At 41.1% G+C, this 287376-nt stretch overlaps 7 protein-coding genes, 4 long non-coding RNA genes and 1 pseudogene across 32 annotated transcripts; 6 read left to right on the forward strand and 6 right to left on the reverse strand.

Moving 5' to 3' along the window:
• The first annotated feature begins 6499 nt into the window (after nucleotides 1-6499).
• On the forward strand, nucleotides 6500-42648 carry RHBDF1 (rhomboid 5 homolog 1). Of its 8 annotated transcripts, none has more exons than XM_082772031.1 (19): nucleotides 6500-6771; nucleotides 21196-21337; nucleotides 23498-23628; nucleotides 26149-26253; nucleotides 29056-29269; nucleotides 31302-31508; nucleotides 32240-32362; nucleotides 32526-32686; nucleotides 35009-35260; nucleotides 35860-35971; nucleotides 36899-36973; nucleotides 37246-37407; nucleotides 37521-37621; nucleotides 38371-38434; nucleotides 38897-38991; nucleotides 39966-40041; nucleotides 40563-40663; nucleotides 40917-41070; nucleotides 41883-42648. In XM_082772031.1, exons 2-19 carry the CDS (start codon nucleotides 21218-21220, stop codon nucleotides 42300-42302), a joined length of 2673 nt encoding a protein of 890 aa, XP_082628157.1. In that variant the 5' UTR covers nucleotides 6500-6771; nucleotides 21196-21217; the 3' UTR covers nucleotides 42303-42648. The 8 variants fall into 8 exon arrangements, with proteins under 8 accessions (XP_082628157.1, XP_082628159.1, XP_082628156.1 ...); XM_082772033.1 differs by lacking the exon at nucleotides 6500-6771 and adding an exon at nucleotides 7164-7276; XM_082772030.1 differs by lacking the exon at nucleotides 6500-6771 and adding an exon at nucleotides 9908-9926.
• Nucleotides 42649-42929: 281 nt separating this feature from the next.
• SNRNP25 (small nuclear ribonucleoprotein U11/U12 subunit 25) lies at nucleotides 42930-46387 on the reverse strand. 7 transcript variants are annotated; one of them, XR_014318558.1, is made up of 8 exons: nucleotides 46278-46387; nucleotides 46081-46171; nucleotides 45897-46002; nucleotides 45735-45809; nucleotides 44636-44698; nucleotides 44330-44436; nucleotides 44051-44218; nucleotides 42930-43299 (listed from the first exon to the last, which is right to left on the reverse strand). XR_014318558.1 is itself a non-coding variant. In XM_082772838.1 (6 exons), exons 1-5 carry the CDS (start codon nucleotides 46383-46385, stop codon nucleotides 44644-44646), a joined length of 435 nt encoding a protein of 144 aa, XP_082628964.1. In that variant the 5' UTR covers nucleotides 46386-46387; the 3' UTR covers nucleotides 42941-43308; nucleotides 44636-44643. The 7 variants fall into 7 exon arrangements, 2 of the variants coding, with proteins under 2 accessions (XP_082628964.1, XP_082628965.1); XR_014318559.1 differs by lacking the exon at nucleotides 44330-44436 and having other exon boundaries at nucleotides 42931-43308; nucleotides 43989-44218; XR_014318560.1 differs by lacking the exon at nucleotides 44330-44436 and having other exon boundaries at nucleotides 42934-43308; nucleotides 44104-44218.
• Nucleotides 46388-46404: 17 nt separating this feature from the next.
• Nucleotides 46405-47163, forward strand: POLR3K (RNA polymerase III subunit K). The gene is made up of 3 exons (XM_082772840.1): nucleotides 46405-46536; nucleotides 46646-46733; nucleotides 46816-47163. The coding sequence occupies exons 1-3, from the start codon at nucleotides 46426-46428 to the stop codon at nucleotides 46941-46943; spliced, it is 327 nt and encodes a 108-aa protein (XP_082628966.1). The 5' UTR covers nucleotides 46405-46425; the 3' UTR covers nucleotides 46944-47163.
• Nucleotides 47164-47485: 322 nt separating this feature from the next.
• On the reverse strand, nucleotides 47486-89201 carry GTF3C1 (general transcription factor IIIC subunit 1; the record flags this gene model as incomplete). Of its 3 annotated transcripts, none has more annotated exons than XM_082772828.1 (37): nucleotides 47486-47884; nucleotides 48568-48760; nucleotides 49749-49788; nucleotides 51893-52553; nucleotides 53061-53347; nucleotides 54777-55030; nucleotides 56126-56410; nucleotides 57050-57222; nucleotides 58055-58148; nucleotides 59283-59345; nucleotides 59912-60024; nucleotides 60759-60840; nucleotides 62403-62545; nucleotides 62678-62835; nucleotides 64425-64610; nucleotides 65794-65875; nucleotides 66092-66227; nucleotides 67515-67650; nucleotides 68418-68595; nucleotides 69333-69429; nucleotides 70613-70710; nucleotides 71132-71277; nucleotides 72259-72534; nucleotides 72906-73090; nucleotides 74340-74443; nucleotides 75414-75567; nucleotides 77248-77384; nucleotides 78001-78212; nucleotides 79431-79755; nucleotides 81296-81411; nucleotides 82877-83035; nucleotides 85691-85814; nucleotides 86482-86578; nucleotides 87121-87264; nucleotides 88240-88416; nucleotides 88585-88794; nucleotides 88981-89201. In XM_082772828.1, 37 exons carry the CDS (start codon nucleotides 89199-89201, stop codon nucleotides 47663-47665), a joined length of 6468 nt encoding a protein of 2155 aa, XP_082628954.1. In that variant the 3' UTR covers nucleotides 47486-47662. The 3 variants fall into 3 exon arrangements, with proteins under 3 accessions (XP_082628954.1, XP_082628953.1, XP_082628955.1); XM_082772827.1 differs by having other exon boundaries at nucleotides 77248-77387; XM_082772829.1 differs by lacking the exons at nucleotides 82877-83035; nucleotides 85691-85814; nucleotides 86482-86578; ... (2 more) ...; nucleotides 88585-88794; nucleotides 88981-89201 and adding an exon at nucleotides 81820-81904 and having other exon boundaries at nucleotides 77248-77387.
• A 9-nt stretch (nucleotides 89202-89210) lies between these two features.
• KATNIP (katanin interacting protein) lies at nucleotides 89211-161868 on the forward strand. 5 transcript variants are annotated; one of them, XM_082772831.1, is made up of 26 exons: nucleotides 89211-89266; nucleotides 90079-90155; nucleotides 92673-92842; nucleotides 97224-97306; nucleotides 98219-98353; nucleotides 101660-101921; nucleotides 105916-106065; nucleotides 108419-108582; nucleotides 110208-110317; nucleotides 110763-110877; nucleotides 112742-112945; nucleotides 116775-116912; nucleotides 122459-123347; nucleotides 130427-131161; nucleotides 132433-132641; nucleotides 136677-136752; nucleotides 139690-139867; nucleotides 141979-142144; nucleotides 146665-146822; nucleotides 147088-147152; nucleotides 148947-149057; nucleotides 151784-151923; nucleotides 154423-154524; nucleotides 155187-155344; nucleotides 157855-157943; nucleotides 159870-161867. In XM_082772831.1, exons 2-26 carry the CDS (start codon nucleotides 90094-90096, stop codon nucleotides 159923-159925), a joined length of 4725 nt encoding a protein of 1574 aa, XP_082628957.1. In that variant the 5' UTR covers nucleotides 89211-89266; nucleotides 90079-90093; the 3' UTR covers nucleotides 159926-161867. The 5 variants fall into 5 exon arrangements, with proteins under 5 accessions (XP_082628957.1, XP_082628956.1, XP_082628958.1 ...); XM_082772830.1 differs by lacking the exon at nucleotides 89211-89266 and adding an exon at nucleotides 89449-89659; XM_082772832.1 differs by lacking the exon at nucleotides 89211-89266 and adding an exon at nucleotides 89449-89659 and having other exon boundaries at nucleotides 97227-97306.
• Nucleotides 161869-174640: 12772 nt separating this feature from the next.
• On the reverse strand, nucleotides 174641-237461 carry GSG1L (GSG1 like). Of its 2 annotated transcripts, XM_082772837.1 has the most exons (7): nucleotides 236834-237461; nucleotides 216402-216449; nucleotides 199209-199361; nucleotides 195839-195950; nucleotides 191344-191511; nucleotides 185087-185154; nucleotides 176783-176921 (listed from the first exon to the last, which is right to left on the reverse strand). In XM_082772837.1, the coding sequence occupies exons 1-7, from the start codon at nucleotides 237132-237134 to the stop codon at nucleotides 176899-176901; spliced, it is 873 nt and encodes a 290-aa protein (XP_082628963.1). In that variant the 5' UTR covers nucleotides 237135-237461; the 3' UTR covers nucleotides 176783-176898. The 2 variants fall into 2 exon arrangements, with proteins under 2 accessions (XP_082628962.1, XP_082628963.1); XM_082772836.1 differs by lacking the exons at nucleotides 185087-185154; nucleotides 191344-191511 and adding an exon at nucleotides 174641-175151 and having other exon boundaries at nucleotides 176316-176921.
• Nucleotides 181768-184111, forward strand: LOC309884134. The gene is made up of 3 exons (XR_014318565.1): nucleotides 181768-181894; nucleotides 183720-183842; nucleotides 184078-184111. It is a non-coding gene; the product is annotated as an uncharacterized lncRNA (long non-coding RNA).
• On the forward strand, nucleotides 194349-195961 carry LOC309884135. The gene is made up of 2 exons (XR_014318566.1): nucleotides 194349-194454; nucleotides 195717-195961. It is a non-coding gene; the product is annotated as an uncharacterized lncRNA (long non-coding RNA).
• LOC309884133 lies at nucleotides 199305-216926 on the forward strand. Its single transcript, XR_014318564.1, has 4 exons — nucleotides 199305-199398; nucleotides 201856-201970; nucleotides 209591-209691; nucleotides 216848-216926. It is a non-coding gene; the product is annotated as an uncharacterized lncRNA (long non-coding RNA).
• Nucleotides 237462-252542: 15081 nt separating the features above from the next.
• On the reverse strand, nucleotides 252543-261121 carry IL20RB (interleukin 20 receptor subunit beta; the record flags this gene model as incomplete). Its single annotated transcript, XM_082772620.1, has 7 exons — nucleotides 252543-252668; nucleotides 253363-253508; nucleotides 253828-253978; nucleotides 255341-255465; nucleotides 258279-258469; nucleotides 259177-259303; nucleotides 261064-261121. The coding sequence occupies 7 exons, from the start codon at nucleotides 261119-261121 to the stop codon at nucleotides 252543-252545; spliced, it is 924 nt and encodes a 307-aa protein (XP_082628746.1).
• Nucleotides 261122-268959: 7838 nt separating this feature from the next.
• LOC309884010 (DNA repair endonuclease XPF-like) lies at nucleotides 268960-271760 on the reverse strand (annotated as a pseudogene). The gene is made up of 4 exons (XR_014319588.1): nucleotides 271715-271760; nucleotides 270519-271103; nucleotides 269698-269790; nucleotides 268960-269176 (listed from the first exon to the last, which is right to left on the reverse strand). The product of XR_014319588.1 is annotated as a DNA repair endonuclease XPF-like (transcript).
• Nucleotides 271761-272029: 269 nt separating this feature from the next.
• LOC309884132 lies at nucleotides 272030-277843 on the reverse strand. Its single transcript, XR_014318563.1, has 5 exons — nucleotides 276856-277843; nucleotides 276160-276340; nucleotides 273342-273520; nucleotides 272891-272999; nucleotides 272030-272293 (listed from the first exon to the last, which is right to left on the reverse strand). It is a non-coding gene; the product is annotated as an uncharacterized lncRNA (long non-coding RNA).
• Nucleotides 277844-287376: the final 9533 nt, after the last annotated feature.

The following is a 287376-nucleotide window of genomic DNA, read 5'->3' on the forward strand; positions in this document are numbered from 1 at the left end:
TCTGTGTGTTACATTAATAATGGGTTCTGTTGAAACATTTGTGTTTTGGGGTGTGTTTTTTGAAAGACTAAGATATTTTGTGCAGTCCTTTCCTTTTTGGACAACTTGACATCCAGGGGCTTTGTAGCAACCTGGAACGAAGAAATATTTTCTTTTTCCAAATCCTGCAGGAGGTTGGCTTATTTTTTTGGTTTTCTGCCTAATTGAAGCTTTGACCATATTCACTGGTGCAATTGTCATGTCCAGTTAAAGAGGGAAAGATGCCTCTGGGCCAGACAATCTGCTTTAGCTGGTCTCTGAGAAGACAGTTTGATTGCTCATATACGCCCAAAGTTTTCCAAACAGTGACTTGGGAATTTTCTGAATGACTTGATTTGGGACTTCACAAGTCCTGAAGCAGTAGAAAGCTCCATCTGATTTCAAAATGCTTCATGTGCCAGTATTTTTGGAAGGGAAAAACAAGCTGGCTTGTGCTAAACTACTGGGATCATTTGCTCCAAGTCAAGACTTTTTGTAATAAATGTTTATAATAAAATGTAATACATGCAAAGGTCTTGGGTGAGAGTCAAGACTTATGCTCAGCTCAGTTGCTTTCTTTTACAGTTTATGAATTTTTATTCTTTACTTGCCTTCTCCTGGTTTGGCATCTTATAACAAACAGAAAATTGGTTATAAACTTAGATGGCAACTTCCTCTTTTTACCATGTCGTGTGAAAGGTCTGGAAAGACAGAGACAGCTCCACTACCCTGTCATTTAAGGTTGGCAACAGCTTCTTTAGCTCCTCCACCAAAATGTCTGCTGGAAAACGAGGCTCTATTTATAGCTCAGCATGTTTTGTAGCTCACCATTGATAGGGGTTAATTCCAAATAATGTTCTCTTCCTGTTTGCATAGCTCCAGTGTTTCGGTGTACGTGCATCATGGTGTCCAGTTCGGATCCTTTGGATTTGTGGAGAAACGGCAGCTTTGGAGGCTGGTAACCCCCTCCTTCTCATTAGCTCCTGTTGCATCCTAAAAAATGAGGATTAGCACAGAAGGACCAAAGCAATAAAGCAGTGACAGACAAGGAAAGGGAGCTACCTTTCCAGTTGTACCTTTTCTCACTGGCTGGGAAGCACAGGGGCAATAGTTTAGACCAAATCCCATGAAATAAGATGGTTTGAAATAGTATTTATTTTAAATATTATTGTTCCTTAAATATAACTACAGCATTTCTTGCTAAACATTGACAGGGTTAATTTATTTGTTGATGGAGGGTGGATCCAAACTATGCTAATGAAACAGGGAGACCAGATTTTACTTTGAAATTCCAGCCTTTTATTTTGTCTCTAAGTTGCTTATGCCAAAACTATTTGTCAAGATTTCTTTAAAGATTTATTGGGTTTACACAAAGCCCTATCATTTTAGTTGAGCAAGTTCTTTATAAGACTGTTGTCAGTAAACAAATTAATTTATTCTCCAATTACTGAGTTCATATTTTTGCAGGAAGATAGCATATCATTGTTCTTTCTTAAAAAAAAAAAAAAAAAGTAGCTTATTTCTAACAGACCAAACAAAATTCCTCACCTCTTTTATGATTTCTTTCAGGTTATTTATAAGTAACTGAATTGGAAATCTCTGTCTCTCTTTAAATTAATTTCCCTTTTTTAATTTGGAAAGTTGAGAGATGTGGTGATTGCTGTGTTTGAGTCCCTTTTCATGATGCTCAGGAGCTGCTGCCCATGGGGGCCCCATGCTGGAGCAGTTTGCTCCTGATGGATGGACCTTGTGGTACGGACATTTATCTGGAGCAGTTCTTGAAGAGCTGCTGTCTGTGGGCAACCCCCATGGGATCAGTTTGGGAAGGATGGCATCCCATGGGAGGGACCCCACGTGGAGCAAGGGCAGAGAGTGGCCGTGAGGGAGCAGCAGGGACGAAGCTTTAGGGACTGACTGCAGCCCTCATGCCCCATTCCTCTGCGCTGCTCGGTGGGAGGAGGTAAAAGAGGGTTGATGGGAGGAAAGTGGTCTTAGTTTGCTTTTAGTTCTCACTGCTCTAGGTTTAGTGGGGACTGTTAGTGTTAGACCAGAGGTTGGACTCGATGATCTTGATCTTTCTTGATTCCAACCTAGAAATTCTGTGATTCTGTGATTCTGTTATCAATAGGCAATTAATTATATTGATCTCCAAATCTAAGTCTGTTTTGTCTGTGGTGGTAATTAGTGAGTGATCTCCCTGTCATTATCTCAGCCCATGAGTGTTTTTTCATCACATTTTCTCCTCAGATTTGCATTATTGCAAATCTGCAAGGAGTCCCTGTCATTTGTTCCTGGATAGAAAGTTGTTAATGTGCACGGCAGGAGCCGTTCTCCAAAGCAGTCCTTTGTATACCTTCTAGATGTATCTCCACCTTTTGGCCCTTGCCAGACTACTGATGTCAGTGCTCAAGCTGGTGATGATCCAGCTCTCAAAAAACACTCTCTGTAGGAACACTTTCTGCATTCAGATCGTGCCTTTTCCCCTTGTCTGCTTTCCACCAGACTGAGCTTCCTGCTCTTGTCCTTCAGAAACAGGACACCAATAGCTCTCCCCTCAACATTATATTGCCTTCATACATGAAAGTCACCATTTAAAATCTAGGGCACTCCAGAATTACAAATCACCAGCTAAAAGGTAATTTGTGCAATTTGAATTTGGACTCTTATGTTCCTGCACTCTGATAGCAAGGTTTGATCACAGGCTCAAGAATGCTCCATATTTGACTGCTTTATGAGAGCCCTTGTGTGCCCCTTGGAGATAAATCTGTCTAGTTTTGAAATTCTGAAGCAATATTATTTAGTCTCTTGCCAACAGTGGATTTGGAAATTGTAAGAGTCTTTCATGCTATATAACAGATATTGTGGGGGGGGCATCTTACTTCTCCCATGACGTTTTTATTCCTTTCATATGAAACATATATCTGTGTGTATCATATCTGTATATATAGATTTTAAAACTTTTTGTTGCAAAGCCAGTCCATTGCCAGGAGGCAAGGGAAGCTCTGTTTTCCCTGTGAAGGCTGCAATCCGATGCTCTCAGCTGTGCTTGCTGTATACTAGGACACTTTTTTGGCCTAAACCATGAACAAAGCAGGTCAAAAACAAACCATCTGTCTAGATTACAAGCAATACAGATAAAAATAGATCTCTGTGCTCCTGGTGTGTCCCAGCTGTCCTCACATAACTGTAAGGCAATGCATGCAAGCTGAAAGAAGGTGAAGGAAAAGGGGCTGTGCTGGCTCAGAGCATTGTGCTGTGCCAAACAAAAGAGGGGCCATGACTTTTGTGTTGGGACTAGACAATGTGGCATGTCCAACCAGCCCATGCACCCACCTGAAACTTATGTTGGACAACACAAAAATGCTGTTTTACAGCTGCATCAAAAAGCTGGTAAAAATCAGCACCCAGGTTCTCGGCGTGACTGGAGTCTGTGACTGGAGCAGGTGGGACAGGCCAGGACTGCGGGACCAGTGCTGGGAGGCAGGGAAGGAAAGGACCACTTTGTTGGCACAGAATCGAAGGAAACTTGGCTTTTGTGTTTTGCATTCCTGAGGCAGGCTGCGCTAATGCCTCCTAGCTGGACAGCTAAGGCTCTTAAGACTGTCAGTGCTGGCAGATTTGATGCCTGATTACACAGGATAAGTGTTCCAATGAGCACTGCATACAAACGTGTGCACAGGAGGGAGAAGCGTGGGGTGCTGAGGAAGATGAGGCACCGAAGGAGCACTGAACTACCCACAGGCCATTCTGTGCTGCCCACACTTCTGGCTGGTGCAGACCCCCAAGCGTGCAGCTTGCCCAGCTCAGAGGGAGCAGTGAGAGTGAGCTGCGGCAGTAAAACTTCTGTACTTCACAGCGGTGGGCATCTATTGCACTGGGTCTTGACCGCGTCTTGTGGTAGGATCACAGTTTCTCGTGGATTTCAAGCAGAAGGGAGGAAACTCCAGCTTCCAGCAGAGAAGAATGAGGCAATTTGATGTAATCACATGTTCCCGTTAAACGTAACAAGCAGCAGAAGATAACTGGCCTTCAGCTGCTTCTCAGAGGCCATATTTTGAACAGAAGTGCTCCCTGCAATTCCCGCCCATAACATTCCTCCCCTTTGGACACTGAGCAAGGCAAATATTCTTCAGTTTTCCCCCTTTGCTAGGTGAGACCTGGGCTGAGTATTTACTTTTTCAGAAAAAGATCAGAGGCTCCTCTTTATTTTCAGAAATCCTTTTCTTCCAAACAGTGAAACCAAAGAGGTTTTTGTCCTCTGAGAAGTGTGTTTGCATCTGGGAAGCTCTTCTGGTTGAGGTGGCTATGACCAGAATTAGGCTCACATTGACCCTGAGTGATGACACCCGTGTGAGACACCACTGGAAGCAAACAGCTGGTATCCCAGTCTAAACACAGAGGAACCCACCCTAGCAGTGGCTGGCTGGTCACCAGATGGAGAGGGGTGGAGAACAGGACTGCAGCTCGGGGCCAACCCCTGCTGAGAACAGATGCCAGGTTTGGAGGGGAATTTCCTAAGACCTTCCTGGGGAGCAACATTCAGTGAGCAGAGATGAAAATACCTCCTTCTCCATCTGAGTCCTCTGCCTGGTGTCTCTCAAGGACTTCTCTCTCTTAGAGCAATGTGCTCCCCAGACCTTCAGTATGACTGGCTCGGGACCAGGACTGGTGGCTGGTGCTTGGCTCTATTCCCCCCTTTCACAGTCTACATAAGTCCCATCAGTTCCAAAAGGCAGCAGTACACCAGCTTGGGCTCAAGAGCATCTTGGTGGAGACTCTGCCTCACACCCCGGCCAATGAGCTACCTGGGGATTCCCATTTGGCAATGCTGCAGACGGAGACGGAGGTTGTTTGGCAGCTAGCACCTGACCGAGTCACTTTCTACATTTCTGTGGGATGAAATCTTTGAGAGCTTGCAAAGAAAAGAGGTCATGAGCCACATTGCTGGCCTTCTGACCCATATCTACTACCCCCGCCACTCCCCCTCAGCAGGGCTCCTATCATAGAATCATGGAATATCCCACAAGGACCCACAAGGATCGAGTCCAACCCTCGGATCCACACAGGACCACCCAAAAAACAAACCATGTGTCTGAGAGTGTTGTCCAAAATGCTTCTCAAACTCCAGCAGGCTCGGTGCCGTGACCGCTGCCCTGGGGAGCCTGTGCCAGTGCCTGCACATCCTATGGACATGTCTCATGTCACGATCACAGGCTGGACGTTGCTGTCAGAAGCTGGCATTAAGTCACCTTTTTCAATGTATTTTAGGCTGATACGACTCAGTGCGCTGAAAGAGGAACACCCTGGTTGGCAGTGGGAGCAAGGAGAGCATATTCTTGACCAAGAGGGTAGAGTTTACCCAAATAAGTACAGATGCCTGCAGTTGCCTAAGGCAATCCCACCCCGCAGGCCTTGAGGGATTCTCTGAGCGTGTGGGATGGAGTGAGGAGCGCTGTCTGTGGGAGCAATAAATCATGTTTCAGTGTAAGAACTTTATTTTTCTTGCAAAACGCACACAACTGTTGGAAGGAGGCTGAGAACGAGCAGGGGTGGGTCAGAATCACGCTGGCTCCAGTGCATTCCTTCTGGGAGGTGCTGAAGGGCCTGCAAGTTCATCCCTTCTCTCTCATGTTACTGGACTCTTCTTTTCCTTGTTTATGCGGTAGAAACATCTGAAAATAATTTGTCTGTTAAGCTTCATGGAGCTTTGTGGACGGAGCAGGGTTATGCGTGCCATTTGGTCTCCACCTTGCCAAGGACAAGCTGGGACCGACCTAGATGTGCTCACCAGCTGAGCCGCACGCTGCACCCGCAGCCACCCCACTCCTCTCCAACCCCGTCACGTGCAGGTCGGCCTGGAAGGCGCAGCAAGAAGGCAAGGAGCACTCCCCCGTCCCCTGGTTATTGCTGAAATTTAAGAAGTGCACAGCTGCGGGTTTGGGTGCAGCTGAAGGTGGATGTGCACGATGCGGGCTCTACTGCATGAAGCGTCCACTGGGGCTGTAGCGAACCTGAGCACGAGCAGGACATCAGTACAGGCTGACCGCAGGGCCAGAGGGAGAAAGTTTGGGCAGCGCTCCCAGGACAAAGGCGAGGAGTGCTGAGCCACGGGGATGGCCGTACGCCATCCAGAAGGGGGAAACGTTGAGGCCGGGAGGAAAGCAGCAGCGGAGGGAAGGGCTGATGCCCTCACCACGTGCCTGGAGGAGAAGCTGTGAGGAACTGGATGGGAAACACGGGAATACTGGGGGGGTTGGGGCACACGACTCCCAGCTTCGGGGCTCCCCAGGCACCCCCGGGGGCGCGACCCAGCAGCTTGGCGCTGACGGGACCACCAGTCCCCAGGCAACCCGGGGCAGAGCAGGGCACGGCGGGCGAAGGGGGAGGCCTCCACCGGCGAAGGGGGCGGCCTGGGGCGGGGGCCCGGGGCCGGCCGCTTCCGCCCGGCGCGGCGCATTCCTGGGCCGTGACTCAGGCGGCGGCGGCGGCGGCGCTGCGGGATGAGCCCCGCGGCCCCGGGCGCTCGCAGCTCCCCGGCGGGGCGGTCGCCGCCGGAGCCGGCGCGGAGCCCAGCGGCCATTTGCATGGCGCGGCTGTGAATGGCGTGCCCGGCCGGCCGGCCCCTGGCACGGGGGAGGAGTCTCCGAGCCCTGCCCGGGCCGAGCTCGGTGGCGGCGGCGGCGGTCCCTGAAGCCCGGAGTCCGGCGGCTCGGTGCTGAGCGCCCCGCCGCTGCGCTCGTCGCCGCCTGCCCGGTGAGTGCGGGTGCGGGTGGGCAGAGCAGAGCAGAGCGAAGGGTTTTGTTGTTTTGTTGTGTTTTTTTTTTGGGGGGGGGGGGGACCCTGCTGCCCCGGCGCGCACGTGAGGTGCGGGCTCCGTCCCGCAGCGCGGCCCCGCCGCGGCTCGGCAGCCCCCTGCTGGCGGCCCCGGGCTGCGAGGGGTGGGTGGGTGTCCCGGGGCCGCAGGTGGGTGACAGGTCCTAGTCCCCGGGTGCGGCGTGGGGCAGAGCCGGTGTCCCGCAGCGGGGAAGCCCGGAGCGGGTCCTGCCTCGGAGGGGTGGCGGTGGGACCCCCGCTGACCCCGGAGCTGGGGGCTGCAGGGATGGGGGCTGGTTCGTGGCCGGCTTGAAGCTGACCCGGGGCCACGCTGGAGCTCCAGGCCCTTCCAGCTGCCCCTCGCCACACGTTGCCACCCGGTTGTCCGCTTATGCTGGCGGTTTGGCAGCCACCTTGCAGGGGATCATAATCCTTACAGGTAAAGGTGAGTTTTCCTCTGGATCCAGCCCCTGAGCTGACTTTTCACACTGTGCACTGCTGGCCTGAAGTGGGGGAACTGCAGCAGCCCAAGGCGATTCTGGCTCAAACTCAGATATTCCATAAGTCTGTGAAAACTTCTGCAGGATTGCACCCTCAGTGCTGCATCCTGTTGGGCTGCTAAGAAAGTGACCGGTCCTTTCCCTCCTCGTAGCACACACACACACACACGTAGCTGCTGCTGTTGGAGGGCTCCTTGCGTGTATTTTGACTTGTGCTTTTCTTTCACGCGATGCGAGAGGTGAGTGAGTGGCGGCACAGATGACTTCTGCCTGGCCGTGGGGTTTTCCTTGTGCAGCACCTGGTTGTGGCTGCGGTTCTCTTGCAGGTTGGCCTCGCGGTGCAGTGTGCAGTGTTGGTTGGTGATGCCTGGGTCTGGGAACAAGCAGGAAGCTGTTTCTTTTCTTCCTGTTTTTGTCCCTATGGCTGCTGGTTTCCTTTGGGAAGAAAGCTGTGCGTTCTGCAGTGAAGGAAAAAGGCTATACGTAACGGGAAGGGACAAGGCAGCAAACACTGAAGGAAGGGAACTGAAGGCGCTTCTGGATGAAACATGGGATGAAGAAGGCACACGATGATTTAACGGCAGTGATGCTGATACAAAGACAAGTAGCTCCTCTTGTGCCATAAAGGGGGTTAAAAGGGCCCACTTGGGACAAGCTGGGGAGCAGAGCCTTGGGAGAATTTGGTCTGCACTCCAGTGTGTGGAATTAGGTTGTTTTCCAGCTCTTCTATCTCAGCCATGCCGTGTTTGCAAGAGGTGATAAGTAGTGCTAGATCCGTTGAGATAGTTGGAAGAACCAAATGGGCTCTTAGGTGCCTCCTTCATGTTTTAATTGTTAAAAGGACTTTCAGAACGGCCTTGTATGCTTGAAACCATCTGCTCTTTTTTTTTTTTTTTTTTTTTCTTTCCCCTCTCCAGCCTGTCAGCCTAGTGACAGCCATTGCCTCTCCCTCCTGCTGCTCCATCTGTAGGTCCTCATGGCTACCACAGTGCTTCCGCTGTTGACCTAGGTCTCCGCTGTCCTTGAGCTGGGGCCCGGCCATCCTCCCGAGGGGGATTTTGGGCTTGGAATGGAGCAGCAAGCTTGGACACCAGCTCTGTGCTCCTTGGTCATGAGTCCCCAGGGCGGCAGCAGCTCTCCTGTGTGGTCGTGTGTCAGCAGCGCTGTGCCCGCTTCAGCGGGTTCCCATGAAAGGAGGTTAAAGCCGTGTGGTGTAAAAGCAACTCCCACAAAACTAGTTCTGCTCTGGGACTTCCCATGACAGGCCTTTTTTTTTTTTTTTTTTTAAGCAATACATTTGCAAGAGACCTGCCTACAGACTGGCTTTTCAGGTTCTGGGGAAAGCCGTGGGCTGGCCCAGGGCTGAGGAACGTCTTGCTCTGGCTCTGTGCAGGGTAGGCCCCGGCCTGGCCCTCACCGAGAGCTCCTGGCCTCGGCACCTGGCCGCGGCCAGAGGGGCTGGTGCCTTGTTGCAGGATTTGGGGACAGCGGGTTTGGTTTAGTGGGGGTCTTCAGCAGTCCTGCAGCAGAGTGAGGCTGCACGGCAGGAGTAGGAATTCCTTTTGGGATCATTGGTCTTGTTCCTCTGGAATCCAGCCCCAGAGAGTAGCCAGCAAGTCCCAGCATGTTGCCTTGAAAGAGGCAGGGTCTGCTGAGTGTAGCATGACAGGACAGTTTATTTTGGGCACAGGGCCCACATGCTCAGATATAATTAGTAAAGGTTTGATTCCATTCAGTGTATCAGATCTTTCTGCAGTGTGAATGCGCAGCCTGGTTAGTGCTGAAGGTCTGAGATGGGCAACGTGAACACGAGTCCCGAGTTGTTTTCCATTCAGTGCATCCAGGGAGGAGGTTGGCAGAACACCCACTGTGCAGCTGGGGATGTTGCCTGCCGAGTGGGATTGGCCGTGAGCTGAACATCTGACATTTCTCTATCTGCATCTCAAGAGCTGTTATCTGGCAGAGCAGTCTCTGATAATATCCTTCCCTTGTGGCTTCTGCCTTTCTTCCTTAGTTATCTATGGAGGCTTTGGCATCCCATGGACACCATGCACCCTTCTCAGAGCTTCCAGCATTAAATGTGACCCAACACAACGCTTCTGTTAATTCCTGTTCCTGCAGCCACCTGTCTGTCACCAATGGATGACCCGTTCCAGTGAATACTTAAAACATGAGGATGGGTTCCTTCATATTTTTTTTCTGAGCTCAGATGTGGATTAGTTTCCTTTTGTTTCAGCTGAAGAGATGCTAGGCCCTATGTCTAACTCCGTCATCACTAGCTGGAATGAAGCAGACAGGAACTGTGCAGATCTGGCACTGTTATTGTAAGGTTGCCTCCCTGCTACTGGATATGTACTTGTTGTAGGTTTAGGAAACCCATGGAATGTACGCAGTGCCTGCCAGCACACAGAGCTGTGTTGCATCCTCTGCTGAGAGCGTGACAGCCTCTCTAGGTACAGACTGCACTGTGGGGCTGTAACCTGAGTTTAGTGGGAACCTTTGTGTTTGGGTGATAGGTAAAATGTCCCCGTTCTCCTGGAAGGTAAAATGAAGATGGTCGCTTTTTTCACAGGAGGAGAAAATGTCCACTGTCAGGTGGGTTATCATCTCCCCAGCTGTGGCTATATATATTTTTTTTATTTGATTGTTTGTTTGTTGCCTTGTTCAGAACTAGCAGATGAACCAGTTGAACTGAATGGAGATCGTGACCTGCTCGCTCTGTTCGTGTCCGGTAACTCCCCTCTGAGGTCAGCACCCACCATGCAAACAAATATTTAGGAAGGGATGATCCTCGTGTGAGCACACAAGGGGAGGGCAAGGCTTGACTGCCAAACCTCTCCTTCCAGGCAGGCTGCACGGTGCCATTGGTAGGTCTGGGGCAGCTCTCAGAGAGAGAGAGGCTGGATTGTGGCATTGATGTGGAGCAGTGGTAGTCATGTTCATGCCGAGGCCGTGCATGGTTGTGTCCGTGGTAGCTGAGCTTCAGGGGTTTCCAACCGCCTGCTCTGGTTTTGGTCCTGCTTCTTTAACAGTTCTCCAGGACTAGTTGAAGCCCACTTGAGATCACAGTCTCTGATACTTGCTGTTTCAGTCAGTGCTGCTGTAGGAATGAGGAAGTGGTTTTTTTTTTTTTTTTTTTTTTTTTTTTAATGAGTGTTGGGATGATGCCACAAGGAGCAAATCAGTAGCTGAGTTTTCAAGCACATCATCCAAACTCTGGTCAAATCCTTCTGAATAACAAACAGTGGCTCTTTGCTGCCTGATGAAGGCGGAGAGTTTGTTTCATGTTAACCTTAACTGTTGAGTCTCTAAGCTGCGTAGGGCAAGTTCATTGGTTGTATGCTCTGCTGCAGAGACGGTAAATGCCAGCTTGACGTGAGGCTTGTGCATGCTGAAATTTCCTTTGGGCTTGCTTTTCAATGATGTGGGTGCGCCATTTGTTTGGAGCACAATGGAGAGTGTCTAGTGCACGCTGTCAAATTGTTAGAACTATTGCAATACAAACCCGGGCAGCGGGTACGTTCCCAAAGGGACTGGAGCCTTCAGCAACGAGCAGACTGTGCCTGAGTAATCAGAGCATCTCTAAAACACAGTGATTGTTACCGGAAATTTAATTTCTTCTCAATGATCTAAGAAGTGTGTTGCAAAAGGCTTCCCGGGGGAGAAGAGATACGAAGACATGTCTGATCTTGCCTTTTCTGGATAATATACCTTTGCTGCCTCCTCCCCTTCCTGTTTCCACTCTGCTGAGAGAGGGACAGCCGCTTGCTCTGCTGGTCAGTAGCAATCCCTGCTTTGAAGGCTTTTCTTTTAAAAGGAACAATCTGTATGAGATCATCCTGAAGCTGCGCAGGATGCTGCTTTTACAGTTCTGCAGGTCTGGTGCTTTGCTGGGCTTTAACTTCATGAAAGTTGTAACAGGTTGGTTTGTAAGATCTGGAGGACTCAGATGTCTGGGGTGCATGAATACAGCTTCCATGTTTCAGGTGTTACTGCCCTGTAGCAATCGGCAGATGGAAGGTACGTTTCTCTGTCTCTTGAATTCAGAGATCACTACTTTAAAGTCAACCACAGAAGCCAGCTGTCTAGGATTTGCGTTGCCAAAAGGTGTGAGCGTGCCTGCCCTTTCTCTGTCTGCTGTGGGACTGTAAATTCAGAGGGAGCAGTGAGAGAGAACATGCCATTTGCTCAGTTCATAAATTGGATTTAAAAAATACATTTCACTTTTTTTCCCCCCTAAAACAAGGTTAGAGTTTTGATTATTTGCATTATAAATGACTTAGCGCATTGGGCACACATGACTGTATACGTGAGCGCACACACCTGCAGAGCAGGGCGAGCTCTGCCTGCAACTGCTTCCCCGTGAGGCAAGGCAAGAGAAGGTGGTGGCGAGCTGTCGAGCACCAGCCAGAGCAGAAACTGGAGCAGCAGAGGGGCAGGCTAGCTCGCCTGTGTCAAGGGCTATCCACAGGTCTTGTCCCGGGCTAGATCACCTAATGCTTAACAAGAGCAGGTCTAGCTGAACCAGCTCTGCTCTGCATCCTTAGCTGTTCAAATGTGTGTGTATGCGTATATTTTGAATCATCTCCGTTGGGCTTCATTGCTTTTGGCATTGCTGGTGCATGCAGGCTTACTCTAACTTGTATCTGGGGGAACAGAACCACGGTCACCTTGGAGAAAGCAGGTGTGTGAAGCTGTGTTAAGATGCTGTGAATTTCAAAGGGGCGTGCAGAAAGCTGGCCTGCATGGCTCAGATGCTGCTGCTTCCATCCCTTCTGAATAGAGAATGTCTTCTGGTGGCTTTAGTGTTTGTTATTTCCTTTAAGATTTTTTTTTTAGATTGCTATTCAGTGTGCTTTTATGTAACTTTCCATAGGAAATGTTGTCATCTGTGGCAGTTTTGATCTCATTTGCCAGTGAGGCATTCTTCTTTAGCACAACAAATAGTGATACTTAGCTGCTTTTAATACTAAGGTGAATGCATGGGCAGCAGCTATTCCAAAAGTAACCGGAGCCAGCATTCTCTGCTGCCTTGAGAGTCAAACTGGTGCCTTTTTCTTAGCTTCCTGTGTCCTGAATTGCAGTACGTGTGACAAATACGTGAGCTGATAGGAAAAAACAGTTACAAATGCAGAATTTCAACAAAAAACAAAACCTTTGTTAAAATACAGTGTTAGGATTTTGTTGTTTTCTTCTGTGTTATAACACGGGATTGTGCCTGTACTATCAAAACCTTTTTTGAATCTTACCTTACTGCATACTTGAGGTGACGGCCGTGTCCGTGGTACTCGTGGATCAGGCAGTATTTACAGTGCGCCCATTTTACTGGTAACGAAAACCAGTACAATCCCTTCTGGAGTCCTGCTGAATTTTTGCAGTGGGTTGAACGTGTACTAAAATAGTTGCTGTGATCACTCTTTCCTGCTTCTTTGTTAGCGAGGAGCTCCAGTGGCGCTGAAGAATGTAGACCCCGGCGACTGCCTTGATGCTGCTGGGGACCCCAGACCACAGAGTGCTGCTGTCTCGGCTCTGGCACCTTTGAAAAGGGTGCAAGAACTAGGCTTGTGCAGATGAGCCTTCTTCTGGATACACTTCCACTGTTGGCAGTCTGCTGTTTATAACTGGATTTGTTAATATTTGAGTTGTTAATGTGATTATAGTTGTTATCCAGTCTGGCTGCGTTCACTGCGGCACTGGACCAGCAGCAGTATCCCAGCTTCCTGTGTGAGCGTGCTGAGATGCATCAGCTGGCTGGTGGCTGCTGCTGGTCCGAGGGAAAAGCCAGCTCCTTCTGAGAACGACTCTCCCAGCTTCCCTAAGGAATGGAAGCATTGCTTGGTGCCGGCTTCTCATCCTCTGTGCTTGATGCACTGTCACTGGAGCTACGAGCAGGTACCGTCATCAGTCCGTGCCCTGACGCAGCCTACAAGTGGTGTGCTGCGACCAGAGCCCTGGGATGCAGCAGCTGTAAATGTGGCTGTCACACAGGGCACCAGGCTGGCGCTCTGTGTGGAGCTGCAGGGTGTGTGCACAGGGAAACACAAACAGGATGAAGACACCAAAGTACTCCAGAAAGCTTCCTGCTGCTCCCCCCTCTTTGCTGGTGATGTTTTATGCTCAGGCCGTTCCCCTTGCTGGTTTCTAGGTAGGTTGTCGATAGCTCTGTAGATTTACTCTAGGAGATGGAGCTGGATGCTCGTAGCTCCTGGTCTGGGCCCTGTCTGGGCTCTGGGTGGTGCTGCAAACACCCTTCTGTCAGCTGGGAGCTCTAGGAGATGGAAAAGGCAGCGCCTCTGCCCAGTCTGTGGGGCTCGGTTCCCTGTGTTAGGGCTGCAGGCCTTAGGCTAGCAGGGAAAGCTGGCCCCTTGGAAACCTTTTTGCAGAAACTACCCGTGTGTGAGGCTTGGCTGTCAGCTCCCTGCAGCTTCACACTTCTGTGGAGTTGGTTTCCCATTCAGCAGCTCCGGCAAAAATTCACTCTGCCTCTGATGAAGGAGCAGTACTTCATTCCTGCCGCACTCAACACCTGCACTCAGGGCAGAGTTCAGGAAATAATTAAAGCTTCAAGAGATGCAGAACGCACCACCTGCCTTGTGATAATTTTAAGCTGCCCACAGTGCTACAACTGTGAGGTTTTGGCCACGTTTTCATAATTGCATGGAACTGTACTGCCTCGAGAAGCATTTCTGTCATCTGGCTCCAGCTGCTCTTGTTGTTCCTGCCTCTTCTCTCCCTGTGCTGGCACAAGTGTTTGTGGAGCCATGTGGTGATTTTGGGCTGGGGAAGGAGCTGGGGCTGGAACAAACTGTTTTCATTGCTGAGCTAACGCGGGTTGGATCCCAGTGCAGGTCACCCCACAGCTGTGGGGATGGTTGTGCCAGCACGAGAAGGGGGCAGCGTGGCAGATGGGGGCACTGCTGCTTCTCCTGCCTTGCATCTCTTACAAGTGGCTGTGACGTCTTTGCAGCTTGAATTGGAAGCGGTAACTTCTGTGTGCTGACTCCTGCTCTGCCTTTCGTCTGCTGGAACAAAAGGACCTGGAAGATCAGAGTCTGTTGCCTGTGAGTGTTTGCAGGTTGCAGTTGGGGTCATCTTTAAACCTGTTCTTGGAGGAGTTTAGCTGCAGATCCAGGGGCTAACAGGAATCAGAAAAGTTTTTTGAGCTCTGTTTTTCTTCTCTCTTCAATATGAGGCCACCAGACCTGGATGCCCCTCATATCCCATGCAGGGCTGCTTTGAAAGCTTGTCATGCTCCTGTTCCCACGGGAGCTTGTTTTTAGTTGGTTTCCATCATGACCCACATTATTTTTTTTCCTGAAAATTAGGGAAATCAGTTGCACAAAAGGACCTCTGGTCTGCTTTCCTGATCATGTGGTGGGCTCACATACATTCAGACATCACTGTCAGGCGTTTTTATTACCTGCACTTAAACCCCTCTGTCTCTGTGTGGAGCTGAACCTTCTCCAAGATCAGTGGGTGCCAGGTGAGGCTTTGCACTGTGTGCCTCTCACATGCCAGTTTCTTCCCTCAGGGCCTTGTGTAAACTTCTGTTTATTTATTTATTTTCCCTAATGTAGCTTCCTATTTCCTGCCATAGGGGTCTGCTTGACCTCTTCCAAGACAGGAAGTTTCCACTGGCACTTCTCAGCAAATTAAATAAATGGCTCACGATGAAGCCCCTTGATGATGGCTTGGTTGCTTGGGTGGCCACAGAAGTCAAAAACCTTCCGTGTAGCTTCTGTGTTCACCCTGCCGTGGCTGGTTCTTGCCTCAGAGACCTTGCGGTAGTCCTCACGTTCTGTTTTTCCATGATCTGCTTGCAGGTGGTTTTGGAGCCACCTGCTCAAGCACGTAGCTTCTGCTGTAGCTCTTCTCCAAGCACTGGTTGAAAAGAGCTCTTTTGCTGTTGCCTCTGGATAAAGCCCTGACCTGTCTGGGGTGGGATGGGTTGGCCTCTCCCTGCCTCTCTAGGTTTAACATCTGTGTGCATTGTCCTTTGCTCCTCGTCCCGTGACTACAGCTGCTCCGGTCTCCGGTTGTTTCTCAGGTTGTATTAAGTTGTCCCCACAACATCTCAGGATGAGCTTGAGTGTTTTTCTGACCCCCAAAGGCAGAGAGCTGCTGTTCTTCAGAGCTGTGAGGGTGCCAGTACGTAGGGATGGTGTACGCTCCCTGGAGGGAGGGAGATCCCGTGCCTTTTAATGCAATTTTCCGCAAAGTGAATGCAGCCCTTCAGCCATTCCGGCAGAGCCTGCACGAAGGCTTCTTATACCCCAGAACCATTTTTTCCATGTTCTGCTTGAACATAAAAAAAGCTCCCCAGCACTGACCTGCCAGGCTGGGATGGAGGAGAGATGTTTCGCCCAGGCGGAGGACCCTGGTTTGCTGTTCCAGCTCAGCTGATATCAGGGTGAGCTATCACCGAACAGGCAGGTCCTACCCTTCCTGTCTCAGGTTGCACACAGCTTATCCAGCATTGTCTGAGCCTCTCGAGGCTGTCAGATCAACGAGAAGTCATTTGCTTCTGGGTAGGGCCAGCTCCGTGCTGCTGAAACACCTCGAGGCGGCTCGCTGCAGTGAGCCTGCTCTTTGGGCAGCTGGCAGGTGGATTTGCTTGCCAGCAGAAGGCAGGCTGCTGGTCACCTCCTGCCGCTTGCTGTGGCAGCACCAGCCTGTGCCGGCACCCACGTGGAGCTGGTGCATGGCCCCGTGTGGCAGAGGGCAGCAGGCGGTGTGTGGGTGCAGTGTGGGCACAGCAGACCTGCTGCTTGCCAGCTTTCTGTGGGGCAGGGCGAGCAGGACAGCGTATTTTCCTGGCTTGCTGCCCGGCCCATGCCCAGAGGTTCCCGGCTCGCCCTGATCCCAGCTTCTGCCGGGCTGTCGGCAGCTCTGCAAAGCCTCATGGCATCTCCCTTGAGCTCAGCAAGCAAGGGCTGGGAAAGCAGTGGAGATTCCCATGCAGGAGTGCAGCCAGGGCAGTGCTGATGTCCTTGTTCCGTTTTGGAGGTGGTTCCTTAGGGCGGGATGTGGTGGATGGAGGTCGTGGCAGAAGCCTGAGTATTGCTGCACCCTTGGCAGCTTTCCCTGAGAGCGCAGGGACACAGGCCTGGTCCGCCTTCCCCGTCCCTGCCTGCCCTCAGCCCCTCCGTCTGGCTTGTTTTAAAGTCTGGCTTGTGCCCAGTATTTGGGATATTACTTGTAACTCGTTGGGTCTGATCCATGCTAGATGGTGCTGTTGGCAGTCATGAGGCCGAAACCCCGCTGCTCCTCTTCTCCTTGGATTTCCTGCCTTCTCCCGGCCAGCCGGGCCAGCAGAAATCCTCCTGCAGACAGAGGCACAGACAGCAGCCTGCTGGCTCCCCTGGCTCCTGCTGGCTGCAGAACACATTTAGGATCCTGTTCTCTTTGCTGTGTTTCCACTCAGAAGCCCACCAGCATGCCTCGGCCAGGATTGTTGCCGGAACAAACCCCTTGCCGGGGGCTCTGCGCAGCAGGCACGGCAAATGCAGCTGTCGCAGTGACGGCGATTTGAAAAGTGGAGGCAAGCAGCTGGAGGATCATCAGGGACTGAACACGGTGAGGAGACGGCAGCGGAATAGCTCCAGTGGCTGCTACCTCCTGGGGGTGTCTGTAAGAGCACGCACACGCTGGGCTGCCGAGGAGCACCGTGGTGGTGGGGGGAAAAAGCACACAGGGCTTGTTTGTGTGGTAGGGTTGGATGAAGCGGTTTTTTTTTCCTTTTTTTGCATTTGGAATGCAAATTTTTGGGGAAAACAACGGCTTTATTACAAAAGAAAATGCTGGTAATGGTGGAAATTTCAGAAGAAGAAAATCAGGCTTTTAGGGGGGTAGCTTCGGTTGCGTGTTGAAAGGGAAGGATGCTCTGTCTTGGAAACGATTGTGCAGATCTAAGAATGTATTTGAGATGCCCCTCAGTTTTAGGAGCATACTCAGACTTTCCACACAGGGCTTCCTGTTCTCTGTTTGGGTCAGAGGAATTTGCTAAGCAGCTTTTCTTGATCATGTGCCAAGTTCAGAATTTAAGGTGCTCTCCCTCTTTCTTAGCCTGAGCCACAGCGCGGTGGATTTAGCTTTCATTCTGGTGCTGTGACCTTGCTTTGTCAAGGTGCTACTGAAGGTAACTTTACTGGAGTATCTGCGCCATGAAGGGTTTTGTTTGTTTGCTTTTTAATTGAAATGGCCTTCATTAATCATCTCTATACTGCCACGACAGTTGTAACATGCAGCTGGGCTTGCAAATGCCGTGTGCTCAACGTGTGTGCTGGGACAGAGTTTGTGCTGCCCAGTTCCTTGGTCCTATGATGCTGAGGGAGCAGAGCTGGCCGAGCAGTGCAGATGGTGACACCAGAACTGTGTGCTGGTGCTGCAGGGAGCACCCCAAGGAGGTACGGGACCCTTCTGCCTCTTCCTGGCCTCTTCAGACAACCCCTGTGCTTCTCTCCTGGACAAGAATCCTGCTGTGTATGGGGGAAGAGAAGATGCTAGGGAGAGCATGGAGGAGATCTGTACAGCCACGATGGGCATGGAGAAGAGGGACAGGGAAAAGCTGCTCACTCGTCTAGACCAGGAACTGTAAGGCACTGCGCGAACACAGGAAGCATCAGGTTTAAAGACAAACTGGAGGGTGGCTCGGCACACAGCACGTCTTCCAGCTCCGTGCCACAGGCAGTTAGCAATACTGACAGACTGCACGGATTCAGAAAGGGGTTGGATAAATTCTGGAAGAAGAAATCGTTGGGTGGATATGGGGATGGATGCAAAGAACCATTAAATGCAAAGACAGCTCTGGCACAAGTTGTTCCTGAGTTATTCATAGCACATGCAATGACTCTGTCCTGGGAGATACGACTGTCAAGTGATCCTCTACTGATTGCCAGGCATCCTCTGCTGGTAACGAGATACCGGATTTAGGCAGATGCTTGGATGCTTGGCCTGACATAGCGTGGCTGTGCTGTGTACGTTCCTGTCCTGCTGCTGCCAGTGGCCTCTTGAAAACACTGATTAGGACAGTACTGAGAAATTGGGATTGTTCGAGGATATGTGACCATGCAAATTCATGTGACCATGAATTATGTGTCAGTGCAGTCAACTTTGAGATGAAGCCTCTTGGCCAGAACGAGTACATGGATGTAGTATCCTGAAACACTAACCCCTTAAAAATAATCAAGGGGGTAGCGTGAAACTCAGGAAGTGCTTTTAGTGCAGTGCTGAGCCCCAGGTTAGTAACTGCAGCACTTTGAGTGAAGGCCGGGTGTAATAACGGGTGTTATTACACTCTTCTTCGTGTGTGGCATGTGGAGATGCCAGTGCTTCTGGGTTGCAGTTGAGCTGGTGAAGGATGCTGGCACGTCCCTGCTGTGGCAATTTAGGAAGGGGGACTGAACACCAATTCCATCAGAATGTCGTTCACCGTATTTGACTTAAGTGCCTGTTGTGTGCCGGTGCCATGCCTGGGATGGGGTCACACCTGCACGTTCCCTCGTGCCAGCCCGTAGCTGTCTCATCGTGGATTTACCCTTCAGACCGTGCAGTGTTAAGCCCTTGAAGCAGAGTATGTTCGAGCCTCTCTGGCTAGTGCTTTGCTTTTGCTTAGGGTCACTTTTTTTGCAAGCTTTCCATGCTGTCGCTATTGCTGAGGGCTCCTGCATGGCATGGAGGACCTCAGGATGTGACTCTCCTCTGTGAAGATGAGGAGAGTGTTGTGCCAAATTTTGTTGCCTGATATTGGGGCGATTGCTTTCTGTTTAACTCTTTTAGGTGACGGATTAGACTGTGCCAGGGCAAGGGGCACGTGTGAGCATGCCTTGGAGATGTCCAGCACTCAACCAAATCTCCTTCAAAAGTAAAGACAAGCAGGCAGGAGCCCCCAATACCCTTGCTGTTCTCATCTTGTAGGAAGTTGGAACAGGTGCATTTAGGCACCCCTGCAGCTACGGATGGAGGACAGGAAGGAATTGTGACCTTTTATTGCGTGGCACTGCATCTGTGCACATGGGGTGCTGGTGCATGTGCAGAGGGTATGTCTGTACAGGCCAGATTGTGAATTCCCAGACTTTTGGGGGCCTGTGGTATTTGCTGAAACCTAACCTTCATCCACCTACAGCTGAGTCCTTGCTTTCCATTGTTCCAGCTCAGCTGAGCATGGTGCTCCTGGCAGCCAGCCCAGCTTGTGTGACCGAGCTAGCAGCTGGTCTTCACCTCCTTTTAGACAAGATTCTCTTCTCCTAACCCAATCCAGGTCCCCCTCTGCTCCCTTCTGCTGACCTGCTCCCCCCTCTGCCATGTACCTTCTGCAATGGTAAGCCTCACTGTTTGTGTGGCTCCATTTTCAGAGCACTTATGGTGAGCTGTGGGAGCATGGTGAAAATGCTGGGAAAAGCCGTCTATTTCTGAGAACCACAGCCTAATTTAGCTTGGAGGGGACCTTTGCAGGCTGTGCGGTTCATTTGCTGCACAGCACAAGGCTAATTCTGGCTGCTTGGGGCCTCGTTTGGTTGAGTGCTGGATGTGTCTAAGGATGGAGGTCTTGCTGCCTCTTGGGTCCTGTCCCAGGGCTTGACCACTCAGAATTCCCGCCTTGCATCTTGGATTCATGGTCAATTCAGAACAAATTGTCTGTTTTAACACTGTAAAAGTGCTGAGCTTTAATCCAAAGAGAGCATTCTGCTCCCTTTCATAACATGTGTGCCTGGACTGGTACTGTCCTGTTAACTGGACTCTCGTTCCCTCTGCTCTTTATGGGAGGGGAAGAGGCTGGCACTCTGATTTTTGTCTCCTGTGGGATCTGTGCTCTAGGATGACACAAGGAGGGATCCTCTTGGATCTGTTGTCCTGCTCGAGACGTGCTTCCCACTGCTAGCTTGTGATTGCTTTACATGTATGTGCTAGGAAGGAATCGGGGCTTGCAGAATAGCTCTGATGGGCAAGCACTTGTGGAGATCTGTGATTGAATCCTCATCAATTTTCCTATTTTTTATTTTTAGCATGTGCAGCAAAGGAGGCACTCTCACAGCCTGAAGAAATCACATAGTCCTTGTCTCACTGCATGCAACCTCTAAGGACAGAGAAATTTGAGATACAGTATAGTGGACAAGAGGACAATGAGTCACTCTGGTTACTTTAGTGTTTCTGTAACACAGTTGTTTTTATTTAAATACTATATCATTATTTTTTATGTACGAAAACCACTCTTAGTTCAGAATTAATGCCAGTTCTGTAACGTTCATGCTGTGCTTGCTATGGGCACTATGTACTTGCGTAGTGCACTCTGTGCTGTGGTGTGTTTCTGGAAAATGATTACATGTAAAGGAGATTAGAAACAGTTACGTATGGGCACTTGCTAATTGCTAAATAGCAGGTAGTAAGGAAATCGTGGTGCTTGCCTTTGGGTGGGCAAGGGAGCCTGTGTGAGTCACAGGCTGGTTTTGGAGGGGGCGTCGGTGGCTTTTTGGGCTGCAGTTACTTAGCTGGTTGGAATGGATCCAGAGCTAATTAAGATTTAATTCCTGACTGTTTCTTGTGGAATCTGGATTCCATGGTAGTCCCAGGAAATCTTAATGGGAAGTGAGTCTAAAATTTGTGACTGATCTCCAGCACCTGGCTTGAGGTCCTGTGGGCCTCAGAAACGTGCTCCGAGTGTCTGGCCCTGGCTGACCAGGGCTGACAGCAGCTGGGATTTCTGCACCCTTGCCAGGCACTTGGCAAGGGCGCTTGGCAAGTTGTGTGCTGTGGGGCTTGGGGCCTGTAAATCAGCCCGCAGGAGGGCAGTCTGCTTGGCCCCACACGCACTGTGTCAGGGATGTGCCTGGCCCCTTCCCAAATGTGATTTCTTCCCCTCTCCTAGGCTTGAAGACAAACGTGGGACAATGTCGGAGGTGCGGCATGACAGCACAAGCAGCTTGCAGCGGAAGAAGCCACCATGGTTGAAACTGGACATCCCGGTGCCGGTGCCCATGGCGGTGCCAGAAGAGCCTCTGCCAGTGCAGGTACAGAGACCGGGGCCAGGAGCGAAGGTCTGTGGGGTTGTGGTGGGGGTGTGCAGAGCCCTGCTGCAGTCCTGGCTGAGAGAAAGGCGGTGCTGTGTGATGACAGGTTGTTGGGTAAATTTATGACCAGTAGTAAGCTCCCCCTTGAAGGTGATAGGAATGGAGAGGATGAGAGTGTATTGCTGATGTGCTGAGATCAGTGGATGTGACTGTTCGGATGTGGGGATTGTAAAAAGTGTCCTGGCTTGGGGGGGTGGATGTGGGATTGAGGTGGCCAAACAAACATTTCTTAAAGGAACTGGAGAAGTGAAGGGCTCCTAGAGAAATATGAGGGCTGTAAGTGCTGGAGTTCTGCTGGAATGAGCAGGGAACAAATCTGATTTATGAATAGCCAAGATAATAGCAGGCTCTCGTCAGTAACAGCAGATTAAGAACAGTTACTGGCAACACAAAGCTGTTACCAGCATGAGCATAAGAAAATCACATAGGAAGAGAAGTAGAAATCATTGAAGAGTGGTGGAGTAGAGACAGGATGATGGGTTAGTTGGAACTCTACGAAGTATGAGAGTAAAACATACATATTTCTGCTGGGAAGAGGAAGAATTGCCAAGAATCTCTGCTTCAGAGTGGCAAAAGCTCTTACATACGGGTGAGACCAGGGTAGGATGGCGCTGGCTGCTCATGACCTTGCTGCAGAACAGAGACTGCCTGCTAAAAAGGCAGAGCCAGAGAAGTCTTGCACAGAGCCCAGATCCATGGGTGGAGTGTGGTGTCTGGGCTCAGATGGTAATACACAAGAGCAGTTTAGCCAGCAGAGAAATTGAAGGTTCTGTAGCTTCTTTGGAGAGGAGTTGAGGGCGTGCTGATCTTAAGAGGGAATTTATGCTGTTACTGGAAGAGCAAGGACTGGCCTCTGCCATTCTCTGATCCAAGGACAAAAATGGACTTCAGCTATGTGTTGGATTCTGGTAGATGCATCTTGGTCCTGATCTCATGGAAGGAAGGAGATTGGGATTCAGTCTGCAAGGATTAGAAGTGAATACAGGGCTTTAACTGTGCAGGTTGAAGCTGTCTGAGTCATTTAAGGTTTTGATGGATGTTTTCTTACCTGAAATCTCTAAATCCAGCTGGGCATCTTCTACAGAGGGACTCTGCACTTACAATGAAAGCTGGTGTAGATGATGTTCTCTAAAAGTCCAGCATGTGCAGTACAGGCTGTTAGGATAAGACTGCATAACAGGCTCCTGCGGCTTATAACCTGTGTGTATATGCATTTTTTTTAACATAAAACATAACAAAAATGATAAGATTAGTGGAAATTATTAGTTCTCTGGCCAGAAGAAGTTGCAAGCACTCTTGAGACAGTGTCTGACCAGAGAAACAGTTGGTCGGAGCTTCACTGGCAATTGAAGCAGAGGGATTGTCTGCTCAGCCTGCATTTTAGAAATGGTGTCTCTGCCAAGCTAATGAATATTTCATCTGGAGCAGCCTTGGGGAGGTTAGCTGAGAACAGTCTGGTGATTTGTGTCCTATTTGGTAGGTGACATTCAGCCAGGAGATGCTGAGAGCTTCCAGACCTGAGTGCATCCAGACAATTAGGTTATGAACAAAGCTGATGTGGCTTTCCCAGCTCGCTTATCCTGTGCCCGGCAGCAACTACAGCACAGACTCACCCACAGCTTTCGTAGGCTTTTAGTGCAGATCTGGAGTTGCTTATGAAGCAAATCTCACTTGGCCCTGCTTACTGTGCTTTGCTTCACCTTGTGGAGTTGGTGGTCTAGGAACCTGTGATCTCAGTTCCTTCTGGCTAGAGAAAAGCCAGAGGATGTGTTGCAGGATCTCATGTAACACAGCCCATCTACAAATGGACATCAATCCATGGGACAGGCTAGAGCCAGTCTGAACTGAAACCTACTGCAACATGCAGATGTCAAGTCCTTGGTCTGTTCTGCAGGTCCACTCCTGTTTCTTCACCTTAGCCAGTCATGAACTCAGTCTTTGTTAGCCCGATTTTGCTGCTCAACTGCATGCAACCAGCTTGTGGCTTGGGCTGGGGGGAGAGGGAGGCTGTTGAGTTGCTGACTAAATGGTTCACGTTTTGGCTGGCCTTGTAGATTATCTCTCTGAGAATGCTGACTCCCCTTCTGCTTTTCTTCACAGCCAACAAGACGTCAGGCCTTTCTGCGAAGTGTGAGCATGCCTGCTGACAACAGCCGCGTGCCCTCCTTGCCTAATGAAGTGAGGAGACCGGTGCTACAACGACAAACCTCAATCACCCAGACCATCAAGAGGTGAGATGCCGAGTTCACGCAGCCTGCTATAATGGATTCTGCCGTCTGTTGCCATTCTTAATTCATGGGCCTCTGATTGTCCCATTGCCTGGCACTTACATGGCATGTTGTCAAAGCAGGATTAAGTTGTCTCCCTTGTTGTCTATAATTAGGTTGGGGCAGAGGGTGGAAGCAGATAGGTCCCCAGTATGTGAGCCCAGTAGTGCTATATAGGGTTGTTTTTTGTAAGCGAGATACCAGGTTCTGGGTGGAAAATTGTGGTGATCAGGACAGTGTATGGTCCTTGCCAATTAGAGACAAGTTTTGACTGTTCCAATGCTCTGGGAAGCTGTCTGTTTCTGAGTAATAGGGTACCCCAGACCCTGATGTGTAGCTGAGGTGTGATGTGGTGCGTTAGCCTTACTTTGGTGCAGTATTTGAGAGCATGTGATTGTGGGGAGGCGGGCAGAAGCCCAGCCTTAGCAGTCGTACACTGTCAGCATGGCTGAGGCCTGAGGCCCCTCTGAGCCCATGTGCTCCCCCCCGTACCCCAGCAGGGCCACCCCGAGTAGGGCAGCCCAGGCCCATGTCCGGGTGGCTTTGGGAGCTCTCCAAGGAGGAGACTCCACAGCCTCTGTGGGCAGCCTGTGCCAGGGCTCTGACACCTGCACAGCACAGAAGTGCCTCCTGGTGCTCAGAGGGAGCCTCCTGTGCTCCAGTTTGTGCCCACTGCCTCTGGGCCTGGCCCTGGGCACTGCTGAGCAGGGCCTGGCTCCATGGGATGTGGGCCTGCCTTCAGGGATGTGCAGGCATTGGTGAGATCCCCCTGAGCCTCTTCTCCAGGCTGAGCAGTCCTAGCTCTCGCAGCCTCTCCTCACAGGAGAGGTGCTCCAGTCCCTTCATCATCCCTGTGGTCCTACATTGTTGTGAGGTTCTTGTCAATGCATTTCTCCAGGTCCTCTTATTGGCAGCATGGCCCTGTGGAGTATCTGCCACTCCTCCCACGTTTGTGTTGTCTGCAAACTTGCCGAGGGTACATTAATGAAGATGTTAAACAGGACCGGACCCCTGGGATCCACCGCTGGTTGCTGGCCTCCAGCCAGACTTAGTGCCCGGCTCACCACCCTCTGGGCGTGGTCATTCGGCCATCTTTTACCCACACCTCAGTGTCTGCCCATACAGCAACATGGCCTGAGAGCAGGCCTCTACGGCTGTTTGTGCCAGGACAATTAGGCAAGAGCACGTCAAGGACGAGAGGACACAAGAAGCTCTGTGCAGAGGGGCCAGGGCAGCCTCCTTCCTCAGAGTTGCCTCTGACATGTGCTGTGTGTGTGTAGAGCTGCGTAGGGCTGAGAGGTGTGGGAGACAGGAATCACTTCAGTGCTGAGGGAACAAATCTGCCTCCAGCACTACTACACTGTAAGACAAGGCACACGGAGCTACAGTGAGCAAGGAGGGAGTGCTGGGCCGTGGTGGTGAAGCTCCTGCCTAGCAGCAGGGCTATGGACAGGCATGTGCGGGTGGTGCACTGACAGACCTGTGCCATGTCTTCTCTTGCCTGCATAGGCTGGAATGGCAATGCCAGGGCCCAGGTGGTGGCTGCATCCTGTGCTTGGTGGTCTGGGTAGTAATTCTGTAACCCTGAAAGTAGGTGTGGTCCCACAGGGAGTGGCCTAGGAGCACACAAATGGTTTTGGAAGGCTGGCGAGTCTCCTGCTCACAGTATGAGTGTAGGGGGTTGATGCCATTTAGCAGTGCAGAGTTGTCGCAGGCTGTTGGGCAGTGTGAGGGGTGGCCAAGTCTATCTTCCTCCTGGAGGAATCAGCTACACGTGATTTTTGTAGACTGATGTGGGTAGGGGGGCAGGTGCAGCAGCGGGAAGGACTTTCCAAGGGGCAGAGCTGCAGGAAATGCACGAGACCTAGCAATAAAAGGATGAAATAATGGACCAGAAACAAAGACAGGGAAGTGCAAAGTTCTGAGAAATGACCTAAAAACCAGTGAGGTATGTGATGAAGAATTGCAGACCACATATCCATAAAAGTGTCTCTGGGATTTATTTATTTTTTTGTGAGTCCAGAGAGGGTGACTTCCATGTTTGCTACTTAATGCAGCCCCAGTTATGCACAGAATGTGAAACTGTTCTGGCAACAGCACTCTGTACCTTCCTGTTCACATCTTCTTGGAGGACACAGATCAGGTGTGAGCCTAAATTCAAGAGCGTATGGTCCAGAATATGGCATGGTAGTAATTTAAGTGCTGGAACGGAGCATCTAGTACTCTTTCCAGTCTCCTACAGCGTCCAAGATGTCCAAGCAAGGCAGTAGGTGTGGCACAGATAGACTTGTGCCCCAGGTGAGACCCTGCCAGGGTCAACGAGAACAACCCCAGAACATTTCCAGTGGCATCAGATACCTGTATCCAAGCAGAGCATATCTCATTCTGGTGACGTCTGCGTGGTTTCACACTCCGGTGTATGAAGCCAGACAGTGGCTTCACAGCATGGTGGGCTCTCTCCCTTCAGCTCTCTTTTCTTTGCAGCAGGCAGGTACGGTTTCAAAGGAGTCAGACCCTGCCCGTTCACGGGCACCGGGTGGGCAGGAGTTCCCTGAGAAAGCGGCAGTCCCTGCCCCGATCGTTCTTCAGGTACTGGTAGAACCGAGTGTGCAACCTACCCCTGCATGTGTGTGCAAGGGCTGCTGTGAAGTGCACAGACTCTGGCTGTTGCTGAAACCACTTTGCCTTCCAAGGCCTGGCCAGGAGGCCTGCAAATGGGTGGCAGGGAGAAAGCTCACGTGTGTGTCTAACAGAAAACGATGGTCACTCCTACTAAATGTGTAGGCAGCTGTCAATATGTAGCATGGGACTAACAAACTGTCCACTCGCCAGCCTCACTCCCTCCTGCCTCTCCTAACAAGCTGTCAGCCTCCCGGTGTTCACCATAACTGTAATATCTCCCCAGAGCAGCCACAGTGCAGCCTGTCTTTGCCAACGTTACTGCAACATGTGGAATATGCGTAATTGGCCCCAAAGCCTCTTGGGAGCAGAAGAGGAAAGAGATAAAGCTGCACCAAATGGATGCTGGTTACATCGGTCTGAATGTAGCTCAGAGCTGGTTGACATCGTGACTTTTTCTAATCCAAATGTGACTGTCTTCTTTTTGAGGTGGAGACCTTCATTTACTTAGCACCAAAGAGATGAGCCACTCCAGGAGTCCAGGGCACAGTGGCCATCGATCACCAACCCCAGACTGGAGCTCAGTAAACCGTGACTGTGCATGGCAGGGACTGGACCTAATGCCCAGGTGTCCCTTCTCATCCTACCTTCCTCACTGCTACCCTTGGCCAGGTGGCAGTCTGACACTGTGTCTGCCTTTGCAACTGCTCGTGGTTGGGCTCCGACTGTCAGAGCTGGTTAGCTCACAGCAACAGAAGAACAAGAGCCAGCCCCTGATGTCAATTCATTGCTGGTTACAGTGCCCCAGGGTGTCTGTAGGAGGTGATGGGGCTCCCCAGCTGGACAGAGCGTTCGTTGTTTTTCCAGGGTGCTCCAGATACCATAAACTCTGTTCTAAGGCTCTCATGGACTGTCTTGGCTATGATCAGTAGGACAGATCTCTGTGCTGGCACTGCACTAGCAGCGGTCCCTGGCAGTTCAGGAGCGGTACTTGCTCCACAGAGGGGCTGTTATAGTGCTTGTCCTTCCGTGCTAACAGGAACAGAGATTGAGAGCTCTGAGGCACTGCTCTTTCCACAGTGGGCTAGTAGGGGCACAAACAACTCTTTCCTCTCTCCCATTGAGGAGTGGCCCCTTGTCACCCCAGGCCACCTTGGTGTCAATATGTCGGTTATGGAGGTCTGAGATGTGTTGTAAGAACGTTTTGTGGCATGTTGTGCCTGTGCATCTGCACAGCCTGCGTGTTACCTCTGTGCTGTGGACTTGGTTCAGGTGTTTCAGGCCAGGCACTTACCCTGAGCCCTTCTACTTGGAACAGGGACAAAGATTGCTCTGACAAGCTGTGGGAGCAGGGCAGTGGTCTGAGCTGGGCATAGCCCCTTCTCTGAGGTCTGTCCGCTATTGACTAGGTGGAAGCATTTGGAGAAATTTGGCTCAGTGAGGTTGGGTAAGATCTAGCAATGGCCCACTCGACTTTGTGCCCACTGAAGGGCCTGTTCTGGGTCACTGGGAAGTTGGAGAAGGCTGCGGGCAATGTGTGGTTGTCTGCATCTGGAGGCTTTAGCTGGAGAGACTGTGTTTTGAATTTGTGTCTTTTTACGTAGTGTCAGGACACCTTCACCTGCTTGCTGATGGTATCTTTGTTCTGTAGGGTGGAATAAGGAAAACACAGGGCTAATTTCCTGCCTCCAGTGCACTGACTCAGTTCCCCTGCGTGATGTAATTCTAGATTTAACCTACCCTTTACTCCAATGTATGTTTTGATACTCCCTTTGTGATTTGTGAGGTCTTGCTTCTCAGCAGCTGGAAATCCTACACCTGAGCAGGGGGCCCGAGGCGAGGGTTTCGGGTTTGGCTTGGAAGGACTTTCAAGTTTCAACACCTGGGCCAGACAGCTGTAGGCTGACACAGCTTGCCACCTTCTGAAGCAGGATTAACCACCGTGGGAAAGGCCTGGCAGGGCTGCGATGATCTTCATGTGTTTAGGATACCAGCTTCTCCTGCAGTATTTGAAGTAGATTGTTGGTCTAATTCACACCTATCCCTCTCTACCTTCCTTGGGATTTTGCTTCTGATCCAGTGGGCTTCCATGACAGCAGGCCCTTGGCAGCATACCTCATTTGTGGCTGCAGCATCGTGCTCCTGCTTCTGCCACCAGCGGCACAAAGCTACGTGCACCCGCCTTAGCAGCGAGCAGGACCACAGCAAGCATTTGCTGTTAATGTTAATTTTGAGCAGGATGGAAATCCTGCAGCATGAGAAGGAGAAGTTGGGGATATTCTGGGGGTGTGGCGGGCAGCTGGGAGAGACCAGTGAATTCTGGTGGCCACTGGGACATGACACAGAGACATGGAAAACTGTAGTCCCACAATGGGGGACCTAAAGCTGGCCTGAAGATGGTAAGTGCTTTCTGTGGATGGCTTTTAAAGAAAAAAACATTTTACCGACTTCTTATGTGAATTTCTGTTCCATCTCTTCTTCTTTCTTTCTAGGAAAACTCAGAACTAACTGTTCATTACACACATTAAATCTCTTGTTTTTCTTTTGTCTCAAGAGAGAAAATAATGCTGTTGATGGTTGAACACTTCTGGCCAGCATATATCAGATTGCTAAAACTGGCTGAGGACAGGCTGTGGGATGCTCGTGGGGAAGAGTTCTGCCTACATTCTGGTTGGGGTTGGCTGGAAGTGACCACCGGGGGTTTTGTCTTTTCAATTGCATTGTCCAAGCAAACATAATGCTCCTGTGTACTTGTATGCTGACATCTTTCAGAGGCACAGCTGACTGGTTTGGAGTAAGCAAAGACAGTGATGCTACACAGAAATGGCAGAGAAAGAGCCTTCGCCACTGCAGCCTGCGGTATGGGAAGCTGAAACCTCAGGTCATCCGGGAAATGGACTTGCCCAGTCAGGACAATATTTCTCTAACAAGCACAGAAACCCCCCCTCCACTCTATGTTGGGCCCTGCCAGCTGGGCATGCAAAAGGTGAGTAACCTGGGATAGTCTGAAGGCCATCGTGAGCTTCCTGCACAGTGTCTCTACCACTTTTAACCCATCTGTTGGCATAGTTCTGCCTGAACGTGTCTTCTCCAAAGAGCTACAGTCAGTGGCTCAATGTCCAGATGGAAACCAGTAACAAGTGGTGTTCATCAAGGGTCTGTGCTGGAACCAGTACTGTGTAATATCTTCATTAACAACATAGATACTGGGATTGAATGCATCTGCAGCAAGTTTGCAGCTGGCACCAAGCTGAATGGTGCAGGTGATATGCTCGGTGTCATCCAGAGGGCCCTTGACAGGCTGGAGGAATAGACCCGTGTGAATCTCCTGAAGCTCAACAGTGCCAAGCAGAGCCTATGGGGCAGTCCCCAGTATCAGTGCAGACTGGGTGATGAATGGATTGAGGGCAGCCCTGTGGAGGATTTGGGGATCACACTGGGACTCTGGTAGCATGGTGGTTAGATGCGTGCAGCGTGTCTGAGAACATTTTGCTGAGGCTTTTTGCTGCCATTTTACAAAGGCAAAAATCTGTCATGCATAGACTGGACACTGTTGTCGATCCCCCATTTACAGTAGCAGGCCTGGTAACATCCAGAGCACTTGCCTTGCCTCAGGCTGAATGCAGGCAGTAGCACAGCTACTGGCTTCAAAGAAACCTGATTATGTTATAGGACTTGGAAAAGTGCCTCTTGCATCAGCTGTACTACAGCGCTGCTCACGTGTCCTCACAAATTGTGAGGTATCTGGTGCCCTTTGCAGTAGAACTGTGGCCATAAGGGACAGGACCCAGTCAAACATGCTCAGTTACCAGCACTTGATAACTAATCTGTAACATTCTAGCTCTTCCCTTTGCTCCATTCACCACCTTAATCAATATGGTATCAGGGCATCAGTGAGCACCGCTGCAACTTGGACAAGTGGGAAATGAATTTCTTCCCAAGCAAGTTAGTCTGTGACCTGAAGCCTGGCTGCATCACTGAAACAGAGGAGAATATTGTGCATCTTTCAATGCAGTCTCACCTTGCTGAGGGCTTTGGTCCCAGTAAACTCAGGAATATTGTTGGGCTCTATGTAGGCTACATTAAATCAGAACCTGGTTTCAGTAGGTGAAACCCTATACAGCTTTCTGTTGAGTGTGCAACTGTGGATTAAAAAAGGGTCATAAAACATTAGGATAAAGCATAGAAGTCATATGGAAACCGCAGCTGTGGTGATGTAAGGATAGAGGTAAGTATTGTAGCTGAAGGCAATATTTTCAGTAGGTTGGTTCATGTGTTCAGAAGAAGTGGCAGCTTTGGTCTGAAGAATCCCAGAGAAGGGCTTGTAGCTCCTGGAAGCTTGCCTGCTCTTTTCCAGCTGTTATGATAAATGGAATCAGATGTACATATACAGTAAAGCTTCACCAGGATACTGTTTAAGTCCAGTGCTGTCCACCATCAGAAAGGAAACGAGCTCTATAAAGGACATGGTTGCACTCAGGGATTTCTTAAAGTCCTGCTCATATATCATCCTATCTGACTGCAGAGTTCCATGGCACAGAAGATGAGTGAAAGCAAGAGCTTAGGAAGGGCTGAAGGAGATTTGGAGTCTTGTGTAGATGTCAGGAACATTCTGGGCAAAAATGATCAATACCACTACCACCAACGAAAAAACCCCGCTACCACCATCACCAAAAAAAAAAAAAAAGAAAACCAAAAAAAAAAGAAAACAAACAAACCAAAAAACCACACACACACACACACACACACACACACAAAAAAAGAACAAAAACAAGTTGGGAGAGGTTTGAGGAGGATGTGGGTTTGGGACTGAGAATTAGGGCTTAGCTTGCAACAGGTTATGATTTATCTCCCTAATGTAGAATTGCTTGCTGTTTCTTCTAGCCTGGTTCTTGGCTGATCCCAGGAGTCAGGCCACTGTATGGTTTCAAGAGGTGAGACCATGGAGAGCTGGAGGGAGAATGGTTTGGTGGACAACAGCTGGGGGTAGGTGACTCATGGGCTTCTTCTCTGGGCAGATCATAGACCCTTTGGCCCGGGGCCGAGCTTTCCGTATGGCTGATGACAACGATGGCTGCAGCATCCCCCACACGCCGATCACGCCGGGTGCCACGTCGCTCTGCTCCTTCACCAGCTCACGCTCGGGCTTCAACCGTCTCCCACGACGGCGGAAACGGGAGTCTGTTGCCAAAATGAGTTTCCGAGCAGCTGCAGCTTTGGTGAAGGTACTGTCTGGGACAGGGCAGGATCAGCCTGGCAGCAAGATGGGGCCCTGCGGTGCGAGGGGAGTGGGAGGGAAAGAGCTGTGTGTGCAGGCCATTGATCCTGGAAAAAGTACATTCTGTGAGTAGAGAGGATGTGGGAGGGCAGTGATGGAGGGGGAGAAACCAGAAGGTGTCCTGTTTTGTTTCAGCCATCTGTCTGGCGGGCAGGAGTAAAAACCAGGATGCTGGCTGGGCTTTGGTATATGTCTTGCCCACTTTTTATCAGCCTTGGGGCTTTGATTCCTACAATCAGCAGCCTTAGAGGGTTCCAGCAGGTCCAGTTCAGCCTGCCTGGACCTCTGGGTGTCTGCACCTGCTCGTGGCACTGTAGAAGCACCTGAGCCTCTTGCAACGCATGGCTCTTCATCCTGCCACGTCTGCTTTTCTGGGTGTCCCTTAGGGGGGCCCGGAAGCCCTTTTGCTGTGGTTGGTACCACTGCTGTTTGGTCAGATGTTGTTGTAGAAGCCTGTGCTACCAGCCTGCATGGGATGTGGGCAGTGTGGCTTGAGAGATGGGTTAGCACTTGGAGGTGTCACCTGCAAGGTGTTGCACACCAGCAGGTCTGCTGTGCTCCACAGGCAAGCGTGACAGGGTCAGCGCTTGGACTCCCCGCGTCCTGTCCGGGTGACACTGCATGTGCCTGGGGCTCAGGTTTCTGGCAGTGATCTGATGCCACTCTCGCTGGCTACAGGGGCGCTCTGTGAAGGACAGCACACTGAGGAGGGCTCAGCGGCGCAGCTTCACCCCAGCAAGTTTCCTGGAGGAGGACACGGTGGATTTCCCAGATGAGCTCGACACTTCTTTCTTTGCTCGGGTGAGAGGCAGGACGCTGATGTGGCTCTGGCTTCAGAGACAGCACGAGGCTGTAGCTCTGGCAGGGCTGTATGTTGCAGGGGGTGGTGCTGCTTTCTCCGGGGGCTGGTGTCTCAAATGTGATACTCACCCCCTTCTGATGGGACTTCTGTGTCTTTGCCCAGGAAGGAGTCCTTCATGAGGAGCTCTCTACGTATCCAGATGAGGTGTTTGAGTCGCCATCAGAAGCCGCAGTCAAAGATGCTGAGGTGAAACCTCTGGATCAGACAGATCTCACAGGAGGTGCCTTGGACAAAAATGAGCTTGAAAGAAGCCACTTGCTACTGTGAGTATTTTCTTGGAAGCCGAAAAAGCCTAATGTGGGGTGGTGGCCAACCCATTCAGAGTGGGACCTTCGGTGCTAGGCAGCTGGTGGGGCAAGACCCACCTTCCTGCGCGAGGGAAGGCAGGATCTGAGTACTACAGGTGTTTGGAGCAGAGCTCAAAGAACAGAACAGTGGTGGGTTTTCTTTAAGCCCAGATTGCTTCTCTTGATATTTTGAGTGAGAGACCACCTACCCCAGCTACCCATGAAAAGTGACTCTGAGGCCACCTGTCCAGCAACTTCCCACACTGATGTGATGTGTTCTGGAGGCTGTGTCATGCCGTGGGCAAACAAAAGACGTCAAATCAGCTGAGGATGCTGGGGGCCCAGCCTTCAGCTACAGAGAATGCAGCAAAGATGAGAAAGCTGTTGCTACAGACACCAGGAACTGTCGTCTAACTGCAAGGAGTGGTGTGAAGCATTGCTGAGCGTCAAGCTGGGCTGCATTCCTCACTTGAAACCAGAGAAAGGTGTGGCACTGATGCCAAGAGCCTTACAAATATGTGGGTGGTACTGTACTGTACGCCGAGATTTTTTCCACCTGAGTAACTGGTACTGAGTAATTGCTCTGTGTCGTTTCCGAGTCAGCTCTGGCTTAGCTGGCAGCTCACCCCAGCAGAGAGCTCTGCTGGGTGTGAACATGTAGCAGACAGGGAGGTCCTTGTGGTTCTGCTGCTCGCAGCCCATCTTGCTCTGTTGGTGCTTTCCTTCAAGTGTTTCCAAGTACTTGACTCACTCTTAATGTAAGCAGAAGCAACGAATGGTGTGAGCTTATTGTCTTTCCTTTGAGATGGCCTCAGCCTTTTTGGCTCCATTCATATCTCCTCAAATAGTTGTATTTATTGAAGAAAATAATGCTTCTTTCACGCTTCAGAAAACAGCATCAGAATTGCAGTGAGGTGTCCTTTTAGGCGATCAGGTGTTTATTCTGGCATAGGCTGATAGCCCAGCACTGGAAATACTGGGAAAAAGCACGTCAGTAATGCAGAAACTACTCTAACCTCATCCTAGTGCTTGTCCGTACTTCAAAGCTGTCTTGACCTCTCCAAGATGCTCTGGTGATCTTTCAGAAAAAAAGATGGTCAATTGGTTTCTCTGGTCACTTTTGACAACCATTGTATTTGTGCAGACAGGAACATTTAGGATACCAGGGAAATTATCTGTAGAGACTAGAGCATATGCAGGGGATGTGCTTATCGTGGCAGTGAGCAAGAGTGAAATGGTAGGTAGTGTGTGTGTGTGCCAGGTTCTCAGTGCTGCATACCTGAACTCCAGACTGCTCTTTAAGAGCCATGAAATACAAAAAGCATCTGAAGATTGTGCAGACTTCCAGAGCAGGTGCTATTCATCAGTAGCTTGTGCAACCTTCATTCATTGCATACTTTATTTTGGTAAGAAAACATTCCTTTAGACAGGGTTGCCTGGGATTTTTATTGTGTTGTTGAAGCCTGGTTTTGTTTTTCTCCTGAGAAATGCATGCATCAGTGCAAATAGAGGGAAGAATGGAAGACAGGTCTTGAGAGGTAACTGTCTTGGTCTTGGATTCCTGCTCTTCTCCTCTGTCTGGTTTAATGGGCATGGGATTTTGACTTGCCAGTCTGATCACAGCAAAGTGCTTCAAGGGTGGGGATTTCCACTGCTGGGCTAAACTGCACTTCCATTTTGTAGCAGAGAGCAGAGTGAGAGGAATGAATTAGAAGAGGAAGTGGATGTGTATGAGGGTTAAAGCAGGGTCTTTGGGCTGCTGGCCCTGGAGATGCTGAGGATGTAGTTGTGGATACAGCACATGGCTTCCATTCCTCTCCATCTGTTTGCAGAAAAGATACTTCTTAGTCAAAGATCAAGCTGAGATTGAAAGAGGTGGTCAAAATCATCACAGAATACCCTTCTTGCTCCCTGATGCAGTATTGATGCTGGGAGGTTGGAAACCTTGTCTCCCCAAAATGAAAAGCTCAGTGATGCCTGGCCAGAGCCTCCCTCATTTAACTGGTTGCTGAGACAATTCTTTAAAGCTGTGAGAGCTCCTCACTGGTGGGGCTGAGTTTGGCACATCTATCTTGTGCCACATTCTGTGCATCATCCCGTGCTTTTGTCAGCTGGGGCGTTGTAACACTTGGAAATACAACTTCCACTGCAGAGCACCTTGCCTGCCATCAGCTGCTGTTCAGGCCAGCTGTGGTGGGACAGACACAAGGTGTGCTGCCACCAGAGGCCAGAGAAGCACTGGTCCCCGTTACTGTGCCATAGAGAAGGAAACCATTTTTGTCCCACTTTTTATTCCAGCCCACTGGAGCGAGGCTGGAGGAAGCAAAAGGACGGGGGCCTGGCACAGCCCAAGGTCCGCTTGCGGCAGGAGGTGGTGAGTGTCAGCCCACAGAAGCGTGGCCAGCGCATCGCTGTCCCTGTCAGGAAGCTTTTTGCCAAGGAGAAGCGGCCGTATGGCCTGGGGATGGTGGGGAAGCTGACAAACCGGACGTATCGCAAGCGCATCGACAGCTACGTGAAGCGGCAGATTGAGGACATGGACGATCACAGGTGAGAGCTGCAGTTGTAGAAGGGTTCCCAATACAGCTAGCAAGAGAGTGAGAGTGCCATTGCCTCTGGGTGACTCAGGGAACTCCCTGGGAGTGATGGGGTGAAACCTGTGGCTTGAGACCTCCCCCTAGTCTGTATCCCTGAAGCACAGCACTAAACTGCAGCTGACAGCAGCATGTTGGCATCATCGTGCACTGGGAGTGTACCCTACTCCTCCTGTTGCTTTGGGCATCTGTGTCTTCCCCACCACTACTGTCCTGTTATGAGCAAGAAGGCTCAGGTATTCCTGCCTCTCATCATTTCCCTGAAGTCATTATTTCAGCACACGGCACATTTTGGCATCAGGCTTGTGTGTTCATGGATGGTTTTCTTGGCAAAGAGTGGCATGCTCAGTGTTGTGGGGTAGTCAGAGTAAACAGGGGCTGGCTGCCAGCAAGATTGTTGCCCCTGTCTTGTGCATCCCTAGATGATCTTGGTCCTTGTCCCCAGAGTCTGCCAAGGTACCTAGGAGAAAGCAGCAGCTTTTCTCCTGTGCTCTGTGAGCAGATGTAATGTGCCTGGATTTCTGCCTCTGATCTTGTCCCTTTACCTCCATCCAGGCCTTTCTTCACATACTGGGTCACCTTTGTGCATTCACTCATCACCATCCTCGCTGTGTGCATCTATGGTATTGCCCCTGTGGGGTTCTCACAACACGAAACTGTTGATTCAGTAAGTAACTCACCCTGACGTGCCTGGACTGTGATTGTGTCTCAGCCTTCTGCTGCTGGTTCTGTGTCAGACCTCAGCATAATGGCTACTTGCCTGAGCCTTGCCTCTGGGCCTGCATGCAGCATCTCTGTGAGCCCTCCTGCTGCCTGTTTTCCCCCCTGCAGCCACATTGCTCTTGACATTGAGCTCTTTCAGGTGGGATTTTGACACAAGGCATGGTGGGCTCTTCCCAGGTTCTGGCTGTGTCTGTGCTGAGAGCCCTTTTGAGCAATGTACTCCCCTCCTGGTGGAGACCAGAAGGATGCTCATGGTAGGGAAGTATTTCAAGTTAGTTAGGTTTTTGCAAGTTAGGTTTTCAAGTTAGTTAGGTTTTTAGTTAGTTATTTCGGTTTTTGCAACAGCTTCAGGATTTTGCTTCTGTCAGGAGCAAAACCGACCTGTCTGACTTTGCAAACTTTGAAGCTATTTGTAGACTTCCCACATGTTGTCAAAGGTCTCTCTCTGAGGTACACATCTCTGTAGCGCTGTGTCCCTGCTCTGTGCAGGGGATGTCCTAGATTACTTCTCACCTACAAGTCTGACAGCTTTCAGAGCACTGTCACCAGCATCTGGACGTGCATTGCTGGCAGCTGCTGCTTGTGTTTCTGAGCTGTGTGAAGCTTTCTGCAGGACCTCGGCCATCCTTGGGAGAGCATGGATTTTCCTGAAAGTGGAAGTAGCCAGTAGCAGACGATTTCAGTTAAATCTTTAGAAAAAAGTGCCCAGACCTGCTATCCTGCAAAAGACCAGTTTGAGAGAGCTGTATACCCAGTCATCTGCTGTGGGGATTCCTGCTCCTCCTGGGAGCTGTTTTCACCAGTCCTTGCTGCTTGCCCTGCTGCCCCTTTAGGCAAGAGCTCATGGAGCTCTCACTTTCTCTCCTTGCAGGTCTTGCGGAACAGAGGAGTTTATGAAAATGTCAAATACGTTCAGCAGGAAAACTTCTGGATTGGCCCCAGTTCAGTGAGTGTCATCGGCTGGAACATTTGGTGGGCTGTCAGGGGGATACGTGCTACACTGACCTTTCTGGGGCCATGGGCAAGGAATTCCCTGGATTCTTGTTCTGGGCTCACTTCTTTGTGGCAAATATCGAGAAAAAGCCTGATGTGTGTTGAACATCATTATGCAGGTCTTGTCCCTGGCCCTGATGGGAGTTCCCCCCCCCCAGCCTGCTCTGTCCTGATCAGTCCTTACCTGCACCTCGTTTGAGCTGAACTTTTCCATCTCTTTGCCAGGAGGCCCTGATCCACCTGGGGGCCAAGTTCTCACCATGCATGAGGCAGGACCAGCAAGTGCACAGCTTCATCAAGGCAAAGCGGGAGAAGGAGAAGCACTCTGCTTGCTGTGTGCGAAACGACAAGTCGGGCTGCGTGCAGACCTCAGAGGAGGAGTGCTCAGTGAGTGTGGTGGTCCCATCCCTGCTGTTCCTGCAGGCTCAGGGCCATTTCTACTGATGCTTTCTCCCGCCCTGGGCTTCACAGTGACACCTCTCCTCTCCCCTCTCCTGCAGTCTACCCTGGCTGTCTGGGTGAAGTGGCCCCACCACCCCAGCACACCGATGCTGGCAGGAAGCAAGAGGCAGTTTGGGTCAGTTTGTCATCAGGACCCCAGGTAGGTCCTGTTGAGCCTAGCTGCTGACCTGGGCACACCAGGGCTGCTGTGACAGTAGAGTCAGAGGTCCCAGACTAGTTCTGTGATGGACAGGGCAGCAGCTAGTCTGGAGACCATGCGATGTGTGGGCTGTGATGCCCTTGCCTGCCCTGATGGCTGCAAGGGAGGCTGAGGCAGCTCCCTCCTCTGGAGCCTCCCAGGGTGTACTCATATTTGTGTTCCCCCCATCCCCATTGTTGGCTGCCCATCTACACCATGGTTCGTTCTGAGCTGTGGGCTCTTTTCTTGTCCCTCTCCTCCTCACCTGCTCCCCCAGCTCCCTGCACAGGCTCCCTCCCTGGGGGACAGCAGCGCTGTTCCCAGCACAACTCTCCCGCAAAGCCCTGGCAGCCACCAGGTGCCACAGCATACACTTGCCCTTGGTCACCATGGGCTGGTGCAGGGCTGAGACCAACTCAGTGCCCATCTCTGGGGTTGTGTCCACCTGGAAAGGAGCCAGGCAGCCTCCAGTTTGTTGCTGGGCAGTTTCCTGCTCTCTGACAGCTGCCTGTGTGCTGGAGCCATGACCTCTGCTCGCTGGAAGCGAGCTGTGGCTTCAATCAGCACAGCCTTGGCTGACCTGATATAATGCGTTACCGCCCTGCCAGGGACAGAGGGGACCTGTGGGAGGGTAGCCTGGGGTGCAAGGACAGCTTGGTGTACTGGGAAATGTCAATTCTGTGGTTGATCTTTGCTTTCTGTCGCTGCAGAGTGTGCGAGCAGCCAGCCTCAATGGAGCCGCACGAGTGGCCGGACGACATCACCAAATGGCCGGTGAGCATCGCTGGTGGCACAGGGCCTGTGCTGGCATCTGGCATTTCCACCCCACTGTTCAGAGCCACAGCACTGCTGTTGGAAGCAGTATCTGCTGCAGCCTCCTGCTCCTTGTCACAATCACCAGGTCAGGGCGGCAGTTGCTTTGTCAAGCCAAGGCTTGAAGCCCTCCAACTCCAAAGGTTTCCCCCGTACCAGCTAAAGTCCTGCCAGGGTAATAGGATGATGGAGACTGACTCGGTCTCGGAGCTGTCTTGGTTGCTTGGCAGGGAGGGGAGAAGGTGTTGATTTAGGCTCCAACAGCTCAGGCAGATGGGGTGTCAGGCACCATCTTGCTGTCAGAGGAAGGCCTCAGGAGGCTGTGTCTGTGGGACTGGCTTCTTCCCAAGTGGCTGTTTTGACCTTCCCCAGGCAGCAAGGAAAATCACGACTGTCTAACTGAAGCCTGTTGTCATTTTCCAGATATGCACAAAAAACAGTGCTGGAAATTATACAAACCACCTTCACATGGACTGTGTGATTACAGGCCGGCCCTGCTGCATTGGGACCAAAGGAAGGTAATGAGTTTTGCCTGTATGGAGAGGGGCTGGGTAGCAGGGTGAGAAACAGAGGTCCCTTTTGGGGTTGTAGACAAAGCCATTTGTCCTCCTTGGGCTTCCTGCATGCAGCCCAGAGCCCTGCTGGTAAGGGGAGCCCAACAGGGTCTTGCAGACAGAGCAGGACTCGGACAAGCGCAGGGTAACAGCCAGCCTGATTCTTTGGTGTGGCAGGGTATCTCGGGGTATCAAACTGATCCTGCAGTTTGGAGGGACTCAAAACCCTGGGAATTAAATATTTCTTTTGTGGAGTTCAGTGCTTTTCCTCGGGAATGGCCAGCGTGTTCCTAACAGGCTACATTGACCCAGCGTGGTGCCTCTGAGCATTCAAGGAGCTGTCAGGAAATGACTAACTCTGGGGTTTGCCAAGAAGGAAGATGTTCTTCCTCACGTTGCTTCTCAGCTGCTAGTTGCCTAGTGCTTGGGCATGGCTTTCCCTGCTGGGAAGAAAAATCAGCGCTGCCCCAAGGGGTTTCTCTGTCCCAAAAGTCACGGCAGGACACTCTTGGCTTAGCCCCTGCCTTTCTGCGCTGTCAGCGACTGGGGCACAGGACTCCTAAGCTCAAGAGACACAAATTCCACAACCCCCAGTGTTTCTTTCTCAGCTGTAAATAGCTCAGCTTTGGCACTTATTTTGGAACCCTTGTATGCAGGGCATTAATCTAGGGGGGGAGGAAGCAGGGGGTGACTCAGACTTGTGTTTGGGAGAGGAGCAGGGGGAGAAGTGGCAGGTATGAAGAGTGGCACCTGACTGGAATGGGAATGCGTTAGTGCACCTGTTGCAGCGATGCTACAGCATGTCAAGGGCTGCATCAGTTCTCATAGACAGATTTGGGATGAGATGAGGAGGAGTGGGTGTCCAGGGACGACACTGTGTCTGCCATACATGACTGTGACCGGTCATTTCTCATTTTGATTACTTGTCCTTCTTCCAGGTGTGAAATAACTTCCCGGGAGTATTGTGAATTTATGCGGGGCTATTTCCACGAGGAGGCAACGCTTTGCTCTCAGGTAAATGCAGGCTGGGGTTTTGTATGGGCACTCCTGTTCCCCTTAGCAACTTGGCAAGATTTGGGAGTGACTGTGGCAGTATGGGTGGGTATCTTGTGTTCTGCCCTTAGGCTGAGTCCCACTCTGAGCGCAGGGGAAGTTGCTGATCCAGAATGTAGTGGCAGAGCTAGCTGCATCTCTCCTTTTTGGGAGACCAGTTTAGAACTTGGGGCTGGTAGCCACAAAAACCCAGCACAGGACCACTGTAAAAGCAGCAGGTGAATTCAACCTCCCTGCTTCATGGGTGAGCAAAGGGGGATGTATATTGTGCATGTGTCGAGGTGATAAATTAGGGCCTAATTCTGCAATAAGTAATGGGTGGGGTCATGTGAATTGGTGTCGGAGATGAGAGTTGGGACTTGATATAGCAGGGAAGGGAAAGGTGAACCCCTTTTTCAGAGCTAGCTGCAGTCTCTGACTTTGGTAACTGGCTGTGCCAGGTGGTGCTGGTACACCTCATGACCCCTCTTTTGCTGCCCTAGGTTCACTGCATGGATGATGTCTGTGGACTCCTCCCTTTCCTAAATCCAGAAGTCCCTGACCAGTTCTACCGCCTCTGGCTCTCGCTTTTCCTGCATGCTGGGTAAACACAGGTGCAAAACTTCCAGTGCCTGGGTGGGGGAACCATGGGATTGCCACGAGGGTTGTTCTAGTGCTTTCTTCCTTGGGGGACAGTGGGAGGCTGAGTTTTTGTGCCTGCTGAGGTTTGCCAGGCTGCGTTTGTTGGGAGGGATATTACAAGGAGTGGGCCAGATCAGACTCGGCGGAGAAGACAAATGAGCACATTGGGGAATTCAGTGGCTGCTGCTTCAGCTCCTGTACTCTGATTTTGGCAGGATCCTGCACTGCCTGGTTTCAGTCTGTTTCCAAATGACAATCCTGCGGGACCTAGAGAAGCTGGCAGGGTGGCATCGCATCTCTATCATCTACCTGCTCAGTGGCATCACGGGGAACCTTGCCAGTGCTATATTTCTACCCTACAGAGCAGAGGTGGGTCTCCTACAGGCTAGGGTCCTGGCAATTTGCCCTGAATACAAGTCTCTTCATACCTGTGCCTCTCCGGCAGAGAAACCAGAGCTGCACTTATCTCTGCAGCATGTGGATTGTGCAGATTTGTAGCTAGAAGTCAGCACCACACCATCACCTAGCTGCCAAGCAGTAACACCCCCCAGAGTACCCTGGGCTTTCCAAGTGACTGACCCGTTCTGGCCGCGGGGAGATGGCTGCCTCTTGCAGTGAACTGGGGGTGTCGACCAGATGATGAGGCCTGTGGTAGGCTGGGAATTAAGATCTGTACCTGGTGCCAGAGACCCTCCACATGCAAGTGGCAGGTAGGAGAGGGTGTGGGCTAAGACCACAGCTTGCCTTTCCCACAGATGGTCCAGGGCTGTCCCTGACCACATTCCACAGCTGAAAAAGTCTAATGTGACCATCGGTTTCATGGGTTGGACCTGGAGGCCCGTCTTCCAGGTCCTTCAATAAGGAAGAGTGCATGGTGGGTGAGGGAACCAAGGAGATGGCCTGTAAAGACCTTTCCACTCTGGTGACTCAAACCAGATTCACTCTCCTTAAAATGAAAATCTGTTCTGGCCATTGATGACCTCACACCTACCTTGGTCCTCGTGTCAAACCAGGCCTTGAACCCCAGTGTCAGGATGAAGTCTCACGCTGCGGCATCTCTTTCCAAAGTAACATTGAACAAGGAGTTGGTTGAATGCTAAGTAACTAATGGCTGGAGCTGGCTGCAGAAGCCAGGCAAATGGCATGTGCCTGATGTTACTTCTAATGCTCTTCTTCTGCAGGTTGGCCCTGCAGGATCCCAGTTTGGGATTCTGGCCTGTCTCTTTGTGGAGCTCTTCCAGAGCTGGCAAATCCTGGCACGCCCATGGAGGGCCTTCTTCAAGCTGCTGGCTGTGGTGCTCTTTCTTTTTGCCTTTGGCCTCCTGCCTTGGATCGATAATTTTGCTCACATTTCAGGATTCATCAGTGGTTTCTTCCTCTCCTTTGCCTTCCTGCCCTACATTAGCTTTGGGAAGTTTGATTTATATAGGAAGCGATGCCAAATTATAGTTTTCCAGCTCATCTTCATTGCACTCTTCTCAGGACTTGTGATTCTATTCTACTTCTACCCCATCAAGTGTGAGTGGTGTGAGTTCCTTACTTGTATACCATTCACAGACAAATTCTGCGAGAAATACGACCTGGATGCACAGCTCCACTGAAAGGCAAAGACAGGCTTCTCGAGCAGGCACTGGAGATGGACTGTCTTTGCATTTGCTGTGCTAGTTCCATATGGACAAAGCTTCTAATCCAATGACACTTCTAACCCTGCCCGTTGTTAATTTAAACTGTCTCTTTAGCACTCGGCAGGCATGTTTTGCCTTATCTCAGAAGACTCTGAACAGAACGTTTGTGCCTTGTTCAATTGTATTGAACCTTTTCTGCTGCCATTATTTTTATTACACTAGTTTCAATACTACATTTTTAACCAGAATTATTTACTACTGCTGAGGTGGTGATTAAATGGAAAGGTAGCGTTTTAGCTACTGTTAATTGTTTTGCATAGTCTGTGGCTATGTTTGTTGCTTTATTTCACCAGTGTTGTTTCATACACCAGTAGGACGCATGCTTTTCTGGCACCCAAAATACCCAGACAGATTTGCTAATGGAAATCACAGAATCAGAAAGGTTGGAAAAGACCTTCACCATCATCTGGTCCAACCATCCCCTAATAATAGTGTCACCTACTTAACCATGTCCCTAAGCACCACGTCCAACCTTTCCCTAGACCCCCTCAGGGACGGTGACTCTGCCACCCTCCGGGGGCAACTCCTTCTGATGCCTGACTGCTCTTTTTGAGAAGAAAAGAAGAAAAGTCATCATTGCCAACCTAAACTGCCCCTGGTGCAACTTGAGGCCGTTCCCCCTAGCTCTATTGCTAGTCACCTGCGAGAAGACACCGACCCCCAGTTCCCTACTACCTTTCAGGTAGTTGTAGAAAGCATTAAGGAGAGAAATAAGGGCTTTAAACGCTTTAGAAAACTAGTCTCTCTTTAATCACAGTGCATACAACTCAGAGGAAAACATTTTGAACAGTGACTGCAAAAACACGTAGGAATTTATATTCAACTGGAGTTTGCTTCTCTGGGAAATGGTACAATATCTTTTCCTCTAGGAGAGTGCTGGATCTAGTGCCTGGTCGTGGTAGAGCTGGATTCTCTGCTCTCTCTGTTAAAGAAAGAACGTATTTGAAAGTGGCGGTAATAACTACATGATGGGCTCTCTTAAATGCACAGTACTAGAAGAATCAAGTGCTGCTATAGGTAACTGCTGGGTGTGGGCACCATGGGGTAGACGGATCTCTTCTGTCATGGCACACACTTCACTACACTGGATGCCACAGATGCGGTAGCACTGAAGGAGGGAAAAAGCTACTGTGGTCACAAAGTGACAGTTTCTAACCCAGCCAGCTGGAGCCACAAATCAAAGAAGTGTTTCAAAAAACTGCACTTACCACTGCTTTTTGGTGACTGTTTTTAGGTGATGAGGGGAGACAGACAATTTTAAACATGCTAAGTTTGGGATTCTTGACCACCCCTTGTGTTTGTGTGCATCAGTGCATCACAGTACCACAACTACGCTGTATACTTGGGCTACATACAGGTAAATATACACGCTTTCTGTAGTCTTAAGTGCATCAGTTGCACAAAAATACTACAGCCAAAAGTTGCCTAGTGCCTTCTGAAAACAACTCAGCTCAACTCAAGATTTCCATAAACTGAGAAAATTGAGAAACAAAAGCTACATGGCACATAAGCAGAGGTGCCTTTTGATAACTCCTTCTAACTCACAGTAATTGAGGAAAATGGCTCAAAATACACCCAATGTGGAACAACAGCAACATTTACTTGTGTTTGTGTATATGCACCCGTGGGACACTTCTGTTAACTGCAGGTGCTCTGAAGGATACAGGAGCATTAGGAGCAGGTGGAAGAAGAGTCACTTGGGTATAATGAGACTCACAGGAGGATCAAATGAACTGGATGGTGGCAGTCACTTGTAACACAGAGACCTCTTCCTAGGCATTAGTTAACAACCTGCCACATCTGTGACAGTGATTTCCAGAGATTGATCAAGTCTAAAAAAAAAAAAAAAAAAAAAAAAGGCATGGTCCCAGAAGCAGTCATGAGAGCAAACAAAGGACTACTGTATTTAAGGATTCTCAAGACACTGGGGGAGCAGAGACTACCATGTAATGTAGGGGTTAGAGATGCACCATTGCTAGCACTTAGGTATTGCTTCTGCTGGTCCTGATGTGGTTTGTTAACCAAAGTAGCTGAATCATCATTCCCTGCCCTAAAAGAAGCACAAGCAACACAATGAGAATGTGGAAATGGACCAGAGCCAGGGTGTGAGCCTAATGTAGCCATGGACATTCGGGAATGCTCTGCTGTACAGTGGAGAGCAGCACCACAAGCTGCTGTAAGTGAATGCTAAGGCCCTGGGAAGACAAAGCTGAAGAACTGGTAGCTTGTAATGGATATTCAGGACTTACCTGACAGGTTACTTTCGAAGTTTCTTAATGAAGCTGACCTCATCCCGGTTTCTGATGCCATACCTGAACAGAGAGGTGTGCTGTTACATGCCGGTTCTCTGGAAACCACAAACTTTGAAATCCTATAGCCTCCTTTTCCCAAGGGAAGATGGACTCCTAATGTGCTCTACTGCAGGACAGTTTAAAATTCTCACCTGCATAGGCTGAACAGGATCTGATCACCTGCCTTTTTTACTGCAACACCTTCTCAACATAATGTCTGTCACCCATGGCTCAGTCTTTCAAGGACAGCTTTGATTAGGTAGGGCTGTCTTTCTAGGGACTCTCATTCCTGCTGAGTTTGTAATACTTCAGACAAGCTTTTCTTGCTGGTGTGCATGAGGGCTGATATAACCAGCACTTGCTCTATGCAGCAGCTAGAGTACACAGAAGTACCTCCTGCCTCCTTGCCCTGAGAACAGGCATAGCAGTGGTTTGTCAGTGTTGTTACAAGGATTGTCTCTGATGTGTGGCTGAGCAGGCTTGCCATTCTTTCAACCCCTCCCCATGCCCTTCTACCTTAGCAGCTCTGCCACGCTCTGTGAGGGGGTCTGAGCACTGGCACAGGTTGCCCAGAGAGGTTGTGGAGCCTCTGCTCTTGGAGGTACTCAGAACCCTGCTGGATGCAGCACTGAGCCACCTGCTCTGGGTTACCATGCTTAAGCAGAGGGTTGGACTGGATGACCTTCAGAGGTCCCTCACCCCATTCTGTGCCTTCAAAAGCTCCATCTGATTTCCTTTAGTGTTTAGCTGTTCTGCAGAGTTTAGTGTGCCTGGGCCAGGGACAATGTTTGCCTGCCTTGCTGTCATCCAAATTGGACAAACACCCTCATCACAGAAAAGTCGTGGCTGAAGAATTACCCAAGGCTTTCCTGCCATGCACCTGTCCTCTGCTGGGGCCGTGTCCCACCTGCGTGAAGCTCTGCTCCCACATTTTGGAGAACCTGGCCGAGCTGTGGCACAGAGGTGCACACCAATCCCCCCCAGTGCTCACGCCTCGAGTACAGCCCGACTATCTGGGCCCACCCAGCCCTATAGATGCCAGAAGCGCCTCACTCACTCTCTCAGCTTCTTTCTATCATCTGCCAGTTTCTCTCCAGCATAGGTGAGGTGGTACGTCCTCCATATGTACTTCCTGGGGAGAAAAAGAATAATAAATAAAAGGTTCAGCGGGAGCCCTGCGAGCGATCGGGGCAGGGCTGAGGCGCGGGGCGCCGCTCACCAGCTGAGGTGCTGGGCGCCGCCCTGCCGCGCCTGCCGCAGCTGGACGTGTCTCCGCAGCGCCTTCTTCAGCTCCAGCACGGTCGCGTTCTGCACCACCACCACGGCTGCGGAGGGGACAGCCCCGTCAGCGCCCCTTCGGCCCACAAACACCCCCCCCCCACACAGCCCGGCCCCTGACGCACGCATGGTCTCGCCGTCCGCCTTGCAGACCCGCACCGTCATGGCCTGCCCGTACTCCAGCGCCACCTGCGAGCCGATCTCCTCCGGCGTCACCTGCGGGGGGACGAGCGGGCGGCGGGGGGCCCTCAGGTCAACCGCGCCGCTCCCTCGTCCCGTCCCGTCCCGTCCCCCTCTGAGCCCTCCCCAGCCCCGGCCCCACCTGCGGGGGGAGGTCGCAGAGCAGCGGGTCCTGCACCAGCCGCGCCAGCGCCGCCTGGAAGAGCTCCAGCACCTCGGCGTGCGCCAGCTCCTCCTCGGCCTCCGCCATCGCTGAGGCGGAAGGGGCGGCGCGAGGCGCGGGGCCGGCGATGTTGCTGTTCTGCCCGGCCTGCGGCAACGTGCTGGTGGCCGAGGAGGGGCCGCGCTGCCACCGCTTCGCCTGCACCACCTGCCCCTACGTGCGCAATGTGACGCGGAAGGTGCCGGGGGACGAGGGGGGACCGGGGGGATAAAGGGAAAGGGGAAAGGTGGGGAGGGGGGGGGTGGCCGCGGTCGGCCCGGACCCCGCTGACCGGCGGCGGCCCGCAGGTGACGAGCAGGAAATACCCGCAGCTGAAGGAGGTGGACGATGTCCTGGGCGGCGCCGCGGCCTGGGAGAACGTGGATTCCACCGCAGGTAGGGGCCGTGAGGGGGGGAGCGGGGCCGGGCCGGGCCGGGCCTCGCCTCCCCTCACGGCCCCGCGCCCCCCGCCCCGCAGAGCCGTGCCCCAAGTGCGAGCACCCCCGCGCCTACTTCATGCAGATCCAGACGCGCTCGGCCGACGAGCCCATGACCACCTTCTACAAGTGCTGCAGCCCCCAGTGCGGCCACCGCTGGAGGGACTGAGCCCCCCCCGCCCCCCGGGGCCGGCCCGAGCTGAGGGGGCCCCGGCCTGGGCCTGCCCCGGGGCCCTCTGCTCGTGGTGCCGGGGCCGGGCTGGCGGCGGCCACCCTCGCAATAAAGCTGGCGGTGAGTGGAAATCTGGGCGTCGTGTGGTGCTTTGAAAGCCGCTGAGGGTGAGGCTGCCGTGGAGGACTAAAAGAGAAGAGGCTGAGCCAGTGCCACGGTGAGAAATCGGTGTTTAAGAGGTAACTGTGGTTAGCTGAAGCTCTCTGAGAATACTCGGCAAAGGTTAGGCCAGGTTCAGGTGCTAAGGAACCAACCCCCACACACAAAGCAAAGGTAAAATGTTACCCCTGGAGCCTTAAGGGGAGAAAAAAATAAGAGAGGCCTTTTTCCCCCCATGGGCAAACCAGAGAAGTTCTGTTTGAAATCTTGCAAAAGCTAGGAAGGATGCATGGAGCCCTTTGGACAGTTAGAGGCCTGGCTTGGCTTTTTCAGGAATTTCTTTCAGAGCAATTATTGGAAAAACACAGTAGGATCAAATATTACCTTCAGCTTAAGATTTATTCTCAGCTTAAATGTATTCAAAAGTAAAAATAACTTAAAAAAAACCTGCTTTCTTAAAACAAAACATGATGGAGTGGAAGTTATATAGCGTTTAATCTGCATTCACGCCTGTTCTTAAGTTTAGATCTTTTCTACGTTTTATTATCTTTTATCTATTATACGTGGATAATCTGCACCCATTTATTCCAGTTAACTTCACAGGGGAACACTCTTCCCAGCCTGAGAGTACAGTCTATGGTAGGCTCAAAGTATGTTGTTGGGGTTTCACTCAGTTTGGGATTGTTTATTTGTTCTTCTATGACTGGCTTAGAGAAGAGAGACACCATCGATGGCTTTTTCAGGTGAAATCGTCTGATGCAACCAAGAGCTTCAAGACCCTGCAGAAAAGTTCACATATTTTAGCTTAAGCAGTTGCAGAAATAAACTGAACAACCCACCCACCCCCTCAAATGCTATTCTACATTTAGTGTTCCCAGAAACATGAGGCAATTTATACCGAGTGGTTTCACTTCCAGCCCACAGGAGGACACAGCGATGGCAAAGGGCATGGCAAAGATTACTGCACACCAAAGAAAGTTCAAATAGCTGGATATATCCTCATTTGTCATTTTGCTCATCAGCTACTGTATCTCTTGAGGATAAAAGCCTTTCAGTGTAGCAGTTGATGTCTGATTAGTAAGAACACACTTTCAGTGACAGCTCTGAGTTACACGTTGGAGCTGGTATAAATGTACCAGGATTCTGAGTCAGCACCTGTTAATGGGTAGGCATTTGCTCCCACAGCAACACCCAACAAGGCAGTCTGTGTGCTGTATGTGCTGAAAATACCTGCTGCATATTCAGGGATCTTACACAGGGAAGCATTCAGATCTACTGGCACTTGGTATAAGACTACAGATAGAATATATATAGCTCTGTATAGGATTTCAAAACCAGTTCTCACCAGATTTATTATTAATCAAGTTGTCACCCATTTTGCTGGGACTTCAAGCGAAGTAGGTGCTGACTCTTACTGCAGAAGCTTAACCTAACAGGTTGACACAGCTGATGGTTCACATACCTGCAGTATCTCCAAGACAGCAACAGGCTGCAGGACCCCCATATAATGCTGCAGCAGCAGGTCTTCTGTTATGCCTGGTTTTGTCATGATGTGGTAGAGCACAGCTTCCATCATTCCCTTACATACAGGTTTATTTAGATTCCCATCCACAATCCTCCATGGTCTCCCGATGAAGCAGACGTTCTCACAGGCCCTGCAAAAGACAGTTCAAGTTCAGCTCTGCCAGCTGCTACTTTGAATGTAAACTGCTGGCTGCATCACAATGCCTCTTCCATCCCCCTATACTGGCAGCCAAGGCAAAATGCTTGCAGGTTTATCTTTATCTCCTGATTGTGTGCAATTGTAACCAACCCTGTCCTTAGTTCTTACTAGGTTTTCCCAAAAAGAATTATTCTAGCTAGATTTCCTATCATCATAACTTCTATGTAACAGTGACTGGCCCCAAAGTGAACACAATGTTCAAGGTGCAGTCTCACCAGCGCTGCTTGCAAGGGGACAGTCACTTCCCTAGCCCTGTTAGGTAACAGTCTGTGCTATTTCTAATAGAAACCAGGATGCTGTTGGGCTCCTGGGCACACTGCTCGCTCACATTCGGCTAGCTGGAGGTCAAACAGCAGCCCCCAGGTCCTTTTCTGCTGGGCATCTTTCCAGCCACTCTTTCCCCCCACATGTACCCACTGCATGGGGTTGTTGTGACCCAAGTGCAGGACCCAGCACATCACTGATGATCAGCAAAGTTTTGCTTCACCTGTTTGCATTACTTCTATTATCCTCCAAAAGTTGCCAAAGACTTGCTTTGATCTGCAACATACAGCAATGGTACTCAGCCAGGAAACCGAATTGCTCATTTTTAGCATTTTGGATGCAAAGGCTGGACCCTGCATTGTAATTCACACTTCCCATATTGCAGAGTTTCTCTATGCCTTTCCTAGCCATGCAGAAGCTGAGAGTCACTGACACTGGACTTGTGAATTAAAATTCCTGTTGTTCCTCTGATATTGGGGAGCACACATATGAACACATCAACAACATTAACAAGAACAATGGAGGAAAACATGGGGCTCATCTTCAGTCCTCTCAACCCACCAGAACATAAAACTAAGGTCTCCAAAGCATTTGCTTTCAGAAGTTATTTTGGTAACGATAACTTCAGCTGTTCTGCAGATATCTCTGTTACTCACCTGTCCTTAGCTGCCTGGGATAAGTCTGTCATAGAACAGTCTGAAAAGAAAACAAACACATAGTTTTTAAGTTAATTAGCCCAAACTTTATATAGTAGAAGGAAAGTAAAAGGCAGCTAAGCTGTAAAAGGCAATGGCTTATGCTAGAAAATAACAATCAAACTAAGTGGTGTGTTGTTCTTTGTTGCATGGGGAGTACCACGATTCCGCTCTGCCTTTATCTGCCTGCAGCACAGCCCTTGTTGCACACTTGTTCTCACAACCACATCTGTCTGCTCCAGCCACGCTTCTTGTGGTTTTATTCCAAAATCATAGCAAGAAGTTTTATCACTAAAAGTCTTATTACATGGCTGAACAACAGACAATTCTGTGTGCTGAAAGAACCAAGTTTCACCCTATGCAGGGTCTCAGCTTGCAAGTGCTCACATGGGTTTGGGTTTGTTTAATTTTATGCCGCTGGTAGTCATACTGAAGTTGATCAGCTGTCTGAGTAACTGTACACTTAGGATTTGAGAATGCAAACTCAAGATTTCAGCATGGTTTACCTACAAAATGAAGGTTGTCACTGCAACTTCCATGAGCTGTTATGGCATGGGTTTTAATTACACAGTTACTTAGTGTACATACCTCTACCACACCCAGAGGCTAACAGCTTTGGCATAAGCACATGTAAACCCTTCAGCTGTGCTTCATCAGTTAGGCCTCTAAGAACTCTGCACTTGGTTGCAGCTACAATTTTACCCTTCCTATGTTAAAAGCAGTAGAAGTTAAATCCAAAATATCATTTTAGCAGTTCTTAACATGAAACTACTGAAGTCTTACGCTACTTAGACAGCCCAGAGTCTATTTCTTGCAAGAAAGCTCCAATTAAACAATAGTCAACTCCCAGACCCTATGGATCAATCTGCACTGATTCATATGGCAGGCTGCAACTGTAAATGCAGGTTAAGGGCAGATTTTGGCAAAATGCCACAAAGACTGTTAGCTTGTGATTCAATCTGAAATGAGAGCTGGTAGAAACAAAAACAAAAGAACCTCTGCCATCAACCTACTCAATGTAAATCCTGGCAAGGACTACTAGCTATTAAAAAAAGAAAACTGGAAATAAAAAGGACAGGAAAATGGAGTCAGATTGGGTCACAAAAGAGGCTATTAATCTTCACTGGCACGTCCTGCATTCTGGTGAATGGTTTAATGACTTCACAGCTTTCAGTCACAGGCATTCTAGTTAAAGGTACACCATAGTGCTGTGTTTTCTAGATTTAAAAATGTCTCATCTTTGGAGTGAAGCCAGAGATGAGAAACTTCAGATCTAAATATATCATTGGAGAACATTAAGACACTGATTGTCTTGCTCTACTCTGCACTGGTGCAGCCTCACCTTGACTACTGTGTGGAGTTCTGGGCACCACAGTACAAAAAGGATGTGAAACTGTTGGAGAGTGTCCAGAGGAGGGTGATGAAGATGGCGAAGGCACTAGAGGGGAAGATGTACGAGGAGCAGCTGAGGGCACTGGGCCTGTACAGCCTGGAAAAGAGGAGGCTGAGGGGAGACCTCATCGTGGTCTACAGCTTCCTCTTGAGGGGGAGTGGAGGGGCAAGCACCGATCTATTCTCTTCAGTTACCAGTGATAGGACCCGAGGGAATGGAGTCAAGCTGCAACAGGGGAGGTTCAGGCTGGATATCAGGAAGAGGCTCTTCACGGGGACTCCTCAGGGATGTAGTCACTGCACCAAGCCTGTCAGAGTTTAAGAAGCGTTTGGACTGTGCTCTTAGTCACATGGTCTAAAATTTTGGGTGGACTTTTGGGTGCCAGGAGTTGGACTTGATGATCCTTACAGGTTCCTTCCAACTTGGGATATTCTATGATTCTAAGGAAATGGGTTTCTAAGGAAAGCACATTTCTGGACTAGGCATGAACATTCCAGGCACAGGCACAGAAAGTAATCTGTCATATATCTGAAACCTCCAATACCTTTCAGATCAACTAGCACAGTGCCCCTTTGTGAGAAATGAAAACTTCTCTTAGTGGGTATGGCTTCATAAAGGATTAAGGGTTTGCTTATAAAATGGAGCTACCTGTTTGGGATCAGATGACAACGAGCTAGCCTCTATTTCGTGGATGTAGAGCACTCCTACATACCTTTAGAGGCCTCTGGGTTCTCCTGCAAATGGGAAACATCATCACACTGCTCTTTGGCTGAGTGTTCAAGGCTAGGGGTAAGCTTGTTGTGGTCAGTGCTGAAATCATCATTTTCTACTTCCAGCTCTTTGTCCTCAGAACAAGGTTTGTCTTGATCCTTGTATGCATCCACATTCACAGTGTCTGGAGCACACAGTGGGTGTTCAGCTGTATGTTCTGATTGTCCCCCCAGGGAGCTTGATTCCCCGTCCGTAATCAAAGGGTTCTTCATGGTAATAGGATCAGTAACATCTGCATCAAAGTTACTTGCATTTGCACTTTTCAAAGCACTCTGTGAATCCTGGCAGAGTTGGTTACCATCTTGAAGGACATCATTTTGAGTCTTGCATCTCTTTTTTGGGGGTTCTTCATCACAGAGATTTTTTGTGTCTGTTTCCAGCTGTTCCTCCTCTTGTGAACATTCCTCTCCTTTCTTTGGTCCTGACAGCAGGCAATCCTGTTGTACATCTGAGAGAGCAGTGTCTGCACCTTGCTGACCAGAATCATCTGGTTTATTTATCAGACATACTGAATGTAATAGCCATGGCTTGGCAAATATAATTGCAACCAGTCGTACAGTATAGCCTCCTACTTCTAAAACCTGCTGCATTTCAATGAGGTCCTATGAAAAAAAAAAAAAAAAAAAAGATCTCAGGAGCTTACAATGGAAAAAAAGGCATTATAACTAAGTATCATGGAATCGTCATATTTAAGTAGCAGCAAAGAGGGAGAGCTTAGTAGGTTATTCAATTTCCTGTCCTGTTGCGCTTAAGTTGAAAAGATGTTCTGTACCTTACACTTCTCTGAAATTGCAAACCAAGACATTTTTGTTCAGCTTAAATTAAGTTAAACTGTAACTGGGAAAGAGTACTTTGCTTCCAGAGGTGAATGTTGACACCTCTAAGTTTCTGAAAAAGTTAATTCCTATCTTTGATTAAATACTGCTTTAGATTTTGGCCTTACTATGAGACAAGATTTCTATCATGCTATTGGTATGTTATCTCTTGCCTAATACAAATAGCTTTGTTCAATTTATATTGCTTCATACCATCTGGAAGATTGTTCTATTCAAGGGGAATTCTAGGCATGCAGACATTAATGTATGGAAAACAGCTGGCAGTTAAACCACCTGAATGTACTGCTGCAAGTTCCTGGTGCGAGCAGGTTCCACCTCTTCATAGCTGCAGAAACGTTTGCCCAGGTCAGCTGTGCAAATCCCGAAGTGGGAAGTGGCTTCTATTGCATTACGGATCTCCAAAACAGCAGCTGTGTCTCCGGGAGTATAGCCATAGCATTCTGTGCACTCACGAAGGAACTGATCAACATCATACTTTTCGTCTTGGACTTTTATCAGTCTAGTAAAAGTTTCAGGAAGGCAGGAGACTCCCACAGCTGTGTTATCAAGCACAGAAGAAACTGCAAAGCAAATAAAAAACAAGTGTATAAGCTGTGATGTATTGTTATTACACAGTGCACTATGGAAAGATAAATATTCTGAGACAGACAGATTAGAGGTGTTCTAGACAATTCCAATTAAAAACAGAGCTCAGCTTTCCATGTTCATTACTGCAGCTTCCTTTTTCCTTTCTGCCTTACATATTTGTGTCTGAAAAGGCCTGTAGATGTACAGCAAGCTGGTTGGAAAGGGCCTGTTCTCTTAGCAAAGGGAAGTATCACTGGAAGACAGTGTAGACTTTCTGGAATTCTCTTACACTGGGCCACCTAAACTTAATTAACTAGTTAATTAACTCAGTTAATTAGTTAATTAAGTTAACCTCATTAATTAGTTAGCCCAGCTCTCCAGCCTGTCCAGGTCTCTCTCACACTGAAAGATCTGTGGCAGCAAGCTATTAGCCAAACAATGGCATAAACTGCGAGTTCCCAGTGTTTTAGTACAATCAGTATAACAAGCATCTCTGTTTGGGGACAGGTCTGTCACTGCACCAAAACTCACCCCCCACTGTTATAAGTATTCAGAAGCTGAAGCAGCACAAAACCGTTTTTCAGTCTCGGATGGTTAGGTGGCAGTTTTGGCAGACCTCTTATCTGCTCCCTGCCCTTTTATCTGCAGGTTTCCTTTACATCATGCACTGACAGACACTTACATGACAGCTGCACTTCATTGACAGCCAAGGAAAAATAAGAACTGTAATGAGCTGTTAGCTGAGCAGAGCTGCAGGGCATGTGTGGTAGCAGAGATATGAGAAATAATTTATATTTTACCTCTATCACAATAACAATAGGAATGGGCAGGGACAGCACTAGCCCTTCCCACTAAGAGCTAAACAGCTACAGGCTTTCCTGGATACATTTGCATTACAGCAGAAAGGAAGACCTTCAGGAAGGAAGAGTGCCGATAAATTGCAAATATTCAAGCTCTAAATGTTATCAACAAGTTTAATTACTGTAGCTAAAAGGCCAGAGATTGAACACCACTATTTCAGTCACTTGCAACAGACAAGTAAAAGTGAATTTCCATTCAAGGAGCTCTGAAAGATTTTTTTTTCCTCTTTACAGAAAAGAAACCCTGGGTGTAAGGTAGCATGGTACTTTAAGTTACTGGGGGGAAAGACAAACTTCAGGAAAAATGGAGAAGAGAACAAACATCCTATTTTGATATACAATTTCATGCAACATGAAGTGCAGCCAAGGACTTGTCACCAACCACCAAAAGGTGCCTTTAGAAGTCAACTACTTGTTTGTATTCAGTCAGGAGAGAAAGCATTACAAGGCAAACTGCATGTCTAATGAAAAAAGAACATTCCTATTAGGAGGCTTTGTTCAACTCAGAAAACTCATAAGCTGAGGATTTATCTATCCTGCTCCAGCCCATCTGTGAACCAACCTGGAGAGCTGAGTCTTCCCGGAACTGGTGTACACCGCAGCTTAACCTTCACCTGGCAGGAATTGACCACGATATTGTCACTGGGACTCAGATTGCGCATACTGACGATTCCAGGGGCATAGTAGCCTCTCATCAGCAAGTAATTGGTATGAGATGCTTGACGAGCTTTTACTTCTATTCTCCGTTTGCCTCCAGAGCTGTCGTCTAAGTCGTCATCCTCCTCTTCCTCCTCCTCAAGTCCTTCTTTTCCCAAGCTACAGCAAACAGAGACTGTTTGTTTGTTGCCTTTCCCCCTCCCAAAATAAGAAATTGACTCATTACAAGGAGTACAGCAAGAACACATGCTATTCTGCATTCCAGTGGTTAGTCATGAACAGCTGTGGGTACGTCCATAACAGGCTTATTTGAAGTGCTGAGAACAAACAACCGTAAAAAAACAAAATCCAGTGAACGTCCACAGTGAAGTATAGACTGTCTTTTTGTGAACATCTGAAATGAACCCCACATATCTCAGCTTAAAGTGCTGAACCTCTGAACTTCTGTTCTTGGCTGAACAGCAGCTTCATCATGAGAGAACACCTCTCAGAGCACAAAGGCTGAAACCGTAAGTGTCTCAGACAGGCATGAGGCATGTCTGTCTCATAGCGTAGGGTTTATTTTTAAAAGGAGAAAAGCATCACAGACCAAACACTTCAGTTATTTTAAAAAAAATAAAAAAATAAAAATAAAAAAAAAATAAAAAAAAAAAACAAGAAAACTGTAGACAACCTCAAAGTAGAGAAAGAATAGTTGTAACAGCAGCCATGATAGATTTCCCAGGAACAAATTTAGTCAAGTCAACACTGTTACTTTCCAGGACAAGAAAGAGCCATTCTGGATAAACGCAAAGCAGACAAGGCTCTGAACAACTGATCTAACCCTAAAGTTGTCTCTTGTTTTAAGCAGATTATGCTAGAGACAACCTAACCTAGGTTCCTTCTAATATTTTCTGAGATGGCTTAGACCTGAAGTACCATCTCTTAAAACATATTAAAACCAAAAAGGAAAACATCATTTTGAAAAAAATCTACTGTGAGCATATCAAAACCAGTTGGAAAACTGAACTCAGGTACCTCTACTCACAACTAGGAGTGCCAAGAGAGAGTTTCAATTTCAATGGTATTCAATTGCTGCAGGTTTAAAAAATAAAAATTAAAGAACAGACAACACACAGAACAAATACTGTGGAGCCAGGTGTCACTGATAAAGAAATCCTAGTAAATCTTTCTTAGTCCTTGAAATGGGAAGATAGCCAACTTCATTCAAGTTACCCCCAAACCTTATTTACTAATAAAAATAACAGTGCTTACCTTTTTATCACTTCATTTTCTACCATAGTGCTGTCCACCACAACTATCTGTTCTGGGATTCTCACATTCACAGATACAAGTCCCAGGGAGAATAGGGAAAGCATTGTCACACAGTGACCACCAGGTCCATCCATAGGAAATGTAATCATGTCTTCTGATGCTTTGCTTTCTTGATCTTTAAAGGAGAAGTTATCTGGCTGGTCTGATTTTTCTGTGTCCTTGAGCTTCTCGAAGAACTGAAAGGACTCCGTACAGATTGTACTAGGAAACCGCCATGTAAAAACTCTGGACAAAAGAAAAGAAAACAAACAACCAAACAAGAAAAACAATTGGCAAACCATAAATCTTTCGTAGTCTGTTCTTACAGTGTATAGATTTCAAATCAATAGTACACAGAGCAGCCAAATAGTTAAAGTGCCATGCTAGAGCTGATGACCAAGTATCCTCTACATCTGCTTTCACAGTCCCTTTACTAGGTCCAGAAGAGCAGGCATTTGTACACCATGTAAAGGTCAGGTACTATATAGCAAATATAAAGGAACAATCTCATCTCCTGCTTGAGCATTGACTGCATTTATAGCTAACTGCTCTTCCCTGCCCCCCGACATCCAGGGTACAATACAGCACAAAATAATTAAGAGACAAATCTTTTCATCACATCTAGAACTTTGGTGCTACCTCCCCTCTCCTCTGCACATGTCTTTCTGTAAAGGCTCTTCAGCAAACTTGTCTCTATTCCCTGCATGGTCCCAATTGCTAACTGAATGAAGGGCTAACATACACAGATGGTATCTTTATCTTTTGAGCTTCAGCTGTTATGGCCGTTTGTTTTTTTAAACTCTAGATACTTCATGTGTATTCTCCATGCCAAGCATACCAGACTTGATTCTTCTTATTTGCTCATGCATATACAGTGACACCCACCTGTAATAACTCTGAGAGAGCTGATATGACATGGGTACAAAAGGCAAAGCCCGGCTTTTCTTTGGACCCAGCGTATGGTTTACTCGACGGCGATTGACCAAGCTTCTCTTCTGACACTCTAGGAAAGCCTTCACAAGAATGTCATCCCGGTACTCCCGGTACAAACGAAACGTCTGCAAAAAACACCAATGTAAAAGACAGTTTTAGCTCAGAACCCACTGGTAGGCTCACCTACTTGAGGTTTATATTAACTAAATGAACACTGAGCTACAAGCCAGAATGTAAGTGATATATATAAATTCACTTAACTACACTATTTGTTTCTTTTATTGGCTTCCAGGCTTTCCGAAGTAAATGCCAATTAAATTAACTAAATTCTGTAGGACACTTAAAAGTGAAAACGGGATCAGTCTCCTACTAGAATTTACTATGTAAAGCACATTCATTTGCACTGTATCTGCATAGATTCTTCCCATCATTTTACCAGGCGGACATGCTTCCACGAACTTGACTTTTTAGGCTCCATCTTGCCTGTTGATATTAAACTCCTTTGGAACTTCTAACTTTATTTTTGAAGTGTTTCACTGATAGATGATACATTTTTGTAATCTCCAACACTGAAGGAGAGGTTGACCAACGCCAGTGTCAGCTGGATACTAGGACTGCCTTTGTGGCATCTCCTCCAGAGCATAATTTCAATTGCTCAAGCAGGCACTAAATCATGATACAGTTTGACCCACTGGAATTGACATAGAGTTCATTTCCTATGATTTTCAGGGATTGCTGCAACCTTACATCTTGCAATCTCATCCTCAGCAGAAAAGCACCATATAGAAGAACTGCCTGGAAAACATAATTTCTCAAAAGCAGAACAGAATAATCCCCACAGAATGGATACAAATCTAAGTTTCAGGGTTTCTTGTCTCCCATTTGAAAAGACGTGACAAGGTAAAGAAAAGCTCTTTAGGACTGTATGACCAGTAAGGATTGGTTTAGATTTTGTACCTGAAACGACTGGCAAGATTTCATCTGGTTATCCGAGAGTGCCAAAGTGCTCTGAATAAGATTCTGTAGCACTAAAAAATGAATATCGTAGACACTGAAAAAAAGAAAAAAGTGTTTATTTATGATGATGATTTTTGAGCAGGAGATACCAAACTACTGAATTAGCACAAAAATAGGCCAACTCAATCACTTGCTTCTTTGGATATAGATTTCTAAAGATGTGAGATCAGCTGAGGATCATTAACGTAAAGGAGCCTGTTAACATTTCCTTGACACTCCACCCTGAATTTTTGGATCAGTCCAGATAACCTGACATAAAACAAAGTTATTTTTGGTAACATCTCCTCCTCTTAAGGTACAGCACCCATATGGAAAACATAAATGTTATTATAATGGTAAGAGACCACCAGAATGACAGATTATTGTCTTAGTTGAGAATATTCATACAGGAAAGACTGTCTTATTTCACATTCCAGAGAACTCCTTGCCAGTAAATAAAACTTCTGCTTCCACCTCTACCCATTCCGTAAGACTCCTCCTAAGACTCCTCTGGATGTTTATAGGCTAACACAGAGAAGGTGCTTCCCAAGTACAAAAGTCTTCTGCCAAAAGCCACTTTCCAAAATATATCTGCATTTTCTGCCAGCGTGAGACCTGGGCTCATCTGACAGTCTTGCCCTATCTTTTGTCTGCACATGAGCCATAATAAAGTAGATTTTCGTAGAGCAACCGAGGATTCCCAACACAGTCTTCAAGTCAAGCACTTCCTTAGTGTTCTGCAATTTCCAGACACCTCTTTTCCATTTCTTTACAAGTTGAGAGGTTAGATTTGTAGAACATTGCAAAGCATTTCAGGAATGATCTTACTACTTCCTAAATTCTGGTGAGGACAGTAAGTGGTAAAAATTTCTTTTGAGTTGCAAAGGAGATTTAAAAACTTGGAGATAAAAATAATCACAAAGATACTGAAAATTCAGGTTTTCCCAACAAAGAAATTTTGAGAAGGTCATTGCTGCTGTCATTCTATTTATCAAATCCACGATCCATGTCAGAGATACCTGCAGGCTTTTAAGCGTATTCTTATACTTAGCTTTATATTGAAAAAACAAACAAACAAACACATGAAAAACATACTGAATTAGATGACTATATGCACAACTTTCACAGATGTGAGGGCTGACATGACCCTGGAGTCCCAATGGAAAAAAATAGTGCTGATGTTACTCACCTACTGAGACTATCCTCTTTTGTGTTTTGGTTTGTATCTTCTCCAATTGCCAAAACTCGAAATCTAAATAAGTGAAGGGAAAACACCATGACAAAAGTAACATGTTTTATGCTGAATCTGTGCCATACAGAGATCTTGATTTCGTATCAACTGTGAAATGCAGAGGTTAACCACAGCAATTGCTAATAACCTAAGTACTAAAGCAGTGCAAGGGTGCTCTCTGCTCCAGCAGCCCTCAGCATAACTGTCAGATAAAACACATGCATGGGAGCCAGTACAGAATTGTACAGATTTGGTATTTTACTGAGTTCTCAGAATTTCAGTTGCCATCCACAGCATTTCAATAACATACAGCTTTTCCCAAAGTAAAAAAAAAATAAATAAAAGTTACAAAGGTGCTAAATTTGTTATCATAAAATTGTTGAGACCCATATTTTCAAACTCATCTCCAAGTAATATTCATCAACAGAGAGCCTGGGGAATGCTACACAATACTAAGCACTCTTTGGTATTACAGTTTTAGACAGCAGCATTGAAATGATTTAGCTGAATAACCAGCAACAAATTATGATACAAAATGAAGCCAGTTGATCTGGAAAATGGTAAAGGAAAGTCAAAATCACCATTACCTGGAAAAGAGTTCCTGCAAAGTATCAGGAATCTCAAGGTTGGGATTCCCCAGTGTCGAACTGAATTTCACTTTCAGTCTTTCCACAAACTGCTTAAACTCTGTTGCACAAACCTTTAAAAAACAAAGAGAAAGAAATTGAGGTTGGTAACATTTCTGAAGAGTCGGAAAAGACCATTTACTTTCAAAGTGTTGATGGAAGATTCTGGTAGAGATAGCTTAGTATTGAATTATCAAGTCAGAGAAATAGTCCAACAGATGACAGAATTCATTAAAAGCTCTGTAAAGACTGCTGATTTTCTCAAAAGTTGCAGGTTCTGTTTGTAATCAGGCTCACAGCTACAAGCAACCCACCATAAAGACAGTTAAAAAAAAATTAGACACAACAGCATAAGATATCTTGCTGGAGCTTTGTTTAGGCTTCTGCTTAAGTATTTTTTTCTCCTTATACCCTTCACAGTCTCTATCATGTTCTACCTCAAATCAGTTTGCACAATCACTTTTTGAAGGACACCTGTTAGACAAGGGGCTAAGAGGATTAAAAAAAAAAAAGTCAGTGTACATGAGTACACATGAAGGATTTTTACAAACAAACACATTGAAAAAAAAAACACAATTTTGTTGTGCTGTTTACATGCCTTTGTAAGGCTGCCTGTGTCCATCTCATTCCCAAATAGCAATGATGCTACATTTTTACAACAATGCTATTTTTAACGTAGCAAAGAGCACAAGAGAGATAAGAAATTAAATCATAGTGCAAGTACTCAAGAAACGAAATCACAGTGCAAGCACTCAGTAACCCAAGCAATGCAGGCACTCTATGACCTTTCAGATTATTTCACTCCTACCTGTGGATCTTCATAGTTATTTTCTCTATTCATGAAATCATCAATGAGGGCTTTATCTTGGTAAACCTCAGCAAGGCAAACTCTGCAACAGATACAATTGAAGACATTGTAACTGGTTGAAATTCTCTCAGTCTAATGCTGCTCAGAGAAATTAAACTATACATGTCATTTACAAAATAGGAATAAAGGAAGAATTCTGCCTAACTTACCACATACCTAGATTATCAGTGCAATCAAACCACCTCATCTTCATTTCACTACTTCACATGGGCTGTGATAGAAATGAGACCTGAATAATAAACCTAAATTTCCTTTAGGAAAAACTTCTATGCCACAGCCCATACACAGTGCAAGAATAGCACCCATGCAAGTAATTTTTTTTTTTTTTGAATATTTCGTAAGGAATGCAAGAAAGTAGAGCAGAATAGGAAGCAGAGGTGTTCTGTGAGGGACGAAGGGCTGAAAAACTTAAGTGAGACAGCTTGGTTCATCTGAAAGAAGATACCAAAGTGTAAGAGTTACTTGCCACTGTTACTTCTAAATCCCTGTATCTTTACTTAAGAATTGACAATCAAATTGAGACATTAATAACCCAAACCAGATTCAACTTGTTCTTTCAAGCATGTTTGTCTCCTCTGTCTAGAAGAAGACGAGCAAACAGTAGAGCTAGTTACTTTAAGTATGTTAACCCTTTTTTCCTAGTTTGAAAAAAAGCAATTATAAATTTTTCTAAGGATCAAACAAGATGTATGTAACTGACAATTGATCTTTCCTTTTACAGAACTTTTGTCTTCACAAAGGTGTAATAATGGATCAAAAAAAAAAATTCCATTTCAATCAGAATCCTCTTATAACAGATACCAACAGGATACAGATTGGAAAGATGGAAGAAGTGGCTGTGCAGAGTGATACCTTTTTTGTGTAATCTCCCAGCTTCTGAGAATTTGCTTAAAAGGGAAATTCCTGATCCAATACAATGTCTTTACATTTATAATGTCTTTAATACTCTTCAGTGGATTTTTCTTTCATTCATTTATCTCGTTACTTGCTGAATTCATGTAAACTTTATTATCTAAAGCATCCTGTGTCAAGGAGTTCTAAGCTCAACTGCATGTTTTATGAAAACCTACCATTATTTTAAACTACTGGCTATGATCTTTATGCAACGTCTTCAGTTCTTATATCAGTTAAGTAATTGTTCCTTCTTAATAGCATAAACATGTCAGAGAACCAAAAAATCATTTGACATCTCCCCTCAGTTCTCTTTTCCAGGCACACAAATCCTTTTACAGTATCTGTTTCCATCCCTAATTATATTTTGCACTCACCTCTAACTTCTCAAATGTACCGTATCTTCTTTTGAAGTTATGGGGAAAAGAAGAATAAGTGGACACAATACCAGCTAACATCAGAAGTGTACAGTACTTTTAAGATGCAAGTGCACTACTGATTTACATACCAACATATTTCTTGTGCTATTCTTTATGCCATTGATACGTCTTTCCCCCTGAAGAGACAGATTTGGTAGCACTAGGGTGCAGAAAATGGGAAATTTATATTCCCATGAAACAAGATAAACATGGGAGGAGCGCATCCCTTAGTTTCAGAATTCAGCTTATACCTAGAACACAGAAACCTTCTTACTTGTAATTAAGGTAAGTCTGGGGATTTCTGACAATGTAACGAGCTCTTCGTCCAACAGAATGGGAAGTTTTATCAAGGGACTCCTCAAAACTGGCATGCATGATATCCCGAACTACTTGCCATGGAACAAAGGGTCCTTTTACCTACGAAGAACAGAAACATTCAGAGTTAAACTTCATATTTTATGTACACAAATAATGGTTAGAACCAGGAAGAACTCCTAGGATCAATGAAATGTGTGTTCAATACACAGACCCATTAAATAGAGGCCCTACCTTGGCATTTAGCACATGACTAGCAATTCGGCACAGCATGAGCAAGCTGTCTTCTTGCACTGTCCAGGTGACACGTAGACGTGTCATTCTCTGCAGAGCACTCTGGTCAGCTTCGTCATGGTAGCGGAGCCTTTTGTTTTTTTCTACAGAAGTTTCCTCTAAAATCCAGAAAAAGACAATTATCTCAGCACTACGTATTATGATGAATTCAAACTCTTATCACAAACATTATAAATGCTAATGTGCAACTTCAAGGAGCAAAAGCCCAAATTAGAGACTCAGTGGGCTAAATACGCTATCCTTGCTTTGGAAAACATGGCTTAAATCAATGAAGAAATGGGTTAAAAAATCCACAAACAGAATTTGACTGGATATAACTCAAGTTCTTTCCAGTATTATGTTTCCATAAGATGTAGTACAGCCAGGCTATTCATTATGACACACTACAAGAGAAGTGCAATGTAACCAACAGTGAAGCATCAGATGTGTCAAATGTATTTTAATCATTCTTCAATCTGTAGAAAAACCAAAAACACTAGACTATGCATTCAGCCAGGTGTATGCATGGTAAATGGTTATAATGTACAACTTGGAAAAAATGCTGTAACACCAAGCAGGTGCTTTAAACAGAAGAATGGTTATCTGTTTTCCTCAAATGTCATTGTTTTAATTTACATTGAATTTTTCTTGAGACTAAGGCCTGCATGAGAATAGGAAACAAAGCAGCTTGCCTTTGAAAGATATCCAAGGAGCAAGCCTGAAACATTACAACTGTATTTTATATTTAAGAAGTTCAGACCAATGTTTGTTGTGAATAAAAGCACAATGCAGCAAAAATTTTTAAGAAGGAAAAGGTGCTCACTGTGGCTAGTGTGAAAAGCAAGCAATTAGGCTTTTAGTTCCCATCAGTAGCTTCTCAGCCAATTCAGAAGACAACAGATGTTTCTCTACTGTTGCTGTTTGATTTATTACCTTATCCTTGTGAAGATTAAAGTAAGAGATAAAGTCTGACAGGAAGAAATTTTGTTAACTACACACTTAATGCTTTGTTTCTTTTCTTTTGTGCTGCTTTGTCAGCTCTGTGTCTGTCATTCAAAAGCAGAAGACTGACTGTATCAGGGGAACTTGTTGTTACATACTACCACAGACACAAAAAGCAGCAGTCTAGATATGCACAGACATGCAGTGGATTACAGAAAGTTTATCTGTCTGGATGTGAATCCCTCAGGGGATGAGGAGGATTATGGAGCCAGGAACAACTTCCAAAGCTGAGTTTGTAAGAATGAAAGCACAAAAACAGAGAAGGAGCCAGGTGACAGCAGTTGAGGAAGTAAAATGCATTAATACCTTGCTCAGGAATGAGCAAACAAGCACTTTAGATAGAAAACTGACTACCTACAGATTCTTCATGGTCTGATGCTCTAAGCCTGCTATCAAAAAGGTAAATGGTGAATTGCAATGAGTTGATCTGGCCCAGGCACAATTTGAATTTCTTTCGTTTATACAGTAGTACAACCATGATCAACACACAGGTAACAGCTGCAGCATGCTCCTGTTTTCCACCAGAGCTACAATACAGTCCCAGAACATCTGAACCTTTTCACCAAAAGAGACAACCCAACAAGATGACTAGTAACATTCCATTTCCCACACTGTGTCAGTCACATCAGCTTCTCTAAAGCAAGCTACAGTAGGTAGATGCATTAAAAAGAATGCTTCTTTTTCCTGATGTGTGCTAGTTACTTACCTTTCTTTTTCTTCTTTATTGCCTTCCCAGTATCCTTCTTAAGCCTCTTCCTCTTTTGGCTTTTTCCACCTCTCACTCGTTTGTTTCGATCCTGGGTTGCTTCTTTACTTATTTCAATACATTCCTCCTTCTGGACAAGAGACTTAGATCCTGCCTTTGCTTCTCCCAAAATATTAATTTTGTTACCTAAGATGACATATATTTACAGAAGTGGATCTTTATAGCAATTTAATTCTACAATAATAAGATATAAAAAGCAAGTGCCAGTTTCAGTGTATTAAGAGAGAAGGTCTCTCCAACTCGCCTTTTGTTAGTCAGTGTGGCATTTCATGCCACTTCTCAGTAGCTTACACAGAATAAAATCCTACCTAAATTTGGAATTATCAAGTAATTATTAAGTCTAGAATACAGTGCAAAAACACAAGGAAACTGAACTGAGGTTTTATATTCAACATGAAGTACTTCCTCTGCCTTAACTTAGATGCTAGGCTATGCAATTTTAGCAGCGCCTTAATGAAGGTTCATTACAGTGAGCTTTTTGTAATTTAGGAATTTAAATCAAGCTAGACTTGGCAAAAATGGTTTAACAGTTTCAGTATTACAAGTGTTTAATGTCGCACATTCTTCTTTTAATAGCTCCTTTTAATATATCAAATTGAGCTTATAAAGATGTTGAATGAATTATTTGTAACAAGGACTTTAACCTTAAAGTCATCTAGATGCTACAAAACAGGCTAGGGATGAAGAAAACCAGAAGTCTGAAGGTGCAATAAGACTGTTTGCAAACAGACACCTTTATGTAGCTGTATCTACATATAAAGTATACAGAACAACTTGACTGCAGAGCAACTACAGCCTAACATACAGTTAAAGTACAAGAGTATGAACACCCTTGACAACAACAACAAAAAAATCGAAGCAGCAAGAAGTTTCCCACTTTTAGGAAAGATCAAAAGGCAAAAAGTTTGGATCCAATTAAACCAGTGGCAAATCACTGAAAGACGGAAAAAACATCACTCACAAATTGCTTTAGAAAATAAGGTTAGTATTCTATACTACATCGGTATAAACCAGACCTCTGATACTACTACAGCCTTATTAGAAAGATTCAGGACCTAACATCCTAGTCATAAGAGACACTGGGTCCTTCTGGACTTTTTGCAAACTGCACATCAGAAATTAAAAAGGATAAAAAAATAATGTTCCAGATATCCAACAAATAGGAAAGGAAATTATTTACTTTTCAATTACAATGCCTCAGAAGCATTCTAGGTCAGGTACAGAATAACCCACGTAATCAATATGGGATTTAACAAAGACATTATCAGTCATAAAACAGTCGCAGCCCCCACCAGCACCAGCACCTTACCTCCAGTACTAAGTGGAAGAGGGTGTTTTGTTAAGAAGGTTTGGAGCCTCATTGTCAGTCCGTTTTCAGAAGCTGTATTTTCCTAAAAGAACAGCATTTTCAAACAAGTGATATGCAAAAGGAGTGCATCAGTTTTAACATTACAATAATGGTATCGTTTGAGTAGCGTCTGAAATAAGCTTTCAGTATGAACAACAGAAAGATCCCTAGCTACAATGAAGAATTCATTTCTCCCGTTACTACTATGTATTTGAATGGCTGTAGAGCTTTTCTTAAATTATACTGTCAAGATACTCACCTTGCTAGTCTTATTGATGATGTAGCTTGTCCAGATCCAATTGCGTTTTAAATGGCCATAAAAGCTGGAATCCAGACCTGCAGCACCTAACCCATCCCCAGGGATTGTTCCATTGTCAACCACTTCTCGGCTGCCTCTAAGAGAAAGAGTAAAAAAATGTACATTTATTATTTTATAAAAGCATCTGAGAAAGCAATTCCTAAGTTACATGTGTGCAACATGCAGAACTCTCCCCTTACTCTGCAGACGCAGAGGCTCTTCCATTAAGTTGTAGTGCCAGATATTTAATGACCAAGCTTTCAGTTTTAAGATTATACCCAAAGCAACTTCATTATTGTTAATTAAGTTCCAGTGGTCATGTTAAACACTGGTCTCATTATTATTCCTACAACAGAACTAGAGAAAACACTTGCTCAGATGAGAAACTTTCTCACGGCAACTGTGGGGAAAGTTTTCCATGGGAACTAAAGGCCACCATAAACCTGACATTTTTCACACTGTCAAGCACTGATCTCTCCAGCTAGCAAAACACATTAAAACCTTGTTTGAATACACATACAAACAGGAAAATGAATAAATAAATAACAAAAAAACAAAAACAAAAACAAACAAAAAAACGCAATGCATGTGAAATTCTCTGCCTGGAAGGAAAAACAAAACCAGAAACTGGAATTTGGTTTCCTCAGATATATACTCCATTATTTATTTATTTTTAGATAACTTCATGTATCTATCAGTAATACTGAAAATACCTTTAAACACTGTTTAATAAAACAGAATAGAGTATTGACAACAAAACTAAACCATAGTGCACAACAGTATTAAAAGTATAACTGCTATTCTGCAAGGCTGTCACAGTATCCTGGCAGTGATGTATCCTGGCAGAAGATGTATTTCAGGCTTCTGTATTTCACCAGTGTACATATACCATACTGGGAATTGATCTGCAAGCAATATGTAAGAAATTGCAACACAGAAAGGACAGAATTCAGAATGTGATACTTGAGAGCTTCTGAAGCTCTGTGGTACTTGAGGTGCCATGCTATAAAGCACAGGAGAGTCCTTAATTTTTTCCCTTGCATTAACTGTACTTATGAAGCATTCCTTCCTTCCCAGTTTCACTTTCCCCAAGACTCTTTCACCACACATCTGTACTACTTTGGAAGGAAATCTGAACCTGTTTTTCCCATTCTGCTAGAATAAATACCCACTTGATAGGCACGGTGCTTGTAGAATTGATACATAACTATGCTTCTTCTTAATCAGAAAAGTTCTGAATTAAAAACAAAATCAAACCAAAACAAAAACCAACCATGAAATGCTCATCTTCACTGCATTTGCTGTTGAGTGACATTCTCAAAACCAGAACAGTTCTTTTTACCCACTCAATTCATTCCACAAAACAAGCAAGAAGCAGACATACGTGGTATATTCCAACATTGCACACTTCCGTTCCAGATTGTGTTTATCCACTGCTGATTCTTGTTCCATTTCTACATCTAGTGCAGTCTCCTCCCCTTGAAGATTACTTCTCTTTGAACGAGGATAGCGGACAACTCCTAGACATACAAATGATTTTGACCATCATGTTGAGAAGTTAGACTTCAACCCATTTCAATCTACCCTGCTATGGGAAACTACTGCTCTCACTGACTTACCAAACAGTACTAAATAGATTCTTTCACCTGACTAATTACAGAAATACAGAATAGTTTTGTCTGGCCTTTCAGTAGCAAATTTTTTTATCTTTTTTTTTTTTTTTCTTAAATGTATACTTGTTGCAGCTGTATATCCTATTTAAAAATACAAAAGGACAAAACAAAAAAATAAACTCAAAAAAATTGGGTGCAAAAGTCCTTTAAATTCCACTTCTCAGCTAACGGGGACTATCTGCTGGAAAGTTTAGCAACATGTTTTTAAGGAAGAGAGAGATCTGCTTGAATTGATAGAGGACTATGACAAAAATATACTACTAACTATTCTCAAAGTATTCTCAAAGAAGCTTTTTTCATAGCTGAATTGAAATCTACCAGGGCTATTACACATATCGATACTTCTAATGGGACAGAAAGGATTTTCCCTTTAATACAGTTCTGAAATTGTCAAATATATAGTTCTGTTTCTTAGATCTCAACTTCACAGAATTACAAGGACAAAACTCCAAGTCCTATTTTTTTTTTTTTCGTGCATAAGGAGATCAGCCAACAGAACTAAAGGCAAGCAATTACATACACAGAGCCTGCCTCAAGTTTTAGGAAAGAGGGAGGAATTATGGCTTTAACAGAATGAACATTAAAGGTGATAAGAACGTACAATTATACCATACCCAATGGTGTATTAAGGCAGACACACTGCAAGTCAAACCAGAAGTTTTCCACATCCTGCATGGTATTCAGAACATATAAGCGCCTCTCAAATGGGCGGCTACTTTGTGCCAAGTTATAGTGGGGGTCACAGATAGTGGTATCTACAATCACAGCATTTCTCTTCATATACACAAACACCTGTCAAATACAGTATGTTTCAAGGCTGGTAGAAAGAAAGCATTGAAATCGCATAATTTACAAGACACAAAAACTAATCTGATTAGCAATGATTAGCATTTTCTCTGTCTTTGATGTTTTGAGCCAGTATATAAGCCAAATATTGCTCAGAGATGCCAACATCCACCATATTGCATTGTATTCCCAAACTTCCTTTGCCAGTGAAGCAAAAACTTAATTTTTAGGTTTAGAACAGTTTCTTTCCCCAGCTTGTGCACAGGACTATTCCAAGTTTCCACAGAGTGCCTACTTCCTACAAACTCTCATTCAAGATTAGGCTCCTCTTTAGGGGCCTAATTATCTATCTTGTAAAGTATATGTGCTCCTTTGCATGTGCTCTCAATTTACAAAAAGTTGTGTAAGAATGTCTCTATTTTATTATGATTAGTGACTTAATTCTGTCTGTTAGACATCCAAGGCCTAACACCTTAATAAATGAGTATATGGCATACCAATTTTTCACAAAGTCTGCAAACTCATAGGTCATTATTTGTGCAACTTCCAGCATTATACACTTGAGTACTCTCTTTCCAGAGAAAAATAACTTACAATATGACAGCTGGAACAGGAGGTTTGCATATGTCTGCAACATCAGTATTTAATTAAACTGCTTAAGGCAATTACAACCCCCCAAATTTGCATTTGTATCACTGGAACAAATAACACGAAGGAAAATGGTTAAGTTTTCAAAGAATTACCTGGTCTTTGTCTTGAAATTTCTCTGTTGGACCAAATTGTATCAGTCCCATATAACACAATCTTTGAAGGTTTTCTACGACTGAAAAGATGTACCTCCTGCAGTAATGTTAGAAACAATAAAATTAGCATTCACGAAAGCACTAACAATGATACCAGAAAACATGCCATTTTCATACAGCAACCTGAAGTTTCAGAAAACCAGCTGCTTTTTTGAAATACTGGGTTTTAGAATTTCTCAAGTGTCTGACTTGTTAGTCCACAGAAAATAAGTAAAATCACAAAGCTGCAAGTTTTCTTTCCTCAAACAAAAAACATAGTATTTTAGCTAATTATTAACAAAATTTTGCTAGCAAAGAACATAATTAGCTAAAAATACTTTATGTACAAAAGAGTTGAACACGGTTAGAACACCAGCAGATCTGCAGACAATTTCTTATTATGAGAAGACACACATAACAAAACATGACTACTAAATATGGGCTGATAAACCTTCACGTGTCCATACAACTATAAGGATTCTTGTCCAGTTCTTTAAAGTTGTAAGGTTCAGAACTACCTGCTCCAAGAAACTGCTTTCAGAGCTTGGCATAGCAAAAAGTGCATAATTTCCCATGATATTTATCCACTTCAGTGGCAAAACTCTGGAAGTTTCAGGAAGCTTTTGAGATCACACTTCTGAGACAGAGAGAGAGTTTGTGAAAAATTCAGCTTTGCTCACATTTAACTTCATTAAGATCTAAGTTTTTCTGTGCAATTATATGGGAATTTATACCACTTTTTTTTTTTTCACTTTATACCTTCAGTCCAATCTCGATTTCTAAACCTTATAGATGAGGAACGGCAAACAATGGCAGACATGCCTGCGTGAGCACATAACACAGAAACTGAAAGTTATGTATGAGAGGCATGAGTTAGGTAATGTGTCACCTCCTGAAAGATTTATGAAGGACAGCATCATTTAGACTCTATTAAATTTTGAATTTAGCAGCAGTTGGGAGTGTGTTTTGAACAGAAGTAACATCCTGCTGATGAGTTATGAAGGACAGAGCCTCCCAGTTCTCAAACACTGCCCGACAGCATGCATGAATATCATTTATTAGTTTCTTATTACCTTCTATTTGGGAGAGAAAAATACAGTTTGGCACACTATCCTTACAAGATTGATGATCCTTGTCTTCAGTAACAAAGTTCTCTTCGACATAAACAGAAAATAACTGAGAAAACAGTCAGCCACTGTTGTTTCCTCCCTAGAGCCATTTACTTTGACTCATCTACTTACCTTTTGTAGAGAAGCTGCTGTCGCACTGACCTTGGAAGAAATCTGATCAGTGTGTGCCTTTGTAGTGGATCATTTAAAAATTCTTCCAGACCATCCACCTAGAATTATTTATAAGTTAATCAAAACGTGAAATATAACTATCCTTTAAAGTACCGAGCTTTGGTATTATTACTGTCTACTGAAATATTTTTAAGCAAAAGTTACTGCTTTTGTAAAATGGTTAAACATTAATCGTGTTAATCAGGCAGGAGATTCACTGAGATTATAAAAAGCTCTTTGCAAAATATAAGCTTTAGAATTTTCAGTATTATAGGGCTACACATTTTTCTCAGCGTGGCTGTACATGCAACTAGCATTTCTGTACAAGAAACCACGATGAAATGAAGTTTCTACTCTCTAATGGCTAGTTTCATTAAAAAGACTAAGGTGGTATTTGTTACTGCTTATAAATCCAGTTGAATTATCAGACTTTAAATTAAACCAAATATGAGGTAATAATAATTAAAAAAAGCACTATACCTTGTAGCTCACTTGTACTATTTGAACAAAGAGTGAGAGAGGCAAACAGAGAAGAATGTCACTAACAAGAGCCCATCCAAATCCAAACTCTCTATGAACTGGCAGAGGAGGGACATAGCGCATCCATGACATATCATCCACATACACTAGGAACAAAATAACTGGCTTAGGTTCAGATTAAGACAAACTCAATACTTACACTAGTCATTTTACTGTGAGTGTTCAAGCAGAACATATCTGGCAGTTCATTGTTTGGATGCCTGAAAATCTAACATGACCTAAAAATTACTTATCTCGCTGACTTTCAGTCTTTTTTGAAGTGGATTTTTCAATGTTGGTGAGGACTCTTGAAAAGCCTGTAACAGTAAGTTTGTTCTTCTTTCTTTGCTTACACAGACATTTTAGAGGATGTCTGAAAACTACAAATATAACAAATTCCCATATTCTGAAGTGTGAAGACGGTACTTAGACTACCCCATAAGATCTTTATTTTTTTAACCAAGATAATCTGCTCAAAGACTTAACTATCCTTAAACTATATTTAAAAAATAAATAAATATGGATATCCAATCCATTTCTTTTTCTACATCCAGTAGCATGGAGAACAGTTGATCAATTAACTAGAACATTGTCTTCACTTTGGAAGATATGCATTCTGTCCCCCTTACTACAACTTTTTTATATAAAAAATAGAAGGTGGCAACATTACATAATTTAGTTTAAGCACTAGTTATGCAACTGTGGATTTGGTTCAGACCTATCCCTAATAAGAATAAATCTAAACCATTTCTTCCAATTTACTCAATACAATTTGGAATTCAAATCCTGCCCTCCAAATTACTAGCAAACCTTCCACTTATCATCATCCCTAGTTTGAGCATATTTTGGTTAATTATCTAAATCATTAAGAAAAAGTATTAATTATGATTGGCCCCAGAATAGAGGTCCTATATGATATCCTTTTCAATTTGAGAACAAGACATTAATAATCTATCAGTACTTTTTGCAAGCATTTGTGTTCCTACCTTTGTGTGTTTTCATTGAAATCATATTATCAAACAGCTATGGAAATATTACACTGAAGCACAGCAAAGCCTCTAGTAAAGCCAGGATGTGTCAATTCTTACCTGTTTGATTAGACAACTCCACTTCAGTGTCACGTGCAGAGATTTCAGGATTTGTTTCAGCTTCAATAATGTGCACGCTCCCATCTGTCTGGGCCTCGAAGATAGCAGCGTTCACATTTGGCCCTTGCTTGCTGCCTTTTTTCTCACCATCACTACCTCCTTTTCGGTCTGCTCCATTTAAAGGGTGCCCATAAATTAAATACCAAAGGAACATATGGACCATTCTTAAACGGGGCATTTTGGGAAGAAAGCCAAGAGAACGCCCAAGTCCTGGAACTGGGAGGAAAGATAAAGTATCAAACAGAAATAAAAAGTGGTTTAAAACAGGAAAAAAAGAAAAAAAAAGCTACCTCTGCAAAGCTGATGTGAAAAAAAATGGAAGAAAAGGTGGGCCATTGAAAGTAAATATCAGTTACACATTTGTGAAGAAGTAGAGAATGGAAGTACCCCAGCTTGCAATTAAAAAAAAAATAATCTAAGAAAACATTGGATAGTAGTCCCTAGCTGAGACTGCTTCTAATGTAAGGCATTTCTAGAAAATAAGAAAAAAACAACCACTTATATCTTACGAGAACCCAACATCTGAAAGTGATCATTAATAATAAATGGAAATGTGAAAGATGACAGAAAAAAAAAGTTGGATATACCTGTAACAGGGTGATAGTTTTTTAGCTCTGTTATGCCCATTTTTTCATCACTTTTTCCTGTTCGACTATTATTTTCAGCTTTACATGAACTTTCTTGTGTTTCTCCTGATTCAGGAACTGCATCTTGCCCCACGTTTTCCTCTTCAGCATGGTCCTGCAATGTTGGTGTCTGCGGAATTTTAACCCTGTATTGAAAGCATACAAGACTTCGGTAAAAACAGGTAAGGTTTTTTTTGCAATGCTTGCAAGTTGAACAGAGATGGCATCACTGGGGCTGGTAATTAAAAGAAACACAAGTCTCTCTGCAAAAGAAGGATGGCCTTGAACACTTGTTCCCATGAAATGATACTGAATATTTTGATGGAAAAAGGTACTTTTATGAGCTTTTTTTGAAAAGATAAGCTGGGTATTGAAATTTAATATGCACAACCCTATTCTCTCTTGGTATAGGATTTCTTTCTTATATTAATCTTTTCAGACACAAGGTGCAGGTGGAAGCTTGTGCTTTGCATTTGAGAATGCATGCACGGTTCCTAAAGAAGGGAACAGAACCCCATCTCTGGGAATTGATCTCATTATGAGGCTACATGATCATGTTTTTTTTTCTGCTTCACCTCCAAAGTCCTGAATCCTATGCTCTCTGTTGCCCAGTGGTCTTGCACGTAGGTGACCATCACAGACTACATTTACAGTTTAAAAAAAAACTTCCTTTGCAGAAGTTTTTAAGGTAAAGGGTGAACCAGTCTTCTATAAAAGCTATATAAGGCTTGTAAGTGTTCCAAAAGTTGAACTTCAAATCTTTAGCAAATTAAGAAGTTAATGCCAACAGTCTAAAGTCCCACTATGATGATTTGTTTATCTGCCCACACCTCACAGGCAGTAAAATGCTTAAATCCCGAAAGAAACAGTTGGAATTTCTTCCTCATTCATCTCAACAATTCCTGTATTTCTCTGTCTGCAGCTAAAGAGAACCCTACGTTTTCTCTACATATTGCTCCAAGATTACAGGGTTAACTTGGCCTCGAATCCACTACTAACCAAAAGACAGAAAATTAAGAAGCTTAGTGCTGCCATTCTCATTCATTTGCCATTCGCATTCTCTATGAATTGGCAAAGCTCTTTAATCACTGCTGTTCTAAACTAGCTGGGTGTGATACCATGTGAAGACAGTGACTGAAATGCAAAACAAAATGAGCATGGAGAAGTCAAGACCTTGAAGCTAATGCTAAGTTCAAGGGATCAGAGTTCAATTCCTCTTCTTTCTTGTCTTTGGCAGATATTAAGCACCTCACTTCATCTTTGAACTTTGATCTCTCTTGTTAGAGAGGAGGCTAACTTTTCTTTTGCTTAATTTGCATTTATTTCCTCTGCATACTTTTGCAGGTACTACATGTAATAAGCCAGATTCCCCACGAGATCATCATTGTAACTTGCCTGCTTGCTGTGCTTGAATTGGAGATTCGGAAACGCACCTGCTCGATGGCACTTTTTACAAGTGGATCATTAGGACTCACGGAAGGATGAACAACAAACTCTACCTGTTAAAAGCAGAAGAAAATGAACAAGAGGTATTTATGGAGATATCAACTCTTAATCAGCCGCATAAATTATCAGAGATTTAGTTAGTAGCCACAATGGATGAACACTATAAAGTTTTATTAATTCACAGAATATTAACACCTTTGGACTGAAAGACCAATTAGCTCATACTAAGCAAGACACCAGGCTGTTTGGTCTCTATACCAATAAAAACTCAGTGTCATTTGCACAAACCTCTTTTTTTTAAAAAAAAAAATCTGAAATATTTGGAGAATACAAACTTGCAAATATTAAGCTGAAAGGGATAAATGAAAAGCGGTACCTCATAAAGCCAAACTAATAGATATTATTGCTAAAAGTACACACACAATTCAGATTAGCAAGATTTCATGTGTAATCTACAGTAATTGTGCAGAAAGTGATTTTCAATGAACTGTTTCTCTCCCTGCTTCTGATATTTCACGCTCGTTACAATGACAAGTGTGAGCTTTACAACTACAGACTACAAACATTTAAACTACAGACATTTTACTTTCATAAAACTCAGTAACACTGCATTTTTGTTAAAAATACAAGGTAGATCCCATTCTATAAGTCTCAATTCAGAAGCTAACTTATCATTTCTCATACACTCTCTGCTTTCAAAATGAGATTGAATAGAATTGTGCCGTAGCCTGACAGTGCAAGGAGAGACAAACAACAAAACCTCTCGGACAGGATATTCAGAGACTGACCTAGGGACTATTCCTTGGTTTCATGATTATCTGCAGTACAATAATTGAAAGTAACCAGAAACCTGGTTTTCACAGTAGCTCAGTTTGGGATGTGTAACTTACAGGCAGCTCGACTGAGGGTTCTGCTACAAAAAGTAACGTCCTCCCTATATTTCAGTACAAAGGCCCAAAATACTTTGAGAAACCAGAAGGCTGTGAGAAAAGCCGTTTCTGTTGCCAGGGTTTGAGCATGCACCTTTTTACTAATGCCATCTTGGATGACCGTAGTACGATAGAGTCTGAGGAGTCCTTCTCGTGAAAGCTTCTGGACCAGTCGGATGATAGACTTTTTGCAACATTTAGTGGAGACACCTTCTTGCTTCTCTTGATCCATGACCATTTTCTGAAGCCTACAAGATGAAAAAAACCCCTGCATTTTAGCCCAGAAATGCTCCAAACTGCCTAAGCAGTTTGCTTGAGTTTGCTTGAATGAGGCAAATGGATTTTTCCCTACTTCCAGCAATTGCTGCTCATTTTTCCCTTTTGCTGTAGATAACTAGGAACTTAGCCTTAAATTTCAGCTGTATTTTCTCTGTTATTAAATGTACCATTTTCAGGTGAACACCACTGCTCTTATGTCAGCTTCTCTAAGGTGAAGAAAACCTACAGCTTTTCATGACGGATGCAGTTTGTATTTCCATTTGTGAGTTCAATTAAGATTGAGGCAGAAAGAGGTTACTTTGCAGTGTTCAGAGCTCAGAAACTACACATGCACTCACAATACAAATACACATATCCTGTTACTTGAAGCAAGCTCATTTCTTCTCTTGTAGTAGTCTGCAGGAGCATGTTCACACCCTACTCTCTTTATGCCCATTTTCATACACTTCCTCACAAATGCTCCAGGACCTATTTCTGGAGAGCAAATTTTGAAGAGAATAATGAAGGGTATTAAGGAAATGAGACAGTAAAGTGAATGTACACCTGGACTTCAACTTTCAAAAGAATACCACATAATGGCAACTAACAACTATAGTGACAACCATCAAATTTCCCTAGCAGACACCGGAGAGGGGCAGAACTTTCACTAGTAAGGGAGGAACCTATGAATAGCACTAAAGGGGACAGAGCATAGGGGATAGAAGTATCTTTTAAGTCTGCTCTTGGACAAGGCTAGATGAATCAGCAACGAGGCTGGTGCCACAAGATGAAGCTCTAGTTTCACAACACTCTGCAGTTGAACTAGGAGACAGAAAGTTTCAAAATTCTCAAACCAGAGGAGAATAAAGTCATTATTTCTTACTAAATTCTTAGAACATGCAGCCCGGTGTATTTTTACAAGCCAGGATGTTACGCGCTGACATAGAAGATGGAGGGTGTAATCCAATCTGCCACAACAGAATCTTGCGAATTTGGAAGCTGGGACTCAAGGAGAATGCCAGAATTGCCATTTCTCTTTGAAAGTGGATCTTAGAAGTCTGAAAGATTGCTATATCATTCAGGGAAATATTTTTAGTCCCTACAGGAAAAATCATGAGAACACATAAAACCATTCCACATAAAACAGCTAAGAAAAGCAAACTTTCCAGATCCCACTAAAATCCTAGTGACAAATGATGGCTGAGTGACATGAAGAGTCTCTACAATCAATGACAGAATAACACAAGAACAATTTTTGAAAACAAGTAGATACAAAACTTAGGCAGATGAAAGAATCCTCAAGCAGGGAAGTGCTGTACCTTACTATGTGGCTCCGGGCACTGGCATACTGAGAGGAGAAAATAGGTAGATCTCTTAGAGTTGATCTCTGGTCAGCTCTGATCAATATTAATAGAGATCTCTGAATATACTGTTTAAAATTCCACTTGTTTAATTATCTGAGAAGAGCTATAATTGCTTCTAAACACCTGACTAAGTTTTAAGATTCAGTATAACTTTAATCCCTCCCCCTTCCTTGCTGCATTCTCTCCATCATTACAGCACTACTATTAGGGATACAAAAAGCCAACAGCACACAGGGCTCCTGAAGCAGGGCCTGTGCTACCACAGCGCATCGGGTGCCCATAACACTGTTTTTCAGACAGACTCACGTGAACAAGCTTTCAATTAGCCGGAGGTTTCGGACAGCTTCCACGATGAGATTTCGGCGCTTTAGCAGTCTGTAAGTTTCATGAGATCGCTCCACTGCTGTAGCTTTGGAACGCTTTTCCTTCTTTTGGTCACATATCTTCTAGTGCAAAACATAGACAAAAAGATATTTAATATGAACTATTCAGGGTCATCAGCCTAACAGTTGTTTTTCACACAGTTGCACTCTGCCCATTCCATGTTCTGACCCTGGCTGACTTGAGAGTTTTGGCCTAGAGAGCTGGTAGTGGCATTACCATAGTGCTGAGTCCAAGCCAACATGTTCTGTCCCTCAGAAACACTTCATCTCACACTTGTTCTTGCAACAGTGAAGCTACACAATTTTCATGTCAAAGCCCATGAATTCTTCTGGTTTAGGGCAGACAAACCAGATAATACACACCACTTGTAGGCACAGATGGACATTAGGTGATGACACATATTAAGTAAATATGGGGAAATTGTAAAACACTAGAGAACTAACCCAGAATGATGTAGTGGGTGTCTACTTTCCTATCTGCTGGAATAATTTTCACTTGCCTACAACGTTGACAGAATATGAATGTGTCTTGAAATAAAATTAAGTTAAAAAACAAACAAAAAAAACCAATCCCATAAACAAATACAAAAGCTATAGTTGGAATCTTGTTGCAAATATACACAACTTAGCTCAGATAGCCATACCCAAAAGAAAATACTAAGACCCATGGTCTTACCTTAGGGTCTTCAAGTCTGACCTCCTCAACCACAGCCACATCTCCATCTTCATCAATGGAATGAGCACAGGTAGAAAAACTGGACTCCTGCTTTAGAGTTTCCAAAGTAGAATTCTCCCCCAAAGAGGTGTCTGCTTGTTCATCAGATTCTTCAACAATTTGAGGGGAAGGCAGCTTCTTCCCCACAGACTTCACAGCCGTTGGCTTTAAGCCTGGTTTAAGAACAAAGGGCCTTGTAATTGTTCTGCTCTCACAGTTTCTGCAAATGTACAGCTCTCTATAAAAGGCCTTCCCCCACTCTCACAGGTAACTGTATACTTTATAGCATTTTCACATATTCTTCTACCATGCTGGAAGCAGCGGTTTGATTGTGAGTGACTGAATTGTCAAAAAGTAAAGCTTTTAAAAAAGCTAACTCTGGAAATGTGGTTTTCAAAAATGTGCTCTCTGCATGCAGAAGCCTCTTCAGAGGCAGACTTACATTACCAAGAGGGGACAGATTAGCTTATTCAGAAACTGCTGTCTGAAGAAAGTAGGGTTTCTGTCAGAAAGACTTTCAAATTATGCCAGAAACCTGAGGGGAACTCTTCTGGCTCAGAGCAGAACTGAGAACTGATATAATATTACTCCCAAGACAATATACTTAAGGTATGGAGATTTGTTCTCTCTTCCCCTGGAGTGCACCAAAGAAGTGGTAGGAACATGCAAATAGCTAAACTAAACCATGATATCCTCCTTGAAATACGTTCCCAAAAGGCTGTCAGCTTTTACATTGTGACATTCCAAATAACTCAAGAGAGAGATGAAGCAATTAGCTTCAGGAGACAAGACATTTTTGTTACAATATGCTTAGGTGAGTAAGGTTGTAGATCAAGTCGTCCCAAGGCTACTGCTGCTTCAAAAGTATCACAGAATCACAGAATCACAGAATTTCTAGGTTGGAAGAGACCTCAAGGTCATCGAGTCCAACCTCCAACCTAACACTAACAGCCCTCCACTAAACCATATCCCTAAGCTCTACATCTAAGCGTCTTTTGAAGACTTCCAGGGATGGTGACTCCACCACTTCCCTGGGCAGCCTGTTCCAGTAGTTAGTTACCATCTTAGCTAATATCAGACAAGAAGTCAGTATGAATTCATGTATAGTCATCTCACTTGAAGGTTTGTATCAAATACATTTGTCCATGTACTGATGCAAACTACAGAGCTATACATATCCAACTGAAAAAACTATAACTCAAACTATACATATCCAACTGAAAAACTAAAAAAACAAAAAAACAAAACCAAAAAAACCCACACTACTAAATGAGGAAGATTTTTTATATTTGAATAAAAAATGTTAGTTTACTTGTCTGTCAGCTCCCATTCTATTTCCTGCACGAAAGATGACAGTTACATTTTCTCCAAACCTTAAAATCATGATCTACCTTTAACTGGTGTTGACTGTTGGGTACCATCTTGGAGATTTGATTTCATCAGAGAACCTGAAGTGGCCTTCTGACCTTTTCCTCTCTTCTTGCCATATTTCACTTCTTCTTCATTGTCAGAGTCTGAAACCAAAGTGTCATCTTCTCCAGGAAATGCATCTTCTACAGGGGTAGAATCTTCTGGCACTAGAGACAAAGTAACTGTAGCTAACTGCTCACTTCTAGCCTTCTCTCTCTCAAACTGACGATTTAAATCACTCTCATCTGCAAAACTATATGAAACATACTTTGTTGTCCTTTGCCGTCCTTCATCCTCCATAAAACCCTAAGAAAAGAATTGGAACATTACTTTATTACCTTACTTTTCCATTCTTGCAGTCTGGTCTCCAGCATCAACAGTGAGAAAATTTTCTTACTGCTCTCTGCTCATATATAAAGACATTATTATCTTTTTTTTTTCTAAATAACTAAATTGTTGGCTAACCTTAGCATACAGAAATCAAAATAAATACTCTGCATGAAAAAATAAGTAAGTCTGTATTACCTGCATACTAGAATGAAATGCCTATAATATAGTGGATGTATAAAAGTCTAAGGAAGAATAAACTACATGCATTTAGCACTGAAATAAAATATTTCAGAACTTTTTTCTGTGGTGTAGAGATTACTAAAGTGAATTAGACTTAAGTAGAACTGCTTCTACACTGAATAGTATAAAACATCTAGAAACTTAAAGACTTAGCTATCAATGAGGGAAGACAACTTCTTCACAGTTTATTTAGATAAAATACGTTTAGACATTCCTGTGGCCTATATAGTTCATTTGTTTTTAATTCTACTGAACTTTTTACCAAACAAGATCTTAGTAAACAATTCTCTATTGAAGTAAGATGGCAATTATCCTGCCCTTGTGGAAAGGGGTGGGCGGGTGCATATGAAAGAAGACAGTTTAATTTGTTCATCTCTAAGTCATAAGCCTATTGAAAAAATACTGAAATATTTGGAAATAAAGATATTAACCACCATAACCTCTACAAAAGAATGTTTTGTTGTTGTTTGTTTTGTTTTGTTTTGTTTTTTCAGCATGTAATGCTGCTTTCAAAATGCATGTAGATTTGTTTTAAGTTACGGAACATCTCTGATACGATCATTCAGAAAAGGCTACAAGAGAAGACAATTTTGCAAAACATCCGTTGTCTTATAAAGATGAACTAAAAGGGCTATTTTGAGTTGAGAAACATTTATGTTCATTTCCATAAAATACCAGAACATGCAGATTCCCAAATGCCAGTAGGTCACTTGTGTTACCACCAATTACAGTGAGTGTGCTTTAGTGGTTGAGGTGTGTTTCTCTGCCTTGGCTTTTTTTTGGAGCGTAGACCTGCTTCATACTGCTGGGAACAGTGTTGATCTGGAATGATCACCGGAATGTGCATTCAATACGGACAGCAAATCTGGGGCAAGGTGCATTTTTTCCCCAGTCTTGATTACATCCAGTCACAAACCAGCATACAATACTTGTACATCTGGGTCAGCGAACTATTAAGTGTTAGGGCAGCTAACCAGAAAGCAATAAAGAAAAGATTCTAGAAGAGCAGTTATGATACATTCTAACAACTAGGCCTAGATATAAGACTATAGTAGGTTAAAATTTTAACTGAACACTTTTTGAACACTTCTCTTATATATCTTTTCCTCAACTGAAGTCTATTTTTTCAACTTTATCATAATTCTTTCACTGTCAACTCTCAAACCCCTACAGTTTCTATTGTTTGAGGTTAACAATATTATAACGTATTACCACAGTAACCAGAATCGCATTTTCAGTTTCAGTAAGTATCAGTATTATTTTATTTTAACCTTACCTTGACAACTTTGTACCTTTCCAGGAGACGACAGAGCATCCTTGCTTCTAGCTTCCCCACATTCATAGCCATCCGAATTTCGGCCTGAGAAATACCTTTTGTTCCTCTACTTTCAACTGTTTCAGAAAGAAAAACCAAAAAATATCTCAGGAAAACAATCTGAATGAATTGTATGCACATATATCTGTATATATATGCTCGTATTTGTTCTAAATAACTGTTACAAAGTCAAACTTGTCTCAAAAGCTATGTGATTTTGAACCATATGCCAGAACATAAACCTTAATATTCACCACTGACAATTAAATAAATTTTCAAAGACATACATAAGATAGCCAAATGCTGTCATAAAACAGGATTTGATGGAAAGCAGCAGCCCAGAAGAATTAGGTTTAAAACTTATAGTTTTATATTAAAATGAAGTGAATCCTGCACCTGATGGCTTTCTACAGTCAGATATTCATTCTCCATTATGAAAGGCAAAGGAGTAGGAGAAGGAGAAAGAACATTGTTTTCTTCATCACCTTTTCTTATCCCACAGCGTTTCCCATGGTGTTTTATTTTGGTGATACTGAATAGTTGATAAGCTTACAGGGATGGCAGCAATGGATATGAAGCCCAGTCAAAAGACAGCAATGACTGCTGTTACAAAGGAGGAAAAAAGGCCACTAGTCTTCCCTGAAACATGATTATGGAAAAATAGATTCTGTTGTTTAAATTATGAAAAAAGCCAAAATGAAAAGCACATCAGTTTAAATTTAAAAACAACAATAAAAACAACAACAAAAACACATGAACTGCATTTAACTCTCCTTAAAGGCAAAATGGCTTGTAAAGTATTTAAAACGTATTGGCTCCTTCCAGCACATATATAAGCAAGACAAGAAAAGATGAACTAGTAGGGAAAACACATTAAGCTATAAGTTTTTAACATGTTCATTTTTTCTTAATTTTAATAACTAACTGACATTTTGAATCAAGGGAATCTTGTTAAGTATTCAGCACTATGTTCTTGTCAGAGATGAAGCCTGACATGCAAGACTCAAGAGTTGTTTTGCACAAGACAGTCTCAAGCCAAAACTGTGACAAGGAAGTCCCAGCTCTGATCAACCCCAGCGTGCTTTACCTCAAAGACTCTTGACTGTCCAAATGGTTGACACAACAGGTAAGAGAACAGTATTTTCTTATCCATAGAAAACTGAGATAAAGAGATTAAATGACTGCCCAGCCACCTACAGGAAGCTTACAGCTCTAGTCTAATCTGAACAAGAAGCCCATCTTTTCCTGGAAAATTAACACTTGGATACATAGAATGCAATCAGAACTTAGAAAAAATAATAAAAAAATACCACAATACCTCTCTCTCATACATATAAAGAGTAAGAGGGCAATCTGAAAAATCTTTAGCATATTATATTCATGATGCTTTAATACCCTTCACACATAGCACTGTAACTTAGCTTACTATGAAGTTAAGAATCCTTATGCACTCCAGAATTAAGCAAGTCAAAGAAACATTTTGTTAATCTTTGTAACAGATAAGCCATCCCCCACACACAAATCTCTCAATACATCACCTACTTATCTCATAAGCCTGGGTGAGCATATCCCTTTCACAAACAATATCCACAGGCTGGACAACTTTTGTGATCATCTCTTCTTCATCATCATCATGATAATCTTCCATTTTCTTCCGAAATTCTTTTAGTAATTTAAGGCAACGGACCATGACATCAGTACCTGTGAACATGAATGTTGTAACAACTCTAAACAAAATGCAAGTTGCATGTGCGTGTGTACAGGTTTAAACTATGTTGTTTCCCCAGGAAGCATGGTAAAAGTAGTACAATGGGGAAGAAAAGACTTAAGACAATTGCTTATTTCTAGGAAAGGTTTTCAATAGCTCTTCCCTATATATATATATATAGGGATCTGTCAAAATAATGACTAGCAGAATTTTTGAGATGTTCCAAACATTCATGTCTATGTCAACATTAGGTCTGCTCAATGCAGTGACTTAAGAATGGAATGGAAAACACTGCAATAATAGTAAAAATTCCAATAGTACAAATAAATCTGTGAAATGTGTTTCCTGATATGCTGATCCACAGAATTACAACTTCAGAAGACAAATCTGACTGTGAGATCACTCACTGGGTATAAGAAATCTCCTTACTTTTCCGTCCCTACAGACTCAGAACTTTTTTTTTTTTTTTTTACTTTCTACAAATGCAAATTACATGATTAACATTCATGTATACAAATACAGAAGGAAGCATACACCAACTACCTAGCATCCTAGAAAATGATCACACAGAACAGTCCTACCCCACCCAGTAGTCTCTTAGAGCCTAACTAAAACGTACAGTTACTTTCTACAGTTCCATTATGACTGAGAAGAACGGATTCTTCTCCATCCATGTCTGCAGATCCTATAGATGATGTCAGTCACATTAAGGAAGCTCTACGTGCAACTATTTGTGAGAAACTAAGCTTGTAGATTTCTTGTCCGAAGACATCTTCTAACCTAATCTGCTCCTAGGGAATGGGTAAGTTTGTGAACACACATGGTGTATTGTAACGATATGCAATGAAAATCGAGACACAAAATCTAAGGTTGTTGTATATGAGGACAGAACACACTGCTATCCAGAAGACACTTGGCATACAATTCAGTCCCACATCTTAACATGTTACTGTGTACTAGCTGTGCTGTAGTAATCCTCTACCTGCTTTAGCCTTCTGGGATTTCATAGAAGAGTGGGGACAAATGACTTCAGGACAGCTTTAACAGCTCTGCTCTTTGATATAATGATGATCCACTATTACCAAAGCCATTCAGCTACTGCTGAACCATTTAAGAGACCAATGTTTAAGATAAACTAGAAATAGATTACTGTACAACACCAGCTTATCAAGTGCAGCAATTCAGTAGCTACTGCACAAGTAGCCAATTAACCCTGCAGCAGTGAGTGGGAACATCTACAGCCATCACTACTCCTCTTGCAGAGCCCTGCTGTCATAAATGCCAGGTGAAAGCTTTAGCTGAAATCATTAAGGTTTCAGTTAATGAATTTTATCTTATGTTTATATATGATGACTTACTGAAGCCTAGCTGACTTGAAGTTAATCCACTGTAGCTTACTCATGTGACTGAGCTCCAGGCCAGATGATCCCATATTTCCTCATCTGAATTCTTTCCCTGTCAGATTCTGCTTTGGATAAAGTTCTGACATTCTGGTAGGGCTGTATGCACTGTTATCACAACCTCTGTGTTTTTACAGCCCATCAATTTTCACTTGAAGCCATATTTGAAAACATACAAACAAAATCAAAATCTTTTTTACTTTAGCTCTTGCTGCCCAGTAATGTGCTTCCCATAGCAGATGCTGTGGCTTTGTCCTGAACATGTCCTGCATATTTCTATCTGCTTTCCTTTGTAACTCTGGAGATTAAAGTATCTTGAACTCTTATGAAAATCAGCTATTATTAAATCATCCTAGTTTAATACCTAGTGTCTTTAATGCATTTTTGTGGATAAAAGCATTTAGCTTTTATGCCGATAACTTGAATGATAATTTCATCTTAAAGATTCACCAGGTGGCATTTTTCATAGCAAAACATTAAATAGTAAATGCAGCTGCTGCTGTCTCAATTTGTGACAACAGATAAATCACCTACTGCCTTGTGTGCTGCCACCACATTTATAGATATGAACTCTCTTTTCTTCTAAGCAAATACTTTGGAAGTTAGATATTTTATTACCAATAACAAACTCTATTGTCCAATACTATTTAGTCTCTCCACTCTTGTTTGCAAATATCTTGAGCTTACTAGAACATCTCTGACACAATTCATTATGAGAAAAGCACAACAAACAAACAAACATGGTGCAATACTGCCCAAAAAAAATACTGCTACAGGATGACAATATGACACCTTCCAGAGAAACTTTGCATTCTGATGACTTCCAGCAAAAATCATAACTTCCAGCAGAAGTCATAACTAAAACGGCCCGTTTCTGTAGCATGGTAGTTAATCGTGGCGTCATTTGCTTTATATATTTAACTGCCAATCTGAAAAGGCAGCAGACTGCTCATCATCCCTATACTCTGTATTGACTTCAACAGTCTGAACAGGAGTCATGATTCACTTGAACTGCTTATATTGAACCTGCCTTCACCCAAGATGTGTACAGTACCTATTTCTTACAAAGCTGGAACAAATGATTAACTCAAACATCTGCAGTGTTCTAACTCTATTAACACACTTCTCTGAAAATATGTCTTTGTAATTATGTACTTAAGCAACTTTTAATTTAAGATTTGAATCTTATAAAAAGATTGGCATCAGTGTAATTACACAGAAAGAAAGCAAAAATATTGTTCTATTTACCTTTCTTTGTCTTGTAGGGCCCTCCATTGGGGTGTATCTCTTGTAATGGGATGGATATTACCTTGGCTAGGCCAGCATTCATCATATATTGGTAAAGACGTTTGAAAGTTCTCTCACAAAGACCCTAACACAAAGAGAAACGGTAAAAGGAATTGTGAGCCAAAACTCTGCCTTTCAGGAAGTCCACAGAACTACCTATTCATCTTCAAAAAGAAAAAACACAAACATCAATGGAAGACCAAGGAGTTCTCTAATTCAATGACCTTTGCTATTACAAGTCTCTATCCTCTAGGTGATTAGCAAAGACATTCATACTGCCTGTTTTTAAAACACAGTATTTTGGGGCAGGATATCAAGGAAGAATCTTAAAAGCCCATCAGTGAAGACACAGGCAGAGCTTCAGGGGCTTCTGCAGTATGTTCCATCCCTCCAGCTCTATCCTCCAAATAAGCAGCAGCAACCACCTACAAGTATTACACAACAGTATCTATTGACTGTATGTGGAAAAAAAGTCTGGCGCTGTGACAAAATTTTTCTAAAGCTGCGGGTGGAATAGAACTCCTTGATTAAAGCAAGCAATGACATTAACTTGATCTAGAGCAATATGACAATTATATTTTCTTCCCTTTTTTCTAATTCAATAAACTAGCAGGTTTTTAAGATCCTTCTTTTGATATCCTACCTCAAAATGTGGTAGCAACTTTAAAAATGGAAGTATGAAGAAGTGCCTTTGATACTAATCAATTATATTCTATGTAAGAAAGAATTTGAAAGAGAATAATGGATCTCACCAATTCTTCCCTCAAGTTTCCTAATGTTTCCATATGGTTTGAACGAGCACTTAGCATGCTTGAGAGCTTCTCCATCAGGATATCGTATTTACTCCTCCTAATCGAGAAAAGAGAATATTTGACATTTCAGCATGCATGTAACTTTGTAAGCACAAATTATACCTTTCTAAAATGTTAATTATTAGAGAAGGTACACTGAAGTGTTCTTAGATTGTTTTAGAACTTAGAGCTTTCTTTTCCTTTTGTGAATAGCAGGTGAGAGAATTTGTCACTAAGAGACCCCAAGTGAGGGAACATAAGTAAGTCCAAGCTGTTGCTTCATTGGAAATTCACAGGCATGAGTTCTGACTGTAAACAAAATGGGAAAACAAAAATGTATTAAAAGTATGTTTGAAGTGAGAACACTAAAAATTAACAGAATGATGTGAGCTACAATGAGAAGAGAGAGGCTCATAGCAGGCAGGTGATAGGCACTAGAACACCCTCTTGTTCGCACTTCCAAGAGCAGTCCAGCATCTGGAAGATGAGTTAATAAATAAATTGTGATTTTCTTTAAAGAGATCGAGACTACAAACTTTCAGCGTTGTAAAAGGCCACAGCCTACCCAGGAGATCTTTTGAACACTCCAGCGGCACATACCTATCAACATGAAAGCGAGTCAGAAGTAAAAGAATGGAGTGTTGCTGTGCTCCACTTGGTAGTCTTATCACATGAGACTGCATTGTTATGAGACCATTTCTGTCCAATACTCTTCGGTGATAATGAATTTTTCCAGCATCCACTCTGAAGAAAAGATAACAAGATATGTATAAGCACAGGATCTTCTGCAAACAAATACTAAGTATCCAGTATTCAAACAGCCTTCACCTAAATTACCCACAGTCTTGGTCATACATTATGCTAATTTACAAAGTGACGATCTCAAAATTAAGAAGTACCAAAATTTAGATAGCCTGTGAAATTAATTGTACAAAGTATTTTCTATCACTCTGAACAAGGCAAAAGCTTTACAGAGAATAAGCAGAAAACAAATGAGAGAAGCTATACAATATGAGACTGTTTGGGAGTTCAGTTTCAAGTGTTTCAGAACCCTGGAAGAGATGCACCATTTTGCAAAATACCATAGAGATACGTTTTTTATAACCTTCCTCTGAATTATGTGCTAAAAAACAAGCTTTAGGATTAAATGCAAGAAAAATAATTTATTACTGGTATCACATGGAAGCATGATAAGACTTGGCAGTGATGTGATCGTGCTTCTAGATACCTAATGCAAGCAGTGAATGTTCTCTCAATAATGATTTTCCTAGAATGTTAACTGTCCATTACTACAGAGAACTTATAGTATGGTCTAGGTATTCTATCACTTCTTCCTTGAAACAGAGCACCCTGGTCACTGACTGATCATTTTAGCATTTTTCCTTAATAATCTCCCTCAAACATCAAGCTCTAGCAAATGCTTAATCTTTCCAGTTCTCTACAGTATATTCAGTCCTCTGAGAACTGAAATACTTTAAAGCCTGTGCACAGACAATCTCTGGTTCCATGAGAAAATAGCAGGAAGTATAATGAGCTCTACGAAGAGACCAGTACCTTCTGTAATACAGGCTCCATGAGACAAATGCTCTTGTTAGCAAGTATGAGACACTACCAATAAAGATATGAGTTTAATTGACACATAGGAATACAGAAACATGTAAGTAGTCAGTAGAAACTTACTCACTTCAATTTAATTGATATATCAAAATATAAACTTACTTAAAAGCTCCGCTGTGCAGATCCCTCTGAAGCTCTCCTTGCCACCTAGCACGACCTAAACGCTCCAAAATGCAGTAGGAGAAGTCCGGGAGCTTTAGGTCAGGATCCCCCTCCCAGCCTATCAAAGCTCTGTAACGCTGGTCCTGGGAGGCAACGATGACCAGTTTCTCTCCCCATCTAACAGAAAGGAAAAGAGCAAAAGTTCATTAGAGCCATAAGAAGAGCTGAATCACTTTTCCCCACAAACATCCCATTTCCATAGATTTGCACAAACTTGGTTACAGGAGTAGAGTTTTAAAATCAAGTTTAAACCCTTTTAGTGCCAGGTCGCAGGATCTCACTCACTTTTCAACAGCTTCTGTGTAAGTATAACAGGGCTGCAGATCCTTCCTCCTCACTTGATCAGTGATATCCACTCTCTCCTTAAAATACCGGCAGGAACCCTGTATGCCATCCTTATTATCCAAAACCATGTGGACAGGGTAAATGTCATCCAGCGGCACCGGATCCCTTTTGGTTTCGAGTATTCCCGTCTCCAGGTCTATTTCTTCATACCTGCCAAAAAGCAGCCGGCGTTTACCCAAACCGGGGGGGAACCCAGGGCTCCTGCGGGAGCTCTGGGGGACGGTGCCCGGAGGGAAGGGGACAGCGGGGCGGGACGGGGGGGTGACAGCGGGGCTGGAGGAAGCCGGGGGGGACAGAGGAGGCCAGGAGGGGTGGAGGAGGCCGGGGTCTCCTCACCGGTCGTGCAGGCGGAGCGGCGGCCGCGCCCTCGGCAAGAGGTAGAAGCTGACGGCGGGCTGGGCGCTGAGCGCGGCCCACAGCAGCTGCTGCGTGGCGGGCTCCAGCGGCAGCGGGAACGGGGGCGAGCGGGTCCCCAGGCGGTGCCACAGCGCGCTCAGCGTGACGCCGTCCAGGCCCTCCAGGGCCACCTCGTCCAGCAGCGCCCACAGCGCCTCCATGCTCCGCTCCGCGCCGCTTCCGGCACCCGGCGGCGCCACAGAAATGACGCCGCCGCCCTGCGCCGGTAACCGGGGAAACGGAGAAACAGGGAAACGGGGAAACAACAGGGCTGCGGCCTAGCGCGGCGCGCCTCGGCCCCGGCTCGCCCAGGCTGCCTCAGGCGCTGGCTCCGCGGGGCTGAGGGGGCGCGGGGCGGCCGCGCCTGGCTCCCGGCCCCCTGCTCGGAGAGGGGACGGAGGGAGCCGGTGGCGTTTGGGGGGCAACTAGGGGCGAGCGCAGGGGACCGGGGGCGAGCTGAGGGGCCGGGGGGACGCGGCGGGGATGTTGGGCACGGAGCTGGCTGGAGGTGACGAGCTTCAGCTTGTCGCCGTGTAGGAGGACGCCCTGCCGCAGCCTGTGGCAGCAATTCTGGGCTGCTCAGTGGGAAAAAGTTTGTGTTTCCTGAAAGGCAGGCAAGGTAAAACCTTTGATTAAACGCTTTAAATGTATCCAGGCTCCCAAGTTTTAGATCAAATAGCTGGCACGAGTGGTGCCCCTTCAGGAAAACTCTCCCATAGCTGGGCCTCGGGTGTGGCCTTCGCAATTGTGCCTCAGCATCTCTCCGCTCGGCAGCTCTCAGATTAAACACTGGTTGTACCCTCTGCCTTCCCCTTTTAGTATTTTGAGGCTCTTCAGTAGATTGTGAAGGGCTCTGAAAAAGTAATGAAAATTCTGTTCTTCAGGAAACTTGCTTGTTACACTGACTGCATTGTGTGCTGTTGAATGAGGAGCTGATTTCAGTTTACAGCGTTCATGGTTACTGAGGGTGCAAAACCAGTAACAGTCTACAGTAAATTACTTCTCTTCTTAAATGTGGCAATTCTATATTCATTTCAGCTTAACACTAAGGATATGGTGACTGACTTTGATGAAAAACATGATGAATATTTAGTATCCCTTCAGCAGAGAAACCGGTAAGAGACAAAATTGATATCACTATTGAGTATGTAATTTCTGTTGTGTGCTATGTAATATTGTGTCTAAAATCAGCAGTGGTGAATATTAGTTTAAAAACTTGTTTGTATTGTGAGGCCTGGTTTTCTGTGTCTTAAAGCATTCCAGTAGTTCTCTTCCCTTTGTTTTCCAAGTCCTTATTTTTGGAGGAGACTGTGGTGATATTTTTCCAGCATACCTTAAAATAAGATACAGCTTGGAGCTGACAGTCTTTGCCAGAGTAATGGCTTGCTGCAAGTGGACTTAATAAGTGCTCGGCACAAAGGAGAGGCTCCTGCTGGCAGCCAGTAGCACTGAGTTGGCCAAATTGAAGGCTGTGTGCTCTAAGAGCAGCCAGGGATTTATCTGGGGGTTACTGACCTAGGGCGACCCTAACACCTTCGGTTGGGGAACAGGACTTGAGCAAAGTAAAAACTTTGAGGCAGACCCTGTTACACAGGGTAAGCAGACTTGTGAAGCACTGCTCCGCAGGGTGGGATTGGTTGCCCATTGCTGAGTAAAATTTCAAAGCATGCAGAATGCTTTGAGCTGCAGTGCAAGTGGGATGTAGTTTTTGACCTGGATGAGCAGATCTCTGGGTGGTTTAGGGCTTGGGCTGCTTGTGAATGTTACCCTGCAGGATGGAGAAATGCTTTTGGAGCAGCCGATGGAGAGGCGATGGCCTATAATGGCCTGAACCTGCCAGTTTCACAAATGAAAACCTGCATGAAGGGACAAGATTTGGCATTTGTTAGAGATATATAAGCAAATTGCTGAATTGTTTGTGTAGGCACAAGGCCTGATGTTTGTAATAAGTCCTCAGATTGTTAGGATACTAGCTCCAATAATATAGCCTGCTGGACACAGGATGGTGTGTGTACTAGATACATGTTCAGACTCTGCTCATGTTAACCCCTCTAGCCTCATCTGCTGTGACAATGCAGGAAACCTGGTTCTTGCGTATCTGGAAGCTCAGTTTTATTTTTAGCATTTGTAAACACATGTTGGAATGTGCAACTTTTAATGAGAATGGTGAACGGCCAAGAATTCTTAACATGAGTTAGGAATACTCAGTCAGAAGGTTATGTTTTTTGGTTAGGATGTTGTGTTAGGCCAAGGGTTATGTCAGCCTTGTTTTTTTTTTTTCACAGAGAGAACCTGAAAAAACAACAACAACAACAACACACACACACACACACCAAAAAAAAAAAAAAGTTCCATCAGCTGACTTTGAATAAATGTCTTTACAGGCAGGTGTCATCTCTGGCCATGGAGATGACTGGATTCTCAGTCAATGACTGAGAATAGTGAAGACTGAGAGCGAAACTAATAGTTACATCTTATGATGAATGCATGTTTATTATAATAGAAGAGAATATGTTCTTGGCCCAGAGTGATGCTCTGCTGACAGTGTCTCTGACTGTATCCAAAAGGACGGGAGCAATCTTTTCCTGTAGAGACCCTAACTCCAGGGCTGGATTCCATCTCCTCTGACCTGATCGTAGCGAAATGTATGGTATCTTTCTCTACTGGAGTGGTGTTAGAATCTTCAGAGCTATGAAATTTCAATCTCACATGCATTTTACAGATTCCTCTGAACTCCTGTGTTATAAGCCAGTTGCATTGCAGCTGTTGATTTATTCTGGCAGAAAACAAAACCAACAAAAAAAATCCACCCTCCACAACAAATAGTAAGGTTTGTACACAGCAGATTTAGAGAACTTAGTAAATTTTCAGTACTGCTGACATACTCATTGCAGTGTCTACTTATTAATGCAGAATTATTTCACCAAATTGTTAATTCTTAAAATATAGTATCTTTTTGGTAGCAGGAAGTAGTTTAAAAATTCAAAACTTCTCATTAGCAGTGTCAGTCTATGCATAGTTATGAATATTTGTAACTCATGTTATTTAAAAACTTGTGTGGATTTCTATCATAATATGTTTATAGACATTTAACTTACTATAAGTTCATCTTCTCTACACTTAAAAAAATCAAAGCCAAACAAATGAACAGTAGATTTTATTCTTTTGAAGTTTTAATGATTTTAAAGTTCTAGTATCTCTAACTACACTATTGACTTGGGGCTTTCCCCCTCAAGTTTTGAAACAAAAATAGTACTTTCTTTTTTTCTTGAAAAGAGCTCGACCATTTTAAGATTTCCAGAATTCTAAACAAAACTCTCTCAAGTTCTCAAGAAGAAAATTTCAGTAGAAAAAATGCCAAATGGAAAAAAAAATGATGTGGAATGATAAACAGTATAGAAAAATCTAAGAAGTGAAACACGTGGTTGAACTTTGTGTCACAGGGTGTCAGTACTCATACAAGCATTAAAGAACAGGAATCGGTGATGGAAGCTGTATTCTGAAATTGTTACTTGAGGTACAAACTTTTCTTTTTAAATTATTTTTGTGACACTGTGCCTTTGTATTTATTGCCAATATGATCATCTGTATATGTATTGTATAGGGATGAGTTATTATCCTTTCTACTTTAGGCTACTGAGGCATTTAAAAAGAAAGGATCCTACACAAATCAAACTGGAACAGTTAGAGCAAGGATTTTCTCTGTATATAAATGGAGCTAATTCAGAGCTGAGAAATTACCACAAAAAATTCAACTCACATGGCTACCTCAAAAATGAGACACAGACCGCCAGGACAAATGGTAAGTTACATCAGAGTTTTATAGAGGTTGCAGCCTCAAAAATTTTAAATATTTGCTCATCAGAGCTGTAATTCAGTCAGTGCAGTTACCTGTCAGGCTGTGCGAATGAGGCAGCAGTGTTCAAGAACAGTGGAATGAAATTCCGTACTGCTTTCATCAGAGTACTTATTAAGCCAGTTGAATGTTACAAGGGGTCTCTGCAACACCCTATCAATTGCTCGGTTAATCCCTAATTAATTCCCATGTTTAATTTCCCCATCTCTCCACTTTTTAAAGTTATAACTAAAACTAGAAGATTAGAAATATATATAAATTGCAGTGTAAAATAATTATATACCTTTGTCTCATACATAACACTCTTCGTAAGTTTTAAGATATGATAGACTTCAGTATTGTCTGGTTTCCTGCAGACAAATGGCATTTGATTAGAGAGACTATAATCAAATTATAGACTTAAATTTTGTTCAAGTTATCATAGTCCTCTTAAAAAGACAGCTAATCTTTACTTAAATATTTGAAGTAAAGAAAATTTGCCGTTTTCTTCCTGTGGTTAGCTGGCTTTATTTGAAAAGTGAAATTTTATTTCTCGTTTAAGTCAGTCTGTCATAGAGAGCAATGTAGTAGTAGGAATAATTTTGCATGCATGAAGTTATAAAGAGGGAGCTTAGTGGCTTTCTAATCCATTTAGCTTAATGAAAATAAATGATTCCCTAAATCCCAATGTAAAGCATTTTACCAGCCTTCGTCTGTTATCCTCATACTTGCAACCTGTCTCACAGAGTGTATCTTCTTAATCTGTTGCTGTACAGATAGTGTCTGCTAAGCTTTTTTTCCCTAAAAAATTAAGACAAATATTTAAAAGTAATGCTTAATATGAACATTTATGATTTAAAGTTTATTAATCTCAGCAGTACCCAAAGCTAATTTTTTTTTGTTCTAGCCATAACTCCAGCCTTCATCTCTTTCTTTTTTTTTTCCCCCCTCCCTTCTACAATGGGTACATGTTACTTGTTTTTCAAATTTAAGTGAGTTCAGGCTTGTTCTATCAGTCTGTTCTATTGTTTCTTGCAAGTCGTAAAGCATGGGGTTGGGGAATGAGATTGTTACCTGTCTTTTCCCTTAGTTTTGCTGTTTTCTATAAGAAAGTAAGAGATTGCGTGTAAAGTTGCAAAAAGCTTCATGTTCTTGAATATCGGAAAAGAGGAAATTCTGTGCTTTCGTCATACTGGAGTGATATACTTTTAAGTAGCTGAAGGTGTGTAAACCAACATCTTTGACTTTTTGGTCAAAAAGCTGTGTGGAGCTGTTATGGCAGTAGCTGTAACAGAACTTTGTGAAGAGAAGTTTTCTCTTCAAGTTCTGCTGTGCAGTTGTTATCTCTAAGCCTAACCACGGTGTGTGTGTGTGTGTTTTGTTTCATTGTGGTTGCTTATTGCCCCTTGATTCAGTTCAAGTAGAATATTTAGCTTGTCTTTGGGATTTAAGATACTTTTAAGGACTTAAGTGGCAGTCTGTGTTCCCTTCCTCAAATCCATCAGCTTTGAGACAGTGGCATTGTCTCTGTAGAAGAGAACTCAGTGTTTTGCTGTTTCCTAGCTATCCAATATTCTTTTCTTAAACATATGCAGCTGCAGTGAAAAATACCAACTAAATCATCCTGTCATTTTTCTTCTACCATTTGATTTTACCAGTAGAGTCGAATGTGGGCGTTATTGGTGATCTATATAAAATTCTTGCCTGGAGGTAGTATTTTAGCAATTCTGTAGTCTGTTTCATTTTTAGGCATTTCTTCTCAATGATTGAACATTATTTTACTCTCAGAAATGATTTCTGGCTAAGATACAGTGCTGAATTTTCTTCCCTATCTATCCCCAGTAAGAATTATTGCATCATTTATTACTTCTAGAACATCCATCTATCAGATTAGTCTTTTCTAAAAAATTAAGAATGTGTGATGCTTAATAGTACAGAAAGGACTCCACACTTCCTGAAAGCGTCGTCATAAATCTCTTTGGGCTATTTTCTTTGTCTGTGTTTCCTAGAAATAATTAATGATAATAGTGATTGACACACACATGCTTAGGCTTGATAAATAAATTAAAGTAGATGATGGGCTTATAATATGTAGAGTCGGGAAGCTGGTCTCCACGTACACTGTCATTTATATGGGTGTGTAATCCAGACAGTTTTACAACCAAGTCTGTACTTTCAGTGAATGTTGATGTAGTCAAAGAGATTTCTTAAGGGCAGCGTGGGGTCTCCTTGTATTATGACTAATATTTTAGTGGTGTCCTACTCAGTCCTTGGCTACTAGAATAGGCACTGTCAGCTTGAGTCTCCAAAGATACTCCTACTAGGGAATGACAACAGTGGACCTATTTTGTGTGCTGAAACAGGTAATAGTTTGTATTCATATTCTATCCATCCCATGGGAAGAATGTTTTTGCCTCCGTTGCAAACATCTCTTTAGTGTAGGTGACTCAGTTGCATCATCTTCTACTTGGGTTTTGAACTACTGTACTTTAGTGGCTTGGATTTGGTCACAGGAATCCATCACAAAATACTCAATTCTGAGAACCAAATACTCAGCACTGGTGGCATGAGTCCTACCCTGTCCCCTTTTCTTACTTACGCTTGTACCATACATGATGACCTTCTGGGCACTTGCTTAGAAAATAAGGATTGCTTAGGAACTGAATGGTAAAAGTGTTTCCACTTTTGTCCAAAGCAGTGACCAAATCAGACCATGCTTCTAGCATTGTAATCTCAGGACAGATCACCCTTGGTGCCTGAGGAGCCCCAAAGCAGTCAGCCCCAATGCTGATGACTGCGAGGTATAGTTGGAGTTATTTAGGATTAGCCTAACAGAGTAACAGGAGCTATAGTTGGAAGGGATGTTTTACAAGACAAGATGTCAGGTATCTTATTTCCTCCCTGGAACAATCCATTCCCTTTCTTCTCTGCCCTGTTTCAGGCCTCTGTGAGTGAATAAGTACTTTGTGTAGAGGCAACAGAACAAGCCTTTGTTCATCTTGCTCTGTAGTTTTATGATCACTCGAAATTGACCTAAGCCTGCATTGTTGTACTAAGAATGGTACTACCTCTTGCTGTTCTCTCCTACATGCTTGTGCTAGCGTTTGTACAATTGTGGACAACCAGAAAGTACAAGTGACTAAATTAAAAGTAATCTTTGTTTTCTATTCTTCCTCAGTTAAATCTTGCTGATAAATTTTCTGAATGGTTCACTGCACAGGTGCAATGTAGGGTTGCCCAACCCAAAAAAGAAAATGTGGCGTTGAGAGTTGGGAATGAAGAACCTAATCTAATTTTGAAGTAAATCCTGCTTTGAATGAAAGGTTGGACTAGGTGACCTCTAGAGGTCCCTTCCAATGTAAATCTTCTTGTGATTCTATGACCTTGGTAGGAATGCTGCTTCTTCTATTGGTTGTGCCAGTTTCTGCTGGCTTAAGATGACCACTCAATTATGGCTTAAAGAAGACAGGTTTTGCATCAGCTATTTTTCTCCACTGAAAAGAAATGGAAGCTGTAAATCTGTCTTGGACATAGGAAATGAGATGCCTTTATTTAGGATTGTACTGAGAGTGTTGATGATGTCCTTGCTCTGTTGAGGATGCTGATGTGACCTGCAAGATGTGCATCTTTGTGTCTCAGTAAAAGCATCTTTTAAAAAATCCATTGCTGTGCTGTAAGTTGGGACTATTTCCAGAACAGGGACCTTTTGTTCTGCTTGACCATACAAAGAATTTTCACCAAAGTTTTGATACCAACTCTCCCTCACCTTAGAAATGAAGGAAAATGATTGTTTTTCCTTTGTGTCTGACTTGTCCATGAAGAATGCTTCTCTGCACAGTATGTTAAATGTCCAATACATTGTGTTTAATCTGCCAGTACCTCAGTACGTTGTCTTAGTTTGAGAGTAAATGTACATACAAAATCCCTTTGTAAACCCAGCACAACATCTGTTCTTCATCAGGGCCCTGTCTATCAAAGTCTGCCTTCACCTTCACTTTACCATATACCCAGCTAGGAGCAGGAATGGTGTGCACACCTGTGCTAGAACAAATTTCTGTACTTCATATCAGTGAATGTGGGGCTGTGCATGCTGTTGTGCTAACATAGTTTTAGGCAATTTATTCTCTTGAATATGTGTGAGGGTGATTTATCCCCAAAGAGATTCAAAACTCTTGCTACTAGTACATAACTAGCCAGTATTTGAAGTGGAATGCCTTTTCAGTTGTTAATGTTATTCTCATATCAAAGATACATTCTTCACTCTTCATCTGGGGGGAAAAATAATGTGAAATAAAGTATGTATCCTCGAATATTGTATTTCTGCTTCCCATCTTCTAATTCTTCTTAGCAGCCCAGCTAAAAGCGAGTGAGTTGCAAGAACGCAGCACACAGACTGCACCAAGCAAAATACAACGCAAAGGATGGCTTCAGGTAAGAAGCAGTTTGAAGTAATGCATCTTTGAACTAATTCTTACATCACAAATAATTTTGTGGGAAATTGATTGCAATTAGTGGAGGGTTGGCAGTTTATATGCTTTGAGATTCTCATAGAATCAGAAACTTGGTTTAGTATGGATACTGGGTGACAACATGAAATGATACTCTGACCAGTTTTGTGTCTTCTTTGAAGCCTAAAGTGACAAATCTCATTGGTTTGGGTTCAGTGACATCCTTTACAAGACACTTTAGTATCTCACTTAAAGGATGACTACTCCTCACCTACTCAGCCTGTCCTTCTCAAAGAGCCTCTCTCCATGACAGTACTCCAGCTGTGGTGGGATATGGTTCATACATCTCTGACCCTGGTGACATTGTAGCCTGTAACTGGACACACACCTGTAATTCTTTCTGTTTGTTCTCCATTAGCACAGTGACATTTCAGAGAGGCACTTATGTGTGCAAATTCACCAGAGCAGGCTTGAGGGCTTTCCCCGGGAGGTTATTCTGCCAGCACTTCTGTACGTGCCTGTGCTTTAAGCGATTCCACTTCAGCTGTTCTGTTGATTGCTATATCTCTACTCTTATCATTTTTTCACTTGTTGAGGTGAGAAAGTGAACCCCAATGGGAATTGGGTTTGGTTCCAAACAAATGATGTGTGCTGGGCGTGACTATGATGTGTACTCCAGGGACTGCAGCAGGTATGGAGTTCGACTGGGGCACTGTACACGTCAAACAATAATGCAAGGGCCCAAAGGTGAGCTGAGAGAGGACAGAAACCTTCCATGGAACAGAGGGGAAAAGGATTGCTCGATCTTAATATCGTTATGTAAAAGATTATTATTCATTTTGTACTGCTGATGGCACTAAAGATGTCTAATTTCTTTGCATGTTTCTTTTAACAGAAAACTGTGGAGATTAAAACAGAAAGGGGGACTAAACTCTGCATTAAACCTCCTCTGGAATACTCTGAAGATTTTGAACCTTATGAAAGCTTGAGCCTGGAGAGAAATAGTGATGATCCTCTCCATTACTCTCAGGTACAATTAGCAGTTGCCTTCTATAGTTTATGGAAGTGTCAATTGAAATGCAAGTGGGGCCAAGTATTAGTATTGACTAGAGCATGCAAACCCGGTATATAGTATTGACAGTAGGTACTGTAGGATATAATATTGGATAAGGATTCAGGGATGTACTACATATAATGTGGTATCTTAAGTTTGAAAGTCTGAATCCTCCTCTGTGCCTTCTGCAGGCTGGTAATGGCTGAAACTAGCTATAGCTGATTTCTGTCCCCAAGACGTTTGTTCTCTGTTACCAGGCTACAACCAACAGATTGGCAGCCTGCAGATTTTGGGGAATCCATGTTAGAAGAAGCCTAATGTAATCCAGACTTGCTCTATCAAACTGAATTTAGTCTTAACACTGAACACTATTTAAAGAGCCTTAAACTAAGCTTACGTTTATAGAATGTTCCTTTAGGGAACTAAATTACTTGATTTTTGAAACAATAGTAAGAAATGAAATAATGACCTGCTCTTAACCACGTGGCACTTTAGCTCAACTTACGGATCTGCTTAGTGTTTACTCACCAGGAGCTGCAAGGATTATGTTGCAACTATCAGAGCAAAGCAACTGAATCTTCAGATAGGCTACCCTTATAAGTGTTGCCTTTCCAAATAAGATCATCCCTACTCCCATTTTCTACTCAGGAATATTTAATTAAAAGTTTACTTAATAAGTAGCGTGGGTATAATATGTAGACAGTGATTTCTATTTTAAGATTTTTCTTTTATGACACTCCGCACACTTGATGCTCACATCAGTCAAGGCCTGACCCTCTCTGGACCAGTTCAGACTGGCACCGTGAACTCATGAACACATCATTCACTTTGATCATATGACAGCTCAGGTTCTGGGTGGTAGGCACTTGAAATGTAGCTGTTTGACCTTTTGCAGTGTGTGAGGTCCATGCCTGCATTAGCTGGTGACAACCGCTAATTGACTATAGATATGGAGTAAGCCGAGTAAGCCCCAGGCCAATCTCTTTGACTATGTGACTAGTAAGGCTGTTCAGTGGTGGCTTTTACCCACAGTCTGATCTAAAAAAGCAGTAAACAGCAATAAGCTCTGTATGCTTGTGTATGCTCAGTTCTGTCTATGATTTTGTCTCTGATCTTGATGAAGCTCTAGAGGTAAAAGTCCATGTGACTATATTGTTATTTATAATGTTCCTTTGGGGAAACATAGTTAACTTGCAGATTTGCTAATTTCTCTTACAGTTTGCCTTGTTGAATTTCGTGACTGATGATGTCTTTGGTCATGAGTCTCTTTATTTTTCATTATTAATTTTTATTTCATTGTTTTGTGATTCCTGCTCAGCTGTTTGTGGATGACTGCGTTGTAAATTGTGAAACATTTTTCACGAGTCAGGATTCTGTGAGTTTGAAGGAATGTTTTTTGAGGTTTGGCATATCCAGAAGACGCTTGGACTAGCTGCTAAATCAACAATGATCTTAATTAGCAAACAAGTAGATGGAATTTCACTGCCTTCTCCCTTCTCTGCTCCTTTGCCTTCCCCTGTCATGCCCTAGTCCAACACATACCATCATTAAAAGATGAGAAGCTCTTTCCAAAACAGAAATTGCTAAGCTAATATATTCAGAAGAGGAGGTGACACAGTATTTAAGGTGTTTAACAGTATTAATTTGAGTTTCAAAACTCCTGTAACAGAAGACTTGAGTCTAGCAGGTCACGTTATGAAGGCTGATGAATATCTCACTACACGTCTTAAGGTTTTTCTCAGTGGTTTATTAAACCTGTAGCTTCCAGTTCCACACATATATACAATCTTAGCGTATGTACACTTCATGTCTTTAACAATGGAATGTTAGAAAACCAGACTACCTTTTTCTGCTTCTTTCTACCTTTCCTGTACTGCTTTTGAGCTTATGATGTATTTTTTGCTCCACAAAACACAAAATTGCTTACAGTGATGTATTTTTATAATCATTTAAGTGTAAGTAGTAATCTTTTAATTTTAACCCAAAACTCCACTTACTGTTTGTATCCCAGGTGGAAATAATTCTGGTTTTCCTGAAGTTGTAGTGTGTTCTCTTGAATATCTTAAAACCTCATTAAATTTGCTTATAAGTTAAAAGAAAGCCCCTACAATTCCCTGTCAAACAGCTGGAAATATGCTTAATATCAAACTTCAGGTTGCTTATAGACCCTCTTTTTGAACCTAGGTTTGCCTGTTCTTTGTAATATGTTTCTGTCAACGTGGCTTTTCTAACAAATGTAATCTGTAACAGGAGAGCAGCTTGAAGCTTTCATTACAAGCTGAACATACATTGTCATGGTTCATTTGTACCTCACATAGCTTCCAGTTTTCATTTTACTCATACTGTTTGCTTACCTATACTTCTATCAAAACAATACCAGCAAAGGTAGGAAAAGTAGATTTAAGATAGACAAGATCTTTGCCTTTTACATTCATAGGAATAAAAGGCTCCCCTGCATTATCTATGCTGTTTGTGGCATATGCTGTGAGAAGATGGGGAGTTTTTCCACAGTAAATTGATTAATTTTTGCATAAAATCCTCTTCCTATGGGTCCAATTCAAAACCTCTTTGCAAACTGGAAGCTTAGTTCATCAGGCTATGTCTTTTCTACTGCTTTTTAAAGTACAGATATGTACATGCATATTATCACATATTAAATTACTTAAAAGAGATCTTACTGTTGCAGACTCACAGCATGGCTGAGGCTGGAGGACCCCTGGGCCCATCTGTGCACCCTCCCACCCCCAGCCTTAGCAGGGGGCCCAGGCCCACGTGGTTTTGGGAGATCTCCAAGGAGTAAACTCCACAGCCTCTGTGGGCAACCTGTGCCAGGGCTCTGGGCTCCAACACCTGCACAGCACAGAAGTGCTTCCTGGTGCTCAGAGGGAACCTCCTGTGCTCCAATTTGTGCCTACTGTCTCTGGGTCTGACACAGTGTAAAACTGTAAAAATGTGTGTCCTTGCCTTCTCCATTACTTACCTCCTGTTTTTAAGTTACTCCTAAAAATTAGTTTTGCACAAAAATTCCTAGGCCTACAGAATTTCCCTGCAAGGACTCTGACAAGAAAGTACATTGGAGATGTAGGATGATTTTTCTTTACATGTCTTCACCAGGGAAATGAAGACATGACATAGGAATATGAATATCTTTAACTACATCATGGCTCTGAGTTCATGAGAAGATTTTTCTTTCTCCTATGGGAGGAAGAGGCAGCCACATTGGTTTATTTTAAAATAAATGTTTGAGCTTTCCTGACAACTTGTTTGTCTGAATTGTATCAGAAACTGAAAAACAGCTTGCAACTCAGTGTAGAAGAGAAAAAGATGGAAGAAGAAGACTCTGTTAGTGAGGATTATGACTCTGTTGAAGAAGTGATTTCAGAACCATCTTCTACTGAGGAAACATCTACAAGCTTAGAAGGCCTTCAATTGCATAGCAGTAGATCATTGCAGAAAGAAGCTTCTGAACATCAGGATGCTGGGAGATGCTCTGGCCTTGATTCTGGTGCCCTTACTGTGCTGGAGTACAAGCAGGATCAAAGTAGTAAGTCTCTATGTGTTATACTACTACAGTATTGTAATAGTTCTTTGACAGCATTGTTTTTAAGGGAATCACTACAGGTTTGTGCTGTAATTCAAAATACCAATGTCCACAATCAGGTGCTGGAAAGGCGTCATACCAGTGTAGTGTCCTTGCTTTCTTTAAGCAAGTGTGCACCCCTACTTGCCTCTATTCCTTCCTGGGTAACATACAGAACCAGCCAGGTTTGTGTTATGTCTTTGGGTAGACTTTTAATAAAGACTCTTCTCTTACTCTATGTCCTTATTGAAATAGTGGGTTTTTTTTTGTTTTTAAGTATAAGTTAATAGATTATAAAGATACAAAGATGATAGCCTGTTTCTCGTAGTCCCAGAATCCACACTGAGCCTGTGTATAGTTAAAATCAGAGGTACAACATTCAATTTGTACGTATATATGGATAGACATCCTATAACAGTGATGGGTAAATAAATATGACAATCATTGCCATAGGGTATTTAGAAGGTAAAATATATTGATGGCTTCAGGAGCAGTTTTAACAAATTAATGGGTAGCAAATTCATTGTACTTTATGAGCTAGCTGCAAGCTTCAGCATGGTGAAGAATTGCACCATATATTCTATATTCCTCCCTGTTCTATATTCCTTGCTGCTGTCAGAGATGAGATCATAACATAGCTGGTTATTTGTTCTCATCTGGTAGGGATCTCTTATGCCCAAGGGAGCTGTACACTGGGATTTGCTGTGCTGTTTGCTAGAGGAAAGACAACTGAGGCTGTAGGCGTACATGGCTTCTCAGTGTTGACAGCTGCTTCCACTTCCAGCTGTAGCTTCAGCCTTCTAGACCAGCTTTTCTCTCAAGGTTGCACTAATGAGTTTGAAGTCCTCAGGGATGCAGGTTTCAGGACCAACATGGGGAGGAAAAAATAACAAAAATAAAAAAAAAAAAAGAAAAAAAAAAAGAAAAGAAATTAGTTTCTGTATTATGTTACAGTGAAAGTAATATGCAGAAAAGCTTAACTGTTTTTGACAAATAAATACTTGCTTCTGAATACAGAAGGCATACAGTAGACACTCTCTCTGGTTCCTGGGCTGTAGGTCCAGCTTTTACATAATGATATAAATCAGAGCGAATGACTGCATCACCCAGTCTGAACCTGTACAGCACGAGACCTAGCATTTCTGTGAATGAATTCCAGGTGTTCAGGAAATTTTTTTTGTTTTTAAGTGTTAACAGTATATTAAACAAAATGGTAATGTTGTTGCAGACTGCTACTCCAAGGGCAGAGTATTTCTGTATTAGTAGTATCTGAGAACTTCCTGTTTTGTTTCTTAATGTGCTATTTGCAGGACTGTGTATGAATAAGTGTATACCAGGGTAGCTCAGTTCTTCTCAGCTGCCTTTTCCACTGATTCAGAATCATGGTTTTCCACTCAGAAATTTCTCTTATTGCTTCCTCAGTAGCTCACTGTGTTTCACATGATAGGTCTTTACTGTTTATTTTTGTTAGCACAAATGTTTGCCACAGTTGAAAAAATAGCTCTTTAAAAATGCTATCTAAAACTTGTGCCGACATTTTAACTCCTCATTCTTCACCCATTTTATTTATAATGTCTCTTCGTTTCTGCTATCCAACATCCCTTCCTCAGATTGGCTTTCCTTCTGAAATTCCTTGGGATTGTCTCAGAGAATCCACATCACGTAAAGCATCAAGGCTTTTCTGGAGGTGTTGTATCATGATGGGGTTAGGGGTACCTAAACTGCTTGTCTCTTCATCCATCCTGTTTGTAATATGCACTTATCAGGTGTGCATACATGTATCTGATGCACGTGCATCGTCTTAAGATGATTCTCATGTTCCAGGTAAGTGTAATATTTCTAAGGCACTGAACTATGATCTCCTCCGCCCCCCAGAATACCTCATCTGCTTTTTTTTTCCTTTTTTTTCTTCCTAATGGGAAGTTGCAGAAGTTTCATGGTTTCTGCTTTTACTTGAAGATCTATTTCGCTGCTGTGATGACCCTGGGCTCCAGCTCTCCTCCAACCATGCCCATGTGTTGTGCTTTACTGAGCACTGAGGTTGGAGAACATACCAGGTCTCCAGCTTAATTAGCCTTTGAGTGGACTTGATTGAAAGGAATCAAGTCTTTTCTAAATGTAAAAGGTACAGTGGAGTGTAACAATTGTAAACTGGAATACAACAGAAACTTTTATGCAAGGAGTAACAAAGGAAGCAATAATTTTTCATTGTGAAGAGAGATGTTTGATTCTAGAAATGCAGAAGGGATTGGACTGAGCTCTATAAAATAGCATATGGTGCTAGTATATTAATCACTTTCATTTGTAATGCAAGGACTGAGAGCAGCAACGATGTTTTCAGGCAGCAAGTCTAAAGCAAATACAAATTAATTGTAGCTCCCAGTGCCAAATGATGTGACAGCCAAATTTTAAGTGCATTCAAGAAAGATTTACACAACTTCATGGAAGATGATGGGGACGCTGTTGTTTGTTAAAAATGTTTTACACGCATCTTCCTGTCCAAGAAGTCCTTAAAGGACTGGTCAGTGTTTCTTGAGGAGCGTGTTACTCTGGGACTGTGTGCTCAGAGTGTGCCCTCATCTGGCCACTGTCAGGCAGGTTCTTGTGCTGCTCCTTTGATGTGACTTCCTTATGTTTTGCTTTCCCGTTACTTTGTTGTTGAAGATTCTCATGCAGACTTATTCACTGTCAGAGCAGCTCTGCTGGCTCTGGCATGTGTGGGGAGATGTAAACAGAAATTTATTGTCATTCTTTGATTTCTTCCATTTTTCTGGGACTCTATGTTTATTTATTTTTTTTTTTTTCAGGGATAACCAAGATATAGCCCTGGTAAACCCACTTGCATCACCAGGTCTAGACACCTGAACAACAATTGTCTCAGATTGAGATTTCTCAAGAGACTTTTGAAAGTATATTTTGGAACTGTTTTTGCAGTAATCAGAGCAGCCAAATTTTCCTAGTCTCAGCTTCCTCCATTTCACATTTTTGGGTGCTGGATGCCTGTTATCATAGCATGTGCTATTTAAGCTTGATTGTAGATCTGTCAATTTGCCAGATGGATTTTTAGCTACTCCCCTCCCTACCCCCCAACCCCATCAGGTCTTCTTTGGAGACCTCAGTGTCCAAGCCCAGAACCAGTCACTAGATCTCATAGACAATTAGCTTGTTAAAAGTAGAAAGTTCAGGGAGAAACCAGACTTAGTTTCCCAACCTATTTCAGATACATTCATTGTTCCATTGTTCTTTTTTTTTTTTTTTTCTTCATCTGTAGTTAATTGGTCAAGTAGAGAGGAAAAAATCTTTGCATGAATTGAGTAAAGGAGTGTTCTTTTGCTCTTCTTAATATCATGGAAATGAGTAGTGTGTGGAAAGGCAGCAGCAGAAGACAGGAGAGGAACAAGGGGCACAGTGGCAGCGTGAACAAGATATGTGATTTTATTTTTTCTAGTGAGAAGTTTCAAAGCTGTGATGCAAGCAAAGGAATTGTTAATAATTCTCAAATGAAAGAGTAGATAACTGTTCTTATGAAATGCACTATGCAACCCTCTCCCACTTTGGAACTTCTTAATAAGACAGTTTTAAGATATTTTTTGGTACAACTATATTAATTAATGACTTGGTTTCTTGTGCTTTTTTTTTTTTTTTTTTTTTTTGTTTTGTTTTTTCAGTAATGCTGAAAAATACCTGCTGCAGTCAGGATATACTGGTCTAACATACTTCACAGTGAAATATTTCATTTTGTTTCGCTAGGTCAGTGCAAGCCATGCATATGTATTAATACATCAATAGAATCGCGTCAGTAAAAGGAAGGAAAGATGGGTTATCACTTTACCTATGCCAGCATAATTAAAGTGGCAAAACTTTAGTATTTAAGGTCCAATAAATTTTTCCTGGCTGACTGTTCCCTAATATCTCTGAAGTTGATTTTTTTTTTTCCTGTTTCCTTATTATCTTGCAGAATTGAAGCCAGTACGAGTTCTCTCAGCAAAAAGAAAAGATAATGCTGAAATGTACATTCCTGTCAGACCAGTTGTGGTAAAAAATAAAATCAGTCGGCCACTCTCTGCTGAGTCCTTGCAGCTGGAAAGACATGAAAGAATTTGCTATAGTAAGAAATAAGAATATATAATGTCAATAAGGAGAGTTTTCATGCTTTTTTCCCCATTGGTTTGGGTGTAATTTCAGTGCACATCTGTCATAATGAAATTTTTCTTAGCTGTTGTCTTTTTGTGTTGTTTTTAGTACCTCAGGAGTTTTAACTTTTGTAAAACTGTGAGAAAGTCTAGAGCTTGTACACTTTGGTCTTCAGATGTATCTTTATTACCTTCCTTCTCTTTTTGCTTCCGCACCCTAAGACTTTATTTTCCTTTTGTTCCTTGTACTTGCTCTGTGTTTCTCATTTTCCTGATGGAGATCTATTCCTTATGGTATTAACAGAAGTGTGTCCTAAAGTTAGGAATTTAGCCCTTGTTGAAATACTTACACAATGCATTTACAGCAGGAAATGAACATGGTTTTCCCACAGCAGAAAAAAACAGCTTTCTTGCTGCTTTGGGTAGACAAATGATAGATGGGTGCAAAGACAGTACTTAAGCACAGTAGAGCATAACAGTAAATGGTGCTAATATCATCTTCAACAAATATTGCAGGAGTAGTGGAATGGAATCAAAATTTAGTAATGTGCATGTCTAAAACGGTACTGTGCTGTGATACTGGTGTCCTGTCCCATTCTTTGTGCCCACCTGTGTAACTGCATGTGGAAGGAGAATCACTGCTTCTGTAAGTGTGTCTGGTTAGGGACCTTTACAATATCAGCTTTTCTCTTTTTTTCCTCATTTTCCTTTTAGTAAGCAGGTGAGGAATCCATAGACAACATACAGAGACACAGACCAGACTGGCAAATAAGGGAGGCAGAAAGAACCAAACCTAGTCAGTCACACTAACTGATAAGGGCATGTGGAATGGGGGAATGTTTAATTCAGTAAGATGATCTGATCGAGGATCTTGTCAAATGGGATCCTAAGGAAAAGGGGAAAGTCATAAACAAAATATACAGATGCAAACCTGACAGATAAACATAACAGATTCTAAACAAGAAACAAGCCTCATCAGTCACACTAGTTGATGGACTGCAGGCAGAATAAAAAGGACTTGGTTCTACACCTGAAGATGTTGTAGGATATTAATGTATCCAAATCTCACTTCATTTTTTTTTTCCCTTAAAAAAAGCAAGTGAAAATAACAAACTTTATTTTCCTCTCCTCTAAACCCATAAATCTGTTTCCAGGCTGTGATATTTCTATTTTTCTGTTGTGTGTTTGGGAAGATGGGTGCGTGTTCGGGCATTTTTGACTGCTTAGTTGGTAAGGTCATACTTGGTTTTGTGTCCTGGTTTCGGCTAGGATAGAGTTAATTTTCCTCTTAGTAGCTGGAATGGTGCTGTGTTTGGGATTTAGGATGAGAATAATGTTGATACCACACTGATGTTTTAATTATTGCAAAACAGTGCTTACACTAAGCCAAGGATATTTCAGCTTCTCACGTTGTCCTGCCAGTGGGCAGGCTGGGGGTGCAGCAGGAGCTGGGAGGGGACAGACTCAGGACAGCTGACCCCAACTGGCCAAAGGGGTATTCCATGCCATATAATATCATGCTGAACAATTAATATGGGGGGGGCTGGCCAGGGTGGGGGAAAACTGCTGTACAGGGATAGGCTGGGCATCAGTCAGCAGGTGGTGAGCAATTGCATTGTGCATCACTTCTTTTGTACATGTTAGTAGTAGTAGTACTCTTATCATTATTATTTTCCTTTCTTTTCTGTCCCAATAAACTGTCTTTATCTCAACCCACAAGCTTTCACTTTTTTTTTGATTCCCTCTCCTCATCCTGGGTGGGAGGGAGGGTGAGTGAATGGCTGTGTGGTGCTTAGTTGCTTGCCAGGTTAAACCACATCTTTTTTTTTTTTGTTTGTTTGTTTTTTTTTGTTTGTTTGTTTTTGTTTTTTTTTTGTTTTTTTGTTTTTTGTTTTTTTTTTTTTTGTTTGTTTGTTTGTTTTTTTAGAAGAGTCTTCGGATTCCTCCAAAACAGCTGAATTACCCAGGTTTCACTGAAAAACGTTGTTGTGCTGAAATTTTAAGCATTTCTTTTTCATTTAACTGTTACAAGGCACTTCCATTAATTATCTGAAGAAAAAGAAAAGTGCAAAAGCACTTTAAAGCTTAAAAATGCCATTTCTCATTTGTCACTTTTCTTTCCTCTTTTCAGTTTTACAGTTTCAGCTGTTGTCTAAAGTAGATGTGGAGTCCTAACGTAGGACAACAAATTGGAGCAATTCAGCCTTGCTTGGGATGGTTACAGACTATTAACATAGCTCTGTTTCAGTAACTGAAGTGGATGTTTCAAATGTATGCTGTTGTAATGTTCCATATCTGTATGGCTGGACCCATTCCTTCTTTTGGCAGGACCATTAAGTCGACCAGAAAGACCACTTTCATCAGCTCGAAAGAATGTGTGTGAGAAGGATTCTGATCTCTCTGTTTCAGCTGTGGTTAAGGCTATGCAAATTGAAAATGAAGTCTTGCAGAGAGATTTGAAAAGACAGTTTGTTTCCACATATCCTCAAAAGGTATGGCAAAATTGATGTTTGATCAAGTACAAAAAAAAAAGACATTCTTTCCTTAAACATGAATTATAATCCTAAAATTCGTACATAATTATAAGGTTGTGTAAGAATGAACAGTGATGTCTCTCAACTGTAGTTGGATTTGTATTGTTCTTCCATACGGGGTCTTTGTTTTGTTTTGTTTTTTAAATCTGCTTCCTTGGGATACCATCCCGTAATGCACTCTTAATTTCATGGATCACCAAACAAGTGATAGACCAGTCACATGATATGTCTATACAGTCAAATACACAGCTACAGACCCATTTGAACAATTCTGTTTCTGGAAGCTTCTTAAGCAACATAATACGTTACTTCCATGCCAATAAATCCTACCTTCCTACTGAACTCATTAATATGAGCACAGTTTCCTATTAATACATATGCAGATTGTAAGGTGTGCAATTTGTGTATATCTCTTATCAAAGGCAATTAAAAAATTCTTAAATAAACAAGGAAATAAGTGAAAATCTACTCCTTTCAGATTCAGATCCAACTATTATTCCTTGTTTAGACAAAGAATTGGGAAGTTTGTCCTGATTGTCCTAGCCGATGATTAGTTGTAATAATACCTCGGTTCTCTTAACAAAAAGAAAGTAGATAAAGAAATTTGGGCATAAACTGAAATTTACAGAACTGTCTGTTTTGGACAGTGTTCATGGAGTTAAAGTCTGCTTCTAGTTTGGTGTTTGGGACCCCCACATATACAGGAAGGAAAAGAGATGTGCGTATTGCCTTTTGGATTTACTCATTTGAATTCTGAGACAGCACTGCTTTAACCTAAAATGTTGTCCCTGAATTTGTGAGATAATGCTATGGTGAATCTGTATCCACTGTCATTTCTGAGTCAACAATAAGTTTCTGGGGGGTTTTGGTCAGGAGCCAAGGATAAAATGTTCTTTTATTTTAGGTGAGTACTTTAAACATGGTGTTGTTGCAATCTAGGTCAATTCTTCAGTCTTAGTTCTCCTGTTTTTGAGATACATTATGTGAGAACATTCATTGGAAAGAAATCACAAAACTATAAGTATCTGCGTGCTGGCGTTCTGACTGTTATTCTTAAAAAATAATGAAGTAATATTTAAAACAGATGTAACGTTACCTTGACACTTGAGAAGGAGTTTCAAAAGCCCCCTGTCCTGAAGCTGACCTAAATGATCTTCCAGAAGTAGTTTAATTCTACTACACAATGAAGGAATTGTAAAAACTTGGCCTTTGATATTTAGATGTATAACAATGCATAACATTGAAGAAGTAATTCACTTCTAAGCATTTTAAAGTTCTCTTAGTCTTCGAAAATCAGAGAGATAGAAATGACCTAAGAACAGAAGGACTGCCATTCCTCATCTGACTAGTTGTTCACCATGCTGTATATTCTGTCTCTAACAGAAGCTACCAGCAAATGTTTAGGAAAAATCGCAAAGGGATCAGCGTATACTTAAGCAGTGGTGTGCAGGTAGAGAAAGAACCTATAGCGTTGTAAAAACTGATGGGCTTTTTCTCTGTTTTAACTACATGTTTAGAGTTACAGATTAGCTAAGATTAGCTGAGAACAATGTGAATGAAATGTTTATTTTTTTCTTACATAGGAGTTTTCTGTTTTATCTGTTCTCTCTGCAATGGATGAACCTTCAGAAAAAAGTCAGGCAAGGGCTGCACTCACAGAAGCTGTTGAGAGAATTTGTCCTTTTGGAAGCAGGTATGTATATTTCCTTTAAGGCTAGCTTCCTTTTCTGATGGGATATTTTTCAGTACTGGGCACCACCACACCCAATAGTCTCTAGATGCCCAAGATTTTGGGCAAGTATTGACAAAAACATAGAGAAGGTTCTAGCCTTGGGCTAATGGCTGTGAATCAGAACTGAACTGCCAGCAGTCTGTATTAACCATGTACTTCTGTTTGTATTTCCTGTGTATTACTTTCTCAGACTGCTTCAGAGAACTGGAGCCCAGTCTTCTAACTAGACTGTGTGTATCTAAGGTGGGATGCTGCAACAGTTGTCATTCAGCATGGGTATATGTGAGATTGTTCTGTGGGCTGTGTGGGTTCATCCTATCATCTCTTCACCTTCACACGAATGAAACTGTTTCTTAAAAATGCAAGAATTATAAGGAAATAACATATAAAAGAATGTGTGTTTCAGACAACAACAGAAACTTCTGAAAATCCTTCAGGAGACTGAGAGCCATTCTGCTTGTGACAATGAAATATTCCTTTCTGATGAAAAATCTGAAGCAGATTCCATTTTAAGAGAGAAGGTCTGTGTATATGCGCACCATAACTGATCCTTGCCAGTACCACTGAAATACAAGTGCATTGAATGATCGGCATTCCACCAATTCTGCCTTACATCAACTAATAAAGCTATGGCAAGGTAATAGTAGAGAATTTATCATCCTCTTAAATTGCAGTCCACTTCAAAGCCTTAGAAAGCAGCTCTCTGTTCTTCGTCTTATTAGTAGGTACCTCTTTGGATTACTTAATTCTTGTAGTCTGTAAGGTAGAAGGGAACATAAAGGACCTCTTTAGTTCACATTTACTACAACTGTTTCTGTGTAGCACTTTCTGCTATAGAAGTGATAGTTGTTTTCTTCTCTGCTGTGGTAGGGCTTTTTGAAGACCCCACTGATGTTCTCATCTTGCTTAGGGTGCCTTTTCTCCTCTTGAGAGTTGTGTTCTAGTGTTGGATACATCCTTGACTCCTCCTTGTGATGATTTAGCAACATAATTTGTGTTTCTCTGGTGAAAATGATGAAAAATTCAGATTGCTAAAGAGGGTCCCAACTTCTTGATATTTTTAAGAGGTTGTCAGGCTTCATTCCATAGAGCCATTGCAAGAAATCCATGTAACCAGATTATTTTGTTTATCTAAATCATTTAATTTCTTTCATTCCTAACAGTCAATAAATCTGTTTCTTCAGTATATTTGTTGTAGTAGAAAAGCATTGCTTCCGTAATGATAACGTAAAACTACACAGAAATACACCTAAACTATTTACTTTCTTAGTCAAGAGTGTCAAAGCAGCTGGTACTCGGAGAAATCTCTCAGTTTTTCCTGAGAACATGCTGATGTTTACCAGCTTACATGAGCTCTAACACATTTTGGATGACTTAGCCATAGTGATTTGATGCATCTCTTTAAATATGTCAGCACATTTAATGGGTGCTATCTTGGGTGCAGGCCTGTTGTAGTGTAGTGGTCTCTGCTTATTCATGCTTTTAATAGACCTTATAATTTGTGTAGTAAAACAGATTACTGCTTGTTAGTCAGTAAGAATAAGGCCCTTTGTTAATCATCAAGGTGATCTAAAGCAAAGGATAGCAAAGGTTCTTCAACAGAAGTTTCTCTTTTAGAGATCTTATCTATATAAATTCCTTCTCCCACTTGTCTCCTGGTAGTCTGGTTCTACTGGACTGCTTATTGGCAAGAGATATGGAAGTTGTTTAGCTGTCTCTATGCTTCATGCTCTTACATCATGTGGGAGGCAAAACATCAAATATCAGTGAGCTTGTGCTGGCTTGTACAAATCTGCACATTTTGTGTTTGTGTTTTTTTTTTTTTATTTTTTTTAAATTAAGATGGAAACAGTTCTGCTAGTAGAATGTATCTTAGAAACCTGCAGTCTCTGCGATAGTGGTATTTTTAACTCTTACCAAATATGTGAATTGACAAAAATGTTTAATAAACAATATTTGAAAAACTTAAAAGCCATAAAATATAATTCATGTTGCTCATGCCTCCTGTTTTTGACTCTTACCCTAAAGTTTTACAGTATAGTTTGTAATCTCAGCTCACGTGTTATTCTGTGAGCAGAAAACTCGTTCCTCTTTTCATCAGAATGACAAATGAAGAAGACAAAACAGAGAGCAGTTTTCTCCTTAGGTTTGGAGTGGATGAAATCTAAGAGGGTGATAAGTTCTGTTCTCTTACCCTGCTATAGGTTTATTAGTTGGTGTGGGACAGAATTATTAGAGTCCAGAATAATTGATTAAATATCATCCAGATAGCTTTGTGTTTAAAGGCATTTTGCTTCTGAATTGTCAGCATTGTAGTATTAACAGTCTTCATGTTGCTGCAGGCTTTGTTGTTTTGTCAAATTGTTCTATTTCATTTGGGTCCAGATGACAAGTGTGGAAGTACGAGATGCCATTTATGTGACTATGGAACTTCTTTCGAACTGGGGAAATCCAGAAAATGTTGGCTTGAGAGAGGTGGAATTCTTTGATTTATGCAATGAAAAGATATTTGTGTCTCCTCATGATGTGGACATTCGAAATGCTGACTACCCAGGAGATTTGTGCTGCTTGGTCAATCAGAACTTAAATGTAAGACAGCTTAGTCCGGAATGTAACAACTTCTTATTTTACTATTTCTGTAATATTCCATCGCTAAGGTTTTTTGTTTGATTGCATGATTTCATTTTGAACCTGACTTGCAGAACAGCTATCTGAAAATTAAAAACATAAAAATTGCAATTTATTATTAACAAATCCAGCTTTCCTGTACAAGATGTTGGTATTCAGTTGTAATATTTTTGAACAGAATTTGATAAATTTATTTGACTTAGTTAACTTAGCAATTGGAGGGAGACACATTTATCTGTGCCTCTTTATATATAAACACTGTGATATTATCTTGGGTGAAGGAACACATTCAGTTTTTAAACTATTGTAATATAATTATAGTATCCGTAGAACAAGATCACAAAACTTTAAGGACAAGAAATTTTGCATTTTTTACATTACATCTGCTGTTAAACCAAGTACTACCTGTGATCTGAAGGTATAGGAGCTTCACTGCTTTTTCTTCCGTTTATTAAATGTGAATTTCAGTAAACTTAAGACTGCAAACTTAAGACTGAAATGTACTTCTTTTCTCCTGTCCCCTTGTTATGCTTTTACCTAGAGAAGGACCGTGGAAGAATAAGGATGGTTAGGTAGGTGCTTTTGAACAAGAGATTAAGAAAAATGTATGGTGTGGTAAAGAAAACTACTTCATAGATCTCCTGTTAGATAGTAAGATGAGGTGCTTTTACGTACTGAAGACAATGAAATCTCAATAACTGAAATGAAATACAGTACAAAAAAGGCAGAGATCTCCTGGAAAGAGTCCAGTGGAGGGCCACAAAGATGACACAGGTCCTGGACCGTCTCCCCTGTGAGGAAAGGCTGAGAGACCTGGCTCTGTTCAGCTTTGAGAAAAGACTGAGAGGGGATCTTATAAATGTCTATAAATCCCTTAAGTGTGGGAGACAGAGGGATTTGGCCAACTTCTTTTCAGTGGTTTGTGGGGACAGGACAAGGGGCAATGGCAACAAAATGGAGCACAGAAAGTTCCGCACCAACATGTGAAAGAACTAATTCACGGTGAGGGTGACGGAGCACTGGGACAGGCTGCCCAGGGAGGTTGTGGGGTCTCCTTCTCTGGAGATATTAAAGGTCCATCTGGACACCTCCCTGTGCAACCTGCTCTAGGGAAACTGCTTTAGCGAGGGGGTTGGACCCGATGATCTCTTGAGGTCCCTTCCAACCCCTACAGTTCTGTGATTCTGTGAAATTCTGGTGCTACTGCAGAGATCAGAAAACTTCATAGCTCTTCATACTGCCATATTTTCAGTTGTTCTTGGGATTTGCTGTATGTGTTTTGACATACTGATGATATAAAGTGTTCGAAACTCACCGTGGGACTTCAGAGCTAGGATTCTAATAAAAATGAGTATGATATTAGTGGTTGAATTTACTAAATGACTTAGTCTTTTAAAAGTACAAGTTTTAGTGCATTTCGTGCTAGTGATACTCTTCGACTTGCAGGGTGAATGAAAATAGAAAGGGGGCAAATGTGTAATACTCTAAAAGTTAATTGAAACTCAGTATGGAATGTTATTTCCAGACAAATATTTCTACTTGTAGCATCTTTCTTGCTGTCTCCTGGAAGTTGTAGTTTGTGTGTCATAAATGCCTTGTCTCGTTTATAGGCCATGCTCTGTGCCGGTTTACACTAAGTAGTAGTAGTTGTGATTCTCAGTCTTTCTGGATAGTTATATACTGTGTAGTAATGTAATTATTAATCCATTATACAGCATTTTTCATATATTCACATATCCCATTATTCTTAAGCCATGATATTTTATTTTTAACTGATTACAGTGTAACATAGTCCTTTAAATTGTTGATTTCCTCAAGGCTCAAGCCTTCCTTTCCTTTGCATCGGGCATACCTTCAGTGCCCCCACAAAGCAATGTATCAGAGGCCAATCTCTCAGAAAATCTAAAGACAAAGGTTCCTGCTCTCACTTTTTGCTTTGATCCAGCTCAAATACAACGAGTACTCCTGGCATTTCAGGTTCACCCTGATAGTTCAAAGAACTTTGGGGCTAGATTTTTTCAGCGTTAATGCCAAAGATGGTAACTCTAGACTCCAGAGCAGAGTACCTAATGTATAATGTTATAAAGCACGAGCGTCCTCCGCAGACTGAGTTTCGGCATGGATTCATTAATGTATCTTGAAGTTCTGGTGTCAGCTCTTTTGAAATGAGTATGCTCATGCTACTGACAAACAATACTATCTCCAAGTTGCGTCTCACTCAAGACAACATATTGGAGCCAGGCTGATTATTTCTTCTGTTGTTTGGAAGATCTGCAGCCTTTACAGAGCTTCTGGATAGAAGTACAAATGGGTCTCTCCAGAGTCTGTTTTGGCTCTGAGTCTGCTGTCTGCCTGTTAAAGTAACTCTGGCTCTATATCAGTACACCCAGAGAACCTACTGATTTCTAGGCCATCAGGTTCTCACTTAAGAGGTCTGAGGTCTGGAGAAGACCTTCATCACGTGTTGTCTGCTGTTGGAGAATCAGTATTCTTTTTTTGATCATGCTTGTTCACAATATGACTCGAATAATATGATGTAGCCTTGAAATTGATCCTGGAATTGGGTTTTCACTGGTTTGAGGGATATTGTTCAATGTCAATAGACTTTCTTTCCTTTTTAATGTAAAAAAGAATAAGCCCTTCTGGTGCTTGTATAGTTGTTATGCCGCAAATGCATTCAAAGTAACAATGATGTCCCAAAGCTTGTTGAGAGGCCTCTGGGGCAGAGATGACATCAACAATCAGAACTTTGAACAGGTAGATGACCACTCTGAGAACTGGTTCTGTTTGTTCAGCAGGCAGGCAGAGATCTGTCCTTAGCATCATCAGATATATATTTAAATTACTCGATAGGAAAGTTTTATTTACCATCTATAGGGAAAACTGTAAGGCTCAGTTCTAAGTGAAAGGATGTGGAAAAATATTGGCTTTGTGTACCTGCTGTGTGACTGTATGCACTATGGATTATTGAAACTAGGAAGGGAGGTAATTTACCTGCTCTTCTCAGGTCACTGAAATGTTGTTTACATGTATGTTTACATGTTGCCCTTATTCTTCTCTGTTTTGGGGTGACGTTTGATTTTGAAACTCTTTATTCCTTGCTTCTTTCTGAACTGCCACACATCCTTTTTCTGTTTCTAAACATGTACAAATAGCACTCTTGAACAGTGCCCAGAATTAGGCATACTTTGGTATTTAAGCTATCTTGATTGTCAGTTGTCTGTAAAATCGATGTTAGAGCTATATTTGAATTTTTTTTAAGATAAAATAGAAATCTCCAAGAAATATATCTGCAAGTGAAATTAATTATCTGCAAATCCTGATTAAAATAAAGGGAGTGAAATAAATTCGATGTTTCCCCTCCTTAGATGGTAAAACAGGAGCACAAGCACTTTAAGAAATTGTGAAATGATTATGCAGTGTCCATTGTGCTCAGTGATCCTCTCTAGTGCCAGCAAAGCTGATTAATTTGATTAAAATAAACTGGACTTGCTTTGACCCTGTAGTTCCAAAGCATGGCAGACTGCCTGTCATTCATGAGCATGCAGATGTCTCACTTGGGAAGGCAAGCAGCTGACCTTTATCTAATAGTCAGGTTGAGAGCTGTCTTACAGGCAGGAGAGTTGGATTTACTGTTTGAAAATAAGGTTAAGGTTTTGCTCTTAACATAACAGGTTTTATTAAACGTTTACTTTTCCAATTGATTTTTTCCTGTGGGGTGGTGAGTTAATTAAATATCCTGCTTTGGAAGAAGGTGTACTGGTGACAGTCTGCTTGTATGTGTTTTTAGACGACAAAGGAATGCTTCCTTTGGATGTGCCCTTTCCATCCTCCCATCCAACTTTACTTTGTTATCCGCAACCCCACCCGGTCACGTGACTTTGGTATATCCAAGATCAAGATTTGGAATTACAACAGCACAACTAGTGTAAGTAGTCTTTTCTCAACTCCTCTATGCATGCTCTACTTTTCCTGTAGAAACTCAGTTTAATTTTCTTTCCAAAAGTATGAAATAAAAATAGGTAACGTTTTCTCTAGTGAAATGCGGAGCTAGGAGAGGCCCATGTTTACTGCAGATTTTTGCTTCTGTTGTTGATTGTAAGTTGTAGCAATGTAAACATGAACATTTTCATAGGCACAGTTAGCATTTGCTATGAAAGCTGTTACAAATCTCAAAAGACCTAGCAAAAGGCTTGCACATTCTGTCAGGTGATCTTTTACTGTGTTGAGAAATAAATATACAAAGGTAAGTGCATCTTAATATTCAGGGCTCTGAGTTGCTTTATTACAATATGTAAATAAATGTTGGATTTCTCATGTATGTAGGTATAAACAAGGTGACTGGTGTTCAATTTTTGTTTTGTTACTTTAATTAAAAATAAACTAACTGTATGTACGTAATGTAATTTGTAATCTAGTGTTACGAGAGAGACATTTGATGACAGATGGTCTCTTGTTTGTGTGTCTGAATGTCACCATGGAAATTATTCTTGTTGGTACACTGAAGTGTTGAGGAAAAAAAAATCCCAGGTACTGGATGAAAGAGGATTTGCTGTTCTATTTTATAAATAAGAGGCTTTATCCCTGTGGTCTTCCTCTCATCCATGTTCTTATATAAGCACACGTGGTAACTTATATGTATGGAAGTGGCTGTGGAGTGAACAGCTTAAACAAGTTTGTTATAATGTGATTTATATGTATTTTCTGGAATCTTAATAGCTTTTTTCTATTAAAATGTAGGCTACAGAATGTTCCGTCATAGTTAGGGTGTGAAAGGGATTGCTGCTTTTGGAGGTAATACTATGGTTTGTTACCAAACCTATTGAATATATGGGAAATACACATAAACATATTTGTGTGTTGCAAGACTTTTTTTTTTTTTAATAAACTGCTATGAGGTGAACTGTAAAATCCATTAGGATTGTAATTCCATGGATTTCAGATTTCAGTTGCAGTCCAACAGTATACACGAGCTCATTATTCTTAATGTGAAGGAATAATCAAAGCAGTTCTGCCTAACTATAATTTGTCATGAGGACATTTTGTCTGAGAAGGATCAGAAACAAAAATACAATTAGCTAACAATTTTCTTTCTGTTAACATAAATCCAGAGCTGTATTTATTTGTTTTAACTGTTCTAACCTTCTTTCCCTCAGAAAACACATAAGTGAGAGGCACCCATGTACTTCTTCAAATAGATAAAAGACTAATTCAGACCAGTACTTATGGATTTTTGAAAATATTTGAGTTTTAGCTTTTGATTCTGAAAGTAGGAAAAAACTGTCTGAAGGAAGCTCTAAAAACCAGGTCAGATTATTGTCATGTATTCATTGGTTTAGTGCATTACAAAGAAAGTCTCAGAGAATGCTTCACTTTGCCTTCTTTATTTACTTCAGATGAGGTCTGTGAAAAACGTGGTCATGTTGAATCTGTAAAAACAGATCAAGAGTAAGGATGCCCATTTTTTTCTCAAGTTTGTCAAACACGTAAATACTTTCTCTGGCCTTGAATTTGAATTGTTACTTGATACTTTTAAAGCCCTTTTCATAGGATTCTATATAGTGACTGGTATGGCTTCACAAATCTGTGAATGGAATTAATACTTAAATGCATGGATGTTTTAGATGCTTTCCAACTGGATAATCTTTCAAGTGATTATTCATCCTTGTGTGTATTTAATGTCCATTCTCTTGAGTTGGAGATTTTTTTTCACCCAATTCGCTGGACTGGGGTGCATTGTCTGTACAGTTGCGGTTTTGCAGTTCCTGGCTAATCTGGAGTTTTGTTCCCACAGAGTTAGGTTAATAGAAATACTTTTTCCTTCTTGTTTTTGACTTATTGCTCCTCCTTTTTCACTTTTATTTGAGAAGTCAGGCAGAGGCAATGTTGTTTTCTGTACAGCTATAATTCTCAGAAAAGTGTCTCCAGTTCAAAGCTTTGTCCTTCCTGACAGATACCGTTGAAATGTCCAGAAATATAGTCTTTGTTGCTTTATTGGAAAGCACTATGCCAGCAGGTGCTCTGTTGGGGCTGAAGTTGAAAGCCAAGAAAGAATACTGAGGAACCATAAAACTGTTTTCACAAAATGAGGGGGACTCATTTCAATACGTTCTGTTCTGTACAAGCTGTTGCTGATTTTAATTTAAAAATTAATTAATTAAATAATTTTAATTTAAAAGCTGAATTTGACAAATTCTTTCCAAAATACACATGTATATTTCTGTGGTTCCATGCAGGTTATATCTGTTCTCAAGTAAAAACACAGGACTAATGTTTGAATATTCAAAACTGTAATAAAAGCTAACATATTCTGTAGAAATGTTGGAGTTATCCCAAATTCAACTGTGTATATCCAATATCTGTAGCATTTAAAGGGGAAATTACTTGTCCAGACATGCAAACACTTGGAAAATAACGTTACTGGAGCATCCTGATAGTCTTTCCAATGATAATTTCAGGCAAAGCCATGTAGTTAGTTTTTTATACATATAATTACAATGATTTGATCCCCAATTAGATTAATCTAGCGTTGTTCCCTATGGCTCAAGGGGAAAAAAAGAAATAATTTTATGACCAAATGCATCATTACAGACATCCAGTGCTTTATGATACTTTAAGAGTAATGCAGGCAGCCATGACTTTATGACTAGTTAAACTGGGTTTACAGCTATTCTCTGAGAAGTTAACGAAGGCTCTCTCTCTGCTTTTTTTTTTAAATCAGGAATGTTTTGAATTCCTTCCTGCCACATCTCGCTTCCCCCTCCTCTTCCCCCACTGTAGATTTCTTGTTTGCCTGCATCTTCTATTTTTCTCTCTGTAGGTGCGTATTACAATATCCTAACTCCAGTTGCCTCTGCACAAACTCTCCTTGGTTGACTGCAAGTTGACTCACAAGATGCTCTGCCCTGTATCTTTGTTTGATGAAACAAGCAAACAGTCTGTTTTGTGACAGATTGAGAAAAATTTGCTGACAAAATAGTTGATCAGCCACCGTTGTCCCAAATTCCTGAAACTGTGTTATTCTCACCTTCTTTTCAGTATAGGTTCTCATTTTTTTTCCTGTCTCCTTTAGACAGTTACCTCTCGCAAACTGCGGGGTTCTGTCCTGTTTGAGAACATCTGTTCTCTCAAATCTGTTGGATGTTGGTTATATCAGTGACTTAGAAGTTAGTAGGGGTAGACAGACAGCTTGTATGTGGGTGAATGTGAAAACATAGAAACACCATAATAAACATGCTGTGTTAGCAACTGAGACTAGAAAAATCATAATAATTAAAAAGATAGTATTCCAAATTACAACCACTATACAGATTGTCAATTCTGTATTTGATCTGAAGAGTTCAGTCTGCAATCCTGCTATGTCTCTATCACAAAAGTAAAGTATATTACAAACTGTAAATCCTGCTGTATTGCATCAGATCAAAGGTCCATCTAGCCAGTAGCCTGTCTTCAGCAGTAGGCAAGAAAATATAGTAAGCATAACTTGAGTAAGATTAAAGGCAAAAGTACATGATAATTCTTCCTGATACTGTCTCAGCTTAGAAGCAATTTTCAAGAGACTTACTAGGGCAAATGTTTTTTTGTTTGTTTTTTGTTTTTTGTTTTTTTTTGTTATTGTTGTCTTCAGTAACCTGCAATGGATTTCTCTGCCATTAATTCAGTTGGTCTTCCTTGATCCTTTGCAAACTTATAGCATCCACAGTATCACTTGACAAGGAGTTGCCAACTCAGCTACTAAATGTGTAATTAATTTTAGTTTATTTAGCCTGGACTCCACCAATATAATTTGAAGCTCTGTAGTCATCTGTCAGATGGGACAAGGGTCTATAAATCTTAATTCAAAATAGCTGTGCTGATTTTTTTTCGTTTTTCATTATCTTTTCCTCTGTGTGGAAGGCTCCTAGCTTGTTGAATTAGTTTTTATCAGGGAGCTGTTCTTCCTGTGTGCATGTTGAATTTTATCTTATTATATTAAGAGAGTTTATATTTTGAAATCCAATAGGCAAATTATGTAAAACTTTGTATGTCAAAACCAGCATCAGTCCTGTTTTTAAAACGGATTGCAAACTGAACAGGATCAGTCTTTTGGATTCATGGGGAAATGTCCATCTTTCAACAGACAGTGATGTGCTGTGCTAGCATGCCTATCGCAGTTCTGGTGCTGAATGGCTGTAGGGCCTAGGGGAACCTCCTGTCACCTTTCCATGCTTCAATACGGATTTACAAAAAGATTTAGGCTGAATGAGAGTGGGTCTGTAAGCCCTGTATCCTGCTCAGAGCAGGGCTGACTATGAAGCCAAATCTGGTTGCTCTAGGCTTTGTCAAGCTGAGTTTTGAAAGTCTCCAAGATAGAGGTTATACCACCTCTCTGTGTAATGTGCAAAGATAAATCACTCTTTCGAGAAGAATCTGTTTTCTTATATTTAAGACTGAAACCCTTCTCGATACAGTCTGCATCTCTGGCCTCATGTCTTTCTCTGGTCATCCTCTGAGACAAGCAGCCTTGTGGGCAGGAGAAGCTATGATTTGATCCCCATTCTACCTTCTTTCCTCTGTACTGGCCAAACTCACTCCCTCAGCCTCTGTTTGAAGCCCTGTGGTCAAGTCCCAGCCGTGGTAGTGAGCCTTTGCTCAGCTCTCCCCAGTTTGCCAGCACTTCTCTTGGAGAGGGATAGAATGAAAGGGGATGACAATATTCTGTTTTTCAGATGGAGTATCATGAGTTAGGAGTTACCACTTCCTGCAGAGCTGGCAGTGCAGAGTGCAGTTGGCCTTCGTGGTCACAGAGGCACACTGCTGACTGTGCCTGACTTGCTGTTGATCCCACAGGTGCTTCTCTGCAGAGCTGCTTCCAGAGCTGCCTATGCTGTAAATTATTGCTGGCAATACAAAGAACCTGTGTACCTGTTGCTGTAATAAATTGCACTTAATTGCGTTGTTTCTAGTTGTGATAGTTCTCGTTGAACGAGACTAGAGCAAGGGCATGTTACATTATTGGTGTATCTGTGACTGTGATAGTTCAGGATCCTGAATCCAACCAGGCCCCTAACAGTTAATCAGTTACACCCCTTAATGCGACAGGCTGTTTGCTGTGTAGCATACGTGTCAAGTAAGCCATGAATCTTAAAGGTGCTGAAGCCAAATCTGCCTCTGGAATTTACATCCTGATCAAATATAAATATACTTAATCTAGGTGTCTTAGCTCAAGGTTTTCTAAATATATAAGCATTTATTTCCTAGGTTTCAGCCAAAAAGGTTCATAGTAATGTCTAGAAGATCTGTTGGTCCTTTTAAATAAAATCTTAAATATTCCACTGTAGTTTTCACTTATTTGATGTTTTCATTTAAAAAGTACTTAAAAGCATGTTGCTGATACGGGGTTTTCATTGTTTTCATCTGTTGTCAGAGTTCCAGAAGAGTGGTACCTAATGTTTGAACACCTTGATGGAAATCTCCATGCTTTTATTTTTCCAGGACCTTGATGTTGGAGCAAAGAAGGTGAAATTATACGTTGATGAGAACCTTGTATTTGATGGTGAATTAGAGAGAGCCTCTGGAGATCTCATCACTGACCATAGCACTACAATTGACCTTACAGATTGCAAGCAAGATATCGCTACCTATCCTTCAAGTGAAAGGAAAGAAATAAATGCAGCTGCAGCCACAGACAAGAAACTTGACCTGCAATTCGCGTGTTTACAGTCAAACTGTACTTCAATAAACAGGAAATCTCCACCAGAAGAAAATCACATTGAGGATAAGGTGAACTCAATTAGCTTTACTAAGGAAAATTTGACTGAGTTAGAGAATGATCTAAATGTGTTCCCATCTCACATTTGCATAAAAGATACCAAAGAAAATGCACCAGCACGAGAAGTTATTGAGCACATTCAATCTGATGATGAACTTTCTTTGAGTGAGCAAATGGAAAAGCTAACAGGAAGAAAATTGTCTGATTCTACAGGTGGACTTCCTTCTTGGTTACGGCCATCTTCCGAAGTAGCAGAGAATAATCAAGATGTTTCCAGTAAGCAGAAGCCTTCCTGGCTTGCTACAGAACATGATTTAGGCACAAGATTTCAAACAAAGTCAGATGTAATCATGACAAACTTTTCAGATAGGACTAATGAAGATGTCAAATGTCAGAGAAATGGGCTGGGAAGATCCAGAAGCAGAAATACAAATGGAGATGAAAGAGTGGAAGTGCTAGCCAGAAAGGATGATGGTGTTGGCTTAGACATTTCAGAGGAGTTTTCTAACAAACATTGCAGCAGCTTAGAGTACCCTACAAGCGGAAGGAGAAGTGTAAGAAAGCAGGGATTAAACACTGTAAACATTAAAGAAGATGATTTGGCACCCAAAGGTAAGATCTCACAATAATAACTTCAGTGCAAGGGCTGATATTTTCTTCATTTCACAGAAGCACAGAATCACTGGTTGGAAGGGATCCCTTGGCATTACATAGTCAGCCTCCCTGCTCAAGCTGAGTCAGCTAAACCAGCTTGTCCAGAACTGTGCCTGGCTGGGTGGTTTAGTATTGAACCATCCTCACTGCAAAAGCATTTTCTTGTGCTCAGATTGAGTTTCATAGATTTCAACTTGTGCTCATTGCCTGCTATTCTTTCACTGGTCACGACTGAAAAGAGTCTGGCTCTTTTGTCTTTATTCACTCCCATCAGGTATTTATACATATTGATAAGATCACCTTGAGCCTTACTGGGGGGCAGCTGTTACCTGTTTGATTTGGCAGTGAGGCCTGACCTACCTGAAATTGTCTTGCCCATGGAGTCTGAGCACAGTGTTTTTTAAAGCTGCATTAGAAGATTGCCTTTCCTAGCAATCCTTATGAGTGTTGATATATCTCAGGTAATGATATAAACCCAGTAAGTGCCTTAAAATAGACTAACAAGGTGCCTGTTTATCCTTACTTAAATGAGCGCATGTTAGGCCAAGCATCCTTGCAGAAGCAATAGAATTAGGTGCCCACAGATACGGATTTTTTTTTGGTTTAATACTATTTAAAGACTAAAAAGGCAATTCTGAGAGAGAATTTGTATGATTGTAACCCCAGATCAAGCTTTGCAAAGAAAAACATTTTTTTTTTCTACTCAAAAGGCAGTTTATAATGTGGTTGTCACTTTATCCATACTGTAAAATTCCCTCTCCTCCCCCCCCCCCCCCCAGAAAAAAAGGAATATTATAAGCACTTAGTCTATACTTTCAAATCTAAAAACTGCCTTTTCAATTTTTTCTTTTACTGTGTAAGCAGAAAACAGGTAGATTTTTTTTAAACGACTTTAAAAAGAAAGAGCTGTATTTTCCTGTTTGCAGTTTTGCTCAGTTTTGTATTTAAAGAAGGGGATTAAAAAAGGAAAACTGATCTATTTATTTATTTATGTTCTTGATCTCAGTGTTTTAACTAAGCTTATGTTCCTAAATTCTCAGATTTCTCTCTGTGACAAAAGTGTCATGTGGAAGTCTGAGTAAGTATATTATATGCAGGCCAATCCACAAGCCGTATAATGCACTCTATATTTGGTAGGCCTAAATCTCTCTTCTTTGTTGCAGTGCTATTCATCTAATTCTGGAATATATTTTATCTTATATAAATCCTCTAAATCAGATTTTGCATTAAGTTAAGAAGTTAAAACCTACTTGTAATGGAAGCACATAAAATATATCATTTAACAGAGGTTTCGTAACAATACGGAATAAGCGATTTCACTATATTAAAAGCAAGAGATTTGACCAAATCACAATAAGGCGTACGAAGCTTCTTACTGCATTGTGTTCTCTTTTAACCTTTGTTTTGATGCATGCATAAAATATATAGAAAACCAATGCTGAGAAACAAACCAGGGATCTTACAGCACCATTAACTTGGCTACGTATAGTTTGTATTTTATGGTATGCACATGAATAGCCCTCCTGTGAGACTTTGAGTTTTAAAACTTGTCAACATTACTGAAATTGTAAACAAATCCCACCTTAATGCTTTCTTTTCAGTTACAAGAATGTCCAGAATTTAGAGATGAGGGTTATCATGATTCTTGTTAGGATGTCTTCTAACCTTGCTCAGAGCAGGTTGTTACCCAGAGCTTAAAACTGAAAAATTGACAATATAACTCCCAATACATGGTTGTCCCAGAGAAAACCATATTTTACAATTTTTGTTCTCTGTGCTGTGCAAGGTGAAGTCATTTTCAAAGTGTAACTGAGTGAGCATTAACAACAGGGAGCAGTTTTACATCTTTCCCTAACAGTGGAGGATTTAATTTTTTACAGAGCTGGGACAACTGCTGTTTCCAATAGAAGTATGTGACAAAGGGGACTCTGCAGAAGCCCATATGCAGCATCACAGCTCATCTTTGGTCTTTAAATGAAGAATAATGAGAACAACAGAAATTAGAAATAGCACATACATGCATACTTGGCTTGAGTTACTGTTGCTATTAAAGCATACAGTTTTATCTTTGGTAACTGCTTCAGTGTTCATAGCAAACGATGAAAGTATGCTGACAAAACTTGCATATAATGTATAATTTGGGGTATTAAAAGTTAAGAGGATTGAAGAACAGAAAGATGAACTTGAGGACTGGAGCGACAGCAGTAGAATGCAATTCAGTAGTACAAACTGCTTGCAAGGTCATTTGGGACTAATAACAGAAACTTAAGTTGCAAGCTGAGTAATAATCAATTGCAAATGACTGAGGAAGAGGAGGATCTTGGCTGAGTAGTTGATCACAGACTGACTATGAAATGCTAGTGCGATGCAGGCATGATTACAGCAATGCACTCTGAGGATGTATCAGCAGAGGCGTTTCTGTTAGTTAGGGAAACGTTACTATCTCAGCGCAGGCACTTGTGAGACTTCAATTGGAAAACCGTGGTTCTGATCATCCATTTTCAGGAAAGCTGATTATGAAGTGGAACAGAAGAGAGCATTTAGAATGATTTGGGAAACGAAGCGTGTGATTGCAGCATGGAAATATGATTGCTATTTATAGCTGCTGGGAATAGAAATGAGATTAATACAACAGAGAAGAGAAGAGGAAAGATGTTTTTTTTCCAAGCTAATGTCCCAAAATGTATTTTACTGAAGTTACTAGAGGAATTGCATGGTGTGCATTGCTGGCAGAAGCAGGACACAAGGCTTGGTGATTCAAGACATTCCTCTTAAACCCACAGGGGAGATGAATGCTGAATGTGTTGTTATTTCTGGGCTCTGGGATAGCATCCGTCATACAATCCTCTCAGGCATGCAGGAGGCTGGGAATGTGTCTGTAACACCTGCAAGTGTTCTTTAGCTACATGCAGAGTTGATGACAGAAGTACCACGATAGTTGCACAAGGCTCCAATAAAAATAATAAATTTTAGATGCTAAAAGGAATACCAGATCCTGTAAGCCTTCAGCCATTGACCTGTGCTTTCGAGTTATCCTCCGCTTTCTTTTCAGAGCTCTACTTCTCCTGCTGTCACTCTTTAATGTAGCTAAAAAACCTGTTAACCTCCCATTGAAAATCACTCCTATTGCACTCTCCTAGAAGTGCTTTGGAGTTGTAATCTCTGTATTGCTTAGAGTACTTGCCATTTAAAAAAAAAAAAAAAGTGAGGGTGGGGAAGAAAACAAAAGGAAAAAAAATTGAAAACAGGGAAGGCCAACTGATATCAAATACTCTTCTGTACATGCCTATCTTGAAAATTTCAAGCTTTGGCATTTTCAAGGGTTAAATAAATATGCAGTATCTTATTCAGGTAAACTGTAAGAATCTGGGAAGTACTCTTTGGGATCACCCATCCCACGAGTATACACAGGGACAATGATTTGAACAAGGAAGTGATTTGCAAATAACTTATGTTCTCTGAAATACTACTCTGAAATTTGTTTCCTATTTGTATTTCCCATGCGGGATGGAGAAGAGCAGACAGGTTGGTCTCCAGGCTTTTATGCCTATGTATATGGAACACAACCCTGTTTCAGTAGTTTCCCATCTGCTTTCAAGTTCTTATTTTTATCTCAGTTGTCCCTGGTGTAAAAGATTATTTGCCATAGATAGGCTAGGAACATTACTTATTTCCCAGTGATTCCAAAACCAAAATTAAAAATTAGTCTTAAGTAGTCTTTTGGGAAAACATTATTTTGCATTTTATTGCAATTGGCATTTATTCTTGATAACCATTTGTTTTAGTATCCACTCAAGGACATTGTGCAGAACTAAAATCTAGCCCATGGGCCTGTAATTGTTTGGTACTACATTTGCTTTTCTCCATTTATTTGAAGAAAATATAGAAGTGACAGCTTTTTTGAAAATCTTTGTTATCATCTGCTCTTAATCATGTTGAGCTGGAAATTAAGCTGCTCCCCAGCACGACCACAAGGAGAGCTTGCTTCGCTCCCACATAGCTCCTCTTGCATGCTGCCCCCATTGTATTCCCATGCAATGCTTCATCGTTATCCGCCTCTGGCTGGCCAGGGAGAGGAGTGTTTGGGTCTCATCTGCATAGAAAGCAACATTCACCTCATCCTCTTTGTACACTGAATCTACTTCTTTGCTCATCACTGTTGTTTAAATGCATGTGACTGAAGACTCTTTCCCTCTTTGCTGTTTAATTATTTGTAGTTGCTTTGGGCACTGTCAGTTTAATGGTTTAATTTACACCCGCCTTAGACATGGCACCCTGTCAGTTCCTTTTGCCAGTCCTGGTGGGTTCTGCATTTACTTTGGATAACCTCTCAAAGACTTTTCATCCAGAGAAGCCTGTATCCTTCACTCCATTGCTTATTCTTTGTTGATATGTAAGGTCCAGGTATTATTTCTGTTTGCCCATTTGGAAAATGACCTAGGCCAATCTGTCGGATTACTGTTGTTCTTATGCCACCCGTTCTGCTTCAGGTGCAAGCTTTGCTAGCAGGGATACTCGATTCCCAGCCATGACTTCCCTTTTCCAGGGGTACTGGTTTAGGTCTCATTCGTCCTGACCCATCAAGACTGACAGGTGGCAGAGTCAAAAATCCTCATTTTACTGGGAAAGAACGGTTCAACCTGGCTAAGTGCTGGGTCCTGCACTTTAGCCACAACAACCCCATGCAGTGCTACAGGCTTGGGGCAGAGTGGCTGCAAAGCTGTGCAGAAGAAAAGGAGCTGGGGGTGTTGGTCAGTGCGCACCTGAACATGAGCCAGCAGAGTGCCTAGGTGGCCAAGAAGGCCAACAGCATCAGGAATGGCTTGTATCAGGAACAGTGTAGCCAGCAGGAGCAGGGAGGTGATCGTCCACCTGTGCTCTGCTCTGGTGAGGCCACACCAGTACCTCAAGTGCTGCGTTCAGCTTTGGGCCCCTCACTACAAGAAGGACATCGAGGCCCTGGTGCTGATACCATGCAGTGACTTGGGCAGTTAGGAATTGAGGAAACCTGCATGAAAGACAGATCCTATGCAAGAGGATGGTGGCAACAGAAGTTGTAGTTAAAGGTAAAATATAGAAGACGGTGGCAAAAGCAGAAAGGAAGAGGAGGATCTGTAGTTATGTAGATCTGATGCTAAATTTAAAAGAATTACCTTGCCAAATCCAAGCAGCAGTTTTAATTTTTTTCTCCCTTTAGGGCCCACTAAAGAGCATGCTTTAGGTTAGTATCTTTCCAGCCATCATTCTGATGGTTTCTCAAAAGTATTTTTAGCTTCATATGTCAAGGTTGTTACAGACTTCTTTTCTGTCTAAGTGGAGGAAAAAAGTAAGTTTCTGGTAAACTGTTAAATCTTGTGTTGAAGATTTTCACTAAGAGCACAGCATTTCTTTGGTGCTGTATAAATATACAAGGGGTTATAAATGTGTAAGAAACCATCCACCTGCTCTGAACTATATTTACAATTTACAGAAAAACTATGCATTCAGAGGAGGTAGAAGGAAACCATGTAAAATCCTTTCAATTATGTTTTGTTTTTGCTGTGCCAGTTACACTTGTTGCATAGTCTAGCCTCCCAGCCCTGACCATTTCACCAGTGATGGTGAAAGGCAGCAGCCAGTTTAAAGATGTAGGCAGACAAGATAGACACAGGGTAGGATGAGGAAATGAACAGTCAAGTGATTTCTTCAGGTTAGTCCACATTATTCGATGCACTCACATGCAATAACTTATCGTTTTGGCAGTATGTTTTCAGCAGGAGCTAGCTTTTGGATTTGTTATCTTGTGATACAAAGCTTAAGAAATCCTTGAGTAAGAAGTCAGTTCTTTCCATTTAGGAAGTGCACACTAATTACAGCTTAAGTTTCTAATATTTTAAATTCAAAGTTTAGCATATTTGAAATTTACAGGCAGTAATAACAGAACAGAGGTTAACCCACTACACAAAAAATGCTGGATTGATGCTTCATGAATTTATCTTAAAATGCTATATTTGTAGAATTTTGATTTCCATCCACAGATAAGTATGCATCTGCAGTAGAGAAGCTACGTCATCTTCCAGTAGTGGTACAAATAATTCTGCTTCTGTTTTTATTATGCCTGCCCTACCCATTCCACTGGAATTTCTCACCAACTTATTTCACTCTGTTTTGCTGAAATAGGAAGCACTTTTTTTTTTTTTTTTCCCTCTAATGCTTTGGAAACTTAAACAGTTCAACTCTGTCCAACAGTATGAAAGGTCTTCTGCAGAAATGCAGAGGATGATACCTTGTGATGGCCACCCAATAAGTATCACTGAGTAAAGTCCTTGAATCAACTGGTAGGTCACTGCTTAATGCAGGTACAGCCTGTCCATTGCAGCCTGAGGTTCAATAGCTCTCAAAAAGTAAAAGTTAGGCACTTGGACACTGCCACCAGCAAAGATTGAATGGACTTTGTGCTTGCAGAAATACTATGAAGAGAAGCTGTCTAAAAGCCTCTGTCTTATTGATTAGTTTTGCCTTCTGTCAGTCTGCACATTTTAACTGTTGACTTGTATCATGTTGTCTATCTGCATTGTTTTATGTGTGAGACATATACAAAAAAATCTCTAAAATTAGAAGTGGGAATAAAAGCAAAGTGTTGTACTGGCGTTTTCCAAATCTAATATGAAATGTGGAGTGTAGTAATGGCAGGTAGGGTATAGTTAACACTGTGTACTTCCTGCATGGTTTTTTTTCCAAAGGGTTTTGACCAAGATCTTAAATTAAAGAAATTCATCATTATGCAAATTTTGTGTGTTGAGTCAAGAATTTAAGTCTAAAACTTGCATTTTGGTATGTTGGCATGTGCTCTGCTCTTCAATTGTTTTCATTATGTCTAAGTGGAAAGGGAAATTGTGACATAGCCTTTTAAACAGGGAAGCAATGTAAAAGTGCTAATATACCAGAATTTCAGTTGGGGAATGTGAATATAACCAGCATAATTCTAGAAAGTGTGCTGTAGTCATTTGCTTCTAGTCTTGTCAATACATTAAATTCATATGTAATGTTATTTTCAGATGAAGACTTTTCTATCAAGGACATAGCCACCTCTAGAGCAAAGTGGCACAATGAACAAGAACATACCCTGCAGGAGTCCTGGAACTCCTTGGTAAAGTTTAATTTTTCCCATCGTGGCCGAATCTCTAACATGGATTTTCAAGGGGATATCTTTGATGAATTTCTCCATCAGCAGAAGATCAACCGGACTGGAGAATATCATCTTATGAAAAAAGAGGGAGTACAAACACTACCAAAAAGGCAAGAAGAAGAAAATTCAGTGGAGGCACATGATGGAAGTGATTTTAAAATCCCTGTTTTACCTTATGGGCAGCACTTAGTAATAGACATTCGAACAACATGGGGAGACAGACATTATGTTGGTCTTAATGGAATTGAAGTTTTCAGTTCTAAAGGAGAGCCTGTTCAGATTGCAAAAATAACAGCTGAACCACCTGATATAAATATATTACCAGCTTATGGCAAAGATCCCAGAGTAATAACCAATCTAATTGATGGAGTAAATCTGACGCAGGATGATATGCATCTTTGGCTAGCACCATTTACTCCTGGAAAACCTCACTTCATCTTTATTGACTTTGTGAATCCCTGTCAAGTAGCTATGATTAGGATTTGGAATTATAATAAATCTCGCATACACTCTTTCAGAGGTGTGAAAGACATTATAATGATGTTAAATGAACAATGCATCTTTAAAGGAGAAATTGCAAAAGCTTCAGGAACCTTGTCTGGAGGTATGCTATCATTTCTTACTTTCTGTGTGGAAACAGTAATATAATATAAACAAATACATATGTCTTGTTTTTTATCACTTTCCACTTCAAGGCAAATTGGCACTTTGTTAATATTTAGTCCTTTTAATTTAAAAATATAATGCAAAACTAATGTGTTCTTCAATGATACTGTGAATTTAAGTAACATATAGAGCTAATTTTTATTCTTAGCAAAGTCTTAACAACTAGACCTTATTTTCAGTAACAGATAGTCTTCAATATTTACAGGTTGCTGGTTTTTAGTCTTCACAGGTAGTCTTCACAGTTTGGAAAAGTTTTTTGGAGAAGGTTTTTTTTTCATTTTCTTTTTATAACTACTTGAAATTTGACTGGGTTTTCTAGGTTCGTCTGCTATGCAGTGTAAGGTAGAAATTACAGAATCATAGAATATCCCAAGTTGGAAGGGACCCATAAGGATGGTCGAGTCCAACTCCTGGCACCACACAGGTCTACCCAAAAAATCAGACCATATGACAGAGAGCACAGTCCAAACGCTTCTTAAACTCTGACAGGCTTGGTGCAGTGACTACATCCCTGAGGAGTCCCTGTGAAGAGCCTCTTCCTGATATCCAGCCCGAACCTCCCCTGTTGCAGCTTGACTCCGTTCCCTCGGGTCCTATCACTGGTGACTAAAGAGAATAGATCGGTGCCTGTCCCTCCACTCCCCCTTGTGAAGAAGCTGTAGACTGTGATGAGGTTTCCCCTCAGCCTCCTCTTTTCCAGGCTGAACAGGCCAAGTGACCTCAGCCGCTCCTCTTATATCTTCCTCTCTGGGCCCTTCACTATCTTTGTAGTCCTCCTCTGGACACTCTCCAACAGTTTCACATCCTTTTTGTACTGTGGTGCCCAGAACTGCACACAGTACTCGAGGTGAGGCTGCACCAGCGCAGAGTAGACCAGGACAATCACTTCCCTAGACTGACTAGCAGTGCTGTGTTTGATGCACCCCAGGATACTGTTGACCCTCCTGGCTGCCAGGGCACACTGCTGGCTCGTATTCAGCCTGCTATCAACCAAAACCCCCAGAACCCTCTCTGCAGGGCTGCTGTCCAGTATTGTGTTGCCCAGAAATTGAATATAGTTATTATATCAGTAGTCAGTACCTATTCCCAGTATATTATCTTTAAACACTACTGCAAACTTAAATGTAAAAGAAAGACCGAAGACAGTTTTTATCACTCTGTATATTCTTTTGTATGGTTTCTGTATTTAATTCTATATATTGCCTTCAGCTCCGGAGCACTTTGGGGATACTATATTGTTCACTACTGATGATGATATTCTTGAAGCTGTATTCTGCTATGATGAGATGTATGATGGAGAAACAGAAAATGACAGCTCCCTGAGATATGAAGAAGAGCTAAAGAGGCCAGCAACTGCTGATGGGGATGGAGATGAAAGACCTTTCACACAAGCGGGATTAAGAACAGAGAATCAACAGGTAGGGGCCTCTTCATTCAGAATTCTATAGGCACGTCTTTCTGAAACATGACATGGAAGTAGGAGGCACTGATTTCCCTTACGGCATAAATCTCCACAGAAAAACTAAATACAGCTATCTGCCTGTTTTGAAGTGTTGTTGTGTTTTTTTTTTTTTTCCACCAGCTCAGTAACAATAATAATAATTTCATTTTTTTTCAAGCACGGGAGATCCTCCAATTTTTGCTTTCTCTGGTTAGGAAGACTACAAGGAAGGCTATACTAGATTGTGTGTGTGTGTGTATTCCTTTTCTTATTTTGTATTACTTTACTTATTTGGGCAGAGATTAGAGGCGTTTCTTTTTGATTTAGTTACTCCCGAAGGTTTATGCCATTGACAATGACTTTGACCATATGCTTAGTCTTGTAATGATTTACTCTGTTCCGTGTCACTCCAAACCAAAGATTTTTCCATGTTTTCCATACAGAGTGTACTCTTCTTTATTTCTTCCTCTACAAATAAAATAACTGAGGTGGGAAGGATCTGCCATAATAGCATTTTTTACCTTTCCTCTCTCTCACTTTATTTTTAACTCTTTTCTATTCTGACTAGCATCTTCATGGGTCTATGTCCATTTTGCAGCATAGAAATTTCCCCTACTATTCCATACAGTAGGTATTTTACTAATTAGAGGAGAACTGTGTTTTCAGGCACTGCAGTCTTGCCTCATATCAGTCCAGCCCAACAGTCCAGTGTCTGAGCAAAGATCCTGAAAGATTTTCTGCTTAAGATAGTATTATTCAGTCTCTGACCCGCTTTCCATCAGATCTTACACCTTCTTAGAATATTCATGAGCACCTGCTATTTCTCCAATGAGGACATCGTTGGCTAGGGGAAACTCTTGTATATTTAAAAGGAGATCCAAAACTGAATCAAACAAAATTCCAGCTGGTTCAACTGAAGTGCCCCCAGCAATATATGGTTCTTAATGAGCCTTGTGCTGTGTTGAGACCTGCCTGTTCTACCTTGACGTCTTCTCCTGGGGGCTTATAGGACATAAAATGTTATGACACTGGCAGCAACTCTAACCCTTTGAATCCTCCAGTGCCACCGGAGGCATAACTTAACATAACTTAACTTAACAAATAGGCCTTAACACTGCCACTGGTAATTCTGGTTCCATCTTTGCTTTCAGTATCTTAAACTGTTGTGATACCTTATGCAGTGTAGGATTTCTTGAACACAAATTGAAATTCACCTGACTTTTATTGATCCACTTGTTCATTGTTAGCATTCACTCAGGACCTCTTCCATTGCAAAAGCTTAGGAGGCCTGGACTGCGTGGTGATTACTCAGAGCCTCTGCTTTTTATTTTGCTGTTCATCTGTGATGTTTTTCTTATTTCTTTTCTAACCCCGAAACATGCTGTATCAGCAATAGAATAACAAAAGCTTTTGCGACTGAACCATTGATCTCCCTGTCATTCAGAATTTGCTAGTACCATGAAGATTTTCAAGCTGGATGCTTATGCTGTCAGAATGATACGAATCTACTATATGATTTGTCTTCCCCAGCATAGAGTTGTCATTCAGACCAATATTGGGTTTGAACAGTCTCTGCCTGTTGACCCTTTCTTGCTGTGACTGAGATAGTGTTTTACTGTGCTGATTACAGAATTTTTAAAAGGTCTTAATGGAAGCATCTTACATTCTCGTCAAATATTATCTATGGTCATTTGTCTTCCATCTCTTTCTCCATGATTTCAGTTAACATGTCAACTTTTGTAGCAGGTCAGACCTGTGACTAGTGCACTTGAGCCAACTCTGACAGTCACCAGTAGTGGATATCAAGGCAGAATGTAAGAACAGAGCAAAAATGCAGTGATTGTTTTTCTGGAGCACTCATCCAACCCTTAGGAGTTTGTGTCACAAGAGCTTTTATTGACTTTTGTGTTTAGTGTCCCTTCATGGATTTTTATTGCGTTGATTTGTCCACCGGCTATTCTAAATGTCTTACTTTCCAGAATGATGTCATACTTTAGTTTTTTCTCACATGGAAGATGCTGTAGAGCATGGTCAGGTGTAGGTGCATGGTAATACTTACTGCTTTTTATTTATTTTCCAGCAACTCTTATGTGGGATAATATTTTGTTCTAGCCATGAGGTATCACAATGTTCGTAGGCAGTGTTGAAATAGAACATTAGACTAAGGCTGAAAAAAAAGATAGCAGGCACCAGTGGAATGGAGGGATCTGAGTGGCCAAGAAATGGGGAAGGAGGAGAAAAGAGGTGGTAAAAGGTGTCTTTTAAAATATTTAAAGGCACTATTCTGCATTCTATAAAGGCAGTAGCTTTATTGAGTCTGTGGAGTTTTAATATTCAGCAGAGTTCCAAATTTTGATTCCCAGGATGGTCTTTGAAAGTTGTTCTGTGGAAAAGGCATGAGACATCAAAGATGGAGTCACTGTTTTGTGAGAAAATACCCTCCAACAGCAGAGGTTTTTTTCATCCTCTGTAGATTCTGTGTGAATGTATTATAGTGTGCAGTTCTGATTCAGTTTCACCTACATAATTACCACAAGGACATTAGCTGTTACATGAAGTATGTTGCTGTCTGAGAACACATGTAGATGATGTAGATGATCAGGGATGTCAGTGGTTGTACTATGGAAATTGACTATAATAGCAGGAGACAAGTGTTGATTTTTTTTTATTATTTTACTTTTTAGCCATAATGTAAGCCCTTTTGGTGTATTCTGAATGACAGGAAATCTACTTCTAATGATGAATGAAACTATGGAGAATGAGTCTAGACTCCTAGTTTCCTATTTAGCTTTTTGCCTACTAATGAGTTTTGAGATGATGTTTTTGTAGAACTACTTACAACAATTACAAGATTTCATTCAGATCTCCTATTACTTTGTAGCCCAGTATTGCGTATGTAAAGTCAGGATTGTTTCTCTTCTGCATAGCATTTTTACATTTATCTACAATTAAGTTAATGTTATTTTATCACCCTCACTCGGTGAAAGAAAGTCTATCTACAAACCTTTGCAGTTGTCCTTTGTCTTTACTATCATAATTGCCTCAGTAGGATCAGCAAATTTTGTCATTTGTGGGTTTTTTTGTTTGTTTTTCCTGGATTTTCACTTTCCTGGATTGTCAAAACCAACAGTTAATTCCTGTTTGCAAACCAGGTGTTTAATTAGTTAGGGTTTCCCCCATGGCAGCTTAGCTTACTCAGAGATTTTGAGGAGGTGTTTTTGTGAAATGCTCTGTGGAAATGCACCTTGTTGCCTTACCTATTGACCAATTAAAATAATGTTACTAGATCATTGAGCCATTAATTTGAATCCAGCTTCTGTTTAAAAATAAAATAAATAGATATGGGTTGATTGCTGGGGGTGAAAAAGATTTATTTTTTCATCCCTTGCTGTCAGCCATGATTGTACTTATGAAAAATATCTTCATTTCAAGGTAGGTGATCAATAGAATAAAGATCATAAATTTTTAATCCATGAGGAAAAAGCATATTCCTTGGCAGCCTCGATAATTTGTGTTGTTAACTATTAATTAGTATTGTCAAGGAACAAACACCTGCTTTTTGATAAGGTTGCTCGTTTCTTCTGTCCTCTGATTCTAGGGAAAAAAAAAAGTGATGGCACTTTGAGGTCTTACATTGCATCCAAACATTTTATCTCTGTGACATATATGCTACATGTTGCAAATGCAGTATGTCATCATTTGCTAATGGCAGTCTGCATGAAACTAAGAGTGACTTATCAATTTCAACCTTTCCAAGAAAAGTCATCCCATGCTAGGAAATCTCAAAAATGCGCTAACATCAACAAATATATTGTCTTGACTTAGTAAGGATGCATGTGGTCTTTCATGTTTAGGGGCATGTTTTCCATTGTTTGCAGAACAGCCTGAGTGGTGAGGCAAAGGGAGACTGAAACACAAAAAACTGTACATAAAACAAACAAATATGTTATGAACTGTCTTAAAAGTGTATATTTAAATGCATGTTTATTGCACCTGTTGGTTTACTTTTTAGGTTCAAAAGCAAGTAATTCTGCCAGACTCTTCCTCTGAATGTATACCCAAGGAGCCAGGAATATTTACTGGAAAGTGTAAGTTCTTTTACTGCTTGCATACGCCACTCCACACCTACCCCCTCACTATCCTGACATGTTATCAAGGAGAATCTGAATTGTCAGAGTCACACGGTGACAGATGTCTGGTCTGGAATAAAGAAGAGTAATTGAATATTTAAGACAGAAGCTTTCTTTTACTGTGGATTTTAGAACATTATATTGTGACAGCTGGCATTTAATCTCAAAAATAACACTAGCCATTTGCGTAGTCCTTGAATGGGATTTGTGATAGCTGTGTCCATTACCAAGTAATTCTATTCCAATCCCCCATATTTATTTAGACTGACTGAATTTCTCAGATCAGATTCACAATAGAAAGCCTACAGTTAAAACTAGACGAGAATGTTACATCCCTACTGAAAGTACCTTATCTGTTTATCCTGTACAAAAGCAAATCTTTCTGGCCTTTAAATTATTTTCCAGTGAACCTCTGAATGGCCTAGAAGTATAATTTCCTGGTCCTTTGACCAGCACAGGAGAAATTGGGTTCTCGGGCCTGGCATAAAGCCTTTAGCAAACTGTGATGTGCTCTCTGAAAATACTCACAATACTGTTATTCAGCTACATATCTATGGTCTATATGTATGATCTACATCTATAAACTTTGTATATGAACATCTATGATCGGCTCATATCTGTGAACTTTAGATGCCTTTCTCTTGTCCCATTTCTCAAAGTCAATGAAAAAGATAGTGAGGGTGTGATTCAGAGATCAGTAGATGGAGTCTCTCATATGGACAAGATGTTGTTAAGAAGTTGATTGGAGTAGCTTATCTCTACCCAAGAAAGAGGTTCTGATTTCCACTGAGTTCTTGCAGGGAAAATGCTGGAGCAGAAGCCAGCTGCAAATAAGGGAGGTTTCCTACATCTTACCAAACACAGAAGACCTCCAGTTTAGTGTGTTGCACAGCAAAAAATTGCCATTAATTGCTACAAGAGACTTTATAAATGACCTTGCATAAAAGCAAAAAACAAAAACAAAAAAACAATGAACCAGACTGTAAACTAACACTTGTGTTTATGGGATTCCCAGTGATTTCAACATACCATGTCTTGCCTGTGTATATTGCTCCTTCTTCCCCTTATGCTGTGGCGTGGGGCTTTAGACCTGAAATAAGAGTCCTTCTACTTCTCACTTGGGGAAATGACTGGGAATTGTAGAAAATCTAGAATCACCACTGCCCTTTTCATGTGGGACTCCTGGTTGCAAATTGTGTGTGGAGTCACTGAGGATTTTTGTAGGATTGAGGATTTTAATGACCTTTTGTAGGTCATTATCTCTTTCATCCTGCTGCCAGTCATGAAATCAAGGGGAAATTGTGCCTGACCAACCTGCTAGACTTCTGTAAGGAGATGACTGGCTATGGAGATGAGAGAAGAGCTGTGAATGCTGAGTGAATATTATATATCTTCAGTTTAGCTAGACCTTTAACAGTCTCTCATATACTCCTTGTAGCCAAATTGGTAAAAGATGAATGGAATGGATGGGAATAAGGTGGATGGGGTGGAAAAGTAGCCAGACTGCCAAGCGCAGAGTATGATGATCACTGGTACAAACTCCAGCTGGTGGCTGATTACTTGAGTTCTAACATGAAGATGGTATGTTAAACACATTAGTAAACCACCTGTCTTATTTGGGTTAACTATGAGTTGGTATTCTCTAAGAGATGTAGTATTTATGAGAGACTGGATTTAGATGAGTCTATATAGTCACCTGGAAGGTAAAAGGCAATAGATTGGTAGGTCTTCTGTGTTTCTGCATAATCTCAATCTGTCGTGTCACAGTTTAAATGTATTATTGAATAACTGTCACTCTGCAGTCTGAGTAATGAGACACTTGATAACATGCTTGACCAGGAGCTGTATAGTTACAAGTGACCCAGATGTCAGTTGCCCACTAAAGGTCTAACACTGATTTACAGTAGTTACTATGCTATTATGTGGAGGTAGGCATGTAGACCAAGAAGTATCCAAATACAGCATATAAAATTCTTTAAACAAAATACGCGTACTGCTAATTCTTGGGGCTTGCACACATGCTTCTTTATAGAAAAATTATTTAGTTCATTAGAAATCGTGTGATAGAAAATGGTATTTGGTTGGATAATACATGGTAGGATTCATGGCTTGGATTCAAGCTGTTGACAAGTAGGCAGGCATCAATGTGGCATTGATGGTGTTGCAGTAATATCTGCCACACTGTCCTAAATAAAGAAAACTGTGAGGTTATGTGACTAGCTGATGGTAATTGAGCCTGATCGTTGAATGAAATGTGCTCAGATGCAGACTATCAGCAGTCATTTGTGCCAGGCTGTGAGCAGTTGAATTTAGAATGCATTAGTGGATTACAATGTGGAGAGTGAGTGGATCCCCTAGTGCCACTAGTGGCAGTGGCAAACCCAACCCAAAGCAAATTGCTGGGTTGCTGGCTAGTTGGAGAGATAATAGAGAAAGAAGCCTTCCTCCTCCTGACAGCCTACATAAACACTGCAGTGCTCTTACCTGTATTATCTTGAATTACTCTGTATTAACCCACGGTATGAATCACAGAATCATTAAGATTGGAAAAGACATTCAAGATCATCTGATCCAATAGTGTTTTAAGTGTGGGGGTGTTCTTTTTTTTTTTTTTTTTTATGAGGATCAGGACTTGTAAGTAGCAATTTTGCATTGGTGCTCTGTTTTGGAAAACGTTTGTACTTTCAAGTCTTTGTGCAGTCCAGCTTTCCTGTTATCTTTGCTTTTAAGAAATCTATCAGATCTTTCATGTTCATGTTTTTGGTGTCTTTGACTGCTCTGTACTAGTGAAAGTGTCTTCCAGTTCACACTGATTATTCAGTTTTGGAGTCTTTGCGCCTTACTTCATACTAGTAATTATGTATGTGTGTATATCGTATGTATATTTTTATATAGGCCTGCAACTGAATTTTACCATGAACTGGGGAGATTCTCATTACCTTGGGCTGACTGGACTTGAAGTGATAGGAAAGAATGGTCAAGCATTAAAAATAAGTACAGAACAGATTTCTGCTTCACCCCAAGACTTGAATGATCTTCCAGAGTATACAGGAGATTCCAGAACATTAGAAAAGTAAGTAGTGAAAGAGGTGGAGTCTGTTCAATATTCTTATCAATCAACAGTTTTAGAGTTTATCAATTTTAAATGCACTTTACATCAAATTGGATAAAATGACAGAACTATATGAACTTTTGTTAGGTTAACACATGTAAATACCAACACGATTTTCATACCCTCATTACTGATTCTTGGATTTCATGAGCTTCCCAGGAACGGTTTGTTGCAGAAAAATTAATGAGGTGTTTCCAAAAGACAATATTTGAGTTAGGAAAAGGTAACGTGCCTGATTGGTATCACTGCTAAGGACATTCCAGGCAGAAATATGTGCCTTCTATGGCATTTGTCTATGCATATGCAGTAATATTTTTGCAGGATTTCTGAATAATTATGAGGAAAAACGTCATGTTAGTGAAGGGTGAGGTTGGATTAGGGAATTGCAGGAGTAGATACTAATTTTTAATACTGCAGCTTTCATTTAACTCCAATGAAGTTTTATTCATTGGCAAATAAACTTTCTCAAATTATGAAATGTACAAAAATCTTTTCCATAGGTTTAAAGATCTAAGAAATCTTCCCGTGAGATCCCTTATAATGAAGAGGTTCTGGAGGTACTATCCAGACTCCACTATGATGGACCCAGATACAAAGAATTAATTTAGCTTTTCCTTAGGTATCTTATCACCTCTGGATGGTTTTTTATTTTTTTTTTACAGCTTGGTCATCTGTTGATCCTAGAGTTTCTGGCAGGCTTTCTGCCTCTGATGTATTTGAGGAATTTTATTTATGGTACCTTTTGCGTGCTAGCCTTCATAACCTTTCTTAGCCTGTGAATATACATTTACCCTTCCAGAGTTTATGATCCTGTTGATTTAGTTTGTTTGATCATGACTTTTGTTGAAAGATGGCTTGTAATACTTTCTTTATCTGCCACTAAGCTAGGCTGGCTTCCATTTTTTCAAGTCCTCCCTCTTTCTAATGTCTTGCTTAGTGAGATAGATTTGTTCTATGCTTCCAGCATGATATCCCTTAATATTCTGTCTGCTGTGTATAAGGATTTCATTTTTTCTTTTCTTTTTTTTTTTTTTTTGTCAGACTCCATTTTTACTTAAGAGGCTTCTTTAGCACAAGAAATAGGGGCTTTATTTTTTCCTTTTGATATTTCTGCAAAGTATGTTGAGTTTGAGTAGGCTTCAGTGCTCTTCAACTACAAAATTTCAAGTAAGTCGTGTGTACTATTTAGGACCAAGCCAAGTTTTACATCTTTTTCGTTGGTTCAGTTTCTCTGTGAAAAGAGTCCTTACACATACCTGTTCCTGTGAGGAACTGCCAAGTCTGGTACCCACTTATTTATTACACTTTTAAATAGAGTAGATACATAGGGCAGTGTACAAAAGTAATTACACTGGGTCAATTAATTCATGTTCTCCTTTGCACTCTTTGTATGCCATAGTTTGTGGTGGAAGTTGGAATTCCAAGATGAGGAAATAATGGAATGAAATTTATCTAGTCAGCCTAACACCTGTGCTATTATGAGACAACACTGTCACTTTGGTAGAATTATTTATTTATTTATTAAAAACGAAGTAGGAATATGCTTAACTGTGAGCATGATGAAAGATGTGAACAGACTGCTGCTTCTCTGAGCTATATCCATCAGCCATTCAGCTCAGATTCAGTATAGTTGCATTATATAGTTGCACACAGTAACACACTGCAGACTGCCAGGTATGCTAAGCTAGGCACAGTTCTGTGTTAGTAAGTTATATAACATCTGGGCCTTAGGGCTTTGCCTTCAGTCATTTCGGTACAGAGATACCAAATTAGCTTTTCTCTACCTGTTTGCACAGGGAAAAATAAGGATTTGTCTGTTATTCCTCAACAGACTCAACTAAATGAAATGTTTTTATTTTTTTCTTCTGCCTCCCTACCACCCTGGCCTTCAATTCAATGATTATGTATTACTTTTTTTTATTATTATTATGCTTCTTTAATTTCATAGATATAGGCATAATAAAGCCCTGGAATCTGTAAGTGGAAATCACAAAAAGACCTAGTAAAACACTTGTTTTCATGAGTAAAGCAGGCTTTTCCTTTCTGCCGCTAATGGATTTTTCTCCTCGTAGGTTAATAGATGGGACTAATATCACAGCTGAGGATGACCATATGTGGCTCATTCCCTTCTCTTTTGGAGAAAATCATCTGCTCACAATCCATTTTTATAAAATTGAAAATATTGCAGGGCTTCGCTTTTGGAACTATAATAAATCTCCAGAGGATACCTATAGAGGGGTAAGTAAAAGAAAAGGAGCACTGCCAGCAAAAATATACAGCAGTGCATTGGAAAATTGGTACTGTGATAAATGAATATAGCTGCCTTAATGGAATGCCATAAATCTTTCTAGATTGTCTGAGTCTGAGTTTTGTGGCAGGTATAATGCATTTTTGTCTCCACAAACAGCAAATACTGGAGAAAAAAAAAAGAGAGAGACAGTTTAAAGAAAACTTCACAGATGATTTTTCTAAGAGACGCATAGTAGCACATATTATTTTCAAGATACATGATCTTGAAGTGATATCCTCTCACTAGCCAGTATTTAGGCCTACCATATGATTCTTCATTTCCTGCAATAAAAGGGTGGTAGAACAGTGAGCACGTCAACAGAAATCCTGTTTGGATAAGTTAAAGAAAGCAGTATCTGCGTATAAACTTCTTGTTGTCTCTGACAGTGGTGTTATTTAGTGTTTTCATGCTCTCTGCTGTTTTTAAGTCTGTCATTTTAAAAGTTATCATTTAGTACATCAATTATAAAAGCTGTATAGCTATTTAGTTAACTAGTAATGTTTAGTAAAATGTTAAATAGAGAATTTGGTGTGCCTTTTTAAAACAAGGAATGTAATGAAACTTCTTTATACTTGCATCATGAAACCCAACGCTCTGTCTCTGTGGCCATGCCATGCAATTTTCAAATTTGCTTTCAGTTTTTAAGTATATACTAACATAGAGTTTATGGTTCATTAAACCTATGTAGTTACCAGGCAGTTGAATGGAAAACAGCTGGGGATAGCAGAGTTATACTTGGCTGTCATACGTGGATTGTTTTAAGCCCAATTAATCAATGCTACCTTTTTCAAGAAGTGAGTCTCTAGAACTCTTAACATTTGTTTGGGAAAGCTGCCATCTTCCAGCAGTTTGGCTAATGTAGTTTAGCTAAAATTGTATAACATACCTCCTCACTTCTTTTTCTGAATTACTTGCTTTAATTTTGTTTTTATCCTGAACTCTTGGAGCTGACTATCAAATAACATCTGTTGGAGTTGGTGTTATATCTAGCTCTCATTCTGAGTTTGGCTGTAACTCATTTCCCTGCTTTTTCTCAGAAGACACATATGCTGTTGCAATGAAAGTGAAGAATTTGTTGCTGTTCACTGCGCAGTTTGTGAATCCGTGTCTCCAGATCTTCCCATTCACATCTAACTGGTGTGTTCTTGACTTCCAAATTCAGTCACATAAGGAGAAAAATGTTGGTGTGTATAAAACTAGAGAGAAGACGACAAAACAAAAACAAAAAAAAAATCAGCAGAGCTCTGGAAAAATTTTTAGAATTGAAGTTGGAGGCATGGGTCCTTAATAAGATTGCACAAGATAGTAGCAAATATTGGAGAACTACTTTTCTACGTAAATTTACCTTCCAGGAATTTCTTTCATATGGACAATCACATAAGGAGGAGGTGTTTGCTCTCTGTAACTGAGCCCTGGCATCTTTTAACATAAGCATGAGGTGTTGTAGAGTGCCAAAGACTGTCCAAAGACTCACAGGGTCCTGAGTGTGACATCTTTCATTCTAGCCACAACTGATACAGAAATTTTAACATTTGACAAGTGATTGTTTTAAATACATTGCATTAACCCAACATGCTTGACACATGGTAGGGTTCAGGAGCATGCTGAGCTTACCATGTAAACATACACCTTTGTAACATATAGTTCTTTTAGTAAAATCCATGACTTAATTTGTATGATTGAGCATAAAGAAAGGACTCTTCCCCATGAGAATGGTACAGCACTGGGACAGTATGCAGTGACAGGGTGAGACCTTGTTGGTGGAGGCTTTCAAAACTCCAACAAAAGGCAGAATAACCCAATCTAGTTTTGCTGGCCGCTCTGCTCTGAGCAAGAGTTGTGACTGGAGACTACACAGAACTCTATTTGAATTAAAATTTTTCTGTGATTCTTTATGTGTATTGCAATCTGAAGAACTGTCTGTAAATGGTGTTGTGGAATGTTTTTCTCTAGTATTGTGAGCCCAAGTTTCTCCAAGGCAGAGCAGGGAAGAAAAGTTTGAACATGAATTTTCCAATCAAATCTACTTTTTGTGTGTGTCTCAGTTATTAAAGGAGGAAAACAAACAAACAAACAAACAACAACAACAAAAACAGATCCCTAAGATCTAATGGGGAATTTGTTTTTTGGAGACCAAACCAAGACAGGAAGGAAGGAAGGAAAGAAGGTGTTGTGTGTGTTTGTTTGTCTGTTTGTTTTTACAGTTTATTTGCTAGATTGACAAAAGAGGTGGATCCAATAAAGCATGTTTGTGAGTGGCACACCTGTAAGTCCCATAGCAGTTACCGGGTACAATTTAAATGAGGCGTTTTTACCTCCAGTTCGGCAAAAGGATGAATGAGACAAGTTATTTGGAAAACTGAAGGTGCAGGATATCTGCTGGGCCCTGCAGCAAAGAGGCTTTGAACTGCAAACCCAGGGCAACATGACATTTGTTTTCTGAAGTATTGCTGTTCTTCTAGGAAACAGGACGTGAAATATAATGATTTTCTAGGCAGCTGTAGACTGGTGGATTCTATTCACAGCTTTAGTATGAGAGGGTAATGGCAGTGAACTGTCAAAATGAAGGCTTGTATGCTATTTCCAGCTCTATGAAAAATTACCTTGTGAAAGCTTTGTTATGCGATTTGTAAAATGCTGTGTGTGATGGTTGAGAGCCTTCTCAGATGATGAAAATTACTTAGAAATGAGGGCTCTAAAGGGCACATAAATATAAGCAGCTGTGGTGTAATAGGTAAGATTTCATCTCTGAGTCTCTAGACTTCCCATTCAATATGTGTTTCTTAAACTAAAGTGTATTTCAGTGGATTCTTTGCTTCTTCCTAGCCTGGCAGCCTGATTCATCTGGAAAGTAGCATGCAGTATCATGTCATATACAAAAAGTGTATCTCCTTTTTTGCTCCCAAGCTTATTAAAGATGAAGCCAGAAATAGTTATTTCCCCCCTACTTATACAAACTTTCCCTCTTAATTTATCTTTGTGCTCTTTGAAAGTGAAATGATTACCTCATTTAGTCCAGTACAGTATGTTAAGTTTTCAAATCAATAAATATTTATGTAAAAAAAAAAAATAAATATCTTAAGCTTTACTTCTGGGTTATTACATGTACAACTTAATGAAATCATAATTGAATAAAAACAGTTTACAAATGGTAAAGATATGCAAACCGTTATGAATATCAGGAAACTGATAGTATATGGGCTTTGCAGAAAATCCTTAATGTTAAGCTCTTCTCAGAAAGCTAAAATTCCCATTTTAAGTGTCTATAAATACTGCATATGTATTTTAATATAAGCCCTAATAACAGGTGATGAAAATTAAATATTTCCATACAAAATTAAATTAGCCTCAAATTATCATATAGACATCAGTCAGTGTAAAATCTAGAGATAGACTAAATTGTCTTTTGCTAACTAAATGAATCCATTCTCATTCAGTCCATTAATCAGCAAGCTGTAGTCGTAGTGACAGTTATAAGGCCATCTTGTTATGTTTTTCCAGGTATTATTCCTTCCTTAAGCAGTAATTAGTGATAGACTAAGTGCAATGAATGCTGCTTGTGATTATCATTAGGTTACATTTAACATACTGCAAGGCAAGATGCAGTGATAATTGTTGCTGCATGACCGAATCGTTATGTGTCTGGGATGGTGCATACAGCACCAGATGGTGCTGCTGGGGGAGGGTGAAGGGGCCAGGACTCCCTCATCTTCTTATTAAGCATGCCTGAATTATTTAGTTTAATCTTCAGAGATTGTATCAGGCACGCATACATCTGTGATGTGGACGTGGCTCAATCTGTTTTGCCTGATACAGGTACTTCTTCTTTATTCATTTGTCCTTGGGTTACATACAGCACTGCTTGGTACATCAGTTTGCATGATCCTGGAGAAGTCCAAATCCCACCTGCCACACAGATAAATAGAACTGGTGAAATACAGCTTTTCTGTAAACAGAATCGAGACCTGAATGTGTGTCTGCTCCCAAGAGATCATCAAGTTACATGATTTCTTAAAGGCTAGCTTCAGCCAGGGTTGAGCAGTCAGGCCTGAGCTAGCATTGCATTCAGCTGCACAACAAATAACTAACCATCTCCCCAGATGACACGTGCTGTCTTGAAAGCTGAGTCTGTCCAGTCTGATGGGTGTACTGCTGCAGCTCACAAAGCTTCAGTTTGCTGAGCTCTAGGGGGGGGAGCAGTAATTGAGGAGCTCTTCCAATCTTTTTCTTCTTCCCTCATCCCCAACCTCTGCCATCCCCATCAATCTCAACAGTTCAGTGTCACCTGTGATGCTTTGGATTGCACACTATAGGTTGCAACTGGTGTCTTCTGGTTTAGGCCAAAGGATGTGATACTACAGAAGAAAGGAATAAATACATCAAAATTACTGAAACTATTATTTCAGCCTCAGAAGTGAGTGCTAGTGCATTGGATTTATGTTATGTTTTTTATGTTTTTTTAAACAAGGCTAAGGTAGTCCATGTAACGCTGGATGGTCACAGCATCTCCCCACCAGAGGGCTTTCTTATCCGCAAGGGACCAGGCAACTGCCACTTTGACTTCGCCCAAGAAATTCTCTTCCTTGACTATCTGCAGCCCCAGCTGATTAATAGGGTACAAAAGAGGTAAAGTAGGATATTTTTATTATCTGCACCACGTAGTTTCTCTTAACTGTTCAATATTTATATGTATTTTTATTTTGAAGCAAATCTGTAGCATCTAGATGAAAATATAATGTTCTCTAATCTCAATAAAATACATTATATTACATAATCTGGGGGGCAGAGGGGTGTGTGTGTGTTTTGACTTAATTTCTTGGGTTTGCTCTGTTCTTTTCCGAATAACCCAAGAATGTACATACAAACTATTTTGCCTTGGTCATTTTGGCAGGACTGGTTCAAAGAGAATGGAACAAGCTAGTATGGACTATGAAGCACCATTAATGCCATGTGGTTGTATCCTTCTCTGTCATTTTCTCATTTGGTACGCAACTCTGAAGTGTTCTGTATAACATTGTAATGAATCCTGACAGTTTTGAATCCAACAGTTTCTGGTGCTTTAAGAAATGACTGAGATACCAAGAATATGATGAGAAAGGTATGAATTAAGAGTAAATAAATGAAACAGAATATAAGAATGTGTCACCTGTAGTAAAATGCTCCAGTAGCTTTTTTTCCTGCCTTTTGGAATCCACCCGAGCTAGAGGTTCATAAGCACAGTATCCTGCCAGCCTGTCAACACTAAAAGTAGTCTGTATTTTTGGCGTATCTTTGAATGTTCTCATTGCTATTTCTTGGAATTTGTCTTATTTTACATCTTTGTTAAGGCTGTGTTTATCAGAACTGTGTAATATTTTTCCCATTTTTGTTAAGTTTAAAAAGCCAGAAACATTGAGCTTTCTTAAATAAGCACAGACTTTTGTGATACTACTTCCTGTCATGCCATCCATCTACTTGACAGGCCTTTTAAATCCATTAGGCTATTCTAACCATGTTTAGAGACACTGAGGTCTCAGCAAGACTAAGTTCCTGACAGTTTCATGAAAATCAGTGGCTGGGTAGAGGAAAGAGAAAAATAGGTTCTCCACTAGAGAAATGGACAGCACATACCTATTACATTTTCTGCCATTCAATGAATGGGCATATTTGCTGGCCAGTTGTCACTCATGCAACACTCATGCAATTCAAAACCAAGCAAAGGTGTATTCAGAAAATGTAGAAAGGCAATCAAGCCTCCAGATAAGAGCTGTGGTGTTAATAAGTTGCAATATATAATGAGGAAGGTCACACACTTAAAAATAAATAATGATAAAATAAAAATAACAATAATAAAAAATCATTAGTTCTTCAGAAGAACATACATGAGCATATGTGAATGTAAGTAGATAGACTTTTATGTAGTTGTTCCAACTGCAGATTTTCATTTTTGTGTATTATCAGTATTAGAAATGACAGACTTTTTCTCTGAGAATAATACAGTTTATTCACAGGGATTTAAGACAAAGTCTGGAGTGAACAATACATTTTTTCACCCATATTATAACTAGATATAATGGAACTTGTTGCTATAAGATGTCACTTCAAAGAGGAAGGATCATGAATGATTGGACTTCTATAGACATTAAGAAGAGTAAGGATTGTTGTAATGTGTATTGAGAGTATTAAAAAAAAAACACTCTTCCCTCTTTATAGACTAAAAAGAAATTCTTGATGGCTGCATACTCTACAATATCTGTCTAATAATGTTTCTTATGAAAGCATTAGGTATTGGCCACTGCAGGAAACAAGGATGAATTGTGATTTTTTTCCTAAAAGCTTTTCTTCATTTCAAACAGAAATTTTTGGATTTGAATAGGAAATGCGAATTCTGTGGTGTCAAAGAGACCTGACTAATCTGTCAGACTGTATCTCCAGTTGTAAAGAGAATTGGCAAGCAGCTGCCATCCAAACTTGGTGCCAAAAAGCATGGCAAAACTTGCATCTGTTCAACTTCTTTACACTGAGATAAGGTGACAGCATCCAAAGTATTCAGGCTTGCAGAGCTGTGAATCTGTGATACAAATATGTAGCCTACTTTGGTATTTGGCTAAACAGTCCTTGTAGTATCAGAAGCATCTCATACACTGCAGATGAGAATGTCTAACATTGGAGATATGTGTTGCACAGTCATTTTTGAAAGTGCAAGATAAATGTTCCATTAGGAAAAAGTATCAGCATCAAAATTTTCCTTAATAGCTCTTTGCTTTTCAGTTGTTTTTCAGTTTCAGCTTCTGACAACTTGGGGTGATCCATACTACATCGGTTTGAATGGACTGGAGCTGTTCAATGAACATGGAGACCAAATCTTACTGACTGAAAATAGTATCCTTTGAATTTGATTCAGTGTTCCATGGGTAACCAATAGATGGAATGAAGGACACATCTGAAAGATTCATAGCAATCAGGGCCACTGAAGAGTTGCACTTCAGCACTCTATATCAACTAAATTTGGCCTCACCTCTGTAGCTGGTAAGCTTATGGAGCAGGTAGACCTAGAAACCATGTTAAGGTATATGGAAGACAGGGAGGTGATTGGAGACAGCTAGCATGGCTTTACAAAGGGCAAATCATGCCTGACTGCCTTGGTGGCTTTCTACAACAGAGTGACACCATTGGTGGACAAGGGGAGAGCAACTGATGTTATCTACCTGGACTTGTACAAAGCCTTTGATATGGTCCTACACAACATCCTCGTCTCTAAATTGTAGAGCTATGGATTTGATGGATGGACTGTTTGGTGGATACAGAATTGACTGGATGGCCACATCCAAAGAGTAGTGGTCAACATGTCATTGTCCAGGTGGAGTGGTGTCCCTAAGCATTCCGTACTGGGACTGGTACTGTTTAATGTCTTCAACATGGATAGTGGGATTGAGTGCACCCTCAGCAAGTTTGTGGATGACATGAAGTTGAGTGGTGCAGCTGACCACTAGAGGGACCCTGACAGGCTTGAGAGGTGGGCCTGTACAAACCTCGTGAAGTTCAACAAGGCCAAGTGCAAGGTCCTGCACCTGGGTCAAGGCAATCCCAAACATCAGTACAGACTGGGTGATGAATGGGTAGAAAGCTGCCCTGCAGAGAAAGATGTGGGGGTAGTGGTAGATGAAAAAACTTGATATGATCTGGCAACGTGCACTTGCAACCCAGAAAGCCACCCGTATCCTGGGCCACATCAAAAGTACGGTGGCCAGCAGGGCAAGGGAGGGGATTCAACCCATCCACTGTCCTTTCATGAGACCCCACCTGGAGCCCTACGTTCAGCTCTGAGGCCCCAGCACAAGATACAGGGAGCTGGTAGAGCTAGTCCTGCAGAGGCCACAAGGATGATCAGAGGGCTGGAGCTCCTCTCCTGTAAAGATAAAGAGAGACTGAGAGAGATGGGGTTGTTCAGCCTGGAGAAGAGAATGCTCCAGGGAGACCTTACAGCAGTCTTCCAATACTTAGATGGGGCATACAAGGAAGATGAGGAGAGACCAGGGTGTGTAGTGATAGGACAGGAAGCAATAGTTTTGAACTAAAAGGGGGAAGATTTAGAATAGATATTGGGGAAAAAATCCTTTACCATGAGGGTGGCTAGATACTGGCTGGTCCAGAGAAGCTCTATCCCTGGCAGTGCCCAAGGGCAGGCTGGATGGGATTTGTGGAGCCTGGACTTGGGCGGAGGTGTTCCTGCCTATGGCAGTGTGGTTGTATCTAGATGATCATTAAAGGTCCCTTCCAACCCAAACCATTCTCTGGTTCTATGAATCTTAAAGAGCTGGAAGTGTATACCTCCATATAGAACTGATGTTGTTCAATCACATTGTAAAAGCAGTGTATCTTAACCAACTAAAACTGATAAAAACGTGAATGCTGTGTGTATTGTATATCTCAACAGATCCTCATTTTTTTATAAATAGAGATTACACTGAAAAAAAAGTGAAGGTTCTTTTCTGAGCAACATTTTTATTTATGTATTCTATGGTGCATGATGAACTTGAAATCTCCACATCTGTGATGGAGAAGAAACATTTGAAATTGAAGTGTTAATAGTTTGTTTTTAAGATCAGGGGATTTTTGACTTACATTGTATGCCTTTACAGTATGTCCTTATTGTATATTTTTACAATGCCATGTAAAGATAGCACAGCTAGTTTGGAATAATCACCTGTTTCTGCTTGTACAGCAGTGTTTCTTGGATATCTTAGGATCCCAGAAAAAGCACATCTGTCTCAGTACAGTACATGTGATAATTCAGCTACCAAGTCTGAAGCAAGCTTTTCTTAAATAGCTGAGTCATTTCTGTGCTATTTATTAAATTCCTTATAAATATTGAGAGACTCCAGCCTTCTAGAAAGCAAAGCAAGGGGAAACTATTGTCCATCAAACTAGCTTGCTAGGGTCTTATAATTCTGAAGACAATGCCATCCATCCACATTTCTTTGCATGTCTTTAGCATACATATGTTTTAAACTGAAACATTCCCTTACAGAGGAAGTCTAGTTATACAGAAAGCCTATAGAAGGTTTAATCTTTCCCTCTCAAAGAAATGAAAGAAGGTCTTACTAGACAGTTAATGATTTTTATTAGAAGTATTATGGAACTTCAGGAAAATGCAGTCAGACTGGCTATCTCCTACAAGGATACTTTTCTTAAGGTATCTTTCATATGAGTTTCTACATGTTTGTGCTAAAAAAAAAAAGTGGAGCTTTGTCACAAAATAAATAAAACAACACTTGGGAAGTGACTATTTCTAATAAGGGAACTTTATTGATGAAGTCATGAAAATGTACTTTAAAAGAAATGAAATGCAGCTAATTAATTTCTTCCTATTTTAAACATAATTTCAAATGCCAGAATCTGTAAGAGTTTTACTGCTTTAAAGAATGTGTTCTCAAGTTCCTCAGCTAGCTAAGTAAAATACTTGGAGTATTTTATAATTTTTACTGCTCTATTCTATCTATAGAATACTTGCTCATGGAGTCTGGAAGAGCAAGCATGAACTTTTAAAATATGTTATTTCTGAAACGTCCTTTACAGTTATTTAAACTTAAAGCTTTTTTTTCCAGACATTGCTGCTTTTCCAGATAGTGTCAATGTTTTGGAAGATGTATCTGGAGATATCCGAACTCCAGACAAACTCATTGACAGAGTAAATAACACAACTGATGGCAGACATATGTGGCTTGCACCAGTTCTTCCTGGTTTGGTACATTTTCCCTTTTCATTCCATTCTAGCGATGTGCATACAGGTGGCCAGAAGCATAACAGAAAGGGAAAACATGCATAATCTTTAGGTAAATTTGGTATTAGTAAGCTAGGCTACCTTTCAGAAGACGTTCTCTTTATTCCACTTTCTCTTCACTGAAAAGGTAGCAGCGGTATATATCTCCCAGCTTAGTAACCTGCTTGTTATTTCCCTGATGCAACAGCAAAATAATTTCCAGAGGTAGCATGGATGTTTTATCAGCTACTCTGATAATGTTACTGGTAAAACAGATTAATATATGTGTTTTGTGCAGTGAACACCTTTCAAATGGGAATGTACTAAAATTGTAAACCATTTTTTGCAAAAGACAATAAATTTTGTTACAGTAATTAGAATTTCTTTAAACCTCATTAACTGTCTTGAATTCAAATTCATAAATTAGAAGTGACAGACATAGTATTTCATGTCCTAAAGCTCCAAGCAATTGAGCCCTTTTAGAAGCAGCATGTTTAAAGTATGGGGTACCAAATATCTAAACAGGAAAAGCTGATAAACTTAGATGGGTTCTTACTTTGTTTTGGGAGAGAACATTTTTGCATGGGGCTGTTTTTGGACATTGTTAAGATGTATTTCTTAGAGGATAGATTTCAAAACTATTAAAATGTAAACCTAAAGCGTGATGCGCTATAGCTTACTGTGTTGGAAAAATCCTTACTGCATATATTACAGTTATTTATTTAGACTACTATAAGCAAAGGATTAAGTCAGTTTTGAAAATAATCTGTATATTCTTTGATGATGTAATGCAGTGAGTATAGTTAAGATAAAACTTTAATTATACTTGGGAATACTGACTGCTTGTGTTTCTTAGGAAAATGGAAGTTCTGTGTAATGCCTGAGGTTCCTAGGGTCTAGATCCCACATCTTGAACCTGGTAATTAACTCGGGATGCACAGATACCCATTGTAGCATCGTGAATGGTTGATTTGACAACCATCTGAGTTTGCATGTCTGACATGTGTTAATGTCCTTATAAAAACATTATTGCAGAGATTATTTCATTTTGGCAAAAGGAAAATAATGCCTGAGGTTCTAGCACAGATCCATACAATGTTTTTTTTGTCATCATGTCTGGCACCAAAGTAGTAGATAAGATATTATCCATTTACCCTTTTTAACACTAATATGTTTTTCAATATGTATTTGCAGGAGGGACAAGTAAGCAAAGTAATGGCCCTTTCTGTACTTAAGCTGTAGCGAGTGATACCTTTTCAAGATCCATATAGTTCTTTCCTCTCTGCCGTCTTCCATGGTTTGGTTGCAAAGCCAGCAAGTACAAATGGATTAAGCAAGCAGCCTGTTAATGATCATTGTCTATAGTTGGGATGCTGAACCAAGTCTTCTGTATCCTCATTGTTAGCTTGTTTTGAAACATTTCAATTGTCTTGAAAGCTGAATTAACTTTTTGCTACATTGGAAAATTTGAAAGCTTTAGGAAAAAAATATACAATGGGACTTTCTTTTCCTTTCTAAATTTATCTTCCTTTCTACCTCTAAAATTTTAGAGATTTATTACTAATATAAGTTTGGTTTGAATTCTTTGTTACCCTTTTACTGTATATTTTATTTGTTTGTTCGAATGCATTTTCCATCAAATTTTTCATTTTCTATCACACTAACAATTGTCTTTGGACATTTTAGCCCAAATTTTCTCCCAGAAAAGCATACATAAAAGCAGCTTTATTGACCACATCTACCTCTCTTTCTTCAGTACAAAAAATATGTAGTGATTTAATACAAATAACAGTTTCTTCTACAAAACATTGAAGGATTAAGACTACAGAGGATGCTAGAGGGGGAATATAGGATACATTGGCCTAAAGTTGATATAGTAACTCATAAAAGGAATAACATAGAATTAGCTGTAATAGGCAAGATTTGTTTCCTGTGACCTAATCTGTGTTCTTAACATCTTGACATTGATGTCACTTAAAGATAAAATGAACGGTATCTCAAGCAATAATTATTTGGCAAGCATTAGGAGAGTTGTCTGTGTACCTGTTTTTGCAACTTGTGTGGGGTACACAACTTCTGTTAGAGTTTTGTTGGGATATATGAGAAATGTTAGTGTTGCTAGTAGGAAGACGGATTCCGCTCATAGTCAGCTTGTCTCATGCTGAAGTCCATGTCTGTGTTTTTGTTGATGTAATACTCATTAAAAGTGTCTTTCTCGCCCTCTCCCAAATGATTAGCAGTCCTGAATGACAAGCTCAGATGCAGATGTCATCTTCTGAGTTAATGTACATTTGAGAGGGCAGCTCTGGAGAAGAGGCAACATGTGTGAATTATCAACAGAGATGATAGCTGAACTTAAGTCCTTATCAGTTTTCTGCCCTCTAGCTATATCTCTTTAAATGCAGACCAATTTTGATGAAACTTGTATGAAACTTTTCTTTGGGGGATTTGTGCTCTAAAATGTAAATGAATTCTCTTTTGCAGGTGAATAGGGTGTATGTTATTTTTGATGTACCTACTACTGTTTCAATGATCAAGTTATGGAATTATGCCAAAACACCTCAGAGAGGTGTGAAGGAATTTGGTGTAAGTAATTTTGTATGCCTTGTTACTCTTTTGGTGAATCACCTTGCCATGATTTCTGCACTTTTTTCAGTTTCCTTCAGTGTGATTCTATATAATCTGAAAGAAAGGGATTTATATCATTTATCACTGTATTTAGTATTAAAATGATTAACCTCTGCAAGTTATGTGTCCTGTTTATCAGGTGTTTTTAATAATTAGATAATTAGATAATTGTTTTAAGATAGAATAATGCTTTTCTTTCTCTAGTAACTATAGAACAGGTCTGTAATACTGGTTAATACTGGTCTGTAATAACCACAGACACAGGTTTTGGACAGCTGAAGTGAGTTAAGATTCATTAATTCCTAAATTTAAGAGTGATTTGCTCCAGTTAATATAAGTGCAATTACATAGAGCATGAAATACATTTTGAGTACCTTTTTGAAAACTTCATTAGAAATGTAAATAAGAAGACAAAAACTTGAGGGGGGGGGGGGAACCCACCAGCAAATGGAACAGAATGGAAATTTAGGGAGACAAAAACTAAAATAATGACTGGACTTCTGAAACAAACAGTGCAAAATGTTTTTTAGTTATTTCATTGAGAGGACTACTGAAAGTGATTCCTAAGGGGTTTTTTAATCTTTTTTTTTTTTTTTTTTTTTTTTTTTTAATATCTTTAGCTTCTGGTGGATGACTTGCTTGTGTACAACGGGATTCTGGATATGGTGAACCATGTTGTGTCAGGCATCCTACCAACTTGTGACCCAGTGGTCCCATACCATACCATTCTCTTTACAGACGATGAAAAGATTTGCCATCAGAAGAGAAGTGTTATTAGGTATGTGGGTGGATCTTGACTGGAAGAGTGTTGTTTTCAAAAACTGTTTTTGTGACTAATGTTAGGAGTACACAAATAGGTATAAACGTTCCCTATAAAGCATACTCAAACCCATTTAATGGTTAAAAAATAATCTTTTTCTTTTAAATAAAAGGACCAAAACGCTAGCTTTAGCTTTATTTCTAAGCATTTTTTAGCATTTATTTAGATTATTGATTCATATTTATATGTATTTTCATGGCAGTCTATAGTAATAAAGTAAAGGAACTAGGTCTCCTTAGAGAAGAAATAATAAACCCCAATGATACTGTGTTTTGGGGGGGGAGGGGGATAACGATCAAATATCAAAAGTAAATTAAAAGTCCTCTGATTTTTCACAAATAATAATTCAAAAAACAGAAATCTATTATTTTATGAATGTTCTAGTGAACTATTAACTGAGAATGAATTGAGTTCTGAGGACTAACACTTTGAAACCACCAAGCTGGCAATCTCACAGCAAATGTGATGAAAAATACACTTATGTTCTGAAGATCAGGGCTAACAGGGCCTAAAAAACAGTCCCTAGCAAGGAAAATGAAGACTGAAAGAAAAGCATATATTCAGTGAGATTGAAAAGGTGAAAAATTTAAAGCTTATACAAATAAACACTTGCTTATACATTGGATCGTTAAAAAGCAGAATGTCTTGCACATACATAACTTGAAAAAAGACAACAGTTCGCATTTAGAAGAGACATATTCATTCAGAAGAATACTAAAATATTTAAAAATAAGTGGAAGGAATGTAAGCTATCTTGACTCACTGTAGAAGTTCACATTTGCTTACAGGGATTTCCTTTGCTTCTCTAAAGCACAGGAAAATGCACAGGTGGTGTGGGCCACAGGCAATGCCAGATGTTAAAGTAGATTATTGTTGTTTTGGAAGTATTGTGTTAGACTTGTGTTTTTGGACAAGTGGCTGTGTTGTCATGGTAAAATTTGGCGGTAAAGAGTTTTTCAAGTGAAAAAGTTACTGAAATGAAAAATGTCTTGAGGAATTATGAGTTTTGAAGAGTTTTTCAGTGGGATACAGGAAGAAGGAGAAATGAACTTTTACTTTCTTCAGTTTAACATCTTCATTTTAACATCTTTGAGTATTATTTTATTGAAAGCAGGGAAGTTCCACGTATAGTTGTAGATCTTCTTCACATAACTTCCTTTACACATGCTTAAAAGACATATATCTGTTGATTAAGTTTTAAGAGGGAAATCCTTTTATGGTCTCACAAAATTCATGATCTGTTTTCCAGTCAAAAATATGCAGAGTCTTTTCTCATAGAATTCCTGTGCAGGAATGTTCTTGGTCTTCCTTCTTAGCTTGTTTTGCAGTCTTCTATTCCTTCTTTTTCCTTATGCTACCCCACTAAAATATAGGGTACTCTGACAATAAAACATAGATATCTACTATATCTATATATATATTTTTTAAAATGTGTATATTCTTGAGCTTTTATATGTTGGTACTTCTGACTTTGGTCTATTCTCTTTCACATGTCAACGGTAACACTTTATGAACCCTGAACTCTGACTTTGGTCTATTCTCTTTCACATGTCAATGGTAACACTTTATGAACCCTGAACTGAAGTCTCATGTTATCATCAGTGATGTAAATTCTGATTTGCTCCAGTATTGTTTCTCCTGTTGCACTCTGTTGGTTTGAGAGGTATTACATTTTTTCCTGCAAAAATAGAAGCCTATTGTGTGTGGTATTTGTAAAGAAAAGAAAAAAATCAAAGGCACGGATTTTTCTCTGTGTGAAAGGGAGATGTTAGTGTTGTTTTCTTTACATTTTTTTCTGTAATTTAATTAAACTTTGAATTTATTGTTTCTTTCACACACAAAAAAATCTTAAAATTCTATCTCAGCCTGTAAACAAAACTTATCACAATAAATTAATATTGCAGGATTTTTTCAAGTAATACTATATAAACATTACAAAATAATGTTAAGTTCCATATTCCATAAAGAGGGCTTTTATACCCTCTTTGTACAGCACTAATGTAAAATCTCTCTTTGGTTGTTATGGTTCAAGTTGTGCAGGCAGGCAAGAAAATTGTAGCATGAATTTGATGTTTATATTTGAATGTGTGCCTACTGCTACATATGCCACTAGTTAAAATTGGCAAAAAAAAACCAAACCAAACCAAAACAACAACAACAACAACAACAAAACACAACAACAACAAACAACAACAAACCAAACAAACAGACAAAACCAAAACAAAACCAAAAACAAACAAATGAAAAAAACACTTCAGGTAGATGCAGACAGAATGCCTTGTCTTTCTACGTAGTCTCATGATGTGTTTGTGCTTCAGTGTTTTTTTTTTTTGTTTGTTTCAGTTTTTGTATTATTTCTTTTAAGCCTCCTGAACCTAAGTAACTCATTTGGTAACCTTTTCCATGCCAATCATAGCCTTACAAAATGTTGATTATTTCGGTTATTGTACTGACTTTAATCTTTTCAGCAATCATATGGGAGATCAGGATGTACGAATGATGAATGAAAATCAGATTATCACAAACAGCAAAATGAAGCAAGTTGTGGCTGATCCAGGTTAGTTCTGTCTTTACAATTTTCTGCTTATTTTCTAGGAAGACAGTATGGATAATAAACATTGCTAAAGACCTAAGCTGGGAAAAATGGGAAGACTTACACCCCTTTTATTTATTTAGCTCTACCTTTTCTTAGGAAAAAGCAAACATGAATGTCATACTCTGATGGATTTTTATTCTGTATCTAACTCTGAAAGTGGATGAAATAAATCAATGGCCTATGTGGCATGTAGTTGTAGTTTATACCAACACATGAACAGAAGTCCTCAGGAAAGAAACTGACTTAAGGTAAACTGAAAAGTAGTGTTATAGTACAGGTCCAAAGATAGCTTTTGGAGTAATAGGCTTGTTGCTTCCCCACTGGCCTTTTAAGCAGCTTTAGAGATGATGCATATGTGTCCTAGAACTACTTGCTTGTTGTTCCTCAAGCAAATCCAAAATCACAATAAATGGAACAGGGATGAAAAAGAGTTGACCTTATTCCTCCCACTGTCTGTCTTGTTGGTCTTTTGTCTTACAAAGTGATAACTAAAGAGCCTATTTTTTGTTTTGTTTTGCTTTTTTTTCCTTCCCCAAGGAGGAATAGTAGATTGTGTTTATAGTCTGAAAAGTCCCTGTCATTGTAAATTATACGGGATAGCACCCTAAATATATTACAAATTCTCAACCAAGCTGGTATTTTCATGATTGTTTTTCTCCCCCAACCAAGACAATTTCTCTAGTTAGTTTCTCTAAAAAGTGTTTCATAATTATTTGATAGCTTTTAGTAATAATTCTGTAAAGGAATTTGAAGTGCTGTTGCCAGTGCAAATATATCTTCAAAATATTAATATGTTAGCACTAGCTGTGTCAGAAGTATCTTGCGCACATCTGTGTCTGTAGTAATGACATCCTGGGTTGCAGTGCAGACATAGCTATACTTTACTAGCTATAGGGTATCATTGCCATTGCTGTCACATCTGTTGTCCAGATATTAAGGAAGGAAAAGGCCTTTTATGCCACCTAAAGATGGGCCAGTCCTCATCTCTTACTGTGTGGTTATCTGTTGAGGATTGCCTATTGACTTCTGTCCACTGTCACCTCTATAGTACTTACTGGTATCAGACACAGGGGCTAATAATATAAATTCATCAATTAGTGATAGAATAATTTGGGTTGGAGGGGACCTTAGGGAGGGCTCTTGTCCAACCTCCTAATTAGAACAGGGCCAACACTGAGTTCAGACCAGGTTCCCCAGGAAAGTGATTACATAAGACTTTCTTTTTGGGGAAAAAAGATTTTCCTGATGTCTCCGGAGTCAGACCATCCTTTTTGTTGAAAGATGGAAGTCATTTTGCCAGCATGGCTTTCAGATGTTGCTTTTCTACCTCACCTTGTTGTACCATCCCTTATGTTCCTTTATTTCTTCTATATCCATCCTATTCCCTCAACATAATCCCAAACCTGTGATAATCCCATCTAGTCTCTGAAGCCAGATCACTCATGTAAAATTGTAAATCAAAATGTTGGTGAGGGGATGATGCACAAGAAAGAGCTAGCGTTAGTGCTCTGTGCTCTGAAATGGAACCACAGTTAGCGCTGTTCTGCCACTACTTCCCATAGGACCTGATTTGACTTCTGTCTTCTTTTGAGTCCCTGTGCTGTCACTTCTGGGACCAAAATTTGTGTGTGTATCTATAAATGCTCTTCAGCCTCCATTGAGAAACAGAGTAACAAATTAAATTACTTCCTCACCCCGATTCAGATGGATACTGTTCCATAGTCTGTCACTCTGAGATCTTCTTTTCTACAAGGCCTCACTCACTGTCAATGTAACATATATTACTGAAAAGAGTAGCGTAACTTTTATTCTGTGGTGGATATAGAAATGGGACTTTGTTATTAATACAGGAGCATTCTTTAAACAGCATTTAATTTCCCTCAACAGCTTTGCGTCCCAAAACCTGCATATGTGAAAAAGGACTGCAGAGGAGGAAGAGGTAACATGGGATGGTGGCTGGAAAGTCCTGAATACATCCAGCCCTAGATATGTGTCATCTAGCTCTCCAAGATACACATCATCTAAATGGAAGTTGTTCTGTGTTTTCTGAACTGCTTCATATCTTATGAGAGGAAGCTTTATTTGCTAAAAAAGAATTTTCTTCAGTAATGAAATTTAAAGCATGAATTTAGTTTTCTGGTTCTTTTATTGTTGTTATCTACGCTGTCTGAATTTTCTCCCCGCTCTTAATTGAAAATCCATAGAAGAAGAAACATAGGAATGAGTGAGAACCTCACTGCTAACTGACAACTATTTCTGCAAAGTACCAAGAACTTGGGTGAAGCGTGATGGTCATAATGAGGTCTTTTAGAGCATTTCTTAAGCTTTAACTTTGAAATCCTAGGTGGTTGGTTGCGAAGCTTCACGCTAGAAGGAAGTGTGTGCTTTGTTACTGATGAAGAAGCTTGTAAATAGTTCTTTGGGAAATGCACATATAAGAAATATTCATTACCTCTCTGTGTCTAGGCTGCCAACTCTATGTTTTCATGTATTGTCTCTCTAGTTGCTGACACTGTTTATGATATCAGAAGAGGTTCCACTGGGCACGCAGACGTGATGATTGTTTTTAGAAAATGAAAGTCAGAAGTGGGTTTATCAAGGTTTAATAAGGAAGTTTCAGCTGTCTCATGCCTATTTTTTTTTAATTTTTTTTTTCTCCAGTGAAATAACCATTTCTTTTATTATTTCACTATCACAAAAAAGTAAAAAAAAAAAAAAAAAAAATATTTTTTTCTGAAGGACCTTCCACTAATATGCTACATATTCTCCTGCTACAGAACAGTGCTCTAATGCTCTTTTCTCCAGTTTTGCCTGCATTTGGTTATGTGAACAAGGAGGCTATACCCCTGGATTGCACCAACCAGACCAGCTGCCAGCAGTGTATCAACCCTTTTGAGAAATGGTAAATGCATTTTAACTAGCAGATGGTAAGGAGTGAACTGCATTTTTAAAATACAGAATACTCTAACCAAATTGTCATGCTGCAGGATTTTTAGCTATGCAAATGTGCTTTTCACTGAAAATTTGTCAGTGGTGACAACCTGTAAATCTATTATAAGATCTCGTAGAACGTTCTACCTTTTTCATTTAGAACTCATTTGTTGTTTCCAGATAGAACTGAAAGCTCTGAAATGCTTTTATACATCACAGATACACTGTTGCAGCTCCTGATACAGAATCAAAATGTGCTGCTTCCCTTTCTGTTGTAAGTCAGGAGAGCAGTAGTCTGTATATTTGCTTATAAAATACTTAGCTGTTGTTGGCTAAGCTGTAAAGACTGAAGATAGCAATGCAGTTCCTGGATTTTTGTGTATTGATTAAGCAACAAAATGTCTCTTGTACTAAATTCAAAGCACTTCTAAATGTAAAACAGATGTCTATTTCTTTATAATATCAATAGAATTTGTTATGGAATTTAATTATTGGTATTGTTATTAGTGTGACAAATGTTCCTGCTTAAAAAGTAAAAGATATGAATAAAATACATTTTCACAAAGCTTGATTAAGAGCTTTGTTTTCTGTAAATGAAAGTGCTTCTTGTCCACAAAAGTATTTGTATTAATTACTAAACTTGTGGGACATCTTCTAACACCAGTGCTTCCTTTCATTGCCAGGATATCTAGAACAGGAAGTGCAACTCATCACAGTAGGGTGAAATTGGGATAATGCATGTGGCAAGACTTCTCTTGGGAGCATTAGCAGAGCTTGAATGAATCAGAATAAGCATTGTTGTATTCCCAAATGATAAACTGTTTTTCTGAGTTTTATCCAGTCATCACTAAAGTTAAGCCAATGAAAAAACTGAAGTACGTGAGTATATTGTACCTTGATTAAAGGCTGTTTCCAAACTTCATTGACAAAAGAATCCTTCTGTTGTTCTTCAAGCTGTCTCCCACAGTGCACTTACCAGTGTTGCTCTGCCAAGAACCAAGTTCTGATTTTTTTCTCCAAATCAGATAGCTGTTAAATGAAACTCCAAAACAAATTGAGGAGGAGCCGAAAGAAGCATTATTGGTACAGCTAAGAACAGATAAAAAAAAAAAAAAAAAAAAAAAAAAAAAGTGCTTGGAAGAGGAGAGGCTATTGCAATATTATTTTTTATAAGACTTAAGGCATGATCAGAGATCTGTCATACAAGTGGTCTACAGATGAGATGAGGCCTGTCATAGCCTGTTCTCCTAAGAAAATTGCACTGAATAGGCAGAGAATTGGGTCTGAGAGGGAGAGGATTTTCTGTGCTGACCCCTCTTCTCTGTGTCTGATTACAGAGCATCTCAAATCCTATGGGACAGGCAGTGGTTTTCCAACCCTAATGCTGTGATCTGTCTCCAGGATTTTTAATTGTTTGCAAAATACTTGGCCAATCTCAAATGGGTCCTGAACAATGCTGTAATCTCCAAATGAGAAGTATTTTAAGGCTGCTCTCTTCCACTTGCTGCCTCTGCTACATCACCATCAAGCCTTGTATTCAATAGAGAATAATGGGATAGTTTTTGGAAACTGAATTAACAGGTGGCCTTGTTGGGACATGTTCATGGGCCAGTCCTCATGATCTGTAACTGCAAGAATGGGTAAAAGTAGAGGCGTGTACTTTGAGAGAGGTGGCTGATCACTTCCTTCCTCTTGTGCAGCGCATCATCCAGGCATCCACAGGGTCACAATTCCTCCTTCCCCGCTTCTCTGCCACCAGTTCCTCTCCATCCAGCTGGTAACTGCAGCCTGCTTTCACACCTTTTGCCTCTGGAGATTCATATATGGTGCAGCAGGCCTGGCACACAGATTGTCAGCCTCTCCTAGCAGCAACTTCTGCCCATTCAAGAGATTCCCCACAATTGCCACACTGTGGAGAGAGCATAAAGGTCTTTTTGAAATATTTCCAAAAATTTAAGTTATGGAACATCCTCCTCTGCATTGTCTCTGGCTGACAGAAGGATTTGCCAGCCTACAGTCTACTCTGGCACGGCATATGTCACCAAGGCAAGGCCTAATGAAGTCCTTGACACTGGTCAGTCACATACAGAAAGTATCGTAATGTTTAGAAAATACTTCATTAATCTCTATAGCGTGGAGATGTCAGTGTGTGCCTTTCTAATTGGAGCCAAGATGTGATGACCCTTTATGTAACCAAAGATAATTGTGTCCTAGTCAGTCCTGTGTACTCAAATTATCGGGCTCATTTCCATAGTGAAGCAGGGGAAGAATTAAGTTCATTTTTTTCACTTTTTTAAACCAACTAGTCACAAATACATTCATGTCAGAGAAGCATTTAGGAGAGGAAAAAGAAGATGACCAAACATGCAATCAAGAAAATCCCCACAGAGTGCTTCGGTCAATGTCAAGTAATGTCAGAATTTCAGCACAAATAATTCTCAAGCAGCAATAACACATCATTTGACATTGTCAAAAGCATGACAAAGGAAAAAGGAGGATTAATGTGAACTCTGGCTGAATACTTTAATATCAATTATTAAACTTAAGCCCAGTTCAATTTTTGGGCTATTCAAAAACTTTTGAGGCATATTTGTTCACCTTTACCCATAGCGACTTACTTCAAAGGGGTTAAGTCAAAATAACAAATGAGTTTGTCCCACAAGGGCAGAGGAAAAAGAAATAATCTGTAAGGAAATGCATGTTGTGCTGCATAATTTTTGATCTTTAAAAAGATAGTTTTATTAGTCTTCACAGTGGAATCTGGAAACCAGGATGCCCAGGAAGGCCTACAATTTCAGTTCTACAATTTCTTCCTTTTTGTGGTTTAATACAGTAGAATTTAAATTCTGCCCATGAGAAGCACCCATCTGTGGGCAAGGGAGCAAGCTGGGGTGTGGACAGTATAAGAGACAGCATATAAGACATGGAAGCTCTTCTACAGACTCAGGACTCATCCTCATTTTGGAGGATGAAACCAGAAGAGCTTCATGAGATGCTGCATACAGCAGCCAAGTTAAACCGAGCTCTTCTGGTAGCTTAGGCTGTCAGAACCTGGACATAAAATTACACCACAACATTAGTGGTGGTATTTTTTGTGAGGTTTCCTGGTCCTGCTGAGCTTTTGCTGGGTCCAAGTGATATGCTGTTCCCTGTAGTGATGTTTAATCCTGTCAGTTCCAGGATGCACACCAGACTTGCAGCATCTACCAGAGCCTGACAGTGCTGGTGAGTGACTGGGTGTTGTGAGGTTGGGCAGAGTTCTGGTGCTCCTGGCAACACAGGGCATTTTGTGTCTACTCTGGACTGGCCAGAGATAGGGCTCACTGCCAGTGATGATATGAGAATGGGAGCCATGGGTCAGAGAGGTTAAATGCTGAGTTTTTAAATCCCCTTACATTTCCAGGAAAAGCTCACTGCACAGCTAAAGTCAGGTAAAAGCAAATACGAAGTGCTGTATTGACATCCCAATTCTGACTTAGGAAGCAGATGGACTCCGTTTTACCCATGATTCAGGTAAGGGCTTTTTCTCTGCAAGATAGAAGCATTTCAGGGAATTCAGAAACATTTGTTCTCCTGCTCTGGAGTATAGACTGAGAAAGAAGAAAAATGGTTATGAAAACTCCATAAAGATTTTTATGCTGTGTGGAAGATTTGCAGTTTTGCAACAGCCTGTATTTTATCCTGCTTTCAGCTTCTTGTTGTCTGATCTCCTCCAAGTAGCAGGAATGGGTGGTGAGAGGAGCATCTGCTCCATTTACGTTGTTGATTTCTCTACTCCTGCAGTTCAACTCTGGGAATGTGGAGAAGCTTAAGCTCTTGCAATAATGTTTGTAACTTTAGAGGTTTTGTGGGACAGTTGTGCTCCATCAGCGTAAGGAGACCAGCAGTGGAGTAGTTTTGACACCCTCTCAGTGTCTCCTTGGTCATTTCAGCATCCAAGTGGTCTCCTCACATCTTTGTGGCACACTGTTAGCAAGACAGATGCAAGCACTGTCTAAAACACTGCTGCTGTTCAGGGTAAACAGCTGCTCACCAGTCAGTGAATATCTGGAATACCTGGAGAGGCTGACAGCATTGTGAGCTGCTTGCAAGCAGCCGACCTCTTACTATCTGCTTTGCCAGTCCTTGCTGTTGGGTGCAGCTCTTGACTGGCCCCAGGGAATGCAGCAAATGGCTTGAATCCAAACCAGCACTGGTGTGAGCAGATGCTGTATGTGGATACTGTAGGCTGGCCTTAATGGTCTGGGGCTGCTGATACAGGAGGCTGAGTTCTAACAGAAGCAGATCTCCTGTTAAAATGTACTGAAGCTTCTGAAACTCTTCCAATATTTTTCAAAAAATGTGGACTCCAGACCTTAATATGCTGCTTGGTAATGGCTTCACCAGTGCTATAGGTGCTGCATGTATGTACACTACAGGATTTGATGCACCTTTCCTTATGCACTTTCAGTTTATTTTGTTGTGTATTTTTAGCTACATCATTATGCTTAGAAACCCACTTCTCTTTTCCAAAATAGTCCTGAAGGTCCTGTTTAAACATTCTTTTTCAGGTGTAACCAACCTGTTTTGCTCTTCAGTTGTATGTGCTTAGATGTATTTAAGCATTCATTTCATTTCATCTAGTTTCCTATATGTAGGCCACTTGCTGTGACCTGTGCTGTCACTGTTCACTAGCCCCTCAGCTGTGATCAAAGCACAGTGGATCTCCATCATATTGGAGATTTGCACTGATGTGTCTCCTGCAAAGAGAATAGAGGGAAGCAGGGGGCATGTAAGATATTGGAAGAACGTTTGCTTCCTTTTGAATGCTGAAGTCCCAATATTCAGAGCAAAAGGAGGAGGGCTCCTGGCTCAGTGTTCTCTTTGCCCACTTCTGTGACTGTTTGGTTGTTTGGTAAGAAATGACTTACAGCCCATGTGAGACACAAACATCCCTTTATCACACAGCTTGTATCACCCTAATGGAATTCTGTCAGCTGAGGATAAAATGTGGACTAAAAAAGCAATTATAGAGTGAATCTCCTAGCTGTAGGAAGAGCTGAGAGATGGGGACAGAGTGCCCATCTGGAGTAATTTCCTGTCTGACTGGCCTCTAAATCTTTCTGGGAAGAGATCAATTTTCCACCCTTGTCTAACAGCATCAGCTCCACTCACCCTGGCTCAGGACCCTATTCAGTGCTGCAGTGGTGAGATACAGGCGTAAAAGGCAACACTTGCAAACTGTGACTTCTTTCTTACTGATCTAGAAATTACTGGAAAAGAGGGGGAAAAAAAAGGCTACAGACCTTTTGTGTGATGGCACTCTGGTGATCTCTTGCTTAGGTCCTAGATGAAGGAGAGGACTGACCATTCCAATGATCTGCAGGGTAGGAGCTTCCCACTCCAGACTATTGCTTCCATCAGTGCTCCTTCGTCCACCTACAGCTCATTGGTTTGGCTCAGCTCAGGCATATAGGCTGAACTGATCTCCAAATTGTAGAGAATATTTGCATGGAAAGCAAGTGCAATAGGCATAAGGATAGGACAATACAGAATAAGCTGCTCTGGCTGGGAAGATTTCTCAGGGAAATGACTTTGCCCAAGAGGAGCATTGTATCTGGGAGAAGAGATGGTAAAGACAGTGAACTGATAGCGGTTGAGCCCTTTTATCTTTTACACTGATTTCTTTTCCACCTGATAGCACCACAAGGTAGCAGCCAGTACAGACTTTTCTGTCTGTTAACAAGCTGGGGAAAGAACTTTCATCTTGAGCAAGAAGTGTGTTCAACGAGGATGAGGACTGAGGCAGCACTAGCACGGCAGCTTTACAGAGCACACAGAGTGGTTGGCAGGAAAATGAGTCAGCCAGCATACTGAACTGAGGTGAGACATTGGTGATTTTCATCCCTGCTTGCTTATGAGTGTGGCTTAGCAAGTGTAAAGCACTGGTGCTGTTACTCTGTTACTGCTTGTTATTCTCCAGGCCACTTTCTGCAAGTAAGCATTTAAAAAAAAAAAAAAAAAAAAGGCAATTAGTTTCCCTTTCTTGAAATCCTTAACATTAGACGATTATATTTTGCCATGATGGACCTTTGGATTGTCTCAGACATAACTTTTAAGATGTAGATTGCCAGCAGCTCATGGGAAGGAGGGGTTATATGGCCATCTGCAAATAACTGGCCTGGGGATGGGGCAGAGGGATTGGTTCCTCATTAACTTTCAACACAGAGTAGGAATCAGGTCTGAAACATGAAAGAGTTGGCTCTTTATGTTGCAGGTAGATGGGGATGCCTTTAGCAAAAGATGCTGACTGTTACTAGAAGCTAACTCAGCTTCATGGGGAGACTTAGCAGAAATCTAGAATCACTAAATGCATAAAAGCATCTGGCTTAGGTAGTCCTTGAGCCTGAATGTTTGAAGGTAGGAAGAGCCTTAGTAGGAAATTTCTTATATGGTTCTTAATTGTTCTGTTTTCTTCTAAACGTCTGGCTTAGAGGCATGATAGTGGGTAGAGTCTATCTGACCCAGTGTAACATTCTTGCCATTAGGGCATTGAGTTCCTCTGCATGTGTATCTGGTGTTTCAGACAGAAAGCACTCAGTGAAGGTGCACCTAGCTGTGCAGAGCATGCTTAGGGTGACAGAGGGGAGTTTCGTGGTAAGATTTTTTAGTTGTAAGGGAAGGGCTTGGAGGAATGAAGTAGTTTCTAATGCTCCTTTGCTTTAGGGGCGTTTCTGCTTGGTGGGAGGAAGACGCATCACCTGGTAGTACCTGAGCATCCCTAACTTAGTGTGCTGTTAGAAAAGTCAGTCCTGTGATGCTGCTCCAGGTTTGACCAGTGTTCAGGGATGAGGACAAACCACAAAGCATCCCTGTCTGAAAGTGCACGATCAGCTGTAGCGCGTTCTTGCCAATGCTGTAGTGATTTGCATGCTTCTTCTGTGAATCTTCTGTTCTTGATTTGTTGAATTTAAAACTGAACGTGATCTTTTGTGGACACTACTGCCGTGTAATAAATGGTGTAACTGTTCTCTTAGCTGTGTTTCCCCATTTATGTGCTGAAGGCTAAAATGAGACAGTGATTAACAGGGGTCTCATGTTCAGCCATCTGCCCACTGTTGCACCGTTAAAACTTTCACAGAGCCACTCCAATTTCAAGATATAGTCCCTTGTTTCTATCCCACATCTTCAATTGTTACAAATCTTTTCCTATATGTAGTCATACTGACATTCTCTGTTTGTTGGTGCAAAGCTCTCTGTCCAAACAGTGTGAATCTTGGGATTCACAAATAAACATACGTTATGAAATTTGCCAGGTATTCAGTTTTAATCCATTTAATACGGGCTGTGTTGAATGCAAGTCCTTTTATCTGCTTGCACAGTAACATAGAGTATTTTTAATCCAAAATATTTCAGAGATATTTTTGAGAATTTAAGGAATTTGTACAAAAAATAATGCAAAATATATGAAATACTTCAACATGTGCACTCCTGAAAATCTACACATGGTCTTGGAATTGGCACAAAACCAAAGCTTTTGGAAAAGCAAAGCAAAGCTGAAGTCAGATATAATAGAATCACAAAATCAGAGTAATTCAGGTTCAGAGGGAACCTCAGGAAGCACCCAGTCCAATCCACTGCTCAAACCTGGGACAGTGAGGAGACCAGACGAACTTGCACTGGTCTGCATTCAGTTTGGACTGGAAAACCTGTAGGGATGGAGACTGCACAACCTCTCTGGGCAGCCTGCTTTAACACTTCACTGTGATTTTTTTACTGTGATTTTTTTTTTCTCTTGACACATGATAATCCATACTTTCTCCTGCTGATTAAAAGCCTAGGTAGGCATGGATAAGATGTCTGGTATTGCAGAAAGGTCATCTCTTCTGTCATCATCCAACTCTGTAATGATAAATTGGTCTCCCAACTATAATTTTAGATTTGCAGATTAGCAGAAGTCTTATGAACTACCTCTCTCCAGTTTGCTGGAGTCACTGCTAAAAATAAAGTAAGTAGCAAAGCTCCCTGAAGTGGTATAAGCCTAAACAGTGGAAAAAACTAATCTACGATGAATACCAGTTCTGGCTTATTTCCAAAATAATGTTTTGGGATGGCTTGCTGTATACTGGAAATTATTTGGTAGGGATTAGTTGGCGAATAGATGAATCAAATTGACATTTCCATTACCAACAGGAGATCTATCTGTGGTCAGAATTCATGGAGAAGGATGCAGGATGGTAGTAAGACTATTCATTATATTTAATATTGTCAGAAAAATGAAATAGCTCCTATTATTCATCTCTCTGGGATGGTAATGTATCTGAATATTAATACAAAATGGGAATCTGATCAAAATCCACTGACCCAGCAAGACATTGATGTGTATTTTAATCACTCTCTTTGGGACATTGAGAAAATGTACTCTTCACAATAAATCTAAGATTTACTAAGGAACTTTACTAAGATCTGCAATTTCTCAGTGTAGTTCTTTGGTGAATCAGTGCATCTCCTGTCCTTGTATCCAAAGTCCTTCAGGATCTTGCAGTGTAGCATTAAGGCCCTAGGAGGATCTGCATCTTGGTAATCTGTTCAGGGTGAAAGATGAAGGTGGCTTTCTTTTTCTTCTTTTTTTTCTTTTTTTTTTTTTTCCTTTCTACTTTTTCTTCTCCTCATGTGCCATGCTCAGATTAAGCCTAACGAGTAATTCAAGTGGATGCAGGGTGTAGTTCCAGCCTTTTCCACTTGTTGACAGGTCAGAGTGGAGGCAGAAGCTGGCATTGGTGACTTGCTAGCAGAGCAGGCTATGTGAAGCATGTAATATCTGCTTGGGTCTTCCTTTTGTAGAAATTTGAGGTTTATACTACAGAGACAAAACAGCTTTTCTAATTGAGCTGGAAATTCAACTGCAACACGCAGCCGTTCTCTCCAGCATCCTGACTGGAGTCCACTTGCTTTCCACATTGTCTATTTCTCATCTGTAGCCTTTCTACTAGCTGGGTGCACGTCTGCCTGTCAGACTGCAAAGGGAGAAAAGCCAACTCATAGTGAAAAAGTAACCACATACGGAAACGTGATTATAAGAAATGGAAAAGTCTCCAGAGGCAGTTTCACCTTGGGAAATAATGATTGTAGGTTTAATATGAACATTACCAAAGTCAGTTGGATTGGAGTGTCCAAAAGGAATTAGGTATATAAATATGTAAAGGTCTATAAATGAGTAGAGTACACATCAGGAGAAGCAGCCTTCCATGTAGGAAGAACGGAGGAGGGATTAATGATAATTAATGGTGCTGCCCAAGAACTGTGACTCATATTTCAATGAAAGTGATGCTGAAAATGAATATAAAAACTTGACATTTCCTAAAACTATTTCTGCTATATAGTAAGTCACAGACCAGAAGGGCTGGTGGACTTATTTTGCAGAAAGCATTCACATTATGCAGGGGTATTATTATTAAAAGAATGAAGGGGTAAGCATGAGGTTATAAAATGTATGATTTAATGACTGAATTTGACTGTAATTATGCATTAGAAATATTCATGAGAAGCCTGAAAAATGAATTGGCAATGCATGATATAACCATAGTAAAGGGCCCTGCAAAACAGTACCACAGAAACTTTGCCATTTATCTTTTTTACTCACTGAAGCAGATGTAAATTAAGGTTCTACAGCCTGATTAGCCTTAGGAAAGTTCCTATCTTGATGATCTCCCAGTACAGTTCTGGGAGAACAGAACTCCTCAGGTTTTCATGTAGTGGATCTGGCCTGCAAATAATTCCAGCACAGGTTGTTTGTATAGCTATTTTTGTTTGTTTGTTTATTAGTGATGTTTATTGTATTGCAACAGTTTAGATTTTGCAGCATAACTTTTATTATTTGGTTTCTTTTACTAGAATTCTGTCTGATCAGAGGAGTTGGACCAGTTGACCTCTAGGGGTCAACAGGAGGCCAAAATTATTCTGTAATTCTGTGAGCAGTGTGGATCAGAACCCTCTGTTTAGCATAACTCACCTGCTGTAGAATTTGTTCTGCCAGCTGAACACTACTGAGCCACAGTATGGTGAATTTTAATAGCTTGCTTAATTATCTCAATCAATCAGTGCAAGCTACAGATCGCCTGAGGCTGTGAAAAGTATTCATGTCCTCACTCTTCTGACTGGGCATCAGCTCCCAGAGATGAAGTGGGGGAAGACAGACTTGGTCTACCCTGTGCGACAGCTTAGGTCCACAGGTTACATGCAGGCTTGAATACATAGCAGTCGGTGCACGTTACTTGAATAGGTGCAATACTAATGAATCTGGATCTGGGAGTGACTGGAGAGTATCAAATGTAATTCCTGTAGTTAGGAAAGAAAAATGATTTGGTCCAGTATTGGCTCTTTAGACTTGAAAGTATGTATTAAAGGAAAAAAAAATAGCTTAAGGAAAAAGAGGATGGAATGCAACATGGATTTATGGACTGATTTTTTTCTGTATGTCTGGTTGCCTTCTCTGTCTGTCTGTACAGGTGAAGGTGATAATGTTTCAGAGAGAAGGCTTTTTTAGGCCTAGGAGTAATGTAGACGCAGTGCAAATCAGTATGAATTGTTCAAGAACAACGGATGAATCTTTAACTGTCAGAGTAATGGGACTGTGTAATTTCTTTTCTGACTGAGTACTAGGCAGCAAAACCTAAAGTCTTTAGACAGAACATGCTTGTAACCAGACACATTTCTGGCAAGAGCAGCGTGCTAAAAGTGAAAGCCAAAAGCTACTTTCAGGCCCATGTATTTAAGATATTGCTATTTTATTTTCCTTATGCTGACTCAATTTTGTTACCCTCCCAAGATAAGGGCTCTTTCTGCAGGTGTAGGCATTCAGCCCTCACCCTTCTGTTCTGTTAGCAGTGGCTGGCTAGAGAGAAAATGACCTGGGCACTGAAAATCTCTTCTAAAGTGGGGGGAAGAGTGCTGCGGTTCTCTCCCCAGCAATCCTGGATAAGCAAATCTAGCAAGTGTGTCTCTCTCCAGTCAAACTTAGGTAAGCATGCCTAGCAAGGAAAGCTAATGTTTATGCAAGAACAAGAAGAGGTGGTAATGCACAGGAGTACAAACACCAGGAAACAGTCAGGAAAATGAGCTCCATGTAGAAAAAGCAGGGGAGGTGGCTCAAGTACCGGTGTCCCCTCTGAGGGGATCCAATTAACCCAAACTTCCACTGGAATAGCTGAAAGCTATCAAGGTAAAAGACCTAATGCAAGTCTCTAAAATGGGCAGAAGTGATAGGATACTATGAGAAACTGTATCAAAACCTTTACTGAAATCCAAAAAGATTACATCAACTGGCTTCCCTTGATCGACTAGATGGGTGATTTTATCATAAAAGGAAATGGACATAAAAGGAATGAGGGTACAGTGGGCAACAAGTTGTGTTGGGTCTGTACATCAGATTGCAAGTAAAATAAATTGCTACTAAGCAGAGAACAGTATAGATACACCATGCTGGCAGACAGGTAATATCTATCATACAAAGGTCAGAGCAACCCCAGAGCCCTTACCTAGAAGAGCCAAGAAAGTGCAGAGCATGTCCTCAACATGTCCCATCCGAAGACATCCGGAGCTGGGTGACACTAAGAATGATCTTTTCTTTTTAAACAAAACAAAACAAAAAGCTTAGCAAACTTCTAAGCATGTAGGATGTGGCTCCTAAGCAAGTATGTCATTTTTATTTTAAGGAATTCATGGTTTTGGCTGGGATAGAGTTAATTTTCTTCATGGTAGCTCATATGTTGCTGTGTTTCAGATGCAGGTTGGTAAAAACTTGGGCCACATCCTGATGTTCCAGCTGTTGCTGAGCAGGGCCTGTACAGAGCCAAGGCCCTCTCTGCTCCTGATGCTGCACAGCCAGTGAGCAGGCCAGGGGTGCCCAAGGTGGGGAGAAACAGCCAGGCCAGACCTCAGGGCACCATGCTCAGCCATGGCACTGGGGGAACGAAAGAGAAGGGGGCCAGCTCAGGGTGACAGAATTTGTCCTCCCAGGACACCATCAGCATGACAAGCCCCACTATCCTGGAAGGGGCTGCATACCCACTTGCCACTAGGCAGGAGTGACTGCATTCCTCACTTTGCTTTGCTTGCGCAGGCAGCTTTTGCCTTACCACATCAGCTGCCTTTATCCCAAGTCATGAGTTCTCACACTTTTACCTTTCTGATTCTCTTCCCCATCCCACCTGGGGAGAGAGGGTGTGTGGAGTTTTTGAGGTTCTGAATGGGAGGATTTGAAGAGCAAAGGCTGGTGCGACAGGAGAGGTGCATCTCGGTGAATGAATGTCATTTCATTCTGTGTGCATTAGGAGGAAAACTTTAATTTCGCAGACACACAAACACACAGGACTGTTTCCCATGTATCATCAGCCAGGCGTGTGCATGCTCTTAACACTCTGGTCATTTCCCTCTGTCATAGACCCTGAGCATGGCTGCGGGGCCAAACATGGAAAGCTTGCCAGAAGAGCAGGCAGGCTGCTAGCAGCAGCTGCATGGATCTGCTCTGTCAAGAAGCTGTGGAATTGCTGAGTTGAGAGATGGGACTTTAAAGCATCCTGTGAAGCCGCAGCCTGGAAGGTAGGCAAGAATGCAAAAATATTAAAAGTAAGTGGAAAGAGCAAAGCTTTTTGTCCCTTATTTGTTATAACAGGGACTCCTGGAATATGTGTTTTCTCTCCCAGTCAAGGCTGTGTTAATCAGATCTGAGACAGCTTTTCCAGCACACAAATTGCTGTTCATATACCGTGATGAATATTAGTGCTATTATACTGTACATTTGGAATTATGGAAGCAGGAGAACTTGACTGCAATCAAGCAGCACTTGTCCCTAAATGTCATTGCTCACCAAAAGTACACGAGCTCACGCAGATGTGTACTATCATACATAAAACACAAGGTCTTGGTCTGTGTCACAGGTGCAACACTGTTATGTGGCGAGATGGCATGGTAACCAGCACAGAGTGGCTAAGACAGGCACCAGAGAAGCGTCTTTGCCATGTAAAGACAAAGCATAGTTCAAATATTTGAACTGTTCTGTCAGCTCAGTTATCAGAAGGTGAGAAAGACAGAGGTCACAGACTCCTACCTTTACCTGTTCACCGGTGGATTGTTAACTCCATCATGCCTGAAGTGACCTGGGGATTTCAGCACACTTTTATGTCCTGGCTCTTAGATATCTCCAGTGGACATCTCTTTGGGTGCACTGTAGCTGACAACTGGATTTTTTCCTGTATAACCCAGGATGTGGATGGGCAGAAGAGGGTGGTTTGCTGCATGCCCAGGTTCTGCCCCAATGTGTATTCAAGCTATAATTGTTGATTGATGTGTAAAGTATTTAGACAAAAAAAAAAAAAAAAAAAAAAAGGACAACAAGAAAAAAAAAAAAAAAAAGGACAGGCACAAATTTCTAACAAGTAATGTAATTTAATGAATGATATACTCTAGAAAATAGAAACTACCCAGATGCTGGTTGACAGGTCTGTTTGGGGTGGGGGAAGGCCCTTGCTTGAACACACAATGCCTTGTTTCAATTCTTTTGGCAGTATTCATAGTAGCTGGAAACAATGAAACATCCACATATTGAAAGAGACACTAAGGGGAAAATTTTGTCTTAATTGTGGTAGGTATGCAGAACGTCTTCTCACCCTGTCTCATCAGGTGACATGAAGGGCTCAGAGCTCACCAAGATGTTTACAGATGATTCATACCTAGAAGGGATAGACTCAACCAACTGTAAGTACCGTAGTTCAGTGCTTAAAAATCATCAGAGACGTCTGTCTCACTTTGCAGAAGATTTTATGAACTCGGTGTTATTGCACTTCTTTCTGTGTGCTTTTCTGTATATGTTGTGTCTCTTCCCTCAAGGTCTGGCTGCTAATTCCAGGGAATATGCTTTTCAGAATGTCACAATACACTGTGTACAACTCTGGGTCTATTTTGGGCTTGGGCAGAGATCTTGTGTTGCTTGCCTGTTCAGTGACTGAGTGCTGTAGCAAGTACACATCGCTGAAAAGTGCAGTTAGGATTTTGTGTGCAGCCTTGTAAGGATCATCTTCAGACTGCACCATTGCCTTGAGCTCCGTCAGGGTGTAGCCATTGTAACGCTTGCTGTCTTCTGCCAGGGGCTGCACTGTCTCACCAATGTGTCTCACTTTCCACTTCAAGCATTTCAATTCTTCTTTTACATCTTCTAGTTCTTTCTCCATGGCTTGGAATTCCTCTGTGGTTACAAATCTCCTGCCAAGAAAAGAAGTGGCAGACACAGTGTGGAATTCAGTGTCTCAGTGGGGTAAAATCAGCCCAACTTGCATGGGGTCAGGCTACAGAAACTGAGGTTTGGAAGGAAGGTACCTGCAATGTCACTGAATACACCCTCCAGCTCTTATTTGTCAGACTTCACAGTAACAGCCTATTTTTTTCTGCTGCTGTGAATGGGAAGTTTTTTCAGAGCCTGATCATGCTATTGCTCCCTATAGCTACCTGAAAGGAGGTGGGTGTCAGTCTCTTTTCTCAGGTGACAAGTGATAGGAAATGGCCTCAAGGTGCACCAGGGGAGGTTTAGACTGGATGTCAGGAAGAATCTCTTCATAGAAAGGGTGGTTAGGCTTCGGAATGGTCTGCCCAGGGAAGTGGTGGAGTCCCCACCCCTGGAGGTAATTAGGAAGACTGGGGATGTGGAGCTTAGGGACATGGTGGTGGTGGGTTAGTGGTGGGTTTCTAGTGCTAGGTGGGTGGTTGGACTTTGGTGATCTTGAGGGTCTTTTCCAACCTAAATGATTCCATGAATCTATTGTCAAGAGGCTTTTTCCAAAGTCCAGATGGACTGAGTCTTTATGCCAGTACTGGCACTTAGTTTAAACTCTCTTGCCTCCCCAGGGCTTAGTACTTCTATACTAATCCTAACGTGATGGTGATTGAATGCGGGGCACTTGTGCCACTTGAAGTGGGAACATCATTCGGTAAGATTCACCTTGAAGACCAAAACTAAATGGTAACTGTATTAGCCCACTAGAGGATAAAGGAGGAATGATGGTGGGGGTTGAGCTATATCATGGCAGTTTTGCTTCCCAGGTGGCTGATTAGTAATGGGAGAGAGATGGATTCTCATTTGAAAGGAAATGAGACACATTTATACTGTTTTGTTCAAGGAGCTGAGGTTGACAACCTGGCCCAGGCATGGTCCATACTCAGGTCTGGTTAGCTAAAAAAAAGTGAAGGAAAATATAATGGTTTTGCAGGGTTATGTGAGGGCACAGGGTGATTACAGGAAAACAAATGTTGGAAACATTTAAATTGTAAAAGATTTAAATTGTTTGATAAGACGTTGTTAATGATTGTGTTTCATCTGTACTAAGTTGAATCATTTGAGGACTTAAACACGTGTATGATCTGGTTACATACCTTTCATGATCAGGATCTTCCAGATCTGATTCAAACCCCTTTCCTGTAGTTTTTAATCCAGTTTTAGAAGAGCCAGGAGATTGGGAACTATCTTCAGGAGTCATTGTTGCTGAAGGCCTTGTGCTTTTCCTGGTTGGGGTCAGTGTGTAATCTGATGCTGAAGGTTCTAAGCTGTGTGCTGTGTGAGGACAAAAGGTATAGAAGGAAGTAGCATTGATCCCTGGACTGACTGGAGAGGAGTCAGAGTATTGCTGAGGCTTGGCTGAGCTGGGTGTTAGACTGAGCCTGGGGCTGGATGGGCAAGATGCTGCAATAGTCCTTGCACCAAGTGGGCTGGAACACGAAATTGCTAAATTTTTATTTCTTTGCTCAAATGTCTTGGGGCTTGGTGATTCTCCTGGGGCCAATCTAGTGATGGAGACGATGTCCAGCTGGGTTTGATCCTGAACCATGGAGATCTGTCTGGTTGGTTCTGATGAAAGTGAAGAGCTGCTTGATATGTTGCTGGAAGAGCTTGACGTAGCAAATGGGGGTATTTTCTGAGCATTATGGTCACTCCTGTTCTTCTGAACGCTAGTGACATTTAGAGCTGGGTGTTGTGAAGCCCTGAGGAAAGACAAACACACAGTTTTTCCTCTGGACTGGCCTAATTGCTTATAGAGCAATTTTAGTTCTATTTTGGGACAATTTTAGGTGTATATCCCATAGCTGCATTTGCCCATGGCCTGATTTGGTTCTCATGTCTGTATAAAATCCTCTGCTTCTGATGACCAAGAGCAAAGTATTTGAGAATAAGGCACACAAATTCATGACCAGTTTCTCCTTGGTGCCAGCTAAGCTATCATCAGTGTAATCACTGGCATGTCAGTGTTCTCCTTTTCAAAGTCATAGAGCTCTGTGAGAAATAAGGATTTGGTATTGGGCAAGGACAGGGAAACACAGCAAAGGGAGAAAGTTTCTGGCATATTGATTGTGACAAATTCCTGTAAGAATGCAAGAGGATAAAACCTGACTTGCAGGTTGTCTCAGCACCTGCCTTTGATCATCCCTACAAAGCATGAAGACCAGCCCTCACCTTGGACCCATATGCTTTGGTTTCCTGGTAGCCCTGCATGGTTGCCCAGTGAATCATGGGATGAATAAACAGGCAAGGTAAAAATAGAAGAACTGCACAGAATGATATCATTGTTCCTGTAGTGACATTATAGGACATTTCCTTTATACAGCTCAGAGTGCTATGGACTTTTCCTTCCACCCTAAGTCGTAAACTGTGCACAGGGCTGACCAGCTTTTAGGTGACCGTAAATGCCAATTGTATGGCATTCCAGACTGCCTCACCTGAATACTGTTTTATGTACTTCTTTCCTGGCTGCTGCTGGGAAGGAGAAATCCCAATGCTTTTTGCTATATAGCTAAATCTGACGTAGTTTGGCAAGACTGATGGCAAGAGAGGAAGATGTACCAGTGTAAACTGTAACTGTTCTCATGGATAGCGACTACAGCTAGAAATGCTTTGACCTTGATAGGGAACATGTTCACATTCACTGGGCATCTCACAATTCATAATTTCTGAGAAACAAAGGGCATGACAGATTTCTGTAGTAATACCAGCTGCCAGATGAGTCTTCTTGTGCATCTGGTATGTTCATGTTCCTTTTGTGGTAGAAGATCGCAGAAAATCCTGGTCTGGATATGTTATATATGAGATCTAGTGTTGTTCTGTTAGTAACAGTGCCTTGAATTAACTGCATGTTCACTTCTCCACCTTTCTCACTGTCAGATGCAATTAAACCCCATTTTTAAGGCCCTAAAGGGCAAGCCTCACACCTATTGGCTTCAGTAGGGCTGCTGAAACAATTTAGACCTTTGCTAGATCACAGAATAATTATCAAGTTTAAATCAAATTTAGAATTTTTATAATTGGAAGAGCAGACAGTAGCAGAGCTACTGAATATAAACAGAGCCAAAAGGCAGTGTAATATGAGTTAGCAGGAGAGTAAACAAGGCCAAAGTTGGGGGAACACCCTTCCTCACAAGTCCTTGCTTTCAAAAACTGACTGAACAGGGGATGTGAAGACATTTCCAATGGCATAATTAAAGATGCTACAGAGCTGGATCTAAGATTCAAAACAGACTCCCTACCTACAAGGTCGCAGCCCTCATCCAGTGCAGCAGAGTTGAGGAGAGAGGGGTTTGAACTCCTGCTGCACTTCATTGCCAATTCAGATGTCAAAGGAGAACATGACATGTTCAAAGCCAAGGCGCTAGGGATGAAGCGGTCTCTGCTTGTGGCACACCTGGAAGGCTCTAACTGAATCACAGTTAGGAAAGGTAAAGCCTTAGTGTTGCTGGAGGAAAGGTAAATTCTGGATGCTTCTGCATGTTCCTTGCTCCCCATCCCATCTCTTGACAAAAGGCTTCTCTTTGCTCATAAAATAAATGTTTTGGGATTTTCTAATGCAGCATTTTTTTCTGGGGTTAAGTCCTGCCCGCACACTACGTGTAGCTTAAATGGGCTGGAACCCTTATCAGAGATATCTCAGCCAATGGCCTAGGACTGTGACCATCCTGGGATCTTGCCATTACTTAGGCATCATCAACAACGGTGTTTTTCCTTTTTACAAAAAAATTGCATCTTTAGTAAAATGGAGAAATTGTCATCTTTTCCTGTTTTTGGAAGTGTTATGCCATCATAAATAGAAACTTCAAGCAGCTTCACAATGCTGTCTTCTCTAAGCCAAATTTGAACTGGGTTTCCAGCTTCAGAAGTGAATCCCAACACTTAGTCCTCTTTACTACTTGTAATAAGTGTCTTTTTTTTTTTTTTTTTTTTTCCTGAGGCATCCCAGCCTATCACTACGTATTCCTTACTAATATGTGAACACATTTTACAAGCTCTCTCTAATAAGCATAATTTGTAAAATTGGCCACCTTTTACCAGTTTCTAAAGTTGGGTTTTATTTGCTATTTAAATTAAAGCATTATTAGTAGAAAGACTTCCCTGAACAAATTCTCTTAAGGGCAGTGTTACAGAGAATATTTTAATTTTGGCCTTCAGTATTCAGGTGTTCTGACAGAATTTATGGCTCAGTCCTTAAACAGCTATCCAAGGATCTGAAAAGCCTTAGAAAAGCTTTTATACAAAAGCTCAAAAAATAAGGCTCTATCAGGTGCTTTTGCAGAAGACTGGATTTTTCTATACTAGTCTACTGTTCATTTTTCTGAAGGGGTTTAGAAAGACACTTCTTATGATCTTATAACTTTGCAGTTAATACTTTCATGCTTTATTCAACTCAGAACATATCTGCAGCTGAAATGCAGTATGATACCTGGCAACTCTCAATGGTATAGGTTCAAAGGATAATTCCAGCCATTTTGCAGAATAAACTCCAAGACAGATTTTTTGAATTTGTCGACTCATGGTTTTGATTCAGGTCACTGAAGATGCTTTCCTTTCTTCACTACAAAACCCCATGTTCAGAAAATACTTTTTGCTGTGGAAAAGTGGAGGAAACTTGTTCTGACAATAGCAAAACTCATTTTAAGAGAACTGAAATGAAGATACATTCTGTAATTTTATATATATATATTTGTCCTGAAATATCTTGTACTGTAAAACTAATTGAACATTAAATGAACAATAATCCTTGCTTACATTCTGGAAGAAATATAACATGCACAGTACATGTAGCTAAAATGCTATTTGGGTGCATATGCAATCTGCAATACTTCTCACATCTTTAGCAGTGTTGGACGGGGCTGGTTTTTGTTTTATTTTGTTTTGTTCTTTATAGTTCCTGGATTAGCTGTAGAAAATGGTACATTTATGGGAAGACAATACTTAAAAGAGTGTGACAAAAATCAGTTTCATAACACATTGAAATTTCTATATGAAACTTCCCAGTTCACTGGTGCACTGGAAGAAAAAGCAAGTATTATAAACTATCACTTTCTTTTACTTTTGTATCCTTCAATTTTCACTCTTCCCAGTGCTTAACATGGGACCGAATTTACATTTATCATTATGTTTCTCACAGGAACAGAGGGACTAGGTTGCTTAAGAAGAAATCTGGAGTTTGTTAAAGCAAAATGTCAAGTCTGGATTTTAGCAGAGGTAAATGAGGACAGAACTGAGACTTATAACTTTGGAGTTTTCTAGTGGGCAAGGGTTTAGACAGGACTAAAGACAGGACTGAAATTCCCATTGCTTTCAGTATAGCAAGACTGGTTCTTAGGTCTGTAACCATAGTGCTTTATCAGAGGGGATTTTTTTTCACTTGTTTTTATGCAGTGAATCACTGTGAACTGAATAAATTACAGGAACAATCTCAGGACTTGGAGTTGAAATCAATGCTGACATGAAACAGGAAGGTGATTGCAGCTGTCATGTGCCTCCACAAGGAGAATCCTTGACTCAGCTTTGAGCAACATTTCAAACGCATCAAGCCCTTGTTGTCTGCCTTTTTCCAGCCCTGTGCTGCTCAGCATATAAAGCATGTTCCCTGTTGTTAGAGTGACCTTGTCTACTGTCTGTGCCTTGCCCTCTCCAGCTGAGCTTGTGCAATATACTTTCTGTAGCACTGAATTCGAAGATAGATGAAAGTTTCTTGCAAACCCAGCACTACCTTGCCTCTGTGGCTCCTGGAACCAAGAAAAAGCAGCAGATTTTCATTTTTATGAATCATTCTCATCATATTTTAAATCTAGATTGCTTCTGATGATCTTGTTTGAATAGAAAAAGATGACAATATGCTTTAAATTGAAGCACTGAGAGGCTGTTTGCATAAATCTTACTGTAGACAACCAGGGGTAGGAGGATGGTGGAAGAACTGTGGGATGGACCCTGGGGAAATGACTGCAGGTGATGATATGAGAACAAAATGGATTTTTTTCAAGGCCTCCTCTCAGTCAGGCGACCCTCTAAAACGCCCACACTGAAAAAACAATGACTATCTTATTTTAATGATGAATGCATTTTGAATAGTCTTTCATTTTTCTGCAAGAAAAGGTAGTGTCCTGGACCCTGGGTTAATCTGCCTCAAATAGCAGCCAAGGCTTTTTGACACAGACAACAAGCAAAAAAATGGAGAATATGCTATTTCCTGCTATTGGCCCTTCTGAGCTACCTGTCACCTCTTTAGCTTTGCCACAATATCCATTCCTCCGTGTTCGTTATGTCTCCTGCCTCTTTCTTACCCCTTGTTCTACATCTGTTCTCTGTACCTCTCCCATCTGCTCTGTGGACCCCAAGCACATTGATCAAAGCAGCAGGCTCATATTAATGCCTAGTGATGGGAGAGGATTGGAGGAGAGAGTGGAAGTGGTATGAACATACAGATGTCTGAAATCAGGTATAAGTAATAACAGTAAGCATTTCTTACTCACAAATAACTGCAAAACAATAACAACAAAGATATCCTGATGTGAAACTTCTTCTATCATTTTTGTATAGCAACTGCCCAACCAGTGCATCGAGATCTCCGAGCCCTGCACATCTGATAGAAAAAGTTGAGACCTGCAAGGTCAAAAAAGACAACAAAAAGGCTACTGAGAGTGTTTAGACATTTGGAGTGGAAATGGTAAGTTTGTTATGAAAAAAATAGGGCTGGAGTTATTAGGTGTATAAGTGCCAGTGCCATACATTTGCAGAGGAATCCAGCTCTGGGAGAGCAGAGGATGTCAATTTATAGCTAGAGCTCCATGATGTTGTTCTTAGCCCAGCTCAGGCAAGTTTCCCTGTTAAAGGAAAATTATGGTTTAGTGATGGACGATACATGGTTTAATGTATAATTATCAAGACTGGCTATTGTATAACTCTGATCGAGACTCCCAGAATCAAGCTTCTGATAGATTTATAATTAAAGGCCATTTTTCAAAATGGATGCTTAGTCTCCTAGCAGAGGAACCTGAGATCTTTGAGTCCTGTCCTGTCCTAAGGCCGTGTTACCTGCAATCTCACATTTCTCCTGATCTGTTCTCAAACCTTTACTATCCTCTCCTCTAAAGTCACCTGTAGAGTGGGTGTTTGTCTTCTATGATTGCTCAGCCTTGTCCTTTTAATCTTTTATGTAAATGTTTTAGCATTTTGCTCTACAGTGGCACTCAGTGAAAACCCTCTCTCTACACAAGATCCAGATATTCAGTTTTGTCATTGTGTAAGGACAGGAAAAAGGATGGTATCTGAATATGAGTGAATATTCTTGATATATTGTCTGGTTCAAATTAGAACAACCTTGCAGCATTTCTAAGTGAGATCAGCTGGCAAGTCCTCCAGGGAACGAAATGCCAGTTGAAGTGGGTCGTAGGAAATAACTTCTGGTTATACCTCCATGTGTCCTACTGGTACGGGACAACCTCTGCGTGAAGACTTCAAATACGAGTCATATAAATATAGATGGACTGGCCAAATCTGAAAAGCTGTTAAAGGTTTAGCTTGTGGTCTGTGAAGCTCTGGCATGGTGTCTTGTATTTGTCTATAAGGCTTTTCCTTAAATAAATGGTCTTCAGTCTTTTGAAAAGTCACCACAGTTTGTTACTGAGTGTGTGGATGATCAGTCAGTACCCTGCTTTCTCACCTGGATCAACTAGTGGGGGTGAAAATCTAATATCATTACAAGGTCTCAGATTTATTTGTGATATTTTCACTCTCGGCTTCAGTTTGACCTAGATACATTAGCTGTCTTGCTGGTTATGAGTCTTGTTACAGAGCTAAGTAATAATCAGCTACTGATAGTCACGTTTTCCAATTAATTCAATTCCTAAGTTGATTTATCAAGAGATTTATGAACTGGTCCAGGGAAATAGCTCTGTATAGTGAGTCTTTCACTCTGGGAAGTTCCAGGATTAAGATAAATCTTACTTTTGCCATTGAATTTAACATAAATATGGATGGACTCCTGTGTAGGTTTTGTGATGAATTTTGGCCATTTTATCATGAAAAGAAGGGGTGACAGTTCTGTAGCTATTGTATATCATAAGATAAACCCGCTGCCAGTCAAATGAAGAAATGAGAGAAGTTTATGCTAAAGTATCACTCAGAAAAAGGGAACCAGAATGTTCTGGGAAAACACTTGAGGACAAGATAACAGGAGGAACTAAAATGAACTTATAGTGACTTGCAAATTGTGTTGGATTTGCATCTGCTCCTGGAATGGCAAGGTGTGGTGACGTGCAGAAATTCTCTTTTTCAGATGTATTTCACATCTCCTGACTTTTCTCTCCCATCCAGACCTTGCCCAGTTATGTGTCTCTTTTAACTGGAACACTGTAATGGTCTTTACAAATAAAAACACAGCGTTGTCTTGAAGACTGGTTAGCTGAAATGATGCCCTTTGTATAATGCTCGTATTGCTACTATTGCTTATTAGCTTAATGGTATATGTAGTTTTTCCTGTTTGCTTCCAGAAGCAATTGCCTGTATTTGAAGACACGGAGATGGACACATTGAATGAAGCACACCAGATGATTTGGATACCTGACTTCTCATTTGCAGTTTGCTTTTACAGATCTGTCATCACAGCTGTTGAGGTAAGCTACGTGTCTTTCAAAGGGAAGTACTGGGCAGGGCTGAGCAAAGGACCAACAGAGCCTTGGTTCTATTCTTTGGAACACTTCATGATGTCAAGAATTTTTATTTGTTCTTTGAAACAAAAAACGTTGGACAGTCATCATAATAAAATAAGCACATTTGAGCACTAGCATTAGCTTGATAGGGAGGGAGTTTTCTTGGGAAATATGACCCAGAACAATTTCATACTAATAGATTTCTTCAGGCCTGCGAAAACAAAGGATGTGGATCTGCCTGTGGAAAGTTCTACAACTGCCATGACATTTTCAAGGAGCAAGAGTTACCAACTGAGCTGATGACAGAACAAGTCTGTGAGCTGTACTAACACTAGCACGTCTCTGTGGAGACCACCTGGAGAGCTGTTCCAGCTGGTCTGATGAGGAAGTAGAACCATTAATCATTAGGCTTGTGGACACGAAGCTTCCATGAGTATGTGGCTGAGATGTGCATCTCAACAAGACGGAAGCAGCAAAATGCTACTTTTATTAGCACAGACTTAATCCTAGAGCTCTGTCAAGCAAGTCACTTTCCCCATCCTCCCTCCTCCTGAATGAAGAATCATTTGCTTTCTTTGCAAGGAAATTGATGGAGACACAACACCTCTTTCCTGAAGTAAGTAAAAAAAAAAAAAAAAAAGTGTAGTATTAAGAGCAGGACAGGAGCCATCCTCCAATATTGCTCCATACATTGAACCATTGTTTCCCATAGCTTAAAGCAAGATTTTTTTTTCTTTTTCAAATGATGAATAAAAGCATAACAAATTTCTGAGTAAAGATTAATAGAAGTGCAAACAAAAGGCATTAATTATATAAATGTTATTGTCTATCAAAGCTGCTTTCAATCATTTTTATATTCAATAGCATGCATCATCATAAAGTGGTGATAAATATAGATGAAAAATGGTAGCGATAATGAAAGTTATACAGGTGTAAATTATAGCATATCTTTAAACTACTATGAAATCACAGCTTTTTGAGATAGCATAAAATTATAGGATATATGTACAGCCTAAATTGAATCCTGGAGAATTTTGTACTCTTCATATACTAGTTGATTACTGTTTGGGCAACATTGTCTGGGAAACTTACAAACCTCTGTTTACAGTGCTTCCTACTCCAAACCTTATTCTTAACTCCAAGAAACCAGTTGTGGGGACAGTACAAGCCATTGTGTGCCAGACATATTCAGAGCCATAATCACTTACTATTTGGGGAGCAGCTATGGAGGCACTGTAACCTCAGGTCCCCAGCCTCAGCCCTCTCCTCCTCAGTCCTGGAAAAGAGAATATAGAAGTAGCACCTTTAACAGAAACCAAGGCTGCTCCCAAATGTACAGAAATTGAAGGGTCAAAAAAAAAAAATAAGAGAACATCATACCTGGGCTCCTCCATCTATAGCCAGCCAGGCCCATTATGGTGATCGTAACAGTCTCAGGAAGGACTCAGTTCCATTGGTCTTGCCCCTCTCAGGGGAAAACTTATGTAAAGAGGCCATGGGGAATAGAAATGAGGGGCTCAGGGCTGCATCTCTCCCATTCTTTCACTTTTTAGGATGCATTTAAGCATCAGGGACTAACAGCATTGTATAGTACGTGTGTGCTGGGAGTGGCTATGTTGATAGTGTTACACCATTTAAATGCCAGTTTGTAATTTTCCAGAAGGAATAGCTCTGCAGATAGACCCTCCTGTGTTGCAGAATAATGTGCAGGATAAAGTACAGAATAAATTCAAGGCAGAATGTTACACTCATCCTTGTGTGCTATTCAAAGGTGAATAGTCAGATGTGAAATTCTTATTGTTGCCCATGACAAGATATTGACCTTGTAAAGAGGAAGTACTGCAGGTCAGTAGCTAAAAACCTGTTCAAATACCAAGGTGACCAAAGAAGAAATCAAAGCAAGAGTCTGACATATCTTTTGACAATATGAGCTGCATGACATTTTTATGTGAGTACAATGAAGTTAGAGAAAGAAAGGTCTGATTAAGATACATTAAATAAATGCACAAAAACTAAAAAATTGTGCTTAAAAATAATGACTTAAAAATAAGTTTGGATTCTCAAAGGGTCAGGAACAGTCCTAATTTATTACTTCTGCAATAATAGTTTTACTCCTGACATCTGTTTCAAACTTCTCCCAGCATTTGAAAACTACATTTTCTAGCCCTCCAGAGACAGTTTGTCTGCACTGGTATCCATGTCAGTTTATACTCACTTCTAGTTAGAACTTCACCAGTAACATCTGCCTGATGTTTCATCAGTTTGCAGATCAGAGTAAGGGCTCAGTCAGCAAGAAAAATGCTGTGAAAATAGCTCAGTACCACAATGGGTTTTGATGGACAGTTGAAAGTTGGCAAAAACTGGATGGATGAATTAACTGTGGAAGGTTGAACTTTCCAGATTTGCTTGATAAATCTGTATGCTGGCTTGACAATTGCTATGAAGTGAGATTTGCTTCACAGGGAGTAAAAGGCTGGGTATCAGAGTGGTGGCAGGGCCATGCTGATCTCTTTAACCTCTCTCTGAGAGGTTCCCTCTCCCACCGGTGCCAGGGTGGGCTGACCTCCTTACCCCATCTGCAGTGGCTACAGGTCCAATGGGATGCAACACTTCTGGCCTCACATGGCCTGACCATGCCTGGATGAGTTTTCAAAAGCTGCTGATCTTCCTCCTCTTGCCAACAGTAAAAGAGGTCACTGTCTAGTTCAAGTTTACTCATATCATTTCAATAGCTTTTTATTCCTCGATTAGGTACTGACTAGTCCCTCTCCATGAAAAGCTCCCCTGAATTTGATTTCTGCCCTTTCAGCCCCCCTATCTGAACCCTAAGCTTCAATTCTCCATACTCTTATCCAAAGCCTCCATATTCCCTCACCCTAGATCCTCCTCTCTGCAGCTCTGAACGTCCTTCCCATGTGCAGCACAGCTGACGTACTTCTTGTGGTGTGGAGACCAGTGTTCACAAGCAGCAGTAATGCAGACAGGGTAAGGCTCACATGCTGTGAGGAGGGGATGGAGTGAGCTGGTGGGGAGGAATGGGCTGGGGACTATGTAGCTCATCCCCTGCACAGGTTGTGAACACGGTGCGCGCTTCTTGAAACAGGAGCCGTCAAGGGAACATCATCTAATACGTTGCTAGTTAATCTTCAGTTGGGGTCTTAGGGAGTCCTCAAGAAAAGCTGGTGCAGATGCATATGGTTAAAATTAAATGAAATACAGTGATGTTATGTTTGAAAAAGTACTTTCAGGAGGGGTGTTCTGTTGTCTTTTTATATTTTTTTTATTCATAAAACAAATGTCTTCTCTGGGAACAAGGGCTTATAGATATATGTTCCAACAAAAAACTTACTTCAGACAAAATGGGGCTAACTCTTCTTCCCTGTCTCCCAGATGATGAACTGCAGCTGTGGAGACTGCTGTTGAAGCTTTAACTTCCTCCAAAAATATATATTCCTCTTAGAAAACTGCCCATTGCTCTAAGTCTTTTCAACACAGAGGTTGTTTGCATGTGTACCGTGGATGCTGAATGCGTACTGAGGTAGAGAAACATGCAAAGAAGAGGGTAGTGATATATACAAAGCAAGTGGAAGGAAGAGAGGCTGGATGGTTTTATTTAAATGTTTTGAAAAGGAACATGGAGGTGTAGGAGTAGGTGGGAAGGTGAAGTATCCTTGGATATATGCACAAGAAGGAAGGGGAGTCTAAGTTATTTTCTATTTGTGCAAAAGAACATCAGAGCTAGAGGAAGTCATGTGCTTGCTGAAACTGTTGGCACTTACTTGGTGATGCAAGGAATCTAGAAATATGTTGCTACTAATCACTGTTTCCAGCACCCCTGCATACCCAGGTGATGCTGACCATGAGCATGTTAACTTAAAAAAAAAAAAAAAAAAAAGCCTGCAATGCCACATGGCTTTAGATCTCTAGAATGATCCCATGATAATCCTTCCTTAGGACTTGTTATTACACACTCATATATAACAATTAAAATAATACAAAATAAAAATAAGAAGATCGTAAACATGAAGTACATTAGTTGACAGTGAATATACGATCAAGCATCAACAACATAGTAAGAATGCTTTAATTATCAGTCCAGAAATGTAAGACATTGGTAGCCTAAATGTGTTTGCTGGGAGGTCTGTGTAGTGTCATGCTGCAGGATGAACAGGGATGTGGCAGAGATGTGCTCTGCATGAGAGGTCTGAGAGGTGCTAGGTCTGTGATAGTCACTCTGAGGGGTACATGTGCAGTTTGGGGGTACATGCCTCCATCCCATGGATGGGAAGAGGATAAGTGTCATACAAATGTGTATTTTTGGCTACCTTTATGAACAGGAATAGTTTCATTTTAGGGGCCCGTTGTGGGACCTCTCATTGTCTGCTGCGGCAGCACATGGTCTGGGGATGCCACATGCTCGGGCTGTGTTTGCCAGGTGTGTGTGAAAGAGACTGGAGGATATGGCCAACTAGTGAACTGTTCACACAAACTCAAAAGGATCAAGGAAGCTGGAAGGACAGAATAAAATATACAGCCTTGTCATAGAGCAAGTGGTAGAGACAAGAATATTAAACACAGGTCACCTCTCACCAGTATGAAGGCTGTTCAATACATATGTTGCCCAGTATGGCACTTCTTTTGAGTCATATATATGTAATGAGAATTAAAAAAGACATGGATTTATACTGGCCATAGTGTCTTTTTGTCTTGGGCATACATGTGCTAAATACCCTGTTAGTTGCATGGCTAAGGTGAAGCCTTCCTCCCAAGAGACGTGAACAAGCCTTTGGGGCTGGATTCAGCTCGTCATGTTTGGTGGGCCAAGCTAAGTCATTGACCTGTTTATCTAGTGTGTTGGTGTGAAGGTCTCTGAGATTACAGCTCCAACATGAATTTGATTGTCAAGTGTTATGTGATATTGTTTTACTTGTACATAAAAATGGCAAGTCTGTGTAGTATGGAGTGTGCAAGAATCAAAATCAAGCCACACAACACAGATGTGGGATAAAGAGGGTTACAGTCCCCTATGCAGTTTTTTTTTTTTTTCCTATTTACTGTTCCAGAAAGGGCAGCAGTGATATCTTATAAAGTTTCCTTAGCATTTCCCAATATGATGCAACATATTCTGTTGCTTACAGTTCTGCTGGTCTCACATCTGCCATTCTCAGTTCAGTAATTCAGCTATTTCCCCCTCACTTTGTGTTTCTCCTAAGACACACAGGGACCACTTCCCCTTCACTGTCTGTACTTTTTTTTACACACAAAATATTTTTAAAAACTCGCTGTTGTCTCTAAAAGCAAAATTAGGAAAGTCATGGTTGGTTGAATCATTTCTTTGATCCTTCCGGATTGTATGAAATGTAGAGAGAAAATCTGGAATTTGGCAGAGAAGCAATTGTAACAGCAGAGCCTATTAGTTAAGGTTGGCTAACCAAAGGAAAGTTATAAGCAGTAAGGTCTCTAGTTTTTCCTGCTCAGGAGGACTCCTCAATTTGCTACCGAAATGTCTCATCATGCTAAATTTCCTGTCTCCTCAAAGCTCCCCAGCCACTCTTCCACCACTGAGAAACTGCTACATCAGTCAGAAGAATGAGAATGAATCCTCCCTATGTTTTCTGCAGCCAAAATCTCTTTACATTGCTTCTAACAATCGGCTTTTGGTGAGGATTCTCTGCACTTATTAGCTCCTTGTTGCATGAAGGCACACCTAAAGAGCCTATCAGACATTCCCTGTTGTCTGAGGTCAATGTTTTTGTGTTCTTCACATTCTGCAATGTTAAGCAAAGCTTCATGTGAAAGAAGGAGGGCACCAAGTGCACAAGTGCAGCCTCACGGGCTAACAAAGAGTACAGAGCCGTAACTAGTAGAACTCAGAATAAATTAGCATACTTTCTGACAAGGCATGCCTATATCCTAGTCATTAACCCATACTGCCCTTCAGAAGGACGTTGCAAAGTCCAAGGCCTTTTCTGTGCTTTTTATTGAATAATTATTCCATATGCAATAAACTAATTTATATTATATGATGTCAGCACCTTCCAGAGTGGCTGATCTGCATCCCATCTCTGCTGCCAGCAAGCGTAATTGCTCCAGTAGCTCATGTGGGCTGTCTCCTCAGGCACATTGTAAACCCCACTGGTGACAAGCACAAGGTGTGTGTTCTAGAGAAAGGAGAATAACTGGTATAACTGATACATTGCAGATGGTTATGATGAGTGAGTAGCAAGGTGGAGACTGCTGATAAGTGTTTAAGTTTATGGGCAATGATTTTTGAGTGTAAGTGCAGGGGAAGGGAATGGGAAGGGAAGGCAGGATTAGTGTGTCACAGACCAAATATAGAACTACACAGGAGGCCAAAGAATACGTGGGAGGTGAGCAACATATGTGAGGGGGAAGACCAGTGCATATACCATAACTGTGTGTTGACAACGTTTGTACCTCTACCCCTGTACCCCTATCCATATAGAGGAGGAGGTAGTACTATAGGGGGTGCTGGGCATGCAGCAAGAATATGTAGGGTCTGGGTGGCAGATGAGAGTGATAGCTTTTCTCTGGAGGTCAGGAAATATTTTGTAATAAATGGAAAATGCCTGTTAGAGGTTTTCCTAGTGGTCCTGTTCTTGTCATACTGGTAAGCACACTCACAGGCCAAGGAAGGAGCAGAATATGGACCTTATATCTCGTGATGAGGGCCAACTGGCCACCGAGAAGTTGGCTGTGCAGAGCCACAGCCACAGGCCTGTGCCTTGCGTGGTGGGCACTGCCTGGTGATGGTCACACAGCATGGGGCCAGCAGTGGGACGGGTGGGCCATGGCACCTGCAGGCTGTGTTTGTAGACAGTGTAAAAGAGTGTTTCTGGGCCTTCAGAGCTCAAATGGAATTTGAAGTGAACCTAAGACCCCTGGAGCAGCATGTGTGGCAGTGTGGGTGTTTTTGCAAAGGAGCATGGCACCGCAATATGATATGTGCACTATTTTTGTGTAGCGGAGCCCAGGATGGGTTGTAGCATGTGAATATGGAAGATGGCAACTCAAATGTAGCCTGGTGGTGGCTGGAAAATGTCTCAGCAACTACTAGATCTTTAGGGAGGTGCCTGTGACATGCTCTGAGAAAGGATGGCTGTAACAGTTGTTATACCCCCACAACTTTACCTTTTCTCAGGGAGGGAAAATCTGATTGCATTTGTAACATAGCTTCTTACGTATTCCTATGAATCAAATGCATTCTGTAAGGACTTATCAGTCTTGTGTTTTAATGAGCACATACGAAAAGGCAGGCACTGGGACATCACAAAATTTAAGTAAAAACAGATCAAGCAGGATCTTTTGCGTCTCTCTTTAACACACATCTCTGCGTATCTCAAAGACTTTGCCCACATGTGCTGAAATGGGCGAGAGCCTAGGTTTTCTGAGATTTGCAGAGTCCATGAAAACCTCCACTGACCGAGAGACTGTCTGCACTGACCTTTCTCTGAAGTACTTGATGGCTTCCTGGTCTAGGAAGTTCTGTTCTTCTCGAAAGCCCTGCTCAAAGATTTTGCGCTTGTGTCTGAACTCAATGACAGTCTTAGTGTAAGAGTTCAAGGTAGTAACGGAGGCCGCCATGCAGCAGGTGAAAGAACCCCATGCCAGACTGTGGAGAGAGAAACCAGCAAACAGAGCTGGGTTAAGACAGCAGCTCATGTCATATTTCTGAAGCCAAGAGACACACATACACAGGATGTGACTAGGCAGGTAAGTCAGCAGTGACAAACCCGTCCTCCTCATCTTACCTCCAATGACTTGTGGCACATGCTCAGGCATGCAGACAGATGCTGTGCTGGGCACAGCTTTAATCCCATGGATGAGTGCTAACGTTAGCACTTGGGGCACTGACAGAAGAGTCTGACATGTCTAGCTTTCCTTTTGAAATGTTTTAGAGCCTAGCAGACAAGTGCTAAAATGTATAGAGCAGTAATGAACACCTGGAAGGAGTTGTGCAGAGAATTGTAACACATATTGGGCCCCTGGAAGGTCTCCAGCATCCATGGGAGACTGGCTCCAGAGCTACTTAGTGAATGGTTTCTATTTCATTTTGCCTTCCTCAGACTACTGTATTTCCATTTTTCCTGGTTCATGGACATTTCTAGCATGCCTGGCTTATATCCGGTGTCTGAAAGCCTGACCAGATTAGAAGACAGCACTTCCATTCTGTGGAGACATCCAACCTGAGGGCAGTGCTCCAAGCAAGCAAGTGGTGCTAGCCAACCTCAGTCAGCCAGTGGCAGGACACCTATAAGTGACGACCAGGAACATGGGGAGACAGGGAGAAGGAAGATGGAAGTAAAAAAGTGACTGTCCCAGTACCAGGCTGGAACAGCAGTGTTAGCCTGGGTCTCCTGGCAAGCAGAATCCAGCTGGGAGCTGTTCCGCTCATTGCTCGTGGGTTAGGTTTCCCTCCTGTGTGCCTTCTGCCTCCAGCCTTTGCCTGATCTTATGTTCAGATGTAGCTGGGGGGACTCCCAGGCCCAAGGAATTCAGGGTTTTTTTCAACACGAAATTGGAGCACAAACAAGGCACTGTTTTCCCCCCTATTGTTTGAAGGACTTATCCTTGTTCAGGCTCCCCTCCCATCGCATTCAGCCCATCAGCTCCAGCTGCATCTATTTCATATTGGCTTAATCACCTGTCAGCTACACACTTTACCTGCTCCTTTCTTTCATCCTTTCTATAACCAATTTTAATGTTGATATAAATTATGCAGAACAGAAAAAATACAACCACAGTAGCATTATCTCATAAATAAGCATTATAAACTGAGCTCTCAGCATGAACTGTGAACTGTTTCCCAAACTGCAAATGTTCTGCAGACAGGGAAACAGTCCTTCATTTCAAATTAGACAGCACATATTCATGAACTGAAAAACCTGGGAAAAAATGGTTCAAGTAAACAGAAAAGGCTTATTTCAATGATTTCAAAATTCAGTGCATAACAACAGTCCTTTTATAGACTCCCATGGTAATGAAGTGTGTGGAAGCAGCCCTTCCCTAATCAGTTGTGAACCTGTTTGCCAGATGCAATCAAATGAGAAGGAAGTTTAGTGAACCCCTGGGGGGATGAAGTTCCCTTAGGCTTCCCATGGTTGGGTGAAGACGTGGAAAGGAAACTTGTGCTATGTGTAAATGTCCAGGCACAGGGAAGCCTGGCATGTGACTTCATGCACAGAGTGCATGGAAAAGCTCCAACAGCCCCAAACATTTCCAGCTGGTCTCCAGATCTATATCAAAGAAGAAGCCAGCTGAAACCACATGCTTCACTGTGCCCACTTAGTGCCTGGGGAATAACACACGGAGAACATTTTCTCTTGAATGCTTCTGATCATTTCTAATCATTAACTCAGAAATGCTGAAAGGTTCAGAGAAGGAAATGCAGAAAGACTCTCGGTGTGACCTCAGGTCTGGCATTTGGCAAATCATAATAATGAGGCAATTATGATTGATACGGTTTAGTTTTTAAGGACCCTGGTTAAATGTCATTCATTTTTTTAAGTGTAAAGAGCACTGAGTTACATCATACCCTCGTGAAGACATCTTTAAAAATAATGCCCCTCCATGCCAGCTGTGCTGAGGTGTGGTAGGACTGTATTTGCACTGCCTCTGGTAACTCAGCTCAGGTCTTTGGCTCAAACAGCTCAGACTTGTGCATTTGTTTTCTTTCTGGAGTGGCCAAGCCTGAACTCCCATTGATCCTTGGAAACACTGAAACTCTCTGCCTAGAGAATCCATCATCCCATTCCTGGTGTGCACCAGAGCATGGACCAACCTCCAGGCTTTGCCAGAGGCCTAGAAAAGGAGTCAGATAGCATGGACTGAGGGGTGCATTTTGAACCCTGGGACTTCTGAGCAGATCACAAGCAGCTATTGCTTATTTTGAGGAGAGGTATAATTATCATTCCTATCCAATAGAAAGGAATTGTAGTCACAGAAAACCATTTCTCCTTTTGTCACGTTTGAAATGAATGACAGTCTCCAGCTCTATTCATGACCTTTGGCGCTTGGGGAGGCTGTTCCCTGGCACCTTTCAGCGGTGTTGCAATTCTCTGTGCTCTGGTAGGTGGTCTAGAGGGATGCTGCTATGATACTTTTTACAAGATGCTGTAAATGATGCACTACTATTCAAGGGTATTTAAATCTCATGCTTCTGGCCATCAACTGGAGCCAGGCAGAGCAGAAAGAAATTCCTAAACGTGCATTTTCTAAACCCACCAGGTTGTGTGGGCACTTGTTTTTAACACTTTTACAAGTGGGTGTTCAAGGCTGGGCAGTGCCAGAGGTAGCTGTGATGCACTGGTCTGCACAGCTGTAATGGTTTGGGTGTTGCTGAAGGGAAGAAGCCTTGCTTTGGCTGTGTTTGAGTTTCAAATCTTCCTTTCCCAGGTCTGCGCCCTGTCACTGGCACAGTATGAGGAATCCTCTGTCCTGTCTCATGCTGTTGATCCACACTGCAGGCTGAAAATGCTGCTGCTGTTCACATCTCCCTCAGGGAAGCTGTGACTGAGTTCATGTTTGTGCCTTGCCCAGCATCCTGCATTGACAAGTATGTTGCCTTGTAAGGTACTGGGAGGGAGAGACTTCCAGTACTTGTACTTCTACAAACAGCATGAGGTGCTGGCACCTCAGGGTGGGACTCTGGGCTCTTAGCACATATACGATGTGCATGGCTCTGGGATGGGCTTGTGCCAAATGGGCCTCCAAGCCTGTTCAGAGACAGGCATCTCTTGTCTTGCAGAAGATGAAGGGTGAATAATCTAATGACTGATTTACCATGCAAGACATTTAACACCATTATGAATTTTGAGTTTTGCAGTAAATTATAAAATAGATTACTAAAGACAAATAGATAGCAAGCATTACTATTTAATTATATTAATATATAATTATTATTATGTAAGTTATACATATTTCTATAAATAAGTATATAAATATATTTAAAAGCTCATCCTTGTATGCAAGAATAAATATTTATTAGTAATCCACACAACAAGGTGTATTTTAAAAATAATGTTATTTATATATTGCATTATGTTACTAGAATGTTAATAACTCTTCCCATGAAACACATGGATAGGGAAGAGAAAAGGAGAGACTAACAACTCCCTGCAGTGTTGTGCATAAGAAGTACTTGTATTCATTTTCTGGTGTTTGCCAAGATTGCTGTCTTTGCTTTGAGATGGAATTAAAATAATACAATATATTCATAAATGAAAAAAAAATGAAGTGTTTTCCAGAGCCATACAAAGAGGCTGATGCTTCTAGAGGAATAAGAATGTTGTTTGCAATGCTTTTATTTCTATTCTCCTCATTCTGATATTCTTGTCAAGCTTATAAACTTGCAAACAATATAACATAGCTGATGAATCTTGACCAAATTATTTTTATTCTATTTTCAAAGATAACTGGGAAAGTTAAAAAAGAAAAATTAAAATTCGCTAGAATGTCTTTTCTGTTCTCCCAAGCCTTCTCACCATGATTCACAGGGGAGGATCACAGTGCCAGGAGCACTACGAATTTCTCTGCAGTTGTGTTAAAAATTACAAAGTAAGGTTCATCTGAGACATTAATTAAAAACAAAACCAAAAATAACAACAAAAAATCCTAAAGCTCCCTGAAATGCCATGGCAATTATGTACCTAAATTGAACTTTAATGAGAGTGCTCAATTTGTGTTGGTAATTGTGGTATCTGTCTATTTACAAATGCTATGTACCTGCTGATACGCACAGCTGCTGCTGTACAATTATTGATAACTGTCCTCTAACACTTCAGTGATTGCGTGTCTATGTTGTTTTTTTGCTCCTAGCATTTTGGCAGCTGGAAATTCACATGCATGTTACTGGAAGTTTGAGATGCTTCTTACAATCTCCCAACAGACTGATGGAACAACTCAAAAATTAAAAGATATTAACTAGCAGTGACACTTACCAGAAGGACCATCCATAATCCCATGAATGAGGTCTCCAGTCCTCTGGCCCAAGGCTGACTGTCACTTGGAAAACTTGAGTATACATCATGTGTGCCACCATCCCCAAGAGACCTGAGAAGTAAGGATTGTACCATGAAACTTTGTGCTATTTAAAAAAATCTTTTAATAACACTAGGCAACTCTGAAAGCTCTGCTAAAGTCTTTATGTTTTTTTTTTAATGCCTCCTATTCTAACGTGGAGGTGTTTGCAGAGGAAAGGTGTGACTGAGAGCTCATTATTTTACATCATACTGAATTCTCAATTAAGAGAAGAGTTAAAGAAAGAAAACGGTTGAAGAAAATTTTGCACAATTAGCATTGCCTCTAACCATGCTGCTGCAAAACAAGGGTATACCACCTACAAGATATGTCACTTAGCCCACCTCACACAGGCCTCAGGTAAGAGAATAAGGAGAGACATTTCAGTAGGCAAAGCTAGGCTGAAAATGTCGCTCCAAATAGAATGTTATTTTAGCTGAATGATTGTTAAGATTTAAAAATCTGTACTCTCAGAAAACAGTTGGATGTTACACAAAGAATTTAAGTTAATAGCTTGATATTGATATTCCTGGTAATGTGTGGTGAGATTCTATCACAGGAATACTTTTAATGGTACAATGTTGATAATGCTTGCTTTATGACACCTCTGTATTTTTTTCTGAGATAAGTACAACTAAATGAATATTAGGCCATGTGTTAGCTGCAGTTAGATGACATGGTAACCTGAGTTGGCTCTGCCACTTTGCTGACCATCACAGTTCTTCAGCTTAAGCAGAAAAAAACGCCTGTGTTTTTACACTTAGACATCCCTCTGAGGAAAAACAAAACTGTTTTCAAGAAGTGGTAGCAAGTGGCAGCTCTGATTCTTGGGGAATTTTCTAGATACAATAGGCAGCGATACGTCTGCTTTAGTGACTACACGGTGCAGCTGAGCTCACAAGAAGCATGGGTCTAGGCGGTTAGCTAAAGGTAGAGCAGGGTCATCCATTTTCCAAACAGACCTTGGGCCTACAGATGTTAAACCCCACTCTGTGCTGCAACAACAGTTGAAGGCACTTCAAAAATACCAGTGTTCTTCCACAACAGGGCACATTACACTTTGTCCTTAACTGAAGTCACCATTTACCCATGTCTCTGACCATCCTTTTTTTTTTTTTTGGCTCTTCTCAACTTGACTCCTGTTTTCTTCCAGAATCTAAAGAACTTCATTAATCTCACTACATGTCTGGGTGATTCAGGGCTGTTTGGGGGGGAGGGAAGCTGGGGGACTGCCATGTTTGTGCTGAAGGTATATTAAGCAGGACATTGTTGTAGGTACGTTAAGCAAGACAAATGTCATATTTAATGCAAACAACTGCAGGGGCTGAAAGAAGATACTTTATTCCAAGAAGCCACAGTAAATTGCTCAGCTGCTCCGTGTCAGTGTGACACAGTGGAAAGTCAGGAGGTGGAAGGAGCAGCTCACATCAGCAGAACTGAGATTTCAGCAGGGTGGGTGGCCTAGTGGGAGCTCAGCAAGCTGGCACACACCTGGCTTGTTTCTGGCTGTATTTCATTTCCAGAATTTGTTGGGAGCTGGTTATACTTTTTAAGTCAGAGAATTTTTCTCCAGCTGATGGTTATGCATTGATGTTAAAATTTGTGTCTTGCTGGTCATATACCTTCTCTCAGTAACTTTTCGACCTTGATAAAAGTATTACAGACTACCCTGAGGCTTGTCATAGTCACTTGGAGCCATCAGGAGGTTTGACAAGGCTAGAACTAACTTCAGCAAGGCTGTTCTGTTCTGTTCCATCGTACAAAGATTTAATGGGGGTTTCAATAATGTTCAGACCTCCACTGTATGGGAGGCTGGGATGCCAGTCCAGTGACACAGGTGAGTGGGAGGTCTTGGACAGAGACTGCTGAAATTCAGGCACCAAAGTGAAACTGAGTCATTTATTGCTTTTTCTGCCTAACTGGGGCGGGGATGTTGGGGGTGGACACTTGTCTCTGCTGTCAATGGCATTATGCAATATATAAGATATAGATTATAGATACAAGCTATAGATAATAGTTTTTTATTAAGGGAAGCCAAAATCATATAAATGGGATCTTGGTTTTTCATTGATTAAATATCATAGACTCATACAACGACAGTCACCTCCCTTGACCTGCTGGCCACTCCTCTGTTGATGCAGATGAATGTTGTATTTTTATTTTTGCTTTTTCCTCCTTTTCTATCCTTTTCCTCCCAAAATTTTAAAATTTATATTTGGAACATAATTGCATTCTACTTATAAATAAAAACAAAAAGACATGTAGGAAAGAAAGCTTTGTAATTCTCACAAAACTTTAAAAGTTCAGTTAATGGCAAAGTGAAAAAGAAACAACTCCTGTAAATATTTTTTCTGATAATGCCACATTGTTTGAAAACTGAACCTTTTTTTTTTTTTTTTTTTTTTTTTTTTAAATCCAAATGCCATCCAAATCTGAAAATTATGCTATTATGCTTTGGTGGTTTTTCCAGATTTTATTTTATCTTTTTTGGTCCCTTCAGGTCTACTTCTGAGCTAAGTTTTATATCATTAACTGTAATTCACAATTTGAGGCAATCTCTGAAGTCTGAGGCTCCTTCACAGAAATGTGCACTGCATGTTATAATGTCTTTCAGATTGAAATACAGCAGAATAAAATCCTCTTGTGTTGCAGAAGTTCTTCTTGCCAACGAAGTCCATCTAGGAGTGATCACAAAAGCCATCTGTGGATGGTTGCTTCTATAAATCCTGGGAAGTGGAGTTTTTAGACAGCGCAGAGTGAATTGGTCCTCAATTACATGGCCAGATTTGATAACTCTTTTTAGAGAAGTGAATTCCTCAAGTTCATATGCTAAAAGGCTCCAGGTACAGACAGCATGAAAATAGCCTGAACAGTTGCTCTGGAAGTTGCACGTCCCCACATTATTCTTGGGTTTGCTCCTAAGTGTAATTACTACAACACTTTCTTGGGGAAAAATAATTTTCAACACTATATATTTTTCATTTCCCATTACCTGAGGGTATAGTAATGGCTGTGTGGGCTGTGGGAGATGCTAATAACTGCATTGCCATTGTGAAATCAGGACTATGTTTTTTTTACTTCTCTTTGGCAAGAGACAACATTATAATGCTGTCCTTGCTCCCAGCTTGCAGTGGAAATGTGATAGCTAACCAAGGATAAAAGAGTCTTGTAGCTCCCAGTTTTTATTCTTTCAAAGTTTTAGAATTTTTATTTGTCCATGTTCCCAGGGAAAAAAAAAAAAAAAAAAAAAAAAGGAAAAAGAAAAAAGAAAAAAAAAAGGAACATTCATACCTGAAAGCACAGTGAAGACAGCAGCAAAGGCATTTAACTTGAGCCCATCTATTACACTGCTTGAATGAAAGAGCTCGAGGCACATAAGGCTGAATCCAACGATTAACAGCATGATGTACAACACTTCAGATACTACTGACAGCCACAGGACACCTGCAAAGTACAAGCGGAGCAACCAGTCACTTATTTGGTAAATAGTTTCATGAGGTTAAAGTTGATAAAAATTAATTACAAAATCAAGAATATTTATCAGTAATTGGGTATTCCAGTAGATTAAATTTAGTAAACAACTACACAAGCTTTGAGAAGTAGAACAGGTGGTGAATAAAAATCTGAAGTACAGAAGGGTGGTGAAGATGCTAGAGAAAGACAAAGCTGTTGCTTAGGATCCCAGCTTGGCCAGAGAACCTCTTTGGGTATACCTAAAACATCTTGTCTCCTGTGACCCAAAACACAGGACAGAGTCCATTTTTCCCCCACTATGTCATACTTCAGATGGGCATGCATTGTGGTGATAGCACATATTCTCTTAGAGCATATTGGGTTGGTGGGAGATGAACAGTCTTGGATACCTCCTTTTTGCAAGACTGTTCAAAGAAAATGTTTCCAGTCTGGACTTTAAAATATGTATTAGAGCATAGTCTTGGGCCCCATTCTTGGAAGCTCTCTTTCACAGAAGTGAATGTTCTGCTGAATGAATGCTCTGACTTGGGGTATTTGGATCCACTGCATAGATCTCTGCTGCTCCAGCTAATACCAGAATGCGAGCAGTGTGGAACCAGTTTTTATATTACACCCAGTTGAGCAGCTGCAGATAAAAAATAAAAATAAAATTGTGCTGCCTTCTGTGTTTTCAAACCCCAGATGGGTTTGAAAGGGAGAAGGGAAGAGTTGATGTGCCCTGTTTGAACCTCAACTTTTGTAGCTCTTTGGGGCTGTGCACAGGTAAGTGGTTCATTTTGGTAGTGGCTGTGTGAGACTGATTCATTCATGGTGGATGTTACATCTGGATATTTCAGCACAAAGCCTCTAGCAGGAGTCCTTGAAAGTCAGCAAGCCATGGGGTAAATTTGAGTGGATGGTAACAGATGATAATAGTAAGTCTCTGCCAGATTTCTAATAGCTGTTTCTGCATGAGAATCTGCTAGAATTCCTCAGTACATTTGTTAACCTGATAGCTAGAGAACTCACCTGGAAACAATGAGCAGGGATGGAAAATCACAGCCTAAGCTGTTGAAACATGGAAAATTAAGCATCTGAAGACAATGATTTATGTTAGAAAACGCTATTTGTAACCACAGAGACTACTACAGAGTTCTCTCCTCCTTGGAAGAACATGTGTGGTAATGCATGTAGTTGAGCTTAGCAAATGAGATACACAGTCTCACTTCTATCAAATATTTGAGTGTCCTGTCAATGACAAGGATGATCCCAGCTCACATTTTGTCTGGGAAGTTGCCATTATAATTGTATCTAATTAGTATGTGCTTTTAGCTGTTGCCACTATATACGACCTTTTGAGTTTTTAAACAATGGTACAGGGATAGCCATAAATAAGCCTTTTAATTTTTTACAGTGACTTTTTGTGTAATATTGCATCCATCAGCAGTAAACACCTGTTCTTCTCACACCTGTTAGTTAGTTTGCTATCAGGGCAACTGGTAACACTTTTCTGAAAAGAAACAGGAATGAGAGACAGCAAGGGTCTTGTTCTAAGATACAGGAGGATTAAAGAGGGATTTTACCTCATTTTGTCAAAACCAGAAGTTTCTGTGACGTGAAAATGATGAAATGCCTTGAGTCACAAAGAATCAGATTATGTAAACCTGACCTATAACCTGAGGCAACATAAAGCCCTAACTAGTTCTAATTCATAAATGTCTCAATCCAGCCTTGAAAGAGTAATACACAACAAATCTGCCTGGATGGTTATTTATTCCCTGTATCAGCTCTCACAGATACTCATTACTGGTATCTGCAGACCAGAGTAGTGCTGTGTTAGTGACTGCAGTTCAAGGCTGTGGTGTGGCTTTCCTGGCAAGAAATCCATCCCTTTGTATCAACCCATTTCCTTGCAAGATTTCTTTCTTCTCCATTTATGCCATGCACCTGATCCCTACTCTCACCCCCCTTAGTCTCATGTCTCTGTAATGATCATTTGCTCTGATCACCTCCAGCATCTTTCCAGGGCATTAAAGGCAAAATAGGCTTGGGTTGTGCAGAATGGTGCTGGGCATAATATTGCAGTGTACAGCATCTCCCAGTACCCCTGTAATATTAGTGCTCACTAACACTGGTAAACTGGGCATTTCTAAGAAAAGTGCACCAACCTCCTCACACATACTATAACAGTCTCTGGCTTGCTTCCAAATTAAATGCAGATTTGAGATTTGGTGCTGTGGGAATAATAGAAGAGGCCTTAATACTAGGTTCTGATGCTTAGCATTGTTTGATGCAGGCTTATAAAGTAATTATGATTTATTTTCTGAGCAGATGAAAATGTTATTTTCACCTGTGAGCCAGACCTAGATTTATTTGGTAAATAAAATGTGCCACCCATTGTGTGTTTTGTTCAGAATTGTAAACAACCAGCCATACTAACTTAACTTCCAAAATTCTGGTGATTCTTTTTGCTGTTTCTCTCCAGCCTGATTGCTAGTGCTTCCTCCCCATCTTCCAGTGCAAAGGCTTCAAAAAGCTTCAAAACCCATTTTATACAAAGGATGAACTGCAGTTGTCATTCATTCACCTTACAGTGGCTTGTAAGTATTTCAGACTGACTGAAGAAACCAAGAGCTTGGAGGTTTTCTAAGATTTAAGAATGCCTGCCAGATGCATAGGCATATTTGTATACCACCACCAAAATTCCAATAGCACACTACTCAATAAGCAAGCTAATGCAGTTTACCAGGAGTAGCAGAGAAAAGTAAGCTTCAATGTAAATGTCTTCAAAAAGCCCTCAGAGCCAGGAGCTTCAAGAAGCTGGGAAAGTCAGTGTGGTCTCACTGACCATATTAGAATTTCTTTATTTTGGTTTGTGAGGTTTAGTGGATGTACATCACCTGTATATAAGCTTTACTTATTGCCCAACTAGGCAATAAGGGTGTTTGAAGGTCGGTGCGGTTGACACAAGTGTAGTGTGCTTGAGAAATGCCAAGAAACTGAAGAGGTGCACAGTATGTCTGTGTGGGAGAGGCCAGGTTAACATGTCCAGAAGAGCAGTGAGTAAAAGAGCTCAGCAGTGCAGTTTCTGCTGTGTTGTAACTGCTTCACCTCCTCCCATACACTTTGCTGGGGAAGGAGAAAGTCAGAGGAGGAAGGCACACCTGACTGCGTGGCTGCTGTCACAGGAAATGATTTGGCTTCTCCAAGCAAAGGAGTCTGAGGAACAAGTGCTGCTGAGAGAAATAGGATCCCTCTGGTCAAACAGGGCAAGAGGAGGGGAAGAGCATCTTCGGCTACAGGCTTGCCAAGCTGGTGAAGAGGTCTTTAAACTAAAGTTGCTGGAGGAGGGGAATGTCAATCTTACCAGTTTAATGTCAATGTCAGCAATGGATGCCCAGAGCCAGGAAAGGGATCAGAGGTCAGCGGGAAAGCACCCTGGAAGAGTAGCACAAAGGAATTCCAGCCACTTCATCCAATAATAGTTTCATTAGGGGCCCGACCTAAGTGCTGCTACATGAATGTATGCAGCAGGGGAAATAAACATGGGGAACTGCAAATGTTAGTTAAGTCTCAATGAGAGATTAGTTTTGCTGTCCTGTGAAACTGTTTTCCAATGAGACACATAGACTGGGTAAGTTTCCTGTGGAAAGCATAGCCAATTATTTCTTCTTCTTTGGGTCCTGATCCTACCTATAAAGGAACTTGATGTCTGACTTTCATGTCTTATTTCGTGGTGTACACTGAACATCTACTTTGTGCTTTTTAAAAATCTATTTAATATAGGGGAAGGTAAGTCACACATAGAATGTTTATACAGGTCTGAATACATTCTGCCCTGCCTGCTTTGATTTTGAATTTAATCTGAAATAATAACATCCTGCAAATGTAAGATGTATCTGGATTTTACATCTTCATGTACAAGATGAATAGAAGCAGAACAGTTGATTTGGGTTATTAATTCAGGAGAGAGTGACTCTTTGATCTATGCTGATGCTGATGTCCCACTGCTCCTCTCTCAACTGGAGGTTCATCAGGCAGTCACTTGACATGACTTACCTCCACTTACAACCTCAAATGCCTCCTTCGAGCAAAGTAGATAGCACCCTTTCTTGAAGAAACCTCAGTTGTTCAAGATGACAGGGAAGAAGCTCTTCTGAGTATTTTTCTCTTCTTTTCCTGTCTTCTCTGCTGTCACCTTTTGTGTCTGTCTTAGTACCTATCAGCCTCTGTCCTCTGCTCCAGTGGTTTGTCTGACTTAACTCAGCCTTTGCGAAAATATTTCCTTCAGAAAAGTTAGTGCTTGATTCATTAGGAGTCTCCTACCTCAATGGCCTGTATCTGAGGGTCTGTATTCTTTCTCTCATGTTTTGGTCTTCATCCTTCTTCATCAGTCTGATGTGTGCACAGAATGCTGCTGCGAGCTCATGTACAGAGCTCACCTAAGATGTGTGTGTTATGCCAAGGACATCCCTTGTTAATGCAGAAAGATTTTAGGTTCTGACTGCCTCTTCCTCATAATGTGCAGCATTAGTCAGGCAGTGTGTCATTCCTTCTCACCTTGCAGGAAATAATAGTGCAACATTGCAGCAGCAATGTGAGACCTCTGAGGAAAGGAAGGTCTTCTACTTTAAAAAGAAATAAATAGATCAATAAATAAGATGATTTCACTTACACCCTTGTACACACATATTCTCACAAGCACAAGTGTGTTCAGCCAGTCTTTCCAGGATTCTCTGAAATGATACAAAGAATAAGGGATGCTGTCTGTCAAGTCCTCCTCATGTCTTCTGTGCTTTCTGTAGGTTAGCAACAATGTACTGTTTGCATGTGCCTTTTTGTCCCAACTAGGAGCTGACAATCATCTGTTTTGCTGTTATATCATGTCTCTGTTACATATCACAATTTATTTGCTTTCCTATGTCTCCCAGCCTAGTGGCCTGAGAAGCTGCAGATGGATGGACAGTAGGATTTTGATGACCTACTAATCTCAGTACCATCAACACCTACTATTCTGATACACCTTATCTTGCCATTTCTTCCTCAGGTGCTTCCACACTAACCAGACCATCACCTCCTTGACAGGGTTGCTGACAATGATAGAGTTCCATTAGTGTACTGTGGGCCACTTTGGTTCTTTGCTCCTGCTTCACAATTTTTACGTGGGGTATGCTGCACGTCGGATTGTTCTGAAGCTCACTATCAGACTGTAGAGCTATTCCTGGAGGCAAGAGGGAATAGCTATTTTCAGGACAACCTTCTTGAGAAACTAAAGCACTGTAAGAACATGACCTGGGATGAGCTGCTCAACTGGAACTTTAGAGGGCAGAGCTGGAAAAAGTCCACATAAGTTCACTTATATCATAGGAGTCCTACCTCAGAAGGCCCTTCATATCATCTCATCTCAAAACAGGTTACTATCTGATCACCAGCTTTGCATAAAATGCAAACATAGCGATGCTTAAAGGATGTTTTTCATCTGTGCTTCTGTCATTGTACAGAGATTCTGAGAAGACCAACAAGTTAGCCAGGACATAAATGAACTTCTTTGTATCCCCAAGCATCACACTATTGTTATTTCCTCAACAACGTGCTAACAGATTGTCTTCTCTGTGGCGTTCCTGGTGAAAATCACCATTGCCACCTCCTCAGAGAAGAGTGCTTCACCTTTGAGATCACCCTGGAAAACGACTCAGCCACTGAATCAACATTGCTACATGCCAAGCAAATTCATTTTCCAGCAACTACATGTGAAGTGAACAAGCCATTCATTGTGATTGAAAATGGAAACTCAATTGCAACATAACTGTCTGACAAGATCAGATCAGTTCCTCATTTTCCTGTCTGACAGTGGAGGACAGCATCATGATTTTGGTAGCAGAATCATAGATACCTAAGTGCATATCTTCAGAAGTGGGTGATCATGTTGAGTGCAAATACTGCATAGAGACAACATGTTAACAAAAGGATGTTGCAGGCAATTCTGGAATGGAAAAAAAGAAGCAACCTGATTTTTTATTTTTTTTTGACAATGAGATAAAGAAGCTTTACCTCAGCTTTAATGAGTTTCAAGGCTCAAAAATTCTTCACAAAATTTGAATTTATTTTAGTATGTCAGCCCTGAGCACTAGGCAAGGCCCTGTAAATGATCACACTATTACCTCTCACCAAGGAGCATTCTGAATCAGGTATCTTCAACACTGAGTTTTGAAAAAGTAATCCTGAAAAACGTCATAGAAATTATGTTTAGAAGAACTCCATGCATCATACCACACTTCAATGAATTCTCTATTAAGCAGTCCAAAGACTTCCAGAAATTTTGAGCAGATTTAGCCTGTCTAGTAACTAGTTTAAGAAGCACAAATATGAAACAGAAGTAACTGCTGTTGTCTTTGTAGGTTATCCTGTGGTATGCATCTGGCTTTTTTTTTTTTTTTTTTTTTTTTTTAAATAAGAAAAACTAGGGGCCGTTCACAGTAGCCTGAGCAAAAATACATATTGAAGCATCAAGTATTATTTTTTAAAATCCACCGCAATTTCCTATCAAAAATAAGCAACAGTTGCTGACTCCAACTTTTATATCAGAAAGTTCTGGTTACATTTACCTCAAGAATGTGAAGAAATTACTGACGTGCACTTCTGTGCTTTTTCCCACACAGCATGCAAAGATGATTCTTCATTGTTTTGTGTTACGTTAGTAAAGCCATTCTCAGGCTTGATAGCAAATTGGGACTGAAATACCAAGAATTTGATACCATCTGAATTATATTATGTGTGGGCTGATAAAGAAGACTTTCCCAGTGTTCATGGAACCACAAAGTTCCATAATTTCATCTACTGTTGTGCTCTTGAGAATAATACAGCTGACAAACCAGTTCTAGAGAATATAAATACACATCTACACTTCTTATCACCCACATTCACATACAAGCAGGGAGTTTTATGCCATATGCTTATGATTATATATTTATTTGTAAATCAGAAAAGTAGATTTTTGTTGCCAGCTCATTATGACAACAGTTTCTCATGCCAGATTGTGAAGTCCTGTCTCCAGATGAAATAATAATATTTAAATCCCCTCCTGGCCTGCTTCTTCAGGCTGGCCAGGTCATGAAAGTGACTATCAAAAATCCAATATTAGTGCTTGTTCTCAAGGCAATACAGAGGAGGTGGCTGAGAGAGAAATTGCTGTTAAGAGTTCAAAGCAGTTTTAATCCATAAACATGAGCTGTTTGCTTGTAAAAAATCTCTTCTGGGAAAATCATACTGCTATTCCTGAAGGAGTTTGCTGAGTCATGTTAACTGTATTATATGCAGTACAGGCAGGAACTGTGTGCATGAAAATGTTAGTCTTGCATTTTGACTAGTGGTTTGGAAATGTGTTACCTGCCAAGCTATGTGACACTGCCTCCTGATCACCCTGGCATTCCTTGAGCAATGCCCAAGGACTGATAGTCCAGAGTCATTCCTGTGGGCCCTTTCCAACAGAAAATCATCTTCCTAATTGTGGTAAATGTACATTGACAATATCTCAATGGGATTTTATCCTCCTTGGAAACACCTACTACTTCAGCCTGTGCTCCCTGCTGAAGATGAGATGTAGTTACTGCTTACCAGCCATTCTAATAACAGAACTGCCCTTCTTTTTGTTGTATTCAAGGGTCTGACTAAAACAGCCTCATTTGAACTGTCACACTGTGCCATGCTGTCCCTGGGTGAGTTATAAGACTGGACCATGGTGCAGAGAGCCAAAGAGATCTTGAAAAGGTTTACACTTGCCAGGTCCCTCATAATTCAGTGTTAAATATCTGCTCTGATAGTCAGGAGTCCAGCTGAGCTACGATGAGACATAGTCTCTCCTCCATCAACTCAGCCTTCATCTGTCTGAGAAAATCTGATACGAGCTGGTGGAGGCTTTGAGTTTTTTCCTCCTTCACACTTCATACAACAAACAACTATGTGCTAGAAACAGTGGAACAGAGTGATGTGTTCTTTGAGATTATCAGACCTGACTGAGATGGCACCCTGTTTCATGGCACCCACCGTGGTCTGCCACAACAGGGGAAATCTAGTTATTTCTTTAATATTCAATTCCAGAACTAATAGCATAATGCTACTGGTACAGTGACAGCTGTTTCAATGTTCATGTAATAGGTGTTGCTTTTATGGTGAGTGTTCTGTAGACTTACGGGTTTGGGTTTCTTACACTAGTGATTTTTAAGATAGGCTGTTTATATATGTAGAGAGTTAATTTCTCTGCATTTTTGATCCTGTTTGCTTCATTTCTCCCACTCTGTACTAGCTTCCCCCTATGTTTCTAGACCCTCTGTCTGTCATTGCTCTCTTTTTCCAGACATGCCCATTATGTTAGAACTGACACCTAGATCTCAAATTAATCTCTCCTCCCCATGTTCACTGTGAGAGAGAAGAGAGGAAAAATATACAAACAGGTACATTTTGTGAAATGCTATGCATCTTGTTTGTGAAAGGAATTAAAATAAGCTTAAAATGGTCACATAAATCTCATGCTTTCTCTTCAGTTGCATTTTGATGGTTTTAGTCATTGGCTCACGTCTGCTGCTCCAAGAGTGGAATTATAAGCCAGAAATGTTGGAATGATCAATAAAAAATGGTGGAAGGAATAAACATTGAGCATGCTGTTGTGGCTGGCACAGGGACTCAGCTCTGAGCAGTCAGTCCATCTGTTGGTTAATGCAGTCTCATAATATCAGACCATCTGTCTGCTCCTCTTGTGCGGCAGTGTAAAAGATGTGGGATGAGAGAAACAGACCACAAAACTAAGAGAGTTCCCTCCAAAACAAAGAAAGCTTCATAATCCTGAAAGACATTGGGCATACCTAAAACTATCTGGTATTGTAAAACTAAGGCAGTCAAAAAATGCAAAGGAGCAGCACACAGATAAGACTATAGTTTGCAGAACGTGAAAGACCATATGACAAATAAAATCAGCAGAAACTGCTTCAGGAGATAGAAGAAGTGCCAGCTGTTTTGGTTTTGTTTAGCTATAGTTCTTTGCTGGTTTCTTTAATTTCAAAGGTGAGTTTGAGCTGTGAGCTAAATAAAATAATTTTCTTTAGTTTGATGGCATGACTTTGGGCTTGATTCTAAATTTAATCCTGCATAGGACATTGAACAACCTGTGGAATATCTTTTTGCATACATTCTCTGTATCCTAGTGTGAATACAGTAGAGTAATATAATGGGAAAGCTCATGACAAACACCCTAAATCAGGATTATCCCATGTGCATTAATTAATATTTTTGGGTTAAATATTTCCTTTGAAGAACTAGAGTTAGCACTGCTAATGTACTTCCTCAGCACTGGGCTGAGAAATGAGTTATACTCAGAACTTGTGGCTACCATTCCCTACAGCAGAGAAACAATGTTCTCCATGCCTTTTGAATTACCAGCACGAAAAGCAAGCTTATTGCTTCGTAATGCAAATTTACCTAAATTCTGATCCTAAGCATGGTTTCTTCTTTGTATATTTAATGGCTCTTAAAAACAACTTACAATTCACAACAGATGTGTCAGAAAACACAAATAAAAGGTTAGCAAGATCTTTTTTTCTACATAACTTTCCTTATACAAGTGCACAGGTACTTGATTGTGTGGGTATATGTATATATAAATATATATATATATATAAAAATACATATATAAAACCCTATTAAAATTATATTAAAATTAATGTAAGCAGGATATGAAGTATTTAAGAAGACAATAGGGACTGTTTTGGGAAGTGTGCAATTCTTACAGGAGAACCAGTTACATTTCTTTTCACTGGATGTAGGTCTCTAGGTGGTCGAAGCAGTTATAGAAAAGCTATCCTCTTTTCTTCTTCTTCATCTACATAGTACACATGCACACAAAGAAAAAGAAAAAAAAGAAAAAAGAAAAAAAAAATTTAATTGGCTGGTTTGAGTTTCATTTTTGTGTTTTCCATCCTGAAATCTGTTCTGTGTTTTCCTTCTCATACAAAAAAGGGTTTCCTATTTTTGACTGTCATTCTCCTCTCTTCTTAAATTTTATCATATCTTTTTTGAGGTGGCACAGGAAAGGGAGGGATAAGGAGTGCACTCAGAGTGCCGTGGGTGGGTACATCATGAATACATGTGGTGGCATGATGATATTTTTTTGTTATGTTCTTTATTTTCTACAATGATCCTAATATTTCTTTTCATCTTAATCTCTGCAGAGCACTAAATTGATGTTTTCATAGAACTGTCTGTCACCACTCCAAGAACTCTATCCTGAGGGGTAAAAGCTAATTCAGAAGCCATCACTATATTTGTAAAGGTAGGATTATTCTTCGTGTTCACCACTTTGCATTTATCAACATCAAATATTATCTGCCATTTCCCCTCTCACTCACCGCAATTGCATTTTTTTTCTACTCATTTTTCTTTAGTGCCGTGAATGGCCCATTATCAGCAATAAGCTGTTCAACCATTTTCTCAAGCACTTTTGGAAGAGCACCGGCCCCTGTACAGTTCCCCATGGAGGGATTTTAGCTGAACCTTTCATTTCTTTTAATTAGTGCTTGTTTCTCTTACATTTCCTAATTCACAAGTTTTTTTTTTTGTTGTTGCTGTTTGTTTTTTGACTTATTCACTCTGCAAGGATGCTGAATCTGTGTATGTTAGTCACAGATGCAAAGTATCTCCTAGAACCATTGTGAATCAACATTCCCACACCCCTCAGGAATAAGTAAAGAGTTACAAGTTTCTTGACTAATTTTTCCATATCCGTTACATTTCTTCAAATTTTAGGCTCTGCATCATATCTAGTGTGACATTTTCTCAGTCTACGTATGGAATTTTAAAATTGTCTCCTACTATTTTCTTTCTTGTCCTTATACCATCCCTAATACAAAGTTTGACCCTGCTACTGTTGGCCACCCCAATGGGTGATCACTAGCATAGTTCTGTACTTTTTCTCCGAGAATGGAATGGAATCCAATTACAGAGATGGTGTTGCTTGTTACTGACATTACCTTGTTATTCTAATTCAACTTGAGTGCACAATACCTGCTTTGGGTTTGAGTGTAATATCATTGCCGTTACATTATTGTCCCACTAGTTATCTTTCTCCCATCAAATTTCTGATACACTAATTATGTCAGTATCCATTAAAATCAGGCATCTAGTTTTCTTTCTTGTTACCCGCTGTTGTAGTGCTGGTTTAGAAACATGTATGGATTTAGCTCAGATTTCTCTTCTTCTTTGTTTAGGTGAGACTTTATTTGTTTATTTGTTTGCCATCCTACTTTTGCCAGCTACTTTTTAGTCAATACATAACTTTTATTTTTTCATCTCTACAGGATGCATTATCATGATCTGTATAGAGGACATACAGAAGGCACCTTCTATCTTTGACAGTGCACTCTATAATTTAAAAAGTCTTCTGTAACAATTCTGAGTGTTAAATACTCACTAGCAATGAACATTTTCTGTCAGATTTCACCTTGCCTCAATTTTCATGGTGTCTGAAAAGTATTGTTTATTTTATGCATGTGAATTACCCTGTGAATAAGTAGAAAGCAATGCTGTATGGGCAGTTGCTCATGACCTCTTACTTTGTTATTTTTTGGGTGGTATTACTCCATAGATATGACAATTGAAGCAGGTGAGGAATTACGGAGTACTAGCTGAGATTGTACCATACCTGTAGGGATTTTGTCCTGTGAATCCTATGTGAATCCTGTCCTGTGTTGGTGCAACCATCTCTAAACTTTGAGCCAACAACCTTTTAGCCTGTTCCTGAAGCAGCTTCCCAGTGAGTCTGTACTCCTCAGGCCAGACACCACATTTCAGCACACGGTGCAGGCACTCCAGGTGTTTGGAATGCACATGAGTCATGGCCACACTGAGCACCATCCCAAAAACCCTCAGAGGCACCACATTCCCTGCAAGCCCTCCCTCTTCCCCAGCAAAGTTATTTCAGCACAGATGCCGTTTCCAAGTAACTTCCTCTGTATATATCCCAGTCCTCACTTGGATAGGGAGTCTAGCCAGTTATGACTCTTCATTCTCCTGATCTCACAGCTGACATTTATACATTTAGGGAAGAATGAGGGAGTTCAAATCTCTACACAGTTCTGTGCAGAGGGAGGAACAGGCCTTTATATGTGGTGTCATTTGTCAGATCATTTGGTGGGACATATTGCTACCTTTTGCTTTATACTGTGGTGCTGCTGTTCCCAGGCATAGTATTTGGCTTTGCTTTCTTCCTTTTTATTGTATCCTCCATGGCCTCTTGGAATTTCTCTCAGGCACAGATTTGAAGTGATAGGAGCTAGAAGGTACACCCAAAAGGGCTGATGAGAGAAGGAAAATTGTGATGGAATGTGTCGCAGCCACAGTGTTCTGGATGGGCACTGCATCAGGGAGCTTGACAGAAAGCTGTGTTAGCAAGCTTTGTTTTGAACAGCCCAAAGGGAGAAGAAAGGTTGGAAGGTATATTTAAAAATGGACCAAGGAGCTAAAAACTGCATGCATTTTCCATTCTAACACATAAATGTCCTTCACTAAACAGGTTACTTTTCTTCTTTGGACATAAAAATACTCAGCAGGAGCAAAACTTTGATCACATTTTGTGGAGAAGATCCCAGGAGCAATTCAGAACTTAAAGATCAGGTAGCAGTTTCCTTCCAACTCCTTTTGGAAATACGTGCTCCCTTGCTACTCACATCTGTAATGAAAATTAGAAAATAGCACAGAGCATGGGACCCAACAATAACTGTTCAGTGATTGCCCGTTAAGAATCCTGGCCAAAGTAACCAGCCTTGGTTACCACCCTACCATCCTTTATCATTACTGAATGGAAACTGTCATACAAAATATTTGTGAACACAGAAAATGTTTTTTCTATTTATTACCTACCATCACCAAGCTGATTTTATTAAGCAGATTTGGCATTAACAAACAGCAATAGGTAATAAATTCAATGTTAGCCTTAGAAGGTTCTGGCAGATTGTTGGCAGCTGACTTAAGTGTAGGGGAGAGCTCTCCTAGCGTGGGTTGCGAATGATTATTTATACCATTCCGTGGGTCTGTTTGCCCCAAATCTTGCTGCTCAGATTTGCCTCTTTTTAGTAGATGGCACTGGTGCAATATATGCAAAGGCTATAATAGCTGTTCAGAAATATGGTATCCAGCTACACTAGAGATAGATTAAATTTCCTTTCCTCTGCTAAGAAGGTTTTAAATATTATGAAGCGGTTTTATACTGACTTGCTGTTAATTGGTGATGGACTCTAGAAGAGACTGGTTACACAACCAGGCTAAGTTTGTTCATAGACTTCTTTCCAGCATGCCTTAAAAGTGGAAGATGATGTGCTTGGAAGTATTTTGACAGGCTTCAACAACCTGTATTTAGCATAGAAGTTGGTTAGATAGAGGTCTTATTTGGATCAGGGAAAACCAACTGAAAAGAAAAATTTGGGAAGCTAAGTGCCCAGTTGCAGTAATAGTGCATGCATGAATAGAGACATTTTAGACAATTAAAACCTTGAACATACACTTTTAAGTGGTAAGTTATACCAAGAATGTGTTTACGGGAATAAGCTGAAGTCTTATTGTAAAGATAAATTTAGTCTAAAAAAATCCAGTTACACAATGGTCTGTGGAAACCAAAATATGTTAGTATAGCTTACCTCAGAAAAAGGCCCTCGGTTTTTACATATTTGCTGTACATTATCAATATCTCATTTACTTGGAAGAGGAATCAAGTATCTGTCCCAGCATCGGGTGTTACTGAATAGCTAACAAGCTTCTGACCAGTCTGCATGCCCTATCAATGTCACAAGAACGTGGAGGTGTTCACTGGTTTCTCATTGCTCCAAAAGTGGGGGAAATCTGTCTCCTGCCCCTTGCCAGCTGCTGTTTGCCAGCTACATAGTGCTACCACCTTTTCTAAATAGGATTCACTTTGGAATGGAGCAGAAGTCAGCCCTCTGGAATCATCTGGTCTCAATACATTCATTGATCTATTTGAGAAATACAGGTTCAAGTGTTGATTTCTTTGATCTCTTTCAAAAGGGTATTACAGCACAGGGGATGCTTAGTAACATCAATGCTGAGTGAGAGGATGAAGAAATTAAAGAATTAGGAAGTTGTTTCTAATTAGAAAAGAACAGAGTAAGTCAGGAAGTTAAAGAATACTACAGCGAAGTTTCTGCTGGAGAGCAGGAAGGCCCTGCAGAGGGACCTGGACAGGTTAGATGGATGGTGGATGTGGCCAATGGGATGATGCTCAACATGGTTAAGTGCTGGGTCCTGCACTTTTGTCACAAAAAAAAAACAACATATAACGCTACAGGCTTGGGGGAGAGTGGCTGGAAAGCTGTGCAGAGGAAAAGGAACTGGGGGTGTTGGTCAATGCTCACCTGAACATACATGTAAGCCAGCAGTGTGCCCAGGTGGCCAAGGCCAACGGCATCCTGGCTTGTATCAGGAATAGTGTAGCCAGCAGGACGAGGGAGGTGATCATCCCCCTGTACTCTGCTCTGGTGAGGCTGCATCTCGAGTGCTGTGTTCAGTTTTGGGCCCCTTAGTACAAGAAGGACATTGAGGCCCTGCAGCCATATACAGAGAAGGGCTACGAAGCTGCTGAAGGCCCTGGAACACAAATCCTGTCAGGAGCAGCTAAGGGAACTGGGACTGTTTAGTCTGGAGAAGAGGAGGCTCAGGGGACACTTTATTGCTCTCTCCAACTACCTGGAAGGTGTTGGCCTCTTCTCACACATAACTAGAGATAGGAAAAGACAGAATGCGGCAGGGAAGGTTTAGGTTGGAAATTAGGAGAAATTTCTTCTCAGAAAGAGTGGTTAGGCATTGGAAACGGGTTGTCCAGGAAGGTTCAGGAGTCACTGTCCCTGGGGGTGTTTAAGGAAAAGTTGGATGTGGTGCTTAGGGACATGGTTTAGTGGGTGGCATTGGTGGTAGGGGGATGGTTGGACCAGATGATCTTGGAGGTCTTTTCTAACCTTAATGATTCTGTGATTCTATGATTCTATGATAAGTTGGGCATCATTGACACAATTTTCATGTTATGTAAGGATCTCTGGACAATACAAGACTGATGGTGAACAATTCAGATTGACTATGTTTCAGAGTCAATTTGGTCTACAATTGCAGAGTTTATCCTGTTTCTGCTTGTAAGTCAGGTAGTCAGTATTTTGTATCTCCAGCTGAGCATTCCCCTCTTTCTGTGAATATGCCATACAACTGCATGGATAGACTTCAAAAATAGAAGTAATTTTCTTCACTAGAACTATACCAAATGAACTTAACTTCTTCAAAAAGGAAAAATAGAATAGTCTAGAAATATACACTGACACCATGCAGCAACTCTAAAAGCGCTACTGGAAAAAAAAAATGCTGACAGTGTTTAGCAACACCAAAAAATACTTACAGTACTAAGTGCTGTTTTGGAAAGTGTGTGGGTGACGCAACCCAGCATTATGAACCATAATGAACTTGCACAGAAAAATGGATAAAGCACAAAACCATCCCACTGCCTTTAAAACAGACACATTGTGCATGTTTTGAGTCTGTCTCCTGACAGTGTCATGCAATGTACACTACGTCTTGTTGCCTTTTCCGTTCCTCTTATGTCTTTATAAATGTCCATTCTGTCTCCTTTCACATTTCTCTCCTTCAGGATGAAGACTCTTAGTCTCCTTCTTGTACAGAACCTTCTAGAACTCTGAGTATTCTTGCTGCCATTCTGTGAACTGGACTAAAAAGGACAAAATACTACGCTATATTTTATAGAGAGAGCAATTCTTGAATGTGTACAGTCATCATGTGATGGGATATTCTCTGCTCTGTTCTCAGCCCTTTCCTAATGATTCCTAAAAGACAGTTGCTTTCTGACCTATACTTAACATTGAGCTAGTGGTTTCATGTGACTTGTTATGCCCAAGGTCCCATTGCCGTGTGTAAGATTTAGCTCACAGTCCATTAATGGTAGTAAACCCAGAATTGGGTTTCCATTATCTGTATAATATATTCAAGTATACTTACAAGAAACTTCACAGAGACTGTTACTATCTCTCTCACTGATATACCCCACTATTAATAGTAATTACTCTTCTCTTTCAAGTTGTCCAGCTGATCAATAATTTAGACTAAGAACAATTTTTCTTTATGCCGCTTTCTGCCTCTGTCAAACCTGATGAACATACCATATGCACAAAAGGTTTTGTGATCGTCTCAAGTGATCTAACAAGTTGTGTCATTTCTTCATACAGACATGAGTTTTCACCTGCCCCTTGGATTCTCCAGAATCTCATCAGTGTGAAGGACAGTACAGGGCTTGTGCACCTGTTCAATTATGGGCAGAGTGCTCTGTCTTGAGCAGGAAGCGGGATGCAGAACTGGGTGCTCAGCTGCCCAATTTGTTGGTTAATTGAACTCTACTCATTTGTTATTATTATTATTTTGCTGATAAACACTTTTAGGAAATATGGCTTAAATTGCTGTAGAGAATTTTCACCTCTATTATGAGGTAAAGAAAAGCTTTGCAGCCTGTCCTTTCTGTACAGTTGCTTTTTTTTTTTTTCTTTTTTTTTTGAGGGTAGGTCAAATAAACAAGCAGATACATGATCTCCTCTCGCAAAGTGCCATTTGGTATCTGAAAATAAATGTGACTGCAGTTTTCTGACTATAAATGTCTTCATGGCCTAAGGAAACTATGTATTGTGACCTTCATTGGTACAAGAAGTAGGTAGATGTCTTTATTACAATATAAATCTTCATTTACTTGAAAAAAAAGAAAACAAAAACCAAGCAGCTAAATGAAGAAAAAATGCGTCAGAGAAACGACAGGTCTGCATAAACTAAGTAAACATCTGTCTTAAACCCTTGGCTGCATCTAATCTGGATGACATGTAAGTTCCTGTGTACTTAGGAAGTAATGTTTCCCCTGGCACTGAAGTATGACAAGAAACAGTACTGATGCAATTTGTAAAATGGGAAGAAGCCTTGACTGTATTGTCTTACCTTTTTCAGAAGCCGGAGCAAGGTCAATAAAACTTCGACATTTTTCACCTTTAAAAGAAAAGGATTATTTTAGGAGACATAATTTGATTGTTTTTGCTCTGCTTCCTCTTTCTGACTGCTGTTTCTGCCATCACTCCCACCTGAGACTCTACAGGACCACTATGTTGTCTCACACACAGAGCAGACATTCACTGGGCCTCCATCCTGGACAAAACACATTATCCTCACAAGGCCATATTCACAGTCCTTTGGTCAGGAGTACAAAATAAAATTAGCAAAGAAAAATTTCCTCTCACATGATTAGGTCCCTGTTGGGTCTGTGATGCTCTTTGCTAAGGGCTAAAACAGTTCTGAACTCTAGATGGAGAGGCACTGTGGTAGGGTAGCACTGGGAGGACAAAGGCCTAATTCACCAATATGTTTGATCCCTTTCTTCTCATCTTCAGTGCAATGTCTGTACCTCACTAGAGGATGGCCAAAACTCCTGGAGACAGGAAGCACTGCCACGCGCACAGATGTCTCAGTTCTCAGAGTCCCTCTCGAGCTACTCTGACAGATTTGCTCACAGCATGTTTATATGCCAGTGTGACGAAAATACTTCTGACTGCAGAATTCTGGTAAGTGCTGGCAAGCTGCCCCCACAACCCTGAAGTACAGTTGTAATACTGATAGGAAATACATTGAAAAAGGGAAAAAAGTAAACACCTGTTATGAAAACAATACACAGAAGAAATCCAAACCAAACCAAAAAAAAAACAACAAAGCATTTCCCTTTCTTGCCCCTCCCTGAAAGTACTTATCATGTACAAGGGAGCTAAAAAACTCATGCAAAACAGGGAAAAGGAGTAGCACAGTGAGGACTTGCCAGGTCTGCCCTAGAATATTGGCTGCCTTACCTCAGTATACTGCCAAAGTGCGCGAGGAGACCAACGTGTGCTACAGAAGCATGTGTCCACCTTCCCCAGCACATCCTGCTGGCAAGCCCCTGGCAGTGAATGGCAGCCCTGTCTAGGAGCAAACTGATCAGGATGCTCATCCCAGTGATCCCACCAAAGCTCATTCAGCAGCACACTGCTACACTTGTTCATGCAACATGTATGGTAATTACAGAATTTGGATTTGCCTAAATTGCAGGAAATTTGCCTAAAGAGTAAGAAAAAGTAGCTGAAGGACTTGACGATAGGAGAGAGAATGCTAATTACTCTAAATTTTTCCTCCATCTTGTCAGAGACAGGCATAGACATGCAATAACTGCACCAGTGATCAGGGCCCCTTTGTGCTTGCAACTGTCCATAATAACATGAATAGTGGTGATGTACTGTGCAGCCACCCTGTCAGTCCCACAGTGCACAAGAAAGAAAAGGCATAAAACAAGAGGATACTGGGGACAGAATGAGTGCACAGCAAGATGACTGAGCACAAGGGTAACAGCTTATATAACAACTCAGGTAGGCTGCTGTTGATTAGATCTTGGTAGGCACTTTAGCAGAGAAAAATAAAGAAAGGATAAGAGGACGGAAGAATAATGAGAAGTAGCAGATAAGTGACATGTTAGGTGTTGCAAACTCAGAAAGTGATTTTCCCATTTTTTTCTTGCAATTCTGATGGCTACAGAGCAGGGACAATTACCCTAAAGAATTAAATCTGCATGAAGTGCAGGAATTAGGGACATTGAGTAATGAGAACAGCCAAAAATCAACTTCCTGCCTATGCCATAGGGGTGAGTGAAAAGAATGGTAAGTTGTTCTCAGTGACTAGAAAAAGAGATCTCTGACAGTTTAGAGCTACCTCGTTCTTCCTTCTGTTCACTGCATGGCCACAAGGAGATGACAGGAAGCTGCATATTGGGTGGGAGAAGGGTTCAGAGTATGGATGGGTGTCTGAGTCATCAGTACAGAGAGGAAAGAAGGAGCTTTGTTTCTTACGCTGGGATAAGGATGCAGTTGATCCTCAAAAGACTCAGTGCAAGGAAAATTGAGAGAAGGGGGAGGAAGACTAGGGTAGATCCAAAGGTGAGAATGGATAAACCTCCTAGGAAAGCAAAATTTAAAAAATGAAATCATGACAAACCAGTTCAGTGGTGTCATGAGAATAAGGTTACTAAAGATTTCAGTAAGTTATTTGAAACAGAAGAATGAACCTTTCTCACTTTGTCCTTTCATTAATTACCTAAACCTCAGAGTTCTCCCAACCTGCATAGTTAAAAAACAGAAAATGGGAAACATGAGCTCCTTTTTCTTGTCACTCATCCCGTGTCTGATTGTTATCCACTCTGCTACATTTTGTAGAAGACAAACATTGATATTTATGGGAATTACTTAGTTTCCCTTGAACAGGTTTTATCTAAGAAAGGAAAATGTGATGAAAACCATCATTTGCAAAGAACAGCAGCTCTCAAGGCTAGACTAAAACATCTTTGTAATGCAGAGGTCCCAAATTGTCATGTCCTAGGTAGCATGAGGGAATTTTCAGTACCTTAAATGGAGGTTTGACTCTCCATTATCCAGTGCAGAACATTTCCTGCAACACCCAAATGTCTCAGGCCAGCAGCTGCATCAGAGCTCCCCAGCTTGGGTGAAGCTACTTCTGTTTCAAGAAGCTATTCTCAGACTTAAACGCAGATCACTCCTGATAATACTCAACTCCAGTATCTCACAACAACAACAAAATGCAATGGACCACTTTAAAACAGGGAGCATAATGGTCCATGCAAAAGTGTACCTGGTTGGCAGCACCACCTGCAAGTAGCAATAACAGGCAGCTGGCACCAACACTCCTCTGGGTAATAATGATGGGGTGGCAGCAGAGCCAATGAAGTCTTACTTTAGGTCAATTAGCCCAGATGTATTCCAGCGTACATTGAGTTACATCTAGCATGCATCTATTCTTCTGAGTACATTGCTATCCTTGCCTTAGATAGGATGACTCTTAATAGTCCAAATGTAATCTAAGTCCTTGGCTCAGGAAACCTTAACTGTGTGTCTTGAAAACTTAATGTTCCAGGTGACTTGGTGTCTTCTTGTTGGACCAGTTTGCCTATGCCAGCCGTGTCTTGAGTTTTTTTTTTTTTAAAAAAAAGGAAAGAAAAATTCCAAATTTTCTGACAGGTTTTAATGTGTTGGTAATTTCTTAGGAAAAAAAATTAAATGTGGCAGTCTTTGGAAAAAAACCTGAAGATGCAAGAAACTTTAGAGAGTGAATTCTATAGATGATGGAAGAGGAGGCATGTTTTTGGCTAGTACAGCGTATCTTCTGAGAAACCAGCGGCAAGTATTTTAGAGATTGCAAAAGACTTTTACTGTCCACTAGCCTTCACCAGAATGAAGAACTCCTCTATATCATAATAAATGACTCTTGACTGTGGATTACAGAGAAATTTTCCTTAGAAGGACTTGGTTTAACAGGAGGTCTTGGACTACATTCTCTGGAGTCTCGAGGAGACTTTCCTGATTTGTTTCTATAAAAGATTTGCAAATTATTTTTATTAACCTATCTTAAGCTTAGAGTAGAAGGAACTCTAAATAGACAAATCATTAAATTGTTACCATCTATGGTTTTCATAGTGCCTGCAGAATGGAAAACATTTATTTTTTTAATGCAGAAGGAGCCTGGGGCAGCTTGCAAGCCAGAGGACAAAAGAGAGAAGGAGGTGAAAGGTATTCAGCTATATGTGAAGCTTTCAGGAAGGAATTTAGTTTAATCCTCTGTAGTGCATGTGAAAGATAGATAGAGAGAAACTGGAAAGTGAATAACAGGTTGTTTTTCTGCCCTCAGAATTTTGCTATAAGCATCCTGGTTGTTGAGAAAATGGTCAAGGTAAACATGGAAAGGGACTAATCTGCAGAGAAGCAGTGGGTAAATCACACATTGAGGATGAAATTTTTCATGGAATCAATGAAGCAAAATGTAGACACAGATGTGGAATCAAAAGGGAGCTGACAACAAACAGAACTGAGAAGCTTCTGCTAATTGGTCTGAGCTGAGAGGGACATGCAGTGGAGTTTGTGGGTGGGGAGGATGTTGCAGCAACATGTGCACGAGCTACAGAAGAATATGAAAACTTATAATTACAGCAATCCTGGATAGTTCCAACCAAGACACAGCTGAAAATTACGGATGGCTGACTGGCTGGCATCTGTACATGTTTTAGAGAGGACGGTGGCATTACTTGAACACGACCTGAGCATACAAGGCAAGAGAGACTCCAAAGGCAAAGACAGTGTATTAATTATATTCCTGGTGAGGATGTCATTGGGACAGAGGTAACTTCTGTGGTTTGAGAGTGAAAAGTGAGGAATGAGGTCTTGTCTAATCTAACTTTTGCCAAAATCCTATGTAATGGCTCAAGGATAGAGAAAGTTCTTCAAAATTTTAGTTCATTTGGACAACTTTTCTGTACTTCACTTCAAAGAATGTTAATGGATTTGATTGCAACAAACCTGAGGGACCAACTTGAGGGCCCTTAAAGAGGCATTCAGTTGGCTTTCTTGTACAAGGCATAACATTCAAATTCTGGCTGCACTTTCTCAGTGCCCCAAGCACTGTACTCCTCATGCAAGGAAGAATGTGAATGAGCAGAGAATAGTTGACTTTATTTTATAAGTCAACCCATGGAAGCATGTTCTCAGGGAACAAGCTAAGCAGAACAAAAATCATTCTGGTCCCGCTTGTAGAGAATACTGGATTCACGCTGTCAGATGATTATTTTGGAAAGGTTATCATTAAAGACTTTGAGAATCAGCTTGGAACACCAGCTGGGCACTTGATGCTACAGCAGAAAGCAAAAAAGTCATTTTCCACAAGAACCTGACATTTAGTACTAGTTCACTGGAGAGACAGACATCATCTTTCTGGGGGGGGACCAAACAAAGGCATTTGTCTAACTCTGACTACTTTGTTCCAGATGTCTAAGCCTCACTCACCCCAGTTTTCCAGAAGGCATGAATCAGGCCCTAGTTTAGATATGACACTGTGACTATGACAGACAAAACATGAAGCACAAAGCAAGCTAAAAAACTGCATAGTATTTTCAGACCTTTTTAAACCCATTGTTAAAAAAGCAGACAAATTCATTGCCATGACCACCACACAGCCCCACGTCACTCCCTCTGCCTTGTGGCTGTTCTATCCGTTTATCATTGTAAATTACAGTTTCTCTGTGTAGGACTCTACCTCAGTTTCTGCAGGAACTCTTGAGAAGCATATTGCTTCTGAGAAGGTAATGTATCTTAAAGATGGATGTTTTGACCTTTCTTTTTCTTCTTCAGGCAATCACAGAAATTATAAAATAAATCCTCTGCTTAGATGCATCCATCCAATGAATGTTTTTCTTTCAATATATTACAAGTTGCCCCATACCCTGTCTGCCCTGCCTCAAGGAATCAAAGCATGGCATGCCTGCTGGAGGTAATGGAGAAGAATCCATTCTGCCCTTTAAGACTTCAATTGATGCAAAGACAGCTAAAGTTTTTATTACTTTTCAACACTTTTAGTTGCACAGACAAATGACTAATTTAGGAAATGTGAGCCATTAAAAAAGAATAAGAAGTGAAATGCTGTAGTGATGTTGAAGTTAGTGTGCAATTTTTTTTTTTTCTGAGTAGCAATTATACATACAAACCACTATAAAATGTTAATTCTTCTGATGTCTTTGTCAGCAGGACTGACATATAAGAAATTATTCAAATGATGACTGTGATGAAATAGTTATCTGTTATTATAATGCTAATACTGCTACTTTTATTTACTTTTTGCTGCTGTAAACCTGTGCTAAATATGCTAAAACGTGCTGTGTACATAATCTGTAGTCTTTGTCTATGTGTAAATTACTATAAAATAAAAGGTTCATGTGACCCTGAAAGAAACATTTCAATATCACCAGGGCAGAGGGAAGGACTCTGTCAATCCAGGTGTTAAGAGGACAGTCAAGAAAAGGAAACACAGCTTATCAAAGTGAAATCTCTATTTCCCAGGAGACTGGGCTGTCCACACCTGAGCAGAAGGAATGACAGAAGAGTAAGTTTTGGAACCAACAGACTGAAAGATACTTGGTGGATCACAGAAATCCTAACAGCCCACTAGCACCGTGTTGACAGGACCCTGCAGGCCTCTTGTCCAGCTTTGTGTTCAGAGTAGGACTGTCGTGAACACCTGATCAGGTTGCCTGTGACTTTGCCCAGCCAAATCCTGAAATACCTCAGCAATGAAGATACCTCATCTCTAGTGGCTCCAAGGATGGAGGTTCTCCAAGGCTGTGGTCCCAGGGCTGCACCACCCTTCTAGAGAAGTGCTCCTTAATGTCCAACCTGAACTCCTCTAGCTGCTCTGGCATCTTTGTAGCAATACTTCCTATACTTGTAGGGACATGAATAAGCCCAGCTCCCTCAATTTCTTTTCACACCTAGTGAACTTTAGGCCCCTGACCAAGAAGTCCAGACAAGTAGGTGGACTATAAAAAGATACTGTGCTGTAAGTAGGAATCATTTTCATCCAGAGACTACATCATAGGACATGATGTCTGTCAGGAATGTATTCCTGACAAAGCAAAGTAAAAAAAAAATTCCATCAAAGCAAAGTAATATAAGGAGAAGGACCTTTAAATTTGAACACGATATAAGCAGATTAAGCAGGATTTTTCATGCTATACATATGGACCTGCATTTTTTTTGTTTTTGTTTGTTTGTTTATTTCTTTTCAGATGTAAGCTATTATTTTTATCTCAATTTTATCTGAACCTGACTTTACTGAGTCATGTCTCCCCAGCTGCAGTGAATCTGAAGCCCTATTACTGGAAACCTTTAACAGCTACCCAACTCTCCAGCAAGTTTGCCCAAGACAGCCAAGGGGGAATGGCATTTCCTACTACAGAAAGAAAACAGAACACTCTGAGAGCTGGAGACACATGACGCCTTTTAGATACATGGTAAGATAATTACAATACTTTTTGGTATCTCTGGGTACTGAGGAAGCTAGTGGTACAATTGTGTTTTCCTCTAAATGTAGTCTGCAGGACAAGGAGAGCAAGGTTGCCTCATGCTCAACTGCTGTCTTCCAGATTGTGCTGGGCTTAGTGCTAAAGCTTGTGCTGAGAACTACACAAACAGCTCCTGATGAAGAACACTTCCTTTTGTTTCTCCTGTCACTGGAGCACAGGAACCCCTTCTCCATTTTCAGTGGTAACCACTGGTGTTGTTCTCAGAGCTCATTCGTACTTGAGTGTGCAGACATGCATCTCACTGAGAACTGAAGTTATCAGTAGTGCTTTCACTGTTCCTCTTAGGATTTATTCTAAGTTATTTTTGGATATCTTGTATAACTGATCTCTTAAGCCCTCTTTAGCTTAATTTTAGACTTGGCAGAGTTTATCCTGCTGTGCTGCCCTTTTCCAGATGCATCTTCTCATAACCAGGCTCTGGGAGAGTCTTTAGAGAATACAAAAAAGGGAGCATTTAGGGATGCAACAAGAACAGTGTCTAAGATTCCTCCTCTTGATAGACCTGCCCTCACCCAGTTGTCTCAGTGACTCTGACAGAGGAGAGAGCCAAGGAGTGATCTCTCCTGTACATAACTAACTTATGTAGAAAGAAGAGATGTGACCTGGCTTGAACACTGTCTGCCGTGCCATGTATGTGAAGCTCTCTGGAGCTCAACTGCTGGAAGCTGAGGAGAGAGGACTGAACAGCTGAACTGAAGCACACCTGTGGTACCAGCTTCTTCCATGGCTTCCCAAGGGTAAGGTAAAAACATCACCTGTGATGTCATCTATGCAAGCCCTGGCAAATGCATTCCTTCCTAAGCATGCTGGCTCTGCACAAGTTCAGTTGCATCTCTGCTGGGCTTCCTGAGAATGGGGCATAGGTCGTAGTGGCCTATAGGTACCAGCAACTGGAAATACTGACTTTTGTCTGTGTTTTTCCCTAGTTGATTGATGTAACTTAATCCTGCATACATGCGTGTGTGTGCATTTGTAATTTACTAGGGGTTTTCAAACTGAACTAGACAGAGGAGGAGGAGACATATCTGGAAAGACCCACATTCCCAGCTGGTGGCTGGGTTAACAGCCCTGAGTTCTTGGTACAGATCATAGCCCTACAGCCCATGATAATATTTGAGGGACCGTGAGTATGATGTGCTTGTGCATCTACAGAGGAAAGGAGTGGGTACTGCTTCACTAGTGATCTTGGAACCTGCTCAGTCAGAGAGGAGGAAGAGGTGAGGGCTACCTGATGGGAGTGCTGTTGGTGGTCCTGTGGGTGCTGTAAAGGCACGTCTCTGTATGGCCAGCCATGTAAGAGTCAAACACACGTCTCTCTGTATGCACGTGTGCATCTCCATCTTGAGTACCTACACAGCCTGAACTACAAAGGAAAGGAGCAGCAAACAGGCAAGAGAGGAGAAATCCCCTGGGTCTGGAAGTCCCCCGGGTTCAGCTTCCATTACCAGGAGCACACATAACGTTTCCTCATACAGGCTTGCTGAAACTCATCCCATTTCATGGCTCTGCAGCCGTGCAAGCACCTGCAGCACAGAAGTCAAATATTTTCCAGCTCTTCTGTGGTTTCTTCTGAAGAAAGCTTGGCTTTGGGTTTCTGTGCATTCCTAGGAAGCAGTGTATGGGAAGAAGTATATCTCTCAGAGGAGTGTCAGGCCATGGGAATGGGAAAGAAAGTTGTGGCAGCATAAGATGATCCCACTATATCACTTGCAGTGTCACTGAGGCCCATACTTCTTACATAGTGCTTCTCCTCCTGCTCATAACATGGTCAGAAGCCCAGGGCTTCCAGCCCTCCCAAGCTTATGGCACATGCTTGTCACTAAAATGGTCTCATGTCTGAAAAATCATTTCAGGAAAAAAAGAAGTATGAGGCATTTTTTTGGCAGTGTTGCATTTTGGAGAGGGTAAATGAGCTGGTAAAGAGTGAGAATGCTGCAGGGATGGGAAGTAGGCACTGCAGGATGCTGTCGAGAAGTGATGAAGGGGTCACCTGCCTGTCCTGGCACCTCAAATAAGTCACTAAAAGCACCACTGAACCCTCCTGTGCAGACACAGGGCCATACAGTGGCACTGGCAGGCCAGTCTTCCAGACAGCTTCCTGTCCACAGTACTTGGACCTAGCAGAGCTGCTCCCATACCTTCTCCACTGAAGACTCTTACTTCAGTGTGTCACACACACTTCAGATTGCTGAGCTGCTTCTGACTGTATTGGAAGCAAATGCTGCCTCCTCATACCTTCCTCGGGCATCTGCACTTCCCTAGCCTGAACAATAATTTGAAAGCAAAAGCTAAGAAAGAGAAATGGCTATTCCAAATCCCCAGAATTCAAACCTGCCAGAAAATTAAGACAGAGCCCCATAGAGCTGTCAGGACTGCACAGGATATCAGCTTCAGGGCCATGAGCTACCTTTCCCTTTATGCTATGCACATCTTGTCATTGACAATGAAACTGCATTGCAACAGGTCAGATACGCCTAGCTGCAACTTCCTAAGTGGGTGCAGGCTGACATCCTTTTATGGGGAAGTGGTGGTCACTAGAGAGTAATTGCAGAGCTATATAGGACATCTGGAAAGGCAGGTTGAGGTGCACATAGATTGGGTCTAAACTATAGCACACAGATGTACTTCCAAGACCAATGTTAATGCTGACTTTGAGTCTTCCTGAGACCAATGTGTATTCTACTGTTTCTTCCACCCGTTGCCTAAAATGTATGGCTTGTTCACTCCTTTCCCACTCTGTAGCTGGAGAATTCAGATTTCTCACCTTCACCTGGAACAGTTTCTCTGTCTTCAGGACACCACACTGCATCACAATGGCTGGACTTGTCCAGACCAAGCTGGTGGTTTGGGCTGGAAATCAGGAAGAGGGCAGAAAACACATGGAAAGCATAGGCTTTAAGACAATATTCTAAGTTTATAACAACTGTTGCCATAGCAAGGTCCAGAAGCTGATGTCCTGTATCATATTTATTGATCCTATGTTCCTGAATTCTTTCCTGTCTGAGCCAGTGATAAATGCCTCATTAATATCCAGGGCAGAAAAATAAAAACTAACTCTGAAAAATCCTAGCTGGTACGTCTTCCAACTGCACTGTTTTAAAATATTCTAGGTAAGCAATGTAACTTAGAAGAAATGTGGTAGTTCTGACTGAAAAGAGGATCTCTATTATAACTCTGCTTTTCATCTTGGAAAAAAAGAAAAGAAAAAGCTGCCTGTATTCACTTACTCGGCATAAAATTTCATGAGTTCAAAAGTACAGTTCCGTTAAATGATTAAATTTCATTTAAACAGCATTCCCTTTTAGCAACATTGGCTCCCAGCCTATGAATGACAAGGTCCCCTTTTTTTCCCCAATAGGCCCTTACAATTCTTTATCTCTCCAACTATATCTGGAATCATGTGATTCTAATGAGATTCCACATCATCTACTGAGAGCAAAATCATTGTATTTGTCTACAAAATGATAAAACCCTCCAGGGGCCCCAACCTAGAAGAGGATGAGGATTGAAACACAACTTCATTGAAATAAAATACTACATTAGAGAAAATACAGGTTAATGAGCTCATTCAAACTAAGCTGTATCAGGTTAATTAACAAGTGAAATGTTCCAGTTTTGATTAAACTGATACCAGACAAAGCACGTAATTGATTTAATTTTTTTTTCTAATGAAGAATCAAGTCTTAATCTGCAAAATCAACGTTTTACAGTTGACTCTGTTGATCTTGCTGGAACAGTATCTTCTTCTGGGAAATAAATCAATTGTTACAGTTACAGTTAAATATGTATTGAACTATGAAAATAATTGTTTTCTGTCACTCTGAAGGCTGTCATTCATAGCTGCTGCCCATCAACAGTTCTCTCGCTTCCAACTTCCAAGTTCTTGTTTCTCTCCAATTCTTTTAGCAAACTTGAACTCTTAGAAGTTTCTATCTTTTACAGTGGTAGACTACTTCTTTAAGCTTTCCACTTTTTCATTTTGGTCATGCATTTTTCCTCAATTCACATAGTCACAAAGAAATGTTAATAATCTTATTAGAGAGGCAAAATCCTCATTCCAGAGTTTCCCCTTTGCTTCCCTGCAGCAGTAGGTAACTGTGGTGCAGGCAGAGCAGGGAATGAACCAGTGTGGCTTTGGCTTTGCTAAGTCAGACTATGTGCCATGGCAACTGTGTTTTCTGCACTGGAACTCTAAGTAGTGTGAAAATCTTTCACAGTATCTGAAAGCAAACGTATCCACAGGCTACTCTCAAATCATGTCTAACTGAAACACATCCAAGTCACAAGACACATCTGATTACCTTAGTAAGACCTGATGGATTGAGTGGCCCTTCATGTACATACACATAGATGTGTGTACCTTTGGGGAGCTGGAAAACAGTTTAGATTTCTAAGTGATTGGGAGAACCAAGGAACCAATGGTGCTGAGAGGCTTTCAATGATTCTGATGTCAAATTAGACCTGACTTTATACTAGAAAAGATTAAATCAGGCAGAGTACTGACTTACGTTAAGCATTTCAAACCTCACAATGGTAAAAAGAGTTTTTGCCTGTTCATCCCACAGGTGGCAATCTGTCACACTGCGCTTATTCTGTGTTTAGCTTTGTGGTCAGAAACTCTGCACCTTGCTTTGAGTCTCAATAGCTGTAAGAAACTCATCTCTTTCAAGGTGTCATTCCAGTTAATGCAGAAGTGGAGATGGGTCTCCTACTCACTGGCTCTGCTGGGACCTCAGGGCAAAGAACTACCATTTGTACAGTTCCCATCTGCTGTTATTTGTGACACAGTACTCTAAAAACAAGAGTGACCTTACTAATGTAAATCTGCCAAAACATACTAGATATCAGAGGGTCTGCTGTCTGTAGGATTATAAGCTGTCCCCAGGAAACTGAAAGACCAAAAATTATGCTTTTGGCAGAACATATCAGTGATATATCCCTCACTGTATATATGCATGACATGTCTTCTACAATTTCTCATGTGAGTGTATTAGCAGTTCCCTTCAGGCTGGTGATTAGCAAAGATCAAAGGAGTATCTCCCACTCTTTCCAATTAGTGGTGGTTCAGTGTGAATTCTCTTTTAACCATACCAAAACTTCTCTCCAGATAACGCCCAACCAGAGTATTTGTATTGGATCCATGCCCTAGCTGCAGAAATACGTAAGCGGGGCAGGCAGAGATGAAAGTCTCTAAGAGCAAAGAAGGAAACTCCATTTCACGGATAGGATTACTCCAAAAAATGAAAACATCAAAAGCTAATGTGTGCTAAAAATGGAGAAAAAGACAAAATCAGAACAGAGTATTACTATCATGGCATGGCATGTTGCTTTGAACATGAGTCTTATGGTTGTAGCTTGAAACACATGCAAGTGACAGTAGGTAAGAGGCAAAGTGATTGCTGGAGGAGAAGGGACCTTGAATGGCAGAACCCGTACTGACATATGTCTCTCCAAATCTAGTGAGTCTGAGCATGGTGGAGTGACCTTGATTCCCAATCATTTTCCCACATTGTAAGCATGGTTTATGCCCTTCCCTCCAGCCATGCCCTATAATGTAGCCAAATGCAAGATGGAACACCTGAAAGTGTATTTTGTTTGTGACTATTCTACAGGCCATGTCATTCCATAGTAATAACATCTGCTTCTCATTATTTATTGTCTTCTGTAATCTTTAAATCATTGGCGAGCTAGATCAGCAAAGATATATATAAACATTTAGATTACCTACAAGAATACTGAATAACATTACACCAAAACTTGATTAACAGAGGATCCTGATAGAAGTGTCCCTATTCCCTGATAAGTCCACATTGTGAGATGTCAGTAAGCCTAATTTTACCTATTTTTAGCTCTGTTAATTCCACATAAGGAGAATTTTAAAATCAGGATTTAGTCTGGTGTAATTTGAAAACCATGAGGATTCCATGATGATTGATATTCCATTCCTTTTTATTTCTGTAGTCCTGAATGCATCTGTTTATATTTTGCAGTAACTAGCACTGAATTAAGTGTCTGTTATTTAGATGGTCATATTTGACCATCCTTTGACCGTTCCTTTGAAATACAATACCCACGTGTTGGTCTTCCACTTCTTTTAAGTTTATTCCATTTACGGGGAACCAGGAGAGCCCCTCAGATACCTCCTTCCAGACTGGTTAAATGGTTGAGTATTGACACATCTGAAGAGGAAGCAACGTAGTTTTTGCTCATAAAACACAGAATAACATACCAGAGAAGGAATGATGCATTGCCCTTACTTTACTCTGTTACCAGTCTCAGCATGAAGGGATTTTATTTCCACATTATTTGTATGATAGATGTTCATACAGCTAGTCTGTCTAGCAGGACTGGGAGGACTTCATATCCAAAATTCCCAGTGCACCAAGGACACGAAACATCCCCATCATCCTATAAAAATCTGAAGGTCTGTTGCAAAGCAATGACCACAACAGAAACCACAGCTATTATGTACTACAGGAAGAGAAACAAGAGGAAGACAAGCAGATGTGAGGACTCTTTTCATATAGCTTAAATTCCTATGGCCAGAATGATCTTATTCTATAAGCAAAAACCCAGGATTTGTTAAGAGGGACTCACTAGTGCTTTTCTGAAACAGATCCTTCTCCCTCTGTTATAAAGGAAGGCAAGAATCCATTACCATCCCTGTTACCTAACCTGGAGGAGATTTCTCTTCTGATCCCAAATTAGATCATCAGTTTATGTTCAGTGCATGAACAGCCATAACAATTAGATTCTGAGAAGCTGAAATGTCAACAGCAGCAAAGCATCCTCCTTGCATAGTCTCCAGCTGTAGCCAATTTCTCATGCTTCTGAGAAGGCATAAAACCCTCCAGAAAACATGGCAAGCTAGCAACTATTTTTTTCTTGGCTCCCATCAGTGACCAGTGGAAACCCCAAAATATGGATGCAATATAATTTAATATAATATAAACATGGTGTGGCAAAAGGCAGTCAAATCAAGATGCCTTCTTTCAGACCTCCTTAAGATACCAACAAATCAGTTAAGCAGTACTCATGCCAAGCTTCCTCATGACAGAAATACTCCTCTTTTGTCATGCAGGTCTTTCTGTGAATTTAAAAGGTAAGGATTTCTGCCCATTGGTTTCCTTTGCTCACACTGCCCCCTGTGGAGGTGAATTCCAGAGACTCACTTTTTGGGAACCATTTGTTGGATTTTCATTTTGTTTCTCAATGACTAATTACTTAACTCATATTCTTTTCTTGATAATTAAATATGTGCATGCGCGTATGTGTGTGTGTATATATCTGTGGTATCATCCTATTCCCTCTTGATCTTTAATTTGTTATACTAAAGAGGACCATTCTTTCTTTTCTTCTCTTGAAGGATATTCTCTTTTCCTTAACTACATTAGAAATCCCACTGTGCATCTATTTCACACTCTCCCTTTTTCTTACCCTACCTATGGTGTTAACAAAATGCACACTGGTGCTGATTCTTCCATAAGATAACACTTTTCCTTCATATTGCAGCACTTTGCAGCTTGCAGTCACCTCATTGTCAAATGCTGCCCCACAGCTTGTTTCTTATCTTTTGCCTACCACTGATAAGTACCCCCAACCTCACAGAATTTTATTCTTTAGAGGTTGGTGCTTTTAAATTTCTTTTCATTTTAATTAGTTCAATACTATTCTTACTACCCTGCTGACATAGAGCAGGATACTGATAGAATATTATTCTCACTCCCTCTAGCTCACACTTTTAGTTAGGAAGATAAATCTCTCTGTAATGCCAATATTTCCAGACTTTGTGTCACAGCATATGTAAGGAATACATTTAAAGTAGGATTGTTCTCTTCAAATTAAGATTCCTGTAAGTACTGAGATGTCCTGAGAAACACTCATTACTCTCTACTGACTGTAACAATGCCGTTGATCAGTTTAGGTACAGACATCTGAATTTGCTAATGTCCACTCGTTTGCTGTGGGATCCACATTGCCTTTTTTTTTTTTTTTTTTTTTTAAGAAATTATATGACATGAATTGTGTTCCTACTTCTTTTCCCTAGATATCGATAATCACTGCAATAACAGAATCTTCCCAAGACCAAATTTGAGGACCACTAGATATATCTCATCTCCACTGTGATCACTTCTCTTTTTATATTACTTGACACAACCTCCTTGTAAGACTGCTCACTAATGATTTTACAGCCTCTCTATTTATCCCCATCAAAATAAATATTACATGATAAAATCTTCACCACAGCTTCAAGCAAAATTTCTACCTGCTCTACTATCTTTGTATCATCATTATGTAGCAGATATTTAGGGAAGAGCAAAAGAGCAGGTTTAGAGTGATTCCACCCATGTACTCCCATTCTGGTATCAGTACTGCATCACTAGTCTGGGGGATTCCTGGTTGGAAGCTGCTCTCAAATAATCTTGTTAGTAACACATTCCATGGCACGCAGCTCTTCAGGAAGGAATATTTGTCTGTTATACCCTCAAGATCACAAATAGTGGAAACAGATTTAACTCTGTCCTTCCCTGTTGATCCCCATCATAGCTCTCTTCTTTGTGGCTTCTTTCCAGTCTGAAGATGCTTTGGATATTTGGCATTTTCCACTGGAAGTACATGTATGTCTATATGTATCACCACACTGTTACGATTCTCTCTGCTGTCTCTAGTTCTGTAAAGAATTTTCAGTGGGACATCCTATCAAACAGTTTATGTAAATCCATGCAGACTGGGTGTAATGCATTACTCTTGTCTAAGAAGGTATTCATCTTGTTAAAAGTTCTACCTTTGATAAAAGCCCACCTTTGATAAAAGCGCAGCTTTGATAGAGCCAGTTTGTTGCCTACTGAGTACTTCCTCAAAACCTGTCCTAATGTGGTTGGGTCAAGTGGCCTGTATAATTTTTTCCAGTCTTCTTTGAATACAGAAATATGCAGATTTAATAAGGATTCTTGCTACTAAAGCTGCATTTTCATGTGCCAATTATTTCAACAGTCTCAGATGAAAATTATGCAGGCCCTCCATCACTTGAAATTGTATCTTCAATATAGAGTGCTACCTCCTTTATTTCTTTTACCTACTCTTTCCTTCCTAAACAATTTGAAACCTGCAATTTTTACATTCCAGTCATGTGAATAAAACCACCAGGTTTCAGTAATGACAATTATATTACATTTCTCGTAATCCAATAATAATTCCCAATTCCTCTTGCTTTTTAATTATAAATTCACAAGGTGTTTTCCTCTCCCTGGACAGCTGCCTACAGTGAGTCACGTATGCTTATTATCACATCATGGGGGAGAGAAGGGTGAAACAGTACTGCTATGGATCTGTGAAAATGTATGGCAAGTTCTTGTCTTTTCATGTTAGAGATTTATTCAAGACGGCAGGATACACCTCTCTAGTTCTCTGGGTCTTGCAAATGTGCATTTATTGTCCTTATTTGTGGCCCACTTTGATATACCCTTACATATTGTGTTCCACTATACCATTTAATCCTTAAAGAGTGCTAATGAATATGTGGTAGTACAGAGAATGCAAAATGTTATAGACCCCTTGTGCTCAAAATTTAATTCCAAGAATAAGACCAAGCCTATGTATACTCATTCCTTATCTCCTTGGCTTCTGTGGAGCATGACAAGCAACATGGAAAGGATCAATTTTATTTGATGGGACAGTACTCTTAAAGGGCACCTAGACAGCTGTACTTATGCTGCTTTTCAGCCTGAAATGTGGATGTTATTACTGAGATTGCCTGCTTATTAGCCACTTAAACAAGATCTGAGTTATGTTTTATTTCTATTAAAATCAAATACATTCTCTAATGAGCAAAAATGTTATTGCTTCCCAGTTCTCAGTAAGATAAGGTATGCCACCTTGGCTACTTCATGTGTTAATTATTTTATGTTATTTACATTTTTTAGTCAGAAAATCTACCAGTTAGTTTACCATTGAATCTTTCCTATCCCTGCTGCTACTAGCACATCACTAGCCTGTGAAGTGTCCAGTACTGACACAAGCACAGACCCAAACAGCAGGTGTGAAATAAGATATGCACTCGAGGTCATACTAATAAAAAAATAAAACAATAGGGAGCTCAGCTCTGAGTCACCTGGCCGTAGTAAGGAATTCATAACCTGGAAGGAGGTACCAAGCACTCTGTGGATCGTCTAAGTGCAGAATGGGACTCATAACAAGCATGAGCTATACAGCTGATAGGGTATGCTTTAGCTTGATCTCCTTCTGGAAATTAGACGTATCGCTCTTACGGAAGGTACATCCACCTGCCTGGGATCCAAAGCATTGAACCCACTCTGAAAGGGAGAACCTCCATCCTCTTTTAACTAGACTGGGATTCAGCATACTTTTCAGTCAGAAATTGTGCTAAATAGTTGGAGGACATACACACAAATAGAATATATATGTTTGAATCCCTTTTTTTCCCAGGATTCACAATTTCATTTTTCATTTGCAAAATGTTTTTCAGATACTTCAGCAGTCCTAAGCATGCTGGATAAAAAGCAAACTTTAGGTTCACAAAATATTTCAGAAATAATCACAACATTACATCTCTGTTAGAGATGTTAGTGAAACCTACAAACCTGCACCATGATGAAAGCATGCTTTGCTAGCCTCTGTACAGACAGCGTATGGCATGGTTTTGCACCTCTACACCTGTAATCTTAATGGACTTCTCAGATAAGCAGTGGGAAGGGAAGACACTCAAATTTTTTTTTGTTTTGTTTTTTGTTTTGATAACATCACAACAACACAGAGCATTATTGGAATTGCAGGTGGGATTCATGTTGCTTTGTTTCAGACATCTGCAGCAAGGAATCAGGGATACGTGAAGAACTATAGGAATGGCACTGACCATTGTCTGTGCCCATGTGTACTGCTGACAGAGCTGAGAAGCTGAAAGGACAGAGCTGGTTGCTGAAAGGACTGGGCCTAGATGAAGGTTGTTGTTGACATCAGGTGGGGCTAAAAGAAGAGTGTTCAGCAAACAGTATGTTTATGGGAATGTCATGTGTGAATCCTTCAAGCCGTGCTTTGTGTATGGAATGTGTGGTATTGATACCCAGAGTGAAGGGTCTCTAAGACACAGAATAACAGTGGTAGCAGTGTGGCAAATTTACAAGACCCGTTAGGAACAGCACCTGGCTAAATACAATGTGTTGGTGATGGTACATTCAGTATGTGGATTGAGTGAGAATTGGACATATTACTGCGAACTGGACAAAGGGTGTTCTGAAGATGCTGACGTTTTATGGAGTCAGTAACTTATAGCAATGGAAGACTAAGGAGCATCTAATGACAGTACTGAGGCTAACTTTCTTATGCAGTCATTTTCAGTATGCTATTGGTAAAACTTTAAGAAAAGTGTTATTGAAAGTATGAAGTCCATTTAAGCTAGTGATTTTGACTGATTTAATACACTGCCGTCTGTGTGCTAAGTGGTATTTTCTTGACATTCTCTTGGCATCCTTACGCGTTTAATAACAACACAGTGACCATATGACCATATGATACAAGTGTGGTCTGTAAGCATGTTGTGGGCAGCATGACCAGCCTATGGAACTGATTACACATAGGTGTATAGAGCAGAGGAGTTGTATGTATAAGCAATGACGACAGTGCTGTTGGACTGGGGCTGGCTGGTGGCCTTACTACCCTGGAGGTTAGATGAAATGACTGCCAATCAGGCTGCAAAAGGCCATGACAATGTACTAGAGTACATAGGTACTAGAAACCTGAAAGTTTGGACTAAGACTGGTTGGTTTATGTTGACATTCTGGGGATCAAATTTAAATCTGTGTCCATTCTACTGTTCCTGTCCTTACCAGAAAGCAAACAAACAAACCAACAAAACTCCACTATTATAAATCCTGAACAAAGCAATTGTCTGTCCAAGCCAATATATCCCTATATCTGATTGAGTTCTAAAGTTTAGTCATTCTTGGTCTGCTAATTGAAATGTTCTTTTTCAGCAAGTTAGTGTTTTAAATAAGAGGAAACATACATGTGGCTGGCTGTAGTGGTGTGCTAGAGCGGAGAAACAACCTTCTTTCTCCTGGTTTCACCATAACTTTCTAAAGCTGGCTTTCAGCTACCTCCTAAAATCACTCACTACAGCACAGCTTTGTGTACTCAGTACAGAATAGAGCACTGTATTTCTCTTCACACAAAGATAATTCAGTTTTCTGAATGGGCTAGAGTCACAGAATTACAAGTTATCCTGAACATAAAGCTTGGCTTGGAAAGCTTGTAACGTCTGCCAGAAACTTAGGCATGTTTGATGGTGCCAATCCCAGCTAAGATGCTCAAAATGTTGGAGGGTCTTAAGCTGCTCACTTAAGTCTGCTATGGCCTGAGAATATTTCCAAAAGTAATCTTTTTTCTAATGTCCAGAGTGTTACTTTGAAATGGACTGTGAGATGCTCACAAAGTTTGTCCCACTTCATAGTACACACTTATACAGGGTTTTACCAGATCCCATAAACTTCCCAGTATCAGGGAGGTTTGTGTCTCTTAGGAGACACATAGGATGATTAGCTGTTCTTCTCTCCAAATCGTGGTGAACGACCAACCTCCCAATCTACTCCTTAGACAATGGCAGCAAAGCTCTTCCAAACCAGAGCTTGGATGCTAGCTCTACCAGACAGCTCTGGGAGTAGGGTCTGCCTTCCACCCATCCTCCAGTGGTTCATTTGTTGGTGAATTCCAGGGTACAGAAACAGATTTCTTTCTAATGATTTTACTGAATAGCTGAAGAGATGTCTCCTCTTGTGGTTCTGAGTAAGTGAATGGTTGAGCAGGGAACAGGAATAAGCTTTCTTGTGCTCAGTTCTGTCCTTTAACTACCTTTACTCTACTCTACTTCTATATATATATATAATATATAATATACAATCCAGCCACCAGGAAGGATTTGTGAGTACTCATTTACTTATGGATGCTAGAAAAGAGGAAGTCTGGGCAACAGCCTGATAAAAACAGTAAGCTTTGTGCTTTCACTGTCATTCAGACCACTGCCCTTTGGGTTATTTAGGGGACAACTGCAATTAGATGGGGGAAATGTCAGAATCTCCATAACAACTAAGAGCCGCTGCCTTTTGTGCGCTCCATGGAGCCGCTCTCAGAAGAGAAACACTGGCCAGTCTCTGGCTGCAGTGCCCAATGAGGGGGAACACATATTGCTTATCAGAGGTTCAGCCGGCTTTAGAGCACAGACCCCACATCAGCCATCAGGTAAACAAGCAAATCTTTTCTCACTGGAAACAGGTTGTGTTTTAACAACAAAAACAAAAAAAATGTTAAATTTCTGCCTCTGTGTGCAGGGCAAATCTGCATTAAGATACAGCATAGAACAGCTTGTCTATTACGCCGAGCCAAACACAAAGCAACACAAGCTGGAAGGAAGTTGTTTTACACTTACCAGAAGCATTGATATTCTCCTCACAGGAGTACCAGATCCCAGTGTGGAAATACCTGAAAAGGAAGCGGTCATCTCCTGTCTCCCAGCTGTAGTGAACCACATTCTGGTTTGTCTCATTGGCAGTCTCATTCCCACTGTAGTTGAGGCAGTTTGTCTTCTTCTCCTTCCCACAGCTCGGCTTGGGGACCCTCTGCGTGCCCTCACACCAGTGGGTTGTGATAAAAGCTGTTGTGGAGAAGAGGAGAGCCATCAGATTCAGACTCACTGCTAGCAGGGCTCTGCATCTTCGATTTGTCTTCATGGTAAATCCGCCCTCCCTCCCCCTCCTGCTGAGAGAAGTCAAAGGTTTTTGTTTTATTTGGGGGGCGGGGTGGTGTTTCAAAGCCTCTCACGATTTAGAATCCAGTTTTCCAGGCACCAAAACTCTCAGCTTCCTCCAATCTGTTGTTATAGCTGTGAAGGAAACGCTGCAGCCAGACTCCCATTCTTCTCTTCACTTGAAATCCTGCCTTTGTACGTTAAAGGAGCAGCTGCAGGCGCGGGAGTGCGGCCGTCCTCTGGTAGTCGGTGTTCTTCAGCACGCTGACAGGATCAGAGAGGGTCTGCCTCACGAAGAGCACCAAGAGCAAGTCAACATCTGCTCGGGGACCACACATGATCCCCAGGGGCTCTGCAGCTTCCTCTGCTGGGAGACACCTGCAGGCTGCAGGACTCGCTGTACTCTGCTTGTAGTATGATGAGGCAGGAAAAAACTCGTCAGAAGCCAGTCAGCAGGGACGGCTGCGGAGCTGCCGTGCTCCTCGGCAGACCTCGGGGACAACTGCATCGTGCTGACAGCCGAGCTAGATGAGGGGGAGCGTCACGTCTTAATTCCAAAAAGGATCATCATCTGTAGCTGAGAAATGCATTGTCTACATACCAGAGGGTAGGGATTTGACCAGAGGAGGAGGGATGGAGCAGCACTTCAGCTTTTCTTCTCTGGGCTAATGAGCAGCAAACTGAAGGGTTGATTCTGCTGTGAGTATCCTTGTGTAATTCTCTGTCTTCAGGGGTTTGCAGTGCAAGTCAGCAAAGCCTCAGAGTTCAGGTTTGAATGTCTGTAGTGAGCAGAACTTGTGTCCTTCACAATAGCGGGTGGAGCCCCTTTCACAGGCTATTATCTCCACACAGAGCACTCTCAGTTGTTTGCAGTGGGTCCGCAGGACATTTCTGGTTTGTGCAGGCAGCAAGAACTAATTTGAGCAAACCCAGGCCTTACTTGCCAGGTGGTGGGAAGCACTGTGTCATATCCCCTTTCCAAAGAGATGTTGTCCTGTCCTGTTGGCTGCCTGACTCAGAGCAGACGACCTCATTCCCCAGTTGCTGAGAGCTACCAGTCGAATGCTGGGTGCTGTGAAGAGACCAGGGCACCCAGTGATGGTGGTAGTGCCATCTGTACACAGGCCTGTTGTGGACACAAGGTACAGCCCTTGTATCCAAGTGCTGAGGTTGGCCACATTTGTCCCATAATGGCTCTGCAGCCCTTGCTGATGAGTGTAATTTTATGCAGGGAGGAAACTGCATATACCAGCTAGGCCTTGGACTGAGTGAGACTTCCTGCCCTTCCTGCCAGCCTTGTTTGGACACCCTGTAAGGCCCGTGGGGATGTTTGTAGACTCTTAGAGCAGTTGTAGCAGATGGACTAAAGCAAGCCCTGGAAATAGCCGTGCTGCCACACAGGCTTACACCAAGAGAGGTGCCAATACTCTCATCGCACCATGTACGTCTCAGTCAGCACACTGACTCAACATTCAAAGCTTGTCCTGTGCCTTAACACCCTCAGAATGGAATATGGTGGTAGCTGCTCCAGCTCCTTGAAGAAAGACAGGAAGGACCAGGTTAAGTTTCTCCTTTCACACTTTTTCTTTTAAAAGTAAGCTAGGAAGTTCTTAGAAAATGCAGCTTCGTGAGAATACTTGCAAGGTTAATAGAATGGCTTGGCAGAGCAGGGGTGGGCCTTCATTTTGCCCTCCCTTGCCTGTATACAATGTCATCTACTACTACCTCAACACCAGATTTTTTCCAGTGGCCTGTGCTAGAGGAGTGCTCCTGTATGCAGTCCTCCTTCTGCAGTAGGAATTGCACCATACAACTCCATGTTCCAGTCCTTTCATCATTTCATCTTGCAGCCAGATGATCAACATTACTTAGCTGGTTTTAATGGCATGCAAGAAATACAGATGATAGCTATTTAGATGAGCACAGGATTATTATTTCAGTTACTTTTATACTGAAGGACATTTCATTTAGAAATGCATATAGATGTTTCCGTGTTTAAAGGCTCATCTACCTGCTGAGAGAAATAAACAGCGCGCTTTAAACTTTGACAGCATGTCTTCACAAGATAGCTAGTGTTATTCAGGATTATTTTTCAAGTGGTTGCCACCACCTAACTCATCACACTTTTCCAAATGTGAATACAGGTTAGTTTTACAGGTCTTTTCTCACCAATCCCCTCTGTTTACTGCTCTGTAACTTGTGTTTTCTGGTCCTGGCATCAACTTCTGGACACTCTTTGGTGCCCATCCCCCAGGGAGATGAGCATCCAATTTTTTGTTTGTGATAATTTTGTTTTAAATACTTTTGAGATTTTGTTTTTACTCCTAATCCTAACAGAGATTTCTATTTCAGTTCTTTGTTACTTTCTTTATTGTTGTTCTTTGGGCAGACAGGTCTGTCAAGAACAAACATAGTGTCAGTATAGGAAAAAAAAGCAAAATAAAGCAGAGATTTCTTTTTCTTTTCTTTTTCTTTTCTTTTCTTTTCTTTTCTTTTCTTTTCTTTTCTTTTCTTTTCTTTTCTTTTCTTTTCTTTTCTTTTCTTTTCTTTTCTTTTCTTTTCTTTTCTTTTCTTTTCTTTTTTCTTTTCGATTTGTGATACAGCTTTTAAAATCTTAAGCATTTAAAGATATTTAGCACAAAGTAAAGTTAAAGTCAAAGAATCTTTTAACATGATTTTTTTTTCTCTTTACTAACAAAAGTCAGAAGTCAGCTTTTTTTTTTTTTTTTAATTAGACCAGACTGTATGTATGCGTTGGGATTACTTTTTTTTTTTTTTTTTAAGAGGAAACTAGTCTCTGCTATACTCATGCTATAAAGCTCCAAAGATTTCTCTTTATATAATCTCTGTTTATCAGATTTGGTGCGTATAAAAATGGAAAGGGTAATGGAAATGTTACAGAAAGCAGTTCAGATGCCTGGATTAACTTGTATTTGTGTGGTATTATCTTTCATAGTAAAGCAGAAGGGTTTGAACACTATAGAGAAGTAGTTTTTGTATTTTAGCTATAAGAACTTTAAAAATATTTTTGCAGCAATAGCTCTTCTCTGATTATGTGAGAAAAACTACCTTCCTGAGTTACAGCTATCCCCCTTTTCCTTTACTATTTCTTATGAAATCAGTGCAAATTGTTATTATTCAGTATTTACTTGAGCATAAAAAGAATTTCCCAGAGGACTTAAAATAATGATAGTATTTGCAAAGGAACTCTTTCAATCAGGCTCTGTTTTTCACTAGTAGGAAACAGAAGCAGCATTCAGTAAAATGAGAGGACTTGGGTTCCCTAGTGATGATGGGGGGTTTGTTGTGCATAGTTTGTTTACTTTATACCAGTAGTGTCAACTGCATGGGATAATATGCTAGTTTTAAATCAACAGTTTTTAAAAAAAAAAAAAAAATGTAGTTTGTCTTCATATTGTCATTTCTTACAGGTCTGTCCTTCTGGGCTTTCTCTTTTATTAGTAATGTTTTTTTAAGCAGCCACTGGACTGGGCTTCCCAGTTCTTCTTTCCACCTTGGAATGGACCCCTCCTAGTAGTTCATCTTTTCTCCTCTGGTTCAGAATCTCCTTTTCTAGTCTATATTTTCTTTCTTTAGCCTATTTATCAGCATAACTCATCCTTTCCTCGTTCTCTTACTGTGGCTGAAATGAATTGTTGGTCCTCTCCAGTATTGTACCCTTGTCCACACTTTGTCCAGCAAAATGGCATTTTTTTTCTTCACCGTAGTCAATCAACAGGATTGACTTATATATATATATGTGTGTGTGTGTGTGTGTATATATATATATATATAAATTAAATATATTTATATAAATATAAATTTGGAGAAGAATGTTGGGATGAAAGTACTCTACATTCTTCCCCCAGATCACTACTACGTATGCCATCAACTATGCATATTTTCTCATTCTTCCATTTCATATCTAGGCTACCTTTTGCTCCTTTTACCTCATTTTTGTCTTTTTGTTCAGTACCCACCTGACCCAAAATAGTCTGTGTTCAGCAATGATGTGCTTAGCTCTCAAAGCCTATAGGCTGAGCTATATAATTCCGTCGATCTAAGAGATGATGCTAAGAGAAAATACTGCCTTTTTTTTTTTTTAACACAAATTTAGCAGTCAGTAAATGGAAAGTCCCACATCCCACAATGGTATACGTGCAGGTGGGCTGAATATTGATACCATGTGAAATCTTGTTCTTCAGTTCGACTTCTTACTTTACTAAGGATGCATCTCATGTACATGGGGGTATTGAGTTGAGCACAACAAGGTTTCTAAAGAAAATTTTCCTGTTCCTAAGCTGAGCAGGTAAAAAAATCATTTCTGATAGCATGTAGCAAAGACCTTAGCAGTCCTGACAGAAAGGTCTCATAAAAAACATACATCAGAATCAACAGTTTGTTTTACTGTTTTCCAGTTACAATTTCCTTGATCCAGTGTCACTGGTCTGACAACACATTCCTAAGTGTCACTTTCAGAGTGGCTTGGTTTGATATTTTGAAAAGCTTTCAGTGTTGCTCATTCTTTCTTAAACACCAGGTCTGTGCCACTCAAAGACTAGATCTATAGGCACTCTTTCTTCTGAAAAAAATGTGGTCTCGTGAGAAGAGGACCATCATCATATGGGATATTTTGACAGTTTTCTCTCCAGAGATACCTTAGAGGTCAGAGATTAGACAATACTTCCCATCCTCTTTCTTTGGTGGATGATGTGTTCACTCAGAAGGTGTGATTGTATGGTGCTATGGACTGCAAAATGTTATTTTTGTTTAGGAACTCTTGCAAAGTGTGAGGCCTAACTCAGGAGCAATCTCTTTCCTTCATGCTTCTCCATCCTTCACTGGCCAAACAATTCTCATCTTGATTATATTGTAGTGACCCATAATGCCATTGTAACCCAGCTTCTGTGTCCAGGTAATTTTTACTTCAGATGACTCATTAGATTAGTGATTTTTATAAAGATGCTTCTCCTGTGGGAAGCTTATTGTCTTTCCACTTGAAAAGAGTACATATGATGTCTCCCATATCCGTGCTGTTCACTGCATTTGACTGCTCAAAGGTGGTAGCACATCCTGCTTGCCCTTTCATAGGTACCTCTGCTTGTGACTCAGGTTTTGAATAGGTTGGTTATGCACAAAGAAAGCACACATAAAGACGCAGCAATGCATATTAGGCTGTATTTGGTGAAAACAGGACACACATATCAGCATCTGTTCACAGATCAGGGTATCTAGGTGCCATGTAGGAGCATGCTGGAGAGTATGCTCCTGTATACACACTTTGAGGGCTGTGGCTTCTGTATTCCCTGTATAAAGGGGTCTGCTTTCAGATTACTGAGCAGTTTGGCAGAAAACAGGCTGTGAAAACTCAGGTTGTGGTTTTGTGGGTGGTACAAGTGGAGTTTCAACACAGCAGTGCCAGTGCAGCTGTAGTGATTCTCTCTTACAAGTGCTTTTGTTATAGCACTGAGTAGAGTTGAAAGCTGATCCCAACAGTTGCCTCCCAGAAAGGGATTGGATGTGGTTGCACTTGGCAGTCCAAGCTGCTGACCAGGGTTGACTCCTCCAGAACAAATCAGTGCAAAGATGCACACCTGCATCACACCAAGTAGTTTTATATCCCTCCCTTTCTTGTGATGTGCCTTTTGTTAAATTGCTTTGCTCTATACAGTTATTTTGATATCATATTTGATGGGTAAATAGGAAACTTTTCCCCATTCACAGAAGGAATATTTCTAATATAAAGGATGCTTGCTACCCAGATAAAACTTTCATTCTTGCTACAAGGAACCTTGGTATCCATTTCTGACCCTGAATTAGAAATTTTTCAGTCAGTAAATTACAATTGTGAATTTCCTCACAAGCAAGATGCTGACTGTTGGGTTGGTTTAAGGTGAAAGTTTAATTAATATTTGTTACTTTTTCCAATGCTAACTTTGCTCAGACATTTAAATGCTTACAAGAAGTTACAGATTCACTTAAGTGGAACTCTAGAAGCAGAATTTATGTTCTTTATTGCTAAAATTAAAGAAGCATTTTTGCACATCAAAGCCTTACTGGCAGATTGTAAGTTTTTCAATATTCATAGACTCCTTGGCCTGGCAAAATGGTTGCCCCAAAACAAAAGTACCTACAATAAATGTAGCAGTGCTGAGAAAAGTCAAACATGCTCTTTTATAGCCAAGACATCTGGCTTATACATCATAGAAAGTTTATATCTCACTATGCCTTTGGAGGTGCCTAAAACACTAATTATAGATTAATTCATTTGCATCTCTTCCATTTTTTTGGCAACATTACTAGGGTTACACTCACCCTACAATAGTTCTGCAAAGTCTTTTGAAATCATATAGACCTTATGAGCATTGCATCCCAGCCCTTGTAGCTGAACAACCAAATCTAAGCTGGGTTTAATGAAAATTTGACTTACTCCTCAAAACAAATAGCTTGGCTCAGGCTCTGAAAATAACATTTTAACTCCTGACAGGTATCATCTTGCCCTTCCATTTTCTCATTTGAATATATTTTTCCTTTTATTATCAATATGGACAGAATTTAAATGACTGTAGTTTTCAGTTTCTGCCAGGCAGAGGAGTAAACCATGTACATTTGGTGATGTTTGTGTGAAGAATAATGTTGCTTATTCATTCATATGTCCACGTATTTTATTGTCATAAATAGGATTCATCCATATGCCCATGCATTGTAAGAGGTAGAATATGATTTGGCAGTGTGATTTTAGCTCAGAAAGGGGTGGCCAGGCAAATTTGTTTGAAAAAGTTCTGTATCCTGGTTTTCATGTTTCTGTATATTCTCCCTGCAGAAATTGCGCTCTGTTGGGAAAATAGACTTTACCAGAGAGGAATAGGAAAGGCTACTTATATTGGCTATACAGGGGTGGCTTTTTGCTGGGGCCAGTATATCTGTCAGAGACGATGTCAACAAACGAGAACCAGTTCTTTGTATTATTTTGGTGCTTTCATTTTTTATTTTTACTGAAGAGAAAATAAAGTTGAGCGTTACAAATGCACTTTCCAATAAGGATAAGGTCACTAGTAAGGGAAAAAAAAAAAAAAGACTGTCAAGCATTCAACTTCATTCAGGTTTGAGTAACCCAGGCCAAAAAGCTTGTCAGCAGGAGGGGCTGGCTATATAAGTTTTCATAAAGAAGCACTGTAGCACCCCTATTTTAATGCTTGCGATGTTAAAGACTGTAATTTAAAACAAGATTGTTGTTGGGATGTACATAATATTCTAAAGGAAAACATTTAAAAATATGGTTTGTCTTCTGAGGGATCAGAGACAGCCATTTCTCCATGCCTACAGAGCTGTGGTAGTTGTGTGTGCCCTCAGACCGTGGTAAGTGCAAGAGAATGCAGCTTCAATAGAATCCAAGCTGACCTGACTCATGCCCTGTCTGTGGTGGTCTGTAAGCTCAGTAGTGACCAGCTGCTATGGTTTGGCTCATGTGTGGGCAGGGGTTCATGTGTCTATGGCAGTCACGTATCTTGCAGATTTTTAAATATAAGTAGGTTTTCTAGAGTCAGTCAAGAGAAATTCACTCTTCCAGGCCAAATGTAAGCATCTGAAATTTATAATGTGTGCTGGTCTGCCGTTTGTCACTGTGCACTGTAAAGACGGGAATGTACTATCATATATACATCTTCTTGACTGTACTGTACTGTGCTTCTGCTGAGGAGGAAAATGGGTCTGAGAACGTGCGGTTTTAACAAAGCCATGGAGGTGTAAAAATCAACTCCATTCTACCAGCTCTCCTGGTGGAACAAAATGGATGGCAAAAATGTTTTTGATGAAAATCAGGCACTTCTTTTGATTTTAAAATGATTTAGGCATATCCTATATATGACAGAGGACAAAGTCACTGCTGGCTCATGATTCAGATAGAAAATGAAGGAGAATTCCAAGCCAATGGATCAACAGCCCTGGGGCTGCTGGCTCAGAGACAAATGGAAGTGGGGTAGTCTTCCTAAACATTAATGCAAAGTTTGGCAGCCACAGGAAGGCAGGACAGTCAGGCTAGCTCTAGAAACTGAAGCTGAATTTTGCAAAATACTGCTTGCAGTTTATATTGAGGTAGAAGCTATAGAACATGGCAAATTTATTCATACAGCAAGAAGATTTAAAACATTTCAAATCTCAATCTTTGTAGAAGTCTTTCCCTCTGGGAAGATGGGAGAAGGTAAAGCAACACAGGATAAAAACAAGAGATTGATAGCAAATGCAAAACAGAGTGGAAAAGATATGTCTTCATGGCAAAGCTAGATGCTCAACTGTTTCAAGTGGAAGAGAACAGGTCAATAGAGGGACAACAGGCTGGTGACCAGAAGACTTGTGCCTGGCAGGCGACAATATATCACAGTGCACTGGAAGAAAAATGAACAACTGTGCAGTAGTGGCTATGAAAATGCCAAATTGCACAAATAATGTGAGAAGCTGAGAAGGCTTGCATGAGACTATCCCAACAAGACACTCAGTGATGGTGAGAGGCATCTACTAAACTGGTTTAGTTTTGTGCTACATTTAAAGTACCAAATTTAGCAGTATGATAACAATATCAAAATTAACAATGAAGTTGCACCAGATGGTAGAAGAGGGAGTCAGGGCCAGGACTTGGCAAAGAGGTGGAAAAATATTAGCCATCAGTCTGTCTGGATAGTGGCAGGAGGGATGAGATGTATGAGCAACCTGAAGGGCAAACAGGATGCTATTTAACAGAATGAAAGCACAGCAGATAAGGGTTATACATATAAAAAGTGGGAGGTAGGTTTGAACACCACAATATGTAGTAATAAAACCTATAGAACTTAAATAGAATGTATAGAATTTAAATGGAATGAACTTGCAGGAGAGAAAAAGCTCAGCAGTAGCATAAGGACTGTCTGCTTAGGTTGGGAGCCTGAGGTAGTATTTGCAGGCTCACAGCTGATCATGAGTAAGTTCTTTAGAACCCTTTCCTTGACTGAGTTTTAGATGAGGAAAAGTCCTTTTTGTTCTGTTTCCTGAAACGTCTCAAGCAGGCTACAGGTCACCTCTCCACTCGGCCTCTGATGGTGCTTGCATCTTTGAAGAGATCCCCATTTCCTCCACAATGTGCTCTGCTTGGAGGCTCCATACTGTTCAGGTTTCACATAGGTCTATTATTCTGCATATGTTAATATTAACTCCATTAAACTAAATGGACTGCATAATTTAATATAGATACTCAATTAAAATAGTTCTGCCAAATGTGAATTGTTGAATATTTTTAATTAGAGGGGATCTCTGGAAGTCATTTAATCCAACCCCACACTCCAACCTAACTTCCAACCTATATCAAAACTACTGGGCCTTGGCAAGTTCAGTGTTATGCCCAAAATAATATAAGAGAGTTTCTATCACAATTTAAGGAGCCATTTATTTTCACTAATCAGGATGGTGCACAGGTTGCTGAGTGAGGTTGTGCAGTCTCTATTTTTGAAGATTTCCAAGCCCAGAATGGATAATGCCCTGAGCAACTTGGTCTGACACCAGAGCTGGCCCTGCCATGAGCAGGAGGTTGGACTAGAGCCCTCCTGAGGTCTCTCACAGCTTAAATTACCCTGGGATAGGGACCGATGCACCACAGCTAGTATTCTAATCTCCCATCCACAGGCAGGAACTCCAGGCTGAATAATATTCAGATTGTGTAATTTACTAATTTTCTTCCTAATGAACAAATAATCCAAGCACACCCACTTGTGAAAGGTAATCTTATGCTTTCAGATATAAGGACTTTGCTTGGGAGCCTTAATAAAATCCTTCACAGTAAACAAAGTTGTTACAAGTTCAGTTCATTCTTTTGCCATTGCTCTATCTTCTCTGAGATCTGCTTTGAAACATGCTCATCTGTTGGCCCTGTAGACTCCCTGGCAAGCATCCCATTTCTAATGTAATTGGAAAAGGATTTATTATTAGTTTAGATGTTTTTAGGAAGTTGTATCTCAAATTCTTTTTGTCCTGATTTATTGTGTATTTACTTTTAATCAGACAGAAATTGTGATCCCTCCTTTTTTTTCTCTTTTAACTTCAGGTTTTTGAAGGGTGCCCTGTTGCTTGTAGTATCTTCCCTCACCTTGTTATTTCAGCATACCAGGTTTTCTCTGTTCTTACTAAAGTCTTTCTTGACAGTAGAATGCATTTTTTTTAAGCCCCTGTGTCTTTAAAAAGGCCTTAAAGGGTCTATAAAAAGGCCTTAAGCCACTTGCTAAGATTTTCTGTTTGTATGCCCCTTACCTCTTCTCTTTAATAAGCTGCCTAATTTTCCCATACCACCATTGCTTGAAATTAGCACAACAATATTTGATGTTTTGTCCTTATTGCTAACACAGATGTTGATACTAAGTGTATTGTGATCATCTCTCGGATATGAACATCTCCTGAACTCATCAACAGTAACGTTAAAAATGTTTTCTGGTGTAATGTTCAAGAAAGCCAAGTTGTTTCTCTTCTTATTGACTCTTGGGCTAGCTACTTTAAGAAATCATCAGTGAGGGTGTCAAGTGACTAAGACTCAGCACACTGCCCTGGGAAATTTGCCCAGTCCCCATGAGGCAACTGCAACATCCCGTAAAAGCTGTTTTGGGCCTCAGCATCTCTCCTTATTCAGCAGGGACATTGTCAATCCCTTTGGAACAGTTTATAGCCACCCTTGCAGCACACAAGCTGTGTGAGCCATCCTGCAGCGTGTCCTGCAGTGCCCTTGCTCATCGCGGTTGACTGTTATCATAGAATCACAGAATATTCAGAGTTGGAAGTGATGCTCACTATGACCGAGATGGCTGCCAATTGCCATATCCCCCACAAGACCGTCTCTGTTCTCCAGCAACAGATCTAGGAGGGCACCTTAGTTGGCTCCCTGAGCACCTGCACCAAGAAGTTACCATCTAGGTGCTTTAGGAACCTCCTGGAATTGCTCGTGTCAGCCGTGTGGTAATCCCAGTTGACATCTGGCAACGTCTGGCAACGTGAAGTCCCCCATAAGGACAAGGGGAGTTGATCTCGAGGCATCTCTTAGTTCTGCAAAGAATAATTCATTGGCATTGTCATCCTGGCCTGGTGGTCTGTAATAGACTCCCACAACAACATCCCCTTTATTTGTTCATCCCTTAAGCCTTACCCAGAGGCTCTCAACTTTGCCATCGCCAACTTGAAGTTCCACACAGTCCAGCCCCTGCTTCACGTACATCGCCACTCCCCACCTCAGTCCTCCCCCCCTTACTACCCTGCCTGTCCCTCCTGAAGAGCCTGTAACCATCTGTTGCAGCACACCAGCCACAGGACTCATCCCACCAGGTTTCGCTTATGCTGATGATGTTGTAGCTGTGGGACTGGGCCAAGACTTCTAGCTCATCCATTTTATTGCATGTGTTTGTGTAGAAGCACTTCAAATGCACCTCACTGCACACAGCACCTTGTGGAGCAGACCAAAGGACCTCACTAGCACACAGCCCCTCTGATTCTAGCACACCATCCCTTAGTTTATCACCGATGGGCCTGGTTTCATCCCTTTCTCCCTGGGAAAAAGGGGGGTTTTATCCCTTTCTGGGGTCTGGCCCTAGTCATTGCGTCTGGCCCTGCTCTGCTGTTCTCCTGCAGGGTCCCGGGTGGGGTCAGGGACTTTAACTCCTCAGAAGCAGCTATTTCTGTGTCAAGAGCTAAATTATAGCCCATACAATAAATGAAACCAAAGTAGGGCTCCATGTGTGGTATTTATGTGGGCAATTTCACTTAACCTTGCCATCTTCAAAGTCCTTTTATACTTTGATTTAGTAATTTATTTATTTTTAATAGTTCAGTTTATATTGAAGACCATAATAGATCTGAACTGAGTAATTTTATGTTTCTGCAGTTTGTTATTCTGATAGCAACAGAATTTCTTCTACATGAGCTCTTTAAAGAGTAAACATCTTTATCTGCAGTGCTTTAGATATTTATTATCTTTGTAGCACTTAGGATACATAACACATTCACAGAAAATTGAAAACAATTTGTAGTCAAAGTAGTGCTTTTGGATAGTTTTTGATTTTTTAAGAAAAAAAATATAACTTTTAAAGAGAAAAAATCATACTTTAGTTATACAGAAAATACTTGAAATGGTAATTTATCAAGTTATAGATCTCAATTCAATTGAAGAGTGAAATGCTGGACAGCATATTAACATCAGCAGCCCTTAAAAACTGCCAACAGTAATATACTTCCAAGGAAATATACTTCACAGGAAAAATTAAGTTATATTCCAGCCAGTTAGTGTTATGGAACAGATAATCAAGTTTCTTGCTTTCTTGTCAGTTGAGTTATAACATGTAACCCCTTTTTTAAAAGTTCATGTATTCAACAGTATCTATGCTGGTCTGCATTCAACAGACTAAATATTTTTTCTTTGAAAACAGGTCTTATCAACATTCCTTCTGTTCTGCTTTTTCAAAGTCCGCAGGAAAACATTGTGTTTAGGAATTACATCCCGCCGGTTATAAGCAGCCTAGAAAAAACAAAAACAAACAAACACACAAACAAACAAAAAACAGACTAAAAAGGTGATGCAGGTTTGTACTTTATTTTCATGCAACATCTTTTGATGAAAGTAACAAAGAAGTGAATTTAGAAAGAAATGGAGCCACTTACCACCACACCAAGGGAAAGACACAGAGCAAAGTTCATTAGAACACATTGCTCTTTCCTGCAATTAGTTTTCTGATCCTGCCTTTGCAATGCATGGTCGTGGGAGCAAGATCAGTTATCAAAGACAGCCGTTGCCATGACTGCTACGGCACGATTAACTCTTTCAATGCATGGGAATGAACTAAAAGGATTGACTGATGGCAGCTCCCTTCAGCAATGTCACCATGTTACTGGGTGTACGGATGGCAAAATAATTGCTCTTGTTCTATTCCTTAATTTTCAGGCTTGGCAAAATGCAGCACGTACTTCAAAGTTGGAAACTTTCCAGGTACTTTCAATCAGCATCTCAAAATTTGTTTCAAGTCTCCACAGACACAAACAGGAATATCCTGATGTAAATGTTGTCTTGCTAAGATTGCACCAGCACTTAAACATTTCCTTTCTGTCTCCCTGTTGTAATAGTATTCCATGTCTCTTTTGTTTAATATTGTCTAGGCATTTTGGTACAACTGTTTAACCACTTTATTGGCAGTGAGGAAGGTCATAAAATCTGTTATTGCAAGTGGGAAAGAAACATATGCACTATGTTTAATATGCTGAAAATATCTATTACAATAATGTTTTAAAGGCATTCTCATTCAAATTAACAAGCCTTTTCTTTCCCTGCTTTCCTGTTTCCTTAAATAATTGCCAATACTGCAGTAATGCAACAAAGTCAGGGGGAAAAGAGATAGGAGAGGTGCAAAGGCTGCTCATGGATTGGACAAGCAACAGATCGGTTTCCTGTATGGAAACACCCTTTTGGGGCACACTAGAAACCAAGACACTGAACTCATCCCAGCCAATGGGGAATAAAATAAGGACAGATGGAAAGCACAGGAGCTCACTAACCCAGCTTTATCACCGAGACTTCGGTAAGGGGGAGCTATTTCAAAAATATGAGCGCTGGGCAAAGCCATCTGGAGATGTGTTTAGAAGAGAACCGGAATGCATGCTCGGTTGAACACCAACTCTCCTGCTCACCTGGCCATTGCGCCCTGCCACCCGCTGCCAGCTCAGTCAGTCACTGCTTGCCTTCCCCTGCATCCTCCCAGCTCAGCCTGGCAGCAGAACTGGCTGGGCCTTCCAGCACTAATCGGGTTAGGCCATGCATGCCACCTCCTCCTCTTTGCTTCCCAGTCCTCTTGCCTGGGACTCGTTGTACGAAGTATTTGCAACTAGGCTTTTCCCCATCTATTAGCCGCAACCTGACTATCAACCCTGAGCTAGCGCACAGAACTTCATACCCTACAATCTGCTACTAATTCAGCCCTACCAACCTGATCGTTATTAACAATAATCAATAGGTCCTAGTATTGCTAGGAATGAAACAAGCAACCCCGCTGCAGCACGAAAGTGGGGATCTGGCCAGGAAGCAGGTGCGGAGGCAGGGAGGCTGTGGAGCCATAACTGCCTGGATGGGAGCAGCCGGAGCTGGGGCCGTCGCTTTCACTGTTTTCGCGGTGCTTTGTTGCTACCTGGTGGTCTGATGCAGCCTTGCAAGGATGCAATGCCTTCCCCTGCCCTGCTACCTACCACAGGTCTGCTACCCAGGTGTTAAATGACTTGTCTTGGCAGTGAGAGCCATAACTGCGGTATATGTAAAACAGCTAGAGCTGTTATCTGTATTTAGCAGGAATTTTTCTTCATCTTTTGAGATTTCCTTCCTTAACATGATGACGAGATATCCGGAAGAAAACGGTGTGATCAGGCCTGAAATAGCCACAGACATGGTAATGCTGGGCTGCTTGATAAATCCTTCCTGATATTCTCCTGCTAGCCAAGGTAAGCACTCCAGTTGCTACCCACCCTGGCCTTCATGGCCACAGAGACAGGTTTGCCCTGTGTGACATAGTCAGCATCTTGCTTCAGCTGTGGGGATGAACCACGAGACTGGCAACAGGCCAGCCCTGGCCTGAACAGCCCCGGCCACATGATTTGTACATCTTTTTGTCCTTCTTTCTGTTTCTTTTCCCATTTCTTGAGCCTACCTTTCTCTACCTTTGCTCCCTGCTAGGCACTCATGAAACCCTGCCATCCCTCATGGTGCTGTAAGTTTTATTCTCACCATACATTGCTATCTGTCACATGTAGCAAATTCTCATGTCACAACCACTCATTTTCAACATTATTTCCAATAAGCATAACCTCAGTTCAGGGTCTGATACCATTTTTTTTCCCTGTTTGTTCCAGCTGTTTAGCCATCTAAGAAGCTCTTGCTGCTTATTTCATCACAGGGTAATTTCTTTGAAAAATACTGAGGCAAAAATGTTGACAGTGAAGTGGTTTGGGCTTAAGGGATTAAGGGGCTTAAGGGACCCCTACACTTATTGCTCTGGTGAACTGGTGCCTGAAGAGTGGGCTCTACCTTGGGGCCATCCATGTGGCTGAGAAAGGTGAAGGGAAGATGAGTTAACCTTTGTCTGCTCATAGGTATGGATATGAAGGGAAAGTACAGAAACTGGCAGTTGTCACCTGTGGCCTTTACTGGCTTTTCTGTAGGTGGATGAAGGTGTTATGAAGACGATGAGAGCAGGCCACATGTTTATACACAACGCTTTTTTCACAGCAGTTTTTATACACAAAGATAACGTTGCTGCTTGTTGGTACTCTGAGGACACCTGCTGAAGCATGATCTGCCAGGTCTGTTTAGAAGATGTTTCCACAGGATCAGGGATTTTTTTTGGGGTGTGTACTAAAGTGTTTCTTGAATCCAAAGTCGGAGAACCTCTTCTGAAGGCATCACACACACCATCAGATCACATTGCTCAGCTTCTTCATTCCCACACAGTATCAGCTGGGTGGGGGGCTCTACTGCTTTCTGTAAAACAAATACACTCATTCAAACACCCTCAGACTGATGAGCTAGTCTGTCTATCTTTCACCTCTCCACATAAACCTCCTCTCATCCTGCCTGCCACAACTGTGCAGAGACCCAGTGGTCAAATCACAACCACAAAAGCTCCTGCCTGCATTCTCCCTTGACCTGTACAGTATATTTAAGCTACTGATTTTGATATACTCCTCCTGGGTGAGCAAGACAAGAGGCTGCTCTTGATAACTGTTTTATCCTCGCCGAGGAGTTAAGAAGCTAGATGTTGATGCCAGAGGACATGGAGCTGTATTGCCAGTGACACAGCTGTTTTGTTCAGGGAGCAGCTGGTCAGGCAGGGTCAGCCCATGCTTCACAAGCTGCTTCCTGCAAGCACCAGGAGCATTGTCCCCACTCAGGGCTCTAGGCCAAAGGCAGTGACAGCCATGCAACCACCTCATGTGGGCTGCTTCATCCCTACAGCTCAGCTGACTGGTCATACAGACTTTCTGCTGTCCTGTTTCTGAAGTTACGATATGGCGTGCTTCTCTTTCCCCTGGACACCAGCTCTGCCATCACACTGGAACAAACAAGTCTTCATATGCATGTGTCTGCTTTTTTTTTTTTTTTTTTTTTTTGCCTGCCCCATGCTTCTGTGAATATACATCACCCTAAAAACAATAAAGCAAAACAAAAAACTTACCAGTGTGTCTGGCAGGACAGCAATGGGGCAGCAGGAATACTGAAAGATTTTACTTGTTTTCCAGGCAAGGAAAAGCAGGGTCAAAGCTGCCAGAGCAAAGCCAGCAGAGGATATCATGGCAGTAACGAGCCACAAGGATCTGCCACCTAGAAAAAACAGAAGCAGCAAAATTTATCAGACTGTGAGGAGAAACTACTCAATGCAACCATACTCTGCCCTCTGCAGTTGCCCTTCCCACCCCCTCTGGTGAAATTTTTTGTCACCCCACTCCACATAAGGATACCCTTGCCACTGTAGGGGCCTGCACTCCCAAGTCTTCCTTTTTCACTTCCCCCAAGGAAAAAGTGGGTAGCAAATTTATAAAGAAGACAGGAGATAATGGCTGTAAACAAAAATAAGAGATGCTGGGATATCCTCCTGGGGCATGACTACACAAAGGGAAGAGGCAGGAAGGCTGGCTGTTACCTTGTGCCCTCACGCACTGTGTCTGGCTGAAGCTACTGCTTCTGTTGATCGTCTCGACGTATGTCTGAGCTTTTACACAATAATCATGTCCTGCCTCCATGGTGTCCAGGTGAACTGTGGAGCTGACATCTTTCACCATCTTCCAGTGCATCTGCCATAGGCCCAGGAAAGAGAATATCAGAATGTAGGGCAAGGACCTAAATAAGAGCAGGATTCCTAATATAATGCTAGCCCAGACTTTACTGGGAGAAAAGGAAGGAGAATAACAGGAGCAGGAGGTGTCACAGAGGATTGTGTGAATAAGAGGAGATAGAAAAACAGCAGACTAAGAAGCACAGCTGAGTGCAGAATGAGACCACACATGCCTGGAAGACTAGGAGGGGATGCAAAGAGAGAGTCATGAGCCAAAGACTGGTGTTCAGCCAGAACACTAGACCATGACTTACTCCCCAGGCTTGATGACTGATCTGGGACCAGGGTTTTTGTTGGGATGCCAATATCATGCCTGTTCTAGCATGATATGAGAAGGCTGCCAGAGATACACTGTGATAGGGGTGCAAGAGCTGCACCACAATTAGAGCACAGAGAGGGGATGGACTGGGCTAGTGAGGAGTGAGTGCATTTGGTGTGCGCAACTGTAACACGTTCCAGTACAGTTTAAACAGCAGATGAACCTGACCTGAATTTCTTGTAACCTGATTTTCTTGTAGCAAATACAACTCCATGAACTGCTAGCAAGATGAAGTTGCTATTCCCAGCCTGCCCGGTCATGGGAGAACAGGTGAAAATTAGTTGCTTCTAAATCTTGGTGTGATGCAGAGGCAAAGCCTGTGCTCACAGGAGGCTTGATAAGCCTTCACCATCACATACACATTATATCTGCAAGCCAGTAAGGCTCTTCTAGCAGGGCAAAGTCCGTCTCTTCATCAAAATATCTTTCTCCACAGAAACATGACCTTGACAGCCATTAGTTTGAAAAGATCAGATATGTCCAATGTGACAATTATTAAAACATTAGAAGATTAAAAGATCTGGACATGCACTAACCAGTAAACCTCATGTTTGTGACAGTCCAGTTTGTAGAATCTATTATGAAGTTTGTAATTAATATTTAGGTGATTAATATTATATATCGAAGAAAAGTAGTGGTTCATTTGTAAAAGGAAAGTAGACACAAGCCTATAGGATGCTTTCTAATGTTTAAGCTCATGGGCTAGGTTCAACTCAGTTACTTGGATTTCCAAAAGGTAGTCAAGATTCATTTCAAAAGCCTATTAAACTAACAGCCATGGAATAAGAAAGCATTAGGGCTCTGGGTGCACTAAGCAGGCTACAATTGTCCTGGCCAGCCTGAAGCACAGAGGAATATGGCATACATGGCCTCTGGGCAGGTCCTCCAGCTTCACAGCAGCACCTTGGACTTGAAAAACAGACCCGGAGAAATGTTTGTATGCTTCCACTCTAAATCACATGGGCTTTCTGTTTGTGCCCAAAATCCAAGCGTAAAACTCACCCTACTCTCCTGGCCTTTCTTCCAGTAGAGGACACAGAACTGAAAGGCAGGCCCCATGTCTTTCAGCTCCACTAGTAAATGATACCCATCTGCTATGACCTTCATTGGAGGTGGGGTCAGGGAAGCTGCCAACAGAGAGAGAGCACTGTTATCACACCTGAGGCAAATCTTCAAATAAGTCTTCCTTTTCCTAGCTAGGAGAGCAGGATAGGGTCCTTACCATGACTGTCCTTCAGCTCCACCATGAGCATGGTAATATTAATCTGGTTGCCTCAATGGGGCAGAAACATTTCTCTACGCTACTCCCCGTTTGTCTAGATACTGCAGGAGATTTGGAGCAGGAGGAAGACGGTGACTGTCATTGTGAAGGGGAGTTTGGCAATAGGTGAGTTGCACAGACTTGAAAGGTTTTAAATTTTATCTGGTGGAGGAGGTGTCTGGCCTGAGGGTCCCATGTGATCAACACCAGCAGAACCAGCTGGGCAACCAGAAATTGAGACACCAGATCAGGCCTGTTCTTCTGCTTTTGGGCATTATCTTAGCTCTAATATACAAAACAGGAACTGTGAAACCACTGCTCCTTCATGGGAATTTTGGCAGTTATTCAAAGGTGAAAGGGAAAGTACCATAGGCCTCGGGTTAATTCAGTCAGTTCACATGATCCAGATTTTGTTTCAGTATCTATATGTTTTTAGAAATAGTTGGCTGGGCTGACTATCTGCTGCGACGTGTTTTTATAACTAGTATGCAAGTAAATCTGTTGGTGATTTGCTTAATGCTTACTCTGATATTCAAAGTTTGGTTTGGTCTGGGTTTCTGCTGTGAGGAATACTAACTAGTGAAACAATCAGAATAAGTCAAGCATGGATGAAACTACACACTGCACCTTTGTGATTCAAAGCAGTACAGAGATCATATTTGCACCACTTACCTATGTGATTCTTTACTACTCTGTTATAGCTGAAATTGGTTTCAACCTCTTTGCTTTCAAGAAAGGAAAGAGAACATACAAAACATACAGAAGAGATGTTCTTAACAGAGTTTGTTCTTACACACAGTGAATTGCCAGTAATGCTGAAGAGTAAGAACACGTAAAGTATGCTCATGATGACTGTGGTGCAAATGGGAGGCCTGGAAAACTGCTTTGTGTTTTTAAATCAAAAGCTGATAAGCTGCTTAGCATGATCATGTCTCAAGGAAAAAAAAAGTGAAAACACCGTTTGAAGGTTAAAAATAACATTGACTTAATGTATTATCAAATGAACACTGCAAGACACAAATACTAACCAAACAGGAGCATTTAATACTTATCTCTTGTGCTGGCACAATGGATGCCAACCAAATGAACTTTGACAAATGAAGAACTAAAATCAACTAAACTGCTTGTTTTAAGGAAGGTCTGTTAAAACTGTTTTCCATGTACTGCCATACTTTATGTATATCTATACCCAAGGCTTTGAGGCTAGAGCTTTTTTAGTCTAGAAGTACTGTGGTTTGTGCTGGTGCTCTGTCTGTCCATAAATCACACACACAACTTGCAGGCTGTGCTTTGAATTCCTTAGTTCCTACTAGACTCAATGCCAGTTTTACTAAGAGACACCAAAGTAAAGGCAGCAAAAACGTATAGGCACAACAACTTTATAATGCCTTTTCTGTCTCCTTTGTTCACATATTCACATTACAGCCCATTGCAAGCTGTATCTTCATAGATTTCACAGTTTAGCAAGAGGACTGTACTGGGGTCTCTTAAGATGCTGGACCAAACTGTCAAACGCTTCATTGTACTGGGAAGCCTCTGTGATGCCTTAGTACAGGGAAAGGGTATAAAGGTAGTTCTAGGTGGCCACTCTGGAGAACTCACAAATAGGCCTTGACACAATGTGCACAAACCATGAGGCATTTTTACTGTTTACCACAAAGATGAAAGGACAAGCGGGTCCCCTCAAAAGACTCATTTAAACATAAAGTGTACTTGTTATGCAAGGTGGCCACTGAACGTGTAATACCGCTGAGGATAGCTGTCACGCTTCTGGACATGGCCAGACAAGTCCACAGCAGTGTGGTGGGTTCTTCCCTTCTGTGGCTCCCCCTGAGCTCAGAAACAGCTCTGGCCACTGATAAGGGCTTTGATTGAAAACAAGTCTGAACATTACTTACAGACTGTACCTGCCTGAGATCCTACCTAGGAACTATGTCCCAAGGTTGTCTAAGTCCTAGGCCAAATAGACTCTGGGTAGCCTGTTCTCAAAGTGAGGGGAGGACCAAAACCATAGTCAGGAAAGAAAAAACTTCATTGTGCCACATCTTCCTCAGTGATGGTTAAAGGTGGGGTTTGGGTGTAGACTTGGGATCAGACTACAACAGGGTTTATGAAGGTGCCAGCTGAAGGAAACAAGTTGAGGACCTAAGATGCTGGGGAGCTGGAGGGAGGAGTTGCTTGGATGCTGATAAATGGATGTGCAGCACACCAACCTCCTTGTGGCAACCAGGATGAGAACTGCCCAAAGCCACTGTTTAAGTCCTAAAAGATGCTGATGGCTCCAGCACTTTGGGGAATGAAAAATTCTAGTCTTCTATATGAGGGTCCTCCACTGTCTGCAGTAAGTCCTTCCGCAATGCTGTAGCTGGCAGGAGCTGATCAGGTAGAGCTGCTTACAGAAAGGTGAGATGCTCCAGTCAGTGGCAAAACTATGGGGCTAAGCTGAAATCTTCAACTGTTTAAAAAAACTGCTGTCTAAATTATTATTTGCTGTAGGAAACTGTAAGGTCCCTGAATGATGGGGTCTGTTGCATTGCAATCTATACTGTAGGAACGCTACATTATCATCCTTCATGACCACTTGTCAGATAAACCACTCCACCAGTCAGGGCATTACTGAAGGACAGAACTCAGAAATGAACATAACTGATGTAGCTTAACTCAAATAGCAGGACTTACTTGTGATGCGATTGAAGAAACCCTTCAGGGTGCCCCATTGTGATCTTCGAGCACCAGTGTCTGCCCTTACACGCAGATTATAGGCCACAGTGGCTGAGATATCCTCTGTGATGTTACACACTGTAGCTGTGATGAGTGAACACTCACAGATGGGGATCCAGCTCTCATTAGCATACTCACGTTCATACTCCCTGGGGAAAAGAAAGGGAAGGGAAAGGAAGGGGAGCTGGCCTCTTTTCAGTTGTGCCCAGCAACAGGACAAGAGGCAACGGGCACAAACTGAAGCACAGGAGGTTCCAGCTCAATATGAGGGGGCACTTCTTTACTGGGAGAGTGAAAGAGCACTACAACAGGTTTCCCAGAGAGGATGTTCAGTCTCTTCAGTCCTTCTGTGGAGATATTCACAACCTGCCTGGGTGCCATCCTGCGCAAGGTGCTCTAGGTGACCCTGCTCTGTGGGGGGGGTCAGACTAGATGATCTTCAGAGGTCCCTTCCAACCCCACCCATTCTGTGGTTCTGTAATATGTTTAAAAGACTAACACTGAATACATCTCTTTCCTCTTCTAAATAAACTGTCACTTAACTTCCTAATTTTTGAATTCTTTGGTCAGAAGTACTTTTCGTATGTAGGGTTAATGAATACCATGGATTACCCAGGTATCTATTAACAATCATCTCAAGCATAGCCTGTAAGCAGCCTCAGCATTAGACCATAAATTAGTTTTTTTCCACTCATGATCAACAGTGCTGGAGTATCAAACTTCACAGAACTTCTCTTAAACTTGTGATTTGAACAGTGTTCAAGAAATCTGAACTGTGCAGAACTGTAAGTCTGAGTAAATACTGCTGAAAGAACAAAGAATTAAAAACAACATCAAAACAGAAGCCAGAAGTTACCCCTGAAATTCAACAGAGTATCTCACAGTTTCACCCTGGATGGTCACAGGACTCCATGTTAAGAAGTGTCTCATGTTGGTAGAAAGAATAGAGATATTCTGAGGTGAGGGCAGCAGAGCATCTTCACCTAAAATTCCAAGAAAATAAATAAATAAATAAAGACTAAAAAGGTACATGAATGTAGTGGGAGGAAAAAAAAAAAGGAAGAATTGTGCAAAACTGTGTTTGCATGAGAAATTCTCTGTTTCACCACTGCCACTTCAGTGTTTGAAAGTATTTTATAAAGAAATGACAACCAAAGAGCAGGTGACAGAGCAGTTAGGCTGGTACTGCTTACAGTAAGGCAAAGCATGCCTTTTCATTAATTCAGAGGTTTTAATTATATCAATAAAACAGTGAGAAAAGGTCAAGCTTTTAGAAAGCTGTCCTATTTGATTTAATGAAGACTGCTTCAATGGACAATTCCCATCAGGGTTATAAATGTACCGCTTCTTTTAAGGCTTGACTGGTCTGGACACTTGTAGAAGATCTTGGCTCTGGTACAGAGCCTTTTTTCATGTGGCAGGATTTTAATAGTGTAAGTGCTTGTAGGCTGTAATCAAATTACCTCATTAATTTCTTGGATAAACTTATTCAGTGGACTAATGAAGTTATAATGTTTCTCTCCAAGATCAGCAAAGCAGAAGTTTGGGATGGTGCCTACATTAAAGTTTATGGATTTTATCCTATGACATCTTAATGTAAAATTCTTAGCAGTGTTTGGACCAGAGTACCAAAGGCAGTCTTCCCCACAGGTGCATCCTGCACTACACTAGGGGAACAGTCTTACCTCTGTTCCGCCACTTTTCAGTCCCAAGAAAATTATGTTCTCTCTGCTCAGTGGGGAATGGTTCCCAGGGAACCACTGAAAGGGAAGAATGGATGGAGTGGTTTTAACCAATCCAGTGTAGCAGTGGTGATTTCAACACTCTTCTAGAAACAAGGTAATTACTCTGACACAATATATCTATGTTATGTAGAGATTGTTTCCTTTATAAGTCTTTTTATCTATTTATTTAATTAGATCTGTTTCTCTTAGTGAGGTCTGTCTTATATTAATCTTTCACTGTCATTAAAAGAGGGTGCCTTCTAAGCTGAGATTATAAAGTTAACCAGTTAATGTCAATTCTATCCAGGATCAAAACCAGGTTGACGAGTCCATGAGCAACATTTTCATGGTGATTACTACCCTACAGCACTGGAACAACAACTCTTCTTTCTGCCATTAGAATATTCCTCGTATTCATATATTTATAAAAGCATTAATAATATGGGGAGAAGATGCCAAATCAATTGTGATTCTTTGGCAAAAGTTATTTGAATCTGTTTACATAATGCTCGGCCATTCTTTAAACTAAATGCCAGAAATCTCTGGGATCTCCTTGCCACTTAGATAATGGAAGACTCACAGTCTGCTATGTCAGTATTTCTACCACTTCTGGCTGGGGGTCCCTGCTACTGTCAAGACACTTTGTCTCAATCACTGATTTAGTTTATTGGTCCATTCTCTATACTTCTTGACATTTTGGTTGTATACTACTATTTTTCCTTGTACTCTTGTTTCCATGTGAATTTCTGGAGTTGGCATACTGAAGTGTGTGAATTACCTAACAGACTTTAATTACATGATTGGGCACCAGTTTGTCCACATGACTCACATACGCAATGATGTTCCAGGTCTGAACAGAGGTAGCTTGCACTGGGTTGCTTCCTAATTTTTAAACCCTTGACTTTAAGACTTTTGGGGATATATAGTTTGTTGTATTCAGTAGTACAGAATCTTATCTTACTGTATTTTCTAGATACCATTTTTAAAATAAGAGGGTATTTCTGAATTGGGATATTTACCTTTTAATAGCTGCCAAACTATTTTTATTTCTTTTATGTGGTTGAGATCAATCTTCATTTCATGGCTACGCTTACCTTACTACACTGCATTCCTAGTTTGCTGACAAAATCTGTGACAGTTCTATGTACAGTGAAGCCTGTTCCCTCACTTCACCTGAACCACAAAAGTTCATATACAGACACTAAGGTTTCTTTTTTCCTTTCATTAGGAAAAGCTCTGGGCCAAGTAACAGTTTGTGTTTCTATAAAAACTTCACTGATTTGTTTCTCTTTGGTATTAATAGTTTTAGGGATGGGCCCAAAGGCTGCTGCTGGGAAGAACTCTTCTCCAAGAAAGGAAAGATACATGAAAACCTAATACTCATTTGTGTTTTCTACAGAATACACTTGCTGATTTTTAGAGGGCCGCATACTTGTGAACTTTTCTGTGGAAACCCATAGAACACAGCAGTTGTTCAATCAGTGCCATTGAGTGGCATTTGTGCTACAGTGTCAGAAAAGTAAGCTTCCAGCACTGTAGGTAAGGCAATAGTTGTGGGGAATAGTGTTATGGACATACAATTCAAACGAATGGTGCACTTGCTGGGACATCTGCCTTCAGATGGAGAATTGTATCCCTAGGGTAAGATTTCATAAGCAACACAAAAAAGATATATGTGCAGACATAACTATACATACCTTTTGTGTGTGTGCATATAGTTGTTACATGTAAAAATGATAAAATGTCATGCTTGTAAGGTTAAGGAATTAAATAACAAATACACTACAGTGAACCTTAGCATTCCTGTTTAGTATACGATTGTATATACAGACATGTTTGTAACTGCATTACCATGCCCTACTGCAACTACAGTGAACGTCCCTCAGGAACTGAATCAAAAAGGTGTAATGCTGAAACTTGAGATCTTTTCATTTTGTACACAAATTAAAAGGGGGGTCTTGAGCAATAAATGCAGTGATGCACTTCCTTCCTTTCTGCCTGAGACCCAGAGCACCCTGAATACAAAGCCTAAACCAAAGGGCTGGATGGGAACTATGCTGTTTTCTAACCTGGTGTCAGCTCTGGACAGCCACAGGAGTGCTTTTAGATTTTCAATCAAAAATGTTCTTTGCTGAGAAAGGCCGCTAGGAGGCATAAGTCTTCATGTGAAGGCCAAGGGAATGGGGGACACTCAGTGGAAAGTTCTCCCACCTTTCTCTCCCACTGTCTGTCACAACATGGAAGGCAGGATTGGATGAGTATCAGTTTGGAGAAGGCTGGTGGACTCTGCAGACACAAACAGCATGGCTTCTAGGCAGAAACATCACACAGCCTTAGTAATAAAAAACATAGTAAAAATAAAAATGGATTATCTGAAGAATAATTGACTGGTTCTGCCATCTATTCAAAAAAAAAATACATATTTGCTACAATGGTCCCTATTCCACAGAATAAACTTTCAGAGAACATGAAAGTTAGAGCTGAGGCAATGTTTTTCCGTATCAAACAACTAAGAGTTATAAATAAGATTCAAAGTGTTTTGCTGTCCAAGCAAGCTGTACAATTACTACTTCTGAGGCTGAGAACAAAATGTGTCAAAACACAACTTGAATTCAGGAGCTGAGATACCACCCTTAGAAGACAACCCTGAGCATAACCTGAGTACACTTGCAAGCCATGTCTCCAGAGGACTGACCACTGCAAAAGCATAGCAGTGTACTCAGGAGACCCTGCAGCAACACAACTTCTGGATGTATTTGGAGACCAGCTTTTGCTCGGAGAATCAGATTGCAAAAAGTACAGCCTCCTTCTAGGGCACACAAGCCCTTCAGTGAAGATCTTTGAGCCTGTAATTAACGCTTTATAAACCTCTCCTGCACCCACTCCACCAGTAGGGCACACCCCTGTACCCAAGGACACCAGCATTGAGAGGTGACTTGAAAGTTCAGCTTCTCACAGAACAGCAAAAGAGTGGAGGCAAATACAGCATTGGGATGTTATTTCCTTCAAACTGAAATTTCCTCTTAGATTTCAGAAATTACTTGTAGAACATAGAATTTATCGGTTGTCTTTTTCACTTACTTATTCTAGTATTAATTTTAGACAAAGAATTAAAATTCAGGATCACGTGACCATGTGTTATTTAGCTTAAGTTTTATAGAGGCAGGTTTAACGAAAAGACAAAAGAGTTTTTGTTTCTCACCCCTTGGATTTTGGCTTTGACTAAAGTTATTTTAGTGATTACCTGTGAGATTAGGTGCAATCAGAGCGCAGAGGAAGAAGCAGGCGAGATTTGGGAATGTTTTGCTCCTGCTCATCACCTTCTCCCTCGTTCATCCCCTGCTGCGCAGCTCAAAACATTCCCTTCCTAGGCAGGGAGCCCTGTCTGAGCCGGCTGGGCTGCGAGCGAAGCAGAGACTCTGGGAACCATCTCAGCCAGAGCTTCTGTGCTGCCTGAGCCAACACTGAAGATGTGTGTACACTGTTGGTGTGGGTGAAGTTACAGGGAGTGGCAGGGGAATTCGATGCCAGCATTTCTTTGCAGGTCTGCACAAATGCTTACCTAGGTGGCATGATGCCGTTTCATTTAGCAATTACATGTATTAAACAAAACAAGGAGGAAATGGGATTAATTGGATATCTTCATGTAGTTTATACATGTATAGCTGTAAATGTCTGTTTTTCTGCTCAGCCCCCAAAGTGGGTAAATCCTGATGCTTCCTAGCACCACAACAGCTCCCCAGTAAATAGTAAGGCATGCCTGTAGCCTCACACCTTGCACAAACAACTGGTGAAGGACTGCGTACCTCTGGGCTACCAGAAAGGAGGTTTTTTGTCTAATTTATCTTTGAATATTTTTAAAGCTGCTATGCTGGGATGTGCTGAAGAGGATGTTTTGTTTTCAGATCTGATTTGGTGTGGGCACGTGAATCTCAAGGTTTTCCTGTCTTTCAAGACCCATTGTTCTCTATCTTGCCAGGAGCAAAGGCAGGCTCCTTTGCAGAGCTGCATAGAAACCTAAACAGCCTGCTGGCTCCGAGGCTCCTGCAGCAGCTACCTTTGTTCTTGCAAGTCTGGTTTCTTCAGTGACCAAGGGAAAGACAATGTTCAAATGGAAGATTTTTATGTTCTGCAAAAGGCCATGTAAATTAAATAAAACCCTGACTGTACAGATGATTGGGGGGAGGGAAACTCGATCAAAAGTTTTTAGCTCTGATGAAAGTGAGTATTAGAAAACTTTCCCATAAAACCCCTTCCTCCCTCCTACTGTTTGCATTCCAAAAGTTTTTTTTTTTTTTTTTCCTTTTCTTTAAAAAATGATCTCCTTTTTGATACCTTGTTACTACAGGTGTTGGTCAAAACATGTTTAGTCCACATTTTCTTAGAAAATAAATCATCTTTATTTATTTAGTAAAGAATGAAATTAGCATTCCTTTAATCACAGGTTTTCCCATTCTCTTGCATGGAGGAAAAGCACAATTCATTAACACATGCATCCAATGTAAATTAGTAAACTTCCTCATCTTTCATGTGTTCTGACATCTTTGAAAACGATTGTTTTGTTTCATCTTAGTGCATCATAAATCTCTTCACTGGAAGAGCACAAGACCCATTTTTCTCTGTGTCCTCACAATGGTTGGCTGTACTCGCCAGGCCCCCAGACTGTGGCAGCCTGGCAGAGCTGCTCACTGTCCTGAAACTCAGTGGGTGCCTCTGGCTGAAATCAGATGCCAAAATCCATCGATGCTTCTGTTTGTATGAAGAAAAAACAATGCAGCCCACTTCTTCTGATTTACTTCTAGCACAGTTGCAATTTAACATGTTTTTAATTTTGGTATGATCTTTTATTTGACTTGGACTGACAGATGGGCTGCATTGTTTTTTCTTTTTCTTTTCTTTTTTTCCTGTCTTTTTTAGTATTACTGTTCTTCATCTGAGTAACAGTATTAAAGTATTCAGCCTGTTAAAATTTAGGTATTTGCAGCAGGTTGTAGAGTTCTTTGAGATGTCCAACCATGAAGCTATTTGTTAGTTTCCTGTGAAGCAAAGCCACATGTAATATGCACAGTCATAGTCTTAATTTATGAAGGTAGCAATCTGGTGAATGCTCTATAAAGGCATTTCTTTAAAGACAACAACAAAAAAGTTCTTTAATCAAGTTCATCTAAAAGTGGCTGTTTGAGTAAAGTTGGATAAAGCATTATTCCTGCTGTACAAACAGGAACTGAAACGAATGAACTAACTTAGCTACCATTATGTGGGTATCTTTGACAGAGTAACTAACTACAGACTAAGTCCCAGAGAAGCACCTCCTCCACCATAAGATCTTCTTTCTCATCATCTCATTTATTTGAACTTTTTCAGGCATCTTTCCAAGAAATAGGATTGTTTTAGCTCTTTTAATAGAAATAATCAACTTATGTCATTAATTTTGTGGTTTGACGTACATGTGAATGCGTTAGTACTTTGTAACTTTTGAGTGTGCCATAAATTTATGATGGCTGCTTTAATTACAACAAACCCAATCTGCAAAAAAACTATATTCTTTTTTATTTTTTTTCTGCAGTAAAAAGATTGTGGGCCATAGATTTTTTAATTTCCTACATTTGATTGTCTATTAGCAGCTACTGCCTTTGATATATGATACTCTGTGAATGAAGTGTCATTTGTGTCTACAGTTATGTGCAATAGTATCACATTTTCTTTAAAAACTCCTCTTACTAAAATTGCAAGTAATTGCATTTTTTGTTCATAACATTTTCCTGGTTAATATTTAGTAATCACTTTTTATTATTGGTAAATATTTTATCAACCATAGTGCTGAAAGTTTATAGAAAGGCAATTTGACTGAAGTTTTGCTTATACTTTCAACTGGAAATATACTCACTGGTTTTCTAAAAGGATTCATATTTATTTTCAAGTATGATTTGGTGAAACTCCTATACCACTGTTTCCATCCATAGACTGACATATAATAGATACAGTACAGTAGCAATATTTTTTATTTAGATCTGAAGTGATTTTCCATCATTCATATAAGATTTTAATGATGGGATTCTTAAATTAATAGATAAATAAACTTGGTCCTAAAATATACTGAGCCAAAAATGCAGAGATAAAAATATAAATAATTCTGGTATATCTGCTCCATTTTTTTAGCTTACATATTTCACCTCTATTAATAAAACATCACTGCATTTATTTATTTTTAAACTAGCTCAACTGTAAGAAGCTTATTTCAGGAAACTTTTTCTAGTTTACAGAGTTTCATGTCTAAACAGTAGCAAGCTTTTAGAAGAACAATTCGTTGGCTTATGGGCAATCCCTATCCTCATGGATGATGTCTGCATAGCAAATAGGGAAAAGGCACTTTAGGGTCAACTTTGAGATTTAATTTCCAGCAGTGGTGCAAAGAGTTTGAAGTTTATATTTTATGCAAACATATTCAGTATGATCATTAATCATGCAGGAATTAATTTTATGGCGTTTTGTGAGATCCACCTTTCCGATCACCAAAAAAGGTCTTTTATGAGAATATTACAGATGATTGAGGCTCTTCTTAAGTCTAGTCTTCTTATTGGCTTTATATTTACGTAGAAGAGAAACATATTAAGGATTATTTTGTTGTATCTGTAATAGCTTTACTGACTGGCATGCAGAGGGTTTTGTTTGTTAGCTGTTGGAGGTTACTTGGTGATCGCTGGAAGGAGGGAAAGTAAGAAGTGAACTCTTCTCAAATATTTCTGAGCTTTAGCACTGGTGTGAAAACTTTCTGATTCAGTGAATTAGCACTGTATGCTAGTCAAGTACGTTTGGTTTGTAAAAATGACGTGCTTTTTGTTCTCTGAAGTATGATAGAACAGGCTGCTGTTGACTAATACAGGTATCTCGTCTTTTTTTAAGTCACAGGGAGCTCGTATCTTAAAAGTTGCCACAGTCCAAAAAGAATGCTGCTCGCATCTTGTTTACATCATAAACCAACAAGAGAATAGTTTAAAGTATTTTCATACTTGTTTCTTTTTAGTGCATATATTTTCATATTGTTTTATGTAATATACACAATCTATGTCTTTATCCATATGTAGATATATATCAAGATCCATACGTGGCCTGCATGTAGATTACTAAGGAAATTTCTGTTGAGGTAAAAATGACTAGGAAACACAAGCTAAATCAGATGCGTATTAAGGTAAATGTTACCGTTCCATTCAGTCCTTTGTTTCATGTAGACTGAAAACCTGAGTGAGTTTTCTAACATCTGGGGCAGATTGTCAATCAAGTAGAAATCTTCTATAGAAATAGAAATCTAACACAGTAAGTAGTAGAATCAGTTGTTTGGAGCAGTAGAAATTTCCCAAAGCGAAAGATGTAAATCAAAAGATGAAAAAAATAAAACTAAAAAATAAAATAGATTTGACTTGATATACTAAGTGGAGTTCAGGGTTCATGCTGTTTCAGATTCTAATACAGTGCTGACAACATTGAGGTAAACATCACAGTGAGACTGTTGAGAAGAGTGGAAGTAGAAGTCAGCATTTGCTGGTGTGAACATAAGCTAGCATCTTTTCTAAGGATTTGTTTGCAAGGTAATTTTACCATTAAAACAGATACTACATTTTTGTTTGTTTTTTACTGTTTCATTCTGAAAAAATGACCAGTGTGCCTTGGACAGATTACTTTCTACCACAAGCAGGTTTTATTAGACATACAGGTTTGGGAAGAAATGCAGCATTACTTGGTGTTATCAGAAATGTAAAAATTTCTATTGAGATAGCTAGTGAAAAATATTTAATTACACAAGGCTCTCCAGGAGATTAAAAATAAATTCCACATGGTGTTCATCATGAAACGACCACATAGAAAAATTAGAAACTGAATCAAACTGTTTGGTACCCATGTACAAACATTCTAAAGAGAAATAATACCAATCACTTACAAAGAGAACTTAAAACTTTTATCAGTTCATAGGCAGCTCCACTGCTGTATTGATTCACATAGGCTGATGAAGTTTGTGCTTTTATCTATGCACTATGTGGATGAGTTAACTCATTTACAGAGCAGAGAAGTAGGTGTGAATGAATTTTTAGTCTCTTAACTGAGAGAGAGAGATGCTGTCTACAAAGAGATTCATTAAGTCTTACAGTAACTGTTACAGTACCATGCCTTTCTAGCCCAGCATGTTCTTGTGCTGAAGGTTTATTTTGTTCCTCTTACTGCTGTACCTGCTCTTTGTGTAGACTGGTGATGGCTACTGTAGATGGCAGCAGAAGCTAAATAAAATACAGAGATTTTAATAATTAATAAACCCCCTCTCTGCTGCTGTCTTAAGTATGTTCTTTTCTCTTGGCGTCTGCCAGCTGTTCTTGAGGATTCAAGCAATTCTAGGCAACGGAAGCCAAGTTAAATAAATTATATATGGAATTAAGGTTTTATTTACAGACTGTAAGGTAAGCTAAGTTACCCAAGCCCTGCTTGTCTAGTTAAACCTCTGTATCAGTAGGGTTTTGCTTTTGCAGTCAAGATGTTAGGTTAGTTAGCCTGGCCTTCTGTTTATGACCAGGTTTACCTGACACTGCTAGGGTTGCATCATCTCTCTGTGTTGTCATATGCAGACTAATCTGCAAAGAGTTGTATGTGTCAGACTCAGAAAGAGTTTCAGAATCTGCTGTTACAGCCACTGCTGTTTCTGCCTCAGGTTGTGGATGGTTTTGTTTTAACTCTTCAGGCAGTTCAGCAGTAGCGTGGGGAGGACTCCACAGGATACGTAACTTTGGGAAACAGTATAAGAAGAGTTAGTTTAGAAGTAACATCACTACTGGAAATCTCCTGATGTAGAGAACCTTGTGGAATCAAGGAGAAAGGCTTGTTAGGATCAAATTCAATCAGAAGAGTTGGTAGCTTATAGTAATGAGACATCGAAGTGCATTGTGTGTACAGTCTTCCACTGTTTAATGAACCAATAAGATCACTGATACTTTTCTGCTCTACACAGACATCAGGAGTTAAGATGTAATCTCCAACTTCCAAAGTAACAGGCTCAATGTCAATACCATGACGATGATGGAAGCTCACTAAGAAATTCCTGCATGTCCACTATTATAGTTTGTTGAGTACTCTTCTGTTCCTGTCCACCTGAAGAGCAAAATAAAGAGTTAACCAAATTAACACATTACCTCCAACTCTTTCTATCCTGTGTGATGCCAACACTTCCATAATGGATGAACTTCACCTTTCACATTATACCTCATATTTAGTAGTACAATAAATCAAAACTTTATTTAATTTTAAACTTTAAAGACAAATGAGTTGCCACATTATATACACTATAGTTTATGGAGTATGCTCTGCAGTTTAATAGAACTATCATGTTACCTTCTATACGCTGTATAGTGACAATGAGATATATTAAACTGTAGAGGAAAATTACTTAAACTCATAAAGAAAGTGTCTAAAATGTTTCCTGCAAAGTCAGATAATGGAGCTACTGCTTTTTATTTCCAGATGTTTCCCACAGAAATACGGCATTTCATTGTAGAAGATATATTTTAACTTCTGTAGATCTATCCTTCACATAGTTAAGAACTTCACCATTTGAAATGTGATCACTTAAGGGAATTATGTAAGAAATTAATAACAAAGGTTAATTTTTTTACCGAATGAGTTTTTCAAAGGCTTCCTTCTCTTTTCTCAGAGCTGTCAGGTATTGCTGTTCTTCTGTTGAGCTTCCATATATGAGGAAATACACCCTGTAGGTTTAGAAGGAAAAAAAACACAACACAAAACTATTTAGTAAATTAAAAAAACACCAAAAAACAGTATTTAAGATTAGCAGCAGTAACTGCCTGAAAAGTGATATTTGCCTTAAAAAGGTAAGCTGAAAACATCATCTTTTTTCTGCAAAGATACTCCAGAATCAGCAACAAAAAAAATCTTATATCTTTATATATAGACATAGGATATATATATGTGTGTGTATATATATACATATATATATATATATGTATATATATATAATATCAGACACAAAGCAAATATAATGGAGAAGTTACTTTCTTATTATTTTAAAAAATTTCCCAGAAGACTATGCATAACAAACTACAATCTGCAATTGTCCTGATTTAGGGGAAAACAAACAAACAAACAAAAAAAAACATATAAGACTTCAAATCATATATTTGCATGGGGATATCTTATCTTCATGAAACTGCCTTTTATAGAATGGATATTTTATTACAGGTGTTTCTGTTATTAAGGGACTAAATACCTAGTGGGAAGTAAAAATTATCTTGCAATTGCATTCTACATAGTTGTGTTAAAAATTAAAAAGAAGGCTAAACAGGAATTAAAAGGTAGCTTAAGAAAATCACTAGATGCATTTTGTGCCTTGACTGCCAGAAGTGCACAATAGATTTTCTTTTTCTTTTAAGATTAAATTAGATCAAGAACAGTCTTGATTATCACCAAGTTCACTTGCCTCAGAGGCTTTCCATGTCTGCTTCCTTGTAGATTTCCAGCTGCCAAACAAAAGATAGCTCTGCATCATGCAACACAACGTATCTTGGTTCTACTTCATGCCATACCCTGGTCAGAGCATAGGGATCATTGCAACCCTGCAACAGATGAATAATTGTGAGTGAGTTTTTGAAAATATCATAGTAAGAATCTGAAGGTAAGTCCACAGGTGAAATCTTCAGGAATGGTCTCATCGATACTGCCTTCTTGGCTGCTGTTTAACTCTGTTATCTTCCACATCCAACTCCTCTTGGTTTTCCTCCTCAGTTTTCCCTATCATTTAGATTATAGTCCAGTCTTGCTGCTTCTCATGTTTGTTTTGAAGAAGTTCCAAGTTTGGCTTTTTTGGCTTGAGGCCCTGTGTCTTGTCTGGCATTTCCTTTGGACTTGACAGTTTTTCTGTCCTTAATCCACACTTCTCCAGCTTCCTCATCCTTTCCAAAAGTTTTATTATACAGTCTCGTTAAAAAGGCTTCTTCTCCATCAGTAAAATACTCCCTGAGCTGTGCACAAGCTCAGTCATCACTGGCACAAGTAAGCACTTGTCCTGCAGTCAAGAAACAATATAATGTTTATAATCTGTTATGATGTACTTTTAATCCAGCTACAAGACATCTTGAGCAAATTGTTTTTAATGATCCTAGAAGTGTGCCTGCCAAACGCCTTTTACACTTGGTGGTCACAGTTGTTCTGGACCTCCAGGGAGTCTAAATTGCATCATATTTTGTATCAAACCAAGATTAGAGAAGGTTAACAGAAGTTTGGCATTCCTTATTCTTATATCATCTAAAACAGTAAGGTTTTTATTTTGACCATTCAAAATGAATGGTTTGTGGGCCTTGAATAACAGCTCTCTGCAAGCTGATTCAGACAAACTCCTACAACACTAGGTTAGAGAGCCAGTTCTTATCCATAGTCAGAACACTGTGGGTGAGAGAAAAGAGCACTTTTTTACCCTTACTATTTCTTGGTGAAATTTAAGGGGATGAAAAGTCCTAAAATAGGAGAGGCAGCAATGCAGTTAGTTAGAAACACACTCACCTTCTACTCTCTACCCAAGAAGCTGCACCTCCAGGAAAAGCGATTTTTAGATGCCCAAGAAAATGTATGAGATGGAATGGGCAAAAGATGAAACCTCCTGTTTTTTTGAACCCGAACCAAGCAGTACCTTAACTAATATAGTTCTAGCCCCCTGCAGCTCCATGCCCGTCCGCACTCCAAGCAAGAGGACTATGTTATGTTCCCTGAACTCTTAACAGTTCAGGAAAGACTGTGTAACAGACCGATACAGCCTGTAAAGCTATGAAGCAGTTCTATTTCTGCATTACTTTGATTGCTGTAGAAGGCTGGAACATGTACAAGTTGCCTCATTATTTAGAACAAAGACCACAGCAGATGAGATCTTTTGATTTGCACTGGGATAAACTGAATAGCTAATTGTCTTAAAACTATCTATCCTACCGGTGAGAACACATGAAACGCTTTGTCTTAAGTCCATAAATTATTGTTTAAAACCAGCTCTTTAGTATGATCACAGTAAAGAATTAGAGCTACTTCTCTCAAAAGTCAAATAGAAGAGAAAATCAGATGTACTGTGAAAACTTACATTATTTAGTATTTTCTCACCCGGACCACTGAAGTCTTCACTGTTCTTATTCTCATTTTCAATCTCATTCCATACTTCTATCAAAGCTTCCCAGTTTGGGTTACTTTCTAGAACCAATTCCTTTTTCAGTTCTGAAACAAAGTAAGATTAAACATAGCGGCTTTTACAGACAAAATACCCTTCAGAACTTTAAATTAGTGGTTCAGTGTCAATAGTGTGATGGTTGTAGGCATGTACAATTCAACAGCCTAAATACACAACTTGTTTTGCTGATGGAGTAGGAGAGCACTCTTACAGAATCATTTAAAATGGGGAAAAACACTCTAATGAAGCAAAAAGTATTGACTTGTTCATCCATTCTGAAACTCTTGAATAAAATACATATATATATTTAAAGTAATGGCAGCTTCTTATCCCTTCATATAAAATGCAAAAGATCAAGCTGAAATCTATGCAATTCAGGAACAATCCATAAAAGTTCTCCCAATGATCAGCTGAGTAAGCTGAGAAGAATGCCTTACTTGTGACTGTTTTATGTTGTTTATTATATGCTTTTTGAACAAAGATTATGTCTCAATATATCCCAGCTACCAGATTGAGGTCTGGAAATCTGTAAGATCCTGTAACAAACCACAGCACAAGTAATAACATACAGAATATTTGAAATCGCATTACACTCTCAAACTTAAAATTAGGAGAGATCAGTACCATTTTCCTTCTTTACATACATGTTTCCAGAGACTTTGCCTTTCTCATTCAGTTTCTCATCTGCAACGCGATAAACTCTCACTCGAGCATTTACAAACATCAATGTACTGGAGTCAAGAAACAGCCAACCTAAAGAGAAAAAGAAAATGTTAATTGTTCGATATTTGAAGTGTTCAGGCTTCAGACATTTCCAATAATAGCCTCACATCTTTCATCTAGATTACCTGTGCTACCTGCTTACTATGTAATTACTAGCTTAATAAGAGACAGAAATGTGATGCAAATCTCACACTGTTAAGTAACAGCAGTTAAGTGGGAAGATGAAAGCATTATCTGTCAATAAAAACCTACGTCCGTATGGCTGGTTATATAAAACCTAATTAGATACCTTCATATGTTTAGGAATGTTAATTAAAAATATCATAATTTCTCTGTTTCATGCATTAACTTGTATGGTTATTCAGTGTTTACCTGAATTCTCAGCAAAAGCTTTTTCACTTGCTTTCAGTAACTGCAGAAGATTGAGGAAAGTGACACAATCATACTGAGTTAGAAACTGTTGCAGTACGCAGCATTTTCAAATCCTGGACCAAAGATTTTGTCTTAGCTCCAAGCTGATGCCAGAGAGGATCTAAGTAGTGATGTATTGTCTAGAAATATAAAGTGGAAAATTCAGGATGTTAGATTTCTACTATATCAATCAAGATATAAATGCCATTTTTTCACTTACAGGAGATGCCACTTGCCACTTTTTATCCCGATAAAAAATAGCCAAGTGAAGATGTGATGGTGAGACATTTATTTTGATGAGTAACCATTTTTTGCAAAGTTACAATATAGATGCCATTATGTAAATTCATAAATTCAACGATTAACAGCTATATATAATGTAATGCTTTCAGTACATATTTTCCTTTCTATATTAAGGAAAAAAAAGGTATTATAAATATCAGTTAAAAAATAGGAAAAATCTGATTTTACAGGTACTGGCCTGTGCCTCTAGTGTTCAGCATTCTTTATTTAGCTAAAGTTGAAAACATTAAAATGTCATTTAATTTTCAAATTAAGATGAGTATGATGCAGATACACAATGTAGAAAGCCACAGGAATAAAAGCCTAAAATTTTTTTAAAGCACAGAAAGCTTCACATCAACAGTAAATATCAGTTAATAAGTGTTTTGCTATGATGGCTGAAATATGGCTATACTGTAATTATCAAGGAGTTCATATAAACTAAAGTTATAAACAATTTAAATGTAAAGTAAGCTAAACGCAAGATGAATCCACTTCTACAGATGCAAAGACTGCGGTCTTATGAATGGTCTCATAAAACCATCTGATGATTTCATGATTATGACCGTTCTCATTCTAGGCATGTGAGCCTGTAGCTCTGGTGACTGATCCATGGAGAAATACTGCACTAGATTTCACATCAGCATTACAGGTAACAAACTGCAAAGGAAAAACAACAACAAAAATCTCATAAGGAAGAAACTGTAATAGGCTCACAAATCCCTTGAAGTCACGTGGATCTGCTGGCAGATAATTTAACATCTCCAGCTTTTGGTAAGCAGTAGAGTAGGTCCTTGTTCCAACACAGCCACAATAAGCTAATCTGACCACACAGTTACAAAGGTGCCAGCTGATTTTACAAACAGAATGAGGCACGGAGAACACTGTCTGAAGAACTCTGCAACTCAGTGAGCATTTTCCTTACTTTGTGCTGCACCCCAAGTCTTTTCATGGTTCAAGCATGAAAGGCAAGCAGCAAAATTCAGAGAGCTTTGTGTTGTTCATTTCTACATCTTTGTAATACCAAAAGGTAGAGTTTGTAACGCAGAGTGTTGAGCACACAAGATGTAAATTCTAGACTGGACAGGAAAAAAAAAAAAAGGCAGACCTCCTGCCCAAGACAAGAGCACTGAATGGCCTATCTGCTGAATTGCCCACACAGTTAGTACGTTTCCAATATAAACGCGCATTACCAAAGCTTTAAATGAAGCACCAGGTCTGTAGAAACTGCTGTCACACTGACCTCCAGTGGCATTACAATGAGTATAACAACTCTGTGTCGTTTCAGGTCAGTAATTTAAAAAAAAATAAAAATCTTTAGTGCATTTATTCCTTTCACCCACACAAAACCCAAAGATTTGTTTTATTTTGTTTTGTATTTTTCCTCAGGATAAGGGGGAAAGGCAAACTGGAAGGAGCCAAAGGGAAGAACAGAAATTAAAAGGAGGTGCCCAGAAACTGTTTACTTTTTTTTTTTTTTGAAGTTGGAAAAAACAGAATTGACAAGTCTAGTGTCCTTTTGCCTTAGCATGAAGCTGTTCAATATGTTTCACAGATTTGACGTTTTAAAGGTTGACTAAAAGGAAGGAAATACAGCTTATGAAGCAAAAGCATACATTCTTCTACGTATTTAGTATTCTGTTGCATTTAAACATTATAAAGATGTTAATATTTATATACCAGTAAAATATTCCTATACTCTCATGCATCTGTTTTACTAGCTCTCCAGGCTATAAGAGGGTTTCCAGCTTAGACAAGAACATAAAAACAACTGAGGCAAGGAGAAGAGGGGGACCAGAACAGTAGAGAACAAGACAGTTGGAACATCTTTCATGTGTAACTTATATGCAACAACAAATGAAGTCACAAGCTATGTTCAAAAATCTTTGCGAAGTTTTAACAACATTATCTCATAATATTGCTATTTACATAGCATCTGAGATGTTACAAGATTAGTAAGACATTTTTATTTTATTTGATAGGAAAAGTCATCAGGACTAATTCATTGATGCAAAAACCAGCAAGTGTGCATGGTTGATAAATATGCAATCTAAAATCACTTTCAATCACAGGCCATTTACTGAGAGTATTCTGGATACTATTTTCTCAAGAACAATCAGTTATTTTCCTTGGAAAGTAATGCAGCCACTCTGAATATCCATGTTTCTTACGTCATGGCATGGTTTAACTGCTGATTGTTTTCCAGTTTATTATTGATATCAGAAAGCCATACAGGAACATTATCTACTACCTAAAAAGAATGTGGATGTTTACAAATTGTGTGATTAAATAAAGCAAACAGGTTTAGAGCAAAGATGACCATTAAAAAAAAAAGAAAAAAGTTAGGAACAAATATGTATGTAGTTCTTTTTACCTCTTTTTTTTTTTTTTTTTTTTTTAAATAATTCTTCAACCTTAATATCAGTTATTTGAACTCTTTCAACAGAATTAAGCTTTATGTATTTTCAGTCACAGCTTGACTTTATTAAGCTCTTACCAGTAATGAGGTTCACAGGAATTGTGTCAGTAAGGAAACCTACCACGAGGATTCGACTTGTTGCAGAGGTAACTCCTCCTTGTGTGTAAAATTCATAGTGAGCGTTACTTGCAACCTCGTTGGTAATGCGCTGAAGAAGATGAACAACTCCATCTGACCTCAGTTGATCAATAAAATACTCCTAAAAAAAATACAGTAAAAACACAACAGGCTTCATTCTAACAACCAATGAAATGGATACAGAAAGAATTGTAATTGTAATTAAGTTACAATTTAATTGTAATTAAATCAAAAAACATGATAGTGTAAGATACTAGATAAGGAAGTCAGAATCCTGGTGATGTTTTATTATTAGACATCCTTTGTTAAGTTTCAAACCTTTTCAGGTAACTTAGAAACATAAGTATTTTCAATAGCAGTTAGACAATATTTAAGAAAGTACAAGCCACTGCCACTTGATAGATCTTAGCTACGCTGAAAATTTTATCTCCCGTTTTTCACAGTATTTTAACGGCTCTTTTCTTCAGGGAGCAGGCAATACTAACTTACGGCCCGAGAAGTGACAAGGGCCCCTCGCAACCCGCCAACCGACCCTGGAAGAGCCCCCAGCCGCCAAACCCCATCTCCAAGGCGGCAGCAGCCGGCGGGCAGCCGCCTCCTTCCTCCTCCTCCCCTCACGTTCTCGGCGGGGCTCACGTTCAGCACCAAGCTAGCGGGCTCGCTGTAGAGGCGGAGGAAGCGCAGCAGCAGGCGGTCGATGCCGAGTCCCCGGGCGCACACCAGCAGCCCGTCCCGGTGGAAGAAGTCCTTCAGATCCGCCTCCTGTGCTCCAGCAGCGCCGCCATCGCCGCCGGCCCCAGCCCGCCACAGCAGCGCCTGCGCCCGGCCTCGCCGCGGCTGAGGGAGCGGCGCCCCCAGGCGGCTGGAGGCGGTGTCTCATCTTGTAGTTGAGGGTCTTCTGAGGGCAGGGGTCAGGTACGGAGGTCATTTTTTTTTTATTCCAAATGCTTCATTTTTTAGTCACTGACTAACGGCATTTCGTAACCAAGGAATCTGGCTGAACCGAGCTTGCTCTCCGCCATGAGGCAGCAGCACCTCAGCTTGGCAGGCCCCAGGCCTGCTCCCAAAATGGCTGTCAGGGCATAAATATAAAATAAAACAATAAACCTGGACATTTTCTGGGCCTGCCACAGGGCAGACAGGTGCTGCTTTGGTTGGGCCACATGGTAGCAAATTTAGCCGTTGAATGTGATCATTTAGTATAGGACATTTTCAAATTATTTTAGAAGTCATTTTAGCATTTTAACAGGTAAACATTCAGGACAAAGCATAAAAAATGTTTAAAAATGGGCATAAATTAGTAAAATATTGGGACTATTCTTGAGTTTTTTTATTCACACACTTGTTCTACCATTTCAGGTATGTTGATACCTGAACAATTTTTTCTTTATAAATTGGGTCACATTGTCAACTCTTGTGCCAAGTATCGTAATTTGGTTCTCATTTTTAGCTGGCTGGTACTCAGCTCTCTGATGTTCACATTTAAACTAATTTTAGACTGTAAAACGTCAGAAAAATAGGATTTTTACTTGTGCAAAATTTCATTTTTGTGGTTTCCATGCCTTCAGTTGGGAGGTGCACTTGGTAATCCTCATGGGCTCCTTCCACTCAGGATGTTCTATGATTCTAGTGGCCAAAACATTTACACAAAAACATGATTATTATTAACATTTATTACTATTTTTAGATATTGTATGAAAAGCTGTAGTCCAATAAGGCTGCTACTTTGAAGAATTACAATACTCTGTAGAGATGTCCATAGAATTTAGGAGCCAACCATTTCCTTAACCTAATGTTTCTTACCTGAAATAGAAATAGTGATTTTTAAGCAGTCCCAATAAAATGGAATAATTCAGGCAATTTAGTAGCCCTTCCCCTCCCCCGCCCACCCCCCCGCCCCCCATATTATGTGTGTGTATATATATATGTATGTATGTATTTACTTTGGCTAAATATAGTACTAATGTAAAATTGTTGTGAGATGTTCTTCTGCTTTTATATTCATTAACCAGTAGAGGGCTGTCATTTGTAAGGGTTATATCAAGAGAGCAGAACTTAGACTTAAAAAGTATTGTGGTCCTTCATCCCTTCCTCCCTCCCTTTGTGAAACAGAGTAATATTTTAAAAAGTCTCCATAAAAATACAAGAAATGAGTTGTACAGGATAAATAAAAATTAGGAGTGATGTATAACTTTTAAGTTAGCAATAACAGGTTAGGAGAACATATATATTTCTCTTATATTATAATGCATTTCTGTATTCCACAATGACAGCTTATTTTTAATTTTAAACTAAACTTATATATATGCAGTAAACATTATGAATAACTGTAGGAGGTCCATGCCATATAAAATGGTTTGTATTTTATTTATACAAATAAAAACAAACTATAGGTTACTTTCAAGCTTATAAATGGTTGGTACAGCCTGTTACCAGCCTCATAAGAATGAAATGTACTTGCACATTTTAACAATGCATCAAATGACCTATTTACTTCATAATATTAGTGCTATATGAGAGGCAGATTAATTGTATGGTAGAGCAATAGAACAAATCATTGGACGTAGGCTTATTACTTGTTTCAGTTATTAATATAATCAAAAATATTAATATGAATCTTCTTTGTATGATATGCTTTTGACAACCAATTGTTTTAAAAATTTTAATTTTGACAAGTTATTATTAATCATTACTAGAGAAGAAAACGATGCAAGAAGCCATGACTAAGTCATTAATCTATTCATCTGTGTAATGGCAACAGCCTTGTCTGAAAACTACTGACAGTTCTTGTGCATTATGTTAACAAACCTTTGTTATTTGTAATGTAAAAAGCTGAGAACTCCCTATGAGAAGAAAACCAGAATTTAGATAACTTCTGCAAAGCTTACTTTATGTTCTTTTTAAAACATTGACATTTTGTCTTCCATCCTGTTGTCGTATTTAAGAAAAGTTCAGTATTTTCAGCCATGAAAACATGGTGAGATTTCCCATTTTGTGGATTTTTTAGTGTATATTTGACCTGGTCTGTAGTTTGGATTTCAGCCTTATCGACCCCTTTATCTACTGAGAAAAATCTTTAACTGGTTTAGGGGGTGTTTTAAGCCTTAGTTGTGCTATCCAACTAACAAGACTATAGCCAATTTATTTGAAATGGCCTGAAAATTCTTGCATTTCACAATTTCCCAGAACCAACTTCATCATAAGTAAAATCTACTATATTTATTTATCTAAAATCCTACATAGAGTTTGATGCATTATCTCTGCTTAGGTTTATCAACTATCCCCTAAACTCACTAGCTGATGAATTTTAAGAGATTAACAGCCCTAGTCCTGGTGTTTGTTACCTTGCATCATTACCTCATGGAATATATCTTTGTTCTTCTTAATGTTTTAGTAAAAACAATGATCTGCTGGAGTTTATAATGATAAAGATAAGACTGTGAAGCAAAATTCTCTAAATCAATGCATGGTTTTATTATCCAGGTTACCAAAGAAATATATTTAGTTCTTTAAAAATATGAACAAATTTATTTTCTGAGGAAAAGCATAAAAATAAAGATACTGATGTTTATCTGTACATATAAAATTACATTCAAAATTGAAAAAAAAACACCAGTATTTTGGAGATTTATTATAAGCCATCTTATAGCCACATCTCTTCATGTTCTTACAATATTTACTTCTAAGGTGGGCACTTCCTATAGTTTGTGATGGACTGAAATAGAATTTTCTCCATCAGTCTACATGCAGAACATTCTTTAGAGATTAAAACAAAAAACAAAACAACAACAACAACAACAACAACAAAACTTTACCCCATAAAAGAAAAAATATATATATATATTAAATGAAGCTATTGTAAAAACTAAATGTGACATGCTGCTTTTGCTGGCTTAAAAATGACCAGCAGTTAAAGAATTGATCTGTGTATAGTCCGATGGTTAGGCAACATTAGTAAGGAAAGTTAGGTTGTAATCGCAGATTGGATTTGCACTGACCAAGACCCTGGAATTACCAACTCCTTTCCCTTAATTCCCCTCTTAAATATAATTGCCATACAAGAACAGCAACTGTGTTCAGTTTACTTTGTCTTAAGTAAACTCAGAATTAAACTTAAGCAGTTGTTAATGATTTCCAGTGTTGTTTTTTTTTTTAATCCATGATTAAAAAAAAAGCTAAAAGCTAAATTAAAAGCTTTAAAGATATATGCAGTTTATAACAAGCACCCTGAACTGTCTTAATTTTGATTTTTTCTCCACATGTGCATCTTAGATAAATAGTGACCATGTAGAATATTCCACTTAAATAGTTTCTGTATATAAAAGTCATGAAATATATTGAAGTTTCCTTATTGTAGCAATATATATCAGTGACAGATCTAGTGTATTAATGTGTTATATGCATGTTTGTCATATGTTTCTAAGGGAGGTGATCATATTCACTCAGAAGTGTTTAGCTGTTCATCTCATAGAAGTACTTTCACTGATTAACTACTTTGATACTAGCAAAAGAAACAGTTGGTGATTCAATGGGGAGCATTTCATTGTGGCTGGATGTAGATGGTATCACAGGTGCAGAATTGTTTGCACAGCTGTGGCCAGTGTAGATTTGTGGTACGGCAGTGGCAATACGAATCTGGATTTGCCATTTTAGTTGAAGATTTTATGTTTCCTGAGAAAAAATGTTGGAAAAACATTATCTGAGTGCTACAAGAAGTTGTTATTTGTGAAAAGAAATGATCTTGTAATGTTTTTACTTAAAAAATGTTTGTCTGAATTGCAGATATGTATCAAATAGTTGGAACGTGCAGTTCAATGAGTATTCATCCTTCTGATTCCAATGGAATAGCTATATAATGCAGGGATTAGAACATAAAAATTGCTCTCACTCACAAACCAAATATCTTATTAGATTGCTATTTCGCTAAAGAGCTGTCAAAATACCTTACAGAGGAACAAAGGTAAGGTCCTGCTGACGCAGAGCCCTGACAGGCATGTGTTTCGGCACCAGGAAGCAGCTCCTGAGCCACACAGTGCCTCAGCCCATCACTGCCATCGTTCCCCATGGGGAAAGGAGTCGCGTGCGTTCCTTCCTAAGCACAGTCGCTTTGTGGGTAGAGCAGGTTGAGTAACTGCTTTAAAAGCTGCATTCCCCAAACTATGTAACTAAAGATACCTTTGCATAGACCAGCACTATTGCTGTGGTAGCATCCTGCAGGCAAAGCACAAGAAAAGACAAAATTATAACTGCACCTAAGTTTTTCTGTTAAAATATCATTACCTTAGAAGTTAATATGAAGTTATCAGTTTTATACAGACCTTTTTCCTGAGGCCTATTATCAGATTAACTGTTTCTCCCATACAGAAGTAGTTGAGCAAGGAAACATGCTAACATGGCAATTAGAAACCTTTTCATATTAATTTGAATATTGTAAATGTGGAATTAATGTTGTTTTACATTTCTAATTAGAATGCTTGTATCCTGTTGCTGAAATGGGATATTGCTGCTGATGTAGGATCCCATCTGTAATAATTTCCTTAACCCTTGAGTAGCTGCATATAACTGCATGCTCTTCCCTGAAGAAACATTCTGATTCTCTCCGTGGGGCAGATTCACACCTCCATAACTTCTTGTCTTTTAAAGAGAACCTAAAGTTAATGTGATGAAAACTTTCCTGATATATGGAATTTTCCATTTCTCTGAGCATTTGGTTATAGAAGACACATGGCAAAGGCAGCAATTGCAGCTTTTACAGTGTCGTACAAACATAGGCAGCTCTAGCCTGAAGCCTTCCCATATGATTTCATTTTGGGGAGATTTGTTAGGGGTTGTTCTAGGACAAAGGGAAAGCATATTTTTTTCCTCTTGGAACTATGAACTAAACTCTGTATTAATTGTATTAAACCTTTTTAAATTATAGACTGGTCTAAATAGACAACAGAGCATGCTTTTTCACCTCCTTTATAAAAGCGTTATCAAGCACCAAAACTGAGGAGAAGTCAGAATCACCAACAGCCTTTCCTGATGTCTCAAAATCAAATAGAGTGAATTTCACTGTTGCAGAGAGGGCTTCTTACCATTTCACTGCTGAGCTGCTGCTCATCTAGACTTTTTGCAAACATTTCTGTCTGATTTGGGGCCCTTATTGCTGTCAGAGTCTAGTGGAAGATGTGTTTCAATGAGGCAGTGATGGTTGTATTGTGGAGCTGTTTGTGTTCGGAGCGCAGCCAGCTGCAGAGCTCTGGTGGTGAAGCTGTCAGTTCTTTTATGGATCTCTCTTGCCCAAGGTGCAAGACATACCAGCATTAGGATTAGAAGGTAGGAGTTTGGAGTATGTTGTTGTATAGGTTGAAACTATAGGAGAGGTTTCATTTTAAAACAGATGAACTCTGGTAGTTGTGGCTGTTCTATTGCTATCTGCGAGATAAAAACTGAATTTACTATCCAAGGGTGCATATCTCTTTTCAGGGTTCTTTAGTACAGCAGAAGTACTAAGTCACCTTAATTTAGATTACTGTTTTCTAGGAAGAGAGATTTACATTTCTGAACAGAGAAAAAGGCTCATCCCTGCATCAACTGTGCCACGTAAAACAGGTCTTGTAAATAAATTGAATGGCCATCTGCCCAGCTGACCTATGCCAGTGAAATAAGGAGGGTGGTTAACAGCTTAAGGAAAGAAAAACTAAATGTCCAATTCAAAACATGGAGTATAGATGCTTAACAGTACAGCATCACTGTTTTCTTAGAATGATTTTATTTGGGGCAGTTGAAAGTGAGAAAAAATGCTAACTCCTGTCAGTGTTATATTGAAAAGGTAGTAGTTCAGGGACTGCATTACTGCCTCTTCCCTTTATTTCAGTGATTGTTGGCTTTTATATCCTAGTCTGAATGAATTGTACTTCCGAGAAACACATCAAGTAAAGGAACCTTCTCATTAGTAAAAAGTACCTGGAACATCTCCTGAGCATTTATGAGCTTGAATGAATTTCCTGGGATTCATCATGCAGTACAAAAGTCAAAATTGGGAGCTACATCTTTACTTGCATTTCAGATCAATAAGTCTTTTTCACTCTTTGCTTTCAGTAACTCTGTGCAAAAAGTTAGATATGTACCAAATTATTATACCTCTCAGAATTCGTAGTAAGATCGTATTATGAATGTGTGATCTGTTCTATTTTTAATGACAGTTTGAATTCAATTTTGAATTCAAGTAGAGAGGAAACTGTTGGCTTACGTTCTTTGGAGCCTGTAGGAAACCTTTAATTATGAAGCAGCAATAATCAGTTCATAGTTAAGACTGAAGCTGGGTACTTTGTTTAGACCTGAATAGTTAATTTTCTCTCCTGAGCTCCAAGAGTTCTCTGAATCACTTTTAAACTTCATGTTAGTCTCATAAAGTATTTTACAAATACAATGCTCAAAAATCTCATCTGACTTTTGAACATTTTCCAACTTCTTTGAAAGTGTAAGACCTGTCCCCATCATTTCATTCTCATTCTTTTGCTAAGAAAACAAGTACGTTGCTTTAGAGCTACAATCTTTGTATGCTAATGAGGAATTATGCAATAACAAACTTTGTGGTATGCGAGATTCAAACCATGCTTCAGGAAAGTGAACAGATTTCTAAATACTTAAGTCCACGTAAGTAAAGATACTGTTAAAGAGGTATGGATTAATTGATTCTTGATAAAACTGCAGTTTAAACCAGCAACATAAACATAACATAAAAGACAGAACTAGAGTTACACAGGACTTCGTTAAAGAAGTCTGCAGAGATCTCAGAGATCTGAGGCAGCCTCCTGAGAAAGAAAAAAAAAATGAAAATTTTCAGACCCAGACAAAATAGCAGATAAAGTAGGAAGCTACCCCTAATACTGGTACAAGATCAGCCTAACAACTGCATTTTTTTCTTTGATGTATTTGATGGAGGTACACATTTCTTGCTTTTTTCTTTCTTTTCTTTCTTCCCCCCCCCCAAGGAAGGCTTCAGTGTAGAAAGCAGTAGAAAGAGTTCTTGAATCCTGGGTTTGAACAGATATGTGCTTCTAGAAATCTCATGATATTTTAATTAATTCTTTCAGATTTTCCATGACTGCCTTTCACTTTCCAACTTTCAGGCTTTTTGGGGGTGCCAGGGGTATTCCCCTCTGGCATCCCACAACTGCGTGCTGTAATCCCAGTCTGTCTTTCCTATGCATTTCCTATGATTGCTTTGCCCTGACCTTTTTATTTTTTCTTCTTTTTTTTACTTTTCCATTATGTAGGAGCCTTGCTTAAATGTATTTATTTGTTTGGACAGTAAAGGTATATTTAGTAATCTAATTGGCTCTGTGGTAGAGCCAAAAGTTTACTTTTCTTTTTTATTCTATTATTCTATCAAGAATAAACACTACGTATTTCTTTTATTTTGGATATTTTGAGCAATACTGATATTTGTTCAGATTAGTCAACAAACTTTGATGATGATATCCCAGGGAAGGGTTTTAGAAAAGCAAAATCAATATCCTTGCTATACTGGTGTTACAATTTTTGTGCTTTATAAACAAATATATTTTTTTCCAAAGTAATTTTAAGAAGTAACCATTATTTTGGTTTGTACAGAAGTGTGATTAATTATAACTTGCTTTATATTTTGGTCAGTTTTTATTCTGAAAGCCCAGGATGTGGTTTGACAGTATGAGAAATCTGGCTTTACATTGGACAATCACTATCCAAAATGCTGAGATGATGTGACATGATCATCTGTAACGTTCTGCCACTTCACATTCATGAAAAAAATTGGTGGATTAATACTAAACCAAGTGACATTATGTGAGAATAATTATTGTTTGTCTTCTGATTACCAGAATAACACCAGCATAAAATTTGCATTGTGCTTTGCTTGACAAACTGTGCTTGTTTGCTCACCTCCTGCTGGATGTGTGACTGACAGCGGTGTGGAAATCAGGCATTTCCTAGGGGTTCTTTGGTTGCTAGCACTTAGAACACTCCAACTAAATGAAGGTAGGAAAGGCAAAGCTGAAGTTTGCTGAAAAAGTGAATGTGACATGGCATCAGATACAAGTTAACTGAAGATGTAACTTTGCTCCTCCTAGAGTGACCTTCTATCCCAACCTGAAAAAACATCTGGTAGGCAAATTAACTTATACTGCCATGGATCTAAACTAGAGCTGTGGGCCTTAAATAAGTAAGGATGTACATCATTAAAAAAATCATAATTGCACAAATATGGGTGTGCAGAATTTACTACTAAAGTCCCTTCTTTAAAAGCATAAGTTTGTGCATCAACAAGAATGCGAACAGCATATTACTGTAAACCTTCAATAAATTCCAGTGTTTGTGGGATTGTTCAGCTTTATAAGGCTGTAATAAGACACACCTTAATAAAGAAAAGTGAGTGGTTAGTGTTTGAAATGCAGCAGACTTCTGCAATAACACTTGGGATGATATTCTTTCTTTACATAAATTTTAGGTACATAATTTCTATACCTAAAAAGAATAAATGCTAGTTCATCAGAAATAACATCTTTTCACCATTGTTCAGAGTAATACTTATATGCATATTGCATTTGCTAGTTTTATTCAATGAATCAATATCAAAAGAGTTGCAGTGACGCTCAGAAATAGGGGCTGAGGCAGACCGTAACTGTTGTGGGATCACCTCCAGTTTGTCAGCAGGCAGGATACTGCAAGGAAGCAAGATGAAATGATCAAAAAATTGTGGGCTACTCATTAATACCTTCATGTGGTACAAATACAGTAGAATAAGCTGAGAAATTTCATATAAAATAAATGAAATCAAGGCCATCACTGATGATCTCGGACACCTTGTCCTTGCTACCTGACCCTGTTATCAGCCTGCTGGAAGCTTGAACATGAATGGCAGGGCTTGAATAGAGTTACACCAGGTTTTTCAGTTCTACTGGGAAAGGTGGGTTACAATTATGATTTGACTAAGGAAAGAGCATCCTTTTTGGCAGTACTGGTAGGGGCCGTTTGGCAAGCCCAGGCAGAAAGGGATACTGCATGGCTCACCCACCTTAATATCCACCCTAAAAAGCCGGGAAGATGGGAGAAGGCAAAGGCTTTTCCTACACAGTGCTTTGATTTTCTCTTGCATTTTGAACTTTGAAGTCTTAGGCAGTATTATATTTTCTTTTCCTGTCATTGTATCATGATGTGCCTCTGATACTTAAAGGTTGAATTCCTGGAGATGGTTTCCATAGCAATTACAACTTTGAATATTCATGGCACTGCTTGCTCATTGTCTCAGTTCTTCCAAGGACTGTTGTTTACCAGATAGATGGTGGATGTTAAAACTTTATTAAGGAGCTCCAAGGGGAATTTGCTGGGATTATTATTTTTTTTAAACAAGAGTGGCTGTTTTAATCATGGCTTTGCTATGTTTGCCCAAAACATAGTGAATAATTTGGCAATTTTAAAAATACTATTGTTATTTCCCCCACCTGTGTACCCCAATGCAGCATGTAGGTGTGCCGCAGCCGTTTCAGTTCAAAAGGTGTTGCCTGCGTGCAAATCTATCACAAATTAGGTTGTGGGTGGTTGAAATGTGTGGACATGCTTCATTTTGCTGTTCTTCAGAGCAAGCCCAATGGAGTGAGAAGTGCCGTAGCTTGCAGGTGGCAGCTGTAAAGCTTGGCTCTGTATTTGTGCACTGACTTACAGCACAGGATCAAGGGCAGTCTGATCTTCGAACTCTACTGCATTATAAAATAGTGTATAGTAATATAGAAATTAAAAAGCAAGTACTGATAAGTAGATTTGATCCAATTCTCTGCTGCGTTTTGCCTTTGAATGATCTACTGACAGGATTTCTGGGTTGTGACAAAAAATTCTCCTTTATGTCTGTTGTATATGTATACATGATATATAAGCATCATCTTCTACATGATACTGTAGTGATATAGTAACAGTGAATTGTTGTGGGCAGTGAATTTTACTAAGAAGAAAAGCACACGTAAGTTGGCAGTTCAATTAATTCAGCACTGTGGTTCACTGGGAAGTTACGGAAACAAGAACAGAAGAGCATGTTTCATGCATGGAAGCTATTTGAGTTCTTCATCACAAATAAATGTCTCTCTTGACATTTTTCACACTTCGTCAAATTTAGTTCAGTGGATCAGTTGTTGTATTGCT

The sequence above is a fragment of the Aythya marila genome (genome assembly GCF_965140915.1).
Source record: "Aythya marila genome assembly, chromosome: 15".
Classification (NCBI taxonomy): domain Eukaryota; kingdom Metazoa; phylum Chordata; class Aves; order Anseriformes; family Anatidae; genus Aythya; species Aythya marila.

What these genes read in the sequence shown, in the direction of transcription:
- RHBDF1 (XM_082772028.1), top strand. Translation starts at nt 11,186, where the DNA reads ATGCTGCTTTTACAGTTCTGCAG. An exon ending in CTGCCCCGATCGTTCTTCAG is followed by an intron (nt 26,254 to 29,055) that starts GTACTGGTAGAA and finishes GACATCTTTCAG; the next exon opens with AGGCACAGCTGACTGGTTTG. An exon ending in TGCATTGGGACCAAAGGAAG is followed by an intron (nt 38,992 to 39,965) that starts GTAATGAGTTTT and finishes TCCTTCTTCCAG; the next exon opens with GTGTGAAATAACTTCCCGGG.
- SNRNP25 (XM_082772838.1), bottom strand. Translation starts at nt 46,385, where the DNA reads ATGGCGGAGGCCGAGGAGGAGCTGGCGCACGCCGAGGTGCTGGAGCTC. An exon ending in GGCGCCCAGCACCTCAGCTG is followed by an intron (nt 45,810 to 45,896) that starts GTGAGCGGCGCC and finishes TTTTCTCCCCAG; the next exon opens with GAAGTACATATGGAGGACGT. An exon ending in GATAGAAAGAAGCTGAGAGA is followed by an intron (nt 44,699 to 45,734) that starts GTGAGTGAGGCG and finishes CTCTCTGTTCAG; the next exon opens with GTATGGCATCAGAAACCGGG.
- POLR3K (XM_082772840.1), top strand. Translation starts at nt 46,426, where the DNA reads ATGTTGCTGTTCTGCCCGGCCTGCGGCAACGTGCTGGTGGCCGAGGAG. An exon ending in TGCGCAATGTGACGCGGAAG is followed by an intron (nt 46,537 to 46,645) that starts GTGCCGGGGGAC and finishes GGCGGCCCGCAG; the next exon opens with GTGACGAGCAGGAAATACCC. An exon ending in GAACGTGGATTCCACCGCAG is followed by an intron (nt 46,734 to 46,815) that starts GTAGGGGCCGTG and finishes CCCGCCCCGCAG; the next exon opens with AGCCGTGCCCCAAGTGCGAG.
- KATNIP (XM_082772831.1), top strand. Translation starts at nt 90,094, where the DNA reads ATGGTGACTGACTTTGATGAAAAACATGATGAATATTTAGTATCCCTT. An exon ending in ACAGACCGCCAGGACAAATG is followed by an intron (nt 92,843 to 97,223) that starts GTAAGTTACATC and finishes AATTCTTCTTAG; the next exon opens with CAGCCCAGCTAAAAGCGAGT. An exon ending in CACCAGTTCTTCCTGGTTTG is followed by an intron (nt 151,924 to 154,422) that starts GTACATTTTCCC and finishes TCTCTTTTGCAG; the next exon opens with GTGAATAGGGTGTATGTTAT.
- GSG1L (XM_082772836.1), bottom strand. Translation starts at nt 237,134, where the DNA reads ATGAAGACAAATCGAAGATGCAGAGCCCTGCTAGCAGTGAGTCTGAAT. An exon ending in GGAGAATATCAATGCTTCTG is followed by an intron (nt 216,450 to 236,833) that starts GTAAGTGTAAAA and finishes TTTCTTTTAAAG; the next exon opens with GTGAAAAATGTCGAAGTTTT. An exon ending in TGTCTTCACTGTGCTTTCAG is followed by an intron (nt 195,951 to 199,208) that starts GTATGAATGTTC and finishes CTTACTTCTCAG; the next exon opens with GTCTCTTGGGGATGGTGGCA.